This window comes from Mixophyes fleayi, chromosome 5 (assembly GCF_038048845.1).
Source record: "Mixophyes fleayi isolate aMixFle1 chromosome 5, aMixFle1.hap1, whole genome shotgun sequence".
Taxonomy (NCBI): domain Eukaryota; kingdom Metazoa; phylum Chordata; class Amphibia; order Anura; family Limnodynastidae; genus Mixophyes; species Mixophyes fleayi.
The window spans coordinates 210,600,710-210,879,409 of record NC_134406.1 but is presented as its reverse complement, the minus strand read 5'-3'; the positions used below and the strand labels follow the sequence as shown (position 1 = coordinate 210,879,409).

The 278,700-nt window shown below is 39.5% G+C and overlaps 2 protein-coding genes across 2 annotated transcripts; one reads left to right on the top strand and one right to left on the bottom strand.

The window, feature by feature from the left end:
* Positions 1-35,388: 35,388 nt before the first annotated feature.
* Positions 35,389-173,018, bottom strand: COLEC12 (collectin subfamily member 12). Its single transcript, XM_075213389.1, has 10 exons — positions 172,596-173,018; positions 141,751-141,801; positions 63,105-63,227; positions 55,481-55,579; positions 51,117-52,163; positions 45,955-46,458; positions 43,979-44,115; positions 41,864-41,973; positions 36,763-36,908; positions 35,389-36,388 (listed from the first exon to the last, which is right to left on the bottom strand). The coding sequence occupies exons 1-10, from the start codon at positions 172,600-172,602 to the stop codon at positions 36,366-36,368; spliced, it is 2,247 nt and encodes a 748-aa protein (XP_075069490.1). The 5' UTR covers positions 172,603-173,018; the 3' UTR covers positions 35,389-36,365.
* A 49,447-nt stretch (positions 173,019-222,465) lies between these two features.
* CLUL1 (clusterin like 1) lies at positions 222,466-263,721 on the top strand. Its single transcript, XM_075213387.1, has 8 exons — positions 222,466-222,552; positions 224,528-224,643; positions 233,921-234,069; positions 243,065-243,238; positions 244,569-245,004; positions 247,322-247,441; positions 258,265-258,479; positions 262,108-263,721. Exons 2-8 carry the CDS (start codon positions 224,535-224,537, stop codon positions 262,282-262,284), a joined length of 1,380 nt encoding a protein of 459 aa, XP_075069488.1. The 5' UTR covers positions 222,466-222,552; positions 224,528-224,534; the 3' UTR covers positions 262,285-263,721.
* Positions 263,722-278,700: the final 14,979 nt, after the last annotated feature.

Genomic DNA, 278,700 nt, shown 5'->3' with positions numbered 1-278,700 from the left:
ACGCATACCCAGGTGTGTCAATTCAAGACAACGCACAATGTTCCTGGGGTTGTTATGAACTTACCTGTTCCCCGCTCTGCTGCACTGTCGGCGATGTCTGGCAGCTGTGTCCTCTCCGGCGGGTAGCGCTTCCTCTGATCGCGCCCCCGCACTTCCGGGTTCTCGCAGCAGTGGTCATGTGACTCCTGGGCTGGGAATTCAAAAACTATATCTTCTCTGCTCTGACACGCTATCTGTGTCAGAGCAATGTGTTTCCTGTTCCTGGCTATCTCTCCCTGTGTACCTGACTCCTGTGTTCCTGCTCCCTGTGTGCTCTTGCATTTCCTCAGACTCCTGTGTACCGACCTGGCTGTGTCCTGACTATTCTTTGGCTAATCCCTGGCACAGTGTATTGGACTGACTCCCCGTGTACCGACTCTGCAGTGTTTCTGGCTATTCTCTGGATTTTTCCCTGGCACCGCATATCGGACGATCTCCTGTGTACCGACCCGGCTGTGTATCCGACTACTCTTGGACTCATCTCCTGTTTAAAGCCTACAACAGATACCGTGCACCAAACTAGCTTCCGCTTCAGACCTTCAAACCCTGGAGTTCACGATTAAAGCGTTTATTACTTGCACCACCCTGTCATATTTTCCACTGTCTATCCATCACTTAGTGCCTTTCCCTTACGTCAGTAGGCTAACCTGGGGGCCGCGACCTGCGGTTCTTCGGCAGCAAAATCCATCCTACCTTGCGGTGGTTCTTGGTGAAGACCGGGAGGCCGTTAGACTCCGCGCCCTAGATAAGCCTGCGAAAATACTGACTAAGGTACCTGAACTGTATCAGGGGTCTTCTCACCCTTCTTCAGGTGTAGTAATAAGTAATTATTATTTATATTTATTATTATTCCTGGTAGAGAAACAAAGGGTGTCTCTTATGCACTTGTAAGAGTCTTGGAGCACTGTACCAATATTAATACATACATAAAGTTGCAATGCTTATACTGTAATAAACATACAATTGACACAATGTATTGTGATGTCCAGAATAGTAATGGATCAATATAAGTCATTAATATCTGAGTGAAAAGGTAGGATGACAATAGGCTGATCTTATTGAAAAGTTCAAAGTCCAAAACCGTTTAGATAGGTCTCCATACATGAAAGTTCTGCTAGATACGAAACCAGTTATACAATATGTCCCACTCTCAGATAATGATGAATTATTGAGGCGATATAGGTAAAATCTTGATGCAATATTTAATTACTTCATATACCACACAGGAATTGAGATGGAACCTCAGGAAAAGCACATCAAAAAACGGGAACAGAGATCCATTTGTTAAACTGAGTGACTGAGTTTAACATGATATAATCTATGGTGAACAACAAGTAGGTGCTCTATCGTGGAATTAGTGGACCAACCCAATGTAAGGGCTGAAGTAATCGGTATATAATACAGATCCAGTAAAGTAAGAGCTTTATTTTAAAATAGTGATGACATATATCAAACTATGACATTACACGAGATGAACAGGACTCACACCATTGTGGTATTCCAAACCTCAAAACAATGAGGTTTTGTACAGAGTATTGCATACAACACCCACACGCCATTGTATATATTATGCTGTTTATCCATATCTAAATCATAATAAATTGCAAATTGTATATTCATATCATTGCGCTGTATGTATGATAGATCGCATAATAATAGAATGGAAGATCTTCTTCCACACATTCTTGGCTAGTATGGATTGTTGTAGTTATATATATATATATATATATATATATATATATATATATATATGCAATTAGATTTCCATTTCTTACCGGACTTTTAGGAAAATATACAGGCACATAAACAAAATCCTACTTCATCAGAGGTTCTCAAGTAGTCTCCTAATTGATACTAGTCGGGCTCATCCCCTTTAGCTGCCAAGTTCGAATGGTATTTAGTGCAATGTGTGATGATATGAAAGTAGGATAGGAAGGAAATGGCCATATACTTACCTGAGTCCGTAAGTGAACATCCAAAGTGACCAAATAGAACTGATTTCACCCATTCAAGGTGTTAGTTCATATAGAGTTGTGATAATCAAATTAGCGATTATAGTTTGAAATCAATATTTAACCCATTGGGTTCTAGTGTTTTGAGTATATAGATCCACCTAGCCTCTTCTCTTCTCTATTGATTTGTTTGATGGGATCTCCACCTCTCCAGTTTTTAAAAACTTTTTTAATAGCAAAGAATTTGAGATCTTCTAGTTTATTTTTGTGAACTAGTGTGAAGTGGTTAGAGAGACTATGTTTATCCAAACCTGTCTGAATATTCCTTATATGTTCCCCAATGCGCGTTTTTAGTTTCCGTATTGTACGTTCTACATATTGTTTGAAACAACTGCATTCAATAAGACAAACAACATTATCAGTCGCACATGTCATGAATTCCTTAAGTTTGTAAACTTTGTGTGTATATGCAGAGCTGTATTCAACAATGGGTTTTGTGCTTGAGTATTTCAGTAGTTTACAATTATGGCATCTCCCACAATGGTAAAATCCTGGTTTTTGGCCTTCAATTGTTAGCAAATTGCTTGTTGTGTATTTCATTTCAATGTGATTGGTCACTAATGTTTGCTTAAAATCAGGGGCCTTTCTAAAGACAATATCTGGATTTTGTGGTAAATGATCTTTTATGATATCGTCATTTTGGAGTAAGCGCCAGTGTTTTTTTAATGATACGTCATAATTGTTGAGATTTTTCAGAGTATTCGGATATAAAGTAAACCTTACTGTTGCCTTTATTTGAATTTCGTTGATTATTGTATTGTATTAGTGTATTCCTATCTACAGCCTCTATCTTTTTGAATTCTCTCTCCACTAGTCATGGATCATAGTTTTTTTTCTAGGAATTGGTTTTTCATGATTTCCCCTTGTTCCCTGTAATTTTTTATATATGTTATTTATCCAGTTCGGGTGGTGATGACTATCAGCTAAAATATAGCTGTTAACGTCCACATTTTTGATATAGGTTCTTCTAGCCAATCTGTTGTTTTGGGTGGAAATCTCCAAATCTAGAAATTGGACATGAGTTTGGCTGTAACTGGAAGTGACCATGAGACCACTTGTGTTGTTGTTCATGTATACAAGAAATCCATTCAATTTGTCTAATGTGCCATCCCAAAAAAAAGGATATCATCTATATACATTTTCCAGAGTACTAGGTTCGACCCCCAGCCTTGATTGGACCTGATGTAATAGGTCTCCCAATAGCTTATAAATAAGTTGGAATAGCTGGGGGCGAACCTAGAACCCATTGCTGTACCACATAGTTCTTCCCACATCTTCCCTAATATGAAAAACTCAGCACTAACTGGTTCACGCAGAATTTAAGGAAAACGAAGAGAGAGGAATATGTCCCAATTGTCCCTTACATTGGAACAACAAATTTATGGGAAAAAAAATTAAAATATAATATGGGGGTCACATTTCACCCCTTAACAACATGGAAGGATTGGCACCAGTTAATATAAGAAAACCTTTAATCCAACAATTAAAATATAATTACGACCAGTAACGAATTAAGTTAGTTAAAATTATTACAAACTAATTTACATACAGATTTACAACATGAGTGTGCCAAATCTGTCACCAATCCGCAAGCCTAGAAAGCCGAACCCCACATCATGGGTAAGAGAATTCTTATTTGGCCAATCATATCATAAAGCATACCAAGGAACTCACAGGAAAACTACATACAAATGTCAGCTGACATTTGTGTGTAACGTGCTTGTATTGTAAAACCATGTATATGTTTGTTTGTAGTAATTTGACATTATCAGTTCTGGGGGCCTTATTTATTAGACATTAAACCATGCGGAAACAGATTTTTTTTATATATGTTTGGCAAATATCGTATATCCATGACTTAATAGGCTCCAGTAGATAATATTATTTCCAAGTATTCCTTTTCATTGTTACAGCGCTTGCCTTATGATTGGAAACAAGATTTGAATGGGAAAACCTTCTTTCTAGCCCTAAAAGCTCATTGTCCTCTGCTAAATAATTTTGGATCAGTAAATAAATATCAAAAGTACTATCTGCCTGCCAAGTTTTGTTTTGAATATGGAAAAGAGTGAGGGGGTGGGGGGGGGGGGATGGGAGAACTCAGGTTTCTGTCTTTTCAAGTATACCATACATGTCAGCTGAAATATCGGTCACACAACAGAAAGGCTGCAGAAACCATAACCACAAAAATTACAAACTATCTTATTATAAATAGGCGGTTGTGGATTTTAAAAAAATTAGTATTTTCACTTTAAGCAATGTCTTTTTATCCCCCGGTAGGCCCTGACCCGGATCGCTCCCCTCTTGGTTGGTGGGGAAAGCGGGTAACTTAAAAAAAAAAATTTGAAAAAAAAAAATACTCACATGACCGCGGTACCGGCGCTCCTCCTCTCTGCTCCATTCGCAATGAATGTCGGACGTGATGTCATCACGCCCGACGTTCAGTGAGGAGCGGCGCAGAGAGGAGTTGGCAAGAAGACAGAAGAGAAGAAAGAAGCCGATAAAAAAAGGAAGTGAAGGAACGGAAGCAAGGGGGAGCACAGACAGCATCATCATCATCATCATCATCATTTATTTATATAGCGCCACTGATTCCGCAGCGCTGTACAGAGAACTCATTCACTTCTGTCCCTGCCCCATTGGAGCTTACAGTCTAAATTCCCTAATATAGACACACACTCACACACATACAGACAAACAGAGAGGGAGACAGACAGACAGAGACTAGGGTCAATTTTGATAGCAGCCAATTAACCTACCAGTATGTTTTTGGAGTGTGGGAGGAAACCGGAGCACCCGGAGGAAACCCACGCAAACACAGGAAGAACATACAAACTCCACACAGATAAGGCCATGGTCGGGAATTGAACTCATGACCCCAGCACTGTGAGGCAGAAGTGCTACCACTTCGCCACCGTGCTGCCCCGACATGACAGATAGTCAAGGGGGCGCGCAGACAGCATGCAGAGAGTGAAGGGAGAGCACAGACAGCATGACAGATAGTCAAGAGGGAGCACAGACAGCATGCAGAGAGTGAAGGGGGAACACAGACAGCATGGCAGAGATTCAAGGGGGAGCACAGACAGCATGACAGATAGTCAAGGGGGAGCACAGACAGCATGACAGTCAAGGGGGAGCACAGACAGCATGCAGAGAGTGAAGGGGGATCACAGACAGCATGACAGAGAGTCAAGGGGGAGCACAGACAGTATGCAGAGAGTGAAGGGGGAGCACAGACAGCATGGCAGAGAGTGAAGGGGGAGCACAGACAGCATGGCAGAGAGTGAAAGGGGAGCACAGACAGCATGGCAGAGAGTGAAGGGGGAGCATGACAGAGAGTGAAAGGGGAGCACAGACAGCATGGCAGAGTGAAGGGGGAGCACAGACAGCATGGCAGAGAGTGAAGGGGGAGCACAGACAGCATGGCAGAGAGTGAAGGGGGAGCATGACAGAGAGTGAATGGGGAGCACAGACAGCATGGCAGAGTGAAGGGGGAACACAGACAGCATGGCAGAGAGTGAAGGGGGAACACAGACAGCATGGCAGAGAGTGAAGGGGGAGCACAGACAGCATAGCAGAGAGTGAAAGGGGGTCAAAGCAGCATGACAGAGTGTGAAGGGGGGCCAAAGCAGCATGACAGAGTGTGAAGGGGGCCAAAGCAGCATGGAGGGCGCAGTGTGATCATAAGGAGGCACAGCATGGTGATGAAGGGACACAGTAATGTGTGTGTGATGGCACAGCGGGCTTTGGTGGTAGGTGGTGGCTAACTAATGGGTACTCTTTTGTTTGTAGGGTGATGGTGGGGCAATTTAATTTTATAGTGGGGACTATTAATTTAAGAGTTTGAGGAGCATGAGGTCTATTTATTATATGTGAATATGAATTATTTAATGGCAGTGACAGTTGCGGAAATAGGTATATTTATTGTACGTAAATGCTATTAATTTATTGCTGGGGCTGTCGGAAAGGAGGGAAAAATATTTATTTATTAAATGGGAATACTATAACTTTAATGTTGGGTCTGGAGGAATGCCTAAGTATTAATTGTGGGTCCTATTGATGTAACGTCAGGGCTGGTTGGAATTTTCTAAATGTACCCATTTTTTTCTCCAAATAGGGCCCCCAAGTGACAAGAACAGGTAGAACAGTCTGTCAAATGTTCTGAGTCTAGTGGGACACTCCCGATTTTTGGTGACTGTTCTGCCCAATCTAAGGGGCAGGTCAAGACTGTGTACTCTTTATATACACACTACATTCTTTATATACTACACTATGGTGCTAGCTGTCCTTCATGGGCTATCACTCCCCCTCTAGTGTCTGGTCTCGCCTCTATGATGGCTGGCCACTCCCCCTCTGGTGGGCCCCTAGCGTTGCAGTCCCCTGGTGGGCACTTCATGCCTCAGTCCGACATTGCTTGACAGGTTACATCTTCTCAGCTTTTAGAGCTTTTCTTGCAGCCCATTGGAAGAAAGAAATTCAATCAGGACTCTGTTTTGCTAATAAAAGTTATCTAGCATATAAAAGGTATATATCACTTTATCTGATAAAGACAAAATTGCTTCTCTCAGCCAATGTTAAAATATATATGAAACCTTATAACTCATAATTAGACATAACAATACTAAATAATTTCAGAAATTATATCAATTATACTAAGTATTCCTAACATCCAAGTTAAAGGTGATGAAAATATTTAGTACAAATTGTCCAAACTGACAGTTTAATAAGGGACCAAGGGAAGATCCACTTCTTGTAGTATTTTCTAGGCCAGATAGTGCATCAATACTGTTCCAAATTTCAGACAGAAATGTATTTCTAATTTCCCCTTCTTGGAATAAGTTATTGATACTTATCCTTGTTTGCAATATATGGTGACCGTGAATGCACCTTTAAGACATGTAGAAACAGTAATATCCTAATGCTGGATGACAGTGTGCTCAATCTCACCAAATTCAAATCAAATGCCGTGACGGCACATAGGCAGTTAATACCCCATTCATACTGCGTCTGCACTATGAATGGTGAGACCCGGGTTTTTCAACCTGGGTCTCACCATACACATTTATAAAGTTGAGAAAAAAAAAACACATCACAAGAGGAGCCAACCAGAGTTCCTCTTGTGATGTTGCCATGGAGACCTGGGCAACAGGGTCTACCCGGGAATTTCTCTCGGTGTGAGCCTCTGTCTGTATTGCCGGGGCAGCAATATGAAAGCGGTATGAATCACCATAGGGTGCAACACATGAAAGACTCTTCCACATTCCAGCCTGCACTTGGTGTCCTTATTCTCGCATATATCAGTGGTAACCAAAGTTCATGCCACCATGTAAATATAGGAATAATATAACTTTATCACTGTTTTAATTCCTCTATGGTCTGAGACTTTTATCTGCCACTATGCAGTTTCTTCAGAAGTAGGGCACCTTAATATATTGAAGAAAGCTAGGCCATTTTGATACTGGTAATTGAAAACAGAATGTTACTTTACTATTGCAATACATTTTGAAATTACCAACTCTTGCAAAAGTCTTTGCCATCTGGCCAGTCAATACACTCAGTTAAACACAATTATTGATATTATTGCTACTCCCCCCTTATTTGACACCAAGAGAATCATCTGACACTAGCTGGAGTAGCTTGCCCTTTTCTGTTAGCTTTGCAGTTTTGTGAGTGTGCTTTCCTGGAAGATCTGGGGGTAAATTTATTAAGCTGTGGATTTGAAAAAGCGGAGATGTTGCCTATAGCAACCAATCAGACTTTAGCTGTCATTTTGTACTAAATAAATAACTAGAATCTGATTGGTTGCTATAGGCAACATCTCCACTTTTTCAAATCTGCAGCTTGATAAATTTACCCCCTGGAGTCTGCAGAAAATGATTCTGGGCCTCCCAGGTAAGAATTACATCTAAATTAATATATATGTCAACCAATGCGGCTGTGCTCACTATTTAGAGTTACTAAGCCAATATGATTATTCTCACTAGTAAAGAAAAGTACCAACCTATTTATAGAGATGCCTCATCATTGACTTTACTTCTTTTAATATTTATATTAGATGTATGTCTTTATTATTATTTAGTGTATACGAGGGGCACATAAGATAGACTTATGGTAGGGGAATTGTTGATGTTAATAGATATGCAATATTTAAATGTAATATAAGTGATTTCAATTATGCTGTAATGCACAGTACAATATATTTGGGTATGTGCTTGGCTGTGAGTAAAACAAACAGCAGATGTCAGTATTGCTGTTCTAAATAATATTATATTATAGGGGTGAATATTTTTTCAGCACTGCACATCATTTTACCAAAATATTAAGGAGAAACCTAAGATAGTGTTGTCACAACTTTCTATGATTTTTAATCAGCTCTGATTTGGTAAGGGAATAATTTAGATTTGAAAACTCGAAAAAATTGTCCAGCGCAATTCCCAGAAACCAGAAAATGTATAATCCAAATAAATATAAAAAGACCAATCAAGATTTATGTTAATCTATTTAGTGTCTTTTTCACTTGTGCCGATTGGTCTTTGTATATTTATTTGGATTATACATTTTCTGGTTTCTGGGAATTGCGCTGGACAATTTTTTCGGGTTTGTGTATTTGCTGTGGGATTCCTCTATCCCACGTCCAGCTGCAGCCATTTCCAGATTAGTTTTGTGGTATATTTTTACCGCCTGATTTATTTTTTGTGTTAATAATTTAGATTTGTCTAACTAACTGCTTGCTGCCATATCGCTGAGAAAATCTGTCCCACTGAAGTCACTGACGGGCAGAGTATGTAAACTTCCTGTTAAACCCCAGAGGGTATATTTACTAAACTGAGTTTAAAAAAGTGGAGATGTTGCCTATAGCAACCAATCAGATTTGAGCATTCATTTTGTAGAATGTACTAAATAAATTATAACTAGAATCTGATTGGTTGCTATAGGCAACATCTCCACATTTTCAAACACGCAGTTTAGTAAATATACCCACAAGTCTTGTGCATGTAACGATACTCGATGATAAGCCTGGCTTACTCGTGATCAAAGAAAGGACAAGCGAGGTCAGGTAGGCTAGCTCAAACATAAGGACAAAAGTGGTACAAGATCAGCAAGCGAAATCGAGGTGTGAACTTTCTTCCAAGAGAATTGCTACAACTACCGATCAGCAAAATTCCGTGCTATCAATGACAGCTGAAGGATGCAGTGGTTGGACCAGGAACCATACAGAATGGCTCCTGGCCCCACAATCAATGCACACAGCATTCAAAGTGACCACTGCGTGTGAAATGCTAAAGAGCTTTGCACTTCTGCATTTACAATAAGAAATCCCTGCAACAACATAATGTAATATCACAGGGATTTGTGCAAGCTAGAAATACCATGTTAAATACATGAAAGACTAATTGCTGTACTAGATTCTATTGCACTGGATCTATTAGGGCTGAAAATATGAGAGGCCCACAGTGACCTCCCAGGTTAAAAAGAATGGTAAGGAAAACTTTTTCTTTAAAAATCACTACCCCAATCCTTAATAAAAGTACATATGCCTGGTGTTCCTATACGCAAAAAAAATAATTGTTCCCATGATTAATGTGTCTTACATGATGGGCAATCAAGATCGGTTTATAGGAAACACACATGGTATGCATTACCGTCAGAGTATATACATTTTGGTCTAAGTGAAACTAGATTTAACATTCTGTTTGGGTCTGTTCTCCCACTACAACACCATAATTTTCCACCCTCCACAATCACCTTTAGGCATCACAACCACTGGCCTTTAGTATATAATATTTTAACGTGTATATTATACACATGGGAATGACATTAGGAACCATTGTTTATAGCCTCACCATACCCACTACCGCTGTTACTGCCGTTTTCTAGCATTGCAGTAACGTGATGGTTCTTGGAATGTATCTTGTTCTATTCAATGTATTAAACTCATTCTTTAAGCTTACAGTGAGCTCTAAATGCTCCTACATGCGTATCAAACCAATACATTAAAACAAAGCAAATGTAACTTCTTCAGTTTGTATATGGCCTTATAATTTTGGATTGTATACTTTTCTTTGTATCTGGATTTACTCACTGTCCACCATGATTTTCTTGGACAGGGGGCCCTTCCTTGATCTCTGTCCCTAGTGCACAGCAGTGAATATCTGTCCTGCTTTAGGAAAACAAAGATATTGTTTATTCTGTACTAATACACCTTTGTGGAAGATTTCATATCATCCTTCTACTAAGGATTTAATGATTTAATACTCAATATAGCAAATAAAACAACAACATTTGCACTTAGAGCTGATGTGCATAAAATGAGAAGAATTAATCAGTGTTTAAACACTTAGCCTGCAGGGTCCACACATTGCCGCTTTAAATTAACCTTCATCTAAGTCGCGCTGACGTGAAAGTGAAGTGTTGGAGTCCTTTGTCTCCGGAATAGCTGCCTGTCAGCATGACGCTTCCACCATCGGAGATGTGGACCTTCGGTTTTCAGGTAAGTCTCTTTATTTTCTATTCGTTTCTCTCACATTTTCGATTTTATTTTGTAGGAATAAAGCCTGTCGTATTTTTCAGCATCGGTGATATGATTACCATCGTGCTCGTTGCCTTCTGTGAGGACCGCAACCTGTGGTTAGGGCGCCGCGGGGGTCCCTGGTGAATACCTCCCTCTCCGTTAGACCCTGCGCCTCTTGGAGGATAGTGCCAACTCAGGCAACGGGTGTGCTTCTGACTTCCTGACTGTGATATGCTTTTTTTTAATGTCCCCATTTATGCATTAGAGAAGAGGGGACATAAATAAATGTACAGTACATCACATATTAATGACAAAGCTGATGTATGTCCAAGACTGGAGATTCTTCTCTGCTGTGTGCTGTAAATTAAAACAGCAGCAAACTTCCTTCAGTCTGTAATTGTCATGGTATAATGTATACAGGGATCTGCTACATGAAATCACATTGCTCTTCCATCGCTACCCTCTCAGTCTATCACATTCATGGTACATGGTGTGTATATAATTATATAAGTGCAACTAGTAAGGGTACTCACAAATCTCAATAATGATATTATATGGCTAGTAAAGTATTTGATAAGTACCCTAGGTTAGTCTGTATATATGTACAGTGTCACGTGCAAAGAGGAACTACTAGCTGGTATTGACGCAGCTGCACAAGGAGGCGCAGAGTCTAACTGTTGAATTCATTTTCAGAATAAATCATTATTGTACAGTCCAATTGTAGATTTTGCAAAAAAAAGAGATTTACTTCATTTTAGATGTTAAGTTACTAAAGAGATAGTTTAGTTCCCATACAACCTGCAGGCCCATGATTTCGTGGCAGAGAGAGCCCCATGCATGGAATACAGGCTGCTTTAAAAACTTTTACAATGGTGGGTGTGTTTACAACATTATGTTACCACAGAGGTTTACAATGAATCAGCATTCGCTTCACGGATCTACTTTCTTAGAAGAAATATTTGCACAAGATATAGTTCCTAGCCTTTTCCCAGTATTTTACCAGCAATTCCTCAAACAATGTTTATAATAGCGATAATATATAATAATATTGCAAATCAGGTTGCTCACAATAAATTCTAGCATTATTATATTATCGTTATAGATAGCCGGGTCAAAATACTAAGAACAGGAACAATCAAAGAGGAGCTGGAGCTGGGTGAAACCAATACTCTAGCACCCTAGTGGTGCCAGAGCCTCCTATAAATACCCCATAAATGAAGCCTGATAAGCGGGAGGTGTGTTGGCGGTCAGAGACACTGACCGTTGACTGGAGCCGCCTACCGTCCCCGATTCCTAGCAACGGGACGCAGAAGTAACGTATGCGCGCACCGTACCCAAAGGTAGGAAGGCTGTCCCGTTGCTAGGCAACAGGCAACCGATCGGAACTCCGCCTCTTGCACCTACTGTCAGTGCGGAGGCGGTGCCTGACATACAGTATAGGGGAGTAGATAAGCCAAATTATTGTGCACTTTGTGATAAAAGCATGGAATTTAACACAGAGCATCATTAGAGTATATAAAAGAGATATTGATATTGGGGCACGGTTGATTGGACCTAGAACAAAAATGGCGTCCATTTTCAAAATGCCGCTCATATCGACTACATTTTACATTTGCCTATATGATCGACATTGTTATCAAATAATATGTTTCTGAGGTCATAGAAGTCAAATAAAATATTATTATAAATGTCAGTCAGATTTGTACATAAGTACTGAGATTTCAAAGGTGCATTCAAGATTGATTATTTAAAAGCATATGAGTTATACAATTGTAACCTTATCTTTGCGTGACTGTGGAACGCAGGCTGTAGGGGACAGCCATGGTGTGGTTTTACAGCTGTTATCCTTGTAGTTGATTGTTGTGGTGGGGTTGTGGTTTGTGGAATCAGGGTTGTCTTCAGACGTCGAGCGAGCGGTCAGGTGCAGGACGACACAGTACAGGGATAGTCTGTGTGGCAAGATGAAGGAGACAGATGGTGGTGCAGGACGTGACTAAATATAGGGCAAAGAAGAGAGAATTTGGAAATTTGGAAACCACAAGGGGTTTAAAGGATATTAGCAAACTGTTTTCCGTAGTGAAGATAGGTTCCAAACGTGTTTCACCATGTGTAGTGGCTTCTTCAGTAGGTTCTGCGTGCAAAGTGGTCAGCTATCTTGAAACACCACCTATTTATATGTTCAGTTACAATTGTAACAATTTTTCACACTAGTCAACTAAATGAAGAGAATAAAGTCATCTCCCCCTCTGCTCTACTCCCACTTTTCCATGAAAGGAAACTTGGAAAGGAAATAATCTCTATGCCCCTGCAGCCAATCAATCCTCCAGTCATGATTTCCCCCCAGCCACTTAATAACTTTTATACCCCTGCAGCCAATCCACCATGCAGTTTTGAAACCCTGCATTTTGAAAAGAAAAAATGCATTAAAAAAATAAAAAGAAAGGAAAAATGAAAAACAAACAAAAAAATTAAACAAATTGTTTAAGAGTGCTGATGCTGCGCCGCCCCCCAGGACCCAGCACCCTAAGCTGCTGCCTGATCAGCCAATTGGTTGATCAGGTCCTGTACCTGTGTCATTGAATAGTTGTGGGTTATTGTGACCACAACTATCCTGTTTGCTGCTTGGTCTGAATCTGAGCCTGTGACCCCGATTATCCACGACTGATTTTTTTCTATTGTACGTTTATCTGTGCTCTGCTGTTTGTTCCGTTCTCTAGATTTGACACCATTTTACTTGGCACACTTTGTTTATAGAGTGTTGCTTTTCTATCTCAGTGGTTTCTATTCCACTGACTAATCATGTGGCTGAGAAGCTCACTTCAGCTGTGTCTGGACGTTAATTTACTGGAGCTAGTGCTTTTCCTAATGCTCCTGCTCTGTCAGGTTTTATCAGTTTTATGATAATCCAGACTGCCTTATCAGTACTGGCCAGCAATGGAATTACAACTTGCACATTACTTTGTGGCCCACTATATTAGTCTGTACTCTCTATTGCCAAGAGTAGTACTGGTTGAACTTGGGTACTGCATACTTCCTGTTCCATCATTCATGCCTGCTACATCATTATACTATTGGTGCATCATCAATCCCAGCTGTTGTGGTACTCTCAGATCAAGCTATTATCTATGCTCATGTCCTATTGTGCCAACCTCCCTCTGTTATCACTACACGAGAATAAATCCTGGGGACAACCAAGTACCGGAGAACATATCTAGTTCTATGGGAACGTGGGTTACTATAGGTGAAGATCTCTTCAACACAGGTTCTGGTTAATTAGTGTCACGGCTATGAATAATTATGGATCCCCAGCCTCTATTTAGATGGTGATAGTAGAGGGTGGTGGAGACAGGACACAGTGGAATTGAAGTTCTTAACTTGAGAGCATCACAGGGAACAATAATACAAACGATGGTAGTAGTGTTGCAACTTGATATATTGATAGAAGATACAACAGCAGTTATAATAAAATACAATCGTAATCACAGAAATACTTCAGTTGGTAACCAATGGCAACAGCATGCGAAATAGACAATATAACAGTTCAACGCTAGATGGTAATTAGAACACTTGGATCCCACACGAAACACACAGCAGATGAAGGTGAACCACTGACACAGCTAGAAGTCCGATGAGAATAGTATGTAGACTTGGCTGATCCAAACGTATAATATGATTCACTTTAGCAGGTGGTTATAGGTATCACAATAGTTCATATAGCGGAACAGAGAACGTTATATGCTATCCAGGAACTTGGGTATAACTGGTAACATGCAGGAAGGTGTTGCCTAGAAGTAACAGCGTGATAATGAAATCCAAAACTGAGCGTAGAACTACAGATCACAGAAGATCCGGTTAACAGGTAAGCAAGAGTTCATCACAATTAGACGACAGCTGGTAATGCACACAACTTGAATTGAAGTAGAGGCTCCTGGCTTAGCAGTATATTCATATTAACAGTCCAGCAATAATAATCAGCAGAATAATAATAGCCGTGCCAGACATAGAACCACAGATGACAAGAGAACTTGATTGTAGTTCAACATAGAATACCGCAACATAGACAGCCGAGTAGAATAGTACTTGAGCCAATCAACATGAGCGCAGGTGTAGCAGACCACTCACGAATAGTTCTGTGTGCAGATGAACAACAACACGTAGCTTCAGCTTGTAGATGAACCACGAACTGGCATACAGCGGAGCCGATGGAGAGCAATGATGACAGGTAACTTCGGCAGCCGACAGTATCCAGAAAATAGGCAAAAGATCAGATATAGTCCTCTAGGACCAATAGGCTTCAGAAGAAGGTCCCAATCAACATAACGAGAAACACCTATGAACAGATAGAGACGCGAAGCGAAAGCAAGCACCAATATAGTTCTTAAAGGGCAAGTCACAACGCCAGCACCTAGCTATGGGACCGGCATTTGACAATTAGCAAGTAAGGTGATTTGTGACAGAAACCATAAGAAACACAATGTTTCCAATTACTAAATGATAGAGGTCGATGCAGGGCCGCCATCAGAAATCGTGGGGCCCAGTACAATGAAGCAGGCAGGGGAAGGTACAGATACAGAGTTACGGCTCTGCCCGCTGTCCTCCAGTCCCGGCGTCTCCGCTGCTGTCTTCAGCCTGGTTGTCACTGTGACAGCCAGGCCGAAGACAGCAATGGAGACGCCGGGACTGGAGGACAGCGGGCTCCCTGGTATGTGTGTGTGCCACCGGGCCCCCTGGTGAGCCCGGGCCTGGTACATGGGTACCCCCTGTACCCCCCTGATGGCGGCCCTGGGTCGATACAGAATTATCAATAGGCTGCAGCCTAATTAAGATCACAACTAGGTAACTCCTCCTATTAAGCAGTCACATGCAATATTAGAATGCCAGGTTTTTATATAAAAAGCTGATACCTCAAATGGTTTCTAAGATCCATAAAATTCTCATATATAGGAAAAAATAACTAAGTCAGCCTTCAATGGTAACAAATAGATAGTAAGCAAGAGTGGTATAAGATGAATATAAATCCATAGAGGAGTATTTACAGAGTTGCAATATGTAAATTGATATACAACCACTATATAATAACTATGTAGCCATTGATCTCTTTATCCACATCCATGAGTCCAACCAAGTTCACATTTAAATTATATTAGTGAAGAACGTAGACCCCACTGTATTTCTAATTGTATACAATTATGGATGATAGACAGTTCCCTTATTCCGTGACAATGTCAGTCGATCCTGCACAGTACATGAGCTACCCTGCTTGCCTTGTGCACTGATCTCTGGATACTTATCTACTGGCTACAGCAGCTCAACGGTGAACATTTTGCAGCCAAGAAAATTTTAATAGCGGACTATATCTTACTGACATTTCTGTTATTAATAGGCAGAATAACGGACTTTTATCTTAGATATTACTCTTATGCAATTGACTGACGCGTTTCATCACTACAAATGATTTGTCCAGAGATATTATTTTATTTTTCTAAATGGCTGTTTTATTATCACTAGTTCACTATTTAATCATTTATTATTTGGTATTTTTGGTATTAGCCTTATATGGGACATATTTAATACATTGTTATTTATAGTTAGATATGATAAATTATTAATAAAGTAACTATGTTGAAAAAATAAAACAGCAGTAATGGGGTTAACAAAATGATTGTGATGGTTTTAAAATACTGTTGGGCCAAATAGCTGCTTCTATGTCTAACACTGCTCCTACGCACACCCAACATATCACATTCTGCAGCTTGCATGGTTCTGCCAACTCACATTCTCCGTCTCATTGAAATATCATAAAGACCCAGATTTATAGCACATTCACAAGAGATTCAGCATCAAAACCAGCTTTACTGTAACTGCTTTGTGCATATTTTACAAACCTCACACTTACTTTTATAAACCCTGATAACAGAGAACACAATGTTCTCCAAAATGGCAGAATGAAAATAAAAAGGGATAAACTACCCCAAACTGTGAACTGTCATTTTTTTTTTAGTTGTACATAAAAAAATCTGTAAGAATTCCATTATGAATATTATATTCTATTGAAGGTAAAGTAGGCATGGCCACCATTACATTGCAAAATAAACAAAATACACAAATAGAAAGTCTGATCGTTTAAATATTGTTTGCATTTTTGTTTCAAAATTATTGGCGTAATTATACTTTATGTTTTTATCCTGAACATTTTTAAAGGTAAGTGATTTATCCTGTAAGTGCCAAAAACCAGAAAGAAAAAGAGTAAATGCAGCTCAGTGATTATGTTATACATACTCTTATGATTTGTCTGCGTCATCAGTCCATGTTGCCATGATGTGTCCAGGGCCGGATTAACCTGAGGTCTAACTGGGCTACAGCCCAGGGGCCTCGGGCATCCAGGGGGCCCTTGACAGTGCTTGATAGTGCTCAGCGGCATTAATGATTGTTGCGGGGGCGCCCCCGGCCCGATCAATGCTGCTGAGCACTCTCACAGTAGTCTTTCCGTGGCGCACAGTAATCTCCTTACTGAGGAGATCTCAATTTTTGTTTAGTGGTTCCCACCTTTAAACCTTCTATTTTCAATCTGGCATGTTTTCTTGTGGCTAGGAGTTCTATAATTAGTGCAAAAAATAGTTGGCAGAGGGGGCAACCTTGCCTTGTGCCAAGTAATCCCAAAGGGAGCAAGGTCAGCTGATTTGCTGAGACTGTCACAGAGGGTGGGCAATACAGCACTGACATGTTGTCCACAAACTTCCCGGAAAAGCCTAACGCCATGAGAATCCTAAACATGATGGTCATAAGATGCAATCAATCAGTTTCTTGGTGCCTAATGCCAGAATTAGTGAGGGACTTTGTGTTCATGAATAGAATGGATCGGGTTGATGGTCTATCTAGTTTTATTTGGGGCCTGCCACCCTGGGATGAACCCAACTTGGACTGGGTGTATCAGTGAGGGGAGGAGAGGGCCCAGTCCTTTATCTAGTAATTTGGAATAAATTCCGAGGTTGAATATGGATATAGCTCTAATTGAGCATTTTCTAGGGTCTCTCCTCGGCATAGGGATCATTACTATATTGGCTAAGGTGGTAGCTGAGTCAAAGGAAGCCCCCTTAAGTGTATTGTTATGAAAGTTTGTCAAATGGTAGACTAGAACAACTGAGTGTCAAGCACCAGGCTCTCGGTCCTGTTACTTACCCCTCTGCTGTCTTTCTGAACTGTCCCTGTATCTTCAAGCTCTGCTGGTCTCAGATCTCTCTGCAGGATGCTGCCCAGTCTGTCACCACTCCAGAGTTCCCTCCAAAACCAGTGCCTGGGCGCCGCCATCTTTTATCAAATCACCTGATCTCTCTCAGCCAGTCAGAGTACTGGTTCACCTCAGCTGACCACAGCCTCCAATCAGCAGATAGCAGTTGGCATAAAAGGACTTCCTGGAGTCCTAAACTGTTGCCAGTGCAACGTTGATTACTTGGACGCCAACCTAGTTTATAGCAGTCTGCAGTCTACTCAGTTCCTTATGCCCAGGCAGCCCAGCCTGCATTCCGGTTCCAGAATTCTGGTTCCAGTCCAGCCCAGCAGTTCAGCTTCAGAGGCACAATCCAGTCCTGGTACAGACAATCCCTAATGCGTGACACTGAGAACTGGCCTTGCCCTTCCAGGCTCTCTCCCAACCTACAATCCTTCAAATGCTCCCTCAGAACTCATCACTACATGCTTGCCTACCCTAGCCTTCCATGACACTTATGTCCACTCTTTCTACTTCCTCCATACACCACATCCACTATTTGCACCTATTGTTTCTCCTAAGCTAGAATGTAAACTCTCATGGACAGAGTCCTCTCTACAATATGTCTCATGTCTGTCCACCTCGTAGGACCTCAATATCATGTCTTTAGCTGAATCTTCTACAGTTTGTTCACTCACACGCATGGAATGTTTACCGTTATCTTTACTAACTGTAATTGTTGGCTCGTGACTATCTATGTGTGTGTGTTTATTATGCTAAATTGTATTCATGCATCTATTATAATTGTATATTCATGTAAGTCAGATCTGTAAGATGTTTGTTTGTCCAGCGATATAGAACCTGTGGTGCCCTATGAATAATTGATGATGACAGTGATGAAGCCTGCAGGTTTCTCCACTGTCTGGTGCATGATCGTGGCACCAAATATACATATGTTAATATTGATTTTTGCTTTTTTATTCCTCCATGGAAACCCCAATGTTGTGTTGAAGGTGGAAGAGCAGCACTAGTCTCATGTCATTTGGCATTATTATGTGTATGCATCACTGGTTAGCTGATAGCCAATTAGAAGCTAATGGCACAACCCTCACATCCGGCCTGAGTAATTAAAGAGAGCAAAGCAAAAAAAAAGGAATAACTTTGCACCTTGGCAAAACCATGTTGCATTGGGGTGGTACTCATTTTCCCAACTCTATTAACAACGACAGTAAGTATGCCTTCAAAAAAAAATTGCGATTACAAGAAATCCGACATGTGTAGAAAACAGACTTACCATAACACACCCACACACTGTGTCCAGCAAAGTTCATATTAATTACAATGGAGGAAAATGCCGCCTGTGATATTGAAGTCACTTAAGAGCCTGACACTGGCATTTCTGGCTTTAAAGCGGCAATGCATAAACCCGACGTGAATGTTAGGGATAGGATTAGGGTTAGGATTAGGGTTACGGTTTGGATTAGTGTTAGAGGTTCTAGATACTTTAGGCGCCTGGTCCACACATTGCCGCTTTAAAGCCAGAAATATCAGTGTCGGGCTCTAAAGTGACGTGAATCTCACAGGCTGCATTTTCCTCCATTGTAATTAATATGAACCTTGCCGGATACAATGTGTTGGTGTGTTATGGTAAGTCTATACATGTCGTTTTCTATACATGTCGGATTTCTGCTAATTGTCATTTTTTTGTAGGCATACCTACCTAACAAATAAACAATTATAATAGTAATAATAATACCTTGTTAATAGAGTCAGGAAAACGTACACAATCCGTTGCATTGGAGGAGGAGGAGATAAATTTATATTTGGGGTAGGACATGTCCCAGATAAACTTTAAATTTCAGTGTAAAAATAAAACTTTCAAGTTTTTGTCTGCTACATGAATAAACAGCCAGTATTTAACTTATGTGCAAAAGAATAAACTCATTTACACCCCTTGCATTGTAACATGGTTTGTCAAGGAGCAAATTTACTCCTTTTTTTGCCTTACTTTCCTTAATCACTTAGGCCCATTACGTCAAGTAATGTGAGACAGTAAGTACAGGTGGGGGCTGCAATACTGCTTGATAACACCAGAGACGAACCTATTGCAGGGCTTTACTGCTACTAATGTAGCTATTACTCAGAACTACTACAATCAATTGCAGTTGCAATATTTATCAAGATCTAAATATTAGTTTGCTATTTCTCTATATTTATTGTAATCTAAATTAAAATATGTGGTCCTTTGAAAGAGTCAAATCTGCACATAAAGGCCACAGGATCTAGCATGTTGCCCACCACTGATCTAGATACAGCTGCTTGAAATTGCAAAACTTGTATTAAAAGAAAGCCAGACTGGTTAATTATGGTAGATCAAGAAATAAAATTGCCTGGACTTTCTGGTCATGCATTGTGTCTATTGAGATATTGTTGGTGTAGACATGTGATAGGTCTATGACCATTTAGCAAGTCAAATTGGCTGCCCTAGTAACTTGTAATGAGCTACACTGAGATCTCTGGTAGGCTGGGCAATGCACTGACACATTTATCATTTTGTGACCTGTTAAATTAAATTTGTTATTTTGAGGTTATAGACTATCATTAACATCCACCTTGCTCTTCTTGCTCCAGTGATCTTTGAGTCATTGATTAAAAATGTTTAACAAAATTATTTTTCTACAAGAGCTATTTTCTTCCTAAACTCACAATTTCATTTTCTTTGATATTGACCTCAAGCATAAAAAAATTGTAGCTTCAGCTTTCTAAACACAGATGTGCTCCATATGTGAATTCAAAGGAGCCCTTGGGAAAATTAGTAACTTATATTTCTGCCATCTATCCAATCATATTAAACTGTTAGGAAAATCAATAGGCCTTCCCGTAAGAGAAATTCCCCCTGGAAGGTTCCTAACTTGTCGTGTCCCATTAAGGTAACATCAATTTCCAATTAACAAGCTTTATCTAATTAGTCATCTCACGCAGCGTACTGAAAATAACTTGCCATGCAGCTGGGAATGGTATGTGGGAGGCAATTTGTAGGACGTTTGCAAACTGTTTGTTTTTTAGAAGCTATAAATAGAGTATTGCACAACTCTTGGAGCGATAGCTCTTTTCTTCACTTTTACCCGCAACATAAACAATCTGGCAATAAAATGTAAAGGATTACATATGTCACAGAAATGTTACAAAAACTATGCAGAATAGTCATTCCACAAATGGCATATATATGGTTTTATGTATAGTGCAAAACTGTGCATTTCCATAATTACAGGACAAATGTCAGCTAAACCTCAATCCATTATGGAAAACACAGAGTTTATGTAATCTGTTCACTAGCTCAATTTAATAAAAATGTAATTGGGTTGGGTATAGCAGGGGATCATTTTTACGGCAATATATATGGAAACCTGTGTATTAATGAGCGATTACACTGGTGTGTGCTTAACTAAAACTGTCCTGCATATAGGGTGTAACAATAGAGCTTGCAGGGGGTGTGGTGGCTACAGCGCCTGGAAATGAGAGGAGCTCGGCATTGACGGGCCACCCCCCATCGAACCCCGTTTTCCCAAGGCCTTTGCTCTGCTCTCAGAAGAGCAGAGTGAAGACCTCTTAAGAGAAGTGCATGCGTATTGGGTGCATGTGTTGAACCACTCTTGCTCTGAAGAGAGCAGAGCGAGGACCCCGAAAGGAGAGAATGACACCACCGGACGCCTATCCAAATTTTACTAGTGGACCCAGTGATGAACTAATCCGCCCCTGTCTGCATGCTGTCTGTTCTTCTATTCTTTGCTCAGGCAGGTGGTGCTTCTTTATCTGAAATCTTTATCTAAAATCATTTTGGAAAGTCAGAGCTTGTGTGAGCAGCAGTCTAGTTTTCAGGGTAGCGACAGGGCCAGTGAGGTCACAGCAAGCATAAATGTGCTGCATATTGTTTTCCTGTACCCTTTTCACTTAGGACAGGATGCTGAAGATGTTGGATGTGGTGTTAGTTGTCTGTAACTGAGTTGGGGGTATTTGCCTAATCCCAATTTCATTTTAAAATGATAATAATAATACATAGAAATTGGAAATCAGGTTAATCACTTAATAACTGGATTAAACTAGACTTGTCTACAAAGCAGAACAGTATGAAAATACATGTCTCTGAATGCCTGGGCCACTGTATACTAAATCATAGTGGGAACAATAGGAAGAGTCCACAAATGCCAATAGGGGGAGGAGAACCATACTAGTCCTAAAGAATGGAAGGCCTCCGTCTGGACTTTGAGCATCTAGTGGAAAATATCTTAACATTCTCCAGGGAAATTAATATAATTTAAAGGTATAGCTCAAAATAGTTGAAGTTTGCATCACATGAGTTCATCCTCATTAATGCAGCCTTATAAGCAGGTAAATAGTTTTTTTTTTAATGAAAAGCGGAGTTGATCTAAAGAAAAATAAGATTCCATCTACAAAGACTTAACATCAGGGATGGATTTCAAAGATATTATGCCATCTGGTTTAAAGAATCCAAACCCCCTCTTAGGTTATTTATCAAGTTCTCCAAAGACATTTGTTTTCTCTAGAGTGGTCTGTTAGGAGGCTCCAGACTTTGCTGAGGCCACCTAACAAGTGTCTTTATCTCTGTTGTCCTGTATGTTGCCCTGATTCCCTGCCAGTGAAGGGTTACATTGGAACAGATGTTTACGGTGCCTGCTGTTCTTCCTCCTGCTGATAGACCATTAATAAACACATTTTTCCATGTCCATTGGGGACAACTACAAATATGGAGTAAAAAAAGTAAGATCGTTTAAAGATTGAAGCATAGTACCAAAATAAAGTTTATAAATAAAAACTTCCATTATAGCAAGGGTACCATTAAAAATATGGTGACATATTATGCAATTAATACCCTTTAATATAATTTTGTGCATAGAATAGTACATATCTTCTACCAACATCAGTAGTTTTGAAATTCCAGTGTGAAAATTTGAATTCTAATACAGTTTATTATTTCAAAGAATATTTTGTAAAAATATTTGAATATTCAAGTGATGTCTAAAGAGGAATTTGGTTATTTTGTAACAGCAGTGTAAAATCTGTCCTTTACCTTCACGCTTAACATTTGCATGAATATGTAAATTTGTTTCATAATGATTCATGTTATTGTACTTAACATTTTATCACACTAAAAATGTCCTTAGAGTTCTGTGCTCTATTTGAAAAGGCATTTGGCTGGCTATTGAATTTTTCTGTGACATGTAATATTTGTATAACGCGCACTACATGGTTCATCATCACATATGCTAAATAAAAAAACTTTATTAAAGCAAAAAATAAAAACGAAAATACAATTTACTATTGTTTCCCACTCTAAAGACTTTGCCTGTGATGTCACATAAATAATTAATATTGTTACATATATTATTGAAAACAAAAACTGACTAACGTACTAACTGATATCATACAACATCCCTTATGGCATCAACAATTATATCGGCAATCACAATACAATAACTCCTAATACTGATGCATAAATTGTAAGCTTGCAAGCAGGGCCCTCTTACCTATCTGTCTATATTATGGAGTATTGTTTTATTACTGTGTTTGCTCCCAATTCTAAAGCCCTTTGGAATTTGCTGGAGCTATATAAATAAATTATGTTGATGGTGACGCAAAAGTGTAAAAGTAGGGCTGTAATTGCAGAGCCTTATTGAGGTCCAGTTGTATTTGAGCCTAAGGGGTAAATGTATCAAGCCAGTGGTTCCCAAACTTTCTCAGTTCGAGGCACCCTTAGGGTCACCATCATTTTTCCAAGGCAATTTTTACCCCTAAGCAAAAATAATTACCGGGTAGTCCCGTTTTTTAAGTAGTTGGGTCAAAATTACATAAGATGAATTTAGACCCCTTCACCATCACATTGTGCCCCTTCATCATATCACTGCGCCCCTTCACCATATCACTCAGTGTCCCCCTCTTCGCCATCTCACACTCTGTGTCCCCCTCTTCGCCATCTCACACCCTGTGTCCCCCTCTTCGCCATCTCACACCCTCTGTCCCCCTCTTCACCATCTCACACCCTCTGTCCCCTCTTCATTACCTCTCACTCTGTCCCTCCTTCAGCATCTCACTCTGTCCCCCCCTTCAGCATCTAACTCTGTCCCCCCCTTCAGCATCTCACTCTGCCCCCCCATCAGCATCTCTCTCTGTCCCCCCTTCAGCATCTCTCTCTGTCCCCCCCTTCAGCATCTCTCTCTGTCCCCCCCTTCAGCATCTCTCTTTGTCCCCCCCTTCAGCACCTCTCTCTGTCCCCCCCCTTCAGCACCTCTCTGTCCCTCTACTTCAGCATCTCTCTCTGTCCCCTCCTTTCAGCATCTCTCTCTGTCCCCCTCCTTCAGCGTCTCTCTCTGTCCCCCTGCTTCAGCCTCTCTCTCTGTCCCCCTCATTCAGCGTCTCTCTCTGCCCCCCTCCTTCAGCGTCTCTCTGCCCCCCTACTTCAGCATCTCTCTCTGCCCCCTTCCTTCAGCATCTTTCTCTTTCCCCCTCCTTCAGCGTCTCTCTGTCCCCCTCCTTCAGCGTCTCTTTCCCCCTTCTTCAGCATCTGTCTCTGTCCCCCTCCTTCAGCATCTCTCTCTGTCCTCCTCCTTTAGCGTCTCTCTGCCCCCTCCTTCAGCATCTCTCTCTGCCCCCCTCCTTCAGCATCTCTCTGTCCCCCTCCTTCAGCGTCTGTCTGTCCCCCCCCTTCAGCATCTCTCTCTGTCCCCCCCTTCAGCATCTCTCTTTGTCCCCCCCTTCAGCACCTCTCTCTGTCCCCCCCCTTCAGCACCTCTCTGTCCCTCTACTTCAGCATCTCTCTCTGTCCCCTCCTTTCAGCATCTCTCTCTGTCCCCCTCCTTCAGCGTCTCTCTCTGTCCCCCTGCTTCAGCCTCTCTCTCTGTCCCCCTCATTCAGCGTCTCTCTCTGCCCCCCTCCTTCAGCGTCTCTCTGCCCCCCTACTTCAGCATCTCTCTCTGCCCCCTTCCTTCAGCATCTTTCTCTTTCCCCCTCCTTCAGCGTCTCTCTGTCCCCCTCCTTCAGCGTCTCTTTCCCCCTTCTTCAGCATCTGTCTCTGTCCCCCTCCTTCAGCATCTCTCTCTGTCCTCCTCCTTTAGCGTCTCTCTGCCCCCTCCTTCAGCATCTCTCTCTGCCCCCCTCCTTCAGCATCTCTCTGTCCCCCTCCTTCAGCGTCTGTCTGTCCCCCCCCTTCAGCATCTCTCTGTCCCCCTTCACTCTCCGTTCCTTTACTTGCCTTCTTTCTTCATGTTCCGCTGTCTTCTGTCCTCTCTGCTGCCGCTCCTCACTGATGCTGTCGGACGTGATGGCGTGATGCCTGGCAGTCAGTGAGAACAGTGAGGAGGAGGATCCGGCGCTGAATGGGTAAGTCCCCACACGCATCAGTAAGCCTTGAGTGTCCATGACCCTGTTGCTGGTTCTCCCTTGAACCACTTTTGGTAGGTACTAACTACTACAAACCGGGAACACCCCATAAGACCTACCATTGAGCCAGTTGTCTAGCCATCACAATTTGACCCTTGTCAAAGTCTCTCAGATCCTTATGCTTGCCCATTTTTTCTGCTTCCAACACATCAACGTTAAGAACTGCCAGTTGACTTGCTGCTTAATATATATATTTGATTTTCCTTTTTTTTATATATATTATTTTAAAAAGGTCAGATTTCTCATAATATACCTGTGGATACTCTGCTTGAATAACGATTGATTCCTCTTGTGACCCCTTGCTTGTTTCTGGACCTTGTTTAAACATTGATTGCCCTGATCTCTGGCTTTGTTTCCTGGATTCTCCTAGTCTGCTGCTAACCCTGACCTTTGGCCTGTCTCTGACTATCCTGACTTCTTCTGATCCACGACCCTTGGCTTGCTCCTGGTATCTGTCTGCTGTGTTCCGGTTTTCTGCCTCCTACCTCAGCGCTTTGGTGACCATAAACTTTTGCTATGCTAGAGCGAATGTCAGGCGCCGTCCCCGCACTTCACCTTGGTGCTGGGGACAGACGCCTGACTTTTCTCGCTGCCGGCATCCCGTTACTTAGCAACGGGCTGCTCTTCCAGGTCTTTGCGCGCGTTGCTAAGCAACGCAAAGCTCTTCCTCGTTCTGCTGGCATTCAGCTGCACTGGATCACTAATCTGCTTCCACCTATCAGGTACCCAGGGCCGCCGAGAGGGGGGGGGAGCGGGTACTGATTACCCGGGCCCGGGCATGCCAGGGGGCCCGGCCCGGGGCCTCACTGTTCAGGTTTTTTTTTTGCTTTTTTTGTTTTTTTAATCTTACTTTTTTTCCTTTTTTTTTTTTTGCGTGTGGGGGCGGTGGCGGTATAGGGGGGGGTGGTGTGCCGCGGTTCGGGGCTCCGCCCCTTCGTTGGTGGGGGGGGGGAGCAGCGTTGTAAAAAAGTAAAAAAATAAAATAAAAAGATACTTACAAAATAGCGGCGCCGGCGGCCCCTCCTCCTTCCTCTCTGCTTTGTTTACACTGACTGCCGGGCGCGACGTCATCAAGTCACCCCCGGCAGTCAGTGAGGAGCAGGGCAGACAGGACCAAGACAGAAGACAGAAGACAGAAGACAGAAGACAGAAGAAAGAAGACAGAAGACAAAAGAGAAGAGAAGAAAACAGCTAATACTAATGTAAGTAAAAAAAAAAAAAAAAAAAAGGCACAGTGTGAGGAACAACGGTGGGGGGAGAGAGAGGCACAATATTCAGAAAAAGAGGGGTACAGAGAGGCACAGTATTGAGAAAAAGAGGGGTACAGAGAGGCACAGTATTGAGAAAAAGAGGGGTACAGAGAGGCACAGTATTGAGAAAAAGAGGGGTACAGAGAGGCACAGCATTGAGAAAAAGAGGGGTACAGAGAGGCACAGCATTGATAAAAAGAGGGGTACAGAGAGGCACAGTATTGAGAAAAAGAGGGGTACAGAGAGGCACAGTATTGAGAAAAAGAGGGGTACAGAGAGGCACAGTATTGAGAAAAAGAGGGGTACAGAGAGGCACAGTATTGAGAAAAAGAGGGGTACAGAGAGGCACAGTATTGAGAAAAAGAGGGGTACAGAGAGGCACAGTATTGAGAAAAAGAGGGGTACAGAGAGGCACAGTATTGAGAAAAAGAGGGGTACAGAGAGGCACAGTATTGAGAAAAAGAGGGGTACAGAGAGGCACAGTATTGAGAAAAAGAGGGGTACAGAGAGGCACAGTATTGAGAAAAAGAGGGGTACAGAGAGGCACACCATGAGGAAAAAGGGGGAGAGAGAGGCACAGTATGAAGGAAAAAAGGGGGGCAGCAGAAAGGCACAGAGTGATGGAGAGGGGGAACAAGATGGCACAGTGATGGAGAGCGGGGGGGGGGGGGCAGGATGGCACAGTGATAAGGTGGGGAGGCAGGATGGAATAGTGATGGAGTGGGGGGGGTAGGAGGGCACAGTGATGGAGAACGGGGGCAGCATGGCACAGTGATGAAAGAGTTTAAGATGGGGTGGTTTGGGGGCTATTGAATGTGGGGGACAATGAGGTCTCTTTATTAAATGTGCCTATGAATTATTTAATGTCAGTGATGGTTGCGGTAAATAGGTATATTTCTGAAATGTAAATACTATTAATTTATTGCTGGGGCTGTTTGTAGGGAGGGAAATAGTATTCTCATTTAATAAATAAACCTATTATTTTAATATTGGGGCTGGAGGAAGGCCTAATTGTTAATCATGGGTGCTATTGATTTAACGCTGGTGCTGGCTGTAATTTTCTAAAAGTACCCATTTTTTTTCCAACATTCCAGGTTCCTGCCAAGCCGCAGATAAGGAAACCTGCAGCCACAGTTGGTGAAAGTGAGAAGAACAGGTAGGAGAGAGCAGGAGCGTGTGAGAAATGTTGTGATTCTAGTGGGACAATCCCAATTTTTGGTGACACAGCAATGCAAGTTTTTTTTCTGTAAGAGGGTTTCCTGGGCACGCCAAGTGATTCATAGCCATGCCCCCAATTGTACGACCACACCCACATGTGTGTATGGTCGTACAATTGTGGTTGTGGGCGTACAAATTTTTAGTGGCGCAAAAAAATTTTGGGGTGTTTTTTTTTTTTTTTTTAGCCGCACCAAAATATGTTGGTGCCGAAAATGTAGTGGCAGCACAAAATTTTTTTCATTCTCAGCTTTAAGGGGGGCCCCATGAAGTTGTTGTACCGGGGCCCTGAATTCCTCTTGGCAGCCCTGCAGGTACCACTTCACTCTAAGGATCCTCCTTACTGCAGACCAGTGCTAGAGTATTGTTTCACACCAGCTTGAGCACTTCCTGTGATTCTCCTGTTTTCCAGTGTTTGCTGACCTTTGTTTTTTCCTTGGCTTATTCTCCTGGATTCCGACTTGGTACTGCAAAGCCTGTTTGGTTTGACCTTCTGCTTATTCCTGACACTTCTTCTGATTATCCCTGTGTGCTGCGCTACTGTCTGGCTTGACTCTGATCGTTCCACCATTCCACACTACAGCACTGGTTACTAACTTGGAGGGCCGCGACCTGCGCACCTCACGCAGCCAAATTCATATCTCCTTGCGGGGGTCCCTGGTGAATACTGGGGGTGCATTAGACCCTGCGCTTCCTTGTTTAGTAGTGCCAAATACCATCAAACTCTATGGGAAAGCGGCTGCGATAGGTGAAGAACTCTCCTTTCTGTTCTAAAAGTTTATGTTCATTGCCGTTAGCCGTAACAGTTACTACATTTATTTATATCAACAGAATTTCCTATGACATAGAATCTTGACAGAAACAGCTTCTCTCTGGTATTTTTTATATTATGACCAGTGATATTTTTTCTACCTTTAAGTACATTTTTGGGTGTGTCTGTTTAGTCATGAATAACGCCACATGCATACGGTAGTGAGCAAGACAGAAACTGAGAAAAACTACAGTAAAGACTGCTAAGTATTACTGTGTACTCTTATAAAAACTTTTCAATAAGTGTAAAAGTGAAGAAACACACACACTGCATTAGTCAAATACCTTAGGGAATGCGTGAGAGTGTAAAAGATAAGAGACTGCACCTGTCCCCTTCTCTTTCTCCTGTGATAATGTAATTTTTGGGGGGGGGGGGGGGGGGGGGTTCAATACAATAGGGCGAGCACATACACTGCAGGCCTGGCACCTGCTAAGTGTGTTACAGTGCTGGAGTCTGCAGTGTGTGGTGGCTCCTGCACAGGTTATGGATGTGCACACAGGATTCGCACACCTATACCATACAGACATTGGCACATGTGCACTGATGTGTCATATGTATCTGTGTGTGTGATGATCTCATCATGCACACTTGAATGCAGAGGATGGTGGGACTGCCTATGGATGCTTATGGGACACTATGGGTGACGGGAGACGTCATGATCTATATATATATATGGAACAGTGAGGATGGAAGTTAAAATACCTATAAACAGAAATTGTTTATCTATGTTAAACTGTTATGTTTGGAGTGTAACATTATGTTATTAAAGATATGTTGTAACATTGTTGTATAAGTAAAATACACTATTTTATACATATTTATATTAAATTCAGCCTTGATATGGCAATTATTGGGCAAAGAACTCTGTGAGGGTTGTATGTAATTTAAGTAATGAAGGAGTGGAGTAAGTGTGGTCTAAATAATGCAAGGGAAGATGTGAATGTTATTAAACAATGAGGTATCCTAGAAAGAGTACCAGGGGCTGCACCTGGTCACCATTTGCAGTGTCACTCAGGAGGCATTCCACCTCCTCCCCAGGTCTGAGAGAGGAAATAATCCCACAGTGACTACCACGTGACCACACTGTGTTTCTATGTTCAATTCAACTGTAACATAATGTCGAGTATCTCCATGTATACAGGTTACTCCAACAGTTTTCCATTGGCGCTTAAAGGGGTTCACCAACTCAGTTTTAACAAGAGAAACCATACTACCAGAATCTATCAGAGCTTTTGACTCATTAACCGTAATGTTACACATTTGCTTGTCTGGCTCAATCTAGCAGTCTGCAGTGCAACTGGGCAAATAAAGATACTCTGCGATTTACATAAGTATTATCACATTGCAAAGATTCAACAATAAGTGGACAATTAACAGCAATTTCGCCAAAGTCATCACATCTAAAACATCTGATCATATATTTATCACAGCTCATATGAGGCAGGAACCTTCTTGGCATAACAGGCCAATCTCCAGGTCATGTGCCTATAGTCTCTGTACGTTTCAGTTCATTCCACTGCTCAGTACCCTTTTCCCCTGGAGCAGCCTTACCAGAATCTACTGGAGATCGTCGTTGCAGAACTAGGGGCTGGTGGGGTGTACTCATTAGTTCATCTGCTGCCACATACTTGGTTTGCACCACTTTTACTGCAGCAATAGACGAGGACTGGAACTCAGCTTTCTGGTGTGGATGACTTTTCAGCCCCTTTCATTGGTGCAGAGGCAGGTTGGTAATGTTCACGGTCTGCGCCACAGTTTGGAGAACATAACTTCCAGGATTCTTGTGACGTGAACCTCTGGTGGAATATTGGATAGTTCTAGATCACTTAGTTCCTTTTCTTTTTCTGAAATCCAAGTGAAATATGCCTCAAAGTCATGGTCCAACCTCTCCCAGTTATCCTTAACAATTTGTATTTGATGATGTTATCAGACAGGACCTCTTTAACCTGCTTCGCATTGTCTTGAATAGATTTACATTGACATTTAACCTAATCTTATTTTTCACCTACATACTTTTCTTAGCTTTCCATGGTTGATATCTTTGCTTCAGGCTTGAAACGAGAATTTCGTAACTATTGTACTTCTTTTTGAGAAGCTCGTTCTTCTGTCTGTGCTGTCTGGGCTGAGAAGGTCTCAGCACCCAGCTTAACATGATGAATCTTTAACTTTTCATACTGAGTGTTGTATCACCTTCCAATATTTTTAATCTGGGTTATGGTCTTAATTTTCTCTTGCAAATCTGCGACTTTGGCATCAAGTTTTTTTCAGATTTTTCTTTTCATTCTTCAGTTTTGCTGCTTCTTCTTTTGCACTCTGACTTGGGCTGCATTTGCCCTTGCAATTTCAGTTTTCAATATTTTAGTCTCTTCAGCGAGCTGCTGAGTTCAGGCCTTCCAACGTCTTCCATCTTCTTCAAGCAACTTCTTTTCCGCCTGCAGCATCCCATTTTTCTCACTTGCAATGGCAATATATTTTCTTCAATGTTTCTGTATCTTAACTTGAAGTTGCTCTAGGTCATGATCTAGTTTCTCTTTATGTTGGACCATTGTCTTTGCAGTTACCTGAACTCTTTCACGCTCTGCATTCTTGTAGCTCACTTATTTCTTTCCCCATCTGCTCTATACACTGCTGGTATCTTTTACATTCCACTTGTTTAACTTCAATTCTTATTTCAGCAACTTCTTTTCTCGTCTCACAAATCTGAGCATTTATGACTATGGGGGGTATTCAATTGACCACAAGACTGCATTAAGCCATTTTAATGCTGTTTTTTATAAATTTTGTTAACTTTACATGCGACTTAATTCCATTTTTAGCGCTCCGTTTTTTTTAAATGAAACGGTCCTCTTGTGCTCCAGTAGAAGGTCTATTGAAAGTATAGGGTGTGCGAAAGGCAGCCACGTTAAAAGCTATTCAATTGTTTTTTAACGCGGCGCATTAAACAGATGTGCTGTTTTATCTCGCACCTCTTTGGGGTGTGATAAAAATAAAAAACCTATGAAAACTATTTGGAATCATGTAATAATGAAAACAAAAAGATAAACTATGTTTATCAGTAATCCCTAACATGTAAAAGTTGACTTTCTTGTGAAAAAATACAAAAAAAACCATAAAAAAAATAAAAAACACTAATTAAATGTATTTATGTATGTTTTTTGTACAAATATGTATGTACTAATGTGTTTTGACATGGTATAGATGATTCTATAGTAAAAAAGTTAAATAAAAAAATATGCTAAAGAAAGTACTGTGAAGTAGATATTATCAACTAGAATGATTGTGTAATGCAATCTAATGTATGAAAATGTATACCAATCCTTTTTTTTGTGTTATACATGACCACGTTAAAACTCCCCTTCACTCCCCTAAAAACTCGCAAACACGATGATTAACGCTGCGTTAACTAAAAACGATCGCTATAGCAGTTAAAAACCTGTTTTGTTTTTTTTAACGTGGCGGGAAATAGCTGCCTGCTTAGTCAAAATAGCTGCCTAATAAGTCAAGGTACCCTGTAGCAAGGTTTTAATTATATCCTCCATGTTAGGGCACTGTAACAGTCTTTATAACAAAATAATCGGGTATCTGTCTCTATCTCAGAAATATCACATTTCAACTCAGCATATTGTAAAGGAGCATAGTCCATCATAGCACCAATGTGCTCCAAGTCCTGTTTTTGTTTCTCTCCATGTCGACACCTTGACATACCTTTATGCAATCTTTCTGATTTGAACACATTCATTTTCTGCTTAATGTAGCTTGAAAAGCAGCCAATTTTATCTTCATATAGATGAAGCACTTTTTGTATACACAAACAAATTCACTTAACTTAGGAACTGTGGCACTACAATACCCAGCATGTATCACAGTAAACTTTTTCTTTTGAAAAACACAACTTGCTTGTTGCAGATTCACACACTTTGTAGATTTCAGCAAAAACATATATCTGGGTTTTCTTTCTTAGCCCCTTATTTTCCAGTGTTACTGAACACATCTGCTTTGCAGCAATTGACACAACTCAGGCCATGAAAAACACTTGATTTCTTTGCAGATCAGAACATTTTTAACTGCTGATAAATGGTTTAGCAAACACATTTACTCTCTTCTGCTAATGCAACACAGAAATATCCACTTGACATTGACAAAGTTCAACTCCTCTAAATCTTCATGTATGCAGCAAACACCCTGTTTAAACATTGCTTTATAGCACAATTTATCACTCACATCCACGTGATTGGGCGCCGCGTCTGTCACTTTAAATTTTCCAATTTGAAGTGCATTTGCAAGCTTTCTGCACCATTTGCCATAAAATCGTATTGAGGTTACCATCTTCTGAGGTAGATGGCTGCACTTTAGACAGACCAGCTGAGGATATCATACCAGTCAATTGTTTTGGTTTGATTAGCCACTTTTATTTAACATATTCAAAACAAACAAAACATAAAAAAAGGCCTTGCCTGTCCGGCATTAACTAAGCACACAGTAACACCCTCTCTCCTGTGAGGGACCATGTATCCCACACATACACAAAATATAGAACTTACTGGTCACCATTTGCAGTGTCTCTGAGGAGGCATTCAACCCCCTCCCCAGGACTGAGAGACTGAGTGGACTGGCTAGCAGCCCTTTAACAGCATCTCATCAGGTACAACTCCTGATTAGCTAGCTTGCTTGCTCTCTGGGAAACCTGAAATGGGCCATATGAATGGAGCCCGTCCTTCTTTCAAATTTATAACCCCAGGGACCCTTATCTTTTCCTACTGCTGAAGACAATCTCTGGGAAGTTTTTCCCAACCACAATCTCCCTGAGGCTTTAGAGCACAGACAGACATATATACCTGCCATCTGCCACTTTCCACTTTACTTTCTGTCGCAGTACACTCTGGCTATACGGTACTTGTCACATGCACAGAGATCGAACACACTGCAGGATACGCACAGTGCAAGTGTGCAATAGAAAAATTATATTAGAACATAAAGAATTTTTTTTCTAATACATTAATAACTCTCATACTATAATCATTAATAAGAAAACATTTAAAGTTTTTATTTTTTTTATTTTTTACATAAATGTCACAAATCTTACCTGCTCCTCACTCTTTTGCTGCTGATTTCCCTGCCTCTATGTAGAGCTCAGCATTTCCTGGTTCGGGCAGTTACATGATCATGGCTGGGAGGTGGCATATCCTATCTGCAGACTATATAAAGCTCACTTTGACACTGCAGCTTTGTCAGAGCAACAAGTTACCACTTGGCATCTGGCTCTCGCTGTGTACGCTTGTACACAGGGAGAACATTCTGGTGTTTCCCTGTGTATGATCTTTTGGCTTGTTAGAAACTCTGCTTCTGGACATCTACTCTGCTGCTTGTGCTCCTGTGTAATCGACCCGGCTATCAATACCGACCATTCTGCTGTCTCTGCTCCAGTGTATCTGACCTGGCTATCCATACTGACTACTCTGCTGTCTGTGCTCCAGTGTATCCGACCCGGTAACTCTCCTATGTGTGGTGTTTCTTCCAGTGCATCTTACCTGGTGTTCCACTGATTGCGGCTTAGGTTTCTTCTGTGTGTGCTGTACCACTTCAGCTAAATAAATCCTGCTTTGCCTCGCTGTACTTCACTACCACTACAGAGGCTGTTCTCCCTGGCCCAGCCTTGGTCTCTTACCAACCGTCTATCACCTATCACATCAGTGGGCTAATCTAAGGGCCGTGACATGTGGATCTTCGGCAGCAAAATCCATCCCGCTTTGTGGCGGTTCCTAATGAAGACCGGGCGGTTCGTTAGACTAGCGCTAACAGTGACTAACAGAAATCTCCTGAGAATCATAACAATAAAATTCATAAATCAAGATGTTCTTAATGCCTACTGTACATAAAATGCTTTTTTTTATAGTTTCTTTTACTTTCAAACACATGTCCAGGGATGTATATGCCACAGTCATCACTATCAGTCAACACTTACACCTGCCCTGTAGCTGGTGCAAGTGATGCAGCTAAAAAAAAAGCATAACACAAATATTCCCTAAACTTGAATCGTATGAATGTGCGTGCGCTCAACCTCAACATATCCTTACTGTACATTGCTTATGCTCATCCGACCCTTCCCTCCCCTGTATCGCCCTTCATATCGTAGGCAGTTGGAAGTGTCAATTGTGTTTGGACTTGAATTTCATGCATGGGCATCCATTGGCGTGGTCTGTTTCTGAGCATGCGCAGAGCAGTTTCATGCAAGATACAGCACTCAAAGGGTTCTATGTCCGAAGACCAATCATGCACATAGTGTTCACTGATTCGTTTTCCCCAGTTTTTGAGAATAAGTCATTTTCTGCTGTGTACAGGCAGTCCAGAATAAAGTGGCCACAGCTCTGACATTTAAAAGCAGGGGCCATTTAGCAAAAATTAAACTAAACAAAATTCAGATCAAGCCAATATCAGGGTAATCTCTTTTTTAAAAAAAGTTAAGCTCCAGAGCCACCAAATGAATGAGGTTGTGCATGATTGTAAACAATGGAAAATATACTGACTTTGTGCCCTGTGTAGAATATGGACCATTTTAAGTCTACACTATTCTGTTAAAAACAAAACCATAAAAAGAACTGTGCTGTATACAATGAATTGCCTATTAACAAACACATGACAAGCAATATTTATTTATTGATTACTGAATATAATTTCCCCTCCAAAATCATAATGAATTACTACACTATTGTAATGTTGTTTTCTTTCCCAAAATCCAGTTCCCTTTTATTACTAGCCCCAAACAAACTCCCTTTTGGACTATATTAGTTTCCTGCTAGAGTTTTATTATTAAATATTTCGGATGAACACCATTGAAATTCTCATGCAAAAATGAAACACAAGTGGAAAACACACAAAAAAGCATCCTCCCATAACAAAAAAATATGTTTTATTTTTTTTAATTTGCTGTATTTTTTTTTACTGGCAGAGTTTAAAATAGGCAATAATATGATTGTCAGTATCCAATGTGAGATTTGAATGTTAACATCCCTAGACGTACAACAAAACTGACATTTACGAGACCACTGCCTAATAAATGAGTGTTTTGGCAGGGGGTGCAAGAGGCTCACATCCGAGTCAGAAATCATTGCTGTGCTGGTGACCAGTTTGGATACCTCCTTTTGAACAGCAAGAACCTGGAGAAAGGGATCAAATTTCTATTTCAAATGCAACAGACAAAAAAACAAGTTTGGTCCCAATATACGACCACAGCAGTGGAGACAACGTTTGTATAGCATAGTAAAGTATAACATTTTCTAGAAATAAAACACATGAGTATTAAACCAGCAACTTCTGTATGATAAAAATCATCTTTAAACGATTAGCTTTTTCTACCGTAATGAATATGTACCTTTACTGTGTTCTTTGGCAAGTAAATTCTATAATACATATAAAAATAATGTAATAAAATGCAAGTATCTTGTACAAAAATACAAATGTTTTCAAAAGCTTTTAAAAATATATTCCACTGAGTAAGAATGGCACTATAAACCTGTATATTTTTTTTTCTATAACTGATTTGCAGTTTAGTTATATAATGATGTTTGAGTATCACTGTTAAACTTATATCCCACATATTCCATATTTTCAAGCAGATATTGTATAGGTCATGAAGAAATGTTCTATCAATATTTTCCATGTTGAAATTCAAATTGTTAATAGTCAAAGTTCAGTCTGCAGCAAAGTCCATGGAAAATATTTAAAATGGATTGCTGATCTTCAGGTTGGCCCAGATTCAGTGCTTGCTTCATTGATATAGCGGGTGTAGAATAATTAATTTCCATGGCATGATTGAGAGTATGATTTCCAAAATACTTTAATACTCCATGTACATTAACACTATCATAGTCTATGAGACATCTGAAGCCTGACCTGTGAGTTAGAAGAAATATACAAATATTAGTAATGCTTTACTGGTCCCAAGAAAAACACATTTCAGAACAGGGTTTTTCAAGCTGTGAGACGGACCTTTATTTTATGTAAGGCCCATTTGCTTTGATTACATGGGATACTTGTGAAAGTATTCCATGGTCCATGAGGAATGGAAGTTTCAAACTGTTTACACAAAATTAATGTTGAATATCAAGGAAAGGAAATATGTGGCTCTCCTGCTGCTCTTGAAGTACAAGCCCTGGTATGCACTGCTGGATGATGGCAGGGAATTCTTGGGCTTGTAGTTCCACATGGTTGGAAAGCTTCCGTTTTATTGGATAAGCATAAATATATAAATGTCTTCTATCCCTTACCTTTGTCCATGTCTTTCTCGCAAATAAAGTTATTAAAATCGTCACAATGGAAATCATTCCACAAGCCTGAATATATTAACCCAGCACAGTCTTCCCCAGGTCCCATTTCAGGTGTCCAGTTATCAGGTTGCCCAACTTTCCAATTCCTGTAATTAGCATAGGCAAAATGAGAAATAGTTTAGCAATTCCATCATAAAGGAATAAAGGTAATGTATAAAAATAGACTAAACCTAACATATATGCTGCTTTTTATAAAGGAGCTACCAATAACACAAACATACACACACACACACACACACACACACACACACACATATCTATCTATCTATCTAATCACAAGATACGGAGGCTCCCAATCACTGATAAGCTGGGATTCCACTGCTTTGGTAAACTCATCAATGCAAAACATGCTCCCAGCCTATAACTGATTAGGCGCTACCATGTTGCATGATCTGGTGAAAATACTCCAGTTCTTCTACTGCCTGTGTGAGAGAAGCAACAGGAAGAGGAACAGACAGCGCCCCACGCAAGGGACAAGGACTTCAGCTCTTCTAACCTTTTGGATCCAATGGACCCTACACCCACTTATGCTTATGCCTGCAGACGGGAACATTTGCAGCGTGGTGGCATCTTTTGGATGCCTACATTCAATGCAAGGAAATGAATTGGTGGCAATGGACTCCACCGTGATTATGTTTGTGGTGGTGCCACTGGCTTTTTCCTAACACCAGTAGGTAACCAAAGTAACAGTTGGAATGTTTCCCTGAATTTGGATTTCTGCTGATTTCAAGTATTGTTCATCCAATCTTTTTTTATACAGCCGACAAGTACAGTGATAAGAAGGAATTGGTGGGGCCACAGGTGATAGATCCCAATCTACCTGCTCTAAAGGTATGGAGGGTGCTATTTAGGGATAGGGGTATGAATGAATTGACATCACTTTAAATGCAATATAGACCCAAACATTTTCTTTGCACTGTTTTGCCTAGTACATGGGGAATGTATGTTTTAAGCGTAGCTTTATATTATCTCTCTTCACAGGCTATTCATATTAAATACATTTACACCTAATCATTTGAACGGATTTAATGCATTCACTTTCCCACAGAAAAAAATTGACTTTCAGTCTTATTTAGAAAATATAATGTGTAATGCTTGGTAAAAAGTGTGTCCGAGTAAATAAACAATTAAAGAAAACATAACTGACAAAACATAAAATAAATCCATCAATTCAACACAAGAATGGTATCAAAACATCCTCCATGAGCAACTTCTCCCAACCATCTAAGAACAGTTTGGTGACGAACAATGCTTTTACAGCATGATGGAGCACCTTGCCAGAAGGCAAAAGTGATAACTAAGTGGCTCGGGGATCAAAACATCGACATTTTGAGTCCATGGCCTGGAAACTTCCCAGACCTTAATCCCATTGAGAACTTGTGGTCAATACTGAAGAGGCAGGTGGACAAACAAAAACCCACAAATTCTGACAAACTCTAAGCATCGATAAGGCAAGAATGGGCGGCCATCAGTCAGTATGCCCAGAAATTGACTAACAGCATGCCAGGGTGAATTGCAGAGGTCTTCAAAAAGAAGGGTCAACACTGCAAATATTGTCTCATTGCATAAACTTAATGTAATTGTAAATAAATGCCTTTGACACTGATGAAATGCTTGTCATTTTACCTCAGTATACCATAGCAACATCTGACAAAAAGCTCTAAAAACACTGAAACAGCAAATGTTGTGAAAACCAATACTTGTGTCATTCTCAAAACTTTTGGCCATGACTGTATATATATTTTCCTGCTACTCTGTATACCTTAAGTGCAACAAAACCACAAATGGTCATATAATTAATTTTTATTGTGTATAGTTACAAAATAAATTGAATTTTTTCTGGTATATCAAGGTGTATATTGAATATTAGCAAAATCCATAACAATCCATAAACAGTGTAGCTTCTGAACAACACAAATGCTGAATGGTATCCTAAATAGTAAATTATTGGAAGGTCCAAGCTATTCTCTTTTTAGATAAATACAAAAAATAAAATCTTTCATGCGGTTATTATAGTATTTTAAATATAAAATTCTTGGAAGTAGGGCATTATTTAAGCAGTAGTAAATGAAAAGTCAAGGCCGGAGTTGCTTCCACCAGACTCCAATTGTCATTTTGAATGAATAATAATCTGGGTGCGTAATAATCATACTTGCCAACTTTTTGATGTTTCCCTCTGCCAGTACCCTGAGGGAAGGAGAGGGGTATGTGTGAAGAGGACGGGGCTTGGAGAATCGCATCATTTTTGGCACCTCCCATGTGATGTAATGATGTTTCCAAAATGGCATGGCCAAAATGACACGGTACCCGGAGAATCGTGTCATGGTGGCTCTAATCCTGTCTACTTCACTAGGAAGAGGGCAGATGTGGGAGGATGCCCTACTCTCCTGGTAATCCGGGAAAGCTACCCGGAATTCGTGAGTCTCCCGGACATTCTGGAAGAGTTGACCAGTATGGTAATAATTATTAATTTAGGATTACCTGGCCAGCGCTAGAAGCTATGCCTCCTGCTGTACTGTGCAGCCAGTGACAAGCTAAAGCTCCACAGTTACTGATTCAATATTCAAGAATTCTGCTGTTGCTCCAGTCACTTTGCACACACTAAAATATGTTTTTAGTTGTATTAGATATGCATTTACAAATGTTTTCAATCTGCATTTTGCAAACATATGTCTGTGACAAAACAGGAAGTAATCTTGTTCAAGCCAAACACATGCGCAAGTCCATATGTAAACACTTCTTAACTGTGTCTCAATGGGCCAAGCATTTAAACAAAAAACACTGCACCACAATGCAAATGATTTTCTTTTTTATTTTACATGTGGTTAACTTGTGCTCGAAACACATCTTAAAAATGCAGAATTATAATGCCAATGTGTACGTAGACTTAACCAGACTTTGTTTGTGTCTGTGCAGACATGTGAGGAGTGACTGAAGGATTCTGTAGCTATACCGATTTTGAAATCTGTTCCTATGTGGTTGACAGTAGTCCAAGGGGAAGCAAAGCTTTATTTTCTGGTCAGGTAATGTATATTCATTACCCACCCAGCATTACATATTGAAAATGTCACTGTAGTTCAGATGACTTAGTGTCAGCACTTCAATAATCAGTATATTTTAATTATAGTATAATAACTTGCCACAAAGCTCCAAAAGGTTCTATAAGGCGAGAGATTCACTTTGGGAACACTGCAATAGTAATATTTAATATAATATAATAATATAACTGCTTGTAATAAGCAGTCAGGTTTCCCTGCGTGTCAGGTGTGATGTTGTCCTTCTGGTGACAACTAAATCACAATAGGCCAATTTATGAACATTGTATTTAGGTGCAAAATTGTAACCACATCAGTCAATCGACAATTACCTTTTATCTATCTAATGCAAGAAATAGCACTTAATGCATCTAAGTAGATGTCTTTGGTTGGTTGCCATAGTTTAGTTGCATGTTAGCAAATGAGTCTTAATATGTTTGATAATATTTTCCCAAAACAGTTCTGTATACTTCCCTAGTTATCCACTATGTAAGATGTAGGGCCCGATTCATTGAGGAAAGTAAAGTAAAAAAAAAAGAGTTACTTTGAATCTTGGCAAAACCATGTTGCACAAATTATTATTTTGCACATAAGGAAAATACTTGCTGTTTTTTCATGTAGGACACAAATACTTGACAGCTTTATTTTTCTGCTGACATTAAAGGTTGATCTAGGGACATGCCCTACCCCAACTATAAATCTGTCCTCACATTTTAAATGTACATCCCCCTCCTATACAACATGGGTTTGCCAAGGTTCATTTTTCTACTTTACTTTCCTTAAAGAATCCAGCCAGTAATGTTTATTTTTCAATGAGTCCTTAGTCTTTAGTGTAGAAAAATACCTTTCATATTTTAATGCATCCTTTGTCTTTAATGACAGTGGTGTAAGCTGTAGTTGTGAGTATGAGATTATGAATTTCTTTACAACTAGTGACTGCTTGCACTCTTTCTATTAGTCAGTAACTGAAAAGTAGGTTTATGGCGATACATATACAGCATAGTTGCCTACTCTCCCGGAATGTCCGGGACACTCCCGAATTTTTCTCAGTTCTTCCGGACTCCCGAGAGAGCAGGCAAAAATCCCGGATTCAGCGTCTCCCCGTTGTTGTAGATGGTGGGGGTGGGGCTAACCGCGGCATCGTGGTCCCGCCCCCTGCTGAGATTGGCCAGAATTTCCCATGATTGACAGGGGCGGAGCCTAACGGCACATCCCCGTGTGGCCACGCCCCCTCGATGGACCCCCTCCCGGGCGGCTGGCTTTAAAAGTTGGTAAGTATGATATACAGGTATATATATAAGATTACTATTTCAACAGTTGAATGGATATATGGCACTATCTTTCCCTGTAATAAATATTTTTCTATGCTTTCAATTTTATTTACACCTCCAGGTAATCATATGTTGTTTTTCCTTGAAAGCAGGAATTACAATTTAACTATAACAATGTATTTGCTGCCTGGCAGCAGCATGGAAGGAGTTCACCAGTACTTCACACCAATGCTTGTCACATTACCACTGCAACTAGCTGACCAAGCCTTACATAAACCCATCCATACCTTACAGTGTCATATAAAACTTTAAAACCAACAAAACATATCCACACTATAAAGCATGCCTTCATATTTATATGCACAATAAAACTATTTCAAGCCATTATATCACACCAGCAAGTTTTAGAGAATAACTGCTGTCCAAGTTTATACACTTACATTTATTAATACACAAACTTGAGTTATTCATGTGTATGAGAACTGCTCCAACTGAAGTAACAGCTACTGATTTTCTTTACATTTTTATTATACTGAAATATGACTTATTTTGTAAAACAATCTACTAAATTCTTTGTATGTCCATCAATCAAAATATATTTCTCTGTAATGCCAAGCGAAAGGATTTTTCCTTAAGTTTTCCTCTAACAATTATAATCAGCGAATTATTATATTATCATACTACCATCATCAGTTAATATAGGTTTTGAACATGCCCTTGGGTTGGTATACGTACGTGAACTTTGGAACCGTACCATCCATCCACTTCCATACATTCTCTTCCTCCTTATCAGTAAGTCCAATCCAAAAATTTCCTTTCCCATTTATTTGTTTCTTAATAAATTGCTATGAGGAAAAAGATACATTGACATATTAATAAATAATGATAATTACATTTGTATACTCCCAACAATATTGCGGGACAGTCACAAATTCTCTTGGCAAAAGGCGAGGAGCCTAATTAGTAATGAGAATGGTCATAATGAAAACAAAATTGTTGGTGATTTGGGGGTACGGCTAGGTAGAATGAGGCATGGACTGGTAAGAGTGGGGACAGGGCCTAATTTGACCAAATGTTCTCTTAGAATATTGAGAGGTATGCATTTACTTTGAGCATATGATTGTTGTCAGTTAAGTTTACTAGTTCCTAGTAAATTAATAGGTAAAAAATGGTTTCAGTCCACTAAACAACCTCTATCCCTGTGTAGGTGATGGATATATTCTGAGTAAAATAAAACTCCACACTTATTCCATAATTCATAATCATATGATTTGCAAATTATTGTTATTATTAACGTTTCAAGAGTTCAGCAGTAAGTATCAATCAAGTTTGGAAACATAGTAGTGTGGACTATCAAACACTCTCCCTTCACTGTCCATTCTACTTTATACTCACTCTAGACCTAAGAATACTTTCTTTAACATTGTTGCAACAATGGAGCAGCTTGCCACAAATTGGTTAACCCTTAGTGTAGCAGAGAAACTGATAATCTGAGCTTTGACCATTAGGGCTCATACACACAGGCATTGAAATACAGTAGTCCAAAGCACAGACAAAACATTGTAGTTTGTCCTTGCATTAACAGAATATTAAAAGCACATTCCTTGTTGCGTCTCATCTCATTCCCTGCAGCATAGCATACTATGGGCTCTATGGACTAATTTACATTATGTACATGGATTGTACTAATGTACGTATATCCCTAGTGCTCCGTTTTTGGAGCAGAGCAGCAATATATGCTATTTTGATTTATAATGCAGCACTCTTCCAAAATGGGTCAGAGGTGATGGAGGATTTTAGCCGAAGGACGGCTACATAAAATGGGTGGTCGAAGGCAAATATGAAGGGTGAGTCTCTCTTTCCTTCAAAATGGCCTTGATACAAAAAGCCCTATATACTTAATTAACTTTCACATAGAACTTAATTGTATCCTAATGATAATTAAAACTTCTGACCACTGCAGACAATGTAGAAATTTATATAACTGAAAGTAAGCTTTCTTCAGAAACATACAGGTTCAATTGCTTACATTATTTTTGGACAATCAGCATCAAAACATAGGCTTGGTACACACCACAGTGTTTTTAGACGATTATCGGGCCAATCAAACGATAAATGGCCGCTCGGCCCGATATCGCATTAGTGTGTACGCTGCAACAATGACTATCTTACGAAAGCACATTGTATCGTTTAATTTGATTTTTAAACCGAATTACAAATCTCTTTCAACGATGAAACAATGATGTTCCAATTCTGCCGTGTGCATGCACTCACAACCAGCAGTGTCCATAGATCTCTATGGAGTGTGCAGTGTTACAGATGAAGAGCACATATCTGAAGATAAATCATGTAAAATGTGTTCACTGTATATGCATGCATGAATCGGCATGCTGATTGGGATTTTATTTTAATCGTTGGTAAAATAGTTAAGGATATTGCATTGGGAGAAATTTTGTATAGTGTGTACCCAGCCATATTTAATACATTTTAAGAATGCTTGTTAAACATTAGAATTAATACCCAGGTTCACCATTTCTAAAGGAGTAGAAAATTGAATTGAAATGTTTGCAATTTATGTTGTTAGCAACTGCAGAATATGAATTCTGAAAAATGAGTGGACATATTCTCTACTAATGCTCTCATGAAGAAAGCTCCTTGAGACATGAAAACAATATTCAAGACAGGGGTTCACCATCAAGCTATAAGATGTTATATAGCCTCCCTCCTTCTGGTTCTTACTGCCCATAACATCAACTATTGTGTTGGATTTTCCAACTGCTTCACAGTACTGTTTATATAGCATACAGGACAGATTATAGCCCTCCCCCCCCCCCCCTCAATAAATCTTACTTGTTCTTCTTTGTTTTCTATGATTACTAACATAGCCCCTTTTTCTTCACAAGAAAGTTTTGCATCATCATATATATCTTTTCCACGTGAGATATAGTAGCATTTGTCAGTAAAATTTCTCCATTCATATGGACAACCTAAAATGAAGATAACATTTATATTATTTTTTGTGATTCTGACCTATATGCCATCTAATTAAACATACTACAAATAAATATTTCAGGTGATCAGTATTAGGGCCGTAAAAATATAGATCTGACTTTCCAGGCAGTGGTCACTATTGAAGAAATTATATTTTGGGGGGGAAACAGCTGTCTTTTTGGAAGCTGTGAGAAATCTGCAACAATTATAGATATCATGGCCTGAGCCCAGGGGATCTGTCAAAGTTTGCTGTAGCTTGCTCCCATTACGGTTTCATTACCCTTCTGCAAGTAATTAACTGTTAAAACCTGACCTTGTAAAGGATTTTTAAATATAAAAATATCTTCCTGCTTTCTAGCAAGTTAGTAGTTCGTAGGATGTGTTTGATGACCTGGTTCCTAAAACTGTGTGCTGCTGCAAGTTCTAATGTTTAAGCTCCTAGCGTGGCTGTGCTCTCTTCAACAAACCTTTCTTTGGTACTCATAGGCAAACCGAAGGTGGGGGGGTGGTTTACTAGTGCCTGGAAACCCCCATCCAAGCCTGGGACACGGTATAATTGAGGTGGCTGGACCCTGCTCCCGCTTCATACAGCTCTGCTTGAAAAGGGAGAGCATTGCCCATGTATATTATGGGACTAGGAAGAGTTGGAGAGCAGCCAAGCACTGTTTAAAATTATAGCTACGCCCCCATGCATGCTGGTCATGCCCACTGGCGGCATGGTGTGGAAACCCCCCTCTACGAATCCTGCGTTTGCCCCTGGTACTGATTTATTTTATCTTCTGTTGTTTACCTGAATTTTCAGAGTTTGTCTGGATTGTTGTCTGCTCTGACAATGGCTGTTTCCTAAGTGCTGATCCTGTAAACTACAATCTCTGACTTTGGACTGTATGCCTAATAACGGGACCTATTGCATTCCTGCAGGCTACCATTCACAAATGCTTCAATGGTCTACCCATAATCTTAGTTCTCAGATGCATGTTTCCTTTGCAGCAATATAGAGAGAACTACTCACTTTGCCACAGACTTACTTGGTAAACCTAGCTGCCTATACTATGTGGTCATCCTTATACAAGCTCTGCAGGAGTTGACACTTTATATAATGTAATAAATTCAAAATATCAATATATTTGGAGTACCATATCGCATGGGAAGGTTTCAAATATATTTTCTACATATTGATACTGGTGGTGTTGTTGATTGCCTCTGTTGCTAGTGGTAGAGGTGAGCCACTTAATCTGATTTGCAACTGGCTATGACAAAGAGCTTTCATTTATTTCACGTCTGGATCAATAGACTTTCTGCAGTCAGTTTCCCCTATCTTACAGTGATTTTTCACTTTTTTTAAGCCATCTTTCAACTTTAACTAAATACACTGTTTTCCTTCTGTGGGTTTAAACCATAGTTATTGTCTTTCATTGCTCTTGTATATGACACATGCCAGATCTGCTATGTGCATTAGGTACAGTTATATCCACAGAGCAGTTTTATGCCATGTCCAGGGCACCAAAAATAAACAACTGTCTAGATTATATAAATGCGTTGGTGAAACAAACAGAATAAATAAATAAAGATGAAGTAATGCATTTAGTAAAACATAGCATCCCGCCCTCCACTACCAAAGTATAATTTACTTCCAAATGAGCAATAAATGAAACTCATTGTAAAAATGTAATGTTTCCTCCATCAGAATGTTACTATTCATTATTAGTGGTCAAAACATTTTGGATGCTTGATTTCTCAAAAACACACCATTTAATTTTCCCACTTTGTTATAGTTTGTGTAATGGTATTAGAAAGCAAAATATTAATAAGAAATACAATTACTTTTTACTTACCAGGCACTGAAGGAATCATTGAGAAATCTGATGTGGAAACATCATGCAGTGATAAAGATCTTACAACATCTCCAGGAGGTCCAGGTGGTCCTCTAGGTCCTGGCACCCCAGGTAATCCAGGTATGCCCGGTGGGCCAGGTGCCCCTCTAACACCAGCAACACCAGGATCACCTAAGGCCCCTTTAATTCCCTGTAGGCCAGGAGGTCCAGAGGGCCCAGGTAATCCAGTAATTCCAGGAGGTCCAGATAAACCAGGATCTCCTTTAGGTCCTGGCTCCCCACTTTTTCCAGGTGATCCCCTTTGCCCCTTATTTCCTTGTGAGCCTCTTGAGCCCTTTGAACCTTTTTCCCCTGGAGGACCAATTGGTCCAGGAGGACCCTTTTCACCAGCAGGTCCCGTTGGCCCTTGTTCACCTTTTTCTCCAGTCTGTCCTTTTGGTCCAATAGACCCCATGGGACCCAGGGACCCTCTCTCACCTTTGGGTCCTCTAGGCCCTGGTGGTCCTGAGAAAAAAATAAACATATCAATTATTTACAAATATAAAACAAAATACATGCAGGGAAACCAAACTAGAAATATTTTACATTTTTCAGTTTATTTACATTTACTTTAAAATAACAAGTACAATTTACTATACTATAATAGCATTTGTTTAGTTGTTCAATAAACAATTTACAATATTTAAAAATGATATTATGATGATTTATTTTTTATTTAAAAACAAAATGAGCTAAAAAGGTAACTCCCACATCTGTTGTGTTAAAAAATACTGATTGGAAAGGCGATTTTCCCATGATAACTAGGTCACTGGAGGCAAAAGCATTTTGATGTCTATGGATTACAAGCAGTCAACATGTGGCCAAAGGATGACGTGGTTTTCTGAGGCTTGAAGTTCCAGAAGAAACTATAAACTTACTATGGATGATTTAATTTTATGTGGAATAAAACTTGTGTCCATATGTTTTAAAACATGTATAGAAAAATAAAATAATAGTAAATCCTTAAGAGAAACACAGAATTAAAGAAGGGACTCAATTATTTCCAGTTTTTTGGAGCCATACTCTTCACTGGTACAAACCGCGGCTGTGTCTATATCATGGCAAGAAGTATAAGTAGTGGCTACTGGTTCTTTTCAGCTTTATGTATCCTGAAATGACAATATTAATCTTATCGCTGCAGTTGGCCAATGCCATAATATTTTGCCCTTTCACTATGTTTCAGTTTCATCAGGAATTCTTTTTTTTTTTATATATATATTTTTTTAATTTTTTTTTTTATAAGTAACTGATTTTTTTTGTTCTTTGATAGATAGGATGTTCTTTTAAAAGATTAATTGAGTAAATATTTATAAATTTTATTTTTTTTAATTATGGTTATTATACAAAGTGAAATATTTTTTTAAGAAAAAGCACTTTTTTATCTTTCATTTCTTAGCAGGATGGTCTGATGTGTGGCCAGCATTGAAGTAATACTTCTTGAGCAACATGTCTCTCAGGTGGTGAAACAGATGTAGAAATTAGAAGGGGTTTATAAATATAATACATCAAAAGGTTAAGTATCCACCTCTTGGGCTCTACAACTATCTGGCTCTTGAGAAGTGCCCAAATATACTGTAGATAGATATTGATATTATTTGGTGAATAGTATACTAGATATGTGTTTTACCATCATTTCATTATTTGGTGCATTAGTTTTTTCAGAGGAATGTGAAAGCTATGGCTGGTTTATGTATGAGATGATACAACCTAGTGTAACTTGTAAGTATATTCAATGAACAGAGAGTAACCTTATAGAGTGGTGGGCAAAAACTTGGAAGTGACATGAAGTATCTTCCGTAGGGTATTCCTTCATAAGCTTAAGTGTTGAAAACACTGAATTGGCAACATCACTAAGCATAATTTTTTCATACAGTATAATAGTACTTCTGCAATTTATTGAGCCTTCTGTATTACAGTGAGTCAACTTTCATCATCATCATCATCATCATCACCATTTATTTATAGAGCGCCACTGATTCCGCAGCGCTGTACAGAGAACTCACTCACATCAGTCCCTGCCCCATTGGAGCTTACAGTCTAAATTCCCTAACATACACACACAGACAGACAGAGAGAGAGAGACTAGGGTCAATTTTGATAGCAGTCAATTAACCTACCAGTATATAGGTATGAATGTTAAAATATCAGGGTTGTATTTAAGTTAGGTCTCAGGCCCAAATCTGGGGGGGAAAGGGTTCCAGTTGCCCAGAAACACCTCCTTTGGCCCGGGCATGGTGTGATGAGCTGATTGACATGCTGCACCCCCTTCCCCCCATCCCAAGGGACCAGCCACCTCAATGCATGTGGAGCTTATCAGTGTATCAGTTCTCTACCTCCATTCCCTTTCTCTCTTAGGAAGTTGTGTTGAGTTAAAAGTAATTTGTGTTTTTAGATGTCTGAGCATGTGCACAAATCACTAATCTTTGAACTAATCATTTAATAGCGGGTGAGAGGTATTAATTTATTTGAAGATGGGGGCTATTTAATTTATTGGTGGGGATATCATCGTTATCATAAGCTATTTATATATAGCGCCACTAATTACAGAGAACTCACTCACATCAGTCCATGCTCCATTGGAGCTTACAATCTTAATTCCTTAACAGACAGAGAAAGAGCGAGAGAAGACTAGATTTAATTGGCTGCTGTCAAATTGACTCTGGTCTTCTCTCTCTCTCCAAACAGATAAGGCCATGGTCGGGAATTGAACACATGACCCCAGTGCTGTGAGGCAGAAGTGCTCACGACTAAGCCACTGTGCTGGTAAATATTTGACATTACCCCTCCACCAGCTATCTCTATGCGATCTGTAGTGCATCATGTTAGTGCCTATTAATTAAAGGTGGGGTGATGGGACTAGTTAATGCTGGGATCTCAAAGGCTATTAATTGAACATGGGGCTGAATTTTGGGAAGAAGAGGCTACTCAATGTTAATACTGATTAATATTGGGGCTGTTTGTATCAGAAATAGGTGACTTTATTAGCTGTTAATACTATTTAATACCAGGGCATGTTGGGGGAAATAGGCCTATTAATGCTGAATGATACGGATTTAATGTTGGGCTGTTTGAGGGGCTATAGCTCTATCAATAAAATATCAGTGCTATTAATTTTAATATTGGGGCTAGTTGCAGGGAGTGATGCTTAATTATTAAACCTGGGTTTTTTTGATTAAATGTCAACGCTGATTAGGAGGATGAAGGCCTACCGTGTTAATTGCTAAGCTTTTCATATTTCCTGTACTGATCCTTTTTCCAAACAATTGCAAAACTCCAAGATCCAGATAAGCAGGAACCGAGAGTAAGACACGAACAGTAACAGGTTGTGAAAGCTGCAAGTACATAATCAGGACAGTCTGCCATATGTCCTGATTATGGTGGGGCAGTATTGATAGTGGGTCCTGCTAAGCCAGGAATTTGTCCGGATCACAGAGACAATTGGGAGACATGTCCCGCTTCACACTGCCCTGTTTGTGAAGGGTGAGCTTTGTGTACCCAATATTAGTGCATGCAGAACTTCCCTGTATTTGAAGGGGATGGAAAGAGTTGGAGAGTAAACAATCACTGTCTAAAAGTATAGCCACATCTCTTGCACTTTAGTCATGCCCACCCTGATGGCGTGGTATGGAAACCCCCCTCCTGCTTTTGCCCAGAGTTTCACCAAATCAGCAAATCGGTTTCGTTATTTGTCAGTACTCATACATAAAAAATATTCCTCCATGCATGTAACAACATACGGAACTAGGTTATGAAGAGATGCCTGTAACAGTAGGGAGTCTAGAAGTGTACTTTTTCCTCCCTACTGTCTCTTTCAATGTTGAAAGATGCAAAGAGCAAGAGTTCAATGAGGACACTAAGAAATGATTTGCTATCTACAGCTGCCTACAGATTTGACCTGCTCTACTGAGTTATTTAAAAGAACATGAGACAGAACAGGCAGAAAGCCCTTTACTGTACCATAGTTACCAATAATGCGGACATAATTCTAGGAACACTTGTCTGGTAAATAGTTAACTGAGACAATGAATGACAATAAACTGCACTGTACAACTTTGGGTTGTTGTTATCAAATTAGTGAGTGTGGCTTTATATGAATTTTGGGGCATTTTTGTAACACAAATAACAATTCAAAGAATGCATGTATGCATTGCACAGCATACTAACATATATGACACATGACAGTAACTGACACAAGTACCTCTATTCTACCACGTGATAGTGCTAAAATTATGCCAACAATACATTATGCCAGTAGTACATTATACCGCCAATGTCCACATTTTGCTAGCAGTGTTCACATTATTTCAGCAGTGCCCTGCATTGCCTTAGCACATTCCAGATGTACCCAGCAGTGCCCAGCACAGTCCTAGTACACACAAGCAGTGCGTATTGTGCCAGCAAAACCCACATTTCTGGCAAAGTTCACAGTACTCCCATTATTTCCACAAAGATCAACTTAATGCCAGCAGTGTTAACATTGTACAAGCAATGCCATATTATGCCAGCAGTACCCACATTATGCCAGCATTTATAATGTTATGTCAGTAGTGCCTACTTTATACAGGAATGACCAGCAATGCCTCAGTTTCTAAAACCAATGCCCTAATTATGCCATCTGTGTTCACATTAGACCAGAATGTCCTGGTATAGCAGCTGTAGTCAACATTGCTTCATTTTGTTATGCCAAAATTTTCCTCATTATTCCATATGTCAACACTGCCTATATTATGCCACAGTGTCTCATTATATAATAAATACCCATAATTACATTAGGCAACCAGCCAAGCATTAAAACTTTAGAGTCTATTTATCAAGACCCTTCTTTAATGAAGAATTCCTAACGCTGCCTGAATTTTTAGTGCTGCACAAAACATCGCAGGAGACCCCTGGATATAATCTTCACTAGCTAGCTATGGTAAATAAGAAGAAGCCCTAAATCCTGCAAGATCTCCAAATTTCGCAGGATTTAGGGCTTATCTCCCGTTGATAAATATATCCCTTTGTCTATTATACACATTTCTGATACTCAAATGGAACACATGAAGGTGTTGTCTTACTGAAATGAAGGACACATTTATGACAATGCATTGACTAATGATTATTTCTTGTATTTAAAACTGTACCTTGCAATATTGTAAAGTTTCTTATCAGTTGTCCATGTTTTGAGTCCACCAACTTCATTTCTTCCATAATAATTGATAAATTGGCTACTTCAGTATCTAATCTTTGCCTCATTGTATCCTGTTGACTCCTAAGAGAAGACGTGTCCTGCTGAATATTGGTGAGAGAGTTATTCAACTGCATTAAATCTTCTGAGTGCTCACTCAGCGTCTCGGTGCAAGTTGTTCTGACATCATTGAGATTGGTAGTCAGCGTCCTTAGATGATGGGCAGTGTGACTAATGTTACTAATAATACCTACTATATCTTCCTCAAATTTCTGGAAACGTTCTTCTAAATCGTTGAATTTGGTATTTGTCCTATTCTCGTATTCTTTGTGATTATCCTGAAGATCCTTCAGGTTCTGTTCATTTGTCTGTGCAATCACTGTAATGTTGTCAATTTGGCCACCAAGAGTACTGAGCTGACTGCTCATATCTTCTACAGACTCACTGTTGGACTTAACAAGAGCTGAATTATTTGATGCAATACTTTGTAGGTTCTGGACCCTCTCTTTCAGCCATTCTGTATCCTTTCGAGTTTGAAGAACAGCTTGCTGCAGGCTCTGGAAATCATTCTTGATGCGTTGGATAGCTTGGCTGGTATCATCCACAGACCTCTGCAATGTGCTTATAACAGTTCTCTGCTGAATTTGTGTCAGATTTAAGTTACTTATACTCATGGTGATCACATTGCTTGACTGCATCTGGCCTTGAAGATTAGTCTGTAGACTGGTGGTGTCTTGTTGTAAACTGGAGACATAAGTGTTATATACCTGTAATGTCTGATTGACTCCATTAATCATTAGTGAGTTAGTGTCTAAGGCATTTTTCATTTGGTTCTGTTTAGCATCTAGAAGGCCATCAGCTTCTTGCAGTTTTTCCAGGGCATCTTTGTTTCTGCTACTTTTTTCAGTAATCTCACGTAGTTGCTGGCGAATGGCCAGGATATCTGACCTTACGCTTGAAAGTTCTGTGTTGGTGCTGACTGATTTTTCTCCAGCTAGGTCATCTGCAACAATGTATACATTACATTAAGAACAGTATGTGGATTAAGAAAATTAGTTTGATAAAAGACTAAACACATACATAGCATACAGAACAGTTGACAAGCAACTACTGTCAAAATCTCATGAGATGCTCATTTCTCCTCTTTTAACCGGGCCAACACTTTAATGGTTTTACTACAAATATCACAGCAAATTTCAGATGTAAATGTTGACATCCCTTCCTAAGTAAATTTGTACAATGGCATTTCTCATATGCTGCCTTTCCTGGGATTTTGTTTCTCTCTCAAAACTAAAACACCATTACTCTGCTTGCTTCAGTGGAGTTTACTAAAACTAGTCTTTTTAATGAATCTCTGAAGCAGGGCACCCCCATTTGTTATGTAACTAACTACAACTTGCAGAATGTACTGCCAGACTCTCTAAGCTGGGTCTACACCAACTCTCACATTCTAAGCACCCTTTATTGTTATTTTACACTGAAGCAATACATGATCCTGTTCTTCATCACCCAGCTTCTTATTCTCCAACAACTACAAAGGTATTCCCTTGATTTGTGTGTACACCCTCACGTTTAAATATGCCTGTTATGTTGTAGTTTCTGCATAGAAAACTATTTTTTTTTTCAAAGCAGTTTTAGTTTATCAGAATTATTACTTCTATTGAACCCTGAATCATCTCTAAATAAGCATTACAAAACTTTCGGAATATCTCTTAAGCGGAAAAGCAGTGGAAGTGCTTTGGTACAACTGACTACATGTACATTACACTTGTCTTAATAAAATCATAACTGTACGTTATTTATCCTTATCGTGGTGCCTGATCTTTATCCATATAGGTGGCCAAATTGGACAGATCCAAGCGTTCTGCGGTCAGGATGAATGGTTATTTCCTATGTGGCACCATTTATTGTGGTCTGTTGATGATTATATATACACATATTAATAATGGATCCCAGCTGATTGCATTGTAATCCAAGACTATAAGGATTTCAGTTTGTCTTGGCCATCTATGGTCATTAAGGGCCACACAAGTGGTGATTTCAGGCCATATTTGGGCATAATCTCTAAGAATGCCTGATACATGTTAGGAGAGCTTTATGTTTTGCTATTTCATTAATACAGTCAATGCAGTTTTAAAACTAAAAAAATAAGTATCTCAGTACATTTTTAGATTAAGCAAAGAAAGCAATTGTCATTAGTGGAAACATAGTTCATATCACCGCAGTACAAAGGTCTGAGTCTTTTGCACAACAAAACAACTTTGTGGATCCCTGTTAAAAATGCATTAAAATTATAAAATTATTAAAATATCTGATCTCATTTGTGCTAATTTTAATATCCTGTCCACAATATGAGATCCAGTGTTAGCTATTCTGGAGGTTAAATAGGTCCATAATGGTAACTATCTTACTATCTATAAATAACAACCCAACCCCAAGTTAACCCCAGGTTAAAAAAGTGCTTCCAGAAAAGGTGTCATCATGTCAGGCAGATCCATGTTCCTTGATGTAAACACAGACGCAATAGGTGTAAAAGCAGATGTCTCACTGTACATCACAAATGGTTTTTCTGAAATTTGAGGTTGTGCAGTGAGCTTGTAAAAAAAAAAGTTTCCGTTCTTGTTAAAGTTTTAAAACTAATCAGTAAAATAATAAGAATGATCAACTGTGTTTTATATTGGTGGCTGTGAATCAGGTTTCTGTTTAGCTCTCATGTCTGCCATATTATGGAGGTTTGTATGGGACATATATAATTATAATACCTCTTCAAGGGCTGCATGTGAAACTCTCTACACTTCACATTACTTTTAATCTCATTAATAAGTTAAACAATATATTAATCAAACAAAAAGAGTCTCTACGTGTACTTAGAATAGACCACACATGTCACTCAAACCAAAACACTCCTCAGTCCCCTCACAATGCCACCCATATATGCCCTTAAGAAGCCCATCTGCCTGAAAAGACCTCCCACTTTCCCTAAAAACACCCCTCAGACGCCCCACTCACTTATTTAATTGAGTTGGACCATGCATGAAGCTGGGTGAGGTATAAAGCTGAGAATAAAAGCTGAGATTATTGGGGTTTATAGCAGAGCAAAGGACCAATGAGTAATAAATCAGAAAGAAGCTTTGGGACACGGGTGAAGTCTTTGAAGGCCTCCTGCAGCCCTCGGGCCGACTGTTACCCATCACTTACCTAAACACTAAAAACCAGACTAAAAAAGTGGCATGTATTTCCTTCGGGCATAAAGCAAACAGAGTTGTTGTTTTCTTAAAGCGGTTTGTTTTCTTAAAACGGTTATCCAGTAACAGTATTAAAAACAAATCACAATATGAACAAAACATACAGTTTTAAATTTGTTAAGGATCCTATCACGTAAATATATCAATGTCAGTGGTGCACGCAGGGGGGGTTTCTGGGTCTCCAGCAACCCCCCCTCCGCTAAAAAGTGCCCTACATATCGGCACTGTAGTATACAGCAGCCGCAGCGCTGTCTAAGAAGCGTCCGCGGCGGTGTTGTATTGTATACAGCACCGCCGCGGACGCTTCTTTGACAGCACCGCGGCTGCTGTATACCACAGTGCAGCCGAAACGGAGCTGCTGCGCGGCAGGTCTCTAGGAATTATTTTTTTTCGGGGGCGGAGAAAACCCCCCCGAAAAATCCTCCGTGCGCCCCTGAATTTTAAAGTCAGTGTCAGATATTTTTACTAACAATCCCAAGTGCTCTCACTTATTTGAAACCATTTTGCAACAGTAGAAGCTTACATGTGTTGAGCACATGTTCGTAACCTTAGAAGTGAAATAATTCACTAAAGACATTATATGGATGACAGCACACATATCACATTATCACTTCACACTTCAGCATTCACTATCTGAAGCAGGGATATAGCTTTGCAGCCCTGCTGCTCTATAGCTTTAATTTAGTCAAATACATTGTTCCTTCTAAGCTATAGGTTCTTGAAATTGCAGTGTTTTCCTAGGTGCACTTGTTAGGAAAGTTGATGTGCAGGGTGGCAGTGAACAACATATTCCCAATGCAACACTTTTGGATGGGGTTATCATAAAATTAAGCTTTACCTCTTTTATATCCACAATATACATCTTAGAGGGAACAATGGTCACAGAATACTTGGTGACTAATGATATTCTTACATATACAATAGAAAATACATTGAACAATATTTAATAGGGGCTATAAATCTGTGATTTATAACAAAAAATATTAAGACAACACATGCTGTTATAAAATGATTCGGGCTTAATAGACCTTAATTTTTTTTTAAAAATAATATAATCTTCATTGTTAGTGTTTACCTAATTTTTTCAAATTCCGCTCCACTTCAGAGATTTTATTGCTGTAACCCATGTTCGACTTTTCCATGTCATCTGAAACACCATCCATTTTTTCTACAACTGGAAAAAGACAAAGCACTGGTTAACTTATTTTTCAGAAGATTAGAGTAATACATATATTATTGAATATCATGCCAGTAGGCTCCTGTGCAGCTGTTGCTTTGATGCAGTTAGTCTGACATCAGAAAGTGCTATTTATACATAGGAAAGATCTGCGCTTATAAAATAAACTGGGGCTCACATTCTGTCAGGTGAGCCATGCGCGTGCTGCCCCAAACACGGTGGAAACCTGGCTTACCGCCGCAGAGTAGGGTGATATAATTGGTACCAACAGCTAACATTCTAAGAGAAACACATGGTGGGTGGGTGAATCAAAAGGACAAAAAAATGTAATGTTAAAAAAGGTTATGAATACAAATAAAATACAAAAATTGTAAAAAGAAAACCTGTGTGTTCTAAAAAATGTATGCCTTTGTGTCATTCTGGGTGTCTGTTTCTCTCCATTTTTTATGTTTTAGTAACATTGTGCTGCTTCACTGTTGTGTGTAACTTGTGTATTATAAGGAAAAACATACTCCCTACAATAAATTAGAAGTCATCCTAAGAATCAATACCCAAATTGTACCTCATTTGTATGCATTTATGTAGTCATGGAACTCCTAGGTGATTTCCACTATCTTATATTTTAAAGTAGGGGTCCATTTACCAGTCTGTCATTGGTGGAGCCACCATCACTGCTACGGGTTCCGGAGTAAAACACGGCAAATTTTAAAACACTTTAATTTGACTTTTTCACATTTATATTTCGCTGCTTCTTAGAATCAAACTTTTTATCTTTTACTAATAAAAGTTATGTTTTATTCCAATTACTTGGTACATCTGCATTTCAAATAAGAGACCCAGTACTACACAGTGCACTTTTAAGATCCAGTTCTTTTTTCTCTCTTTTTTGTTTACTTTTTACTGTGCATGCGTCAGCTCAGTGCAAGCTCAGAGGATTTACCCCCAGCATATACATTATTACAAGTATTAGAGCTCCCTTCAGAATTCTGAGACTTACATAAGAGCACTTTTCCTACAGCTTCATACTTTTATTTGGTTGCAGAAGTCCTTGGGGACACCTGTTATTATTCATATAATTTACAGTAGGGAGTGCTTTATTCCATATGTATTATTATTACACACGCCTAATTTGCATAGTTCCAGGAATGTACTTCATAATTGCTTACTCAGACATAAACAGCTGTTAGTTGCAATTGAAGTTTGCAGCATATATTTCATATAACAATATAATTAGTTATCTATAATATAAAAGCCTAGTGGCGTGTGTTAGTCTGTGTGTGAAAAAACAAAACAAAAAAAACAAGCTGCAGCGCCACCTGCTGGGCGGATTTATACACTGACCTACTAAATTCTTAGTGTGTGTGTAAAAAAAAATCAGAAAGGGCTGAAATTTGGTATACTAAGATGTTTTTAATTTGTTAATTTAATTTGTTAATTGTTAAAAGTGTTTATAAAGATTTCAAAAATATATATATTTATTTCTTGAAGGAGAAGTGACAGTTGGGAGTGGTTGGTGGTTGCCGGGGGTGACAGTTGGGAGTGGTTGGTGGTTGCTGGGGGTGACAGTTAGGAGTGGTTGGTGGTTGCCGGGGGTGACAGTGGGGAGTGGTTGGTGGTTGCCAGGGGTGACAGAGCAAGAGGAGTGTGATACTCAGGACCGCTGAGAGAGATCCCTGTGTCTGGATAGACATCTGGATAGCTGTGGCGATAAAGATGAAGGATGAGGTGATGGAGAAAAATGATGAGGAGGTGACATGTGGACAAAACCATGTTAAAAAGGGCGCTTACGTCGGGAAGTAACGCTCTTCCCCTGAGGAGGCCTGGGCTAGGCCCAAATGCGTGACAAGAACTTTTTTAACACCTTAAGTAGCTTGATTTGACTAGAATGCATGAGTATCATGCACGGGTTAACTTGTTGGTTATATTTTACAAATATTTCATTATCAATGATCTAGAGAGAGCTTTTGCTAAGTATCTGACTAGCAAAAGTGACTTATTCTAGGCCAACAGAAGACATAGGAAACCACACAGGGTAGACTTCAAGGTCCAGTTGTAATACGTAAATCTGCTTGTGGGAGTCACTTATATGCTTAATTAGAATAACAGGCATTTTGGGGCCACATATGTAGAGATACTAAAAATGGAGCTACAAGATTTCTGCAGCGCCATGCAGAATACAAAATCGAATAATACCAAGACTCCAAGTGGCAGATTCAATTGGCTGTGATGTTATTGAGAACAAATTGGCTGCGCTTTATCATCTTTTATATGGTAAAAAGTAACATTTACTTTTGCTCACACCTCTATGGTAAACGGTACTTTCACTAAAAAAAAATCACTGTATAGTGTCTCTCAGCAGTTCCAGGACACTACGCAGTGATTTTTTTTTAGATTTGAATGTGTTCACAAGAGCTCCAAGCATAGAAATTACAGTGAAGTTGGAGCAGAAGAATAGGCAAAGAGACGGGAGAGAAGAGGGCCCTGCTCATAAGAGCTTACATCCTAAAACAAGTGGTCAGTGGAGGGGATCTAGCGTACAAGAAGTGAGTAAGGGGATGGAGGAAGAGAACGGCGAGGAGATAAAGCATGGAGAGATGGCTGTTAGGCTTTGAGGAGCAGATGAGTTTTAAGTGCCCGTTTGAAGGTGCACAGATTAGGGGAAAGTAGGATAGAGCATGGGTGGTCGTTCCAATGTAGGTGGGTAGACTGGGTGAAATCTTGGATCTTGGTTTCTGAAATGGGATGAGGTGATCAGAGTGGAGGAGAAGTGATGCTCATTGGCTAAACGCAGGGAACAGGAAGGGGTGTGAATAGAGTGGAGTTTGGAGATATATGTGGCAGTGGAGTGGGAGAGGGCCTTGTAGGTGAGAGTGAGGAGTTTGAAAAGGATTCTGTTGGGGAAAGGGGGCCAGTGTAAGGCAAGGGAAAGAGTGTAGGCAGAAGAAGAGTGAAGTGAAAAGAAAATAAGTCTTGCAGCTGTGTTGAGTATAGAATGAAGGGGAACGAGCGGATGAGGTCGGTGAAGAGAAGGTTACAGTAGTCAAGACAGGAAATGATGAGTGCATGGATAACGGTTTTGGTGGCACCCTGGGACAGGAAGGTCCAGATGTGGGTAATGTTGCATAGTTGGAAGCAACAGGATTGGGTAAGAGATTGAATGTGGGTAGCAAAAGAGAGGAAGGAGTCAAGGGCAACACCCAGGCAGTAGAGTTGGGGAACAGAAGAGATGGTGGTGTTGTTAATAGTGATAGAGAGATCAGGGTGGAATGAAGATCTAGAAGGAGGGAAAAAATTAGTTTGGTTTTGGCAATTTTAATTTTGAGAAAACGTTAGGACATCCAAGAAGAGATGGCGGAAAGGTAATCCGATGCATGAGAGAGGAGGGGAGGGGGGATCAGGAGAAGAGAGGTAGAGTTGAATATCATTGGCATAAAGGTGATACTGGAGACCGAAGAAAGTGATGACATCACCCAGGGAGGTAGTGTACAGTGAAAATAGTAAAGGGCCATGAACAGAGCACTGAAAGACTCTTACAGGGAGGGGGGGGTGGCGGTGACCCAGAAGTGGATATAAAGAAGGAGTGGTTGGTGAGGTATGAGGTGAAGCATGTGAGGACAGAATCAGAAAGGCAGAGAGGAAGAAGGGTCTGCAACAGGACCTTGGACCACCCCCGGTCCAAGGTGTTGAAGGCCGCAGAGAGGTCTAGGAAGATGAGCAGGGAGATGTGTCCCCTGGATTTAGCTGACAGAAGATCGATAGTAACTTTGGCCAGGGCGGTTTCAATGGAGTTGAGGGGGCGTAAGCCGGATTGGAGAGGGTCAAGCAGGGAGTTGTCTAAGAAGTGCCTGTTGAGGCGGTTGCAGACAGTCCGCTCAAGTAGTTTAGAGGAATAGGGGAGAAGTTAAATGGGGTGGTAGTTAGCGAGTGAGGTGGGGTCAAGATTGGGTTTTTTGAGAATAGGAGAGCTAGTGCCATGTTTAAAGGAAAAGGGGACGATACCGGTGGAGAGTGACAGGTTGAAGAGGTGTGCGAGGTAGTAGCAGGCAGTGGGGGAGAAGGAACGAAGAAAGTGGGAGGAAATGGGCTCCAGGTGACAGGTAGATGGGGGAGAGGAAAGAATGAGGGAGTGGACTTCTTCACCTGAAATAGGGCGTAAAGAGCACCAGAGTTGGTTGTTGGAGGATGGTGGAGCGATGAGGGTGGCAAGAGAATGATTTGAGGAGGAGATTTTGAGTCTGATAGCCTCAATTTTGAAGGACAAAAAGGAAGCAAAGTCGATGGCAAATAGGGAGAGTGGGATGGGAGGGAGAGAGTTTAACGTGACAAAGAGGTCGTGGGGATTGGAGGACTGAGAATAAATGAGGGACTTAAAGAAGGATTGCTTGGTGAAGGAGAGGGTGGAGCAGTAGGAAGAGACAATACATTTAAAATGAAGGAAATTGGCCAGGAGTGAGATTTCCTCTAGAGGCATTCAACAGCATGAGAGCACTTCTGAAGGAAGTGGGTGAATTTGGAGTGCCAAGGTTGGGGTATCAAGCAGCAACGGCGGACAGAAGAGGCGGGGGTGACAGCATCCAGAGCAGTGGTGAGGGAGTGGTTGTAAAGAAAGGGTGTCTGGTCAGGGCAAGCCAGGGTGAGAAGAGGGGAGGGGAGAGTTTTGAGAGAGGAGGAGAATGAAGTAGGGTCTAAAGCATCAAGATTGGATCTAGTGAAGGTAAATTTAGGTGGAGGGGTGCAGGGAAAGAGGACAGAGTGAAGGAGAGGAGATGGTGATCAGAGAGTAGGAAGGGAGTGTTATAGAAGTGTGACAGAGCACACTGATGAGAAAAGACAAGGTCAAGGGAGTGACCAAGACAGTGGGTGGGGGATGAGGTCCATTGAGTGAGGCCAAAGGAGGAAGAAAGGGTGAGAAGTTTGATGGTAGCAGGGTCAGTGGGGATATCAACAGAGATGTTAAAATCACCTAGTATGATGGATGGGAGATTAGAGGAAATGTAGTGGGAAAACCAGGCTTTTGAGTCAGGTGCAGGGAATACCAGCTGAGTGGAACACCAGGCAGAGCAGACAGGAAGCAAGAAAAGCTATGGTGAATGTTCACCGGTACAGGTAATGTCGGATGATGAGTGTCCACATAAACAGGTGAATTTAGGTAATGATGTTGTGAGGAGGAGTTCAGGTGAGTCCAGGTGCCGGAATGAGAGTCCAATTGAGTCCAGGTGCATGGAATGTAGACCAGGACACAGTACAGTTGCAGGGAGTGAGTCCAGTTACAGGGAATGTGGACCAGGACACAGTCCAGGGGCAGCAAATGAGGCGCTGCTGGGCAGTGCGGTAGAGAAAAAGGTAGTGAGACCAGAAGGGGGACTGAGGGTAGCCACGTCTGTGAGGCCTGTGGGTGGAAGGAGGTCGGAAGCAGATCCGTGGACAGAAGAGGACAAAGTGCGGGTGGATGGACAGGTCACAGGGAAGCATCGGGCAGAGTGAGGAGCCAAACCAGGGAGCAGAACGTGGAATGCAGACCCGCGGCCTGCACCTTCAGTGGCAGTCGGGACCGGAGGAGCAGGGAGAGGCGATGTAGTACGGCTCAGGAGGCATCAGGAAGCTGGAGCAGAAGTCCAGGTCAGAAAGCATAAGAAAGCGGAGGCAGCAAGACCGGAGGTGGACAGTCTAGTTGGAAAGAGGGCCCAAGCAGCGTCCTGGAATAGGAGGTGGTAGCAGCGATAGGGAGCCAGAGCAGGAACAGCAGTAGGCAGAAGGCATCTGGAGTCTGATAAGTACACACAACATCCGTAGTGAGTGCTGGCTGGACCATGCCAGCAGGAAAATATAGCTCATTCACACCTATCCTTTTTTTGTTTTCCCACACATTAATAAACTCATGAAGAGTGCATTACAATGGTGACAAAAAAAAGAATCAATGTTGATATTGATACAATTGTGTTCTAAAATTTTAAAGTCGTGGTTAAAGTCTTAGAAGACAGCATGCCCTTTTTCTAATGTGTTAACACATGTTACTTGTACAACAGAAGCAAAACTCATGAAGAGTGCATGCAAAAATTCATAAAAACAAAAATGCATACAATACTAAAATAGGTGTAAGGTGTGCCAGAGAGGCATTTTAAAAAACACGGAAAATGTGTGTGGTGGAAACTTAGGGTAGAGTGTGTAGTCTGTTTTCAGGTGTCATTCCTGTGAATCCTTTGCCGCAGCATCCAAGGTACGTGAAGTAAGAGTGTTTATGTGAACTCTTATTAGATAATGTTTAAACATTTTAAACCTTTTAGAAATGTACACTCAAACTCAAACTCTCTGTCTCAAATTATAATCTATTCAAACATAACATTTTCTGGTACTATTGATTTTAATGTGGTTTTGTCATCTGAACATATTGTGCTTATTATCTTTAAAATATTGCCATTTTCTTAAATGACCTAACTAGATTAATAAATGCTTACAAATTTTCTTTTACGTTTTATTCTGAACAGACACGAGTGATATTTACAATAAGTGCAAAACCAGCAACGGACAGATACACAATGTATAGATTTTGTCAATAACAATGTATAAACAAACAGAAAGTGCAAAAGAATAAGGAAAGGAGAAAGGGGGCTTAAGTTTCTAATAGTTTAGTAGTTTTTGGCTGTTCTAGGATAGTTCCTTGACAAATGCCAAATAATGTGACAAAATACATTGTCATACACTATTCACACCACTGCCTGCTGGTCACTTGCATATCTCCCCTAAACAACCATCTGTGTGATTAATTGAGGCTCTTCTCAGCTTGTCCATAAGGACAGAAGGCAAGCCCAAAATAAAAATAAAAATATTTATGGGGAGAAGGGAAAACACAGACACCTAGAGCAGTAAACATTCTGCTCTGTTTCGGGACACTTTCCAGGTCCTCTCCCAGACTGTAATGAAGTGACATGCTAGGTTTCCTACTGCTCCAGAACAAGAAATGACTGGTGCACACCCCACCCCTAAAGGAATCTCCTCCTAAAAGAGTCTATAAGTGTTATCTCTGCCAGAAAATCTATGTTCTTCGTTCTTTTTGTGGCCACACGAGGGCTGCAGGATCCCTATGGAGTCCTTGAGGGCTTCTTGTACTGATATTGCTGACTGTTAAGCTTGAGTGCTAGCTGTGCGTCCCTCATGGAGGGATAAAGACCATCTGGGGGTGACTCTGGGCTCTCTGAACTGTTTGGATTGTAATATGTTTCTACACGAGTGAAGTTTTCCTGAAAACTTTGGAAATACCTTTTACCTGCATCTGTCCCTGTATGTCTATGACCAATCACAGAAAGCTTAAGCTTCTTCTTTGGCCACAGCTACCAGGAATATGTATCCAATTTGATTTATTTGGGGTACTGGTGTAGACTGTTAAACTTGAATCAGAGGGCAGAGGCAACTCTCTGTGCAGTGTCATAAATACAATTATTGATTTTTAAAGCCATTGAACATAACTGATGCCATTATATTCAATAATGTTTACAATACAATACAATTAGAGAAGTGAACGTACCTTTATATCCTAATATTGACACTGTGATAGTGAGTAAGGCACAAAGAATATACAGCAATATGATTGAAAATTTCAGTGCCCAGTTATTTTTACACTTCGTACATTGAGTGCCTTCTTGTATGCCTGTAAAAAGAAAAGAAAAAGTATTTTGTAGAAGAGGTAGACAAAGCCTTCTGTAATAAATACTTCAGTGAATAATCTTCCTAAATTATTATTGTTATCATTTTATTTACATAGCACCAACATATTCTGCAGCAATGTACAACCAGAGATCTTTATTCAGGTACATCAGTCCCTGTCCCGGGGGAGCTTACAATCTAATTTACCTACCACAGGCACATCGACAAACACACACCTGGAGGAAACCCACACAGACATGCAAGAACATACAAATTCCACACAGATTGCACCCTGTTCAGTACTGAATCCTACAACTATAAGGCAGAGATAACAATGATTGTCTCACCTCACCACACAGCTAAAATGTACTTCTGTTATATAAAAGCTTAAAAAGGATCACTAATCCTCAACAAATACAATTTGGTTTACCTATTACTTGTACATTATATATCTCTTATATTATAAGGAAGTTTGAGAGTATTCATAAATATCATTTAAACTTTCCAGGAGCTTACTTTAATTAGTACATACACAGATAACTATTTTGGTCCTAATTTAAACCAAAAAACAAAACATTTGTTCTTGGACAAACCATGTTGCAATGCAAGGGGTGCAAGTGCAATAATTTATTTTAGACACTGAAAACACTGACTGCTTTTTCATGTAGCACACATATAGTGGACAACATTTTTTTTTGCACTGTAATATACAGTTGAGCTAGAACCCGAGCTGTCCCAACTCTAAATCTGTCTGCAAACTTACATTCACCCCTGCCCCCAGTAACGCAACATGGTATTACCAAGGTGCCCCTTTTATTGCTTTGCTCCTAAATTACCATGATAAGTGGGAATAGTCTTCTATAACCACTTTACCTTATTTGCATTCTAAAAGTACAGGGTGGTTTTAATGGCCTGCTGGCTTATGTTCCTTTTCTTATTTCAAAATTGTGGTAAGTTACAATAAATACAATTTATATTACAGTAGACATGGCTATATTTACAAGCATCTATTTTTCACAGCAAGATGTAATGGGGAGCTGGTGTATAGAGAGGTATGAGTATGCAAGGAATTATATTACTAAATAATAGATTATTAATTGAAATTACTGAGGGCCACTTCTGTGTTTGTACAAAATAAGGGTGCATGTGAGAGTGGCAGTGCCATGATTTGAGGAAGGGAATGTGACAAACAGGAGGCTCTAGATTGAGAGTTAGTGGAAGGAGCAGGGTCTCCCAACAGCACAGAGTAGTAATGTGAATCTACTGCCAAACTGATGTGAGAAGATTGTGTCAGATACTCCACTACTGTGTCAAATACTCCTCTATATAAAACATACCTATATAAAACATAGTTCATAAATCCAATTTTAAAATATATACCATGGGCAGGTTCATAAATCCAAATGTTAAATATCTGCCTTGGGCGTAGAAAACAATCAACCACTTTAGAATACTTACGACTAAAATCATATTAGTCAGAGGTTACATAAAATAAATCGAGGTTACCATTTCAGTATGTTTATACTGGGATACACTTAGACAGTAAAGGTTGTAATAAAATCAGTCAAAGTGCATATGAAATCCACTTTAGTTGTGGGTCAGGTAAGGTAATGTAAATGAATCGCTACATTTAATCTCTAAATGTTTAGTTCATTGTGCTATCTCACATAATTACTGTTATTTTCCCGATGTATTCTACCATGTTTGATTTGCTGATAGTATAGTGCTAAACATAAGCAGTGAAAAATTGGCAGACCATCACGGAACAAGCTAAAAACTAATTAAAATGATTAGTTGCTGCTCCATAAAGTACCAGAGAATTGAAAGTATGCTGAAATGGATTATGAATCAGTCATTGTTTGCTTTGCGGCAAATGAAGAGCTGGGTCTAGAAGAGATATGTGAGTAATTTACTGTGCTGGTAATCATTGCAGCAAGAGCCGTGGTTGTTATAGGACCTTGATAGAACAGGTTAGTGCCAAGAGCTATCCAATCTGATTAGTGCTGATGTCTAGTGGCTCTCTGTACACTTGTCATAGGATAATGCTGGCTCACACTGTGAGAATTAGGAGACCAACTTATAATTACATTATGGATTTTTCTGTGCCTGACCTCCAGGCAACAACACTACAGATACTTCAATATAAATTAAGGTATAATAATAAATAGTGTTTTTTAGTGGCTTTTTTATACATTGCACAATAAGCATGTGGTATATAAATGCCAGTTATGTGACTTACATAGATAACACACATGAAGTATGCACACCCACAGTGTACCTAGCTCTCCCAACATAAGCCTATGTAAAAGTTACAATTATGTCCACCCAAAATGCAAATGTGTATAACTCAAATATGACAATAACTCAAATATTCCTCACTGCTTAACTACATAAGAAACTGATCATTATTTCAATTACAATTCACACCAGGCAATTAACTGTGTCAGATTTGCTTGTAGCAATAACTCTGTCCATTTTTCTTGCAATAGCGATAAAATAATAATAATTGCATAAATATTAACTCCTGGAGGTATATTTACTAAACTGTGGGTTTGAAAACATTGAGATGTTGCCTGTAGCAACCAATCAGATTTTAGCTGCCAATGTGTAGAATGTACCATATACATAATAACTAGAATCTGATTGGTTGCTATAGGCAACATCTCCACTTTTTCAAACTCACAGTTTAGTAAATATACCCCTTGGTGTTAAATGTATCAAAATGCAATTTTTTCAAATTGCTCGAGATTGTCAGCGATTTTTTGTGTAAAGTCACCATATGTATTAACTTGCGATTTTGAGATTCCCAAAAACCAATCTCCAGCAATTTGTGACAGTTTTAAAACACTTATCCCACCGTCGGTTTAGTCAAACTTGTCTGCGATTCAACAGGAACAAAAAGTCGCAAAGATTCAACAGAAAAAAATATACATGCTGTTATGGCTATCTACTCATTCTTAACATAACAGGAGGCACAAAACAAGTTTTGCTTATTAGGGTAATCATGATTTCTTGTTTAGAGGAGCAAAAAAATATTATTAATTATCTTATGAAAGGCAAATTATTTTATTAGTAAATTAGTGGGCCAAATTTCAGTAATGACTATATGTAAGGGAAAATGTTTTTATTTTATTACATTATAGTGGCATACTATTTTATTGCCAGTGGGGCAATAATATCTTTTTCTGATGTGGCAACACTTAATATTTTCAAATGGAGACACCATTTAGAGTACATACCTGTGGCACTACAAATGGCAGCATGGCCTTATACATCTTGCCGCTGATATGTTTGCTAATCTCTCACACAAAAAATGCTGGGCGCTCATTGACTTATAGAACAATACTTGAGTGATAGAAGTGATACCAATATCAACTGAATGAAGGCATAAAAATGGCAATGAATAATAGGTAACAATTTAATAAAAACTGGAAAGCTCTAGATATACAATACATACAAATCACTAAAATTCTACATACATAGAATACGTGTTGTGATGGCACAAATAAATAACATCAATAAGCATAAAATAATAATTAGCAGATTAAAAACACACTATTAGGAGATATTGACCTCTAGCCATGACATAATGTATAAACAAATGTTCCTTGTTCATGTCAATATGATGATGATCGTTCCGAGCATATATAGGTAATGTTAAATGAATTAATATAGTGAAGGCAAATAGTTGCTCACAGGAGCAATGATAATCTGTTTGCAATGTTCTACCGAGAACAAAATTTCATCCGGGCTCTGTTATCTGTGTGAATATAGTCCAACAGGAGGACGACAAGTAAACGTATGGATGATAATTATACTTGCTGTTAATCCTCCGGATTTCAGCCGTGCGGCGGTCCGGAAGTAATCTGTGTTTGCTTCTGTTGTCTCCGGCTGACCAGATCGTAATGGCTGTAGGGGGTTGGAATCCGGGATTCCCGGCAATCGTATCAGTGGGCTGTTACGTAGAGTGGGCGTGTTTGCTAATCTCGCCTATCCAAAGCAATGTGCTGATTCTAGCAATTTTCTTAGCAATGTCGGGCTAGTTTGCAAACTCGCAGCTTCATACACATGGCGAGTTGAATTCTTAGAATGGCCAGAAGTAGGGATGGCCATTTACATTGTGTAGATTTTGGTTATATCACTTTACTGGCGATTTACAATAACTCGCACTTTCATGCATTGGCGGGTCCAAACTTGCCCAGGAAAATCGCCGCTTGATACGTTTTGCCTCTGGTGTCACTCATCCAGGCAAATTAAGAAAGATAATTTACAAGGTATAAAGTCAAATAACAATACTTTTTATATACAAACAAATAGACAGTAGATGCAAGAGTACATTAGTACAGCATTAGGCAGGATACATAAAAATATATTTGGAGTCAGGTAAAACACAAATATGCATAACAATGGGGCTGCAAGTCCTTAAAATTTATTTTAAATACAACAACATGCTATGCCAGTGGTTCCCAAACTTTTGCAGTTCGCGGCACCCTTAGAGTCTCCATAATTTTTTCAAGGCGCACCTTCAAAATAATTACTGAGCAGTCCTGCTTTAGAAGTAGTTGGGTCAAAAAAATTTAATAAGTATTTAGGTCAGGACAGAAATACTTATTTAGTTGTATGCAAAAATGCCCCCCTCTGCATCCAGACACTCTGCCCCCTCTGCATCCAGACACTCTGCACCCTCTGCATCCAGACACACTGCCCCCTCTGCATCTAGACACACTGCCCCCTCTGCGCTCTCTCACACTGCCCCCTCTGCCCTCTCACACTGCCCCCTCTGCCCTCTCACGCTGCCCCCTTTGCCCCCTCTTATGCTGCCCCCTTTGCCCCCTCTCACGCTGTCCCCCTCCTCTGCCCTCTGTCACGCTGTCCCCCTCCTCTGGCCTCTGTCAAGCTCTCTCTCACTCTGCCCCTCTCTGCCGCGGCCATCCAGAGAAAAAACAAACAAAACATAAACTTACCAATCCGTGCGGCGCCGGGACCCAGAATTCTCCTCACTCACGCAGAATGTCGATATTCAGTGACAAGCTGCATGAGAGAGGAGGAGTCCCAGCGCCGCACAGATTTTCTAAGTTTATGTTTTGTTTGTTTTTTCTCTGGCTTGCCCGCGGCACCCCTGTGAAGGCGCCGCGGCCCCCCTGGGAGCCGCGGCGCACATTTTGGGAACCGCTGTGCTATGCTATTGGTGAGTTCTGATGTGATCACTAATTCACTATCACTGTGATCACTAGAGTGTTCATTAAGTAAACTTGTATATCATGAGGGATAATGCACCACAGTTAGATGTTTCCTCAATGACAGCTAATATGCATACAAGTTACTTTAGAGACTGTATTATCCCATATTTATCTACTAAACATGAAACATTCACTATTATCCCCAGTTTGAGGGTTACATATCTTCAATATATACTGTACATGCTTAAGAATTGTTATTTGTGCCAATTGGCATAATATGCAGTATTTTCTAATATCCGCCACATCTGTTCACCTCCTGAGCATCATCCTTGACCTCCACATGTCCATATGTTTCTTTTACATTTATTATATTTATATCACATTTCTGTTCAACTTTTAGCACATGTTTAAAGGAGATTTACACTACATTTTATATTTATATATCACAGTTAGTAAGAGGATTTGCGAAGATTTATTTGTTTTTATGCTGCCCTTGAGTAGAAACACATTTAAAGCAGCAATCCCACACATAGGAGGTTTTCTTTTTAATTAGTAAGTTAAACACATTTTAAGCATTAATCTGATAGTCACTTTGCCATTTTACAAATCAATATCACCTTTTCAGAATCTACAAGTATAGTTGCCAGTCACACACAGAGGTTCTCAGCATGTGAGGGGGAAAAGAACTCACACCTCATATTTTAATTGTATTGCTGCTTTAAATGTATTAGTTTATCTAACTGTTTGCAGAATGCAGTAATATTGTTTCAACAAAGATTTGTACTAGTTTACCTGAGAAATGTTGGCATGGATCTCAATCTAAGAAATAGATTTAATCCATATTTAATATACACTTATTTTTCCAGCGCAACAGAAAAATTAATGACAGAGATAACATTACCTCCTTTTTTGAAATCACATGTGCCATGTGACTATGATTGCCATGGTCACATGACAATGTGCAGCATTTTCCATTAGTAATAGCAGCCTGAAGAAACAAACTAAGGAAAATGGTAACTATCAAGCTTTTTCAACTCACACCTCATATTTTAATTATATTGCTGCTTTAAATGTATTAGTTTATCTGTTTGCAGAATGCAGCATTATTGTGTCAACAAAGATTTGTACAAATTTACCTGAGAAATGTTGGCAGGGATCTCAATCTAAAAAATAGATTTAATCCATATTTAATATACACTTATTTTTCCAGTGCAACAAGTCACCTCCTGTTTTGGAATCTATACTAAAAACATACATTAATAGCAAAACGACTGTGCTTTATTTGCTCATGAGAACCCTAGGTGACTTTGTATAGCTTTATATTTCAAAAGCAGGGGTACACCATTACTAATAAAAAATAACCTTTGAGAGCCAGTAGGACTATTTTCAGTAGTGAAGTTAAAGTCAGCATGCAGCATCTTTCACACAGACAAATTGTGGTTTTCTCTGGATATGAATCTAAAATTACTTGCATCTGTGTGAAGAGCACTAGGTAAAATCTGCACGCAAATGCATGGGATGTAGTTGAAATGTCTATATTCATAATGTCAACAGTGATAATATCTACACTGTTATAATGTTGACCAACAAAATGTCCACACGTTCATAATGTCTACACATTTAAAATGTTGACACACATAATTTGTACACATTAAAAATGTCAATATGTAAAATGTGTATATATAATGTCACACTGTCATATTGTCTAGAGATGTGTGCTGACCCTTGTGTTTCGGTTTCAAAACCGGTGTCGGTTCTAAACCAACTTCGTGTTTCGGCTTTGTTACCAGTTTTGTCGAACAAACGTGAAAAGCTTTGTTTTTGGATCTGGATTTAACTAAAAACTCTGAAAATTAGGTAAAACAATGTCATTTTGAGCTGTTTTTGCTCCTATATTACTATTTATAGCATTAACATTCATTTCCAGTCTATTTTCTAATGAGCCCTTCACAACAGTCCAAATTGTCTCCAATTTTGACCAAAGTCTGCAGCAATCTGGCTGGCTAAAATTACAGAGTGGTTGCACAAATATATCACACAAATACATGGCAGTTTAATAGAAGATACAAGTCCTAGACTAGGAGACACAACAGATGATCAGACAGCCTTGAAAAATGCACTTTAGAGATCATAAGTACCTTCATTAAAAGGGGATTAACTTTATGATATTTTCTACTCTCTGAACTACTTCATAATTAAAGAAAGAACGTAACAGAGCATCCCTCATAGACACCTATGTTACAAAAACAGGCAGCATTCATTGGATGGACAATGTTATATTTAATACAGTTAATAAATACAGTTAATACAGACATCGATAAAACTAAAAAGATGATGGTGCTTTATACGGTATGAATAAGGTAGATCTGGCTTAAAAGCTCTTCCAAGCTAACTTTCCCTGAATTCTCTTAAAAATTAAATTGGACCCTACTAAGTGGTCATATTGCTATATCTCCTGGATACTGCATATCAATGCTGTTAAAATTAATACCCTCCCCATACTTTTGTATGCACTTATCGATGAATTCACTGGGAGCCAACAGTAGAGCTTTCAAACACCTTGTTTTACTATAAGTACACTTTTTGGCTTGAATAATGGTGCCCTTGTGAATCAAAAAAGGGGACTACATATATTTGCAAGTACCGTATATACTCGAGTATAAGTCGACCCGAATATAAGCCGAGGCACCTAAATTAACCACAAAAAACTGGGAAAACTTATTGACTCGAGTATAAGCCTAGGGTGGGAAATGCAGCAGCTACTGGTAAATTTCAAAAAATAGAAATAGATACCAATAAAATTACATTAATTGAGGCATCAGTAGGTTTAATGTTTTTGAATATTTATTTCAAAGAAAAACAGTAAACAGAAGAGACACATGTACTAATGTTATTATAGTAAAATGATGGAGTTGTGTTTTTCTAATTGCATCTACGAGATATAACAACAACATACCGGTAATCCATTTTATATACAGTTAATGGGGGAAAATACCAACAAGACATATCACATCCCCTTGTTGAATCCTAGAGGGAGATAGGCAATGAAGGGTTAACACACAACACAAGACATTTCATTGTGTCTTATTTGCGATAATACAACCACCAATCGATGATGGTGACTGTATTCAACATACCAGGACCACAATGCACGGCTGTAACGAGGGTGGTGCCTGCCTCCATAGCTTCAGCCCTTAAGTTCCGCTTAAGGGCTGAAGAGAAAGAGAAAGAAAATATTAACTTATAAGAGTTTGGTGAGAAAAAATCAACTTGGTGCTTGTGGTAAATTCCACTGCGGAACTTACGGCAATAAGCACCAAACTCTTGTAAGTTGATTTTCTCACACCAAACTCTTGTAAGTTAATATTTTCTTTCTCTTTCTCTTCAGCCCTTAAGCGGAACTTAAGGGCTGAAGCTATGGAGGCAGGCACCACCCTCGTTACGGCCGTGCATTGTGGTCCTGGAGCATCACTCGAGTATAAGCCGAGGGGGGGCTTTTCCAGCACAAAAAATGTGCTGAAAAACTCGGCTTATACTCGAGTATATACGGTATATAAATATGTCATGTATAATATTTGTCATGTATATCAATATGTAATGTATATCAAATATTTTTAGATATTTGTATAGCTTTAAAAGGACAAAACCGCTAGGCTAGGTAATATGTAAACCAGACAGTTCAGATTGGGCAATAGTTGGCCTTCTCACACAAGTATGTATGACTCACATTGATGCAATTTTGGTTTCCAAACATCTGTCTTACCAAGACAAAGCAATTGAATTTGAAAGCCCACAGTCTGAGAAACTAAAGACATTATTTGGAATATTGGTCACCCAACCACCAGTCAGTTGGCAGCACCAGTAACATGCTGAAAACAGTTAGGCATTGCAATGAGTTACAAAAGCCCACATAAAAGGGAATTTTGGTACAAGAATGTAACGAAGGCTTCAGCAGATTTTTGGGGAAACATGGAGGAGCCAAATGCAAGATGGCATTGTGCTTGTTGACACCCACCCACCCATATGTTGAAAACGACATGCACAAAGGTAAACAAACTAATCACTCTAGCGACAGTCACTGCTCATTTTGTGGCTTATTTTGTTTGCCCCCCCCCCCCCTCCCCCCAAAAAAAGCCAATATGTTGTTTGTTGTTCAACTGGATATTAGATAGATGTTAACAAATGAATCCTGGGGATTTGGATAACAGTGGCCATCTTCCTCAATGGTAACCAATCATTACCCTCATTATTTACATTTTCTTTGAATATAGAAGATACACCAAGTTAGGCAGCATGTGTGACATATTGGAAAGGGTCAGCAGCAATACATCGGAGAGGGTCAGCAGCAATATATCGGAGAGGGTCAGCAGCAATACATTGGAGAGGGTCAGCAGCAATACATTGGAGAGGGTCAGCAGCAATACATTGGATTGGGGACAGCAGTGGCAGTATCAGAGCTCATTAGACGGACAGCATCTGCATCAGTAGACATCATTTTACAGAAGATGAGACAATGTTGAATGAGACAATGTTAAATGGTGCAAGATGTCATTGTATTTGGGGCCACCCACCTCAGTGTGATACATACATGTGTTTGACAGCTACAGGAATGACATAATATGATTGGTGGCAGCAGTATAGACAGGTTTATAAAGACGACAATATAATGACATCCACAGTATTATTAGGACAACAATTGAAATGTAAATAGTGTTTACTAGGTTGACAATTCAAATGTAGACAGTATTATCCGTAAATCTAAACCTGTCCCTATCCTTGTCCCTAACTCTGTCCCTATCCCTATCGCTGTCCCTTACCTAGACTTGCCCCTATCCCTTTCCTAGACAAGGCCAACATACTTTACCGAATCGCTAACTTTCATCTCCTCCTTCAGCTTCTCCAGCTGCCTTTCCATTAGTTTGATTAGGGGTATGACTTGACTCAGGTTGGCAATGTCTGAGCTCACTTCATTTGTTACTATATCAAGGCATCTATAGATGCCTTGTTGCTGCTCCTCTAGTCGCTGAAGCATCTGAGGTGTAGAATTCCAAGTTGTTACTACCTCTTGCTTCGGTAGGTGGCATGGCAGCTGACACTTCTTTTTGCAGCCGCTGCAATGTTCTACATGCGGAATGTCTAAAATGGCCAGAAATGTTACGGGCCATAAAGAGCATCTCTTGCAAGTTTACTGTGTGTGCAAAGCATGGTTCACCAAGTCATAATGCACACACAATATTGGCTCTGATATCGGCAATGAGGAATCCTGAGGAGAGTCTTTGCGGGGTGAGTCATTTTATTATCACATTCCTGAGTTTTTTCAAAAGATTGACACAAGTAAGTTTCTTTGTGAAACCAGTGATACACAGAGTAGCTTGCTTGTGAATGACCTGGCAGTGAGTGCTAGGTCTACTATGCAGAAAGCATGAGGAGGAGGATGGTGAAGCTACCGGCGCTGCTGCTGCTGTAGGTGATACACCTACTCAGTGGGCTGAAACGGTCATATAGTCTTTGTTTTGACCGGGACCGCTTGTCCCCATATTCGTAGTTAAGTGGACTGTTGGTACAGTGGCATTTTCTAGGGACTGAATGACTTTTTTGTTAACCTCACAGTACAGCTGAGGAATTGTTCTGGAGAAATGGAATCGAGATGGAATTTGATAGCATGGACACCTCAACTAATCATCTAAAATCTGTTGCATTGATGGTGGAAATTGGGTGCACATCCAATGCTAACATATCTGTCATGGCTTTAGTGATCTGCTGTGCAACAGGATGCTAACAGTCATGTTTCCTCTTGCAAATGCTTGCTTCACAGACAATTGTGTAAAATACTTACTCGTCTTGCTTCCCTTCTGTATAGATTTCTCCCCTGCAGCAGCAGCTAAAGCGTACAAGGATGTTTCTTGGGAATCACGGAATGTATTAGGGAAGTAATTTGAAATTCGATAACTGGATGCTGGACCAGTACGTACATGATGATGAAGGTGTTGATACCAGTGAGGATTGCAAGTGTCTATCGATTGACTGGTAGATGATGTTGGGCTGCTTGCTACTATACACAATATGCCACGTTTGGAAACAACTTGAATGGACTCGATGCAAATGACACAACAGGGAGGAGGTGTCAAGATCTTAAGCGTCCCTACCTCTACTTATTTTGGCCTGACAAAGCTATAGATGCCTTGACAAATGGTGTCTGTGTTTGAATAAAAATATTTCCAAACACAAGATGTGTTTTTTTCCGTCTTATGTCCTGGCATGATAATGCGCTTATCATGGGCATCTGCTGGTGGTAACACTGGTGGCTGCCTTACTTCAACACAATCATTATTATCCTCCTCATTATCTCATCCATGTACAACACATGTCTTTTCAGATCCACAATTATCCCCCTCATCCTCTTGCACATTTGCAGCTTCCATAGTAGCCTCCTTAATTTCTATGGTTAAATCATCAACAACACTAATGCTACTACCACCCATCCTCACATTTCTAAACGGACGAGCGCTTATCAAAGGAGGCTGCTCTATTATTACAGTGTCTGAATCTGAAACCTCAGACTCCCATGTAGCACTCATGGATACCCACCTTAGACTCTCCTCAGGATTCTGTGAGTGCCCAAAGTGTTCTTCAACCTCTCTTTTATCCTCAGGCACTGGTTTGTCTGTTTTGGAGGTGTCAGTAACAGACGTACACTCTGAGCGACAAGGTGGAGCATGTGAAGTTGAGGAAGATGCACAACCACGTTGGGCACTCTGTTTTGGAATGGCAATTTTAGTGCTAGAACCTGAAGTAGCAGGACCACTACTAGCTAAAATTTGACATAGTCTTAACCTTGTCTTGCCACTGCGGGTGGTGTATGGAATGTTAGCTATTTTACTTTTTTTTGGACAATTCAACACTTTTATCAGAAAATTCCCTCTTATTTCTCCTCCTTACATCAAGAGCTGATGTTTTCTTTGATACTGAATTTGACAAGTAGTGTTTGAATGTTGAGGCCACTTTCGACAACTTTCTTCCCACATTACCTTTTTTACTAGAAGAGGTTGTAACAGTAGTACTAATGCCAGTACTGGTACTGTTCTGCTCCTGATCTGTACAGTGATCCATGGTTGCCAAGGGGAGTAATGCTACTTGAACAGACTGGAGCTACATGTAGATGCCTGCCACCACACCAAGGGAACGCACAATGAGATAGGGAAAGGAAGGGATGTAATCTTATGATACTGTTGAAAAATATACTTCTAACAAACAAGTTTTATATTTTATCGGGGGGTTGTGCTGGTCTGAGTCAAAGACAAAAACACCCTGTTTACTTTTTTGTGGTGTGTATCTGCTGCTGACCCTCACACACAAACAGCCTTTTTTAAATATAGATTTCACTGAATGACCCTTGCAAAATAGACAAGTACTGAAAAATAGAAAAGATTAGAATGTATAGCAATTTTTGGTGTGTTGTTGCGTGCTGACCCTCACAAACAGCCTTTTTAAAATATAGATTTCATTGAAGGACCCTTACAAAATAGACTTGAAAAATCTAAAAAAAATAGAATTTAATAATATATATCGTTTTTCGGGGTGGTATGCAACTTCTCTTTTTACAGGCAAGTTTTGCCTGTAAAGAGATTGCCATTTTAAATCTGCCCTGCAAAGTCGCCGAATATCGGCGACTTGTAGAATGATCAGATTGATACATTTACCCCCTTTTCTCCAAAGCCCACAAATCTAGACGGGTGCTGGTTTGGAGTGACTGATTGAAGAAGTCCTACTCTGATCTGATCAACATCTGGAAACAGCGATACTCTAACGCTGTCTGGGATTTGGCTTGTTTCTATATTGGGACTTTGTTATGGAGCTACCATCTTGGGACTTTGCCCTCTCACTTGCTGGACCATTGATACCCACCTAGTAAGGAGAATATTGCATGTTAAAGATTGTTGCCATTCCATTGCCATACATTGTGGTCAGCTTGAGCGATCTAAGAACCACATATCCTCACATTTTCCATCTTGCTTTTCTTTGACAAAAAATACCTTCCATATTTTTCTTACACAAAACTTAATTATAACATCTGTTTTTCATCATGATTTTCATCACAGCCTCTGACTCATTAAACCAACTAAAAGCAATGTTTAGATCCTGTGGAGGAATTAAACTTATGCAAATTATAGTAGTGTGGTGACTTTTGGTGCATTAAATCTTTTAGAAACATGAAAATAGTTTAATTTCAGTAATTAACTTGGCTCATATACATAATTATTTATCTAATACCAATATAGTACCTGTGAATAACACACTTCACTTGGGGACAAAGCTGTGACATCTCCATATTATCTCATTAAAAATCCAATGAAGAAATCAACTTTTTATTATGTGACCTCTGAATGTTGTATATTGGCCCAAAACAATAGTGTCTACAACAAAGCCTAAAGCTAGTTGGAGAAGAGAAATAAAGATATTCTTATGTGGCTGGGTATAGATTTAAACACATGTGTAGGGGTAGGGGAGCTATAGAAACATTATCAGATGCTATATCCACTGAAGCATTATGTAAGGTTACATCTTACATCCGTATGGAGCAGTGTAGAATGACATTTTGCTACTAAACAAAGCTGCATTTGTACTGATTGGAAGTACCTGCTGCTGTTCATACTATATTCATATAGTTAAATGTCTCTATATAAGAGAACATGGATATAAGAAGATAAAACAAAAATAACAGGTATATATTTTTCTTCAGACTTGAATGGTTAAGATGGATTGTTTTCATGTTTTAGGAGACTTAAGTGAGTAGTACAAAGAAGGCTGCCAAGAGGAATTCAGGACCCCGGTACAACAATTTCATGGGACCCCCCTTATAGTTGAGCATGCTAAAAAAATTTATGTAGGTGTGGTCATACTATTGGGGCGTGGTTATGCACCATTGGGACGTGGCTAGCGGGTGAAAAGTGCTAGGTCACCCTCCTACAGAAGAAAAACCTACATTGCTGTGTACACCATTGACACAAGGGTGCAGTGCCCGCTCGCCGGAGCGTGACATATGTCCCAGCACTCCTGACTTTCAGGACATCTAGCAGCATAGTGTAGTATAGAAAGAATGCAGTGTGTACATAAACAGTTCACAGTCTTGGCCTGCACCTTACATTGGAGCAGAGAGAAGCAGAAAGGAGAGACGCTGGCGCCGCGATCATGTGAGTATGTTACTTTTTTTTTTTTACTGAATGAGTCGGAGACACCCCCGCCCAACCCCCGTCGGTGAAAAAAAAAAGTCAAAAGAAAAAAATTGCAAATAAAAAAAACGTTACATTTTTTGTAAAAAAATTCAACAGTGAGGGCCCGGGCCGGGCCCCCTGGCATGGGTGGGCCCTCTCGGCGGCCCTAAATACAAACTCATTCTGACAACAACATTGTATTATTGTCCTATGTTTTTATTATTACCTGCCTACAGCTAGAAATCAGACTGAAGTTTTTCACTGTGGGATAAATGTATTTCAACAAACCAATTCAGTAAAGTGAAGTAATACTATGAACGTGGGGTCAATAGTTTGTTGTTTATGGGAAGTAGGAGTACAAACAGTGATGTGATTTTGTTTGTTTAGTCTTCTCTCGAAAGATGTTCCTTTACAATGTGCCACACTGCCCTCTCTCTTCTAGGCTGCTAGCTCATCAGACTCTATATTCCACATAATGCATACTTGCCAACTTATGGCAAGTATGATCCGGGAGCCTCCCGGGGAAGGTGGGCGTGCAGGGGGCGGGGCTCCAGTGAATCATGGCGTTTTGAACCTAGTTCTGCCCACTTCACTGGGAAGTGGGCAGATCAGGGAGATTGTCACATGCGGGAGTCTCCCAGACATTCCGGGGAAGTTGGCAAGTATGATATAATGTATTATTATCTTTGACTTATAAGGCGCCACAAAGGGTCCGCAGCGCCGTACATTACATATACAGAAAACAGAGAACCAAGATACAACATGATGCAAAAATATATCCAAACACAGGTGACAGGGTAAAGCAAATCAGATTATTTCTGGGACAGATAGTGGAAGGGAAGGTAGAAATCAGCAAGAAGAAAGCCGAAGCTTAAGAAAACAGGGAAACCAGGGCTTGTGATGCAGGCCAAGAGGTACAGAGGGTGATGGAAAAGTAGAAGGAGCACACAAGGAAAGAGGGCCCTGCTCATGAGAGCTTACATCCTAATGTACGTAAAAGGAAGATATATTGCTATAGAGCATGTGATCTTTCATTCATATAAATACTAATACAAATACTATATATAAAATAAAAATATTTATATAGAATTTCTTTCTCACACATAACACAAATCATAGTGCCAATATCATTTTGGACAGCCCTGTGCCCAATTAAGAAGTAGCTGTGTGGGGGCAGTTGTAATACTTTGCAATAATATTGAAAAATGATGGAGATTATTGCCCACACTTGCCAGCACTGGACAGACTGGTGGTCAGTGATCTAACACACACTGCTGGCTGTAGTGCACACATAGTGCCTGTTCTAAAGGAGAAAAAATTCTTTGTTCTATTATTATAGGACTCTTTTGAGCTCCAAGAACCAGGTAGCAAGTAAAAACAGCTGGGTGGAGCACCCGGGAAATAGGTGCTGGGGAGAACACTGGTGGTACAAACTGAAATCTTAATAAAAGCAACATTTCTCAGTATAATGTGTCAAATGAGTTTATGTGCAATATGTAGCATTTAACCTCATGTATCAAACTCCCAATGTCCCATTGATTGTAAGCTTACGAGCAGGGCCCTCTCTGTCTGTCTGTATTACCCAGTATTGTTTCATTCCTGTATTGTTCCCAATTCTAAAGTGCTCAGAAATTTGCTGTCAGTATATAAATAAATGTTGATGATGATGAGTTTACTTTAAAGTTTAAAGCAGAACTAACACCTAGAAAAATATTTTCTTAAGGTTTTCCCTCTCCCCTAGCCAGAGCCATGGGGTCTGCTACATGCAGCTGTTCTTCCAGGGATCCTCTCTGTTCTGTAATCTCTTGATTGTGGCTTAGGATTGGTCCTCTTGGACTGTGGTTGTAAATCAGGGACAGCTGACAATCGGGTTGCCACCTTATGTACATGTAAAAACCGGATATGTTTTCTATGCTCTTCTTCTCCTTCCAAATATTTACTCGCATTTATCTGTGTATTTTCTCAATGTATCCATACATTTTCTTATTTAATCACCACACCGCAAATTGTGCTCATTAGTAGGGATGGGACATTAAAAGAAAACATTGGTTGTACCAATGTTTTAAACATTGGTTACAAAACATTGTTTAGTCCTAAACCATCAGTTCTAGAACTGATGTTAACCAGTGTTTCTATATTTTGTAAATAAACTGGCTACTTAAAACATATAATACACTAATAAACTTTGAAATCACCCTTATGTTTATCTAAATGAAGGCTTATACTGAGTGTGTGTATGTGAATATATACATATATATATATATATATATATATATATATGTATGCATATATTTACACACACACTCACTGTAAGCCTTCATTTAGATAAACATAAGGGTGATTTCAGAAGTACATCTTTATAGGTTTTGCACCATTTGTGTATATACAGTATATAAATATTTATATATATATATATATATATATATATATATATATATATATATATATATATATATGTACACTGTATATACACAAATGGTGCAAACATTATAAAGATGTATGCATTTTTTGCCACTGATACATGCATGTTATTGGGGTAAAGCAGACTTGCTATTGAAGAAACACAAAACACAAAGCATTAACAATAATTATCAAAACTTTAATGAAACAGCTCACTGGTACTACTGCTCTCACACAGGGCTATTTATTTATTCATTTTTTAAACTTAAATTTTTAACGGTAGCAACAGGTTAATAAACTGAACATATAAAATAACAGAAACTGTACATACAGTACAACATACAATGAAAGTGGTTGTTTTTCTGCAATATAGGAGTATACTATTGAGGTAGACTAATTATGGGCCTTAGAGAATAGGCGTTCTGAAGGAACCAAAGTGGCCACAGTTGTCAAATATTGTCTCACATTATATGGCTCATTGGTGAACTGCAAAAGATGCAGCCCCGCACTGCGTCTTTATTTGCGCAAGTGCCAAGCGCATTTAAAGGTGCAGACCCACTTTCCAGTCCCTGGATGTGGCTCTGCAAAATCAGTCATCCTCTTGCTTTTGTGCAAAAGGTATGGTTTGTCACAAAACAGCTTTACCACTGCACTTTTGCATGCTTAAAAATAAAACAGACTGGTACCAACCCAAGCTGACAACTACTGCCCTTCACAGTAGGTTTCTGTAAAAAATATTATTTACTCATAAGTAAACATTTAAGTTGTTGAAATGTCATTAGTTTTCAGTTGCATCATGGAATGCACAGATGGTTTTGTAAGTGGAAAGAAGGGAGGAGTGTTAGTAACGCTTCCTGGCATCCAAAGGTTTCATAGCACAACAAAAACCTATGTGTTCTACTAAGAAATGTTTCATGTTTCCTGTTTTAGCTGACATGGAAGTAAAATTCACAAATAAAAAAAAAAACAGCTCCAGAGAGGACATAGAAATAACTCAGGCAAGTGCATGGCAGGGCTGAAGGCAAATAATTATCTTACCATCTGGCTATGTGCAGGTGGCTTTCCATGGTACTCTTTGTGGCTCTGTGCTTCCCAATGAACCCGCATAGCCTTTATTTTATTGCATTGTTATTTTAATAGGTCATAGTCTGTTAATATTCCATTATTATTTATTTGCTGCATTTCCCATAACAAATTGGACAGCATTATAACAAAAAAATGTTGTGTGAGACAGGCACTGTGACTTGCCTCTTGTATATATGTTTGCTGACGTCTTTGAAGTAAACCATCATCAAGGTGCACAATTCATATGGAAGATGTAACAAAGTGTGATTTATTTAAGAAAAACTCCCCTCAAACTTAAAATCAAGTATTGATTGGAGTGCATTATTCTAAGATAAAAAACAGAGTTTTACTTACATGAGGTTTAATGATCCATCAATGCTCTGCTATATACAACTAATAATCTCCTGTTTCAAACAGGCAGCAGTGTTGCTAAGGCCCCTTCTCTGTGAACCACACGTTACAGCTGCAATTTGTTATTTACACTGAAGCATGCTAGGCACATGCCAAAGACACTTACGTTCCAATTGCACCCATGTTTTTATCCACTTTTGTTTTATATACAAGCACATTAGCTATTATCAGTTAAATGTAAAGAAACTCTCTATACAGTAGAAACAACTCCTTTACAGTAGAAACAATTCAAATCCCCTTCAGTATTTAAAACTCGATCTGACACTTTAGCAGTGTCAGAGCAACAAGTTACCTCGCTTGTCTGACTCCTGGTTCCTGTGTTATCTATCAGGTTCCCTGCTCTCCTATGATCTCTCTCTCTGAGCTTTCTGAATTCATCTGACAATCTGTGTACCGGTTCTGTCTCCGTTTTTACTCTCCTATCTGCCTCCTGATTTTGTATTACGCTGACCGCCTGTGTACCAGTCCCCGGCTCCGTTTGACTCTCCCACCTGCCTCCTGATTTTGCACTACACTGACTACCAGTTTCCAGCTAGTTATACTTTGTTCTTGTTTCCTGCATTGTACCGCAATGTTACATCTAGTGACAGGCCAGAGGACCGCATCCTTTGAGTTTAAGCTCATCCCGCCTTTCGGCGGGTCTTGGTGAACACCTGGGGACTCGACTTTGCAACCCTGGTCAGCCAGTGCCAATCTAGTTTAACACTTGGAATAATCCCAACTCAGCTGGTTTGTTACACCTAGGGTTGGTACAGAGGAGTGAGAATAGTAGGGCAGGATAGAGGTCTGCCTCTACACTCACTGTGTCTGTTACGGCACTCACTCCTCCAATAATGGAGCGACAGGGAAATAGCACTAGAACTAACTTAGAGCAGTGTGTGATATTGCCAATTTGCACGGCTTTGGGAGGCTGCGTATATTTAACTAGAGATTAAAATCAGTGCTATCTGCTACTACCTACATTGTAAAGTAATATTATATAGAAATAATCAGACGCAACAGGAAAAGCACTCTAATTAACATTTACATGCTTATACACACTATTATGAAAAACACACGCTTGTAAACTCTCATACATTAAAAAACCATACTTACACACAAGCACAAATGAATTCATACAAGTCTTAACAATGCTATGTTAAGGGACCGATTTATCAAGCCTTAAACTATGCGGAAATGGCCTCTACTGCATGGTTTAGGCTATTTTTAGGTATCAGAGTTTTTACCAAAAGCCTAATGCAGGAGATACCATAGATTGCAAAATTGGAGAGAGTCTGGTCAGATGAGGTGGAGTAGGGAGTTACATAAGTGGGGAGCAGCACAGGACAAGTCTTGGAAGTTGCAGGTAGTTATCAGAGAGGAGGAGAAGCATAGGTCAGAGGCAGCCTGAAGAGGCAGAGAGGGAGTGTATCACGTGACAAGGACAGAGATGTATGAAGGGGAGGAGTAGGTGAGGGCTTTGAAGGTGAGCAGTTTGAAATTAATTCTGGAGGTAATGGGGAGCCAATGTAGGGATTTGCTGAGTGGTGCAACGGATGTAGAATGGTGAGAGGGGAAGATCAGTAAAATGATCTAAATACAATCTTCTATCATTAGTAAACCTCATCTCTAAAAGCAAAAGAAATAAAAGGAAATGTGAGAGCCATTATTACACACACTGTTATGAAATTCCTGGCTTTTACGCTCAGGAAGCATTGTGTTGATGTTGGCTTCCCTATGGGTTTAAAATCTTGTTTAAATGTAGCAGACTATGAATACGCTTTGAGGTTGCTCTGTGTTATTCTATGAAATATCTTCTAGATGATTATTTGCAGATGCTGTCTCTACAAAGCATGAGAATAATATGTCACTGACTAAAAGACAAGCATGCTTTTGCTTTGTTTTAAATGAAAGCCCCAAAGGTTTACTTATTGTTATTCCATGGTGTGCACTCGAAATGGAACCGTCAAAATCTCTTACTATAGTACCAGTTGTCACTTCTAAACATCAATGATGCATGTAGTGTGATATCATAGACAATATCGGCACATTAGCCAGATATTACCCTTTCTGTGGGCCAAAACCATGTCAGTTGCCAAAGAATAATCCAAATGAACAGTCATTATTAATACTTTTTACTAGTTTGATAATGTTACAATAATTAAAACAAAATATCCAAGTTGTTGATGTGGGTGATCAATGAGCTGATTACCCACTTTTTTGCTTCCTGAGGGAAATATACTGCTACATTATACACCTTAATCTATGGATATAACCAGACATTCCTAAACTACAATTTTTGTTTGACACTGAAAATCTATGCATTACAATTTTTATTATTGTAGAATTTAGCTGATAAGAATACGCAATAATAATGATTTACTCTGATTTGTATGGGCTGGTCACAGTATAAAGGACAGGTGGTACTAGGGGAATTTATCAAACAGAATTTGTAACATGATTATTGCCATGATTTTAGTGCTAATAGATGGTTGTGTATTGATTGTGGATAGTACATCCTGTGTAAAGTTAACATAGTAAAGGCTACATGGATGAGCAGATGTGTGGATTCACTGTGACTTCTCTAGTGTGGAACATTTTTTTATATAAACTGGAAATTTAATCATATTTAAATTTACAATGCATAAAGATCAAATGTTGAATTGACATATTAGTATTCTCATTCAACAAAGGTGCAAGAGGCTTTTCAAGTAACAGCTTCATAAACAGAGACTTTCAAGGCTGCCACGTGGTGTTAGAATGAAAGAGCAAAACCACAAATGTTCTGCCTGTCTAGTTCTCATAGAGCATTGGGGATCTGAACATGAAGCACAAATAGTAGTGTACTTTTCCACTTGTATTTATGCCAAAACACAAAGCACATACATTATGTTACTAACACCTTATTTCAAAAGATATATGATCACTATTTACATGATTTTAGTAGACTACATAAATCCTAACTAACATTGGACTTGCTGTACACTGGTGTTCTGCATAGTCAAAGAACAACAGAGCGGTGATTGCCATTAGCCTATAGAAGGTTGTTCACGCAAACATGTTTAGAAAGAATCAACACATTTATTGGTTTCGGACAATATGTAACACCTGATTCACAATACAACTTTTTTTGCATTTTTTAACTGCAGGTGTTATGAAATTGGTAAAATACACAATAGATCACTTTTTAATAAGAAAAACAATCTTAATTTGCAGAAGTGTGTTTTTGCACATTATCTTGAAACAATAGTAATTATCTGTATGGCAAGGCAATCTTTCTTAAACCATAGATGTTCTGAAACAGGACAAATGTAAAGGGTTTCCTTTTTCGAGTAGGAAAAATATCTCCATTTATAACTATGTAATTGCAGAAATTCTCAAAAACATACCTCCTAACTAAACTTGTGCAATACTAGAGAATAATTAAATTCAAAAGAAAAAGACACATTCTAACAATAACAATACTCTAAAGGACTGGACAGTCACTATTAATATTAATATTATTATATAACTGCTGCTTTTTCTATTTTCAGCTAGTTCCATCACTTTTACTTACAGCTTCAAACAAGCACTCACTTCTGTTATCCTAAATAAACAATCTCTTGACCCTACTTCTCTTTCCGTGAACCACCCAATTTCTATTCTCCCCTTTGCTTCTAAACTACTGGAAGAGCTTGTGTGATGCTTAATCCATGTTTGCTCCACTCCACACTCCACCAAGACTGCCCTTACTAAAGTGACCAACGATCTACTTATAACTAATTTGGAAGGGTCACTTAGCCAACTCATTCACCTTGAATTTTCTGCCGCTTTTGATGCAGTGACCAACCTCGTCTCCTGCATGAAGGACTCTACAGGGCCGGTGGTATATCAGAGAAACTAATATCCCCCCAGTACTTTTGGAATAAAACAAGGAACAAAGGGCTAAATCTGCATAAATTTGTGGGTTTATACTCCTTGCTTGTAGCACAAGGTTTTAGCACAGCGCAGATAAGTAGCGGTAGTGTAGAGCAGTAATACAACAATACCATCAATAGGCAATGGTATCCAACATTTCATAAAAGAAATAACATTATAGGAATCTTGTTTCTACAATATCAGCAATATGCAAATATAAACCACTAAAACACATAGGTCACTGAATAACTATATCTCACTTTGAAATTAGGCTCTGTGCTTCTGTGAAATGGATTTCACTGGATAAATATTTTGGGAGCAACTGGTTGCTAATGAGTTAATTAGACCATTACACTAAATGCTGCTGCAACAGATTATCTAGACAAATGAATCATGTTCGACTTTTAGTGCAATTATACCAATTATACTAACCACACAAAAATCAGTAGAGATGCAACAAGGATTAATCCAGCTTGTTCAGGTTAGATGCTTTAGAAGAAATTACTGTATAATAGGGTCACTTTATGATAGACAAAACCCAAATGGGTAAATTGCAATACACAGGTTTAAGCGAAGTTTCAGTTGACACATGAAGCTTATTTACTTGTACAAGATGAAATCAGTAATCAATTTGACGCATGCACAAGCTCAATGTAAATAACAACGATCCTGCACAATAAATGATTTACAGTGTATAGAACTCAATGTCCACTTAGCAATTGTAGGGTTAAACAACTTGCAATTCTCTCTTCAGCAACCATTTTAGGCAGTTTCACAAAAGAATCAAACTTCTGATGCAATATAGGCAAACTCTTGTGACAAAAGATTGCTCTCTATGTCCTTTGCACACTGATTCAGGTTGCAGATAACTTTAAACACAACAGAGTTGGCTGGAATAAACTCTTCCGTCAGACAGTGCTCTCAATAGCAATAATACAGAGCCGTTTAGAGGTTTCAATAACAAAGTCTGTTGTCTCACTTAAATAACTTGAAAATAGCAAAGCAAAATAACCATAAACTTATCCGTCTTTATATGAGTCCTGCTTACATCGCATGGGCAGTGGCAAGCTAGGTCTTTTCCTGTACTCTAAAGATGTTTCCTTCTGGGCTGCCATTTACATCTAGGGGGTAAATGTATCAAGTTGAGAGTTTTCTGGTGGGTTTGAAAAGTGGAGATGTTGCCTATAGCAACAAATCAGATTCTAGCTATCATATTGTAGAATGTACTAAATAAATGATAGCTAGAATCTGATTGGTTTTTCAAACACAGCGAAAAACTCTCAGCTTGATACATTTATCCCTAGAACTTTAGCTGCAAAAATCTCTTAGGACAACAGTTTGTTTAAAGATCTTCCATTATCCCAGGCAGCCTTCACAGCACACTTCACAGCAAAACATCTAGTAGCCTCTAGCAGTCCGTTTTTGGCTCCTCCACTTTTTTGCCAAGAATCTCCTGGAGCCTTCTTGTTTGTTCTGGTGCCAAAATGCCCATTTATTGTAGGCTCTTACTGCTCCACTTCTGTAAATACCTACACTGACTACCCATTACCCACAGAATCCAATTTAAACTACTCAACCTCACCTTCAAAGCCCTTGCCAACACCTTTCCCTAATACATGTCTGGCCTCGTCACAAGATACTCTTCCCCTCTTAGATCTGCTTGCAACCTGAGCCTTGCCTCCACCTCCTAGATTTCTCCACTTATGGCACTCCCTACACCACCTGACCAGACTCTCCCCCAACATATAGCCTCTGGTGTACTATCAGCTACAGTCCCAATCTCCACTCCAAGTCCCAATGTCTTCTATTGTCACAGAATTTCCTCTCTCTCAAGAATGTAAGCTCTCATGAGCAGGGGCCTCTCTAAACTCTGCCTTACATTTGCATCTATTTCATATGTTCCTGTTCTGTTTTTATATATGTATTGTTCTGACTGTCTGGCACTGCAGAGTTTTGTGGCGCCAAATAAACTATAGTGGATGATGACCAGAAATATACCACATAAAAAACGTATTAAAAATGATTTTGTATATGCACAAGAAGAAGTACAGATATATTAACCAATGCATTTGTCTCATTTAAACTAAACTGAAGTTGAAATGGATATCTATTTCAGGCCTGGCCAACCTGTGGCTGTCCAGGTGTTGTAAAACTACAAGTCCCAGCATACCTTGCCAGCTATTGGCTGGCTATCTACGGGCAAAGCATGCTTGGTGTTCTTGCTTCACAACACCTGGAGAGCCAAAGGTTGGACAGTCCTGGTGTATTTCATTTTCTTCTACATTTATTTAGAGCCGCAGAAATATATCCTTTATTTTACTATACTTTAAGTGAAATCAGAGAATTATATTTACTGCACATTTTTTGCTGGTTTTGATTCACATAAAGCCAAGATTTAATTAGTAGGTTTTACCAAAAAAACAACATTTTAACTCTTTTGGACAGGAAAGTTTCATGTCAAAGTTGCAAAACTCTAGAAGGCTCTGCTCTTCATAAAAGTAAAGGCCTACATTTTTTTGTTTATAATAATTATGATATTTAATTTCCTTTTTTGTATCTTTATTTATAGCCAGAAACTTTGTAAGCTCTTAGTTTCATCCATTTTATTATCTGTCCTCTAGAATGTTTCTGAACATCTTCCAAACCAAAATATTTTTTATTAGTTGAATTCTCGTACTTGTGAAGATCCTTTTGTGTTTGTGCAATTCCAGAGAATTACTTATGGATTATGAACAGCTTCCTCCTTGTAAATCATTCACCAGATGTAGATTATCTGTTTGTACGTTCTCTATAAGAACAACATCATTATTTAAACGGACAGAGCCAGAGGCTCTATATTAATGCAACTTAACAGGTTTTTTTTTAGTATTATAAACAGTATAATAATAAGAACAAGTAACTGATAACCGAATGCAGTCTTACGCACCATAGGCATACTTACCAACTTTACAATGTTGGTATCCGGGAGCCTGCGAGGGGTATGGGAGTCATGGGGGGCGGGCCTCCAAAATCCGCGTCATTTTGGACCCGCCCCCGTGACGGCATGATGCAAAATGCGTCATTTGACAGTGGGGGGCGGGGCCAAATGCCGCGATTCACCAGGAATCGCAGCGTTTGTGACCTAATTCTGCCCACTTCACTAGGAAGTGGGCAGATCCGGGATTTTGCCACACTCGCCCGGGAGTCCGGGAGACTCTCTCAAAATGCGGGAGTCTCCCGGACATTCCGGGAGAGTTGGCAAGTATGACCATAGGTAGTACTATACTGCTGGTCTTTATTTAAGGGGGCCCTAAACAATTAAAATGTTTCACTTTTTCCATTTGCCACGCAAAGTATGAAACTGTGTGTAATAATATTCTGAATTCACAGGGCAGCAACATCAGAGTCCGGCAGTCTTGAGGCCCTGTTCTGATTTTTGGGGTTGACATTGCTGACAGCTGTTACACTATAAATCAGATGTGCTTCCTCACAGCTAATAAATGATTTGAATTAAAGTAAAATATTTTAGTGTTTGGTGGATATTTGCATATAGAGATGTCCTCATTTTAACCATCCCAAATTCCTATAAGGACACCTGTGTTGCATGAGACAGAGATTAACACACATTTTCACCACACTGTCCCTCTTCCATAAAGCGGCAATACATAGTGCATCCGCTGGATGTCTCACTAGGCACGGATGCTATCAATCTTATTAACAACTTGAGAAGTATGTATATACTAGTGTGTATGTATATACCCCATGTCGTATATACTAGTGTCCACACACATCTCTGTTCACACAAGCAATGATATGTAGAAGGACGTGAGACAAAATACTCCCCAAAAATATATGTGTGATGTACACTGTGTATCAACAAATCTAAAAACCCTGAGCTTGATTTCAATGAGAACACAAGCGTGGACTATACTGCTAGAGTGAAATTTTCTCCTGCCTGGTCAGTGCATGGCTGGTGCCTCTATGGGTGTAATGGAGGTACCACAGAAAACAGTGAATCTGAGCTACCAACAGCACAATGAAAAGTAATGGGGTTCTTCCTGATGTCCCTGGCTGTGAGGTCCAGGGTTATTAAGAAGATTTGGCTACCTGGGGTGGCAACTTCTGATTTCTAGATGAATGTAAAAAACTCCCAGTTGTGTATGAGCATGATTTCAACATAAACTTTACATGAATAAAAAAACTCCCCAAACTCTTCTTCAAATGATTAATTAAATCTTGTTTTCATCTCTTTTCTTGATCCAATGTAGTCAAAATAAAAAAAACAACGGTAACAATAAACTACATATACAACTGGGTGTAACGAGGAATGTTCTTCATTGCCAGCCAATGACAAGTGGCCAGCGCGGGAAAACACTTGTCATTGGTTGGCAGTGACGGGGAGTCTTTGTGAATTCCACTTTTGACCATTTTGGGGCGGTTGTTATGAGTGGGTGAGGAGTTTTTTGAGATCCCCCCTCCCATTTGGACTATATTGGATCAAGAAGAAAGAGAGAAGATTTTGTTTCCCATTTGGTCTAAGACACAAAGAAAGTAGATTTTAATTTATATTTTAAAAGTGGTCTAATTTAGAGTTGTACGTAAGTGTATTTGTGCAACATGAGGATGCGTTTCGGTGCACATTGCCACAACCTGCTCCCATATTTAGAGTTGCAGGTACCTTTGCTCTAGCGGCCCTTGCCCATGGAGAGGCAGAACAGGGAGATTAATGTACAAAGGATGTATACTTAAGGAAGTAAAATAAGTAAAATAAAACATCTCAAAGGGACTTGCTTAACTTGCATCGGCATGCCTCTTTGTCATTATCTTAATTTAATTATTTTCAGTCACATGGATCTTGAAACATGTTCGCTTTGAGAGTAAATTTTGCACCTACGTAAGTCGGATACAAGTTGTAGAGTTAATGATTATGACTTTCGCATCTCTGCCCTGTACACATCTATAGGCTAGATTTAAGGTTGCACGTATCTTATGATCAAAATACAGATGTGGAAAGACAAGTGAGTAGATCCGTCTCTGCTCTTACACAAATATAGAATGTTTATAATCAACTATAAATCAGGCCCAAAGTTACCACCCAAGTGGTTCCAATCTTACTCAGACCCAAAATCACAGCAGTCAGGAAGGACCCAAGGACTTATTAGTGTGAGAGTGATAGCATCTGAGAGGAGGGCTCAATGTTTTTTGCCGCACCCCCTTGCATCCCATACAGGCACCAGCTTGCACGGAAGCTGATTTTTACTACACCAGGGGGCCCCATGCTAATGGTCTCCTTGTTATAGTGCAAACCACTGATGGGGCTAGTTGAGGATTTGGAGAGATGACACACTGTCCCTTTGTAAATTACTTCTTTGTTTACAGTACACATAAAAATATGTAATATGCATGCACAACTTCTGATGTGTCTACACGTTACAGCAAAAGCTGTATTGTGGTTATGAGGGTTGCTATACAGGAGACACACATGTGTAATGTAGTTTTACTACAGCGCCACCTGCTATTTGAAATCAATATTGCATGCTTGAAAAAGAATACTAGCCTGTGATAGCTTAAATGTTTTTTTTTTTTTACAAGCACATCACTTGACTTCACTCTGTCTAGGTAATGTCAGGCCAAAAGGATAGTCAAAGAATTTCACCTCTTTATAAGAAGCTGCACATTGCTATGGCTAGATATACGATTATGTTTGTCAGGCTCTTTAACATCTTGCAATCTTCTGCTGAAGCTCACAGTCAATCCTACCTGCTGATTCTGTATTTGCCAAACATCTATTTTTAATAACTGGATATTTAGACTCTTTTATTTTATTATTTTGATTGTATCGTTTATTGCTGTGAAGTTAACTACACTTAGAGACCGCTGGCACATATTTAATGCTTTATATAAATTAATTCTGAATTGTAATATATCAGTGTAAAACATATTGCCCTGTTTACCTTAAATTCTTCCTTGCTGCCAGGAAAGACATGTTGAAGTTATTTAATCTATCTGAACAACATTGTATCACAGTATCCTCAAGTGCCCTTAACAAGAGAGGATTTAAATAATTTCCAGTATGTGTACAAGTTGGATAACCACTGAGCAAGTGATTTACAATCTGTCCTATGGCTAGTATAGGTAGGTAATGGATTATCAATCCAGAGCCGTAACTTAGAATTTTAGCGCCTGGGGTGAGAAAGACAAATGCCTCCCCGCTAGCCCTCAATTTTAACCAAATGAACCTAAAACATTCCTAAATTGCGCCCCCCTAACAGCGTTGCGCCCTGGGCAGTCGCCCCCTATCGCACATCCCTAGTTATGGCCCTGTATCAATCTAATCTGACTGGTTAAATTGAAGGCAAATATGTATGTTAATTTAGGGAAAGTTTGTCAAATTTGATCTGTCAGTTGTACATAGACCAATTTGTTTGGTAGTTGATAATAACTTACTGCCCTAAATGACCTGGTCTGTTGAGATCCCACACACAACACAATGGGCCTAATGCAGAGTTGAACATACGCCCATTTGCATAGTGTAAATTGTGTGATTGTGCTCTGCATCTGTCCACAAAAACCCTTGCAAGTACCTATGTGTAGGCAGAGTTGTACACAACTGTACATGCACCTATTTATACTTGAAGAGGCATGACAGAGGAGGAAAGGGGCATTCTAACGTAGGCAGAGTACAGTCAGGGCTCGTTGCAGAATTTCGAGCCGATGCAGACTTGAACGCAGATGCAGATTTACCTACTACCGGCGTCTAATATGGCCACTTACCTCCAGCCTAGGGGCTGGTGCAAATATATGGCGATGATGACGATTGCCAGCACTGACTACTTGTGATTCACCTCTGAAGTTGCTGGTTGCTTACTTGCATATATTATAGAATTCTGCGTGTGTGTTACTTTCATTTGTACCCGAGAAGGAAAGTTATATCTGCTGTAGTACATAAAGACTAATAGCAAATGCATATTTCCCTATGAAAACCAATGTTTACAAAGTTTTATTGGGCTAATGACCTGGCTTTGTGTTTGTGGGAGTAAGTATGCCTGTAAAGCTGGTGCATAAGCTACAGATAGATGCAATGCATCTAGAGATGCATCCAAGTCAGCATTAGGGATGGAATATCGACTATATTTGTGTGCATGTTTTTAGTGAAAAAATGACAGCTCAAAAATACCTTCCACCTTTGTTTCTTCTGATTTGCTCCCCACAGTGCAGGGGCTGGGGTTGGGCATGTGAAGTAAAACCTCTTCTGCGCATGCAATGTGAAACACCGCACAGAATTTCAGTGCTCATGTGCCGACAACAATGCCACTTTATCAGTAAAAGAGTGTGTCAGAGAAAGGCTTCACATATAATACTGGCCACTATATATACACACATGTGGCACCAAAATAAGCATGAAAAAAGCTGAATACATTTAGAGCATCACTGTGTGAGGGATGCGCTAAGTTTGCGAAAATAATCATGGCCAGAAACATAAAAGTGTATTTTTCCCCAAATTCCCTTAAATTTTTCTGATTAATCTAAAAAAAAAAGATGTTACCAGAAGAAATAAATAGCTATGTATGCTCAATCTAGATATCTCAAGATATGTCTCACAGAAACCTCCTTTCTCCTCATTATCATCATCACCATTTATTTATATAGCGCCACTAATTCTGCAGCACTGTACAGAGAACTCTCTCACATCAGTCCCTGCCCCATTGGGGCAAATTAAATTCCCTAACATACACACACACACACACACACACACACACACACACTCAGACACTAGGGTCAATTTGTCAGCAGCCAATTAACCTACCAGTATGTTTCTGGAGTGTGGGAGAAAACCGGAGCACCTAGAGGAAACCCATGCAAACACGGGGAGAACATACAAACTCCTCACAGATAAGGCCATGGTCGGGAATTGAATTCATTACCCCAGTGCTGTAAGGCAGAAGTGCTAACCACTACGCCACCGTGCTGCCCTCCGCTAGTAGAAATATGGAGGCCTATCCTCTGAAAGCCACACAGTTGAGTAGATACCGCATAAAGTGAGGAATTCAATTGGCCTTGTTACTGTAAAAATTAAGGCAGCCTGCGCACTATTACCGTTATCACGGTAATAGTGAATAGTGTGCTTAAATACCGTTATTACGGTAAAAGTGCACTTAAATACCGTTATTACGGTAGTTTCAACGCCAGCTTTTTGCACGCAGGTCCCTGAGCTGCGAGCAGAAAGCCAGATTAAATTTACCGTAATAACGGTATTTAAGCGCACTATTACCGTAATAACGGTAATATAGGCTGTGAGCAGAAAGATGGGTTAAATTTACAGTAATAACGGTATTTAATCACACTATTAACGTAATAACTGCGATACTCTGGGGGAATTGAATTCCCCCTAAAGACTCTAGGCTGCAACACATGGGCCAGTCTTACCATCCATCTGGAATGACCGGCTCAATATCTAACTTGGCCACTTGACGGGATCCAGATCTTTGGCTGCAAAACAAATGGATACTAGTCATCTTCTGACGACATTTACCAACATGGCCAATAACGATCTGATCAATTATGATGGGATTCTTATCGGGCATGAAGCTCATTTATGGGCCGAACACACTGCAATACTCAGTCAATTGCCCGAACTTTGGTCATACATAATCATTTTGGGCCACACTTTACCAGTATCCGGCCTTTTGATTACAAAAAGTTCTAACTGACCATCCAGCTTTAGACAGATCACAGATTTACAGTCCCTGACACAAATAATAAAAGAAAAGTACTTGAATATTAAGCTCTTCATTTAGAGTTGGATGCAAGTCCATTTGCACCATGTAAAAGTGCAAATTTGTGGCCCTAGGTATGCACAGAGCTTGCATCAATATTTCGAGTTACACATATCTTGCACTTTTGACCCCTTGTGTTTGAAGTGGCTGGTCAGAGGTATTCACTTGTAAAATCAATATAGTACAGATGTGGAAATGCAAGTAAGCCACTCCCTTTAGAAACACCTTAGTTTTTTAATTAGACGTATCGTTAATATATGCCTTTTAGGAGAAGTATTTTTGTACGTCCCAAAGGACTGGTGCAAGATTGCAATGTGATGATTATGATGATGGCCACATCTTTCCATGACATCTATACACTAAAACTAAAGTTGCACGTATCTTAATATGACTGAAAATTCTCCCTGTGTTTGTGTGGGTTTCCTACAGGTGCTCTGGTTTCCTCCCACACAATACAAAAACATTTTGATAAGTTAACTGGCTTCTGACAAAAATGGAGCCCTGTGGGTGTATGGTAGAGGATCTAGACTGTTTACAGTGATATGAATGATTCTATAGAATAGCAGCTGGGCACACCCAAGGTGGCTGCCTTGGGAGAAAGTGGTATATAATTAAATAATAATAATTATTATTATTATTATTATTATTATTATAAAGTACAACCACAGAAAACTGTATTTATGAAAGGTAGATAACCCATTTCTCTGTCAAAAAAGGGTGATAGGGTTTCTCCCAATCTATCAAGGGGTTACTGCCAGGTAGCCCTCCGCCACTGAAGGATTTCGAAGAGCAAAGCGTCACTATTTCCGCAGCGCTGTACAGAAAATTCACTCACATCAGTCCCTGCTCCATTGGAGCTTACAGTCTAAGGGCCTGATTCATTAAGGATCTTAACTTGAGAAACCTCTTATTTCAGTCTCCTGGACAAAACCATGTTCAAATGCAAGGGGTTCAAATCAGTTTTCTGTTTTGCACATACTGACTTTTTTTCACGTAGCACACAAATACTTGATAGCTTATTTGTACACTGAAATGTAAAGTTGATATTTGTGTGCTACATGAAAAAACAGTCAGTATTTAACTTATGTGCAAAACAGAGAATCAGGCCCCAAGTTCCCTATCACACACACAGAACCTAAGGTCAATTTAATAGCAGCCAATTAACCTACCAGTATGTTTCTGGAGTGTGGGAGGAAACCAGAGTACCCGGAGGAAACCCATGAGAACGTACAAACCCCACACAGATAAGTATGTACTGCTGCAAATCTCATACTGTTGGAGGGCGATAGCTGAAAAATGATACATGAAAATTGCTTATTATTTATATAAATACAGCATTTTTTCTAATACAATTTCTAACACAGTTAATCTTTTTTTTTTTACATTTTTTTCTCTATATTTTTAACATTTAAGCTAAGTATCACTTAGTAGCCCAAGCATTTAATTGGTAAATTGTGGCGATACTATATTTTCTATCGCTGCGATAAACAATGATAGAAATTCTTATTTCTAGCCGATTTATGGTAAAGAGGATCCCAAATGTTTCAATCCAATTCCAATCCATCCGTAACAGTGGCATATATTACATAAAATATGAAATGTTTTTAAGCCTCTAGGCTTTCCTGCGTTTATCTAACCATTCTAGAAGAATTATGCATTTATTGTACTATGAGACTGGCCGGACAGCGCTATTTTCATACACTTGCACTAAGTATATTTCACTTCCTTTTCTGAGTTCCGTCCAAAGAAAATACAGAAACGTTTGTTGAATTATAATACTGTATTCTGTTATTTGACTGCTTTCTAAAGCATTTCCAGGATATGTCACAACCTCCACATTTTGTACCACCCAGAGTCATCTGTGTGAATAACCTAATATCCTCTCATTATCATCTTTATGACATGTAGTTCTTATTACTTTTCCTGCTTAGATAGTTATGTTTCATAAGTAGGTCCTTCCTGAAAGCATTTTGTGTAATTTATCTGTCTCACTTTTAGGGAAAATGTTTTTCAATATTCTGTGCTCTAGACTAACTAAAGCATGAGGTTATACTGCACAAAATAGAAATAATAGCAACTTATGCCACGTTCAGAAAATACAAATACTGGAAAAGTCTATTTACTTCATTTTACTTTTACTTACACTTATGCCATAGTTGACGATCAGATTTGTATATAGTAAGTGAAACTTTCCACTTCGACTTATTTCAGGGGTATAAATATAAACAGTTGCAAATAATAGGGGCCTTAAGAGTGGTAGTCTGGGACACAGACCTTCCCCATTAAAATTCAGTAGTGTGGTTATGACCTTGATAAGAGATAAAGTAAACTTGGGGTGAGAAATTTAAAATTTATTTTAAAAAAATCTTCTGATATATTCATACTCTTTACTGCAAAATACCTGAAGAACGAGGCTTCCTTTGTACAATAAAAGCGATGCTAGCACTATTCAAACAAATTCTAAATCTGCTTGTTCAACCGAAATTTTTATGTTCTCCTGGAACTGAATTTAAAACAGCAACTTGAAGTCAAACATGTTTGTTGAGCATGCTAAATTTATGGCGAATGTGTTTGAATGACGAATTTGTTCATGAAATGTGCTTGAGCCGCATCGGACATGGACGAATGTCTTTCACTTACATGTTTATAAGTGAACATGTTACAAACTTGCACAAGTTTGAGAACTTCTCCCAATTTTGTTTTACTTTTTCGCAAGTTTGATGAACCAATTTGATAACTGCTTTCAAAAGAATTCAAGCATCTTTATATATTAGTAAATATGGACTAGAGGTGTGGTAAAAATCACAATTGCCAAAATATACACACAACAACATTTTTAAATATTTTGCAGGAACACTTTGCTGCCAATTTGGTGCAATGATACAGTCTATGCGGCTCTTAGAGCACTATGATCCATATCATATTATTTTTATTGAATATGATATTAGTAAAACTGTGGGATTGTCCCTAGGATAGTAAGTAACAATGCACACAACCAATGGCAATTTTAATCCAACACTAACTAAAACTGATTAGGCCCAAAAGCAAAATTCTAAATTCGCCTTCCACCTTTCCCCTCTATTTCACTGCCAGTTAGGGGTCTATGTATTAAAATCATGCGGTGCCAATCAATAGCTGCAAATCGTAGTGATGCATATTTAAGCTCCACTGAAACGTACCATGCCAGGGCTACTCTGGGAGCCCCGGCGAAGTCCCCCCTCAAGTGTGAACTGTATTTTCTGGACTAGCGTTGGAGGAAGAGGGATCCAGGGAAGCCATAGAATCCTGAGATGTCGTTACCTTTCTGCCAAATGTGAAGTTTTTCAAAGCTGATGCATTGCAGAACTTTGCAGTCCCCATATTAATCTTTGGGGACTGCATTAAGAAACATTAAGTGGGTTATGATTTCTCTTGCCAAAAACCCTTCATACATTTTACAATTGCTATTTTACGAAGAAAACTGCTGTTTTCTCCATTTTAATAGCTCATCGCACTTTAATGCATTGATCTATTAGTCATAAAAGCACATAGATTGGGCCATATGCTTCACCAAACTTTCTCAACTTTTTCTCCCTATTCTGCAATCAACAAATGTTCATAACTGGATTCTTAAGCAATATCTGTAGTATATATAGATATGATTGCTATAATAAACATAAGACAACGACTGTGCACACTGTTCTTGTAATATTTACTCTAAAAAATCCCAAGTAATGACTCACTGTGAAAAATTGTTTGTATTGAAAAATAGGCCTATAACATACCAGCCATACTGCTGATCCCCCCTAACACAAATACAGTATGATATGACCAAACACACACAATTAGACCATGCGCCTTTCACTTGTTGCAAACTGGGACAGAGCTATGAAGTTCCAGTGATACATCTTCGAGTTATCATCATCATCATCATCATTTATTTATATAGCGCCAAAATTCTGCAGCGCTGTACAGAGAACTCATTCACATCAGTCCCTGCCCCATTAAATTCCCTAATAAAGACACACACTTACACACAGACAGACAGAGAGGGAGAGACTAGGGTCAATTCTGATAGCAGCCAATTAACCTACCAATATGTTTTTGGAGTGTGGGAAGAAACCGGAGCACCCGGAGGAAACCCACGCAAACACAGGGAGAACATACAAGCTCCACACAGATAAGGCCATGGTCGGGAGTCAAACTCATGACCCCAGTGCTGTGAGGCAGAAGTGCTAACCACTAGGCCACTGTGCAGTTCCATTGATTTGCCGTCCCACAGAAAGCCATTCTGCGCTGTGTTTGTAAATCAGCATTTTGCAGAATTTATAGCCTTTGAATAATGCTGGGATGATGATATTCAATTAACTCTGCTATGTGGCGTGGTTGGGGTAGAACTGGGGACACTTCAAATCAAAAACAGCCAGCAAACATTGCACCATTTCGCAACCAAATGCTTTCATGGCTTCCCAAACATAGTTTGTATGTGATATGACTCTATTCATTGGTAACAGCTTAGTTATTTGAAAATACATGTGCTGGTCGAATTCTTGGAGCACGATTTGCAGAATTTGATTTGATTTGAGCACTCAGAGAAATTGCTCCATAGGTGATAAGAGAAGAAACTTCCTCTTTTGGTCTTTGGGTACAGCAGACTGTTAAAAACACTGAACACATTTAGACAACAATGGAAAGTACATCAAAACAGTGTTAAATGACAACCTTAATAAGCTACTAATAACATTTAGGAATACAAATGTATCCTGTATCATAATAGAACTTTAGATCTTTGACATTGTGGGCCTGATTCATGTTCAGACGCAACGTGCATTTAAAAAACGTATTAGCTATGTTATGGAATAAAGGCACCAAATCCAATGGTGCTAGAAAGTTTCTGAACTCTTTAGAGCTTGTTAAGAATATTCTCCAGGTGACTTTAAGCATACCTCTGAAATTTCCCGACTTCAGCTGAACATTCCTGAATTTAGGGTTCTGTGCCGTTGTCCTGCACATGTTAGTCTCACTGCCGGGGACTGACATGGTATGCTTTAAGGCTGGTTACCCACTGGTTTTGCATTAAACACCAGTGATACCAAATGTCAAACTATGACTTGCAGTGGAAACAATCACTTGCACTTGCAGTCGGGGGAGGTGGACAATGAAGGACATTTTTATATTGACCCCAAAGCATTCAGTTGTGTTGTTTGCAACCCAATTGCAAATGTTAGTGGGTATAGGGCAACTGGAACCTATGGGTTCCATTCCCATACCCTTTAACAAGCTTTTCTTAGTTTGCATTTTTACATCAGTGGGTAAGGGGCTTAATTCAGGTGAGCTGCTGAAAGATTAGAGTGTTATGACAAATGCTGGATACTTTATTTTGATCTTGGACATTACTTGTCCTTACTGTAAAACATCTAAAACAAAGGGGCGTATTCAATTGTTAGTGAGACGGCTGAAAATCCCGCGCTCGAAAAAAACCCAAAAAACGCGCTCGTTTTTTTCCTGTTCGAGCGCTCGTTTTTAAAAAAACCCCGCTCAATTCAATTGTTAACATTGCATCCACCCCCTCGCGCTTTATTATTGGTCCTAGCGAGTTTGAAATGAGGAGTGGTTAAGGCAGTCATTTTAGTATAAAAAATTAATGCAAATTAATGCAATCAAGAAGGGCCCCAGCACTGCAAAGGAGATTGGGCCCCTACACTGCAATCAAGAATGGCCCCAGCACTGCACAAGAGAATGGGCCCCCACACTGCAATCAAGAAGGGCCCCAGCACTGCACAAGAGAATGGGCCCCCACACTGCAATCAAGAAGGGCCCCAGCACTGCAAGCAACAATGCCCACCCCTGGACAGCACATTAAAAGATTTTACAAGGAGGTAAATGTTTTGCCATTTACAAACATTTCTTGAACACTGGCCATTTCTTGAAGCATGGACATTTGTAAGGTACAAATATTGGTGGGACAGTGGGCAAGCCGGACATTTCTTCGAAGGTACAAATAATTTTTGGGACTTTGCGTAAATGAGTGTGTGTAGGTAAAGCATCATAAAACTGAGGATTTCGTCCATGGTGAGTATTTTGTTTTTTGTTTTTTTCAATAAAAATCTATGGTGTACATGAGGGTGTTTACTGTATTTCTTGGGGTTTTATTATTTTTAATAAAGATTTGTGGTTGGAATGAGGGTGTTGTGCTTTTATTTAACATTTTGCTTTGTGGAACTACAGATCACAGCCAGCCGTGGGTGTAAGAGCATGTTAGCACTTGTGGTTCTACAAGTGCAAACATGCCCTGGGTGCCATGGGTACGCTGGTGCTTGTAGTTAGACAAGTAGCAGCATGCCCACACTATATAGGTCAACATGGCTGGCTGGGACATGTAGTTCCACAAATCAAAATTTATTTATTTTTTGTTTTTTTTCATACAAAATCCCCATTTATTACCCTACTACCCACAGCCCAGGGGTAGTAGGAAGAGCCCTAGTGCTATCGGCACTGGGCTGGGTGTCCCTAGGGGGGTGGCCCGCTTACATTTTTCAGCGGACCACACTCCCTAGGGAATCCAGGCCAGCGCTGAACAGTCTGTGGGTGTTTAGTCATTATGGCCGTGGGACCCAAACTGCGTCCCCCCCCCCCCCCCCCTGCTATAGTGCCTATCACCCCAGCTGGTTTGCCTAGTGCTGGTTCAATTAAAATAGAGGGAACCCTACGCCAAATTTTTCAAAGATTTTAACTCACACATCAATAGCCTGCCAGCACTAGGGCTCAGACTAAATAGAGTGGGGAGCAAACGATTTTGGTTTTAAAAAATAAATAAATAACATGCTACTTTTCACCGAGAGCTGACTGAGGTCAGGCACAACCACCCCCCCCTCCCTTAAAAAAAAATGATATAAAGTTTAAATACATGCACCACTAATGTTTTTTTCTAAAGGGGGAACTTTCCAAAAATTATTAATTATTATTACACTTTTTTAAGTACTTTTCCGTTTTTAGGTTATTTTTATGAACTTTTACACCTATTTTTTCAGTTTAATGTATATTTATCTTAACTTAATAAAAAAATGTTTTCTTTGAGCAGACCAAGGAGGTGCGAGATGAAACAGCAGATTTGCCTGTTTCACCCACAGCGTTAAAAAACAATTGAATAGCTTTTTCCGCTGAGGGTTCGCATCCAGCCTATACTTTAACATTGACAAATGGTTGGAGCGCGATAACACCGTTTCGGTAAAAAAAAAAAAAAAGATTAGAATTGCGGGAGAAGTTTCCGCGCTCGAAAATAAGGAAAAAAACAAAAAAAATTACTTGACGCGCTCGAACTTCTAAACTCGCTAACAATTGAATATGCCCCAAAAATACTAATTAGGACATAAGGGATTATAATTATTTTCTCATATTGTACATTGTCCAAACTTGATGTAAAATAACCTAATACATTCAGAATTAATTTAAGTAATAATAATATATGTTTTTTTTTTATATCATTTCCCACCTACCAGCATGGAGAATAAAGTGCTGCCTTTCATTGGAACCTCAACAGTATACACATATCTATTTATCCAGGCTTCAGCTTGTGGAGAAATGATAACTGTTTGTGTCTAGCAATACAGTTTAATAATTCAGTTTGTGATGCGTCCTCACTTAGTTGGGACTCCAAATGGAATTCATAAATTACAATAAACAGTAGAATAGTGTAAAACAGTGAAACAGAAGAAACCAGTCCTTATTCTGCTACTCTATTTGATCTGTGAGCTTCAGTAGATTCTACCATGAGCTCTTTCCATTTAAAAGGCACTCTAATGCTGAGTCTTCACAAATGAATACTACCATTGGGATTCTATTTCCACTGTCTAGGCAGATATCATTTCATCTTCCAGACACAAATATTTCAAGTTGCTCATTAAATTCTCTTTGGCAAACCCCCTAGAACTGATAACATCTTTTCTTTTAAACCTAAAATACTCAATGTACATCAGCTTTTCATGTTATTTCAGGGAGCTGAAGGTTATAAAATACTGCTTATAGGAAGGGGATATGTAATAACTTTCTTAATCATACATATATTTTATTTCACATATATTTGAGAATGCAACTGCATATAAGGTGATCTGCAGTTTGTTTAATACTGGCTTCTATCCTTCTAGTAGGGAGATATTTTGTTCAAATTCCTAATCTCTTTAACATAGTTTGTATGTGGTTTGACCCCAATCACTGGTAGTAGCTTAGTTATTTGAAATTGCATGTACTGGTTCAAGCCTTGGGGCAGGATTTGATTTGAGCACTCTGAGAAATTGCTTCGTAAGCGATAAGTAAAGAGGCTTCCTCTTTCAGTCTGTGGGTACAGTAGACTGTATAAACACTGAACACTTTAAGACAACAATGGAAAGTATATGAAACAGTATTAAATGACAACTTAACTTTCAAATGAACAAGCTTTTACACAAAGGATACACATAACTCTGTCTTTCAAAGAGTGACTTCTCTTCAGTTGAAGTGCAACTCGTCCTTCAATTTATCAAGGAGTGAAAGCAGGAGAAATCTCTCTGTTGTAACCTATTTTACATTTCACTGCAGTCCCGAAAGACTTCTGTGCGGACTGCGATAGGATCCAATTTAGCAAGATTGGAAAAGCAAAGCCTTAAAAGCCTAACATCATCTTCAACCTTTTCAATGGACTCGTCCATCACCGCCAGACAAAACACTATTGATCCATTAGCGGGTCCCATCGTTATGCACATGTGTGAACTTAGCCGCTCATGCGCAATAGTCACACAGAGCGTTAGGCTGCCGATGAAGGAGTTTTTAGTTAGTTTAGGAGGAGGATTTCGCCAGGGCTCGCCAATGATCCTTGGCACGGTAAATGCCAGCGGTATCATTGTGGTATGCCGCAATATAAAATGCTACTTACTGCTGTCCACTAGCCACCAATGTTAAATAGACCTCTTAAACTGCCTGCTTTTTCAGGGCAGTGTGATTTATAGATGCCTAATAATCAACATCAGTTTTCTCCTGAGATATATCTTCTCCCTATTTATCAAGTGGTGTTAGCACTGCTATAGCTGACAGCGATGAGGTTGGCCGGCTTTCCCCGGTGATTTAAGTCTATTTAATAAGAACTGCTGTGGTGCCACCGCAATCCTCCTTTTGCTATCGTCATCTTAGGATGAAGATAGCAGAAGGTAATGAATGAAAAGATGCTTTATTATTTAAATAAACCATTTTTTTCCAATTAGAAATATTTTAAAATATTTAAAAAATATATATATATCATTCTTTTTTTACATTTTTTTTCACTTAGTGAAACTGAAAACTAAGGGGCATATTCAATTAGCTCTCGGATTCGCGGTAACGCACCGGAACAGCCGGGAAACGTAATACACGTTACCGCAATAACGTTAATGTGGTACCGTAATACCCGCAAGAACGCTCACTTTTCGCGGTAACGCGCGTTACCGCGAATCCGAAAGCTAATTGAATATGCCCCTAAGCCTGCACTTTCAGTCCCACTGCGAACTAATGCGCATATCCAGCTAAGTGATAAGTGAAACCGTATCGCTCTTGGCCAGTATTGATGGGAAACTAAGGGGCATATTCAATTAGCTTTTGGATTCGCGGTAACGCGCCGGAACAGCCGCGAAACGTAATACACGGTACCGCAATAACGTGGATGGGGTACCGTAATACCCACAAGAACGCGCACTTTTCACGGCAACGCGCGTTACCGCGAATACAAAAGCTAATTGAATATGCCCCTAAGTATCTATCACTCAGCTGCTTCAGTGATATTTTAATAATAAATCGCAGGGATAACAGATTTCTTTCTCTTCAATAAGTGGTGCCAGAAAATCATTCCTATCATTGCAGATTAAAAAGTATGGGCCATAGTCTTCTCCAAAGCATAATGTTTGCTATTTTTCCTTTATGTAGAATTTCTAGATAGAATATGAATATTTTGTTGAAAGGTAAAGGTGGATTCCCCCTTCCCCCCTCTGTCAAAATCCAGCTTCTCCTGCTGTTTCTACAATTTATGGAACCCAATGGGAACCATGAAGAAATAGGAATAATAACCAAGTGTTACCATTTCAGAAAGCATGACGGCTCCCAGCAGGGGCAAACGCAGGATTTGTAGAGGGGGGTTTCCACACCACGCTACCAGTGGGCGTGACCAGCATGCATGGGGGTGTGGCTATAATTTTATACAGTGTTTGGCTGCTCTCCAACTCTTCCTATCCCCATAATATATATGGGCAATGCTGCGTGGACTACTGTTAGGTGCACGCAGCTCTCCCTTTTCAAGCAGAGCTATGTGAATCGGGAGCAGGGTCCAGCCCCCTCAATTATACAGTGCCCCAGTCTTGGAGGGGGGTTTCTAGACAATAGGAAACCCCCCATCAGTTTGCCTATGCCCAGAGTACACTTACATACCACCCATCGAGTGAATATGGGTTTTTCAATAGGGCACTTGACTCCAGTGCATTTCATACTTATGGTGAATACTCAGGGGTAGTAACCGGCCTACATCTACTTATAAATGCCTCTGGCAACAACAACAGTTAAAATCAATACGTTATGGATAAAATCCATCAGGGAAAAGTTAAGTATACATGTACTGGGTGGAATAACATTTATTTCACATTCTTTATAATTCCAATACAACTCAATATATGCAACTTAATTTTTGTTTCTTCTAAATGTATATAATGTATGATTCAGCTTCAAATCTGGAAATAATCTTCTTGATGCTGAGCACCCTCACATTTCTTGACAAGTAAAACACACTGTTGAATTTTATGGGACTATAAGCATAACAAAAATGTTTTAAGTTGCGTCTGCATTGACAAGAATGTGTTTTAAACAAAGACTGACTGTAAAATAAAGTTAAAATTCCCATCAAGGTTAAAAAGGCAGAATTATGGAATAGAAACTTTGAGAATGAGCATTACTGACACATTTGTGAATCTGCACTTCTACCAGATGAAGGTAGAGATTGCATACAGAATACCAGGCCTGGGCAACCTGTGGCTCTCCAGGTTTTGTGAAACTACAAGTCCCAGCATGCTCAGCCAGCAGATAGATAGCAGGTTATGCTGTTAGTTTCACAACACCTGGAGAGCCACAGGTTGGACAGGTCTGCAGTATGCAATCAGGTATAGAACATCTTCTAAGACAGATAACATTTAAACTGGCCAAAGACAAAGGCACAGCTACCATAGTAGCAGTGGGTTAAACTGTGTGGGAATATAAAATATAATAACCTATACATCAATCTGAAATGAAGGAACACTTGGAAGGAAAATTAAACTGGATTTTGAGTGAAAGCTTTCAATACCTGTTCTGTTATCAACATCAGGTTTTTAAATCATACTTGTCTACTTTTGGCAAGTTGTATCCGGGAGAGGGGCGTGTCTAGAGGGCGGGAGGGGTGGGATCGACCAAACGCGCTACTTTGGCCCTGCCTCCCGCGACAAAACGGCATATTTGTCGCGGGGGGCAGGGCTAAAATGACGCGATTTTAGCACCACAATTGCGGGATGCGGGAGACTTGCCAGCTCTTCCGGGAGTCCATGAGATCGACCCGAATTTCGGGAGTCTCCCGGACATTCCGGGAGAGTTGGCAAGTATGTTTTAAATATTCTCATTTTTAAAATAAAGTTGATCTATTTTCAACTTTTTTTTTAACTAAGTGCAACTGAATTTGGGCTTTCAGTATCATATGTGTGAGCCAGCAGCCGGCTCACTCTTGCACACATCAGCAAAGACCAGCCCTGTGAAGCAGCTAGTTAACCCTTAATGCTCCTAGCTAGTATTGTGGGGACGCTGAGTATTGTTCCGCTCCACCAGTGATATTTTTATTAAATTGCAATAATAGTTCCCGCAGTGTACAGAACATTGAGGGAAAGGCTACTCCTTGTACTCAAGTAGAAATACATTTTTTATTGCTTAACTACTATGGGGCTATGTAGATTTGGGCTTTATGTCTGAATGAATCGGAATCGCAAAAAGTGCTTTTTATAGCTGCGCCTGCACAGTAGAAAAACGTATGTCTCAGTGTGCTCTCAGACTGAGACGTATCTCCCCCTACGCCTAGAGAAGCGTAAGTGGAGTGGTAGTGGACGGGCAGGCGTAGGGACAGTACAGTAAGCTTGTGTTCACACTCCTTACAAATTATGCTGAGGGGGAAGTAACGCAGATACACCTCTAGGAGGCATATCTGTTGTGAGTGCTTTTCCCCTGGTGTAAGACCCATACTGATGATGATTATACGCATTTTGCATACTACACAAGTTGCATGTATCTTAAGATACTTGTAGCTTGGAATACTAAGTAAATTATGAGATGCAATTTGCATTTATGTTATAAGTGTAAATTGTGTCACACTCTACATAAGGCCCTATGTAGTTAGCCAAAAAACAAACAAAACTCCTTTCACAAAGTGGAGGTGCGCACTTTCTGTGCTGACAATTTGACTAAAATTCCAAGTCCAGCTATCAGACTGTGCTGTGCTCAATCCCAGGCTGACCTGGCATATTTCACTGCTCTGTTGCTTTGGGGTGTGGACCGTGTGGTGTAAGGAGAGAACATAGTGTATAATGATCACACTATATTAAATGCAGTCATCAGGGCACATCTTTTTTTGCAAACAAAATGGCAACTAAGAACTTGATGACAGGATTTCTTTAAGGTTGCCATTTTAACCATTTAAGACTGGCAACGTGAAATAAATATACTTCATGGCTAGTGCAGTTAAAAAAAAAATGGACTCACATTGGATGATTGGTCTCTGTGGGCAAAACAACACCATCTTTCCTTTTCCCTTTGCACCAGTTTTCAGAAATGCTCCACATACTGGGCCAAGCAAAGTTTTCACCATTAACCAAAACTTTAATATTTAACATTAAGGAAGGGCAAAAATGTCTGAGACGCAGTGCAAAATTAGCTTTGGTCCCATTGTTCGCTTAGATTTGAACATGTCTGTCTATATTTACGGTTAAGGACCCATGTTTGCTGAGCATGATGGTGGCAATGTGGAGGAGCAGAAATTTTCACAGACAAAAGGGAGGTATTGGGTGAAGTGATGGCCAGTCCGGCCCTGGTGAAGGCATTACTTGCAATGTACATATAAGGCGCACAATGTGTCTAAATTTGCAGAGCAGTCCAAAAAGGAGATATCATTTTGCATAGCAAGATATTAAAACTTTGCCATTGTGCACGTTTTCATATTTTTGCGCCTCTTTATACACCTAGATTTGTGGAGGTGTCTTCCGAGACTGAAGAATAGACATGCACCTTGATATTTGATGGTGGACCATTCAGACACAACAGTGTAAAAGCAAGTGCTTTATAAACATGTTCTACAAATACTACATACAGTATATGAAGCCAACATATATACATCCTGCTTTGGAAATCACACTGTCCTAGAAAGATGAGTCAATGCAAGAGCTTGTGCAGTGCTTGAGACAGTTTATTTTGATATTTTATTCATAAGTCATGTTTAGAGGGAGAATTCATAGCACCTGTAATACGGGCTGCACTTGTCTATACCAGTGTATATATCATACTTGCCAACTTTAAGAGGCAGCTGTCCGGAAGGGGGTCCATCGAGGGGGCGTGGCCTCGTGTGGTGCATCGTTAGGCTCCGTCCCTGTCAATCTTAACCCATTTTAGCCAATCGCAGCAGGGGGCGGGGCCACGATGCCGCGTTTAGCCCCGCCATCTTCAACAGCGGCGACTTCGGGATCCGGGATTTTTGCCTGCTCTCTCGGGAGTCCGGGAGAACTCCCAAAAATTCGGGAGTCTCCCGGACATTCCGGGAGAGTAGGCAACTATGGTATATATCAGGTTAATCCAACATTAGATGGTGATTTCTTCTTCCCAGCATTACTATTCAGACAGAAACTAATCAGCTTAAGCCGAGTGAACTTTTCTTGCTGCTCCTATGGGTCAGAATGAGATTTTATGTGTAACATCCGCCGCTGAATGGAGATTAAAAACAAATATAGAAGCAGGTGCAGGATGGGACTACATATCCCAAAGTCCCCGGCAGCCAGAGCTGGCAAGGGGGTGTGTCAGTCACAGGGGAAAACAGAGGAATAACATTTTACTGGACACCAGGGTGAGGGAGAGAGGGGACAGACCTATGGGAGGAGGAGAAAACTAATTGAGACTGATCTGTGAGAAGACAGATATATATTAAGAGATGTATATGTCAACGGCTGTACTTGTGGAGATGAGCATCTATAAGTAAAAGCATCTGATAATAGAAATATATGTAAAGAGAACTATCTATGAAGCCAAAGCGTCTGAGAGGGGAAACATCATTTTAAAAAAACAACCCTCTGGGAAAAGAAAGATTGAGAAAAGTGGTATCTATATAATTACACCCTGGTTATTGTGAGTAAATCTGAGACACTATCATATCTTTAAATTACATAAACCTGAAGTGAAAAGGAGATATAGATTTATCACCTGCATCAGTATAAATATTTATTTCAGAGACTGTGATATAGATCCATTCAAAATATAATCTGCATTAGTATAATATAACTAATTATTTTAGATATACACACAAACAGATTACAAATACACCCATTATCTGTAGTAAGGGGGTGTTAAATATGCTTCTCTGCAATAGTGATATGTAGATCCATTGTGTAACTACGGTCCACTTGTGGGGCCCCTGAAAATGATCATGTTGCCCCATCAATGTTTTAGATAAACGATGTACGTCTACATTCGAATACATTTAGATAAATGTTACATGACTGCATTGATAGGCCTGCAGTATGCATCCAAACTAATTAAACTACAGCCATACAACTTGTGGTATTTACTCATATCTGACTGATCTTCTAGGTAGGGTTTCCCCTTCAAAGTTTATACGGCTTTATTAGGGAATAGAACAGTGGTTCCCAAACTTTTGCAGTTCGCGGCACCCTTAGAGTCTCCAAATCTTTTCAAGGCACCCCTCCAAAATAATTATTGAGCAGTCCTGTTTTAGAAGTAGTTGGGTCAACAAATTGTAATAAGTATTTAGGTCAGGACAGAAATACTTATTTAGTTGTATGCAAAAATGCCCCCTCTGCATCCAAACACTCTGCCCTCAGGCACTCTGCCCCCTCTGCATCCAGACACACTGCCCTCTCTCACACTGCCCCCTCTGCCCTCTGTCACGCTGTCCCCCCTCCTCTACCCTCTCACACGCTGTCCCCTCCTCTGCCCTCTCACACGCTGTGTCCCCCTCCACTGCCCCTCTCACGCTGTGTCCCCCTCCACTGCCCCTCTCACGCTGTGTCCCCCTCCACTGCCCCTCTAACGCTGTGTCCCCCTCCACTGCCCCTCTGTCCCCCTCCTCTGCTCTCTGTCCCCCTCCTCTGCCCACCTCTTCTGCCCCCCTCCTCTGCCCCGCTGTCGCGATCCCTCTCACTCTGCTCAGCGCCAGGCGCCAGCCATAAAAAGAAAACAAAACACAGAAACTTACCCAATCCGTCGGGCGCCGGGACCCAGCAGCCTCCTCTCTCCCTCAGCTTGTTACTGACGTCGATATTCAGTGACAACTGCGGGAGAGAGGAGGCTGCTGGGTCCCGGCGCCTGATGGATAGTTTAAGTTTCTGTGTTTTGTTTTCTTTTTATGGCTGGCCGGCGGCACCCCAGTGACAGCGCCGCGGCACCAGGCGCACAGTTTGGGAACCACCGGAATAGGCTATAAGATACAAAACAATAACAAAAACAATGCAGGTTATATACAAGGTGCAATGTGCAATACCTTGGTTTCGCACTAGTGCTCCTCAATGGACCATCGGACCACATCAAAGTGCATGCTACCTCTCTGCACCTGGGGGTAACCCCCCAAACTAAAAATCTGCTTTAATATGTACAATGTATGAAGAGGAAAACCCTCTAGGAGGTGTCACTCCTTTCAGCTAAATAACATTTTCCATATGTTTTCTTAAATACTACTTGTTTCAGTCTTAATTATGGCATTACTATGAGAGGTAGGGGATATTGGGACTATTTATTTTGCTTGGGTGTGTGAAGGTTTTCTTTACATTGCTCAGAGTGCGTCAAGAAATGCACTAAGCAAATGCTGTTAATGGAACCTGTTTGATGGAAAATCACAATACTGTTAATTCTCCCAACCACACGGCCCTGGGGATCAGGAAGAGCCTTTATACTTTTCAGCTTCAGTCTGGTAGCCTCTAGGGAGGGGGAGATGGTGAAACCGTTATTTGCCTACTCTTTATGCATGTTTCACTAAACTGGGAGGGATTTGAAATCTGTAGCTAATTATAGCATAAGATAATTTCTTTGCATAGACTGCCCTATAGCCAATCAAATTATTGGAAAGTTCAAAGGCCAAACCAACCTGTAGCAAATGAAAACATGAGAAGATTCACAGGCTACACCAACCAACCAGAATAAAAACCAGAATACTCATAATGCTTGTAGACCACAATCTTTTAAGGTTAGGCACATTTTCTGTTATTCTGTTAAATTATTGCTGGGTTTATCCTTAATTTGTAGTAATCCTGTGAGTGAGGTGGCAACAGAGCTGTCAGTATTACCTTTGCCGCATTTGTGTGCTTGAAACTATTTATTGCATAGGTAGTGTGCACAGGAATGTGCTTCCTGAAGAAGTGCAAATTAATTCCACTGAAAATATACCGAGGACACCTACAAATCAAGATCTTTGGTCGGGAGAAAACAACTGAGCACCCTCCTGTAAAAAAATGCACCCACTGCAGCCTTTGATTAAATTTCAAACTATTTTTTTCATGTTGGTAAAAATGTAGTTCCACTCATGTATCTAAGACATACTTGAGCTGCCGAAATGCTCCCATTGGCCGGCTCAAACGTTTGCACTCCCGCTGGTACCACTATCTGGGCCCACAAATTCATGCAATTCCTCATCAAACCTTTTGCACTGGTAAAAAATGGGCATTAGGGAGTCACAGAATAGCATTTGCACTGTGGGACTGGACAGTCGTAAAGGAACCTTACTTTCTGATTGGTTGCTGTGGTTTAGTGCAAATTTTGCATCTAAATTTTATGTTGGTAAATGAGCCCTAATGTATAAAAATCCTGTGGCCACTGTCGGAAACGAAAAATATTTCGCTCAGACTAAGTTGTATACATAGTCTTGGCAAGACAAATATGTTTTTTCCAGGCATATATCACAATGAATAGATAATACTGAACACATAATAATATGCTGTAATGTAAAATGAAGCAATCATAATATGATTCAAGCTGCATGTGGGTGTAAACTCTATTTCTATCCCAAATGAGAGCAGTGGAGGAAAAATACATGCAGAACCACGTTTTGGACAACTAATGCATTCACCATGTTACACTGTATGAATCGTGCATATGCTCAGTGATTAAAAGGCTACATTAGGTTACATTTTATTTTAACTTACTGGAAATCTTTTTGGCAACTTTCTTGTTGCTGGAAAGGATGCAAGCCATGTCATTTCCAACTTTAAAAACATTAATGGAGGATTAACCCCTTGGCTGCACTTAGAGCTGTATTTACTGCTTGTGCTTAGGCAACCATGAATGAAAACGTCCTCTATTACACATTGTGTACTCCACGTAGTCAAGGGGGCCTCATTTCGGAAGATCAAAACGGCCAAGACGCAAAGCAGAATCATCTTTGGTCACACTGTGCACTTGGATTTCCACCAGTGTGCCTAGATTCCTGCCAGAGCGCAGAAACAGCGGCAGTTCCAGAGGAGCAAACGTTTGCTCTGGATGATAGCAGGAGTTGGGCAGAGAGAGGACGTTCCTTACCAACTTTGAAGCAGGCACACCGGCTCACCAGAGTTTTACTGAGAAGTACAAACATGAGATTTAATTTTGCTGGATGAGATTAATGAAGGAACAATACAACGGGTGGATATTTTTGGGTGTTCCTTGCCATTTTCACACCACAAAAGGGCTTTCATTATTCACTAGCTCAGACATTGGTTCATTTTATACTTTTATTTAGAGGTATTTTGCACCTTCCAGTTTCAGTTCAGCAGAGAAACACATTTCTAGGTGGACCATGCCCGAACACAAACGACAAACACACAAATAACCTTGATTAATCTAAGCCATAAATGAAGCTAAACTGAGCAGTATTGTAGGATATAAACTGAAAAGTTATACTCAAAGCTGTAAAACCGCCTAGAAAATAAATTTTACTATCTTGGTGATTCCCTCACAGGGAATCATGCCCGGGGGTCAGGCACACAGCACTGGCCAATCAGCGTAGCTCATCCTTAAAGGGTGGTTTTCGGTACAATATATATTTATCAATATAAAAATAGGCTATTTTAGTGTTGCTTAACACAGCGATACTTTATTATAAATGATAAATCTTAAAAAATTAAAACAAATAATGCAACAAAATACAAAGCTCACTTTAGATTGCATTTTTTTTATATGTTCCTTCTTCCTACGGCACTTTATTTATTTATTTATTTTTCTACACATGCCTGGCTGATTATAATGGGTATAAATCATATACCAATAGATTATATAAGAATGTTCTATTACAGTACTGAACATAGGGGCTGATTTATCAAAATGCAAAAATCCCTTTTCCTTTAAAAACTTGGGGGTATAGTTACTAAACTGCAGGTTTGAAAAAGTGGAGATGTTGCCTTTAGCAACCAATCAGATTCTAGCTGTCATTTTGTAGACTGTACTAAATAAATGATAACTAGTATCTGATTGTTTGCTATAGGCAACATCTCCACTTTTTCAAACCCACAGTTTAGTAAATATACCGACTGATGTTTTTGCCATGTAACCCCATGCCCCCCGGCCCAGCCCGCCCCTGAACTCATGTGGCTGCTGCATGCAGCTGTTTTTCCAGGGGTTCACCTCTGTAATACAAAATCGGCAAATGTATTACATCCATCATTTTAAAATGGCAACAGAAGAGGGGTGTGAGCAAGAGGGCCAATCAGAAGTCACAATCTCTTAATTGACTTTTTGCTTACACCCAACATCTGCAGCGTCACACAACATCGGTTTTCAGCGGTGACTGTGAGAATCATGGAGGTGACCAAAAACGGTGACTCCAGGGCTCCTGCTTAAGGAATCACCAAGTTAGTAAAATGTGCATGTATCAGCTTTAAAGAAAGGCTTGGTTCTAAAGGGATAAATGGGTTTGCTTTAAAGTGACATTTTTACTTTTGCGCAGTGTGCTTCTTGAGATCATTACACCTAGAAGCACACTTAGCTTGTGGAGGGGTATTTTTAGAATGGAGAGCAGGCACGCATCTTAAAGTGTTATAGACGCACTGGTGCAAAACCAAGGTGTTTTGTGGTGCACATCATGTGCATATTGTAAATGAAGTCCAAGATACTTTTTGGACAAACAAGAAGATGACACCATCATCATCATCATCATCTATTTATATAGCGCCACTAATTCTGCAGCGCTGTACAGAGAACTCACTCACATCAGTCCCTGCCCCATTGGAGCTTACAATCTAAATCCCCTAACATACATACACAGAGACTGAAAGAGACTAAAGGCAATCTAATAAGAGCCAATTAACCTACCAGTATGTTTTTTTTGGAGTGTGGGAGGATATCGGAGCACCCGGTGGAAACCCACGCAAACACGGGGAGCGCATACAAACTTCACACAGATAAGGCCATGGTTGGGAATCGAAGTTCTAACCACTAAGCCACCATGCTGCCCACTACCAGGAAAGGAAAAATAAAGACAGATATAATAAATGAATCTGAAATTTCTGTTGCCTTAGTAAAGAGCTACCAACAGGTCATATTTTCAGGATTTCTGCCTGTATAAACATGTGGGATAATTATTGACCCAGCCAAACAGATGAACTCACCTGTGCATGATTAAAGAAATCCTGAAAACATGAACTGCTGGTAGCTCTTCAGGACTGAGTTTGAGCACCTGTGCCTTACTGGAAGTGCATTTCTAGGCAGATATCTTGGAATATCTTGGACCTGTACATGCTTTAGGGCAGCATCAAATCTTTGTCCTTATTTTCAGCGTAGTATTTAAAAACTGTGATATATTGTAATGTAGCTCACTGTCATTATGTTTTGTTGCTAAAGTGTCTCTCAGGAGCTTCTGTATCCTGTAAATTCTAATTTGGAGTTTTAGCCTCTGGATTTCCCTTAGTTTGGTGTAATACATATAGAACAAATTTGTTAGCCAGTAGTTGTTGTATTGTGTATAATGTCTCACAAAGGAGCAATGACGTAATGTTAACAATATAAATGTTCACTGTAAAGAAACAAGCTGCAAGTCTATGAGTATTCACAAAACAGCAGGGTGGTCCACGTAATGTCACAGGAAAGCAAACACATTGCTGCAATGAATCTAGACACTGAACTTTCCTTGCAGAACTGGGCAAGGAACTGTTGCAGCTGCCATTTGCAGGCCCTAAGGCAGGCAAATGGCAAATAACAGTATATGGCAAGAATGGCAAGATCATAGAGTCCAAGTGGAAATCTGTCTGCAGCAAACAAAGAGAAACCAGACATGTTAGCAGACAAATCTGAAACTTATTCCAATCTCCACAAAAATTTTCCAGTGCAGCGCATATCGTTTAATGAAAGGCATCACAAGTCAGATGAGTCAATAGAGAATTGCGTAACGCAGCTAAAACTGTTTGCACAGGACTGTAAGTTCAAAGACACGGACCATATGATTAAGGATTGTGTATTACTGGAGTTGCAGGAAAATTAGAAAAAGGGCTCAACTAAGAAAAGGCATTAAATACTGTCAGATCCTTTGAAAAACATTTGGAGCATTAAAAGCCAGTATGAAAGGTCTGGAGGGTGCAGAACAAGAATTGTGAAACTTTTCATTATAAGGGTTTTCTATGGTATTCTATTTAACAAGTGGTGAAGAGCACACATGCCGGCCTTTGGCTCTTTCACCACTTTTTCCAATTTATCAAAGGGTTAATCATAGATTTCTCCGGCATTAACCTAATTAACGGCACTTACCGGAGTCCACATAGAGCTCTAATTTATTAAGCTGCAAAAAACAAAGCAACCCCATCTCTGGATGGCGTTACTCGTCTATTTCAATGGGATCTAGCTGTAGCCTCTCTGGCTTCACTAGGAGAAAGCACTATCCGCAGATGCATAACACTCTCTCCATTCCCCAGCAGCATTTGGATACTGGTGAACAGAAAAAAGTCTTTGATGAGGGGCAGGGGGGATTAATGCCGGGACTCCCAGAGGAGCATAGTAAATTGCAGCAGTGCTTCTATATGTTCCGCTGTAATTTTCAGTGGTAGATATTGACGGCTACCATGCTGGGATCATAAATAAATCCCTGTATAACATTACTGTCAAGGATACCACTGTATAACATTACTGACATGTGAAATGAGGATACTTTCCTAATTTAAGTGGATTACTATAACAGGCACTATACTAGTAAGACATATATGTTATGCGTTTATTACATATAATGGCCCTCAATATCAGAAGACTCATGTGGCTTCAGAAAAAAATGGGGATCCAAACACACAACCTCTACTCCATGCTAACTGCAATTAGTATGGTGAAAAAATGTGTAAGCACTATAAAGACTATATCACCTTGCTCATCTCATCATCATCATCATTTATTTATATAGCGCCACTAATTCCGCAGAGGAGATTTCCCTTAAAGTGTCATTACAGAAAATAGTCATATTCATACCTATGGAGCAGGTGGACTCTGCTGCCATTTTGTCTTTTGCTGCTACCACTGAATTTCTTCCCATAATCTAATTTCACTGTCTGATACTACTTACTTGTACTTGCCCACAAGTTGCTAGTTTTCCCTGGACTATAACTCTATAGCTATTTGAGATTTTGGCGAGTAAAGGTAATGGTTTGTGCAATACGACAAAACTATTTTTTGAAATATGCACATATGCCAATAAGAACACTATAGGATTAATGCTGACTTGGACGCAGGTTAAGCGTAAATTACACTAAAAACAGCAGCATGCTGAGTCATTGGCACCTCAAGATACGTCCAGCTGTGCACACGCATCATATACTCCAAGGTTACTTCACACATACATCCATATACGCTTGCACACAACAGGTCATAAGCACAAGAAAAGTTTGTTTTGATAGCGAACAACACATTCACTATTAGGCTTGATATAATGCAGCAGATATAATACTCCTTGTGTATGAACAGACGTAGCAAAACATAATTTTAAAATACGACCACAAAATTCTATAATATATGCATTGTCAATGCAGAAAGTACCTATCCACTTCAGAGGTGAATATGCAATCAGCCAATCAGCTAGTGCCAGCAACTATCATCAACAGCGTGTATCTGCCCTCTAGCATGTGCAAAATATACGGCTCCTGACATGGGTATCTGCGACTGTCTCAGCCACATTTGTGTGAACAGGTCTTTACTGTACTTGGCCTAGGTTAGAACGCCCATTCCCCTTCCCCACGATCTGCCTCTCCAGTCTAAAGGAGGCACAAGAGCCAGATTTGCGCAAGTTTGCATGCTTACATATATGTGCAGGTTTTTATAATTTATTCTATGCTAGTGACCGTAAGTACAACTCAGCATCTGGCCTTGTATCTGTGAAATAAACCACAACTGAAGGCATCAAATCACAAGAAATATGGATAGAATGATAAATAGAATGAAATTAAATATGGGAATAAGAAAAATATGTATGTTCAGACTGAATTGATACCTAAAGATAAAAAAAAATATTTTTTAAATAACTATATTATTAATATATTGCTTTAGCATGAAATGAATCCCTAAAATAGCTGTCCTAAAATAACATCTGGTAGAGAAAAATGCTACTTCTCAAATTAATATGTGGGTTGTTTTTGGAACATGGGTGGCAAGAGGGCAATATAAGGAAATGTGCTTGCTTTAAAGCTCTCTATTTCATTGTGCTGGGACTGATTACAGTAATGTGATCTTCTTGTAGTCTTGTATGTTTTCAGGTTCCATGCTTGTGGCTGTTCCTGAGCACTCTCCAATCTAATTGCCTCAAACAGGATTTCAAACCAATAAATGAAGTGTTCCTGAAAAAAAGAATGTGTGCAAGTGTCGAATGATCCTGACGCCAACTCAAAAGAGATCAAACCTGGCAAATTAACAAAACCCCCAGTGGGGTTCTCTAAGTCTTACTGTGTGCAGGCAAGAGCAGGAAGTGAAAGCCAAGAGCCATTGGCTTGCTGACACAGCTGTAGTCAAGATAACTCCCATCCACTGGTGCTCATGAGGGATATTAGGTTACAGAGGAGAAAACATAAAGCCAGGAAACAGATCAGCACACTGCAGATTTAATACACTCGTGGGATACCGCTGAGTTTCAAAATGCAGATGTCTTAAAACATTTCTGTGCTTGTGTGCTCTACATACAGCTTTCAGAAGTGGGCAAGGAAAGGATGGAATATAATATCTGAAAGTAAAACAGTAGTTAAGTTCATGGACACCAAATGGAAAACAGTGTAAGACTATCGGAGATACAGAGAGCAGAAATTATTACCATTGCTTAAAGGGACATTATACATAAAAAATAAGAAAAATAAAACTTTTTATTTTTTTTTATGTGTTCTGTAGATCTCTTTTTACTGAATAGGGCTAAGGGTATCCAAATACTCTGTCATCTTCAATAATAAATTGCCTCAAGGTGCACTGCCTGCAGCATGGTAGTTATTTCTTATAATTATAAATACAAATATTCAAAAAAGTAGATTCTCAATGTAGAACATTAAAACAATTATAGTGGAAAATGTGCCGTGAAGGTCTTTGATTGCAGACCACATAGGCCAGAACTGTCTGTTTTGAGTAGAGATGACTGAAAATATTATTTCATGTTTGTAAATAAATATATGGTATACTACTGCAGCACTGCCCGCTTGAAAAACGGTTTCACAACATTATACCCATGATTAAATAAATGGCATTATTAATGTGTTAAATTAGTGTGACAAGTTGCTGTTACAGTGAAAGGATCATATTAAGTGTACTTTGCTACAGTGAAAGAAAATATGCGTATTGTTGAATAAAAGTTAGTGCATAGCATGTGTGCAATAGTAAAAGGGATATAGTTGTTCTCATTATGGCAAAAATGTACAAATTTCATGTTAAAGGTCTTACACCATATATCACTCCATTGATCGTCCATATTTGCATATGAGAAATGCAATATTTTTAAGTGGTATATGTTGTCATTTTTAGTGGTATATGCTGTTGTGTTCAATTTCTGATATTAATGTTCATTAAACTGCTTTTAGAAACAAACAAGCACATCCTTTGAGGTGAATCTGCTATACTGATCATTTATTATTAATATTTGAATTATTAATGCAGGTAATGATTAGTGCTATTCTCAAATGTTCTATGTTGCGATGTGATACCATGTGATTGGTGTACTTTATCTTTTATTGCTTGTGAGGCATTGAAAGAGAACTTATTCTTGTAAGTGGTGGATAATAATGGGGACAAATGGGGCAACTGCTTTGGTCCCAGGGCAATAGGCGTGTCCATAGCACCGGCCCCATCTGCCTTTGTGGTCCACCATGACACCCATTTCCATAACTTCTTTATTTTTATGGATATGATGGGGTTTGGCCAACCTAGGCTTATAGGATCCGGCCTTGGGATCCTGTCTGGGTGCTTCTCCCACCCCAAGGGCTGAACTTATGTCCTGCTGCAGACGATAGGATCATTTCCTTGTCTTGGCTGGTTCAGCTCCCTGCCTGTCAGCCTAGGGCTCAGCCAGTTAGGGCAGTGGGTTGATCTGCTCCTCCTCCCTAATGATTCGGCTGGATCATCCCTTCCATCTCCTCCTGACCCTCTCACATACTTCCCTCTAGCTTCAATCCACCCTTGCTCACTGCTTCTCACCTTCCCTCACCTCTGTAGGGCCTTGCTCACCCCTCCATCATTCAGCACATGTGGGACTTTGCTGTCTCCACATCTAAGCATAGAACATGCAGGAGGCAGACAGTTATGGTGTAATATGATGTAATGTGTGTGGGGGGGTATTAATGCAATGTGTGTAGGCAGTATTAATTCAATGTAGTGATGGCTTTAATGTAATGTGGTGGCTATTAATGTAATGTGGGGGTACTCATATAATGTAGTGGCTGGTGGAGACAATAAATTTAATACAGTGTCTCTTTTTATTTAAAAAATTAGATACTAATGTAATGGGGGAAGGTGGTGGCTAATAATATATTGTAGGTATTAATAATACATTATAGGGTCACTATTAAATGCAGGTACTAATAAAAATATGGGACTCGGGGGAGAAGGATGATTGTTTATTAAATGTGAATGCTATTCATTTTATGTCAGGGCTAGTTGTAGGGAAATAGAGCTATTGATTAAATATGTATGTTATTAATTTAATGTCAGGGCTAAATAAAGGGAAGTAGGCCAATTTTTTTTTAAAAGAATGCTACTAATTTAATATTGACGCTGATTGAGGAGAAGTTTGCCTATTTATTACATGTGAATGCTTCTAATATAATGTCAGGGCTGGTTGGGGAAAAGGAGGCCTAATAATTAAATGTGGTTCTTGTTGATTTAAAGTCGGGGCTGGTTAGAGTGAGGAAGGCCTAAAGTGTTTACTCATTGCTCCACTTTCCAGGAGGTGAATAGTACCAATCCCAGTTCCAAAGAGGGACCTAACATTCCAGTATCTAGCCAAGCAGCAACAGAGCTTAAAAAACAAACAGCAGCTGGTAGTCCAAGCCAGAATGACAGGTAGGAGAAAGCAGCACAACTGGTTCTGTCCCGATATTGTCCCAGGGAAATGATCTCTGCTCTCTTCAGCGGTATATATTCATCATTGGCTTGATTCAGCAGCTACAGAATTAATATATTGCTTGTAATAGTGACATGTGCCTCTGGAGTATTCATGCGTAAGTGTTAAAAAGTACACTCTGTTTTTTGGTCAATATGGTAACCTCACACTGCACTAGACCCAGTGGAAACATTCATTTGACCTTGTGCACACTCATACTTCAACTCCTCATAGCTTACATACGATACTTTATATTTTTTATATTTTTACTGAAAGAAACATGTCCTGGAGGAAAGATTAATGTGCTATAAATCAGAATTGACAACTTGTTATAAATTGCAATCTTTCCTCATATCTCAAATGCATAAAAAGGATAAAGTACGTTTCAGTATGTGCCCATGAGGTCATGTGCATTTAAAATAAAAAGCCTGGTTATCTGCAGATTTTGGTATGATCAGATTACTGTGTGTCATAATGACATCATGATATATTCCTTCAAATCCATACCTCAAGAGGAATTATTTAATCATGGGGCCAGACCATAAAATTTGATTTGTTTTGACTCAACATTCATCACTAGATCACAATTAACACTAGTAATGCGTTTCCTAGTATTATAATTACAACCAGACGAGTAGCTGCACAGAGACAACAGTATTAACCTCTTCAAAGTGTGGTTTAGTATGTATTCTCAGCTGAAATTTCAATGAAGTGTATGGACACATACCAGGCTGAAAGTAAATACTTCAACTTCTAACATACTATATGGCACGTGCTAAATGGCTTTACACTTCATTAAACCTCCACAGGCCAGGTCAGTTTAAGGTCTTTTCCAATGAATTAACATAGATTGTCAAAAATGTAACTGTCTGTCTGCAGTTTTGCTTTGAATAAGAGATTCACACATGGCAATGTCATTTTGCATGTAGAAAACCAGGTGTAAATAGGTATATAGAGAATTGGTTATTTGGTAAAACAACATGATAAATTATCATGATGTGCAATTGCCTCTTATATTTAACTAACATAATAACTGATATACCAGAATGATGACCAGGTGTTATGGGGTAGAATGTGATTCATTGCATCTGGCTGCAGAGTTTGCTTAGAGGATACATTTACCATGGGTAGTAAAAATGTGTAGCAAAAAATATTTTTTTATTATTATTATTGCAGTACCGTGTTATCCAGGAAAATCTATGTGATGATAAATACTTTTGTGTCAAAAAAGACAAAAGTATTATAGGAGTGATACCTTTATTGGCTAACCAAAAAAAAGCTTATTATATTTGCTAGCTTTCAGAGCACAGAGGCCCCTTCATCAGGCAAGTTTATAAATGAATGACTGAGGAAAAGGCACAACATTTAAGAGCTGTTACATCAAGAAATTTGTACAGGGGAGGAGGGAATACATCATTAGGATAAGCTAAAGTAATAAAACGAAGGTTTTTGATACTGATGGAAGAGTAAAAGTCCTAATAGTTCAGAGATCTGGAGTTACTCTGCTGTGGGGTGTGAAGTGTGTCATTTAGTGGGTCATAAATCCAGGTGTTATTCTGAGTCCTTGAGTTAATGACTGGAATGTTCTTATCAGTTTGAATTCCCATATTTTTCTCTCCCTGTCATTTTTTAAAAAAACAAAACCTTTTAGTATTAAGACTTTTAAATCTGTCATATTGTGTCCTGGTCCAGAGAAGTGTTTACCCATGGGGGTGTCCAGAGACTTCCTTATTGTGTGTCTGTGTAGATTAAAAGTCTTAATACTAAAAGGTCTTTTTAAAAATGACAGGGAGAGAAAAATATGGCAATTCAAACCGATAAGAAACTTGCCTGATGAAGGGGTCTCTGTGCTCTGAAAGCTAGCAAATATAATAATTTGTTTTTTTTGGTTAGCCAATAAAGGTATCACTCCTATAATACTTTTGTGTTTTTTGACACAAAAGTATTTAACACAATGGGTAGTAATAAGAGTGGTTTCTTGATGAGGAAAATGATACAAAGCATTTTGTGTAAAACGGTGATAAAGCGATTCCATAAAATATGGATATGTTAGGCCTGCACAAAATGTATCACTTCCATATTTATATTTTATCATTAGAATAGCTTAAATAAAATGGTTTTGTTCATGTATAGTGTGGATATTGGGAAAAAGGTTATGCAAAATAGTCAATCAACATACCCCATAGTAGCACTCTGAATAGGTGCAAAAAGTAAAAATCCATTTCTGACAATTAGCTGACAATTGGTGAACGTAAATGCCGATACATGCTGTATTTTGCATAAAATTGCTGTGCGCATGCTCAGAAATGGACTATACACCAGCGAACACAAGTATATGCAATTCATCTTAGAACGCAAAGGACACTTCTGACTGCCTACATTTTTCAAGGGTCTCTGAAGGTGATAACCTGGGCACTATGACCGGCTACGCAGCCCCCACACGCAGCAAGCTGTGATGCACTGTGTGTTCTGACACCTTTCTATCATAGCCAGCATTAACTTTTTTCAGCAATTTCTGCTACAGTAGGATTGGACCAGGGGATTGGTTTGGACCAAGCGGGCTAGCTTTCACTCCCTACATGCGTCAGTGAGCAATCGGCACCCATGACCCAGTTGCCTGTTCACTGGTTGTCCTTCCTTGGACCATTTTTGGTAGGTACTAAGCACTGCATACCGGTTACACTCCACAAGACCTGCCATTTCTGAGATGCCCTGACCTAGTCATCTAGCCATTACAATTTGGCCCATGTCAAAGTCGCCCAGATCCTTACGCTTGCCCATTTTTCCTGCCTCAAACACATCAACTTCAAGGACTGACTGTTCATTTGCTGCCTAATATATCCCACTCCTTGACAGGTGCCATTGTATCGAGACACTTAATGTTATGTTATTCACTTCACTTATTAGTTGTTTTAATGTTGTAGCTGATCAGAGTATGTATTTCATGTAAAAATAATGGAACAAAAAAATATTTATTCTTAAAATGTTTTTTTTCATTAATGATTATATTATTAACAAGTGTTAATGTATTTATTAGTGTTATTTTTTCCTGTGGGTTCTGATGGGACTTTATATATACATATGCATAGTGCATATCCTGTAGTATATTGTGTCTGCCTGCATACAGCAAGTGCCATATAGGCAGAGGGTACTTTCACCCGTATCCAACTAGATACGTTCTTGAAATCCTCTTCTTGATGAATACGGGCGTAATTGCATTCATTTATCGTCCGTTTTAAAAAAAATCTAATTGCATTCATTTTGTATTCCTTAATTAATCAGGTCCATAATGTTTCAGTTGTCCATATAAATTCTCATTTATAACTCATGTTTGCTTAAAGAGTTTCACAAAGCAAGGTTAAAAAATAACTATATACTGCTCTACGGCAAAAGGATACTATGACTCTCCCTGACATATTCTATCTCTGGTGCCTTTCTGCATTCCCAGGACCTGCACCCAGCACTCACTGACCCTTTCTTTGTGGAAGCAAAGTGCAGGTCAGTGTGAACTACAATTCCAATGCCCATATCTCACTGTGCTAGCTTCCACACAGCAAGGTGAATAAAGGACACAGTTTCTTGAGTCTAAATGCACAATGAGTACAGGGGTGAATATGGTAAAGATAAAACTGGTGGAAACTATCTGTGTATACACAATGCAGGTTACAGTGATATGATTAACCCTATGTGATCCCCCTTGTAATGCTCAGAAGTAGGGGAAGGTGAAATAGTCAGATAACGAGAAACTATCACAAAATGGATATCAAAATATATCATCATTTATAAAATACAAAAAATGATATATACAATTTTACGAAGTAATCTCACTTAGCTAGATGTATGCATCTGGTCCAGTGGCATAACTGCAGCGGTAAGAACTGCTGTGGTGAAGAGCAGCTGGCAGTGCCAAGTCATGAAACCTCAGGAGATGGGGACTGGTATAGTAGCTGGGGGCCTTGTTCACCTCTGCAGTATCCACAGTCACCAGGAAGCTTTATAAGCTCCTTCTATCTACTCCGGACTTCTCCCAGAATGCTCTGCATGCAAGCTGGTATTCTAGGATCCAGAATTAAAAACTGCTTAGAGAGGAAAGGAACTCTGATGTTTCCTTCCTCTCAGAGAATTACAGATATTCTGGTTTTCTTTCAGACGCATTGCCTTGTTGACAAGCAATGGGATAATGTATGATGTGTGAATTATAAAGTGATTAGAAGTCAAAGAGGACTTCTGTAGCCCTAAAAATGTCCTTATTATGATAAAATTGTTTTTTTTAATGTACTTTAAATTATAAGTCAGGGGTAATCATCTGTTTTAGTGTTTAGTGAATAAAATCTCTCTAACGAAATTTGAGTGTGGAAAACTTTTTTTAAATATGCAAATTGATTTATGTGTATTTTCCCAAAGACAAGAAGCACTATTTGGTTCTTGCCTGTACCTGTCCGTATGCAGCTAACATAAGTACTACCTACATGTATCAAATGGTCCATTTTGAATACTGTAACGTCCTGTGTCATTGGTGCAAGTTCATATTATGGTAGACCTATTACTTTAGGAATAGAGTACACTGTAGGTAGAGGAGTGCTGTGATACCCTGGTGAATGTCTATTAGTACTAGTAGTTTTCTATCTCAGTGACCGTTACATTAACAGGATCCTCTTGTTATGGTTTTCTTAGGGCTATGTGATAGGGACTTGCTAACAACATGTGGTAAGAATTTTAGCTCCCACTGTGACTGATGAACAATAGTATTGTAACTATTTTAATAATATTGTAATTATTATAACCTCTAAAGAAGGTTCATTGCAGCAAGAAAAAGTGATAGCAGGTCACATGCTACAACAATAGGGAACAGCTCCTTCCCCAAAGCACACAAATCAGACAGTGAACTAACTAGGAAGACCCAGTGATACTCTTCATTGAACAATTATATACAGTACAGGATGTAAGGTTCACAATTGTCCCAGGTATGAGGGCTTTTCCGTTTTTGTCAAACTCTATTTACCTGCCCTCAGAAAAGCAACATGTGAGTAGTGATGAATGTTGATAAGAGGAACCTAGGTACAGTAGGTAAATTAATCTACTGGGTATCCCCAACAAGATATCCAGTCATACAGGAACCTTAATTCCCAGTTTTAGCACATAGCAAATTATCTGTTCCTGATGTCCATCATTTCATATCCTCTCTTGTCTAGACTATCCTTTGGTTAACTGCTCGAAGTCCCCGAGGAACAGGGATTCATAGCTAGAGGAGCTAAGCAGGAGCTGTGCTGATTGTTTCCCTCATGGTTCCCTGCCGCAGTGCTGGGTAGACACCAGTATCCCTGAAACTGTGCTGTTGGTGACAATGGAGACTGCACAATGGATTGTTCATAATTATATTGGGGGAGACTAACAGTATATACAACTAAACAACTGGTCTTTTGAATAGAGGAGAGGGGTACTTAGTGGCTCAGTCACCCCCCTTATTTTATTACAATGAGGTACACTGGTAGTACATAAGGAACAGCTGCTGCTGATATCAGCTGTTATTTTTGGTAAACTATTCCATACATGCACTGCTGATTATCAGCTTCTGAATAAGTACCATTCAAAAGAAAGCACAACTGCTTTGTATATACAGTCTTCTGCAAAAGCTTTGAGAATAACACAAATATTGGTTTTCACAAAGTTTTCTGCTTCAGTGTTTTTAGACTTTTTTGTCAGATGTTTCTATGGTATGCTGAAGTAAAATTACAAGCATTTCATAAGTGTCAAAGGCTTTTATTGACAATTACATTAAGTTTATGCAAAGAGTCAATATTAGCAGTGTTGACCCTTCTTTTTGAAGACCTCTGCAATTCGCCCTGGTATGCTGTCAATCAACTTCTGGGCCACATGCCCATTCTTGCCTAATCAATCCTTGGAGTTTGTCAGAATTTGTGGGTTTTTGTTTGTCCACCTGCATCTTGAGGACTGACCACAAGTTCTCAATTGGGTTAAGGTCTGGAGAGCTTCCTGGTCATGGACCCAAAATTTCAATGTTTTGATCCCCGAGCCACTTAGTTATCACTTTTTCCTTATGGCAAGGTGCTCCATCATGCTGGAAAAGGCATTGTTCCTCACCAAACTGTTCTTGGATGGTTGGGAGAAGTAGCTCTTGGAGGATGTTTTGGTACCATTCTTTATTCATGGCTGTGTTCTTAGGCTCAGAAGCAACCCCACACATGAATGGTCTCAGGATGCTTTACTGTTGGCATGACACAGGACTGATGGTAATGCTCACCATTCCTTCTACGGACAAGCATTTTTCCAGATGCCCCAAACAATCTGAAAGGGGATTCTTCAGAGAAAATGACTTTACCCCAGTCCTCAGCCGTCCAATCCCTGTACCTTTTGCACAATATCAGTCTGTCTCTGATATTTTTCCTGGAGAGAAGTGACTTCTTTGCTGGCCTTCTTGACACCAGGCCATCCTCCAAAAGTCTTCGCCTCACTGTGCGTGCAGATGCATTCACACTTGCCTGCTGCCATTCCTGAGCAAGCTCTGCACTGGTGGTGCCATGATCCTGAAGCTGAATGAACTTTAGGAGACTGTCCTGGCGCTTGCTGGATGTTCTTGGGCGCCCTGAAGCCTTCTTCACAACTATTGAACCTCTCTCCTTTAAGTTCTTGATGATCCGATAAATGGCTGATTTAGGTGTAATCTTACTAGCAGCAATATTCTTGCCTGTGAAGCCCTGGTGAGCCCCCAATGATGACTGCATGCATTTCCTTGCAGATAACCATGGCTAACAGAAGAAGAACAATGATTTCAAGCACCACCCTCCTTTTAAAGCTTACAGTCTGCTATTCTAACTCAATCAGCATAACAGAGTGATCTCCAGCCTTGTCCTCGTCAACACTCTCATCTGTGTTAACGAGAGAATCACTGACCTGATCTCAGTTGGTCCTTTTTTGACAGGGCTAAAATGCAAAGAGGGACTTTGAAATTAATTGCAATTCATCTGATCACTCTTCATGACATTCTGGAGTATATTCAAATTGCCTTCATAACAACTGAGGCAGCAGACTTTGTGAAAAATAATATTTGTGTCATTCTCAAACCTTTTGCCCATGACTGTACTACCTATTTTATTATTTTGTACCACTCTCCAAAAATATTTGCTTGTTCAACTAATTTGGGTAGTTCAGCAAAATTGAAGCTCCCTAAAAATCTAGAAAAGTTGGGTGTTGGTGCCAATGCACTCAGGGTTAACTCGGTATCCTCTGAAATCATGGAGATTCCAAATACCAGATTTGTTTAAACTATAATTACAATAAGTATGGCCTACGATTGTTAAAGTCAAAGCCCTCATAATTCTCTTAAAATATACAGTCAACTACAGGGAACATGCTACAATCCCTTGCACAGTCACACAAAATAAATACAGCATACCAAAATAGAATTTTCACAAGCAGTTTTAAATTGCGCAGTATGTAATGTATTATATATTATATGCCAATGATAATCAGCATTTCGCTCCTTTACATGCACAGTATATGTAAACATTTTGTTTAACATAGCTCTAAAGAGTGCTTTGGTGGGAGACCCCTCAGAACCATAGATTCTATTGCAGTCACAGTTAGCAGCAGCATAAACAGAGAGTTTTTATTCAGTGCCAAACTTGTGTGGGCAACTCAAACTTCACTGGAGATAAATATTTAATAAAGCACTTGACTGGAAATGGGCCATGGCTACCTAGTTCAGTTAGCTTCCATCTATACTACTGAATGCAATGGCTAACCATGGTCCACCAGTACTAAATGTCTGCCACTTCTCGCAGCATGGTTGTACAGTGGTTAGCATTACTGCCTCACAGGGTTGGGGCCTTTGGCTCAAAAACATCCAAAGCTCTGTTTAGATGGAGTTTTTTAAGTTCTCAGTGTTCTCAGTGTAATGTGATTTTCCTCAATCTATACTGGTTTCCTCCCCAGATGGGTAGATCAACTGACTTTTAAATAAACTGGCCAAAGCTTCTGCACATTTGTATGTCTGTGGTAGGGGAATTATATTGTAAACTCCACTGAATCAAGGACTGATGTGAAAGAATAAACATTCTCTGATTATACAACGCTACGTAATATGTTGGTGCTATATAAAGAGTCATAATAATATCATCATAAGACTGGCAGCTCCAATCAGCTTGTTAGAATAGCTGGAGAATGGAATTTGAGTACAAAAGAGGCTCAAGTGAGTGGCCTAAGTAATACATAATTGCTTTTGTTTGATGTAGTGTTGCGTCTGAAAATATTAAATGTTGATTTTATCAAAAGACCGCTAAACCCAGGGCTCCACCCAAAATATTACCTCACAATGCTTATTTTCCAATAAATGAAACTACTGATGGACCCAAATTAGGATGAAAAGTGGGAACATACTTCTATAACCATCTTACCTTACTTGGAACCTTAAAGACACTATGTGGTAGGTGTCATGACCTAAGCAAACTTCAGTGTCCTTCATTTGCATTTCATAATGATAGGAGCCCCAAGTAAACTGCAATACAACTCAATTTAATAGTACTGAAGCTAATTTGTATTGTACTAAATGGTGATGTGTGTGGGGTGGAAGGGGGGGGGGTTCAAAGGGGCTTACGGAAAACAAAACCAAAGATAGAAAACGAGGCATCACCTCTCAGATATTTGTCTTTGTATGTGCTCCTGTTCTCAGATATACTAGTTCTAAACGACTCCCTGTAGAGTTCATTAATGGGCTTTCTGGAAGTTGGATTTGAACAGGGCTTCATCATGAGTCAAGGACCAAAGTCTTTTATCACTTATTTATAGCTGTGATTATCTCATAAATCCTTTATACTTATATTTCTGTAAGTGATTAGTAGCTCCTTTATATGCATTTTATGTTACACGGTTCTTTATTTGTGCAGTGCTGTACAAAATGTTTTCCTGTTTTTTTTTTTCCTTTAAAAGTTTTTATTAAATTTTGCAAAAGATTTTAAAGGGTACAGAAATAAAAAGAGGGGGGGGGAGTGGGGAGGAGGGAAGGACAATAAACAAATGGGTAAAAGGGGAGGGGGGGGGTACATAATGGGTAAGGAACACAACAATATATCGGCACCTTTTAACTATAGAAGATACATCAAAAAACCCTTTCAATGCGCTATATTGGGCACATGAATGTACCGAATGGCCCAACCTAATGTCATCCAAGTAACCAAAGGCATATACTATACACAGCTTTAATTCTTGAGCTCTCCAGATCCATCATACTCTATATATTTAAGGCCTTAGCTCTTGTAATTTGCTGTGGATCTCGTTTCGGTGCCCCCTCACCATCTGTCATATATACATGCCACGCTCGCCATTTCACCAAAGGGGAAGCAGTCGCTGTGGAATAAGGCACTCCAAGTGTTTCCATTTCAAAACTGAAATTGGTTTTAGAAATAACTTTTGCCATTGGAGGAGGAAGGGGCTGTTTCCACGCCTGGGCTATCGCCGCTCTAGCGGCTATGAAGATCTGACCCATCACGTATCTATCCCACTTCGGGATTGAAGCTGGATAATGGTGTAATAGAGCCAATTCAGGGGTCAAATGTACGTGGTATCTAAATACTTTATTAAGGAGTAGAGCTACCTCATTCCACAGGGGCCGCAGCACCGGGCAAGACCAGAACACATGGAGTATGTCTCCCTTCTCCGAGCAGTTACGCCAGCAAGATGGAGGGGTGGATGGCCATATTTTGTGTAGTTTTTCTGGGGTGGCATATAATCTGTTTACAAGTTTTACTAACATTTCTGTGTGGTTAAGCATTTGGTCATTTTGAATGAGTTTAGAAAAATACGCTCCCAGTCTTTCTCCGAGAGATCCAATCTGAGATCTGCCTCCCACTGAAGCTGAACTTTGGACTTGGGAGAATCCGCCTGCGCCTGCAAAATATTATACCAACTCGTTATGCCTGCTTTGTTATTCCCCTTAGTCAATTTAGAGTAGTATAGTACTATGGGCGGGCCGAATAGTCTGTTCTTAAGTGGCGGGGTTGTAAGCCAGTGCCTGATCTGCAAGTACTTGTAGAAGTCCCCTCTAGGCAAGTGGTAAAGATCACATAGGTAGGTAAATGATGAGAGTCTACCTTCATCAAATAAGTGGCCCAGTGTCTTAATACCTCTAGCTGTCCACCCTGTCAGATTTAAGTCAGGGATCTGTTTAGCCACTGCTTGAATGGACACGTTAGCTGTTGGGCGCACCACCCCCTCCGTATCTCTGCTTAGCCGGTCCCATGTACTAAAGCATTTCTAGTAGTGGCAGGCAAATTATTAGCCGGGGGCCTCCATTCTTTGGGCACCCATAGGAGATCTACTAGTGGAAAGTCGGGGTTGCGGGCGCGCTCCAGGTCCACCCAAGGTTTCTCGCCCTGTGGAAGGTACCAGTCTCTCACCTGGGACAACAGACAAGCTTCTTGGTAATTTCTCAAGTTTGGAAGGGCTAGACCCCCCTGGGGTTTCCCCCGAGTCATGCGTTGCATTGCCATACGAGGAGCCCTAGCTCTCCAAATGTATGACTTCATGATTGAGATCAGTTTGCTCATTAAGCGTGGAGGTAAGCGGAAAGGCAACATGCGGAATAAGTACATTAGTTTCGGGAGGAGTGTCATCTTAAATGCTGCAATTCTGCCCAACCAGGAGACCTCGTAGCACATCCAGGTTGTTGTTAATGATATCAATTGTGTCTGCAGTAAAGAGAAATTCTTGTCTATAACTGAGTCTAGTCCCGGGGTTAACTGTATACCCAGATATGTTATCTCCGTGGATTTCCATCTGTAATTAAATTTGTCTTTCAACCATCGTAGCCTCTCAATAGAAACATTAATTGGAAGGGCTTCTGTTTTAGTGGTGTTGAGTTTGTAGAGAGAGGCTCTGCTAAAATGGGATAAAATGTTATGGATTGCAGGCAACGAGGTCTCTGGTTCTGTGACAAATAGCATGACGTCGTCTGCAAACAAACATAACTTATGTACCACTCCACCTACAGTCACCCCCCTGCACTCTTGCTCCATTCTCACTTTCACCGCCAATGGCTCTATTGATAGAAGATAAATAAGGGGGGACAGAGGGCAGCCCTGCCTAGTACCATTAAAAATAGGGAAATTTGAGGACAGGAACCCGTCGCTAAATACTCTTGCAGACGGATTGGAGTACAATGCTAGAATAGCTTTCATAATATCTCCCCTAAATCCAAATTGTTTGAGAACTTCTATCATATAGGGCCAGTGCAGTCTATCGAACGCTTTTTCCGCGTCAAGCGAAAGTAAGAGCATGGCCTCTTTGGTTTTGTGGGATTGTTCGATAAGATGGAATATACGCCTCGAATTATCTGGAGCTTGCCTGCCTTGTACAAAACCTACTTGGTCTGGATGTATTAGTTTGGGTATAACAAAGGACAGTCTATTGGCAATGAGCTTTGCAAAGATCTTGATATCTGTATTTAAAAGGGCTATAGGCCGATAGTTTTTACAGTCAGAGGGATCTTTCCCAGGCTTGGGGATAACTATAATATTAGATTCTAACATCCCGGGAGGGAAGCTTCCCTGTTCAGTGCCGGCATTGTATAGTTTCTCTAGTATGGGGAGTAGGTCTGCCTGGAAGGAGCTAAAGAATTTGTTAACATATCCATCTGGGCCCGGTGCCTTGCCCCTATGTTTTCCTGTTTTTAAAACAACAAGACGCTTGAGTTGATGTCCACACTCAAGTATACAACATACTTTCCACAGATTACATTGATTTGGCTAATAAATATCATAGAACTGCAAATGTGCACACATAACATACATGGAGCCTGATTCATTGAGGATCTTAAATTAAGAAGTCTCTTATTTAAGTCTCCTGGACAAAACCATGTTACAATGCAAAGGGTGCAAATTAGTTTTCTGTTTTGCACATAAGTTAAATACTAACTCTTTTTTCATGTAACACACAAATACTTGATAGCTTATTTGTACACTGAAATTTAAAGTTGATATTTGTGTGCTACATTAAAAAACAGTCAGTATTTAACTTATGTGCAAAACAGAAAACTAATTTGCACCCCTTGCATTGTAACATAGTTTTGTCCAGGAGACTTAAATAAGAAACTTCTTAATTTAAGATCCTTAATGAATCAGGACCCATAGTGTCCATCCTTGTTTTGTAAGCACATACAAACATCTGCAGTCTGCAACAAAGTATTTAAGAGATACCCATACTTAAGTTCTGTAACTGAAAACAAGCACAAAGCTGAGATCCTACAAGTGTGCTGTTGTTTGGCATAGGATCATACAGTTGACTTGCATCTAAACAAGGGATAGTGGGGACACCTAAACAAGACATAATTAGGAATTAGATCCTCACTTGTACTATGCACACTGCCATAAAAACAACTATTGTTGTTTTCTTTGAAAGAATGGTGTTTATTTTCCATGATATGGTTTTATTTATGGGTCCAAAATAGAAAACATTGAGCAAGAAGTTATTTGTTTTTTTTCATGCACATACAAAACCTTTTATAACAAAATGCAACTAAGTATTCCCCCCTGGGAGGGAATTATTCAGTACATTCTTTTTCTCTTAAAATAAAAAAACAAATTAGTCCATATGTCTGCATGTATCTTTTGTTGGTCAAGGCAATATGGCCATCTCTAAGGCATTCCTACTGATGCCACTGACATACCTAACATTCCTGGTGGAGAAATACTTATCAGTACCATTCTGACTGCCATCCTCTCTTATATGAGGCATAGCTGTAATGAATCACAGATGTGAAAAGTACCGTTTAATGGGTGGTCATGCAGGAACATGGATGGGAATAACACTACACCACTTATTTGACTTGTACATCTGCTTTGTCCATCACAGAAAATATCAATCACATAGCTCTGTTGTGGATAAACATCACCACTATAATCTTATTAAAGAAGAAAACAATCTACAAGGAATGCTGGGCACACATGTTCCTTATATCATTGCAACCATCTTTAAACAGGAACAGACGGCGATGATAGTGCAATGTTTTCAGAGTTATCCTAAAAACTATGTTTGCTAACTGGGCAACATATGTTTAAACAACTTGAACAATAAGGGAACCTGTATCACACAATTACAGGAAACTACCCTCTTAAAAATAATCTACTTTTAGATAAAAAGATCAACCAGTGACAAAGCATCCACTTCGCTTTACAGCAGATATCCAACAAGATCCTGCGGTTTTATTTCAGCAACTTGGAGAATAAATTAATATTCCAACTATGTGCAGCAAATATTCGGAATGTACTGATTCCACATTAATAAAGTGTCTCCAAAAAGACATTAATAAAATACAAAATAATGGTGAATGGGATGCATAAATAAACTTTTAAGAGCTGATCATGATAGTTTAGAGGAGCCAGAGTGGTTATCGCAGAAACATCTAAATATATCTGAGGTAATAAATTAAGAGTTAAGACAAGCATAAAAAATATGAGCAATGTATTCAATTAATATTTCCAAATAACTTATGTTACTAAGTGCAATTTATTTGTTTACCATAGTAATACGTGTAAATAAAATAGATATAATTTTAACATAGTTATTTCTTCTCTGGATTTATTTAATAGCTGTCATAAAAAATGAATTTGTGTAATGACTTACACAGAGGCGGAACTATCAAGCTGTGGGCCCCGATGCGGGGAGGAGGGAGCCAGGGGCCCCGACCCTCTGCATCTGCCATGCAGTGGGCCCTATTATCTTCATGGGCCAAATGCACCGCATCTGTCACACTAATGGTAGTTCCACCACAGGATTAATATTTCCATATCATTTCTTTCATACAGGACTGTTAGAAGATGGGTCCGGAATCTGGGCTGAACCAGCCCCCCCTCTCCTTTTATTTTATTTAAGCCACCCCTTTATTGACTAGATAAGTCATAGATACACTAGATATATGAAACTAGATAGTGTCATAGATTATATACCAGTATTATTTCCCATTGGCTGTATAGCAAATCTGAGTGTATGCTTATACTGACCATATAGCAGCATTCCCCCTGCCTTTTTATATGAAAGCCCCGTCCTCCCATTATTTATATGACAGACCTTCCCGATGGTTGTATAAAAATGACCATTAATTGATTAAGTGAGAGCCGGCCTTATTATTGTGCCACTCTTTCACTTTGCCTGATGGATGAATCTGCTACAGCATTACGGCAGTAACTTAGCCTCTCTCTCTACCTGATTGCCAGGGCCGTCTTTCCCATTGGGCACAATGGGCAGGTGCCTGGGGGCCCTGCAGCCCAGGAGGGCCCGTTGGAGGAAGGAAAAAAAACCTGAAAAAAAAGAAGAAAATACTTACCGTGCTGTCAGCTGGCGATCCGGCTCCCTCCATGGTCTCCTCCTCTGTCGCGCTCGCAGTGCATGTCGGGCGTGACGTCATCACACCCGCCCGACATCCATTGCGGAGCGCGACGGAGGAGGAGACCATGGAGGGAGCCGGATCGCCAGCTGACAGCACGGTAAGTATTTTCTTCTTTTTTTTCAGGTTTTTTTTTTTTCCTACCTCCGACGGGCCCCCCTGGGCTGCAGGGCCCATATATATAATCTTTTTTTTTTGTATATATAGGGGCCCCGGTGCACTGCTGTGCCCGGGGGCCCAAGATGTTCTTAAGAGGGCCCTGCTGATTGCTTATTTATCTCAGGTTAATGTCGCTTATCCCACCAAAGCAAGCTTTGTGTTGCATTTTGGGAATTGTAGTGTACACTTTCATTCTGCAAATTATGAACAAGAAAGTAGAGAACACAAAACCCATAAATTAATAACACTCTATTTGTCAGTCTTCACTAGCACTGCATTCTGAGTAACCCGTTTAACAAGAGTGTGCTTGCCTTGTGGAAAACAAGGCAAGCACACAATTATAAGGCAACAATTACAAGGCAACAATTACAAGAACACCCTATAACAATCAGTTGCCGACTGTGGGGCCCTTAAAGTGCAGGGACTAGGGTATTGCCCTACTGGTTTTATTAAAGGGATGGCCCTGATGTTCATTCCTTACAATTAAATTACCTTAAATCGTTAAATTACACACAACATTTTTAATTGCTATGTTGTGTTATAATCTCTTAGTGGCTCATGTTGAGTGGAACGCAATTTGCATTTTTGGTATATAATATACTTCTTTACTCAGGGCCACCTTAACAACATTATGGGCCCCCGGGCAAAGCAGTGCAGCGGGGCCCCTACCTCTATATATGTGTATCATATATAGATATATATATCTATATATATCTATATATATAGATATATATATATATATCTATATATATAGATATATATATATATATATATATATATATATATATATATATAGATATATAGATAGATAAATATATAGATATATAGATAGATAGATATAGATATATTTGCAGGATTTTTTTATTTTTTTTTGCAGGATTATTTATTTAACTTAAGAGCCCTGTCTATGGGGCCCCCTTGCCCTTGCCTGTGGGGCCCCCGGGCACCTGCCCATCGTGCCCAATGGAAAAGATTGCCCTGTCTTTACTTCTGTGCAAGTGCAGAAAGCACTGATTTTTACACGGATATAAGAAAGCTCATTATAAGCATATTTGCCTACTTTCCCGGAACTTCCGGGAGGTTCCTGAAGTTCGGGGAGTCCTTCTATCCTCCTGGAAGAGTAGGCAACCACCCACTTGTATAGATGGAGATTAATGAAGCACTCAAGCCATTAAGCCCCATCCCCCACTATTCAATGCTGTGAATTTCGTTTTTTTATAGTAGGGGGCGGGCCTATGGTGACGTGACATTGTCACCATGCCCCCCTACACTTGTCACATGACAGGATTTAAAAGGTAACAAGTACGATTATATGCCAAAAACACAAATTGCATTCAACTCAACATGACCCCCTTAAGGAGCTGTTTACATCATTATATAGTTAGAAGGTTTTAAAAAGACAAAAGTGCTTTAATTACAATCTATTATAAGTCCTAGTTATTGTGATCCAGAGGAAGGCAAAACAAAACCCCAGTGAGGCAGTTTTAGTTTGTCTTCAGAATAGGTAAAAAAATGATTCTTCCCTGACCCCATAATCAGATTAATTACCCGTATCAATCATTGAATAGTTTAAATAATGCAAACTAATAATTATAGCTAGATATACATGGCCTTATTTAATACAGGCAAATCCTAAAGACTGCACATTTGCACCTGGACAAATCATGTTGTGATGCTAGAGGTGCAAATGTATTTTTACTGTAAGTGGGGAAAATGCTATTTGCTTTTACAAGTAGCACACAATACTGGACAGCTGTACTTTTAAACAGCAATTTAGAATTCAGCTATGGAGCACAACTTTTTGACACTGAACCTCAACATGGTTTTTGTCATGGTGCAGAATTGAATCTTCTAGCTGGACCTACTTCTAACTCTAAATGAGGCCCAGCATTTCTTGGACGAAGGGTGAATCATCAAATCCATTTGGCCATCACCACTTCCGTTGTCAGAGAATTCCATAGTCTGACTACCCACACACTAAAAAACCCTTTTCTCTGCTGGGAGTGAAACCATCTTTGTTCCAGATGTAGTGGATGTTTCTTGTCATCAGCACAGAACTGAGTTTGAAAAGCTCATTGTTTTTGTCAAATTGAATCAATAAAGTGTGTATGCACTCACGATTAGGATCTCCATAGAGTTTACAGAGCCATGATCTTTTCAGCTGATGGTTATGACAGATGAAGAGCACAGATCTGAGGGTAAATCTTGTAAAACATGTATAGTGTGTGCGCATGAATCAGCATGCTGATCATGACCTTTTTTTTTTCCAGTCGTTAGTACAATCATTGTAGATAACACATTGGTCAAACATTTCTGCAGTGTGTACCCAGCCTTATTGTAGCAATGGAGCAATCAATGATCAATAGGCCATTAGTATGCACAACATTTACAGTTATAGAGGTCACAAACTCTAGGGTAGGGCAAGGTAAATGCTATTGGCTAGTTTTAACCATCTAACACGACACCACATAGCACATGTAAGTATATAATAATGGACAGTCACATTTAGAAAAACAAAGACATAAAGTATATAGCTAAGACAATTTATACATAAACATTCTGATAGGGTACATGACCATTGCAAATGGGCAAAATTTTGGGTGTACACAGACAAAACCAAGATAATAAATATGACTGTAAGGTTGTTTTCCAGAAGAACTTCAACTTTGGACTCTGTTGAGCAAACTTATGGCTTGGTGATACAATGCTCTCTAATTTCTATGCCGGACTTATTCATGAATACAGAAGAACTTGGAGTTCAGAAGATTGACTGTAACAGAGGATTGACTGTAACCTTATTGCAATTGTCTTTAAACTGAAAGCAAAGTAAAGTGTTGCTTCCATTTAATGTGGTTCCTTTAAACATTCTACTTTAAGCAACTTATTGATTTATCACAAGAAAGTAGTGTGAAATATAATTGAGGTAATTTAACAGTATTCTAGGAGAAACAATTAAACATTCAAATGAATGAAGTGGATGTTCCAAATGTAATTGTAGGCAGTAGTTTAAGGTCAGGTTATTACTTTTGCAGACATGAACATTTCATTTATGGACCAAAAACCTGCTAAATATTGAACAAAGCATCTGATCCAAATAGCCATGGGCACATATGAAATGGGGCATGGTTGCCAGCTTTAAGCTAATTATTCAACTGTGTACCAGTCAGTAACTAAAAAACAAATAATAGCAAATATAACAACCACTGGCAATACAAAAGAACACAGCATTAGCCAAACCAATTGTTTGGGCTCTAAATAAGTTATTAGAACAGATTTTCTGGTTATGAACCCATTTTTCCTATGTAGGCCACTAGTTTTACTTTTTACTATATTTCAGAATTAAATCTACTAGTAAAAAATGTTGTATGTCAACTAATTTTTATAGAATTGTATGTAAACAGGGGTGGCAACCCTGTTATGGGGGTGCGTACGTTTAAATGCAAAGTGTAGTAAAATCTTCACAAAGATGCATTACAAAAATGGTGCTGAAACACTATTTAAAATAAAGATAAAGTTTTAAACAGGTGAAAGATTTTGTTTTTCCAGGATAGATATTATGTTTTAAGAAGGGAGGCCAGTCTCATTAGAACCAGCAAATCAGGAAATAAGGAAAAACAAGAACTGCCCCACCTATCGGGAATATAGCCAAATATAACAGCAAGACCTACTTTGCCATAATTCTACTAAAAGACTACATAAAAATACAAAGAATTTCAAGAAGACAACTCTAATGTTTGTTTATGAATTATTTGCATTTTTACGTAACCTACTCCTTAAAATGTTTTTATACTGACTGCGGATTGAACAATAAACTCTTTTGCTGAACTCTGTAGAGAATATTTGGTCAGAGTAAATTATGCCAAAAAGTGACCAACAAATGTTTCCAGCTGCCTGTAATTCTGAAGTGCAAGCCAGATTAAATATACTCTCGCAATATGTGGGATCAGCAGTTTGTGTGTTTATGTCTTACTCTCGCACACCAAGACAAAATAAAGTTACACCGATTTAAACATATCTTAGTAATTAGTCTTTGACTAACTAAATAATATAAGGGAGGAAAGCACATTTATCTGCCAGGTTTGTGCCAACCTTAAAGCATATTCTGGTAAACATCTCTATGTTTCTATCAGTGGACCCTGAAGCACTGCAACCTTCATACTGAGTTTGATAATGATGTACAGTTTTTGCATTTTAATTACTCATTGCAATGAATATTAAAATGTAAAGCCTAGATGCTATATATTATTATACTATAAAAGATGGTAAGGAAAGCATATAACATGCAAAAATATAGGAATTTTATTGTGCTGAAAAATAGGGAAGTTTCCTTAGACATGAAATTCCAGGGGAAAACCTGTAAAACTTGGGACATTCTATGATAATTAGGGACAGTTGTAAAATTATCCTCCACTTAAGTCTTGCAGCTCGTTTGAAGTGGGTAGGCGGTAAAACCATTAGAGAAACAACACAGGTTTGGGTGGTGTCAGAGGACCTTGGAAAATATGTTATGTTAAGCATAGATGTACCAATCTATATTTTAAAGCCAGCTGCTGAAGCATTTTTTTTGTATTTCTTAATGGACATTTTACTCCACCCATGTGACCAGGGCTGATCAGGCTGTGTCCTTGGAGGGCGCAGCGCCAGCACAATTGACAAGCATTTAAAGAAAAAAAAAATCCTACCTAAAATGTCTGGCGCTGCCTTCTCAGTGATCAGACCGACCCTGGTCTCAAGGGGGGCGGTCCCGTCTGTCAGAGCATCCAATTAAACTGATGCAGGCAGCTCACAGCAAATGCTGTTAGCTGGCCTGTCAGTGCAGCTGCGGTGCTAAGCTTAGTGTGGTCATGTGAGATGATCACATGACCACACTAGTCACAAAGCCCACACTGCACTGACAGGGCAGCTAACAGCATGGGATGTGCGGTGAGCTGCCTGTCAAGAAGACAGAAGTGCCGGAGAGAAGAGGAGCAGAAGACTTCAAGGTAAGTTCTATTTGTTAAATATAAGGGGGAGGAGGAAGAGGGAGACGACTGAGGGGGTGAATAACTGGAAGCTGCTTGTTGGTTTGAAGGGTGAGGGGTTAAAGAAGTGGCTAGGGGGGTTAATGAAGTGACTGGGGGGGGTTAATGAAGTGACTGGGTGGTGGTCTGATGAAGTGACTGGGGGGTTTAATGAAGTGACTGGGGGGGTTAATGAAGTGACTGGGGGGTGGTTAATGAAGTGATTGGAGCGGTTAATGAAGGGACTGGGAGGGGTTAATGAAGTGACTGGGGGTGATTAATGAAGTGACTGGGGCGGTTAATGAAGGGACTGGGAGGGGTTAATGAAGTGACTGGGGGTGATTAATGAAGTGACTGGGGCGGTTAATGAAGTGACTGGGAGGGATTAATTAAGTGACTGGGGGTGGTTAATAAAGTGACTTGGAGTAGTTAATGAAGTGACTGTAGGGGGTTAATGAAGTGACTGAGGGGGTGACGAATTGACTAGGGAGGGATAATGAATTGACTGGTGGATGATGAAATGGATGGTGGGGGTCATAAACCTTCTGGTGGGGGTTGATAAAAATGGCAGGTGGGATGTAGTGGCTGGCGGGGGGCATGATCTCTCTATTGTCTGGCGATGACTAGAATGCTAAATACTAGACAGTGAGGGCTGGCAGATGTTAGTATATGATTTTAAATCATTTTCATATATTTTATTATCTATGTCTGTACTAGGGGGTTGTTTTATATGGTCATAATGGAATGTTGTGTTTGAATCATTCAGGGTTTGTTAAAATTTTGCACTATAATACAATTTTAGCACATTTTAAATACGGGACTCCAGGTTTCCCGAAGCCAGCCAACTGACAACGCTCCAAGAACAAGCAAGAGAGAACATCAGGTAGTCTACGCTGCAAGATCAGGTAAGAGATGAAGTGCAGAATGAAGTGCGTTTTATGTATTAATATTTTACAATTTTGTTTATATATATAATATATATATATATATATATATATATATATATATATATATATATATATAAAATCACACACACACATTGGCTGTGGGAGGTGGGGTGGGGAGTGGCGGCTGTGAGCCTTAATCAGGCCCTGCATGTGACTGTTCTGGGGCCTGGCAGCATAGGGAGCCCAAAGGTTAGAGTTATGTCTGCAAGGGCCTCTGCAGTCTTCATCCATATTTATTTAATGATTGATTGCAGATTTATTCAGACAGATATCAGATTTAGTGGCTAATTACTGAATATAAAAGGAATTGGTGCAACGTATTATTTTGAAATGGAGTAGATCTTGGCAGGTTGGTGTGATGTTACTATCGTATTCAAAATCGCTCTGCACATTCCCAGAACCGGACCATACACCAGTAAACGCAGTGATGTGCGCTCCGTCTTTGTACGCAAAGGACACTTACTATAGCTTACGATTTCGGGGAGTGAAGAGGTGTTTGTCTGTAATCAATTTACAGTAAAGTTGTGCCAAACTCAAGCACACGTCCGAATCAAGCTCTGGGCATCTCAAAATTACTTGCTTTTCTGCAGTATCCCTTGGTCCAGCTACAGGGCAAGTCTTGAGTACTGGTGATGTCAGTAATGTTTGCATGCTAGAACATGTGTTTGCAAACAGGAGCAACTGTAAAAATGTATTTTATGTTCAGAAGACATTAAGAACATCCCAATTAATATATTACATTGGTGGGGAAAAATCAATAAAAAAAACACTTTTTTTTTTAAACTGTTTTACCATTAATGCCTATACAGGTGACATTAATCCAATATTTTTTTGGGGGAAGTATCCTGCAGTTTTCTGTGTAGTAGAGCGGAGCAGACCTGCACCCGAATTCATCAGCACATGTATCTTCAGATCTGTTCCTTGTTGAATTCAGGAGTACACAGAGCAGATTTACATTCATTTTTTTAACAAACGCACGTTGCTTTCAGAACGCGTGCCTTGATGGATCAGGCTCAACATGTCTATTTTAATGTTTTATATAAATTTACTTATGTGAAGGACCTACTCATATTCAAGAACAAACGGTTTTAGAAGTGTCAGGAATCACCCCTTAGATCAGATATACTGTTTATAATTTAAAGAAAATCCGTTGCCCTGCCATGTCCAGCCCTACACTAGTGTTGGGTCATCTTTGAAAGTCTAGTGTTACCTGTAGACTTTTTACGGAGACGGACATTTGTATATTATATTTGCTTAATTGTATCGATTTTATATAAGGCAATTTGTATATTCAGTTTAGTAGTCACTTAACAATATGAAGATGTGTTACATGGTTTAATGTAAAGAAAGACATGTCTTACCAAATCTTTTATATCCAAAGGACTGCACCTCCTCTTCTTCTGAAAAGTCGTCTGTAAAAAAGACAAATACATTATTTATAACACAGTGCATGCTTGTACAATGTGGGGAAATAACTGTTTGTACAATAAGAAAGTATATGGCAGCATAATGCTGGGGGCATTTCCTAATTCTTACAATCTGAAAATCAGATACTATAAACTTTAAGTTTGAACAATGATGGGTTGTATAGTTGTTTTGTTGACTAGACATCTTTTCTACATTTATTTTCTACGTGTTACAAGCTGTGAACTGGTTTGAGCATTATATTAGTGGAAAATCATTGAAAGGTGTTTGATACAAAAATCTGTCTGATGTTTTTGATGTGTCCAGAAAGGACTATAATAATAACAACCCTTTTTCTTATTAATTATCTTTACATGTTTAATGGATGTGGCCTATTGAAGGGTGAGGCTTACAGCACCAATCATTTTGTAGCTTTCGGCTCCAGCCAATTGAATCTGTACCCCCAGTGGGCCCCTGAAAAACCTCTAAAGAGCATTTTCTTGCTGTTCACATGACCTTTAGCTGTGTTCAGCAAGTGGCTGAATTTCAGCTCAACCACAGTGTACCACAGATGCTGAAACAGTTACTTCAATAGTATACAGGTAGAGGACAATGTTATCATTGACATAGATTTTTATTATGGGGGTCTAAATACTTCTGAAAGCACCATATTTTACCTTGCTTTCTTGATGACGTCTGACAGATAAATCTTTTGATTTTAAAAAATATGGTTTTAGTTTGTATGTGTGCAATAAAACTCCTGTTTGTAGAACTGTACTGTATATCACATGTAATCCAGTAACATTTTTAAATTCTTCAAAGGATTGGAATACTTTTGCAGCTGTGTATTTAGTGTATGTGTTACTAATGCAAAACTGATATGTTGAATATTTGATTAAATATGAAACTGATATGTTTTGATGCAGTGGTCATATGGAAGTTTAGAAGTGACAGTAGGAAAAATGAAATGGGAATGTAAGTGAATAGAATTTGATAGCTTTATAATGAAGGCAGTTTAAGAAGTGGCGGTATGGCATACCACCATATACACCCCCACTTCAACCACTGTTTTAATGTGTATGAGATGGATATGCATTCTGTGTGGTTGCTGCATATGTTATGAAATCGGTTTGCATGTCATATGTAATTAATGTGAATTTAGCCCTTTGAAATCTGAACCTTTGGTAAATGTATGGGCAATGCTAGGTACACCAAAAGAGAAAACTTATTATATAAGCACACTATGCATTCACAAAATGGTGTGCAGTACAGTAAAAATAGTAAATACTTAGCATGCCTGGTATGGCAAAAAATAATACTGCCACCACAATCACCATCAAAGCATCCAGCCAGTAAAATACTCACCCCTGAGACACCACTGAAGCTGCCCCTCATTTCAGAGGCCAAGTTCAGCAATACTAACAGGAAATCCTGCACAGTCCTTGGTTATAATAAAAATGAAAGTTGGGTGGAATTGACATAAGAGAGGTGGCTTCATATTGGTTAGATTATGTCGCAGCATCTAAAGCAATCTAAAAGAATGTGTGAGTTAGCATTTCTCTGTATGTGATGTACAGGTTGACATGTGTAATTAATATCTATGCAATTTATGATTAATGCATATATCATATGTTATTATTGTATGGGTGATTTTTATTGTATGTGAAATGGAATTAATATGTTTGTTGAGTGTGTATGTGGCATATGTACATTTGTGAATGAGTATTAAATGTTTAGTAGAAAAACTTTGGAAATAGGTGAAAGAGGTGTTGCATGGGTTAAGGATACTGCGAATATAACTGTTGGGGGCAGTAAGTGATGGATGTCATTGGGGAACCAAATAATGACAATGTGATATTTAGTGCCCCAGCTTTGATTTGGCACCAGGACTTAGTTATACTAGTGAGAGCTATCCTTACTTTGGCATCAGAATCTATAAGTTCCTCAAAGAGCATAAATAGCAGTCCCAGTCATTAGAATTATTCCAATGTATCATTTGTGGACACATCTACAGACAAAACCTGTTTTTGACCCATCTGTTATGGGTTTCTCAGGCCACACAATTTTGGCTGCTGGTTGACTGAGAGCATAAACAGGAATAATAGGACTCAGCTATAATAATAGTTTCATTGCATTTGGCACTCAAAAGGAATAAAGAAAAAAGCTTAAAAAAAATTCTGTTTAAAAATATTGGTTTCCTCCTCCATTTCCAAAATGCTATCCATGGCGTTCCTCATTCATTTCTCACCACTCTAGCAATCTGGCATTTTCCACAAGGGCTGCTGTCCTTGACAATATCAGCGGGCTGCCATAGGCTCCTATACTTTTGTTAAACTGACTTTACAGCCTAAATCCAGATTTTAACAACATAGTAATAATTTGACATAATCTTGTACTCAGCATTTAGACAGAACTGCGAGGTGCCCAGTGAGCAATGGGTGACATCATTGGATCAATTAAAATATTTTTAGACTGTTTACACAAATCTCGATTGGTGTGCGTTATATGCCAGGGCCACATGTTAGTAACATTCACCTCCCCCTCGCCTATCCCTGTTTCTCATTACAAGCAGTGAAAAGCACAAGCAGACAGCTGAAATGCCTTTCTGTCCTCCTAATACTCAAGCAGGTCAATTTTTGCACCTATATGAGAAATCTTGTGATTCACCTCTAGTTGTGTCTTTTTAGGGGCACTCTGTGATCTGACTTATAATACAATTCCAACTTTATTAGTATTCGTTAAAAAGAACATCTTTTCAATCCATTCCTTAGCCATCTTTCGTAGCAAAATATTTAAAAACATATATGAATTAACGTGTGCAATAAAGTGCAGTTAAAAATTGCAGTTTTAAACTGCTAAAGCTCGCTTATGTGATTATATGATTTATGAATTGGTAATAATATTTATTTGATATATTCTCCTGTTTCCTTACAATACACTACATTGATCTCAAGTTACACCGATTTTATTGGTGTCAATGCACCCCCAACCACTATAAGGAGTTAATTTCTCTTTCTTTTTTTACATTTCTTTTGTATGTATAGATCCTAGTAGTATTTGGCTATATAGTACACAATTATACCATACTTGCCTACTTTCCGGGAGAATAGGCAAGTATGAATTAGACTTCCCTCCTCTAAGAGGTTTTTATTTCTGTCATTTTATGTTGCTCTCAGTACCCTGAGTAATTAATATAAGAGGATTTTAGTGTTATATAATACCATTATGGAGAAGCCCAGAGTATTTTCATATCTTTCTTTAGGTTGTTTAAATCACACAGGGTCATTCATTAATTCGGTATGGGAAGTTGTCTCAGGGTAACTAGTATTGATGAGAATGTTTGTCTATTAAGTTATAGGGCTAGCTTCAGATCATTAATCTTTTTGTTTATAAAATCAAAATCCTGAGTGATCACGTAGCGCGACTTTTGCCTTAAAAAAGCAATGTAGTGAAACGTTCACCTCACTAGGTGTTTGCGTCTGATTCTCATTTTTATAAACAAAAAGATATGTATAGGATAGATCGAAAAGATCTTCTTCAGGAATATATCGAAAAGATCTTATTTTAAATGAATGCTAATAAAACTGGAAAAGTCATAAAAAAAACAGAGCCCCCCCCCCCAAAAAAAAAACCCCAACACATTGTTTTCTCGTTTTTCTGTTTCTAAGTGTTATCAAAATCAAAATGTGTGGTTGCACCTCCTTGAATTGAATATGATATGGGGATCATTGTTATCACATAAACTAAATAATAAGGGGTCAGTGATGTACTTGGTGCATTTGGATTTCTATTACATAACAGCTCCAGCTGTCCAAGAGTGTTTGTGAAAGTAGACATTGCAATAGGTCTGGACAAATACAGGTCACTTGTAGCACTCTGATGACTAGTATCCAAATTGAATAACATGCAGATTGATAATAATCACTTAATGAGGTGCTATTAAAGAGATTTATGAGAAGTGAGAGAAAATAAATACAAAATTAATATGTGTTATAGAAATTCAATTCTGACTGTAGAATGTTAAAAATGTAGCAGAAAACACAACTTGGAAACATTCCAAGTAAAAAGGTTGCAATTACACATGTGACTGGAGGTTCATGTCCTTGTTTTTAAGTGACAGGAGGAAGTTGTTGCCAAAAAAAATCAACTATATGTGAATATACAAAAATCAACAAAAAATACAGTTCAGAAGAAATGTTTTAAGTCAACAATTGTTTACTTAAATTTGAAACATTTACCTTTTTAAGGTTGCACCTCTCTTCCTAAATATTGTTACATGCTTAAATGAGACTCACAATAAAATGCCTTTGGACATGTGTCAACAGTTTATAAGTTCTGGGTAAATTTTAGTTTCAAATAACATATCATTTAACAAGCAAGCAAGTAAAATAAGAAATACACATCTTTCAGTCCAATTATTTTTGAACTAATAATATATGTGAAAATAACATTATAAATGTACAACACTCCACACTATCAAGCAGATTAATTGCGTTGAAAGGGTTTTTTTGCTTCACGATACACATGTAAAAAGTTACAGTTGGATGTAACATCGCCTTTGCTGGCGTTAGATATCACAGGCTTTTGCTGGAAAAGGTTTCCCCTTGCCTTTTAAATGAATGTATACTACTCTGGCTGCAGTCCCTCAGACCAGTCCTTCCCTTCCTCCAGCTCAGTTTGGTGATGATCATCAAGAGTATTCTGACTTTATTCATCAGCCATATGCACTTCAACATGAATTGAATCCTTTTACTATCAAAGGTAAAGAGCATTGTTACGCTCTTGTCCAGAAATGAACGTGCTTGAAGACTTGGAGAACTTTTTAGAAGTAATGAACCAAGTCTTCTTTAAAAAATCTTAATCAGAGTGTTACTCCGAAGAAGTATCAGGTAAGGCTGGGTACACACTACAGTGTTTGCTGCCGATTATCGGGCCAATCAAATGCTAAATGATTGTTCGGCCCGATATTGCATTAGTATGTACGCCGCAGTAATGAATAACTATCGTTCCAAAGAACATTGTATCGTTTCATCTGATTTTTAAATTGGACTAAAAATCGAATTCGACGCTGGAACAATGTTGTTCCAAATCTACAATGTGTATGCACTCATGACCGGCAGTGTCCATAGATCTCTATGGAGTGTGCAGAGTCACAATCTTTTCAGGTGATGGTTATGACAGGTGAAGAGCACGGATCTGGAGGTAAAATGTGTTTAATATGGTAATCGTTGGTAAAATCAATAAGGATACCGCATCGAGAGAAATTTTATATAGTGTGTAACCAGCCTAAGACTCTAAGTGGCAGGAAAAACAGCAGACTCCTCAGATGGGCTCATGTCTCTCGCTTTGCTGGGCACACAGGAATCAAGAAGACTAAAGAATTGGTCTCTTGAGCCTATTGGTGGTCCTCCTTACACTCCGATGTGGAGGGTTATGTTTCTTTTTGTACCGTTTCTGCCAGGAATAAAATCCCTAGACAAGTCCTCTATGGACCCCTAAATCCTCTTCCCGTTCCGGACCATCCATGAAGTCACCTCTCTATTGATTTTATTACAGATTTACCTCCTTCATCATCATCATCATCATTTATTTATATAGCGCCAGCAAATTCCGTAGCGCTTTACAATTTACAACCTCCTTTCAAGGGTTACTCTGTAGTCTGGGTAGTTACGGACCGTGTCTCCTGGGAAGCCCATTTCCTTTAAAAAGTCTACCCTCTGCCTCCACCTTGGCTCATCTTTTTATTCGGGAGATTTTTAGATTACACGGATGTTGGGATGTGATCGGGGTACCCAGTTTGTGTCGAGATTCTGGAAAGCCTTTTGCCGCCTCTGCGAGATTAAACTTAATTTTTTCATCTGCTAACCACCTGCAGACTAATAGCCTAACAGAAAGAACTAGCCAAGAACTCAAGACGTTCCTTAGATGTTGTATTTCTGTCAATCATGATAATTGGGTGGAATTTGCTCATAAACCAGTCTCATGAGTCTACTGCTACTTCACCTTTTTTTCGCTCTCCAAGGGTTCCATCTGAAACTTTCTCCTTTTTCCAATTTACCCTCTTCTGGAGTTCTGCCGTAGACTCCCTTCTTAAATATTGTTTTTCACGTTGGGCACAACTTAATCAGAACTTGAATCAGGCCTCTACATGTAGCAAAATATTTTTTTACAGGAAAAAACACCTCATGCTGACACTTTTTCCAGGGGAAAAGGCGTGGTTATCTACACAGAACCTTGGTCTTTAAGTTCCATCCAGGAAATTCACACCAGGCTTTTTTGGTCCTTTTGAGATTTCAGAGGTTGCACTTCTGTTCTCCAGTGTATGACCCGGCTTCCTTGACTACGTGATTTGGATCTCCCTACGATATCCTGTATTTGTGCATTTCAACATCTGATCAAGGCTTCCCTTCTGACTCCGGCTACTTTACTCCCCTTGTACTGTGCAGCCCGATTGTGTACCAGACCCGGCTATACTGACAATGTTGGTTTCCTTCTCTGAGCCGCATCTTCTGTTGTGCTTGTTTCCCGGCTACTGGTTCCATCCTACCGCAGCCTCTCCATCTCTCACCTCTTATGTCAGGGGGCTTCTCTAGGGACGCAACCTGCAAACCTCTGGCAGCAAAGCCCATACCACCTTGCGGCGGTTCTTGGTGAAAACCGGGGGGTTCGTTAGACTCCGCACCCTAGAGAGAGCCTGTGCAAATCCTGACTAATTGGTTACTCCCGTGGCATAACATGCCTCTACGAACTATTTTATCACTTGTGACTTCCTGAGTTATTCAAGCTATACTGTCAGTCCTGCTGGTTGTAGCTGCTGCCTTGAACTGTGTTTATCATTATCATTTACTGCACACTTTTTGCCTGTGAATCTCTGCCTAATAAAGACATTTTATTTTTACATTATCAATCTCACTGGAGTTCATGCTAGCAATGCTGACACTCAATTAAATTCTGCTAGATTTATACTTCTGCAATGGTTAAATGAGAGGCAAACATTATTTCCTTGAGATAATGAAGTGGAGTTTTATGCAAGACAAAGACTAGTTCTAATAGAAACTATGCATGGTATACCTTTGAACTCTGGTCCAGTCACTCATGAAACCAAACCGCTGGAATCAGTTATTGCTACATAATTATCATGAGATTAATACTATTTATATCATTTTTTAATATCATCTCTACAATTTCTTGTCTTCCTGGAAAATACAATAATAGTGTACCAATTGGATACCTATGCTTCGAAGAAGGAACTAGAACTTTCATTACCATAAGTGGATGACACTCACAGTCTTTCTCCTAGGTTTTGGGAATAATAGCCAATGCGGAATCAGGAATATCTTGAAGTATGTGATAAAAATTATTGCTGGAAGTTTCCTTCTTGCCATGCCTAGGACTGCCCAGTGGAGCTGCTTCCTAGAACTACTATACCTTTCAGTCACACTTATCTGCTACTGAAAACAGAACTGGACTAGTGGAATTAACACTGACATTACCTAGATGAGAATGAAGCAATAAGAATTATCTGGACATCTACTTCCCCAGCTAGTTTACAATATAAAGTTCCAAACATTTATCAAGGAAACGAATGCTGTTACTTAACTGGTATTACTGATTCCCACAAAAATATACATACTAAAACTTTACTAAAGGACTACAAAAGTAGTATATAACTATAAAACCACAATAATTACATTGTTTAGTTACTTAAATATGTATAAAAACATATATGATATATAGAAATAGGATATAGGCAAAAAATACAGTTTAGATAATGTTATCTTTAAGTTAGCCAAATATTAGAGCAAGATCCGTGAATATGAAATGGCTTATGAGGACAATACTGAAATAAGATGAATTCATTTGGAATCCCTTATCCGATGTAGAATGTCCAATCACTGATGTGAATGACAAATATTCTCTGTACAGCACTATGGAATTGGTGGCTCTATATAAATAAATGATGATGATGATAAATCCACAAGAACATTCCTCCTACTATGAATAATGTGCAAAACCATTTGGACTGAGGAATTCTCCAATGACTTTTCAGCATATCAGGAATGATGCTTTTAAAGACTCGCTAGATTTTGTAATTTATCTCTCACCATATTAGTCTTTTCAGTCTCTCCACAGGAACAGGTTCAAATCAGGGCCGTAACTAGGACTGTGCGAGACGGGCAATCAGGGTGCAATGCTGAAGGGGGGTACAGTTTATGAATGTTTTCGGTTAATTTGGTTAAAATTGAGGGCAAGGGGGTGCCAGTTTTCCTTCTCACCCAAGGTGCTAAAATTTTAAGTTACAGCTCTGGGCAGCACGGTGGGTAAGTGGTTAGCACTTCTGCCTCACAGCGCTGTGGTCATGAGTTCAATTCCCAACCATGGCCTTATCTGTGTGAGTTTGTATGTTCTCCCCGTGTTTGCGTGGGTATCCTCCGGGTGCTCCGGTTTCCTCCCACACTCCAAAAACATAGTAGGTTAATTGGCTACTATAAAAAATTGACCCTAGTCTCTGTCTCTCTCTGTCTGTGTGTGTATATTAGGGAATTTAGACTGTAAACTCCAATGGGGCAGGGACTGATGTGAGTGAGTTCTCTGTACAGCGCTGCGGAATCAGTGGCGCTATATAAATAAATGACGATGATGATGAGCTCTGGTTCAAATAGTGTTGGAATGTCTCTGCAACATTAACCGCATATCACATTAGACAAGTGTGAGTTCCATCAAACATAGATTTGGTTCTTTGAATATATTTTATGCCCATAACAATCCTAGTAAATTCCAAGCTGTTGTGGACTGGACAACTCCAATGATTGTTAAAGAGGTACCGAGATTTGTAGGATTTGCCAATTTTTGTAGGCAATTTGGTTGCTTAACAGATTAGAAAACATTTATATAAGTGCCTGTATCCTGATCAATCCTTTTCCTTTTAATATTGAAGCTGATGCTTCAATAGTTTTTGTTTATTGTTCTACCCTGTAAGGTCCACTGTCTATACTCTGTACAGCACTGCTGATACCTTGTGGTGATGATAATGATAACAACAATCACTGCCTGTCCCATCCTGTTCCTGGGCATCCTTTGATTTTATTGTGAATTTACCACCATGAAATGTCATGCCACCTATCTTAGGGGTCTATTTATTATTCTTGTGGTTAGCAGAAAGTAAATTCTATACAGCTGCACACCACAGTGATACATAATGTTCTACGGCTACAATTTTCCACCACCTGTCGTGTGATAGTATGTGAAATGTCCCCTCCACTGTGACAGAGGAAGATGTTTTGCGGACAGGCTAACACTGCAACAAAGGGCTGGAGTGATGGTTCATGCTGTATTACCTGCAATGCGCATGTACTGACATAGAATATTGATAAAGCTTTCCTATAACAGTAATAAAGCTGCTGAGATAATTAATGATTAATTATTTATTACATGGCGACTGGTCTTCCCAAAGTCAGACTTGAACCCCTACAATCTATTTTGCACGCAGCTAGATTGATTTTCCTTACTAACTGTTTTTCCTCTGCTGAGCCACTCTGTCAGTCTCTACATTCGCTGCCTGTATTTCAACGAATCCAATATAAAATTCTTCTACTAACATACAAGGCCATCAACAAAATTGCACCGACATACATCTCCTCACTGGTCTCGAAATACCTCCCTACTCGACACCTCCATTCTGCACAAGATCTACATCTCTCCTCCACTCTCATCACATCCTCCCATTCTCGGTTACAGGATTTTTTCGGGGTTGCACCCACTTTGTGGAATTCCCTCCCTCGCACAGTAAGACTTTCCTCTAGTCTTCAAACCTTCAAGCGTTCACTGAAAACCCACCTCTTCAGACAAGGTTATGATATTCCTCAACCACCATCTTAATTTCCCTAGATTACCCTATTGCCATCCTCTACACTGCTAACGCAAGACAGCAACCCTCTGACCAACATTGCAACACACACAGCCCACTCAATACTTTTACCTTTACGATCTAGCTGGTCCAGTGTGCAATATGATGTAGCACATGCCCTTGTGTATCAAACTCCCATTGTCCTATAGATTGTAAGCTTGCGAGCAGAGTTCTCTTACCTCTCTGTCTGTATGTATTACCCAGTATTGTCTTATCAATGTTTGTTCCCAATTGTAAAGCGCTACGGAATTTGCTGGCGCTATATAAATAAATGATGATGATGATAATGGCGACAATTTGTTTGCATTCTTTGACTAAACTTGGACACAGTAAACTATTGTTTATTAGGACTGATTTGTAGTTATATTCAAATTATAATGTGTTTGTCTAAACAACTAATTTCAAAGCCAAACAAATGTTTTTATTTTCTTATTTGACTGTCATCTTTATGACAATTTAATTGAATTACAGTGCAGGTTTTTACTGCCTCTCTATGTGGCCCTTAACTTTCTATGTAAAGCATATTATTACAAGGACTTAACCAGATTTATGTTGGCGCATGCACACATAAATGTTTAACTAGGGCAGCCAGGGAGGGATAAAGAGAAGTTCTTGCTACTCCAAATTAGACCCTCTCCAGTGGGGCTCAAAGTGACATCAGGTTCCTAACACCATCCTGAGATGTCCTTAGGATTAAGATCTCTCCTGCGTTAACCCTTTGATAAATTGACCCGAGTGCTGAGAAAGACTTTGAGCTAGATTTACTAAGCTGCGGGTTTGAAAAAGTGGGGATGTTGCCTATAGCAACAAATCAGATTCTAGCTGTCATTTATTTAGTACTTTCTACAAAATGACAGCTAGAATCTGATTGGCTGCTATAGGCAACATCCCCACTTTTTCAAACCCACAGCTTAGTAAATCTAGCACTTTGTCCGGAGAAAGCTACTGTTTTTTTCAGGATTTTTGGGCCAACTGAGTTTCATAAATGATGGCTTACTTTGTGCCTTAAAGGAAACTATATTCCATCAAGAAGACAGCTGAATGAATCAAGAATAATTCAATTTGCACGGCGTACATGATGATATGGTATAAAATCGTGGTGTGCAGTTTACCTCAAATTGGGGAAAAATGTTTGTGCAGCACTAAATATTGAAATTCATTTGTCTTGTGCGCCCCATTCCTAGTCTAACGGAAATAAATATTTGGTGCTAAATCTTTACCTTGTGTTTCATGCCATGCTATGCAATTTGTTTGCATCATAATCCCCTCAATCTATAGATCTGTACAATATGTCAGCATTTAATAATAAATAAAGGATAGTAATGATAATGATAAAATTCTACAGGATGACTGGTCCAATGTTTTCCGGTGGTAGTGCTTTACTATAATAATTATCAACATGCTTTCAATAAACAGAGCCCCTTCTTCACTAACCTCGGGTATCACCAATCTCATGTCCCTAACTTTCCAAATGATTCATTCCTGCTGTTACCAACAGAATAGACATGTTTGCTACATAACCTGGAATTGCTGAAAGAGGTCTTATGTCAAGTCCTGGACAGTCCTAAAAGAAATGCAGACGGTCCCACAGATCCTAGCCAGCTTTTAGTGGGCCAAAAATGACTGGGTTTATATAAAATATATAAAATATCTGCATATGTCTGGTAGATTGTTCAGCTTGTTCTCCCAGATCCAAAATTCCCCTTGTATCCAAGTTGATGGACAAGAAGAATTTATTGTAGAAATAATGCTGGACTCAAGAATTTTTATTACTTTATTTAGTGGCAGGATTATGGCCCTGAAGATAACTCATGGGAACTCAGAGGACGATCTTCAATCTTTCCTGTCTGGGCCTATAACTAGCCACTTCCTGTTGTACACAATAATTGAATATTGCGGTTTTCCTCTGCTCTATGTTTCAGTGGGATTCTACTAGATCTGTGTTGCAGTGTACCAGAACAGGCTTTTGGCTGACTCTTAATCTGTAAACCTGGGTCCCAACCTGGCTTGAATTTAACATCTCTTGAGATGTGCTCCCAAACCATTCTGTTTGTAATTCGCCCCTGGCTATTGAATTTCTACATGTTAATCCAGTATGTGTACTCTCGTTCAGTGATTAACATATATTATCCATTTATATTGCTCAGCACTAATTGATAAATATCTGTTTTTGTCAGCATACACTCCTTGGAGCATGAATCACTTGTTTTCTGTGTGCTGGTTATATACTGAAAACTATTTTAACTGAAAGCTGACTCCACTTCTGGCATAGCAGAGATGTTATTTATTTCAAATTAAAGATTTCAGAATTAAACTGTTTTGTTTTTTTAAGTAGAAACTAGGTGATCTCTGATAAGTTTATATGCACCCATCTTTTTTCAGTTCATAAAATAACCTCTTTGGTAGATATCATCAAAACAAAATGGCAGCAGCTTATAATTTAAATTTTGCAAACAGTGAAGTAGGTCTGGGTGGCTAGTTAGCCTGATATTTCATTGTGTGTGGCCCAACCTCACTAACAGGTCCCAGAGTCAGCTGGAAACTTCCTAGCCACCTAGCCTAAGAGCCAAACATCTACATCTTGTCCAAATTGTACTTTTGTATAAATGTTCAATTGTACAGCAATCTGTAGCTCGGCACTCAGGCCGAGAGACGGGATCAATCTGTGCATGGTAAGCTTTAGAAATTTACCTTATTCTTCCAATTTTTAAGGGAAAATGTTTTTGAACAAAAATAAAGATGAAAAAAGTTCACAGAATGTATTTCTAACGTCTTGTACATCAGTGATACTTGATGCTGTAATTATTACTCTTCCAGATTCAGCGCTCACAAAACATCACTAGTGTCCAAATATTATGCCTCACCCAACACTTATTTTCTGCCAGCACTGCGTAAAACTCCTTCCACGGGCTCTCAGTTTTCTTCCAAATTAAACTTGAAAATTCTTTTTTATTCATGGCTTGGCCCAGGTTGAGCTCTGAGATATTATCTCACTCCCACACACACAGCTATACTACTCTGCATCAGCAGTGGTTAAGGTGTCAGAGAATTAAGCAAAGACATACTAGTCTTGTTCCATATTTCAGGAATGGTTTAACTAAGTTTTTAGAAAATGCTCAGTCATCATCACAGTTTGAGCCCTTTCTATCACTAAGTACTGTAGTATATTGCTGCAACATTTGATGCAGCATTGGTATTGGAGGGCCTACTGCTTTTATTTACCATACAAATTCAATAATGTTGGCTTCAAATGCAAAACCCATGTGACCTGAAGTTTGATCTGGCCATAGAACCCAACATACATTCTTTTGGGTGCAAAAACAATAAAGGGAATTGAAAAATATACAACAGGCACTTTTTAATAGGATTCAATTAGGATGAATTCTAAAATAGTTGATAGGTCAATCACTACTATCAACGGTAAAGTGTCACTGATATAACGCAATCAGGCTTGGATTACCTGTGCAACTGATTCTAAACCACTTGCCAGAGTGTGATATTTGCATACCTAGTGATTAAGAAAAGAATAAAGAAACAATATAGATTTGTAGCAGACTCATTCTAGATGAGAATGTTGAGCTGTCCATTGAAGGCATGCATGACGACTTATACAGACTCCCCTGTGGGCTATCCTGGATCGGAGATCAAGTGACAAGTGAGGAGGGAAATGGTGATGGAGGGTTAATTACACAAATTGCATCATAATCCCTGCCTCTGCTCGGGAGCCGGAAGGGTATCTGCTCTTCCAGTAGTCCTTGGGAAGACTTGGGAGCCTCCTGACATTCCAGAAGAGTAGGCAGGTATGATTGAGAGTTATTTACTAACATTGCTAAAAGGTGAAAATGTACAGTAAAATATCATGGCAAACAATCAAATATTTGTTTTCATTGACTGACTTGGATTAAACAGATAAAACCTAAATGTGGACTGACTTGTGTAATAAAGTGCAGATTTTCAGCAATTTTAGTAAGCATACTTATGGGATGATCTGCTAACTGTGATAAGTTGCTAGAAAACACTGAAAAAATAAATGATTTGTCCCAACTCTTTTCTGGCCCTACCATAAAAAGGTGAAATCACCCAAAAAAATATCTCTAAGTTTTTCCCTATTGAAATGAATAGGCACAGTTGTCTATGTAATTTTCCATTACAAGTCTGACCTTTGGACATCCTTCTGCAGGCATCAGAATACAAATGCAGGTTCATTTTGAATTAACCTGTTTCCATGTCCACAGAGCTCACCAGCAGCGTTAAATGTTTTTGGGGGGGGGTTTAATATCAGAAGACAACGGAAGTCTTAATTTGGGTGGTTAATTCATTTGTTAACACTGTGTGATTATGCTGAATATTGAAAGCTTCCAATACACTGTGTTCATGAAATATTAGTAAGCTGGGAATATTAAGCATAATCAAAGTGTTAACAAATTAATTAAACACCTAATTAAAGATGTATGAATCTCTATTAATGAGGGGACTAACAATGCTGCTTGGGAGTTTGGGGGACATGGAAAAAGCAAGATCATTAGGAATTCAGCTTTAACTACAGAAGGGTATTCACATATCAGACAATGCTACAACTAAGCTAGTAAAGGAAAGTTCCATAGAGGGAGTTATTTCACAACAATTGAAATGCACCCACTCATTTCAATGGCTTATTAGTGCATCTGTTAAAATAATATTAAAATAATATTGAAATGAATGGGTACATAAATTTCATTGCTTGTACATCCATGCATAAGAGTTCTTATTCTTTTCATCTCAAGTCTGAAACCAATTAAACTATTTTTGGCGATTTCCAAAATCAATTTATTAAATTGTCCTTTCATTGATTCAACTGGTCTATACTGAGATATTGGTGATTTCAGTGCATACTTGCCAGCTGCCCCACCATGCAGAAGTGGGCAGGGCCTAAATAGGCAGGAGAAATGCCTGCTTTCCTAGAAGTCTGGGAAAAACTACCTGAAATTCGGGAGTCTCCGTGATTCCGGGGGTGTAGGCAAGTATGTTTCAGTGATTTTACAATAGTGTGATTTTTTTGGGGGGAGCTTTTGATAACTGCAATTTATACATCACGATCACTTCAATTAATTTGGATATTGGAAATTGACCTGTTTCTACCACTGTTTCTACACAGCTTCGAGAATAAAGCAAATTAATTCTCTAAGAGTTAGTGACATTACTAAGGAATATGTGTGCCCTGTGCCTTTATGGTGTCAATAGTAAGCTATATACTAATGAATATTTGGTGCACCAACAAAATGGCTGATTCCGTTGGGTTTTGACAACAGGTGATATCATCCAGTCCTATGTGTACATTTTCTAAACATAAGGTAATGTGTTAAAAAAAATGTAATGCACGTTTTACTTTATAAATAAAAAAACGTTTGTAAGTTTAATAAGCACTTTCTTCATTCATGTGTTTCAGATAGATAGCTATAATTAAGAGCGCATATTGCACAACAGACTTATTCACTATTTATTTAGTCTAAAACCACCATGCAAATAGCATTGACATTGAGCACACTCCGACAACTTGCTCAGTAAAGGCCTTAGGAAACACACTAATGGAAAATATGATTTGTTAAGTTTTATTTTATTTATGTTGTTGAAAAAATTAAAATGATGTCACTATTTTGTTACATTCATCCCGCGGGACACAAGGGAAGAGAAAACACATGTGGCTCACGACTATTAAAAACGGTGTGATGTACAGACGGTTCCAAGTTGGATTAATATCCAACATAGAAATAGACTAGTACTTTTGCATTATAGCATGGGGTGGAGTAAAATATGAGATGTTAGTCTGTGGGTGTGTGGTCCTACAGGTAATAAGGCAGCCAAGGGGTAATACCTAATTCCACAGTGAGACCCAGAAAAAGTACATTGCAGTAGTTTCAATGTCAGGTGCACCAAGAGGATAAAGTTGTCACTTTATCTATTTAAGGCATATTTAAAGTAGTTTGCAGACCAAAGCAGGCGCAAAGCAAAAGAGACTGAAATACCAATTTTAATTCCAGACTAGTTACTAAATCATAAGCATAATAAGCAGATGAAACTGGTTACACTGGCATTCTTTTCTCAAAATCCCAGTTTAAAGTAGAACTAAACACTAAAATTACATTCAGTCTCATTTTCTAGGCATTTTTCATTTATACAACTTAAGTGCTGACCGACACAAAGCTTTATACCCACTGCCATTTTTAAAAAAATGCAGTTTAAATTAGGGATGAGCGCACTCGGATTTATGAAATCCGAGCCCACCCGAACGTTGCGGATCCGAGTCGGATCCGAGACAGATCCGGGTATTGGCGCCAAATTCAAATCTGAAACTGAGGCTCTGACTCATAATCCCGTTGTCGGATCTCGCGATACTCGGATCCTATAAATTCCCCGCTAGTCGCCGCCATCTTCACTCGGGCATTGATCAGGGTAGAGGGAGGGTGTGTTAGGTGGTCCTCTGTCCTGGTAGATCTCGTGCTGTGCTGTTTAGTTCTGTGCTGTGCTGTTTAGTTCTGTGCTGTGCTGTGCTGTGCTGTGTTCTGCAGTATCAGTCCAGTGGTGCTGTGTGCTGTGCTCTGTCCTTCTGAGGTCAGTGGTGCTGCTGGGTCCTGTGCTGTGTCCTGTTCAGTCCAGTGGTGCTGTGTCCTGTGCTCTGTGCTTCTAAGGGCATAGTTATTTCCCCAATATTCCCCTGTGTTTAAAAAAATAAAAAAAAGTTTTTTAAAAAAATACCAAAAACTACTTTAATTTTTTTTAATTACCACAAAATTTGCACAACCAATCCTGCAGTATAAGCCCATTGGTACTGCAATATTACCAAGTTCACACATTCAGCAGTATCTTGTGCTACATATAATGGAGACCAAAAATTTGGAGGATAAAGTAGGGAAAGATCAAGACCCACTTCCTCCTAATGCTGAAGCTGCTGCCACTAGTCATGACATAGACGATGAAATGCCATCAACGTCGTCTTCCAAGCCCGATGCCCAATCTCGTAGTACCGGGCATGTAAAATCCAAAAAGCCCAAGTTAAGAAAAAGTAGCAAAAAGAGAAACTTAAAATCATCTGAGGAGAAACGTAAAGTTGCCAATATGCCATTTACGACACGGAGTGGCAAGGAACGGCTTAGGCCCTGGCCCGTGTTCATGACTAGTGGTTCAGCTTCACCCACGGATCTTAGCCCTCCTCCTCCTCCCCCCCCCCTACAAAAAATTGAAGAGAGTTATGCTGTCAGCAACAAAACAGCAAACAACTCTGCCTTCTAAAGAGAAATTATCACAAATCCACAAGGCGAGTCCAAGGATGTTGGTGGTTGTCAAGCCTGACCTTCCCATCACTGTACGGGAAGAGGTGGCTCGGGAGGAGGCTATTGATGATGTAGCTGGCGCTGTGGAGGAACTTGATGATGAGGATGGTGATGTGGTTATTGTAAATGAGGCACCAGGGGGGGAAACAGCTGATGTCCATGGGATGAAAAAGCCCATCGTCATGCCTGGTCAGAAGACCAAAAAATGCACCTCTTCGGTCTGGAGTTATTTTTATCCAAATCCAGACAACCAATGTATGGCCATATGTAGCTTATGTAAAGCTCAAATAAGCAGGGGTAAGGATCTTGCCCACCTAGGAACATCCTCCCTTATACGTCACCTGAATAACCTTCATAGTTCAGTGGTTAGTTCAGGAACTGGGGCTAGGACCCTCATCGGTACAGGGACACCTAAATCCCGTGGTCCAGTTGGATACACACCAGCAACACCCTCCTCGTCAACTTCCTCCACAATCTCCATCAGATTCAGCCCTGCAGCCCAAGTCAGCAGCCAGACTGAGTCCTCCTCAATACGGGATTCATCCGAGGAATCCTGCAGCGGTACGCCTACTACTGCCACTGCTGCTGTTGCTGCTGTTAGTCGGTCATCTTCCCAGAGGGGAAGTCGTAAGACCGCTAAGTCTTTCACAAAACAATTGACCGTCCAACAGTCGTTTGCCATGACCACAAAATACGATAGTAGTCACCCTATTGCAAAGCGTATAACTGCGGCTGTAACTGCAATGTTGGTGTTAGACGTGCGCCCGGTGTCCGCCATCAGTGGAGTGGGATTTAGAGGGTTGATGGAGGTATTGTGTCCCCGGTACCAAATCCCGTCGAGATTCCACTTCACTAGGCAGGCGATACCAAAAATGTACAGAGAAGTACGATCAAGTGTCCTCAGTGCTCTAAAAAATGCGGTTGTACCCACTGTCCACTTAACCACGGACATGTGGACAAGTGGTTCTGGGCAAACGAAGGACTATATGACTGTGACAGCCCACTGGGTAGATGCATCCCCTTCCGCAGCAACAGCAACAGCTGCATCAGTAGCAGCAACTACAAAATGGCGGCTCGTGCAAAGGCAGGCAACATTGTGTATTACAGGCTTTAATAAGAGGCACAACGCTGACAACATATTAGAGAAAATGAGGGAAATTATCTCCCAGTGGCTTACCCCACTTAGACTCTCATGGGGATTTGTGGTGTCAGACAATGCCAGTAACATTGCGCGGCCATTAAATATGGGCAATTTCCAGCACGTCCCATGTTTTGCCCACACCATTAATTTGGTGGTGCAGCATTACCTCAAGAGTGACAGGGGTGTGCAGGAGATGCTTGCGGTGGCGCGCAAAATTGCTGGACACTTTCGGCATTCAGCCAGTGCCTACCGCAGACAAGAGGCACATCAAAAAAGCATGAACCTGCCCTGCCATCACCTCAAACAAGAGGTTGTGACGCGCTGGAACTCCACCCTCTATATGCTGCAGAGGATGGAGGAGCAGCAAAAGGCCATTCAGGCCTACACAGCCACCTACGACATAGGCAAAGGAGTGGGGATGCGCCTCAGTCAAGCGCAGTGGAGACTGATTTCCGTGTTGTGCAAGGTTCTGCAGCCATTTGAACTTGCCACACGAGAAGTCAGTTCCGACACTGCCAGCTTGAGTCAGGTCATTCCCCTGATCAGGCTGTTGCAGAAGCAGCTGGAGAAAGTGAGGGAGGAGCTGGAAAGCCATTGCGATTACACCAAGCATGTAGCTCTTGTGGATGTAGCCCTTCGTACGCTTTGCCAGGATCCGAGGGTGGTCACTCTTTTAAAGTCAGAGGAATACATTCTGGCCACCGTGCTCGATCCTCGGTTTAAAGCGTATGTTGTGTCTCTGTTTCCGGCGGACACAAGTCTACAGCGGTGCAAAGACCTGCTGGTCAGGAGATTGTCCTCTGAAGAGGACCGTGACATGCCAACAGCTCCACCCTCATTTTCTTCCACATCTATGGCTGCGAGGAAAAAGCTCAGTTTTCCCAAAAGAGGCACTGGCGGGGATGCTGATAACATCTGGTCCGGACTGAAGGACCTGCCAACCATTGCAGACATGTCTACTCTCGCTGCATTGGATGCTGTCACAATAGAAAAAATTGTGGATGATTACTTTGCTGACACCATCCAAGTAGACATGTCAGACAGTCCATATTGTTACTGGCAGGAAAAAAAGGCAGTTTGGAAGCCCCTGTACAAACTGGCTCTATTTTACCTGAGTTGTCCCCCCTCCAGTGTGTACTCGGAAAGAGTTTTTAGTGCAGCGGGGAACCTGGTCAGTGAGCGGCGAAGGAGGTTGCTTCCTCACAACGTTGAAAAAATGATGTTTATAAAAATGAATAATCAATTCCTCAATGAAGTACAGCACTGCCCTCCAGATACTACAGAGGGACCTGTGGTTGTGGAGTCCAGCGGGGACGAATTGATAATGTGTGATGAGGAGGAAGTACACACTGTAGGGGGAGAGGAATCAGAGGTTGAGGATGAGGACGACATCTTGCCTCAGTAGAGCCTGTTTAGTCTGTACAGGGAGAGATGAATAGCTTTTTTGGTGTGGGGGCCCAAACAAACCAATCATTTCAGCCAAAGTTGTTTGGTAGGCCCTGTCGCTGAAATGATTGGTTTGTTAAAGTGTGCATGTCCTATTTCAACAACATAAGGGTGGGTGTGAGGGCCCAAGGACAATTCCATCTTGGAACTTTTTTTTTTGCATTATATGACCAATCAACAGTCGTTTGCCATGTTCAAAAAGTAAAACCAAATTTAAAAAAATTCAAGAAATTAAACCAAAAGTAAAATGCCGTGTCATAATTTAAAACAAGAGGTATTGACGTGCTCTAAAACTACTGTATTGTTGTTTATATTTTATAAACACTACACTTGAAAGCTTGAGTCTTTCAATAAAAAAGTAACTGTCCATTGCACGAATATTTTCAACAGGGACAATTTTAGGGTTAAGAAAGTCAACTAATAACACTTCGACGCTGTCTGTCTTTATAAACACTACACTTGGAAGTTGGAGGAGGTATTGTGGCCCCGGCACCAAATTTACTACCGGGGCCACTCCACTGTGCAGTCCATATTTAGGTGTATCAGATATTAAACAACGGTGACAGTTGATGCCCAATTTTTTAATTATATTGTGGCCTCGGTACCAAATTGTGTACCGGGGCCACCACACTACGCAGTCCAGATACTTGTTTGGTGGAATTCAGACCAGTTGAGGGTTTTATTATTATATTGTGGGGACCACTCTATCTATACCACACTACAACTCTATACCACTCTATTTAATACTTTAATTCTATTTAATACTTTAATTCTATTTCATACTTTAATTCTATTTAATACTTTAATTCTATTTCATACTTTAATTCTATTTCATACTTTAATTCTATTTAATACTTTAATTCTATTACTAATTACCATAAAGAGGAACTGCCGCTTCTATTTAATACTTTAATTCTATTAGTAGTTACCATAAAGAGGAACAAAATAAACCAATTTTACCAAAAGTATAATATGACTTAGACTTACAAACACTACACTTGAAAGATGGTGCCTTTAAATGAAAAAGTCAGTCTTCATTGCACGACTATGTGCAACAGGGACAGTTTTTTGGTTTACAAAGTCAACCAATAACACTTCGACCCTGTCTGTCTTTAACATACTTGATGGGATCTCAATGACGAATTGTCTGTACCATGTTTGGAGGAGGTATTGTGGCCCCGGTATCAAATTGGGTACCGGGGCCACCCCACTACGCAGTCCAGATACTTGTTTGGTGGAATTCTGACACGTGGAGGGTGTATTTATTTTATTGTGGCCCCGGTATCAAATTGGGTACCGGGGCCACCCCACTACGCAGTCCAGATACTTGTTTGGTGGAATTCTGACACGTGGAGGGTGTATTTATTTTATTGTGGCCCCGGTATCAAATTGGGTACCGGGGCCACCCCACTACGCAGTCCAGATACTTGTTTGGTGGAATTCTGACACGTGGAGGGTGTATTTATTTTATTGTGGCCCCGGTATCAAATTGGGTACCGGGGCCACCCCACTACGCAGTCAAGATAGATAGATGCGTATCATAGATAAAGTACATTCAGTGGTGTGGGGCAAATTGAAAAATATTCAAAATGCACTGACATTATCAAAAACAAGAGGTTGTCACACGCTAAAACTCCAACATGTATATGATGGAGAGGATGGAGGAGCAGCCGTATGTGTAGTGTAATGCAGACCTGTTGAAGGTTTTTTATATATTTTATTGTGGTGCCCAGTGCCCACTCCTCTACGCAGTCCAGGTACATTTATTGGTGCGATTCATAAAAGTTCAGGGTTTTTAATATATTGTGGTGACCCACTCCTCTACGCAGTCCAGGTACATTTATTGGTGCGAATCAAACAAGTTGATGGTTTTCTTATTATATATATTGTGGTGACCCACTCCTCTACGCAGTCCAGGTACATTTATTGGTGCGATTCATAAAAGTTCAGGGTTTTTAATATATATTGTGGTGACCCACTCCTCTAGGCAGTCCAGGTACATTTATTGGTGCGAATCATAAAAGTTCAGGGTTTTTAATATATATTGTGGTGACCCACTCCTCTACGCAGTCCAGGTACATTTATTGGTGCGATTCATAAAAGTTCAGGGTTTTTAATATATATTGTGGTGACCCACTCCTCTACGCAGTCCAGGTACATTTATTGGTGCGAATCATAAAAGTTCAGGGTTTTTAATATATATTGTGGTGACCCACTCCTCTACGCAGTCCAGAAAGATACCTTGTTGCAACGTTTTGGACTAATAACTATATTGTGAGGTGTTCAGAATACACTGTAAATTAGTGGAAATGCTTGTTATTGAATGTTATAGAGGTTAATAATAGCCTAGGAGTGAAAATAAGCCCAAAAACTTGATTTTTAAACTTTTTATGTTTTTTTCAAAAAAAATCCGAATCCAAAACCTTAAATCCGAACCGAGACCTTTCGTCAAGTGTTTTGCGAGACAAATCCGAACCCCAAAAATAACGAAAATCCGGATCCAAAACACAAAACACGAGACCTCAAAAGTCGCCGGTGCACATCCCTAGTTTAAATGCACTTTTGACTTGTGTATATCAAATGTAAACATGTCTGACACTATAAGTAATTGTTTCTAACATTACAATACCCATTGTTGTTTTAACTTGTATTGCTTTCTTTTTCCTTAACATTTTTTGGGATGCTACATTTTGTGTTTCTTATGCAGAGGAAAGTCTGTAATGATCTCTACAACACGACTAAAACCGAATAAGAAATGCCAATGCGTATGTGGCGTAGCTTTCTCAAAATTCACAGACTTTGTTTTAGATTATAACCGGTAAAATCACTTCATGTCAATGGAAAATATTTAATCACTTAACCTAAGTCATTGATTAAATGGCTGTTACCAGAGAACTGTCGAAGTCGTATACTTTGTTGAACGAAAGTATATTGTTAATATTGTCTTGCCATGCGATTGCGATCAGTATGCCACGTAACACGTCGCGTAGCGAGATCGCACGGTAAAATGCGCACGCACACACTCGCACTACAACATTTAGTTATTTATATATTTCATATTTATATTGATTCCATTCCACAGTGATTTGTGAGCAGATAGTATTTAGTTTATTATCAGTTTATATATTATGATAATATGTATACTTTAGTGTTATTTAATGTTCAGGTTACAGGAAACGTGTTATGTCTGGTATCACTTTAATTCATCAACAGTTGTCCGGTTCCTTCGCCGAAGAGATCGCACATTGCATACTCTAGTTAGCGATGTTAGGGAATAAATGTTTAAAGAAATACTGACTATAAAATGCTAATAGACTAGTTGTAACTGGATTCTTGGCGGGAAAGTCAGAGCACAACCCCTGGAGAGATGACCCCCACCTTTGGATATTTTGGTTTGAACTGGCCTATGACCTGCAGCACTCTGGACCTTCCTGATACCTGGACCAATAGAAGCAAGACACACCATCTGCATTGTTCTCACTGTAACACTGAGTGTATATAATAACAGCTCTCACTGGCAATGATCTCAGTCTTTCTTTGACCACAGTATTCTGGAGTGAAGTACTGTACGTTGGTACCAGTGGGAGCGCAGCTAGCGCAAGCGAACGCAGCGGTATGTATTTATCTTTTGGTATTGGCTGTACTGTATTATAATTATGTATTGAACTGTTAAATTTTACATCTGATAAAATAAATTTCTTTGTGCTTTGGAAACACAATACAATCGCTTGGGCAATGCTTATTTGAAAACGATAGAATTACTTTAATAGACCACAGCATGCGAGATATCGAAAACTAAACATTTGCTAAAAAGGCAGAAGCATATAGTATATTACACCCTGCAATGTATTCCTTTTTAATTCCCCAATCATAAACCAATAGCTTTTGTGATTATTTTCCAGTAGAAAGCACACCTGACAAAATGTACCATGGGTTATGTTATGGTTATTCATTATAACTGCAATTCACATGGAGATTTGAGATGCCTGCTTTAGTGGGTCTGAATGCTGTGCTGCAGCATAGTAAACTATGCATCTTGCATGGTACTTCCCATAGAACTTCACTGCACACAGCTACAGGCGGGGGCTGGCTGGGGTGGGGATCAGGTGGCTTCTGCCCCCATCAGGCCGATCCTATAGTGGGCTACCTTGGGCTGGGTCACTGGGCTACCTGCATTTTTTTTCCTTTAAAATGTACTTAATAGGCTGCTAAGACGAGTATCGTCCCCATCCCCACCTCAACCCGGTTAAAATTTGCCAGCCGGCCCATGGCTACAGGCAACATTCAAACTGATGTCCCATTGTCAGAAAATGTTTCTAGGCTTTGTCAAAGAATATTAAACATGCTCTGTGTGCTAGATATTACACGTCTGTGTATAAACCTTAAAAACGCTAAGGTGACAATTTATTAAAGGGAGATGAGCCCTAAATCCTGCAAAAAGGGGATTTTTGGAATGTTTTGGCTTTCTTCCTATTTGCCAAACTCCCAACCAGAAAAGGCTATAGCCTCCAAATGCTGGCAAGTAGCCATCGCTGGGGGCTGCCTGCAATACTTCACCATACAAAGCTTGAGAAAGCCTATTTGACAAGAATGGTGTTAGCAGGGGATGCCCACAGAAAAAAAATGCTTTATTATTAAAATAAAATATTTTTTGTTTTTAATCTTTTTACACTTTTTTGCATTTTTTATTTTATTATTTCATTTTTAACGTTTTATTCTTTTCTAACTAGTTACATCTATTGAGTTAGCTGCAGAAATACATATTTCGCTCTAAATCCAACAGTTTCTTCCTAAACAAGGCAAAGGAATAGGAAGTAATAAAGGAGGCTGTTATGATAATGCCAGGAAAACTATTCACAAAGTTGTGATGAGTAAACACAAAAGAGTCATCTCAGACAACATATTAGCTCAGGTATATATATATATACATATATATATATATATATATATATATATATATATATATATCATATAGAGTGGTCCAATGTGGACTGGTATAGGCGGTTTATGCCATACTGCCACTTCTTCCATTTCTTCTACTGCTTTGATTGAAAGACTATATATATACCGCCACTATACACACACACATATATATATATATATATATATATATATATATATCCCAATAAAGACCTCAAAACATTGTCTGTGTATTATTAGTTTAAGCAGACTGTGCTTGTCTATTCTTGTGGCTTAGATGAAGATCTGATCACATTTTACAACCAATTTTTGCATAAATCCAGGTATTTCCAAAGGGTTCACAACTATTCAATGAAATTTGTAAGTCTCCCTTCCGTAATTATGAGAGTTGTAACTTCTCTACTGAAATCTATGCACCCATTTGGCATTTGGCTATAAATATGTAGTGATCCACATGGTATTTTAGGGCTTGACAATGATCACAGTATGTGACTAAAATGTGAACTATCTGTACTCTGCTTCTATGTCTAGATTTTTGTACTTTTTGCAAATGTGGAGAGTGCACCCCTTTATATGAAATATTATTGGAACACTAGCTTCTGCTTTGTAGTAGCACCTCAGCAGATGGAACTTAGTAATGTAAATGCAGACCAATTTGGATTATATTTATATATGTATGTTTAGTAATTTTGGTCAGAAATTATTTTAATTTCTTCACTGGTTCAATTTCAGTGCTATCATGTCAACTATTTTTGGCAAAGACTGCCCAGATGCGCCTCCGATTGTGCTAAAAGAACAAATATAGAGAATTTTTGAAGAAATTTTTATGAGTCCACATTTATGATTAAAATAGGACAGACAATGTTAACATTTCATTTATACTGCATTAACATTCGCCATTTCTTATCAAACAGTCCCAAACTACAACTCTTAAACCTCAGCCAAATCTTATGCTTACTGAATGCCAATTGGTACCTTGTTATGAAGTTGACCATAACAGTATATTTTCATCTTTCTCTATAACACACATTTTGAACACATGAAAACCGGAAAAGCTGGACCAATACTGTAAAACTCATTAGTACTCTTTTACTAACATAGAATTTAGGTGCAATATGTGCAAAGGACCAGAGCAATTAAGCAGAAATGTGCTTATATCTATATATGCAAGTTATACATGAAAGCAAGTGTCTCATTGGTTTCTATCATTTACTGCAAATGTACCTAAATGCAATGTTAGTATATGAGCCCATTCAAGTTGAGATTCTGGAAGCATTACTGTGTGTTTTATAGAGATATCATAATTCATTTTTCATTCCTTCAGGTAAGTTTCTTTGTTTGTTCAACTGAATGAGTTCCAGGGAATGCATCAAAATAACAAAAATTCATTTGAATCCTTTTTTGGCGAGTACATTACAATGCAACCTAAGGGGTTGATTCACAGTTGAGCGTAAAGGAGGTTGCCGCTAGTGTGTATCCAAATATGGTCTGTAGATATATGTTTCCATGCTTCTTAAGACACATACAAACTTAAATCTAGCATGTAAGATGCTCTTGGAGCAAATATGAAACGATCAACAATTAGCAAAACTGCGCCGCCTTGTCTAGGCACAAAATATTCACGTTAAGGAAAACATTTAAAAGATACGTTTAACTCCAAATAACACAGAAGTCAAAAGAGCACGCTTAACCTGCATCTGCACGCCCTTACTGTACTACAGTTGAATGTGAACGCCCTGATCTGCCACTAGGAGCACCAGGTGACATCAGTGGTATATACATGCAGCTTAAAACACTGGCCCAAGTTGTGTGCGTTCTTTTGGACTTTATATTACACATATATATAGGACTTATGCTGCAGTGTATTGTCTGTTAGAGCAGGGCTCACCCGGGCCCATATTCAACAACAGATGTTTCTTAATATCAACTCCTTGCTGAATACGGACGTGCATAAGCCTGATTAACTTAAACTTTTAAAAAAACGCACAATACATTCCTTTTGCGTGCCTTAATGAACCAGGCCCGATGTAGCTTCAATTTACTTTTCCTTGTAAGTGCTAAATTCTGGCGACATGTCATTTCTGTTATCATGATGTAAAAATGTGTCCTGATTGGGAATTACTGATGTAATGTAATGTTAGATAACTACTGGACACAGCTACAGTAGAGGAGTGCTACACTCTGCATGGAAAGCTTTGGTTCAATGAACAGATAAGTGCTTCTCATGTCCAATGTCCAAAAGTTCTATATTAGGGTCTATCAGTAGCATAAACCATCTAGTAACTTTCCTGGAGGATTCCACTCAAAACTCAGGATTAGGTAAGATATGGTAAATAAGGAAACATGTACCTGTGCTCCCCTGATTCTCCAATCAGTCAGCTTAAGAGATTTTTTTAACAGCCAATCCCACATGAGTTTCATGAAGCAGGAAAGAGGATCTGCTCAGTTAGAGGGATTTCAAGTTCCACTGGATCAGAGGAGCACAAGTTATATTTTTTGTTCACCATATGTCCACTAATTTCACCCAAAGTTTTTGGTTTTGAGTGAAATGCAATCAATATGATGAAATGGCTTGTAAGCTGTGGGGAAAATCACCAGTATTACCCAACACTCAAAATAATAATAAATAATAAAAAGGTTTTACTCCATACATTTCTGATATCCCTGGAAATTACAATGCGTTCAATGTCTCGAACATAAATGTCACTGGCATGAATAACAGAACTACTCATTTCACTCACTTAAATCATGTAAGAAAAAGGAACATGAAGTAGCTATACAGGATGAGTTCTGCTGGCCATTTAGAGATTACATATTTGATGGGTTAGTGAGAAAGGATATTTATTAAATTACAAAAGAAAGCTGCAACATGTTTCTCAACTTTTCACCTAGAAAATACCTCTATAAAAAGGTACAGCGTTACATGCAATCCTTGCCAAAAGTGGCTTAAGCCTGTGATTTGCAAGTTAACTAAATATAAAATGTGTTTAGTCACCTGTATTTCACTTGTGTTGAGGTCTGGAAAGATACCTTAGTCTAGGCACTGCTGAGAGCGTTTTTGGCAAGTGGATAGGAAATACTCATGTTCCAGTGTGATGCACTGTACGCATTAACCATCACACTGCATGAATCTAGCCTACCTAGCCTACCTACAAGTTGGATATGTCACTGATGTGCCCACTATGACCTCTGGTTAGAATGATGTTAAAGAAGACCTGTCACAAGAATAGGATTCATTCATTTATACTTAAGGATTCCCCAGCTAAACTTAAAGCAATACATTTTTTACAGCTCCCCGCTAGGGGGGAGGGGGAATGTGTCCATTTCCCTATACATTTGTTATCTGAAACGGTTGCATTCAAGCACTCTACAGTCCGATCTCTGGGAACCATGGGAACCACAAATCCTCTTTCATACAGTAGTGATTCATCTGCAGTGTTTTAAGATATAAAACACTATCGTGATAAAGCACTATCGTGTGATGGGAGAGGCAATTTCCAATCAATATAATAAGACTCATTTACAAATATCCAAAAGCACAGTGCAAACCATACTTGTTTACTTTTTGGATTTCTTAGAAAGAAGGTCCATTGTCAATGTGGGGGGTGTGACAACATCACGGTCCTGCCTGCCCCACTTCACTTGATGATTGGGTGGGATCCGAGGGCCTGAGCTACTCTTCTGGTAGTCTGGGAGAACTCCCTGAAATTCTTGAGTCTCCCATACATTCCAGGAGAGTAGGTAAGTATGGTATAGATGCTGTCTTGTGACATTACATAATTACTTTTGTGTAAAAACATCTGTTGTTGTGGGGAAATGGATGGACATTCAGGCCAAGATGGTTGTGTCTGCAGAGGAGCACCTACTTCTGCACCGACATTATCATCATCATCAACAACATTTATTTATATAGCGCAGGCAAATTTATGGAAAGACAAGATTTCATTTTGCGGGAGGAAGATTACTGGACCCCACACTATGCTTTTTATAGGACACATTTTGCACCTTTCAACATACTTTTGCAGAAAAGCACATTTCAAGCAACACTTTGAGCAATGTTAAAAACAATCTGTCAAATACACAAAAGTGACACATTTACCAAAGATAAGTCTAATGTTCCCTCTCTCTCAGAATATAATTTAATCCATAAATGACGCTAAACCGAGCAGTATTTTAGAAGCTTTAATGCGTCATAAACTGAGAAGCTGAAAACAGTCTAAAAAACTAGTCTGACATCATACAAAAATCTCTTTGTTGACTTGCCCTGTATTAAAAAATGTGCAAGTATGAAATAAGTAAATGCTGTATTTGTATATTTAATTGCAGAGATGTTGAATTGAGCAGGTGAGTAGATGGGGGTTGTGCCTACAATAAGGTAAACTGAGGTACCTTTAGTGGTCATACATAGGAGCACAGATTAGTGTGTTATGCTGAGAGTGCTTTCAAGGCACTTCAAATACTCAGAAAATTAGGGTTCATTGAACACTTTATAAAAATAGTGGCACTTACTGTGAACACCACGTTATTGGCGCATGTGTTTACGAGGCCTTATCATGTCTTTAATCATGATTAAAGTGAAAATAGTTGTGCTACCTGTCACTCTAGACTCTTTTTCTTTTTAATATTTACAAAATGTATGTTGCAAAGAACTTGGCAGTCAGTAAACCTCATTAGTAAATGCCTCTCACTACACATGCAGTACTGCACAGTGGTGCATGGCAAAGTTTATTTTTTTCCCCTTTTCTAACTTATTCTAAAGACTGTCAGGTCATAAAGGTCAGCTAAATCTAAAATACAAATTGCCTTATATAAATTAGCTGTGTCTGTAGACTAGCTAAAACGGACTTTTTACAGTGTCCTATGAAGGGATTATTGACACAACATCTGTTGAGTGAAAGAAAATATGTCATGAAACCAACTTTATCTCAAATATTTACTTTTAAGGTAAACTCCTGTAACATTTACATACATATTTGTGAATGTTATCAATAGCTATTTTGTATGTAGCAACTTGTATTTTAGGCATCCTGGCCCTTTAATATTGGCCACATAACTCTCAGCAGAAATCAGATGCACACTGCATACTTGAAGTTGTGACTATGCAGTCATTCACATAAAAGCGTGAAGCATGTGTACTTCATATGTCCAGTTTTAAATGGCTGAGGTCACACCACTAAAAGAGAAACCACAGGAATATTAAAAGCAGTCAGAATGACCCACAAACACCAGGGGTCCATCTGCTCTGCAATTTCTACAAAATAAATAGTTAAATTCGATTGTCCATGATAAATAAATCCATACTACATGGCTGCATTGTAAAACTGTTAATACAACCCTACTGAATTTTAACACTTTTATATCCAAACCCCATGACATTGTTCAGAACAAGGCTTTTTATTACTTTGTATAAATCTGGAACACATTATTCTGAAAATATTTTTGCTGCTGACTCATAATTAAGTTTTCTGGCCTCAGGACTCCACTAGTTACAATTAAAACATTATTCTATATTCATAAATACATTGTTCTGTTTTTTTTTGTTATTATTCCCCGCTGTGCCTAGTAATGTTTCTAAGTCACTTCATGCCCAGTTACCCCGGACTAGATACACTGTCTTAATTGGACCAACATGTTCCAAATATGTAGCCTCCACTTAGTCTCAGATCTCCTCACATATGTAAAAAGGCAAACATTTTCCAGTCAGTGGATCCTGGATAGATGGATGCCAAATTTATTTCACAAGCCAGTCCTGCCTCCACTGGCACATAACCAGTTCCAGATGTGCAGAGGAAAACACAGCACATCAGGAAAGGCCAGTACAGAGCTGGGAACACGTCATTAGAATGCCAGGGGGACCGCTGACTACCTCAGCCCTAGTACACAACTACGTTATGCAGTGACAAGTGAATAAACTAGATGACCTACCCAATAATACCGATATCTCTTCTACATATGTTACTATGGAAATCAAAGAAGTTGCAAAAGTTCTGCCAGTCAATACCTTCTAGGCTAAACAATATAAGTATTCTTCTAAAGTGCTAGGGGATATGGAATAAAGCAGCTTTGGACTCACGAACGTACCTTTCATGTTGGCACAGAAGAGGATAACGCAGGAAACTCTGAGTTGCTGTTTAATGAAGTGTCAGAAGAAGTTTGGTGGTCTTCTGGGTGGCTATTATATGTCCATATTGCGTGCAGCCAGCTGGTGGAGTAACCCGTGCCGCCTAGGAAGGTGATTTAAGTAAGTGAAGGGCTCTGCACTCAGCCTCCTCAGTCGCTCGCACTCAGAAAGGGAGATAATAGTCTCAGCCTGACTCGCAGCTGAGCCCTCCTACTTTGTCATCCCACAGTTCTGGACACACAGTTAAAAGTTTGTAGACTTGATGCCCGCGGGTTATCACCTACTTCCCTAAAAGCAGAACATTTCCAAAAAGAAATGGAATCGAGAAAGGCCAATGAGGAAAGGATTCCCGAGACTGCAAATAAATCTCTGCAACCATGTGCTTTTTGTACATATGTGACTGAGAGCATTTCCACTCCCCATCTCCTCCCCTTTGAGGTTTATGGGTGTCACTGTAAGAGGATGAGGGAATGTGTCCTGCAGAGAAGGAGTGAAAGGATGGGGTATATAACATATATATAACATAACATAACATACCTCTCAATGTCTCCTTAACCTAAGAGGAAACGGAGTGGAGATGAAGTACCATGGAAAGACCAGGAGAGTGTTTCTGTACAGGGAAAAGAGGCTGCCTGGATTACATTAGTGCCCAAATCAAAAACATTTATTTTGTTTAACCTCTTCAGGGCTGATATAGTGTAGATTATGATGATATATTTTATTTTAAAGTATATTTTATTAAAAAAGCAATATATTTTTTATTGAATATCCATATGTAAAAACAGTATAGTTTAATCATAAGATTTATTTAAATAAAGGTAATTTTGAAAATGCCTACTTTCTCTTTGGCTGTTACTGATTTTTAGAATCCCCATGTCTCCATAGTTTAATAATAATATAGCACAAAAAATGGAAAAAATTTTATCGGGTCAGAAAGGTTCTTCTAACAAGTCATAGCCTAGACTGCATAAATGTGTTGTCATAAACTATGATAAATAAAGTATGCAAATTAATTCAAAACTTTATTTTTTTTTACTTCATAATAGATTATATATATTTATTTGTCACTAAAAGCATTTGCTAGATACATGAAATTTAGATTTGTAATGAAAGTATTGGTTGTTACTAGTGATGCAGACAATAGCACAGAACTACATACATGTAGTGTCCCTATCACAAGTCTACAAACATGAGGGATCTTTTTTTCATTGGTTCATGTGGCAAGGTGGCATCTTTTGTGAAGAGGCATATATTTACTCTTAACTACGGGTGAATGATGAGGGCATGTCTCTAGATTAATATGTTTCAATTATGCACCAGTCTACATACTGTAATGAAATGAACATGATTTTTTTTATGTGTACAAGATATTAAAAAGGGGAACTTGAAAGCATTCTGTGATTTGTGAGCCTTCACAAAACTTATAAAACCACACAAAAAGTTCAGATTTTAACAAATAAGTGGCGTTATCTGTTACTTTCAATGTGATGCCATGTGCTCATCCTAGGCTCATAGGAAAAACAAGTGCAAAATTACAGAGTAAATAAATCAATGTACATGTGTGCAGGGGCGGATCTAGACTTTTGCTATACCCCGGGCGATTTTAGGGGGGGCGATTTAGGCCCCGCCCCCTTTCTAATTTCTAAGGCTGCCGGCGGCTGCACAGTATGTGCAGGTCCGCTCGGCAGTGACAGTGTGCTGCTCCGCTACTCTGATTGTGTTTAAAACACAATCAGAGCAGCCGGGCAGCACACTGTCACTGCTGAACGGACCTGCACAGTGTGCAGCCGCCGGCAGCAAGCCCCTGCTAGGGGGGGCGATCGCCCCCCCCCTGGATCCGCCACTGCATGTGTGGAATATATTATCTAGAATGATTGTGACTTAGGGATATATTTACTAAACTGCAGGTTTGAAAAAGTGCCTATAGCAACCAATCAGATTCTAGCTATCATTTATTTAGTACATTCTACAAAATGACAGCTAGAATCTGATTGGTTGCTATTGGCACCATCTCTACTTTTTGAAACCCGCAGTTTAGTAAATATACCTGTTAGTGTTATCCAAAAGGTTTAAAATGCTTAACGGCTGATATCCTTTCCTTACCTTATACTCTGTCTTATACCATTTAGCTAAACCATAAAATAACGACACAAACAACCTAAATGTGGCAAAAGCAAAGTAAATTTATTGTAAGGTTATAGTGGTGGAGAAGGAGAGCAGTCAGATCGACATCTACCCGGCAAACCAGGATGCCCCAGCATTTACCATGGGACATCCGCAAACGGGGGACAACCAACACACCCCAGTGCGCACATATCTACCTTCAATAGGGCCACCGCCCCGGTCACTACAAAACCCGCACCTTTTTAGGCTAACGGAAGCAACCACAAGCCAACCCACTCGGGCGGTACTTGGAACCGAGACTAATAGCCCATTCCATTGAAAAAAGGTGGGTTAAGTGTGCCCACTACTGTAATGTGTCCTTACCACTGGCCGTCGACTGTACTGTGATTTCCGGCCCTACTACTCCATCATGTCACCAGAACATCGACCATCTCTAGCGTATGCTTAGCACCAATGGGGAACCTGAAATCTTCCAACACTCTGCAACACGCACCTACCGCTTGAGACTTTTATTGGTCATGGGCGAATTGATTAAGCTGCGTCCACTCATTTCTTCTCGTACTAAACGAGGAACCCCTAACACAGAAATATCAACATGGACCACAGAAATATCAGCTCCTCCATACCCTGTCTCTCCAACAAATCTGCTGAGTGTATTACTACTGGTAGCACTAGCCAAACTCAATCAACCAACCTTGCCAGTATAATTCCTCCAGCTGCTCTCCCAAGTCACAATCACTGTCTCTTTACCGTGCGGTCCAATCGCACCACTTACAGATACTAATTATCAATAAACGGTGCAATTACTATTGGGCGCGCTCGCGAAAACTTCTCTCATTTTGCCACCAGTATACCTGCCCGGTATACCGATCACCAGTTGTGCAACCCGCGTCGTCAGACAGCAACCGATACTCTTTGTCTCTCTACGACAATAAATCAACGCTTCTCTTCACAATCACACAACCACACAATATACACGTTTCTGCGCAGAAAATCAATTTCTCAAACAATAGTAATAACTTTTTAGAGGCTTTAGCAAGTGATTATACTATACATATATAACAGACTATCAAAACCACTGTTTAAACACGTGGCAACAATACCGGAAGTACACATACGCAATGCAGGAAGTACACATACGCTATGCAACACATTCAAAACGCAAAACGACAATAAAAAGAAACAATTCTCTTTCTTGTCCCTAAATTCAAGTTAGTGCTCCTTAGATTATGCAAAAAACGGACATTAGGTTTTACAACACAGAATGATACACAGGTTTTGAACTCATTGCGTTCTTACCCATATATGACACGTCTCCACCCTTTGTTGAGGAACCAAAATCAGTAGCCCTTGCGAATCGTCTGGTAGCGTAACCTCCGCTGCAAGCCCCCAAATTATTATGTGCGTCTAATCGCTATCCAATAATGATTGTCCACTTCCAGTGATGTGGTTCCAAAGCACAATGTGATTTAATAGCATAAAGTAGCAGAGTAACAATCCAAATAAGTACAGCCGTTACTTAACAGGCGCCCTGGATCCAGTATACAGTCCTAAAGTCTGTGGTCAGGGAGACTGAATACTGGTCCCAGAACCCCTGCTTATATACAGTCAGTGATACAGTGGAAACAATACAGATGATTTGGCATGTTTCCATAGGTTTAGGCTTCAGGAAGGTCCAGTGTAATGCAGGTCATTGGCCAGTTCAAACAATGCCATCCAAGGGTGGGGATCAGCTCTCCAGAAGATGCATACTTAATTTTCCCACCAGGAACTAGTTCAAACCGGTCTATTAGCATTACACGCACAATACCATACATGATCATTTATTCCCTATAATCCATAACTAGCATACACAAGTTGCGATCCTTTTGGCGATTGAACCGGACATCTGCGGATAAATAGGGGATTAGAATACCAGACATGATATGTTTCCTATGACCTGAACCTTAGATCTCACTAACGTGTATATAACGTTATAATATTTCACCATAAACATGTTATATTTCAGTACAAATAACTATGTGTTGCAACTACTTTTAATGTGAGCTTATTATAAAAGTATGTGTTTGTGTAAATGTGTGTAGAAGTGTTTGCACGTGTTGCTGTAGATTATGCTCCTGCACGCCGTAGCGTACTATTCACATAATTTTAGTCATAGACTATCGGGTTGATAGATATTAATTTGAAATGAGAATATCCAATTATCTGACTTTGACATGTGTACAACATAAGTCTGAATTTATTGAGTTTCCTTGTGATATTGCTATGGGAAGAGTTACATATAAAACATGATAACTAGTCTTGTTAATGTTTTATTATCCGATATTACGCGTGGAAAAACATTAAAAGAGAGTATAGTAAAACACATCTACTTTATTATGGTATGACAAGGTTTCTCACTGATATTAAAAACAAATTAAGATATGGTTTAATGACAAATTTATTTTACAAATGTGCTGGGAGCTTGTTAACCATTCATTAAAAAGGGAATTACCTTGCACTTTTGCATAATCTTCAGTCCTTAATGGGTAACCAACATAATGATCAATATATTTCCTTTATTAGTAAGGTTCAAAAAAAGCACAGTTCCATCAAGTTCAACTTTTCATGTATGCTAATTTGGTTGATCCAGAAGAACACAAAACAACCCTTCCCCCAGTGTGTATGCTGCAAATTTAGCCTTACAGGGGAAAGAATCCTTCCTGACCCCATAAATGGTAGTTGGAAAAATTCCCGGGGGTAGATCTCCCCCATAATGTCCTCTATTAATTATAGTTGGGCAGCACGGTGGCTAAGTGGTTAGCACTTCTGCCTCACAGCACTGGGGTAATTTTCTGTGTGGAGTTTCTATGTTCTCTCCGTGTTGGCGTGGGTTTTCTCTGGGCGCTCCGGTTTCCTCCCACACTCCAAAAACATACTAGTAGGTTAATTGGCCGCTATCAAAATCGACCCTAGTCTCTCTCTCTCTTTCTCTCTCTCTCTCTCTCTCTGTTGTCTGTGTGTGTATGTTAGAAAATTAAGACTGTAAGCTCCAATAGGGCAGGGACTGATGTGAATGAGTTCTCTGTACAGAGCTTCGGAATCAGTGGCGCTATATAAATAAATGGTGATGATGATGATGATAGTTACAGATACCATTAGTTGTAAGGATGTCATCCAAATAATCTCTAAAGGATACTGAATCTGCCATGACCACCTCATGGGGTAAGGAATTACACAGGTTAACCACATGTATAGTAAAGAACCCTTCCTATGCAGATGGTGAAACCATTATTATTGCACTTGGTTACCAATTATATGATTCTCAGTGTGAAGAATTTGCTAGACAAAGTAGTCTTTCTAACATTTATTTATATTTTACCCAACTCTGCCTGCTATTTAAAAATATATCTGCCCCTTACACCCAAGTAAAATTACTACAGCTCCCATTTCTGGGATCCCTCAAGTTCCTCGTATTACCCATATCTCTTCCTGTAGCAACCAGTTCTCAATGGTTTGACAACCTGAAGGACTTTGAATGAAAATGATGAGTGAAATATATTTCTAACACTCTCTGGCAGGGGAGAGCTGGCAAATTTTAGCCTGGGGGCAAGACTCAACGCACCAGCTATTAGGAACATTTTAAAGGAAACAAAATGCAGGTGGCCCAGTGACCCAGCCCAAGATAGCCAATTATGGGACTGGCCTGGGGGGCAGATGCCCCCCTGCTCCCCAGTCCAGCCTCCCCCTGCTGTCTGGAAAGACAGCAGTTACTTTAGTGTAAAGATTTGTTTACTCATATTGCATCCATAACCCTTTCACTGCCAGAGGTGTCAATATTTTCTCAGATGTATGGGGGAATATTCACATTTTTCCATACAATATGAAACATATTAAGGCTAGTTTACTGCTGGCATAAGATTGTGCTTTTACTAGTTTTTTTTAATGCTAGAAGAAGCATGTAAATATGGGGATAGGGAAATAACCTATTGGTTCCAAGAACCCAGTACCCACTTTTGCTTTTGCCTGTGGTCAGGAGAGGCAGTGGTTCAGCGTTGTCCTTTGTCTTCTCTTGTTGCGTCCATACTATCGTAACCAATAAAGATTTTCCGATGCGATCACTGTTGTTCCAAAGCACAAAAGCTTTTATTAGCAAAGCATAAAAAGGCAAAGTTTGGTATACATACGTGTGCGACAGTTGGCACCAACTCAAGCTTCAATCAGAACGCTCTGGTCGCCAAAAACCAGAGCTCACATTATACACAGTACAGTTGTAAATGTAATGACATCACAGTGACATACAGTTATAATTGTAAAGTCTTCATTCATTGTTTGAAGGGTCTTACACTCTCAGATACTCAACGTGGCATTGGTGGATTGCTCTCGTCATTGTTCTCAGGAATGCAGCTGTCCTTACTGTAGATTTCCACCTTTAGACTCATTTAAACTGGTTCTTAATGATCCTTAATGATCCTTGAGTGCTTGCTATTTGTGTGTGGAGAAATTATATTATCCATAACTAGCGTTTGCTAAGTGCGAAAGCTAAATATATAGCAGTGGAAGCATTCTCATTAAATTGTAAGCAGAGGGATACCAAACACAATACAATTCAGATGTGGGAAACATTATTTTGGCACTTTGTTCACCACAATATATTTTATATGAAAATATTATAAGATATATGAAACACACATTTATAGTAAAGGTTACGTTGCATATGATTGCATCGCAACTGGTCGTAATGTAAAGAAATTATTAATTTACCTCCTTCATCCAAAGATTTATCTCTAACGCTCTATTAAGTTGCAATTCCTCCTATGTGATGATAGTTATTTAGGCTAAACCTAGAGATTGATCAGGCAGCCAGAAGGTGAACTTCCCCATGTCACTAGAGGACATGATCACCCAACCACTCTTTTCCCCATGCAGGTGACGTGTGCAGCATTGCTGGCCAAGGGAGTGATTGGATGACTAGAAGGTTATCCTTTCAGTTCCAGAATGGGAACCAAGTTAACATTGGGGTGTGAACTGAAAACTCAGAACAGAAATAAAAACTTGCAGCCATGCAATCATGGTCATCCCCTCACTTTCGAAGAGTAATGATGACAGACACAATTGTCCTGTCAATAAACAGTTGGTTTCTGTGGCTGGACCACTTACAAATAACTTATTGTATAAATTTATCTCAATTAGTGGCGCAGTGCGCAGATGTATATTTTTGCAAATGTACTGATATTGGAAATGTCTTCATTTCTGATGCAGGAGGCATATGTTGGAGGAAATTTATTTTTGTAAGAAAGGAAGAAAGGAAATCCCATGCTAATCAAGTATTTTCATGCTAGTGACCAATACATCTTTTTAGCCTGGATACATAGCAGGGGGTCCTTACCTTTTTGTTCTGTGTTTCCTGTCCTGTTAAAAAGGTAGTTGAACTACATGAATAAAGTAACAGCAAGTAATTTAGGAAATCACAGTTTGATTTCAATTTTGTTAAGTTTAAATTGCATTAAATCCAAATTTAGAGAACATATTACATCCAGATGCTAAATATTGAATGTAATATCTAGGACTTGTGGTGCCAGCTAGGATCAGGGGGCTGGGTTACCTTCTGCCAACTAATGGTGAGAAAGAAACCCAGATAAACTGTGTAAGAAGAACATCCCTTCATTCTTCATCCCCCCACAAACCAGTTGGCGAAGTAAGTCCATCCAGTCACAGTATCATTAGGGCGTTTATGTATGACTTATGTCTTACGTCCGTGGCTATCTGAAAGCACACATAGGAAATACATCTGTGGAAAGGAAAGGAAAGGGTCAAAAACAAATTAAGAAACATTGTGAAAATTGACTATATTAATGTTTACATAGTTGAGTTTGTACTAGTGCATAACGGATTATTCAATAGGCTTACGGCCAGTGGGGGATCCAGGGGGGGGGGCAATCGGGGCGATCGCCCCCCCTAGCAGACACTTGCTGCCGACGGCTGCACAGTATGTGCAGGTCCGTCCAGCCGTGACAGGCAGGGACAGTGTGCTGCCCGGCTGCTCTGACTGTGTTTAAAACACAATCAGAGCAGCCGGGCAGCACACTGTCCCTGCCTGTCACGGCTGGACGGACCTGCACATAGTGTGCAGCCGTCAGCAGCCTAAGATGTTAGAAAGGGGCGGGGCCTAAATCGTCCCCCCCTATCTCGCCCCGGGTACAGCATTTTTCCAGATCCGCCCCTGCTTAAGGCTAGAGTTCATGTATGAAGCAAATTGGCCATACCATTTTTTGGAAACAGAGCAGACGTGAATTGAAGTGGGAGCATGCATTGGGTATGTGAGTATAGTATTTAAAATAGTAGTATGTTGGAAGTATGTTGTAATGATAGTCGTTTCTGTAGTTTCTAATATATATTATTTATTTAACCATGCAGATGGATGTAAAAATATAAGACTGCCAAATAGGAGGTGCTTGATCCTATTTTGATGCTACTATTGTCAGCTTTTACTGTCTGCATCAATAAGGGAAACTTGTGTGCAAGGTTTGAGGATTTAAACAGAACATAAACATCACTGGCTTCAAATATGTAATGTTAATATTTTGTCATGATTTTGTCATTATATCATGGTCTCAGAAAGAAATAAAACCTCTTTTGCATTCTCCCATCTTCAATGAGCTCCCTCTGGAAAGAATAATTAATGATGCTTTCCTGTGGAGATGTAAAATCATATAGTATGAAGAATGTATAAAAGGGATCACTGACAATCACTTACATGGAAACATGCTTTAGAATTAGTAATAACTACTTACAGTATTCACTGTGATTGTGTAACATTACTTCATGGAGTGATAAAGGGTATTACACAATACATTATGCATTGGGTAATACCCTTCTCACTCTCCCAATGCACAGAAGAAGAATTATGTGTTCCACCCACTCAAGCCAATAGTAGCAAATGTGTAAACAGACCAAAACAACCTCATCAGCAACATCTGGCATTGAAAATATTTTGCAATGCTAAAAGGAGTTCTGAAAATGAGGATATCACAACACCCAACAAATATAGCATAGAGCAGATATACTGCATCCAGACGACACAGCAAAACTGGCAGAATGTGACATGTAATGTGAATGGGCTGATCGGGCCCCTTGTGTTGGCTTCTTGGGCCCCCAATGGGCAGGATGGTGGCACCATGTGGACCAATGGGACGCTATAGGTCCACACGGTCACTTTACCCCTCTAGAATCTGACTATTATGGGGCCATGGATGAGGCTGGTATATCTACCTCACCATAACTACAGCCAGGCCCCCAATGGAAACCTGGGTTCTTAGTTCTATTACCATTAGACAACTGAATAAAATCAGTGAAGATTGTATTCAGTATTCACAACAAGAAAAGTTGTATGGTACAATTGGTCAGTTAATATTAAATATTGGGATCAGATTAATGGACAAAAAATTACAATGACACAGGCGTGTTGGTAACTTGTCAAAAGAAGAGTTTTCAGTATTACAACCCAATAGTACAGAATATCCAATGCGCAGTAATACAGCCAGTGCTGGACTGAGTTACCTTGGGCCCACAAAGGAATTGTAGAGGGCCCATTCTTCAGTTTAAAAAGGTTGCTCATAGTGAATCACTGAATTTTATATCCCACCATAAACCAACCTTTATAATTATGCATACAGCCACTGCCCACATACCTGATACCCAGCATGGACTACACCCATTATGTCCCGCAACGGCCATAAACGTTTTGTGCCCATGCTCACATACACTAGGCCTGTTAAAGCTGAACCTTAAGTGGTGGCTAGTACATAAAGGTGATCTATTTGTGGTGGTTAGTACATAAAGGTGATCTATTTGTGGTGGTTAGTACATAAAGGTGATCTATTTGTGGTGGTTAGTACATAAAGGTGATCTATTTGTGGTGGTTAGTACATAAAGGTGATCTATTTGTGGTGGTTAGTACATAAAGGTGATCTATTTGTGTTGGTTAGTACATAAAGTTAAGTTAAACCCTATTTTCTGGCTTGTATACAAAGTTAAGTCTTAGTTCAGGTAAAACTTGGTGCTGCTGTGATTACCAGTAGCAGGCAGCAGCAGCAATTAGATTAGCCAATAGTGATGTGCATGAATAGACAAATATGCAATTAAAGCTCTTGGCACTTTCGCAACAATAAGCAGATGCTGGGAAATCTAATTGGATTATAGTAGGCAATAGTACAGTGCTGTTCACTACTATTGTCCACAGTACCTTTTGCACATTGCAATGGAATAAGTAGAGTGTTGGATGTTGTCTTCAAGTTGCTTGTGACCTGCTTCCTTAGAGATGATCACTTAAACAACCTGGGGTACTTGCCCTCTTTGTCAACCCCAAAGACTGCCCTTGAATATGTGTTTATTGATATGTTAAATACCCTGGAAGTACAGTATTTCCTACAGTATACCTGATATGAAATTATATTTCGGAATTTTTGTGAGATATAATAACTCATCCTATATTACAACTCCCAGTTCCCATATGTATTTTGTGTGGCTCCTGCAACCAACATAGCTAGAACCTAGGAGACAGGCTTCAATGATATATGTGGGGACATTTACCAATGTAATATGCACTTCTGCAAGAATAACACAATTTGTGTCAATTTGACATAATAAACATATACTTGATTTACAAGTAGTAAACGTGAAAATTACTTTCTGACAACTGATTTATTACTGTATTATCTCCAAAGATCAACTATTTATCCTGTAAATGTATGCATCAGCAGTCATTAGCACAATAGCTGCAATACATTTTATGTTGCAAACTACTATAGGTGCAAGGGGTGAGCTGATAGTGGGTCCAAAACTGAGGGGGCCCAAAGCTGAGGGCCCTGCCAAAGCCATGTGTATATGTCAGTTTTTCACCATTAAATGGTACATAGGTTAGGGTTAGAGCTGATGGAATTAATCACACATCAATGGATGTAGACAAACATCAATAATTCAGATGTAAACCAATGTCTTTAACGCTAGTTACTCCAGAGTAAAGTATGGGTAAGTGTCAAGAAACGTGGATCTCAGTGGTGATTTAAATAAGATGACATCTGTGGGTATCGTAATAACACTGGTAAAGGACATGAGCAGCGATAAGGTGTGGAGGGTTCAAAGTACTGGTGCCTGGACTTACGTTGGAGACCGCCTGATTTATTTTCTTGTTATCACCAGTACAGGGTTTTTTATATGCTCCTTGCTGTTAGTATTGCTATGACCATTTTTGCAACGCAACACCCATGAGACCTGCTCTATTATAGCTGTTCAGATGGGGGGTATGTAATCTTACAGAGATGTTCAGCACATCCCCTGACTGGCTTTTCCTGTCACAATTGCGATGTGTAGCTCTACTTAATCTCATAGCAAAAAGCATCTTCCAATGTATGGAAAAAGCCTGTTTTAGTGGCTAGATACAGTGGTGCGCATCTTTTAAACCAAGACATTGTGATCATGCCTGGCCTTGATAGTTGCAATATTCCCATTGGAATCGGGGTATGTTTTTATTTATGAAGGTATTATTTAAGGTATTGATTGCAAACATAAAACTGCCATCGCTTTTGTTTATAGGAAATAAAGAATGGATGCAGATTGCTGTGCCGTGGGTAAGCAATCAGTGGACAGTGGACTGGGATGGCTGGCTGGCAGCTGGATGCTGAAGGACAGTTTATGAATCAGTGCAATATACTTTGGCCATTTCCAGGCACCTGTCAGGAGACTCAGTGTAAAACTGCCCTCTGTTCTTTGTTTCTCATGTCAGGACCACTGTCAATTAATTTTATGCATCTCATAGGATATGTGTGACTCCTTCCACATCTGGTGAAAATCATTTTTATATGTATTATTTTTTTTTGCCCCCTTCAATCTTTATTGTGGTCACAAGCAGTTTAAAGCGTACCAGCGGCTGTTCATATGACATCGATAATACCTTTAAGGACACAACGGAAGACTTATATTCTAATCAGCTGAAACTTGGAAAAGACACGTGAAGACAACTGCTAGTATTTGCTAATTAGTGTCTGTGTGTACTCTATGGCTGGATTGACTGTTTCAATTTCTCCACTATTTTTAAATCGTATAACTGACCATTTACTGATTGTGTGTTTTACATTTACCATATGTCGAATGGAAGTCCGATTCTATGTCGATTGAGTTTATGCTATCTAGTGTCCACTCATTTCCATTGTTGAAGGAATTGCATGCACACCATTGTTATAATCTTCAAGACATTTACCACTGCTTGTTTTGGAAATATGAGTCACTATCCTCCAGTGGTTTTGTCATAGAAATGAAGAGCTACCATTTGAGCTTTCAGAACTCTCATTGCATCTTTCTGAGAGACCTTATTCTACTATAGAGAAATGATGTTGTGTTTGATACATGCTAGCCTGTTTTAAGAGACAAATACTATTATTATAATATATAACTGATTGTAGCATGATATCTTTCGTTTGGGGTGTTTGACTTGCAATCAGATTTACATGCCCATATTTGGTGCACCAAACAACAATTGTATATATATATATGGTTGTATTAATAAAATATGTTGTTTTAATATTCTTATCAGTCATATATTTAGGAGAGGAAGTGTTTTCTGGTCTCAGAGCTGTATATATTGTTTATGGTTTTGGTCTAATTTTGTGAACAGTTTCCTCATACAGGAGCTGACTGCTCTTATTGGGCTATTTTCATTGTACGCCACTAGGAGTATTTAATATCAATGTTTATCTCAATGCATACATGTACATTTTTAACATATATACTGTATACTATAGCCGATAATGGGCCTAATTCATTAAGGATAGTAAAGCAAAAATTAGTAACTTTAAAACTTGGCAAAACAATGTTGTATTGGAGGGAGAGGTAAATTTTAAAATGTGAGGATAGATTTATAATTGGGGTAGAGCATATTCTAGATCAACTTTTAAGGTTAATGTAAAAATAAAGCTATCAAGTATTTGCGTCCTACATGAAACAATAGCCAGTATTTTCCTTATGTGCAAAATAATAAACTCATTTGCACCCCTTGCATTGCAACATAGTTTTGCCAAGGTTCAAAGTTAATTATCTTGTTTTGCTTTTCTTTCCTTAATGAATCAGACCCAATGTGTTTTATTATGATTTTATGGATTTTATAGAATTTGAATTATGACTATGTGTGCAAAAATAATATAGTTTGCATATTGTAAAGTGTGTATCTACAGTTCTGTAAAAACAAGTACCATATGCAGGGAAACATCGCGCTAGACACGCCATCAAAGAGGACCAACCACACCCCGATATGGCCTCGCCAGCGCACAAACTCTGTTTTGAGCATCTATGGAGGAGGCCCTAAGAAGCTTCTGTACTGGGGCCCTGGTAAAGGATAACACAACAGAAGAGAATACTAAACTACAGTAAATATCTTAACAGATAAAGTTACTGACTAAAGCTGGGTACACACTACAGAAATTTGAACCAACTTTTTATGGCAAGCGATTTTACATGCAATCGATGGTCCGATCGCTCGGTCCATGGACTGCATACACACTAGCCTTGTTTAGGACGATAAAGGGAAGAGCGGATGTCCCTTTAACGACTTTTTACAGCCATGCTGTCGTGAGCAATGACTGTAATTTCGTACTCACTGTTGTGGATCGGTCGGAAACTTATACACACTACACAGCGGAAACGAGATTGGAACGAAAATATTAAACAGTACGACCAATCAAATGAGGCGACAATCGTCCATTTGGGCAGACTTTCGACCATCGTGTCACAACACACTGACTCGACTTTTGAACGAGCGGTCGTTTATCGGCTGATTGAGCCGATTATTGGACGAAAACAGTGTAGTGTGTATCCAGCTTTACAAGGTGCTGGTTCTTGCATGCTCCAGAGCTGAAACTCCCATAGCTCAGAATTGTAAAATGATCTTTGAAAGGGTGGCCTTTAAATATAATAAACCACCAAAACTGAATTTGTACCACCAATTTCCAAATGAATCAGTTCGAAATGAGAAAAGACATCTGGGTAATGCCACTCACACAGTAGCTCTCTGAGCATGAAGGCCTAGCATGTAAATTACATTAGCCGGAAGTTTATCTTATTCTGGACAGGTTTACTTATATAGTAGGTATACCTTAATCATTCTCTAATCCTCCTCTCTGTTGTATCGAGGCAACAACCAATTTTAGAATATATAATTAAATTAAGTCTTCTAGACATATCTCCTTAACATGATGCCTAGAGTGCATATTTCTGTTTTTAGAAAACCTCTGGAGTAATGGGTGGGTACTTTGATATTAGCTGATTATGCATCATAGCTAGATTCAGATTCATATTAACTGTCCAAATAATACTTAAAATATACCAAGAAAGCCAGAAGTTTAGATGTGAAGCATCAAGCTACAGCCCTGCTTTCACACATCAACAACTGAGAGACTGTCCCATTTCTTCTGGCTTCTGACTTTAGAACTTTCTTTCATGGCTTCTTGGCACAGTGAAGTTCTAAATTTTAAGTGCAGTCTAGATACCTCCCAGAATCCTCAGTGTTTATGGAAGGTCTGTATGACAAGCATGCAAATCTGTAATGTGAAGTTCAGCTCATATTTCTGTACTTGTCCTGGACAACATTCCGCCAGACGTCAGCTTTGACTCGCAAATATCACAATGGTTTTTCAAGGCACGCTATTTTTTAAAAATTAGTACTACACAATGTGAAGTTCATAGCCAAAATAAATGAAAGGTTTGTTCTACAGTAATGTTTAGTTCTTTAAAGTGGCTGCTTTGTTATGCACTTTACAATGACTGTAAGGTACAGCAGTAAAATAAAACTGTACGTTTTTTGTTTGCCAAACCTTAAAAATGCCTTTTTATTTGCCATGCAATAGTTGCTGTTTAACACATATCATATACATATAGGGTATAGGTAGTGTATAGGGTAAATTACACAATTTCATACATTTAGTAAACTGCAGGTCTGTAAATATAGTATATGTATTTGTATGTGCATTACAGTGCTGTTCAGCAGAGCTTTACATCACGAGGGATAATAGAACATTTAGATTTACATTGTATTATATGGTAAATGTAAAATTCCAGGATAATTATTTGCAACAGTCATATCAATACAATGTTCTATTAAGCTTAGTTTTAAACATAGAAAATAAGGTGTTCTGCTGTTTGTGAGCTCATTCTCCCATCATTAGCTGTACAGTAGTTGTATACATTGTGTCCCAAGAACTAATAAACTGAATGGGAATGGTTAGGCTATATTCCCTAGGGACTATCATTCCAAAAGGAGAATAAACTTTTGCTAAAGTGCAAGCTGATGCACGGTTTTTAATGGCAATTTGATATGTGCTGTTACGTTTTAATCTCCAAAAGTAAATATGCTAGACTTCATGGAATACATTGGTTTATGATGATTGAAATTATTTAAATTGGGCTGAACCCCTACTATAATCCAGCTGGGTAGGCTTCAGCAATTATCATTGTAATGTTTTTTTAGTTAAGCCAGCCAATAACAGCCTGATACTGCCACTTGGCTCTAGCACAGATATGACAGATCAGTGTCCAATTTTACCACACACGTAGGTTGCCAAAGTGGATAAAATCATGGGCCAAGCATCTAGATAAAGTCTAGCTTTACTGGAGCCTGTTAATGTGGCCATAGGTGACTGCTTACACAGGTCAATAGCAGTCATCTTCCAATCACATTTACCAACAAGTCCGATAATGATCAGATCAATTTCCATCATATTATTACTAGTATTTCTGAGGTCATACACTGCAGTATTGAGCTATTTGCTATTATTAATATCTCAGTGTGTATGTCTAGCTTTACTCAATAGAAAAGAAGTAAGCCCACTGTTATGTGCGTATTGTCACTAACCAATAACGATTGTCCAACCTCGAGTTGTGTTTCCAATGCACAAAGATTTATTCGCAAATAATAGAATATATATACTCAAGCGAAGTAATAGTAAATACAGCCGTTACTTATCGCAGGCGCTCTGGATCCAGTGCAGTCATTCAATCCTGAAGTCTGGGGACAAGATGTCTGCATGCTGGATCACAAGCTGCTGCTTATATACACAATCAAATACAGTAATACAATGAAGATGGTATAGCTTGCATCTATTGGTCCAGGTCTCAGGAATGTCCAAGGGGTTGTCAATCATTGGCTGGTTCATCCTAAGGAATCCAAAGGAGGGGGTCATCTCTGCAGGGGGTATGCTCTGCTCTTCCCGCCAAGATTCCTTAGTCTTAAGTAGTTCATAATTCCCTATCATTCATAATTTGTGTATGCACTCTGCGATTCCCTCGCAGAGTGAACCAAACAGTAGGATATGTAACAAGGTTTATTATGATACCACTCATGATGTTATTCCTTCAACCCGTTCGTGTATTTCACTAATATGCATGTAACTCTGATATAACATATAAATACTACTATATTTCGACATAACTGACTATGTGTTGCAACTACCATTAATGTGTACTATTTTATAAGTATGCGTGTGTGTGCGAATGTATGGTAAAAGACCAATAATTGTTGCTGCCACGTGTAGTGGATGCGTACGCCCTTTCACGCCGTAGTGTGTCCTTGTACGTAGTAGCGTACCGTACGCATCTTTTCAGACAAAGACAACCAAGTTTGCTAGACTTTAATTGAAATGACTTTATCCAATTTCCTGACTTCGACACCACTCTCGGTTAATTCCATACTCTCCAGGATACTGACTGCATACAACATCCCTCTCTGGATACCAGAGGGGGATGTTGTATGCAGTAGGGGGATCCCTTCTTCAGGGGTATCTCAGAAGAAGCATCAGTGCATAGGAGAGCTTGAGGAATATGGGAGTCTAGGTAAAGTCCCCAACAGCAAAGGTCTTAAAAATTGGAGTGCCTTTTGATGACAGTGCCTAGATAAAGGCATGGATGGACAGAGAGACCCTTGAAGAGGGATGATTGTGGTATAGTTAAAGCCACATGTGATTATAGAGAGGACCCTGTGTAGAGCCTCCTTGTAAAGTACTCCCATACTGTGAGGAGGTTCGCTGCAACTAGGCAGATTGGCTGCTGTGGAGGAAAGGAATCCTCACAGTGAGAAGTAGATGGAGTCCTATGGTGTGGAAACTGTAAAACAAGTGAGGCAGAGTCCCTGGCTATTGGAAGGGACTGAGAGATCTGCCTGAGTAACGGTCCATCGAATTACACTAGTAGCTGCATTGTGTTCCCCAAGTATTGAAAGGTCCCAGGATATTGGGATAATATTTGAAAGCGCAGTATGGCCAGTAGCAGCAGTGGGCTGGAGTAAGGGGGTCCCTGTGAGGGATGGTGTGCATTGTGGCAAGGAGAATACCTCGAAAGTGGGATGTAGTCAATCCTTGTTGGAACATGAGCATGAACCTCCAAAGTATACCCATTGTGTGCTGACACCTGTAAGAGTGACTACAGTATTGCTAGAAAGTGTGGAACTACTGCACAGCAACATCAGGCATGCAGCTGTGTAATGGTTCAATTGGACTTAAGCAATAGATGTGCAGGTGGCGTAAAGGAGCAAGTTATGTGCTGGACGTGTTTGGGAGAAGTTGAGCTTGTAACCATTATGATCGGTGCTGGAGGAGTTTAACATTTGTGTCCTATACTTGAAACCGTTATGATATGTGCAGGAGGAGAAGGTGTTATTTTGCTATGAGATGGTCTGGTGCCCAACATTTATTTGACATTGTACTTTACACTGCTTGTGTCCATTCCATGTTAATTGTGTTTAAACACCTGAATGTTCAAAAGAGCCTCTGGTTGCAGATACCACACATTTGCTATAGCACAAGCAGAAGAGGAGGACATCAGTGAGTGGGGTACCACATGACATCAAGTAAGTTCCCACGTATGGACCACACACATGACCAGCAGGGGTTTTATATTTTGATGAAAATATTTAATCTTGCAACCCAACATTAAGGATCCTGATATTAGAAAGTCCCTGCACTGACATCTATGCTTCAAACAATACTGAAATGCAGATAAAATTAAATGAAGTCACCTCTCAGGTAAGACTGTTGTGAAGCCATACTGAAATAGCCTTTAATAGATTGGAAGGACAGCAACTAAGGTGCCACAAGTCCAAGATACACTCAGCTCTAAATAAGTGGTTGCATGCACAGTGCAGAAAAGCTTATGCAAGTTGTTTTATGGACCTCAAATGGACTTACGTGCTTTCAATACATGTACTTATTCAAAGAGTAAAATGTGAATACAAGGTCAGTGTGAACCCCTATATTGTGTAGAAATAGAAGGTGATAGAGACTTAGGGCTAGATTTACTAAGCTGCGGGTTTGAAAAAGTGGGGATGTTGCCTATAGCAACCAATCAGATTCTAGCTGTCATTTTGTAGAAGGTACTAAATAAATGAAAGCTACAATCTGATTGGTTGCTATAGGCAACATCCCCACTTTTTCAAACCCGCAGCTTAGTAAATCTAGCCCTTAGTGTGCAACAAGTATTACAAAGGAGGCGACATATAAATATATATATATATATATATATATATGCCATGGATCCAGGTTATGAATGGCCGACTTATCTGCAATAAAGCCTACTATATAAACATTAACATAGGTTTATTTAAAAGAGAGGGAAAATGGGCAAACTGGGGAAAACTGTCCACTATTTGATATGATAGACAAATCTTAATGATGAATCGATGTAATCCTGCCTTAAACACAAAAACAATGCTTTCTTTACCCCTAATTAAACTATTTATGGACTTCTTGAAAATTACAACATGCCTAAATAATAATGTGCAATGCTCATATGCTGGCTCACATCCTTCCCAGCTGGTTTGCACTGGAACATTTCCTAAAATAAAAAACAAACAAACTATGTAATATTCCCACAAGACTCCAGAAACTATTTTCATTTTTGCAAATATTCCTGTAATGAATTGTTATTGAGAAAGACTTGTTGTTTTTCAGATGTCTTATTATGTACTGCGTGTGTCTGCTGTTTGTGTCACTACCTACAGGCTGCCAAAATATTTTAATAAAGCAGTAAAACATTTACCAAACTGTATAGCAGCACATATATCAGGATATTCCTTCCTATATCACGTCCAGGGGGAATATGTTTATATTAAAATACATATTCTGTAATAAAAAGGTTCCATAGCAGGTCCCTGTATTTCATTTTTTGGATTTCTGGCTAAGAGATCTTGAACCTTTGCAACATCATTTTATTCTCCCTCAATGCTGCTTGTTGCAGCCTCATTGGGGTCTTAAATAAGCCATGAAAGTAGCGCGAAATTGGGGTTGCCTTTATTTTACATTTCTGCATTTTAATATAACATTTACATAAGTGTTTGTATATATTAATACATTTTCAGTAAAATTATATTTAAATGATAACAACCCCCCTAAAAACCCTCCCAAAATGAATTACACAGTATGATTTCCTAATAAAGTAAGGGCACCATGATTTTTAATAGTGTTCTGTGACCATTTGTATAGGTTTTCATTTTAATAAAATTCATAGAATCTTAATAATATATGAATAGAAGATGGAGACATTGGGAAACTATAATACTTTAATGCATCTTAGAGTATTCATTCAATACATTTTCAAACCTAAAGCTCCTATGAAAGATTGATGACACAGTAGATAGGTTTGCATTCCACATAACATGAATCTGTTTTATTATAAATGTAATTCTCCTGGTTTTTAAATTTTAGGCCACCTGTAGATTGCACAATGCCTTTATCCCCATTGAGGTCAAAAGTTTGCTGCACATTGGAAGATTATATGATTCAGTGGTGGTTTTAAACATATAGTAATGCCAAAATATACATGTGGTTTATTTGAAATGTTATTTTTTTGCAAGTTTAAGGACATTATCTATAATATGTTAATACTATCCTATTTACATCTATCAAGTGTTGTCATTTGTAGCAATATTATAAATATCATAATTGTTTATAATGTAACAATAATAATCAAAAATTAATTAATAAAACAATGTAAGTCAAAAGAAAATGGTGTAAGTGGAGCTGCTGTATGTGTGTAAATACTATTTAAAGGACTCAAACATGATCATTGATTATAATAAGCTGTAAATTTGGACTCCAGAAGCCGACTTCTGAGAAAAAAATCTGTAGAACCTGGCTATTGGTGGTCTTAGCCTTAGTAGTCCTTATTCTCTTTGAGTACAGTTGAGCACATCTAGGTCTATTGACCCAGGTGTTGTGTATGCAGTAGTAGAGGCTATTTCCGAAATTTGTGCCAACATGTTTTTATTTTTATTTTAAGGAATGTGTTGCAATTTTAATACTATATGTAATATTATTATAATTATTTTGTTACCTTAAGCATTATGGCTATTTTTCCATATTTACTTCCATTTAATAACATTCTGCCTTTGTGTTCTTAAAAATTCATGTGCCAATTAAGCTTGCTCATATGTAGTGCTACATAACTGAAATACAGGGTATTATTTGGATAATGATAATTCTGATTGATTTAAAGTTTAATTGTAGTGGGATATAAATTGAGATAGTATTCTGAGAAAGGTGATTGACTGTCACGGCTATGAATAATTATGGATCCCCAGCCTCTATTTAGATGGTGATAGCAGAGGGTGGTGGAGACAGGACACAGTGGAATTGAAGTTCTTAACTGGAGAGCATCACAGGGAACAATAACACAAATGATGGTAGTAGTGTTGCAACTTTAAATATTGATAGAAGATACAACAGCAATAATAATAAAATACAATCGTAATCACAGATGTACTTCAGTTGGTAACCAATGGCAACAGCATGCAAAATATATGACAGTTCAACGCTAGATGGTATTTAGAACACTTGGATCACACACGAAACACACAGCAGATGAAGGTGAACCACTGACACAGCTAGAAGTCCGATGAGAATAGTATGTAGACTTGGCTGATCTAAACGTATAATATGATTCACTTTAGCAGGTGGTTATAGGTATCACAATAGTTCATATAGCGGAACAGAGAACGTTATATGCTATCCAGGAACTTGGGTATAAATGGTAACATGCAGGAAGGTGTTGCCTAGAAGTAACAGCGTGATAACGAAATCCAAAACTGAGCGTAGAACTACAGATCACAGAAGATCCGGTTAACAGGTAAGCGAGAGTTCATCACAATTAGACGACAGCTGGTAATGCACACAACTTGAATTGAAGTAGAGGCTCCCGGCTTAGCAGTATATTCATATTAACAATCCAGCAATAATAATCAGCAGAATAATAATAGCCTGGCCAGACATAGTACCACAGATGACGAGAGAACTTGATTGTAGTTCAACATAGAATACCGCAACATAGACAGCCGAGTAGAATAGTACTTGAGCCAATCAACATGAGCGCAGGTGTAGCAGACAACTCACGAATAGTTCTGTGTGCAGATGAACAACAACACGTAGCTTCAGCTTGTAGATGAACCACGAACTGGCATACAGTGGAGCCGATGGAGAGCAATGATGACAGGCAACTTCGGCAGTCGATAGTATCCAGAAAATAGGCAAAAGATCAGATATGCAGCCAGAACCCACAGCAGTGTGAGTAACACGAAGATCAGGCAATGAATCCATGATTACGGGAGCTTGAAATAGTCCACTAGGACCAATAGGCTTCAGAAGGAGGTCCCAATCAACATAACGAGAAACACCTATGGACAGGTAGAGACTCTGAAGCTAAAGCAAGCACCAACATAGTTCTTAAAGGGCAAGTCACAACGCCAGCACCTAGCTATGGGACCGGCGTGTGACAGTGACCTAAGAGTTCCTCACAGTGTGGTCTGTGAAACCAAATCTTTGTGTTGGCAACTGTGGAATTAATAGTAATCATGGATTTTAATCATTGCTAAACAGACTACGGATTTTGTTGTAAATAACCCTTTGCCAGACACACATCACACAGAATCAGGTGAGTGCTGTTGTGACAGATAGTAGTCCAGAGAATGGTTAATATCCAGGCCAAAGGTCAGGGCGGGGTAACCAGGGGATAAGAAACACTGTCAATGAACATCACATTGTGAATTGTGTTATTAATATTATTATTATTATTATTATTATTATTATTGATAATATTATTATTATTAATAATAATAATAATAATAATAATAATATTTATTTATATAGCGCCAGCATAATCCACATTGATTTACATTAGGAAACAGACACATTAATAAAATAAGAAAGAAATGGAGTGGATTTTTAATATGAAAATCTCCGAACGGTTTCAATTGAAATGGCTTTTTTGATGCACAGCTTATGCTTTAGCCCTGCTATAGCTTGTGAGTTTAGGAAGCAGGGATTTGTACAATTTTTTTGTTAATCCATATAGGATAAATAAACTGTCTCCATATTAGAGCAGTAGGTTATAGCATTACAAATATATTGGAAATTAAGTACTTTATTATATATATATATTGATTTTAAACTGGTAGCTACGCTGACTTTGTGACATTGTGTCTTTGAAAGTAAATGGTCTTTGCTCAGAATACTTAATGATGCCTCCAAAATGATATACAGGCTTAAATGTTTTGATCCAAATATGAACTAATATCTCATGTTTTCATTTTTCTATATACACAGAAATATGCAATGTTATGGATAAGCACTGACAACAACTGTTTTATGTTTTATATACATATATGGGCATTTATATTGCCATGCAGCTGGTATCATATATAATATGGGATATACCAAGCGCGGGCATATTTTTTCTCTGGTTTTGTCGCAAAATATTGACTATGTTGTCATAGCAGCTGTCCATTAAGCCTATTTAAGACTCATTTGAGTATGACTTACAAGCCAGCTCTGGCTAGATGTAAGCTCCTATACCTGGGATATGAGTGCAAAGAAAACTGATATAGCTACTGCTTTCAAAATTGAATGTTGTGGTTTGGTTATGGGTAAACCAAAATGATATACAGGCTTAAATGTTTTGATCCAAATATGAACTAATATCTCATGTTTTCATTTTTCTATATACACAGAAATATGCAATGTTATGGATAAGCACTGACAACAACTGTTTTATGTTTTGTATACATATATGGGCATTTATATTGCCATGCAGCTGGTATCATATATAATATGGGATATACCAAGCGCGGGCATATTTTTTCTCTGGTTTTGTCGCAAAATATTGACTATGTTGTCATAGCAGCTGTCCATTAAGCCTATTTAAGACTCATTTGAGTATGACTTACAAGCCAGCTCTGGCTAGATGTAAGCTCCTATACCTGGGATGTGAGTGCAAAGAAAACTGATATAGCTACTGCTTTCAAAATTGAATGTTGTAGTTTGGTTATGGGTAAACCTATAAGCGGGAAATTATGACTGCATGACAAAGTTTTTGCATATTCTGGAGTTTTTTCTTAGGTGCATGTAGCATGATTTTTAGACCAATTGCACATGGGTTAAGAAGGACATTCCTGATTAATGTTTGTTCCCAATTGTAAAGCGCTACGGAATTTGCTAGCACTATATAATAAAATGTTGATGATGATGATTCCAAGATGATACCTAACAAGCTTGAGGGGTAGGGATTATTTTCATATTGTCAACAGAAATAGATGTCAAGTAGCTTTTGTTGACTGGGGGGAAGAAGGTAGGCTCAATTTTTGAAAGAATTAGTTTTAAGTAGTGAGAGTACATCCATGAAGAAATGTCAGGAAAGCATTCAGTATCCAGTGCGAACACAAATGGTGAGGATAAATATATTTAGGTGTTTTCTGCATAGAGCTGATACTGAAACCCCAAGGAGTTTCTTAGTTTTCCAAGAGACATGGTATAGATAAAGAAGAGCAGATGGCCTAGGACCTAGCCTTGATGTGCTCTAACTGATGAGCGAAGTGGAAGGAAGGTGGATCTTCTTAAAGGATCAGTTTGATAAGTTGAAGGAGATTCTGGATAGGACTGACTGAAGAGCAATAAAATGCATCAAAGTTAGTGGTTTACAATATCAAATGCAGCAAAGGGATCAAGGAGAAATGGAATCAAGTAGTGGCCTTTAAATTAAGCAGTGATCAAGCCTAAAGAGGTCAGTTTTCCGGGAACACTTGAAGATGGTCCAGTAAGTTATGTGAGAGAATTAAGAGTGTGAGACAAGTGTAGGCAAGTCTATCAAGATGTTTTGAGAGGCATGGGAGCTGGAAGATGGTAATCTGGGAATTGAGAATAGGTGAGAGAAATGTGAATGCACAGATTGGGATAAAGAGAAGTCCATATCCACCTCCTTGTCTGCTACCAAACCTTGGGTGTGGGTAAAGTGGAGACCATGGTGTGAAAGAGCTGTAAATGGGTCAGTGTCTGATTGTCTGAGCCATTTTTCTCTTAATGCTATAAGGTGTGGACAGATTTAGATTTGGAAGGGTGCGTGTCCTAGATCAACTCGAAATTGCAGTTTATATATAAAGCTGTTCAGTCTATGTGTGCTACATGCAATAGAAGGTGATATTTTCCCTGCATGCAAAAAAACTTGAATTTATACCCTTGCAACATGGTTTGTACAGAAGCAAATTTTTGCCTTTTTCCTGCTCAAATGAGCAGTACATAGGGCACATTTAAAGGATTTTGAAAGTGATGGGAGACAGGTAATATGCTAGAGGTATTCTGGATTTCTATAGTGTACAGAATCTGAATACAGAACATGGGAGAAGTAGAGCAAGGGTAGATTTGGTGATATATCATTCGCTGCTAGAAGCAAAATGGTTGAGAGGTAGAAAAGATCAATTTAACATGCCAAAGAGACATGGATGGACAGACAGAGACCCGTGGAGGGGGTGAGTGTTTATGACTGGAAGCCACAAGGAATGAGAAAGGACCCTATGTAGAGTCCCTTTGAAAAGTATCTCAGCACAGTGAGGGGTCGCTTCAAAGGAAGCGAGACCAGCAGAAGGAAATTAATTAGGGAAGGAGGTTTTCTCTGTATGAGAGCTTCCTTGGAAAGTGCTCCATACCATAAAGCAGGATTGCTCTAACTAGGCAGCGTGGCTGCTCTGAAGTGAAGGAGCCCTCACAATGAGGTCTAGGAAGAGCCCTATGGTTTGGAAACTGTGAAATCAAGAAAGGCCGAGTCCCTGGCTAGTGGGATGTTGAAAGAGGTCTTTCTGGGGAAATATTAACTGTCCCTTTAATTGCACAGTAACAGCAGCATGGTTCACAAGTTCTTAGGGGTACCTGGATATAGGGATGCTGTCTGTGAAAGTGACAGTGTGGCCTGCAGCAATGGGTCTGGACAAAGAGGGTCCCTGCAATGGGATGGTGTATATCATGACAAGAAGAATCCCTGTCATAAATCTAAATCATGTTACATACATCTAAAGAACATTTCCAGAATACGCACATATCTCACTCAAGACACTGCAAAAACCTTAATTCATGCACTCATCATCTCCCGCATCGACTATTGCATTTCCCTCCTTACTGGTCTTCTCAAAGTCAGACTTGAACCCCTACAATTTATTTTGCACGCAGCGGCTAGATTAATTTTCCTTGCAAACCGTTCTTCCTCTGCTGAGCCACTCTGTCAGTCTCTACATTGGTTGCCAGTATTTCAACAAATCCAATATAAAATTATTCTACTAACATATAAAGCCGTCAACAAAATTGCCCCGACATACATCTCCTCACTTGTCTCAAAATATCTCCCAACTAGACACCTCTGTTCTGCACAAGATCTGCGTCTCTCTTCCACTCTCATCACATCCTCCCATTCTCGGTTACAGGACTTTTTTCGGGCTGCACCCACTTTGTGGAATTCCCTCCCTCGCACAGTAAGACTTTCCTCTAGTCTTCAAACCTTCAAGTGTTCTCTGAAAACCCACCTCTTCAGACAAGCTTATGATATTCCTCAACCACCATCTTAATCTCCCTAGGTTACCCTATTACTACCCTCTACACAGCTAACACAAGACAACAACCCTCTGACCAACATTGCCACACACACGACCCACTCAATACATTTACCTTTGCATTCTAGCTGGTCCAGTGTGCAATATGATGTAGCACATGTCCTTGTGTTTCAAATTCCCATTGTCCCATAGATTGTAAGCTTGTGAGCAGGGTTCTCTTACCTCTCTGTCTGTCTGTATTACCCACTATTGTTTTATTAATGTTTATTCCCAATTGTTAAGCGCTATGGAATTTGCTGGCGCTATATAAATAAATGTTGATGATGATGATGATTGATGATAGTGGGATGTTGTTAATCCTGGATGAAGTGAAAGCAAGAACCTCTAAGTATGTCCACTGTCTGCTGACACCTTAGAGTAAGGCAAGTATTTTCAGAATGTATGGAACTACTGCACCCAGCAAGACCGAGTATTCAAATGTGTCATTATTGATACTGCACTTAAGTAAGAAATGTGCAGGTGGAGTAAAGGAGTATTTTAAATGTGTTAACATCTGCTGAAGTGATGTGCTGGAGGCATTTGTGAGAAGCTGTACTTCTAACCGTTATGATATGTGTGGAGGAGTTCGGTGTTTATATGTCTCAAATCCATTGCAACCATTAAGCTTATCGTGCAGTAGGAAAAGGCGTTGGAAATAATATGTTTATTTTTCTCTGAGATGGTCTGTAGCCCAACATTTCTTTGACATTGCACTGCACACCACTAGTGTCACTCCCCTCTATTTGTGTTAAACACTTGAGTATTCAGGGGATCCTCTGGTTGCAGATGCCACACCCACGTCATAGCCGAGCAGAAGAGGACAAGAGCGAGTGCAGTACAACACCACATCATGGTGCTCCAAGTAAGTGATTACACACTAGACCAGCAAGTTTTTCACACATACTTTCAACAACTTGTTGAATCCATGCCTTGCAGATTTCAATCTATTATGAGGGCAAAAGAGAGAGCAACTCACTAATAATTTTAATTATTAAAGTGGCCACTTGGTGCATATTGCAATTGTACTTATAAATGATTTGTTATACTCAAAAGATTGTCTGTGGTTGATACTAAGTAATGTGTTGAGATAAAGTGGTAGTCAAGAAAGAGCAGAACTTGTAATTTCTAAGAGACAATAAAAAATTCCAATCTGCCATTTAAGCTTTCTCAGATTGATCAGTCATTAAAGAAGTGTGACTATATTTTTAGTTGACCCCTTCAATTTCTGAAGTTCTATTATGAGAGGAGTAAACTGAGATATGTTTATGAAATGTCTAGAACTTCATAGGAGGAAATAGTAAATAAACACAGCTTCTGCTTAGTGCTTAAATATTATACCATATCGTATTTACATTACATTGCAAGGACCTTGGGCCTGATTCATTAAGGAATTTAGGCAAGAATTTAAGTAAGTTTTCTTACTTAGGTTTTCTGGACAAAACCATGTTGCAATGCAAGGGGTGTAAATTAGTTTATTATTCTGCACATAAGTTAAATACTGGCTGTTTATTCATGTAGCACACAAATATCAACTGTATATTTCATTGTACAAATAAGCTATCAAGTATTTGTTCGTGCCTAACTTCCTTAATGAATCAGGCCCTTTGTGTTTAAGCTTATTATATTACATGGACTGATTTTTCTGTCTATTGAAGACTTCACAAGAATTAAATAAATTACTGAACAGGAACTTTATATAAGGGAATATAATATATTCCTTTATATAACATCAGTGTGCCAGCTAAAATCTAGTCAAGCCCAGGTGTGCCAGATATATATATATATATATATATTTTTATATATATATATATATATATATATATATATATATATATATATATCTATGGCTTATTTTATGATGCTAATATCATCATATTAATAGTAATGGGACCAACACATAAATGGTATGCCACACAGCAGTGCCCCAGTTCAAATTATGACACAGTAGTGCCCCCAATTTCTATTATGCCACATAGTTGCACCCTCAATTAATATTATGCCACATAGTTGTGCCCCTAATTCATACCATGCCTCATAATTATACCCCCGATTCATATACCAAATAGTGGTGTCCCCAATTCATATTTTGCCACTTAGTTGTGCCCAAATTCATAGTATGCCACATAATTGTACCCCCAATTCATAGTATACCACATAGATGTGCCCCCAATTCATAGTATGCCACATAGTTGTGCCACGAAACATTGAATGCCACATAGTTGTGCCCCAAATACACTGAATGCCACCCCTATTTTAGATAGCAGTCTGTTCCACATCTGTATGTATTTATATACGTTTTTATGAATCAATGGCTGATCCAGCGAGAAATTTAACTTATTAGATAGGAGACTCTTTTTCATTGGTAATTCAAATTATACTTTTTGTAATTTCTTGCAGAATGGACAACAAGGTGACAAGGCAAAGGTTAAACTTTACAGATTTGTGTATTTTATCAGCCAAATACAGTAAGACAGAGTATTATAGAAATCCAGTCATTTTTAACAGCTTCTAGTTTGATCTCATCTGGAGAACAAAACAACTGTACATTATATAATTTAGAAATATATAAGGAATGTTCATGTACAGCCTCACAATGACTTGGCAACCACATACATATGGGAGTCCCAAACCAAAATAATTCATTGCCATAGTATCAGAGTTACATATGTTTCGAAAAAATCTTCACCCCACCCGTAACATAAATGTAGGAATACAGAATTAAGCCTTTATGTAATAAAAGAAGATGTTAACATTTGTAACAGTCCACATTTAACATCATTACACAAATAATACTGTAACAGTTTGTTAAAAGCATGACAAAACTTAAGCAGTGACAAAATCAGCATTGTAAAGTAAGAATGTATGTTACCCACTGTGTCTGTATAGTACAATTAAAAAAAGGTATTTAAAGAATTAAGATAAACATTTTTGAATGTATTTGTAAATGTGTTAGTAAGACGTGAAAAGTAAATTTTCAATATTATTTTTTTAAAATTCTTATAATATAATTTATATTACTACTCATCAAGTCCACATCTTGCAAGGTCAATGCCTCGTTACTTCCATCAGCCCATCCAGTAATGTGGCCAGCTGTCACTAGGGGGTGGGGCCCAAACAGTAACGCTACAAGCATTACATTGGCACAAGGATGCTGGCTCCAATGTGTCCCATAGCTGGTGGTGAAAATGTCCTCTGAAAGGTTTTTTCTATCTCATACTTCAGAGTCTCGATTGGATTGATGACTGGGGTGGAAAATTAATTAAGCTGTATTTGTTCCAGCTTAATATAGTGGCCATTCCAAACCATTCTAAAACTTTGCTAGCCTTGTGACAAGGAGAATTACATTTTTAAAATACCCTTTAAGGTATGATGTGATGCAACTGATTGGCCTAAATGCTCGGATAGATTATGATTTTTAAACTTTTCTTTATTTATCAAATAGTGCAATGTGTACAATAAAACAACATCCCACTCATACCCTGCACCCACAATACTGTGTTGGAAGGATGGATCTTTGAACTCCTTTACTTTTCCACCATATCCCAGTCTTCCGATAAGCATGAAACAGCAGGCACCAGACCAGGGAATGTTTTTCCAGTCTTCCAGTCTCCAGTGTTTATGTTCCTACGCTTTGTTCTTTGTTGACAGAAATTGGTTGGGTCATCAGCTGACATTCTGCTGCTGTGACAAGGTATATAGAGTTATGTATTCATACATGCCTTTTATGGCACTGCTGTTGAGCTCATCTATTAGTTGATTGACCCAAGCCTGTCATCTACTCTGCACAAAGTATGTCAGCTTTGTGTCAGTATAAAGTTAGCTTTTCAACCACAGGATGTACCTGATAAACTGGCCACTCGGTGTACTTTTACAGTATACATAGACTTCTCACCAAAGCAGGGGATCAGTGAGCATAGGGTCCACCTGCTAAATTTGTAACCAGAACCAAGCTTCACAGGTGGGGGGGTCCCTGTCATATAGTGAACCAGCTCCAGCCTGTTCAGTAGAGGGCTGGAGCCTCTGTGGAAAAATAAGAATCCAAAAATTGAACAAGCACACCTCTTACTGGTAACCAGCCCCATGGTAATTAGCACTGGGAATCTTCCTGGCACTCCGGGGCAGTGGGTGCTGGGAAATGGTAATTTAAAAAATAGACACCACAGGAGTTTTAAATAGTGGTCCCAGCAATTTTGGCAATGCTTGTCTCAGTAAGCCCTGGCAGCCACTGTCTGTCTGTGCTTACTGGCAGCTACATGCCCATGACTGTAGCGTCTGCTGTGGAAAATATAGTTCCACAAAAGCAATGATAGAAAAATGTAGTCACACACAAAGAGTAAAAATATTTTATATAAAGGCACCCTGAAACCCATATTTTACCATCTTAAAGGGCAAAATCTTCTTTCCAGAAGTGTTCCAAAGAGAATCTTCATCCATGACATAATCCAATTGGAAAATAATAAATAAATACAAGTAAATTAAATTTATGTTAAACATTCCTTATGGAGCCCAGGTGCAAAATTAAATTGTCCTCAATTGCCTGTGGATTAACAACTGCTCAGCCAATCACAAGCTAGCATGTGAAAACACACTGGTGGGCTGAGTGGCTATTGACCCCATTTAGTTGTACTTTTGGCACTCTCATCAAGCAGGCTTACTATGGATATGCAAGAATAATCACACTAGTTATATGGTGTTGAAATAGAATTGAGGCTTACTTGGTGAGTATACCCTTACTGCTGCTAGGCAGAAGTACAATGTGTGAAAGACCTGTACTGTTAATTTTACAGCACATATTGCTGAAAACTACTAAACTCCTGAAGACTGATTCCAAGATGCTAGTAATGTGCCATCAGCATCCAAGGCAGAAATGGATTGGAGGGCTTTATTTATACAAAAAATATTGTCCTGGAGGAAGTGATAATCAAGATAACCAAGTGCACATTCTTGTTGCATCATCACCAATTGCATCACCACCAGTTGCACCCGACAATTTGCAGGTGAGGGTACTGCTATCAGCTAACAGTACTGTCCATGGAACCCCAACACTACTTAAGTCCCATTGCCTTACAGGCAATCCACCCATTCTCTGAGCAGGCATACAAAATAAGCCTGTTTATACCCTTGCTCTTAAAAATGTTGCATGCATATAATTTTGCCCAGCAAGATATTTTTATGCTCATTTAAATATAAGTAGCTTTTGTGCTGAATTTATAATGTTATGCTCATAACCCACCCCAATCCATCCATGCTCCAACTGATACTGCAGCCAACTGCTATCTGCCAGCTTCATCTGCAAAGTCACAATTTGTATAAGAGCAGTTATATCACCTTACCTTACCATGTGACTAGTGTGTCACTCCCTCGCTTTCTTTGTGCATCCTAGATGAGGTGACAGAGGTCACTTCTGCTCCATTTTTGTAATAAATAATTGTTACATATGAAACTGATCTACTTAAAAAATTGGAGCACTTTATCGGCTCTCCTTTTTGTTCATAGAATCCTTAATAGATAATGCCTATTGGTAAGAGGAAAACTACCTTTTACAAAAAAAATGGTTATGTTGTATATATATTAGCTAGAAAATGTAAATAAAAATAGAAATAAAGAGTGGCATCACTCCAGTATCCTCCTTTTAATATTCCGAACAGGCGCCATGCTGGTTAATTATCAGATTTTCAAGATAATTTCCTTATACATATTATTCAAATCCCATAAATAATACATACAATCCTACAATAATCTTAAATCATCAATCAATTAAATCAATCATCAAATATTATTTACAAATTACAATAATGTCAATACCAATTAAAATATACATAGGCAGAGGAATATCTGATATTTTGCAGGATTATTGTGTGATAATCCAAATCATTATATAAAAAAAACTTGCAGAGAAAAAGAAAGCGCATATTCTCTAGCTATATAGATATTTTTTTACTATACTTTATACTATATTTTTATTTATCTTTAAATATTATAATGATTTGTTTGAGATGTATGACAAGTCAGAGTTATTTATTTCTACTATTATAAATTTAGAACTACTAATTGTTTTATATTTTATGTTCTTAAATATTATATTGTAAAAATTACATATTATATATTAAGTATTTATGAGTTTTTGTGTGAATATAACTAATGTTAATGAGATTTTGAAAGATCTAATACCGCCAACCAAATGTGATTAGGTTTAGTTTGAGGAGTTAATGAACCATCTGCTATTGATTGTCTAAAAGATCCTATTGGATCAAGGGACTCTTTTAAGGAAAGGAAACTCCTGTAAATTGTCTTCACTTGATCCATCACATACAGCCCCATAAACGTTTTATTGACATACCATTGCAGAAAGAACTTAATCCTTCCTAATGTCAGGTCAGGTAATGATACGATATGTACATGACACAGGATGTGGATTGCAGTTTTTTTTTTTTTGTTTTGCTTGAAATGTCTTTCCTATTATAACATACATAAGGTTGGATAACCCTAACCGAGCAAGATGCTTTAGTGCGTTATACTAAATATGCATTATGGTATTTGCAATAAAAAGGGTTTAGATTACCAGATACTTTCAAGCACATTTAATGGCACATCACCTAACATACTTATGCACAAAATGTAGAACAGGTAGAACATCTTTAAATTGTATGGTCCTGCTTCCCCAAGGTCTATAAGCTACACTTTTTTCCAGACTAAGCAGGAGTGCCAATAAGGGGCTTACACAGTACCTGGGCTCGGCCCTCCCATTGGGTCCTAGTGGTTGTGATTAGGTAGGAGCGGGATTATGGGCAGAAGAGACTGACTGTGCGAACCCACCCCCTAAGCTGCCCACATAGCTTCTGCTTTGCCAAAGCTGTGTGCGCAGCCTGGGGTGGAGGAGTCAGTGTGGACAACCTCCCTAGGTTGTGTGTACAGAATGGGGGCACCATCTGAAGCAGCTGCAAAAAAAACTGGGAATTCTCTTGCCAGGCCTGAGTCTAGATCACTATTGATAGTACTCCTATGGCTAAATAGAGTATTTTTCTGTTCCAGCACATCTTTATTGATCATATTATACAGAGGAGGCAATAAAGGGACAGGAGTGCATATGGCATGTAGTGTGCATAGAGGAAATGGAATAGTCACTGGTGGGGTAGGTTAGGCCATAGTGAAGAGTTGGGTTTTGAGTAAGCGCTTCAAAGATTGAAGGTTGGGGAGAGTCTGGTTAGACTGGCTAGGGAGTTCCATAAGAGGGAAGCTACACGGATAAGTCTTGGAGGTGGCAGTAAAAGCTGTATCATAGTGGAGGAGAGGCATAGGTCCGAGACAGAATGGATAGGCCAAGTCAAAGAGTATCTTCCGGCAAGGTCAGAGATTTATGAAGGGAAGGCACTGTTTAGGGTTTTGTAGGTCAGGGGACGCATCTTGAATTGATTTCTGGAAGTAAGTGTAGGGAATTGCATATTGGTGCAAGTTGGCGGTGGCAAAGAGGTGACAGCAGTTGTGGGACAGGGAGAAGATTATGAATCTGAAGTAGGTTTGCTTGGTGAGGGAAGATGAATTTAAAGTGAATGAAGCCAACGTCAGAGCAAAATTTTCTCCAATGGTGATTGGATGACTGGGAGCACTTTTGCAGGTGGAGAGCCTGTATCTTGATTGAAATTGATTTGCGCATGCTCAGAAATGGACTTTACATCAGTGAACGCAATTGTATCCAATTCATATCCAAAAACAAATGACACTTCCGACTGCTTATGACTTGAAGGGCGAATTGGGGGGTGGGAAGTGGCATAGGCAATGTACAGAAAGGGTGTGCCGAGGTGGGCGCATGCACACTCATCCAATTCAAGCTCTGGGCATCTCTTAAGTGCGTAGTTTTAGCTGTATCATTTGCACCAGCTACAGGGCCGTCTGATAGTGAAGGTGTAAGTGTCGTCTGGTAGTGTGTACTGACACGTATGCAAACCAAAACATGTGTTTACAAGAAGGAAAAACTATAAAAACGCATTTTATGTACAATATGCATTTAGAACATGCTGATTTATGTGTTTCATGTAAAAAGAAAAAATTGAATGTTTTCTTATGGGACTTTATATTGCACATAATGCATGTGCATATTTTGCACTGTGATCTGTCTGTCTGCATATGGCAGGTAACGTATAGCCAGAGCATACTTGTACCCATATTCAAATGGAAACATTTCTTGAGATCTGCTTGTACTTTAATACAGGAGTACGTGCGTGCTTGTTATGTCAGATTTTTGTTAAATGCAAGTTGCGCTCACATTGCGTTTGAAGATCACTCTAGCCCCATTAGAGGAAATAAGTGTAAGTAGTTTAGAGGCAGCAGTACCAGTAGGGTTTTCAATGAGGATGTTAAAACCTGCTAGAATAAGAATGGGTAGGTCAGTGGAAAGAAGGTAGAAAAACCAAATGGGAAAGTTGTCAAGGAAAAAGGAAGCAGGGCCAAGGGTGTTCAATGGGGTGATAGATGACAGGGACACGGAGATGAAATGGGAAGATGCTGAACTTCTAATGATGAGAAAGGTTCAGGGGAGATGACACTAAAAGCGCAACCAGGAGACAGTTGGACGTGACCTCCTCCACTGTGGCAGTCACCAGGACGGGTAGTGTGGGTGAAGAAGAGACCCAGATAGGAGAATGCAGCAGGGGAAGTGGTGTTAGAGGAACAGATCCAGGTCTCAGTAACAGCAGAGAGACATGGAGTGAGAGAGGAATTGATCATGGGTGGATGACAGTTTGTTGCAGACAGATCTACCATTCAGGAGTGTACATGAGAAAAGGATGTGGGTAAGAGGAGGTAAGAGATTGGAGGGGTTTAAGGTACATGGTAGGTGGGAAGTGTTGTGGTGGAAGGAGGAGCATGAACAGACAGTGGGCATTGAGTAGGATGCAAGATTGAGGTCGATGTTACCAGCAGCAAGGAGTCGTAGGTGGGTGAGAAAGATGACAAGGGCAGGCAACATGTGGGTGAAAGGGAAGATCGACTTAGAGTAGGCTAGACAGTTGTGTGGGTACAGGGAGAAGAGCATTTGATGCTGGGGCAGGCAATGTTAAGAAGGGAAGGGTACTGCTTAGAGTTTAGAGAAGTGGGGAGGTATGTCGGTAGAGGGTGCAGGAAATATCTGAAACGAGGAGAGGAGAAGAGAGGGCATGGGATAATGGAAGGATGATAGAGAAATTATCTAAAGGTAACTGAAATATCTGTGACGTAGTAGAGAGACAGTACTGAATATGGAGAGAGTAAGCAGGAGTAATAGAGGAACTCCTGTTGAATGGGGTATGATGCAAGTAGTTAGAATCAGTTGAAGGTGAGCTAATATAAGGTAAGTAGGATGAAGGGTAGAGTATTTGACTTGGTTTATTTGATTGGAGGTAGTAGCCTTAGATAGCAGTCAATCCTGATGCATTCGGTCAGGACCCAAATTGGCTCTGGTATTCTGTTGGGCCAAATAAAGTGAGTGGCCTAAAGTGATGAAGGGATCCAGAATGTCAGATGACTCTTCTTCCCAGCTGGTAATATCTATTTTTCACCTTATGTGATATCTTGAGTTGGTAAATGCTGCTGGGGTCCTCCACTTGCAGGTTTAATTTGCTGTCTTGTTGGTATGAGTCTCCCAAGTGCCCTGCTGGGTATTCAGCAGGTTATTCACTGGATTTGGGCCTTTCTGTGAAGGGAAAGGTCCAAGTAGATCCAGATGGAGCAGCAGCATCTGCTATGCGGGCTGGAAATGGGAGTAAGATTCCTCTGTGGGCATTTCCGGACTTATTGGTGGTATGGTGGGTTGCTTTGAGGATGTGGAATCCATGATGGGTATGAATATGTTTTGGTATGGGGAGCTAATGAAATTCATGTGCAGACCAGATGTCGCTTAACTGACTCTAGGACACACTATAAGCAGGATCTCAACATCAACCAAAAACCAGCCACGATCATGCCTGTGGTTCCATGGGGTGTTAATCTGGCTCTAACTTCACCCAACTTCAATTAGTGATCAACAAGGTGAGCAAACACTCACTTAATTTACCATGTGCAATTCTCACCCCATTTTGTTTTCTAATCTAGAGGGCAGGGCTGACAACAACACTATAGAACACTACTGATGGAGTCCTGCAGATAATAATAATAATAATAGCCTAATGCTATCAAGTCTAATGCTCCATAACTACATCAGTAGAGTCCTGAATTATTGCAATTTTGCTTCCCACAGCACCTCCCTTTACTTTACAAATCAGAAGGAGAGCAGACATGCAGAATGTCAGTTATGCTGCCAAGTTGGTCCATGGCTGACAAGTCAAATTTGCTTTCAATGTTAGGAATAAGACACTGTTTCCCCATCAGTGTTTCTTGATGAAGACTTTTGGAGCTGCGATCAGAAACTGTGAGCCTAGTACAAATTAATTTGTCAGGCAACTCCCCCCACCCCACCTCAACCCCTGTGTAGTTGAAGCAGATGTGCAGAATGGAGCCACGAATATGAGGCCTGGATCAAGTTTATGCATACTCCCCTAGTATTGAAGGGCACCAGGGGAGTGGGAGTGGCCAGCATGCGGGGGAAATTTGAAGTGAAAAAACCAATAGTTGTCTGACAAGCATCAGCTTTAAGATATTAAAGTTTTCACTTACGTGGAGATAATTGGTTAGCCTCTGCTCTTTGTGCCTCAAGCTAATTTTCACTGTCTTGAAAGTCTGTGGAGAGAGGATAAGATTGGGGGAATGAGGAAGAGTGGACTGTTTTCTCCTGCCTGTTATTGTAGATTTCACAACCTGCTGCTGGTTTCTTGCCTGGTTCCTGGAATATTGGGGGCCTGTTTGGAAAATGTATAGTACATGAAATATGGAAAGTTGAGCAATATGTAAACACAGTACACAGCACAGATCATGCAGTATATAACAAATACATCCAGCTTCCAAAAAGGCTGCACATTACCCGCTAACTTTGAGAATGAAAAAATACCCCGAAAATTACTCCTTTGAATTACTCTTACTTATCACTCATCCAAAAATGCCCCCACATGTCCTTCATATGCTTCAAAAGACCAACACATGCCACGCAGACATGCTCCAAAATAAACCCATGTGCACTCAGACAGCCACATGTACAATAAAACTCCACCAAATGCTGATCGACATTTCCCATGATAACACCCCAGTGGAGAGCTGCGAGACACACACACATCGACTTCTTGTGCCCCTTCGTCACACATCCCCCTCCCTGTGCTTCTTCACTACACATCCCCCTCTTCACCATACATCCCTCTTCCTGTGATTCTTTAATTCACATTCACCTCCCTGTGATTTTCCAATTCTCATCTCCCTCTCTGTGTGTCTTCAAGACACATTCCCCCTCCCTCTTCACCGTACATACTCCCTCCTTTTTCACTGCGCATGACCCCTCCCTCTTAACAGTACAAGACCCCCTTCTTCACAATAAATGCCCACCTATCACTGCACAATGCATTCCCCCCACCCTCTGCATAATACATGCCCCACTCCCTTTTCACAATGCATATGCATATATGCCCATAATTAATTTACCTTGTTCACAACACGATGCAGCAGCTTCCAGACACTGATAGACTGGGAGCACGCCCCGCTCTCCCAACCTGCTCTGCCAACTGCATCTCAGAGGGATTCAGAGTCACGGCGGTCAGAATAGAGGGCCCCGACAGACTAAGTGGCACTGACAGAGATGGGGGCTGTCAGGGCCCCTTGCAGCTGTTCCGCCTGTAGCCCCCTAATGGTGGCCATGCACACAAGCAATAGTTTGTGGAGGGTTGGTATTTTGTGGTAGGTGGGTAATAATAAAGCATTTTTATTATAATTTAATGGTCATTAATTTAATGGCCTTTAAAAAAGAAAAGGAGAGCTATAAATGTAGAAAAATGCAAGTATTTCTATGGTTATTCTTTACTATCTTTCTTTAAATTTGTTTTTTTCATGTACTAAGCTTTCGAAATTCTTCCCTTGGACCACATGAGGTCATGATAGTGGCATTTTGTGTCTGATCCTCTTCACTGGCCTCCAAAAAAAACAATAGCTGGACCTCTGCCATATGTTTTTATTTTCCCACCTGGATCCCATCTTTGATTTGTTTTTGTTGTCAGAGGAGAAAATAAAGTTGTTGAGATGTAACCTTAGTGGAAAGAAACAACAGAGATCTTACTCTAGGAGAATGCATAGGGTACAACAATAACAAATATGAGCTGCTCAGCCATGTGCACTGGAGTCACTGGAATTCTATTGAACTGAACAGTTCTTGGGGCATTTGGGTCACGTTAGATTGAAACAATGCCATTAAAAGCAAGTTAATGCTCTGCTTTGGAGATATAACAGAACACAAATGTTACCCAGTAGGAAAGAGCACTTAGTATTAACAGATATATTTAATGCTTCTTATAGTTTGACAGATCTTCAAATATTTGTAATTAATTTTGTGCATTGTAAGGGAATCAGCACCCTTCATTTAAAGATAACAATGTGTCCACATATTGATTTAATTTTCATGTAAGTGAGGAAATGAATGAACTATAAACAGTCAATGTAAATGTCCCAAGCAAAATTATGAGGCAGAAAATTCCAGGTGTGATGTTAAAATAAGCAGAGATTATCCATCCAAACCTCTGCATAGACATATAGCAATCAGTCTGATAACACTCAGGCCATGGCCTGGTATGTACAGTGCATTAGCTCATATCTGCTGAAATATATATATATATATATATATATATATATATATATATATATATATATATATATAAAATGTGTTTTTATTACATTATTACGCTGGTTAAAGTGCACCTAGAAATGCACTTTGCTGCAGAAGTGCAATTGGAGAGAGCAAACCACTGGAATAGATATCCCTCCACTTCCCCATAAACCCAGTGCAACTGCACAAACATAGGCACATGATATAACAAGAGCTTTTGCACTGTGGCTTTTCTCTCTTGATGTTCTAAATTGACCATCACTAATATTTACAGCATCCCAATGTTTATATCCTGAGGTTTTTTTTCAGTCTGTCTCAGACAGCAATTTCTTCATAGTTGGTGTTTGAATGATAAGCACTTACAGCTGATAGTATTTTAAATAATCCCAGAGGAGACAACTATTACATTAAACTTAATATATAAAAGTACACTCCACCATTTAAATGGGAATAATGGATACTTGAGATTAGTGTAAATAGTTGCACATAAACTCATATAACTACTGTGCACAAAAATAACACACACATATATATATGGTCACAGTAACATCTAAAACAGCTTTACACAGCCTCAACATTATAATAACCTATAGAGGAGGAGGTAGATATTATTCCTAATAACGAGAGCTCTAAACTGCCTGGATAAAAAACAACTAATCTATTTAGTGAGTCTTCTTTATTGCATGCAGCGTTCTTTAACATTACCAGTATTAACTGTTCATATCATGGTATAGAAAAAGTGTAGGGATAACAGCGCTGCTCTAAAGATATGTAAAGCTGCCAAGGTGGGTCTGTGTGGGACGAATTCCAAACTTCCCAATAAAGATCAATGTAAACATAATATTGACCCACGGCGCTATGAATTACAGTATAGGTAAACGGAAATACAATATGGCTAAAATGGCAAAATGAATACTAGTAAAATATAATGAGAACAGGAGGCACTTTGAAAATAACCAGAAGGGTTTATTTGGAACTAAATATCATAAAGGTAAGCTCAAAAAGGGAATATATGTATCAAGCTGCAAAATAAAAAATGTATATAAAAAACTAAAAAATGAAAAAATAGAGAAAAGAAAGATAAAAATATATAAGGTCAAAAAGGGGGGGTAAAAAATAAAATAGAAATAAAAAATATTTAAAATACAAACTAGCAAAAACAGATCCAAAGTATATTGGACAAGGAGGAAAAATAACGTTCAAACCTCTGGCGGAATGGCCAGAAAAAACAGCAGTCGTGTATGTTACTGAAAATGACAATTCCAGCGATGAATATAAAGGGTAGAAATTACCTCTGTAAAGATCTCATATGAGGTTAAATGAAAATGTCAGAGTCCGTGAAGCCCTCCAAGGCTGTAAGCGAGGGCTCTCTCCTTCCGGAGACGGTGCACCGCCGACTGTAGCTGGATTCAATGAGCTCACCTTCTCTTCCTGTGTCTTGGAATGCAAGCCTGCGTTCCAAACGCCGCGCTTCCGGTATCGGGCAGCCGGGATGTGCCGCAGCGCTGGAAAGTGTGTGGACAAATAAAACTGTAATAACCTGTTCTAGTAGAGAACAATAAAAACAAATACCCAACGCGTTTCACCCCTCCATCGGGGGCTTCCTCAGGGAAAAAATGATGGCTGATAACGAGAACTCTATATTGCCTCGATGCTAACAAACTACAACATTTAGGGAGTCCTTATGAACGCATGCAGCGATTTTTTTTTTTTTGCTTCAATAATTTTTATTGAACTTTTCAAAGAATATGTATGGGGTACAGAAATAAAAAAATGGGGGACAACAAATACACATAAGGGGCAGGCAAAAAAGAGTATTGAGGAATCCCCCACGCACGGGGGAGGGGGAAGTCACTCAATGGAGGCAACATTCTTATAACAGTAATATGTTTACAAGTTGTAACAAGTATAAAGCATTCGTATTGATCTTTTTATTTTTATAGCTCAGATAGAAGGATAAAACAGAATTAATTGTAAGCATCCAGAGTATAACGAAGGTAAAGCGTGTTCATTGGACTGAGGATCCTCTATGAGGGCTGCTGGGGAAGGCAAAGTTTTGGGGTCATCATGAGATTTCCCAGGGCCGTCCGTAACATACTCATGCCACTTAAACCATTTCCTGATAGTGTCTGAAGCGGATGAAGTATAGGACATATCAGTTGTTTCCATCTCAAAACTATATTGAATTTGTGACACAACTCTGGTGATGCTGGGTGGGGATGGGGACTTCCAGTTCTGAGCTATTGCTGCTCTAGCAGCTATTAAAATATGTCCTATTAAGTAACGATCGTGTTTAGGGATGGTGGACGGATATATAAGAAGAAGGGCTAAACCGGGATCTGGTGTAATAGAAGCTTCTAAAACATTAGAAATCAGGGCAAAGACCTCTCTCCACAGCGACTGAATCACTGAACATGTCCAAAAGACATGATAAACGTCGGCTATCTGGATACACTGCCGCCAGCAAAATTTTGATTGGTTTGGCCATATCGTATGTAGACGGTCTGGAGTGGGGTAAAGCCGGTTAAGAAGCTTAATATGCATTTCAGTATGATTAATACATTTGGACATGCAATGTGAGGATATGTAGATATTTTCCCATTGCTGTGGGGTAAGGGTTAAACCAATATCTGCTTCCCATCGAAGTTGGGTCAGGACTTTGGAGGCTGGAACCAAAGAGTAGTAGCACCGCTTGTTAATCTGTCTAGGGCAGGAGCTGGTGGCAAAGATAAGGCGTAGGGGGTTTGAGAGACTGTCCCTACCCAGTGTCTAATCTGCAAATATTTAAATAACTCAGATGCAGGCCAAAGGGCGGGCAGACTTGGGAGTCCAAAGAAGATCCACTAAGGGATAGTTTGCGCATAGGGCCCTCTCAATGTCAACCCATGGCTTAAAGGCATGAGGTAGCGACCAATCTCTTAGGTGATTCAATATACAAGCTTCCTGGTAATATGTTAAGTTGGGGAGCATTAAGCCACCCTGCCTTTGTGGGTGAGAAGGAGGCGTTTTTGCCTCCATAAATATGTCATCATCAAAGTGTGGAACCGAGTCATCATTCGTTTTGGGACAATATATGGTATAGAGCGGAAAATATACATAAGTTTTGGTAATAACATCATTTTAAATGCTGCTATACGGCCCAACCAGGAGACCTCGAAGTCAATCTAATTCTTGGCTAAAGCGGAAAGGTGGAGAAAAATCGGAGTAAAATTGGCTTCAAACACAGTAGATAAAGTAAGAGGAATATGGATGCCTAAATATGGCAAAAACTCTTTAACCCACACAACGGGAAATTTCTTTTGTAAATTCAGGAGTGAGGATTGTGGTATATTAATAGGGTGGGCCTCAGATTTAGTCATGTTCAATCTATAGAATGAGGCCGCACTATAGCAATCTAATATTTGTTTCAAGGTTAACAACGACATCTCCAGGCTACTTACAAACAGGAAAACATCATCAGCAAATAAACATACTTTATGTCTATGTGAATGGATTGTAATGCCCGAAAAATCAATAGTTTGTCGAATTGTATGGGCCAGGGGTTCTATAGCAAGAACAAACATTATGGGGGAGAGAGTGCACCCCTGTCTGGTGTCGTTCGTGATAGAGAATGAGGAGGATAAAAAACCATTGCTAAATACTTTTGCAGAGGGACCCTAATATAAAGCTAATATAGAGTGTAAGACACTTCCCTGTAAGCCAAACTTAAGCAATACTTCCTTCATATACTTCCAATGTAGTCTGTCAAAGGCCTTCTCTGCATTTAGAGACAACTTCGTCTTGGAACCCAGACAGGAGGTCAACAACATCTAGTATGCGACGCGTATTATCGGAGTCCTGACGGCCTAATACAAAGCCAAATTAATCAACTGTGGTAAAAGGGGATTCAGACGATCGGCAATCAATCTGGCATATATTTTCAAATCAGTGTTAAGCAACGCTTTAGGTCTGTAGTTTTTGCAATCAGAGTGATCCTTGCCAGGTTTTGGTATAGTTATAATCTGTGCTTCCAATCATTTATTTATGATTATGTGAATTTGTTTAATTACATTTGAGCTCCTGAAAATGTGTATAAAAATGGTTGCAATTCTGAAACATTTCATACAATAAGATAACAGAGGGTGGGGATTAGCCCGAGGTAACATAAACGCTGAGGGGGCAGGTAAGAAAAAGTACCAATATAGCAAGAGTTAACTGCACTGGGGGGCAGGGGACAGCCAATCAGTAGGAACGTAGGGGGCAGGATTACAGGAATGTAGTGGGGGAAGCAGGATAAGGTCGAGGTACCAGCAGTCAGCTTTCCCTTTTTACTGTCTGGAGAGTTTTTGTGGAGGTCCTGCCCTGCTCTGCTCTGCTGATCGGGTGAGTTGCATATGGTATATATGTTCCCATATTGTGCTGTTTCTTTCTCTCATTGTCCCCTGTGTCCAGTGGGTTTTCCCCCCTTTTGTGTACTTTCCGGTGTGTTCTTTTCGTTTCATCCTCTCCTCTGTTGCTATCCCTCTTTGCTCTCCACATTTCCTTCCACTAATACCCCTTTTCCATTCACCCCTGTTATCCCCTTATCTCCTCCTGCCCTTCCTTTCATCCCCCCCCCCTTGGTGTGGCTGGAGTTCCGGTGGCTGCGGACAAATCGGAAGGTCCGACAGAGAGATTGTTATACCTGGGTAGCGAAATTGACACTAGAGCAAAGTGCTGTAGGTTGCCTAGGGAGAAAGTGGCAAAGTCAAAGGGTGTCATTGTCTCGTTGCAGGGCAGGAGTAAGGCTCAGTTAAAGCACGTTCCATCCTTGCTTGGTCTACTTAACTTTGCTGGTCGCGTTATCCCCATGGTTAGAGTTTTTGCAGGAAGTTGGAGAGAACTCCAGTTGGGTTGCAAAAGACCGTCATCTGGTTAGAATATCCTAGGAGATTAGGGACGATCTGGTCATGTGGCGTTTGTTTTGGAGAACTTCAATGGGGTTTGCGGATGTTGCCTGCCGCCAATAATGTGGAGCTTCATTTGTTTACGGATGCGGCTGGCTCATTTGGGTTTGGGGCTAACCTGGACGGGGAGTAGTGTGCGGCCGCGTGGCCCCTTCTTGGCGTCAGGAAGGTTTCATGAGGAATCTCTTGTTGCTGGAATCGTTCCCAATTGTGTAGCAATGGAATTGTGGTGTAATCGCAATGGCGATAAGAGTACAGTTTTCGGGTGTGATAATTTGGGGGTAGTGCATACTATTCAATAATCAGAAGGCTACTCCTCCTCCGGCGCCAGGGTTATGGAGGCATTTAGTGTAGAAATGCCTATCGTTTAACATTACCTTTAGGGCGAGATATGTGCCTAGGCCTGATAATGGGATTGCGGACGCTTTGTCTAGATTTGATTGGTTGAAGTTTCGTCCGCTAGCCCTGGGGCTAATGGGATTGGTGTTTTATGCCCTGATTTTGTCTGGCGGATTATATAGGCCGGTATAGTGGACCTGGCAAAGCATACGATAGCGCCGGGTACCTTGAAGTAATATCAGGTGGCTTGGCCGGCCTGGGAAGGGTTTTGTCCATCAAGGGAGGCCAAAGGTAAGACTGATCAGCAGCGTATACTGTCTTTTGTGTGGCATTGTTTTCAGGTGGGTAAATCGAAGCCCTATATGGTGTCAGCTTTGGCAGGTATTTCCTTCTTTCTGCAGTTGCACGGTAGTCAGGATGTTACTAAGCAGGTTTTGGCTCGCAGAGCATTAAGGGGTCGGGCTAGAATTTCACCTGCGGTGGAAGACAGACATAGGCCCATTGATAAAGTATTGTTGGACGGTCTTGTAAACATTATCCCAGCGGTAGCTAGCGATGCTTTTGAGGCTGCTGTGTTTAGGTTGTCGTTTGCTGTGGCCCTTTTCCGGAGCATTCAGAATAAGTGAGTTGGTGGCGTCCTCCAGACTGGCGATCGGGTCAGGGTTATTTCGCAAGAATGTCGTGGTAAAGAACGATAACATGGCGTGTAAAATACATAGAACAAAGACAGATCCGTTGGATAAAGGGCGGTGGATTTCCTTGCATCGCAACACAGATAGTGCAGTTTGTCCATTTGAGCTAGCTAGGTTGTATAGGGGCATGGGCCCCTCCCCTGGTGGTAATTGGCTTAGACGCCGTGATGGGTACCCCCTTACAAAGTAACAGTTTTCAGCTGTCTTTAAGAAGTGCGCGGGGAAGCCTGGCTTGAATACCGCAGATTATGGGACTCATTCCTTCAGAATAGGAGCAGCTACAGTAGCGGCTGAAGAGGGCGCTTCACAACAGTCTGTTATGGCGTTGGGTAGGTGGAAGTCAAAGTGTTTTAGGAAATATGTTTATCCACCTATTGCGCGTTAGCGTACTTGCTGCGATTTCGGGAGGCTGATCCCTGACATAGGTTGCTTGTCTTGTTGAAAGGAGACGCAGAGGGATTTGCCATTTTCTTTTCTTCGGGGGCCTGATTGGCTGTTGGCACCCAGGGGTTTCTGGTTTTTACCTCCGCATGGGTCACCCTATCTTGCACAAACAGTAGTGTGCTTTTCCGCTATTTATTAAGTGTGTATTACGTCTCTTGTTGACGCGCATCTCGATCCATCTTGCAGGTTCTTGTCAGGATGGCCAAAGTATTTGGCTGGTTGGCCATTCATTGGTCTTCTGGGCCAGTAAAATAACTCGGAACTGGGCCGGATTCCCCAGGCAAGTTCAGTTAGGTGGATAGGACACAGGGGACTGCGTTGGGAGTCGCTATTGAAGGTTCTAATGGATAGCGAGCTGAGATTTGGGGCCCTTCCGTACTTATAATCCATCTGGGTGGCAATGATTTGGGTAAGTGTAAAGGTTTGGAACCCATAGTAGAATCTAAGCAGATATGGGGGTGATTAAGCTTCATTGGCCAGCGGTGCACCTCATCTGGGTACATTTGTCAGATACAGGGTTGCGTATTTTGTAAAGCAGATTTTCAGTGCTTTGGCTATGAGAGGTCAGTTGGTGGCGGGCTTAGGTTCCTAGCGGGAACCCAGCTGTGGCGGTAAGCAGCCCAGTCAGCGGACAATTTGGTCACATTCAAGACGTGGTAGGACTCTCCCCTAAAGGGATTGGACAATTAGTGAGAATACCCCTTCGGGGGTTATGGGGCTCCGCTTAGGCAGGCGGGCCCCAGCCGTACCCAATCTATTGGGGCGGAGATTAGAGCTCATGGGTGTGACCTAGGGGCTGATTGGTCTGCTTAGATTGGCCACCTCTTCTCAATATATTGAACATTTCAATAAATTGCTGACCTTTCATTTTAGCCAAAACAAGTCTCTGTGTCTTTATTTCATAGTGGTATATTAACTCTGTCAGTAACACTGTAAAGGTAAGATGTCAACCGATAAGCGGAATTATGTTAGTTCAACCCCTGAAATTAAAGCCGATAGTCTGCACTTCAATTGTATCTTCATTGTTTAATTTCAAATCCTCTGTGGTGGAGTACAGAGCAAAAATTATGAAAATTGTGTCACTGTCCAAATATTTCCAGACCTAACTATGTTTTGGTGATGGTTTGGGGTTGCCAAAGTTGCATCATATTCCAATGCCCTCATTTTTCAAAGGCAATGTCTTTTTATGACTTCCAGTTTCGTTGTGGCCAGTAACACTGATCAGGTGTTGTTTTGTGCAGGTTATGAAGTGAAGGGGTTGGATTATGATGCGATTTGGTGCCAGTTAAGATATTTAAAATTTCACTTTATATGATGTATATTTGACAAGGTAGGCCTTAAAAAATGTGCCGCCAAAATGACCATCGGGCATTATTTAACATCATGGTCCGGAGATAAGTACTGTAAAATGACTTGCTGCTGTTTTTGCCACTGAATTACAGTTTGATATTTTTGTTACCTTTAGAGTGCTGGTTTTTCATATATTTAGATATATATTTTATAATAAGTATAATAAAAGTTCAAGACACAAATGTCTCTACTTGTGATCTTTCTTACTTATAGTTTCTAAAGTGTGTCTTTGTATTTTTTCACTCTATTTTATGTCAGTCACAGCAGTGACGCACATTCACATATATTTGTTAAATGTTCATGTGAGAAATTTAAACTTTTTTTTTTGAAAAAAAAAATGCTGTTGTAGTTTATCATAAGTTTTTAGTGACACTCAGCATTTTATATTATGCATGCAATTATGTGTATAGTTTAATTGTTTTTTTTTTTAAAATACCATTACTGCATTAGAACTACATTGCAATAAGTCTGTATTTTGCAGTTATATGTGTTTTTGTTCCTTAACAGTTAGTATGTGAAAATCTATAATTTTGGTCTAAATAATTTTCTAAGACATATTAATTGCATTGTTAATCATGTCTCATGTAAAATTATTTTATTTTATATCATGATATTATTCAGACATTGTTTGTCTTGTTTCAATAATAAATCTAATTTTTGTTTTAAGCAAACGTTTAAAGATACATTTGGTGCAGGAAACATGAAAGCAGAAATGTTGAAATGTCTCAGATGTCTTACATTCCTGTCCTAATCCTCCTTATTCTGCTCATTGCCACAGCTGCTGCCTGTTCAGGTCACTTTGCTGCGACTGTAATTGTAGGAAGGAGCCGCTAATTCCTGGGGTTGCTGCACAACCCTGTCGGCCCAACATATCATAGTATGAGTGACAGATTCCCAGCCCGCACATACCTCCATGTTGTGCACTATTAGCAGTAGTTCTGCTTTTGAGAAATTTGTAGATCTCATGCTTGCAAATAACTAAAGTTTTTTCATAAAGGCTGCCAAGATGGTGATTGATTGATTGACATGCATCACAAGGGATATAACTATTATTATTATTATTTTTATTAATCAGACCTGTAAAGCTGGCCATCTCGATGGAAGTAACAAACCAAGTCAATGCAGTGGCTCTGGTCATCAACTCCATGGAGGAGGTATAAAACCGCTGGTAGGACTTTAAGCAAAATGTTGATGATGATGATGATGATGATGATTTAAGACAAAATTAGAGAACAAAAGCGTTATGTATGCCAAAGTATCTGTCTTCTCCCTGGTATTGTTTGTGGATCCACTGCGTTATGACCCTGGCTTGCCTGACCTTCCTCCTGTCTGAACCTGTTGTGCCTGGTCTCCAGTTCCACAGCTAAACCTGGATATCCTGAAAACCTGTACCTACAGTCATCCTGTTGTGCCTGGTCTCCAGCTTCCCAGCTAAACCTGGTCATCCTGTATGCCAACCTGTACCTGCAGTAATCCTGTTGTGCCGCCAGCAAAAGGGGACTGCTGTATATAGCTAAAGTCCAAGAAATTTATCTATGTGATAATAAATATACTATATACAAATATATAATATCTTGGCTAATTGACAATGCGGAATTTGTCCAACCTTGCAGCTTGACATACATATGTATATGTATATAAGAAAACAAACAGAAGTGTAGCGCCAAAATTTTGAAAGCTGTTCTTGTTTCAGCTTTTGAAATTTTGGTTATTGTATTGAAATGTAACATCTCCTTGGAAAAGCACTTCAGGGGTTAAATTCCACCTCCACAGGGAATCCTCAGGAGTTGAGTGCATTAAGGTACCATTGTTCCTTCTGTTTGCTCCCTATTGTCCACTAGTGAGCATTACAGACATCCAGGAGCAAGATCCAGCAGCGGTCACCTGAGGGAAGACATCTGGAGGAGGAAGGGAAGGGGCCTGGATAGTTTGAGAAGCCCTCCAATCGAGACCTTTTGCAACACCCCTGGGCAGGCAGTTCCCAAGGGGGATTATGAAGTGATAAAAGAGGCTACCCTGGGAGATGAGGGTATGTGACTGACTCTGGCCAAGAAGTGATGCTGTGCCAGATATTCGCTATGGAACATATCCCACTGGATTTATTTGAACTGATTCCCTTGCGTTTTGGACCTGTTAATCTTAAGGGTACCGTGCTGTATTTAATCTTGCTCTGCCGAATAAATCATCATTCTATTTTACCCGGTGTCTGAGTGATCTGGGACCCACGTATCTTCACACGTGTGCATATATATATATATATATATATATATATATATGTATGTATATATATATACCGATCAGCCACAACCACCTGCCTAATAATGCGCCACCAAAACAGCCCTGACCTGTCGAGGCATGGACTCTACAAGGCCTCAGAAGGTGTCCTGGGCACCAAGACGTTAGCAGCAGATCCTTTAAGTCCTGCAAGTGGTGAGGTGGGGCCTCCATTGCTCTGACTTGTTTTTCCAGCACATGCCACAGATGTTGGGTCAGACTGAGATATGGAGAATTTGGAGGCCAAGTCAACATGTTAAACTCTTTGGTATGTTCCACAAACCATTCCTGAACATTTTTTGCAGTGTGGCAGGACGCGTTATCCTGCTGATATAGACCACTGACATCTGGGAGTACTGTTGGCACGAAGGGATGTACTTGGTTTGCAATAATGTTCAGGTAGTTAGTACATGTCAAAGTAATATCAACATCAATGCCAGGACCCAAGGTTTCCCAGCAGATCATTGCCCGGAACATCACACAACCTCTGCTGTCTTTCCTTCTTCCTAAAGTACATCCTGGAGCCATATCTGGAGCCATTTTTTATGCAATTTATACTGTTTGAAGTCCATCAAGTTAATATAGAAAAAACATTCCTTACAGTGATGAATAATATATAGAACACAGTGTAGGGCAATGCACCAAGGAAGGATTTGTAACCGCCAGTGGGAATATACTGTAAGAAGTATATTGATTGAAGTAATCAGTTCCTAGGGAAATGATAGTTTGCATTTTCTTATATATTGGTTCATCCGATACATAGCTGTCTCCTCTGTGTGTATTGCTACAGTGGCATTAATATAACCGTGCAGAAAAATATGGTTATTTGTGCAGAATTAACTATATTCATGATATGTAAATATTTATACAAGTGAAAAAAAACCTATATAAAAGGATTAGATGATGGAAAATGCACGGCTAACTGAAACACATTGTGCATGATTGTGGGCGTATATTGTCTTTAAGATAAACAGGAAGATTAAAAGTCCAGGATAGTTGGCACATGTGCATGTGTCTAATCACAGCCTATTATGTTAATTGGATTAACATCGAGGTCATCAGAAAAGTAGCAATGTAGGATCCCGGATTGTGGAGTATTGAAGCAGACAAGTGTCTTCTATATCAACACGAGAGAAACAAAAGGTTGTACATTATATTATGTTTTATTGATTTTACAAGCACCGTGTCTTTAACATAACTTATTCTACTATTTAAGTAACAAAATTGCTATGAGTTTAATTACTAATATTAGCAATGATCAGCGATAACACTTCAGTGTTTTGATTTGGTTAACTGATTTAACATTGAGAGAACTGTTATATTTTCATTTATCTAATGTTTGTGCTGTATTCCATATAAATTTGCCCTGCTTAAAACTCCTGTTGAAAAAACAATTTTAACATTATTTACCATGCAGGACACACAAGAGAAACTAGACATCTGTTTATTTTGTTTTGGTGGGTTTTATTTGTTGGTGGATATTTTATTACATAACAATAAGCATTTTCATAATGTGTTGAATTTGTTTGCATTTTATTGCTTGTACAAATGGGTGCTGAAAAATAACACTAATAAAAAGTGTAGACAAAACCTGATACTTTTATTTTTACTTCGAACAGAGAGTTAGAAGAGTGTTTTCAAAGCCGCCCTTCAGTTTACTGTGTACTGAATGCGCGCTCCACTAAATTTCATTGTATTGTACCAAACATGAACACTTCTGAAAGCTTTCGACTTGAAATTGACTCAAAGTGAAACAAACGCATACTAGAAAGTGGGTCTGTACAGGTCCATTCCCTTACATTATTTTTGGAGCCCTGGCATCACAGATCATTACAAGGCTTTTGATGTCATACCTTAAATGTGCTTTTAGCCCTTGATTTTAAGGTGTGTGTATGAGGTCTTTGTTTGAGAAAAAAGCTGTAAAAATCAATAAATTCAGTTGCCTACTGCCTAAGGTTGTTATTCTCTAGGCATCACTGTCTAAAAAAATGGTTAAATAGGGAGGTATAGTGATGGCAGGTCGACATCAGATTTTTAGAATTCTCCAGAGAGTGATGAAACAATACATATTAACATATTAGGAATCATCATCATCTATTTATTTATATAGCGCCACTAATTACGCAGCACTGTACAGAGAACTCATTCACATCAGTCCCTGCCCCATTGGAGCCTAAAAATCTAAATCCCCTAACATACACACACACACACACAGACCGAGAGAGACTAAGGGCAATTTAATAGCAGCCAATTAACCTACCAGTATGTTGTTGGAGTGTGGGAGGAAATCAGAGCACCAGTAGGAAACCCACGCAAGCACGGGGAGAACATACAAACTCCACACAGATAAGGCCATGGTCAGGAATTGAACTCATGACCCCAGTGCTGTGAGGCAGAGTTGCTAACCACTAAGCCACTGTGCTTAACTTAGTTGTTGGAGGAAGCCCACTGTTTGTCTATTCAGAGTAGGCATGGACAATGTGGACCAATTTGACTGATTAAGACCAAATTGTCCAAATTCATAGTATAAGACGGTAAAGAACTGTTTGATAACCGAGTTGCTGCTGATAGCAATATTATATGTGTGCAGTCTTAATTTTATCTTACATGAAAGTTAATGAATCACATAATGCAAAAATGCAAGCATGTAACCTATTGCAACTGATCCTGTCCAAGTAATGAATTAAAGTATATGTTTGATTAGTTATGTGCTAAGGTCATTTCAAATTTTTGCACAATAATATTAATTAGGGCAGAATTTTAGTTTTTTTAAAATTGCACATACCTTAATATTCAGGCCTGGATTTAAATGTTTGAAACATTAATTTATCATCAGTACTGAAAGAATTAGTGCGTCAGAGTTTCCCCACCCCTGGTCCACCCAAACTTTGCCCCACTCATGATCTGCCGGACCACGGGCAAATTAGCTCATGTTCATCCACTTTAATTTCCAATAACTGGGTCAGTCTGGCCTAAATTGGGTCTGTTGGAAAGTATGAAGAATGAATTGGTAACCTTTTCTTTCCTTGATATAATTGTTTTGCTGCAACAAAAAAATCATAGGGGAATATGCCATGGAATGACATATCAAATTATATATTTTTGTCTATCTCTCTAGGGGTAATATGAAATATTTATTTGCATTGATAACATGTCTGCTGTGTTTGAAACACCAACAAAGTGCTCCAACATCAAAAGAATTGGAAGATAGTTCTCTCAGCAAGAAAATGAGAGGTAAATGTTATTATTACAATGCCACAGTTAGAATAATACTTTCTTCTATATAATTTCATATAATAAGGAACAGTCAGTGTTTCTCAGCCAGGGATTGAGGTTTTCTAAAAACAGAAGGAACTTTGTATGCAAGAGATTGTAAAACTGGGATCTGCAATCTACTGTACTGTAACAGGGGCACATGCAGGATTTTTACACCCCCACCCAAAAAAAATGAAAAAAAGCGAGAAGCATGCACAGCAGCTCCGTTTCGGCAGCACTGTACAATACGCGTCCGTAGCGCTGCTGTATACAATACAGCACCGACGCGGACGCTTCTTTGACAGCGCCACGGCTGCTGTATAGTACAGTGCCGCTATGTGGGGCACTTCGTTAGTGGAGGGGAGGGGTTTCTGGAGACCCAGAAACCCCCCTGCGTGTGCCCCTGTGTAATTCGAGTAGAACTTAAATCACATGAAAATTATTTTTTGTGTTTCTGTGAAGTAGCCTATTTTAATGATTATGTTAAACAGATAACAAACATTCCTCCATGAAGACATAGACATCAGAACATTAAAAACATGTTTTCATTTTCTGAGCCACATTGACTTAAGTGGGAACTCGAAAATATCACATTAGTGTCTTCATAACTGCTAGAATAATGTTAGTTTATACCTATGTTTATTGTGACAGCTTCTGTACTGTATGTGAAACTAGAAAATGACAGTCAGATGAGTCCTACTGCAGAGTATAAAACAGTAATTTTTTCTCCAATAGTAAAAAACATATCTAACTTTAATATGTCTGTACAATGTCCTCAATTATCTGCTGCAAACAATACAATGGATAATGTACAATCATATCACAATACTTTATCAAGTATTGACAAGTTAGACAATAACACAGACATATAAAAGTAATATATTTCAATTTCTATTGTGTACTATACATTTTTGATGCGATAATACTGAAGGGAAAAGAGTAAGGGTAGATTTACAGTTAGGACTTGCATTAGACTAGGTACACCAGTGGTTCCCAAACTTTTGCAGTTCGCGGCACCCTTAGAGTCTCCATAATTTTTTCAAGGCACCCCTCCAAAATAATAACTGAGCAGTCCCGTTTTATAAGTAGTTGGGGCAAGAAAACATAATAAGTATTTAGGTCGGGACAGAAATACTTATTTAGTTGTATGCAGAAATAATACACATAAATCCAAGGGAAAAGAATATCCTGGGACCCTGCATCCTCTCTCCTGCCGCTTGTCACTCGCCTGACATTCAGTGAGAAGCGAGGAGGATGCTGGGTTCTGGGCGCCGCTGGATTGGTAAGTTTTTTGTTTTTTTTCTCCTCCTGGCCACGGCACCCCTGTGACAGCGCCGCGGCACCACTTTGGGAACCTAGGAGGTACACACTGAAGAATTTTCCGACCAACGTGTTATCTCAAACGATTGTACATCTTCAGAGAATGACAGCATTCATATTCATTCATTCATTCATTATTTTCACATTGTCACACTGATTAAAACCGCCTTTTTATAGCTATCCACATGTCCTAACGAATTTCGTTAGCTTCTGTGACTCTGAAATGAAACATTCTGTCTGAGAATGAACAAATAAATTATTCCTTCTACAGCACTCTCTACATTTATTCACCGGGACATTTATCTCTAGCATTGACTGAAAAGAACACGACTCTGTAAACTCTATGGAGATCATGAGCATACACATGTAGGGCCTGAGTCATTAAGGAGAGCAAAGCATAAAAAAGGAGTAACATTTGCACCTGGGCAAAACCATGTTGCATTGGAGGGGGAGGTAAATTTAATATGTGGGGACAGATTTATAGTTGGGGTAGGGCATGTCCTAGATCAACTTTAAATTTCAGTGTAGTAATAAAGCTATTAAGTATTTGTGTGCTAGATGAAAAAACAGCCAGTATTTAACTTATGTGCAAAATAATAAACTACTTTGCACCCCTTGTATTGTAACATGGTTTGTCCCAGAGAACATTTACCCATTTTTTGCCTTAATGACTCAGGCCCGTAGTGTATACACATTACATCAGTGTTGGCTAACCTGTGACACACCAGGTGTTGTGAAACTACAAGTCCCAGCATCCTTTGCCAATATATAGCAGCATATTGCTGAAAGGGTATGCTGGGACTTGTAGTTTCACAACACCTGGAGTGTCACAGGTTAGCCAACACTGCACTATATGATTGGTCAGTGATTGGTCAGAAAATATTAAACAGTGCGACCAACCAAATGAGCCGACAATCGATACTTGGATCGAATTTCGACGATCATGTCACTATACACGCTAACCCGACTTCTGACTGAGCGGTCGTAAGTTGGCTGATTTGCCCGATTATTGGATGAAACCGCTCCAGTGTGTACCTAGCCTAAGTGTTTGAACTGTTTGAACTAAAGTTAAGCTTAGATTTAGGCTCAGATGATAATTTTACCTTTTAAGTTATGATTTAGTGCCTGATTCCACCTTATGCCCCCATTATTGTGCCTTTTGATTGCCAACGTAGTGGCCATAGTGTGGAAAAGTCACTGAGGCTTAGTGAAGACAAGGAACATCAGGGCTAATATAGAGACCTGTTCGTGGCCTGCACCATCCCTTTATCTTATTTTTTTTTTAAATAATATCTCTCTGTAAACTAATAATTTTTGCAGTGGTCCGCAAAACATGTTGCTTTATCCCTCTTTTTTCAAGGACTCCTACAGTGCAGAGTATGAAAGAGGCCGGATGCCCAATAGTAATATAGTCTGTTTCATTATAGCTCATACCTATAAATGCAGATGGAAGATTGACGTTTGACGTTTCTATTCTGACTGCATTAATGGGCTCAATGTGATCATTCTGATTTGGACACACGAAGGCCAAGTGGCAGGATTAGCCTGTGTGTGACCAGATCAACTCCTGCTTTTACATTTATAATATCCTCTGTCTTTATCCCCCTCCTCTGTCACAATGTCCCCCTCCTCTGCCCTCTCTCACGCTGTCCCCCTCCTCTGTCACAATGTCCCCCTCCTCTGCCCTCTCTCACGCTGTCCCCCTCCTCTCTCACGATGTCCCCCTCCTCTGCCCTCTCTCACGCTGTCCCTCTCCTCTGTCACGATGTCCCCCTCCTCTGCCCTCTCTCACGCTGTCCCTCTCCTCTGTCACGATGTGCCCCTCCTCTGCCCTCTCTCACGATGTCCCCCTCCTCTGCCCTCTCTCACGATGTCCCCCTCCTCTGCCCTCTCTCACGCTCCCTCTCACTCTGCCCTGCGCCAGCCATAGAAAAAACAAACAACACATAAACTTACCAATCCGAGGAGCGCCGGGACCCAGCATCCTCCTCTCTCAAAAGTATTGTATTATATTATATTATGGGGCAATATGAATATATAATATAAAATTATATTAAGGGGAAATACTACTTGATCACTAACAGTGGCAATACTTATTTATGATGGGGGCAAAACATGTGGCACTACAAGTGCTAGCATGCACCTGTGCCCGTATGCAAGCTGGTACTTGTAGTGCCACATGTGTGCAGTATAAATGGTGCCCCATCATGAAATATTTTGCTTACGTAAATATTCATAGAAAATAAAACTATTGTAGCCAAGTCTAGTCTCTAAAACTGTATAAAAAGAAAGCCCTTGTACACTGAAATGTATCGTTCTGATGTTCCATCTGACCTGACCACTGATACCTTTAATCAGTGAAACTGTCTTTGTCAGGACACTTGAGCTAAATAAACATCACTCTGCTTCAAGACCCTGCTTGACAGCTTCTTCAATATTTCTGTATTCCTGTGACCTATAGATTAGACCAGTGATTCCCAAACTTTTGCAGTTCGCGGCACCCTTGGTCTCCATAATTTTTTCAAGGCACCCCTCCAAAATAGTTACTGAGTAGTCCTGTTTTAGAAGTAGTTGGGTCAAAAAAATGTAATAAGTATTTAGGTCAGGACAGAAATACTTATTTAGTTGTATGCAAAAATGTCCCCTCTGCATCCAGACACGCTGCCCCATCTGCATCCAGACACGCTGCCCCCTCTCACACTGCCCCCTCTGCCCTCTCTCACGCTGTCCCCTCTGCCACACTGCCCCCTCTGCCCTCTCTCATGCTGTCCCCTCTGCCAAGCTGCCCCCTCTCACGCTGCTCCCTCTCTCTGCCCCCCTGTCATACTGTCCCCCTCTCTCTGCCCCCTGTCACGCTGTCCCCCTCTCTCTGCCCTGTCTCACGCTGTCCTCCTACTCTGCCCTCTCTCACGCTGTCCCCCTCCTCTGCCCTCTGTCGCGCTGTCCTCCTCCTCTGCCCTCTGTCACGCTGTCCCCCTCCTCTGCTCTCTCTCACGCTGTCCCCCCTCCTCTGTCACAATGTCCCCCTCCTCTGCCCTCTCTCACGCTGTCTCCCTCCTCTGTCACGCTGTCCCCCTCCTCTGCCCTCTGTCACGCTGTGCCCCTCCTCTGCCCTCTGTCATGTTGTGCCCCTCCTCTGCCCTCTGTCACGCTGACCCCTCCTCTGCCACGCTGTCCCCCTCCTCTGCCCGCTCTCACGCTGTCCCCCTCCTCTGTCACACTGTCCCCCTCATCTGCCCTCTCACACGCTGCCCCCCTCCTCTGTCACAATGTCCCCCTCCTCTGCCCTCTCTCACGCTGTCTCCGGTCCTCTGTCACAATGTCCCCCTCCTCTGCCCTCTCTCACGCTGTCCCCCTCCTCTGTCACGATGTCTCCCTCCTCTACCCTCTCTCATGATGTCCCCCTCCTCTGCCCTCTCTCACGCTGTGCCCCTCCTCTGCCCTCTGTCATGCTGACCCCTCCTCTGCCACGCTGTCCCCCTCCTCTGCCCGCTCTGACGCTGTCACCCTCCTCTGTCACACTGTCCCCCTCCTCTGCCCTCTCACTCGCTGCCCCCCTCCTCTGTCACAATGTCCCCCACCTCTGCCCTCTCTCACGCTGTGCCCCTCCTCTGCCCTCTGTCACGCTGACCCCTCCTCTGCCACGCTGTCACCCTCCTCTGTCACACTGTCCCCCTCCTCTGCCCTCTCACATGCTGCCCCCCTCCTCTGTCACAATGTCCCCCTCCTCTGCCCTCTCTCACGCTGTCCCCCTCCTCTGTCACAATGTCCCCTCCTCTGCCCTCTCTCATGCTATCCCCCTCCTCTGTCACAATGTCCCCCTCCTCTGCCCTCTCTCACGCTGTCCCCCTCCTCTGTCACAATGTCCCACTCCTCTGCCCTCTCTCACGCTGTCCCTCTCCTCTATCACGATGTGCCCCTCCTCTGCCCTCTCTCACGATGTCCCCCTCCTCTGCCCTCTCTCACGATGTCCCCCTCCTCTGCCCTCTCTCACGCTCCCTCTCACTCTGCCCTGCGCCAGCCATAGAAAAAACAAACAACACATAAACTTACCAATCCGAGCAGCGCCGGGACCCAGCATCCTCCTCTCTCACGCAGCAGCTTGTCACTGACAGAGAGGAGGAGGATGCTGGGTCCCGGCGCCACGCGGATTGGTAAGTTTATGTGTTGTTTGTTTTTTCTATGGCTGGCCCACGGCCTCCCTTTGACAGTGCCGCAGCACCCTTGGGAGCCGCGGCGCACACTTTGGGAACCGCGGGATTAGACCCTAAATCTAATCCCTCCTCCGGCTGTTCTGAAGTTTGGACCCAGCTCCTAGTACCACCGCTCTGCCAGTTACCCAGCAGCTCTGGTCAGTGTGATAGGCCAGGGGGTGACCATCCACAGCACCATGATCCATAGTAAGCGGTCAGGGGTACCAGCCTAGGTGGACCAGCATGGGAGTACACTAGCAGTGACAGTTACCCAGAAAGAATGTGGTTCTGGATGCCATAAAGGAGTCCAGTGGTGGCAGCAGGCTCCTACTACTGTGACAGGAGGGGCGTATTCAGAATAACAAAAGGGGACGGTGGCAAAGTAAGCCCAGCCGGTTCCCAGCAACAACAGACAGGGTGGCATAAACGGTCCATCCTGTCACAATAATGTGCTATTGTTTAGAAATATGAATGTTGAAAAATGTACATAATTCTTACATTGTCCACATTGCTTATGCTTGTATTGCATGATAATACAATATACTCTGTTGTACCATGTGAACTGAAATCTCCTTTCAGGAACTTTTATCTTTTTAGTTAGCCTGCACAAAGCTCATCATTACTATAGCTTAGTGTATCCAATATGTTCATTATACTCTAAATGGACAAAAGACAAAACTTTTAGTTTGGAGCAGAACTATATTGTGGCCTCTGTAAAAAATAAATAAATAAATAACATTTTATATATATATATATATATATATATATATATATACATATCTATATATATATATATCAGCAGCAGCAGCTATTTATATAGGGCCACTACTTCCGCAGCGCTGTACAAAGAACTCACTCACATCAGTCCTTGTCCCATTGGAGCTTACAGTCTAAATTCCCTATCAAACACACAGACAGACAGACAGACAGAGAGAGAGAGAGACTAGGGCCACTTTGATAGCAGCCAATTAACCTACTAGTATGTTTTTGCATATATGTGTATATATTAGATATATATATATATATATATATATATATATATATATATATATATATACATATATATATATATATATGTATAATAGATGCTGACACTACTAGATCTGCAAGCGCCGGCATGCTCTGGCAGTCGTGGATATGTAGTTCTAGAAGTGCGAACATATCCAAACAGATAATGTCTGCTGGGGTTTGCTGGGACTTACAGTTCCACATACTATAGTACTCCTTTTTTGCACATTACATTACCAAACTCCCACCACCCAGGGGTGGAAGAGCCTCAGAGTTATTAGCACTTGTCTGGTTTTCCTTATGGAAGCCTTCATTTGTTTTGCGGTTCAAATTCCCTGTGCTAAACAGGGTTCTACTGAGTTCCAAGGGACCCCACAATATTTGAACATGCAGTTCCACAATAGCTGTAATAGTTAAAAATAAACAAATGGTTATTATTATTATTATCATTTATTTGTTAGGCGCCACAAGGTATCCGCAGCGCCGCACACAGTACTAACAGTAGACTATACAGGGTGAAACCATACAGAACAATGAACAAAAAGTACCAATACTTCAGAGACTCCGGCTAGTCATATGCAGTAAAGACGGAGCGGAAGAACAGGTATGGAGACAGGAGGGGAGGGGGCCCTGCTCATACGAGCTTACATCCTAAGGGAGGGTAAACAGACCAGGCACAAGAGGAGCCAGTTGAGGCAAGAGGAGAGAAGGGAGGACGAGCAAAGGGAGGAGATGGCGGTTAAGTAGATGGTTGGTAGGCTTTGAGGAAGAGGTGAGTTTTGAGTGCACGTTTGAAGGAGCACAGAGTAGGAGAGAGATGGATGGAACGAGGGAGGTCGTTCCAGTGAAGGGGGGCTGCATGGGAAAAGTCTTGGATTCTGGAGTGGGAAGAGGTGATAAGAGTGGAGGAGAGGCGGCAGTCGTTGGCCGAGCGCAGGGAGCGGGCAGGAGTGTGAATGGAGAGGAGGTTAGAGATATAAGGGGCAGTAGAGTTGGAGAGAGCCTTGTAAGTGGTGGTGAGGAGTTTGAAAAGGATTCTGTAGGGGAAGGGGAGCCAGTGTAAGGCAAGGCAGAGAGGGGTGGCAGAGGAGGAGCGGCATGAGAGGAAGATGAGTCTTGCGGCTGCATTGAGTATAGAGCGGAGGGGGGAGAGATGGGAGTGGGGGAGGCCAGTGAGGAGGAGGTTACAATAATCATAAATACTGGAGATTGGACAGTACTGAAGTTCACCCCAAGATTACCCAGCGACCTACAAAGGAAACCAAATGACTGAACTGAAATAACATGACCAAACCTTAACTGCTTGGCAAATTCAAACAACAGAATACAGTTCACTGTAATTCTGCGGCGATGCTTCTATTGAACAGTTTTTGTTGCGTAGTATTGGTGTTAGGTTTTTTTATTTTATATCTACTGGATTATGTTGTGACAGAAGATTTTTATTTGCAATAAAGGGGAAAAAGTTATTGAGTCTTATTTGTATTTTTAAAGTATTTTATCCATTTGTAAGTGCAATTTTAACTTTATATTATAAATTGGTATAATGATGAATGGGTGACCCCCATCCCATTATACTGAGATAACTGAGGTGTCAAAGTTGCCACTTCAGATTTCTAATTTCTAACTATTACCCTGTCTACCACAGCTGATCCCCAACTCTATTCAGTGCAGATTTGGTAGCCTATTGGAGGCAGTGCATAATGTTTTTATTCACTTTTTTATTTATGTACTGAGTTTTCCTATTTATGTGAATGGGGTCCCCATCACATGCACAGGTTGATTGCTTCAAATGATATCTAATTGCAGAAAAAGGATACAATAATCTTTAACATGAAGCAACTTATCGCTTTTGAATAACCTCAGCAACGCAATACATTGTGTTACCATAAAGCACCATGGCACTATACGTGGATGGCAGTGTGATGCGCCAGGTGTGAATTTAATCCTTGCTAAATCTGTAGCGGAACTGAGAAAAAGGGATTTTTTTCAAGTGGTCAGATATGGGCAGATGCCCATTTGTCTGTTTGTTAACAATACCCTGTTCAAATAATTGCAGTCCACAAATGGGAAAATGAAAGAAAAACTACTTATGTTCCTGTAATCCAGATCCTTATGAGTAAATGGCAAAGTACAGTGCTCAGTGAGCCTGATCAAACATATCAAAAAGTGTTAAACAGCATATTTTCCAAGGTGTACCCAAATAAACACAAATAAAATGCTTTTCCACTGAAACAACTCAATAAATGTACCCCATTTCTCCCAATTGGCACATGAGTTCTGACGAAACTCACTTCTGTAGCACAAATAGTGATCAGTTCTCCAGGGCTTAACCATGGAGAAGGTTGAATGACCATAAGACGTAGTGCACCTAACACAGCTTCCATGGCACATTTGGGATGGACTTTTTTTAATATGTGTTATTAATAACATAGTAAAGAGCAGAGTAAACAAAGTAAAAAGAGATAAAGTGGTGTTGTCAATGAAGAAAAATGTGCATACAAAACAAAATGAAAGATTAATTGTGGTTGTGCTCCTATCAATGGGCTTCTTTTCAAAATGAACTAAAGTGAAAAGTATGTTTATTTACTTACTAGAATTCTAGTCTATAGCCATAACAATGTTTCTGCTTAGTGTGACAAAATGCTTAGAAGAGCTCTTTGTACTTAAGCATCATGACTATGTGGTTGTTTATTAATGTTATTTGTAAACTTTTACTGTGTACTTGTTATATCCAGCACTTTCAAAACACGGAGAGGAGTATGTGGAGCAAGAGGTAAAGAAAGCCTTGCTGGGTGTAAAGCAAATGAAGAAAATTATGGAAAGAAATGAAGAGAAGCATGAAAATATACTGAAATCACTCAGGAAAACAAAAGAAGAAAAAATGGTACATTTTATTAATTGTAGGATATGTAAGTCAGGTCTACAAGTATTTCTGAGAATGTCCAATCATCTTGTTTATTGGAAATATTACCCAGTAACACATTCTATTATTTGTAAATATGGGAGCTCTGCCCTGCCACCCCCTGACTAGAGGTGGTACTGCAGCAGCTGTTCATTCTTTAATCTATTGCAGGCAGTAGTTCTTGGCTATGGCACCTACTAAGGACTGACTAGAAGCAAGGTACATAACACTGTATGTAATTTCTTAAAGAGCAAACAAGCCACTATTACATATTAATATTAATATATATCAGAGGCTGTATATTACTAAGCTGAATAAAATACATGAGACAACTTGACTGTTTATACTTAAATAAATATACACAACTTGCTCTCTTCCACTCCTCTGCAGTAAGTATGTTATGAGGGAGGTACTTCGCTAACAAAGCAGGCACATTGTGACTAACATCTTTGCAGACTTATTTTTCAGAAATGCATATTGTGAGCAGGGACATTAATGTCTCCGTTACACAGTATTTTTACCTATATGAGATCTCATTGGGACACAGCTCTAAGGAGGCGTTACTGATGTAAGTTAAGGAGTGGGTTTTAACACCGCTGCAGTGTAATGTCAGGTTAATACTGAAAAACTTATTTTACCTTCATGGTCCATATATGTAAATTTAAATTTGGGGGTTTAGTGCTCTTTTAAGGCAACAAGGTTTTTACATATGGCTAGCTAATAAAAACACAGCATTTCCATAATACTATGTGCATGAAAGTTCTGTAACCCATTGCAAGCAGTGAGATGATTGCTTTCATTATTTAAATTGCAGTAGAAAAATAACAGATAGTTTTTATTTGATTGGTATGGAAAACAGCACATTTTAGTTATATTTTATTGCCCAAATGATTTATCAGCTTTCACTTGTGTTGTCCTTATGACATATTTCTATGTTATTGGGTATACTTTTTTAGATATCATTTTTCACCTATATACCAGGTTTATACGATTTGCCTCTTGACTTATGATCATGTATGCAGTTCATCTCTTTTTTACTGGTTTCCAAAGGGATAAGATCAACATAGAGGTGATACTGAAGGCCAAAGGAACTGATGAGTTCACCCAGGGAGGAGGTATACAGAGAAAAGAGCAGAGGGCCAAGGACAGAACCCTGTGGGACTTAAAAGCCACATCTGATAGGAATACAGTAAATTCACTTATTACACAAAAAATATGCTTTGCCATTCACTCATCCTGCTGTGCTGTAGCTTTCTCCAAAACAGCACTATATCCAGATGCAGTAATACTGAGAGGCTGAAGGAGGCAAAATTAAACTAAATGCTCTAAATCAAAACTTGGACCAGCAACTGTGGTAGGGCGGCTTTAAAATTTATATCATTTACAAAAACTATTGTACAAAACCAAAGAAGAGAGGAAATTGTATTCTGTTGGGACACTTAATGATTGTTAATTTGAAAAAAAACATACATTTTTATTGATATGCATTATAAATATTCACATTAATTATAAGCACTAATACACCATAATTTGAAACAGGGAAATAGAAGGACAAGGCACCTAATAGTGCAGTAATTTCAGGAAAATGGTCCCAAAAACCAATAGGTGTCAGAAATGCATACCAGGGGCCTGATTCATTAAGGAACTTAAATTAAGAAGTTTCTTATTTAAGTCTCCTGGATAAAACCATGTTACAATAAAAAGGGTGAAAATTAGTATTCTGTTTTGCACATAAGTTAAATACTGACTGTTTTTTTCATGTAGCACACAAATACTTGATAGCTTATATGTACACTGAAATTTAAAGTTGATATTTGTGTGCTCACCCAGTCAAAAAAGTCAATAAGATTTGTTTGACATGAGCCTTGCTGTTTTGGATCCTGTAAGTTACTGGATTTGAGATATTCTACAACTCTTTTTTTTAAGAGTGTTTCAATCAGTTTCCCTACTACTGATGTAAGGCTCACTGGTCAGTAGTTGCTCGCCTCTTCCTTGCTTCCACTTTTGTGCAGTGTGACTACATTTGCTTTTTTCCAGTCCTCTGGAATTACTCCTGTAGCTAGTGACTGATTGAATCAAATCTGGGAAAAATTTGCATGGGGTCCCCCCCCCCCGTCCGATTTTCCCATAACCAGAATTAGGCAAACCAGCCGTGGGTGGTTTGCACTATAGCAGGGGGACACATGGCAGGAGTCCCCCTGCCATAATGACAAGTCAACCACAGGCTGTTCAGCGCTGAGCTGGACTCCCTAGGGAGTGGGATCTGCAAAAACAAAATGTGCAGGTCCCCCTCTAGGAATAACCAGCTCAGTGCTGAAAGCACTAGGGCTCTTCCTACACCCCTAAGCAGTGGGTGTAGGGTAATAACGGCGATGAAAGTGGTAAAAAAACAAACGGACACACTTTTGTTTGTGGAACTACAAGTCCCACTTGGTCATGGGATATCCCTATCTATAAATAGAGCTTGTGGCTCTGTTATACTCATTAATGTTGCATTGCTTGTACACTGTACAAGCATAGTTCCCGTCGTGTGTTTACTGGGTTTATTTTTTTTAACAAGCATGTTGCGGTTTGGCTATGCAAAACGGGGGTCCTCCTGACCCGAAGAAAAAAGACTTCAATCAAGATGGATTTACAAATGGGGGGTCTCCCTGACCCGAAGATCCGAAGATTGTTTACAGGCATGGACTTTTGGAATTACAAATATTTTGAGGACAACTTCATGGACCTTATTTTGGAATACAAAAATTTGTGGACATGGGTTTGGATTAAAAGCTATTGACAAAAGAAGAAGACATCATATTAGTGAGTATATAGGGTTTTATTATTTTTAATAAATAGATGTGGTATTAAAGAGGGTGTGTTATGTATTTGGATTTTATTATTTTTGTTAAAATGTTGTTGTTTAAAAAAGGGTGTTGTAGTTTTTATAACATATTTGTTTTAGAACTACAGGCCACAGCCAGGCATGGGTGTCAGGCCATGTTGGCACTTGTGGTTCTCCAAGTGCCAGCATGGCCTGGCTGCCATGGGTATGCTGATGTTTGTAGTTCTGCAAGCATTAGCATGCCCAGACTGTTTAGGGCAGGCCAGTATGGCTGGGGTTTGTAGATCCACAAATAAAATTGACGTTCATTTGTTTTTTAACAATTACCCTACACCCACTGCCCACGGGTGTAGGAAGAGCCCTAGTAAATGTATCAAGCTGCAACTTTTACCCCTGTAGTTGTGGAGCTGGCTTCTACATTATGGTGCCTCAGCATACATATTAGAAACACGCTTGGAACTTTGCAGCCCTCTACCCCAACCCAGTTGAGGTCTGTACAAAAACTTTAAGCACTGCTGATTTAAAAAATCAGCATTATCAGGAATTTGTATGAATAAAATGAATAACTGCCATTTCTTTCTGCATGTGCAATGCAGTACAACAAGTATACAAAGTCAGCAATTATGCAACCAGTGATCCTAGTTGGAGTTTAACTTATTTGTATGCAAAAGTCAAAGGAAACGGAATGTTTATTCACTTGCTGACATCGCAATCATGAGTGTTCTTCTACCAGGCAGTTCTTGAGTCTTTCAAAATGGTTTTCTTGGAAAAGATTCAATTTAAATAGGTAACATAGTTGACTGCTTTAAACTATCACAGTTTGATTACACTTCCAGTGTAGACATTTAAAGTAAACATTTATTAAACGGGAACATTCCCACTGGGACATTACAAAATAAAAACATTAAATGAACTATACTGTCCTTATGATCCACTTTACTTTTTATGTTTCCCCTACATCTGCTCACTTCAAGAATCAGCTTGGAATAAACAGTGGCTCCCTGCGTGTCCTTCTAGTGGCCCCAATCTGAGCGGATGTAAACAAGGAATGACAAATATGTGCACATTCTATTTCAACATTCTCACTCTACATTTCATATTCACAGTTGGTAGCTAACAACTAAATTACAATGTAAACTAAGATGATTGTTGTTGGAGAACTAATAATAATAGTTTGTGCAGGTCTTTATACAATCTGCCCATATGCATAGTTGCTAACATCTTAAAATAATTGTCAGCAACACTCTGCTGCTGCTCTGATGCAGATAAGCTCATGATCCCTGGTGTAGATGTTTCAGACTTTCTATTAAATCAGATAAATTCTAGATAACAAGAAAAGATTAGTAAAAACTACATACGAGAGGCTCTTCATTGTGCATATGGTCAATGTTTAAAAACAGGGACACTTCCATGAACAAAAATTTTAAATCTGGGACTGTCCCTGGAAATGAGAAAACATTGGCAACTATGCCATTTGCTGCATTTACTTTATAGCATAAGCAAAACATCACCCAGATTATTTTATGTTTAATGTAGACATTGTACAATCTGGTTGCTTGGCCCATCATTAAATGACCAGATCTATGAACAATGTGGCCACATGTGCAAGGGAAATAGCACAGATCTAGTCTTTCAGGTGCCGTGAAGAATATCTGGATTACAAAGTAAAAGTGTCAATTGTTACTTTCCAATTGATCCTCGTCTTCAATACCTAACTCCACCTAATATATCTATTAGAAACTGGCACACTATCAAACATCTCACTTGCAAGTCTTTCTGGGATTATTGATATTGTGGTTTCCCTTGACTACCGCTAACGTTTGGTGTACTTGGCGTTCCTGGGAAGATTGGCCGGCAGTTGTTGCGCATGTGCAAGTCCGGCACTTTCAAACTTCCCCTGGATTCACAATGGCTGACCATAGGTCAGTTCACTATTTAAAACACCTCCTCCTACCTTCCGTTGTCAGATCTTCAGGTCTCATTCCCTGTGAGGACGCAGTTCTCTCTGACTCCAGTCAACTTCTTTTGGTATCAATTGTATTTGTGTTACTCGTACCATGATCAAGACCTGTGGAAAACCTGCAGCACATTGCGCATCATCATCGATCCTGCTTCCAGGCCATACTTCCCATCAGAACCTCAGCACTCCAATTACCTGCAGCTGTCACTTCTCAGTTGTACTGGTATTACCTATTCCACAATCAAGATCTGTGGCTAATCTGCAAAGCATTGTGTATCATCATCGATTCTGTTTCTTGACTATACTGTCCACCAGGATCTCAGCGCTCCTGTGCTCTGCAGTTCATCGCCTCTTCCTCTAGTTTGGGTCATCCATCTCTCAACCCTGATTGCGTCCCGCTCCTCAGAATACTGCGCATCAGCTCCAATCCTGTGCTCCACTACCTACTAGGATCTCCACACTCCAGTGCTCTGTTACCATTCCATCTCATTCCTCAGCTCTTTCTATGTACTTACCTTCCGGTGCTCCAACTCAGTTTTCCATCTCATCAGTTGTGATACCCTGTTCTGTGCCTTCTAGAGGACCGCGACCTGAGGTTAGAGAGCAGCCAATCTCTGGAAAATATCTCTCTTCTCATTAGACTCTGCACCTCTTGGAGGTAAGTCAACACCTGAGCGGGGTTCGAGATCTATTCTAACATCTGATACCGTGACACACACACACATAGGTCAGCCCCAACAGCACCTATGTTAATCAGGACCTTGTAGGGCAATGCTCTAGACTGGATGAACCAGCAGTAGTTCAGCCATGGTCTCTGAAACTTTATCATCATCATACTTTTTCAAGTGAATGGAAGTGGCTGTAACATGTGGTGCACTATATAAATTATAATGAAATATAGTATAGCTGACAGTATCAGAACCTTATGACACAGTGGGCCTCATTTACAAAATGTCTTTGGTGGAGCTGTGTGACTTTCTTTACACAAGTATTCTAGATTTCCGCCAACGTGCATGGGTTTGAGGAAGATAATTGTTCATATTTAGGGGCTTTCGTTCCTGTGTGGAGGAGTACGCTGCCTTTTTTGCACTTATTTTGAGCTAGTAGAGATCGTGTCTCTGCCTATCATTTCATTGGGATGCATTCTGCTTTGGCTCAGAGGTACATTCCTAGGAACTTTATGACCGATACAATACAAAGCTTTAACCACAAAATTAAACTGTTAAACTAAAAAGATATTGCAGTGTTAATTTTAGGACATCATCATTTGTCAAAATCAAAAATGACAGTCAAACGGCATATCTTCATTTGTCAGAGTGATGAAAGACGAGGGACAAGTACTGAGTGGTAAAGGGTAAGGGAAGAGCCATCAGGCATTAGTGTTGAATGATGAGGGCATAGTGATGAGTGAGTATGAGAAAGAGTGAGAATAAAAGTGATAGGAGATAAAACTTCACCACATCATACTTCACTAGTGAATTTAGTCTAATGCTGGGTCTAGCAGACACCAGTATGTGAAATGAGTAGTGTGATAAGCAATTTGAGCTTCTCAGTTCTTATGCACAAGGAGGATCCAGGGTACCACGTATGCCCAGTCCACCAAAGAAGAACTTGTAGGAAATGTAAGTGCTAGTTACACTCTGCTAAGGAAACAGCATAGGGATTACATTTGCAAAGTGTGAGAGAAGTGTCTGATCAGCCATTTGCCCTGCAGCAATTGCTATTTTTTTTTTTATTTATATTGACAGTGGTTACACCACCACACAGGCAGATTTATTTTATCATTATTTATTTTGGTTACAAACATAAAACATTAAAACAGAACAACAGAACTAACACTTATAAAACCATACAAGCAACTGTAAGTTTTGCCATAATCCTTTTGAGAGAGGCAGTATAATAGGTAGGTGGGGTATGTGGGGACTCTTATTTATTAACATATTAAGTAGATCAGGAGTGGGTGCCAAATAGTGGTGTGCAGGGGCAGGCTGGACTGGTCCCATAGTGGGCTACCTAGGGCTGGATCACCTGCATTTTTTTTTTCTTTCCAACGTTTCTAATAGGCTGCTGAGTCGAGTCTTACTCCCCGGGCTAAAATTTGCCAGCCCTCCCCTGGTGGTGGGTATGCTAAGGGGTAATGTTCTTGAAGAGGGAGAAAATACCCATTGCGGGCCTGATTCATCATGGCAGGGGCATTCTGAGCGCAACCCAAGTTTAGTATTATAAACATGTATTTAGGCTTTGAGCACTCCCGAATTCATCAAGGCACGGATCTCAAGATATGTGTGCTCTTGAAATCGGGGGCAGGTCTGCTGTGCTCTGCTACACAAGACGGTGCAGGATATGTCCAATACCTATGTGGATTATAAGTTTGCAAAAGAATGCACAGGAAAATAAGAAACATCTTGAATTAATGTCACCTGATAATAATAAATACAATAGTAATAACACAGTTAAAAAAAAGTTCAATTCTTTACTAGAAGCCTTTTTCTGCAACCAAGATGCGTATGGTCAGCTTTCTGTAATACATGTTAAGATCATGGGTCGAGATAATACAAGATTACTATTCACAGGTCCCTTTCCACAGGGGCCTCAAATCAATTGTTTAGAAGTCTGCAGACTTTGTTCCAGAAGTGGACAATCACAGGAAAGTCCACCAAATGTATATCAGAGTACCCCTGAGATGAAAGTTTCTCCAATAAATAGGTGAGGTAATGAGAAATATCCTACGATGTCTAACCAGGATGTATTACCATCTATAATAAATACACCTTGTAGGACATTTCTTTAATCCTGGTTGAGATGGAATTTTTAGCGATACCCAACTTCATGTCCTCTCATGCCCCCTCGTCTAGTAATGGCCAATATACCTCTCCCATTCTGCTTTGTGAGAGACCATGACGTATATTGGACATCCTTGGACATAGGATATTGTCTATATATATATATATATATATATATATATATATATGTATATATATATATACTCAAAAGGGTGAGTGCCCAGAGAGCATGAGCTTCCTTGAGTCCAATTTTGAACCACACTGTGGACCTCCCAGAAATATCAGGCTTGCCCCAGTTAGGGGTTGGGGGGGGGGTAGGTGTTTTTTTTTCTTTTGCCACTTGAGAGTGGAATTATATTTGAGGATTTCAGTGTCCTAAGGGATCACATGAAGACGAATGACCTCTGACTCTGATAGCTGGTGATCTCCTGGAGGTTATGATGTGGATAAGGTCTACAGCCCACCTTGTGTTGTCCCTTACCTGACATCCCGGGACAAACCCTACCTAATTATAGTAAATCAGGGAAAGAAGAAAGGACTTAATTTAGCATAGATTTTAACATCTGTGTTGAAGAATAAAATATGTTTGTAGCTGTAGTATACTTGGTATACTACAGCTTGGTATACTACAGCTTGGTATACTACAGCTTGGTATACTACAGCAGTTGTGTAGATCCTTTCCCTTCTTATGAATCACTACTGTCCTGGCTTCTACCATATCACTATGAAAGGAGTCACACTTCAAGATTTTATTCAATAGGGAGTGCAAGTGGGGGGACAGCAGGTCAGAGATTTTCTTATTATATGCAGCTGTGAAGCCGTCTGGTGCTGGGGATTTATCATTCTTTTGATCTTTTTTGGTGGTCTCTATTTCCTTTATTATAATCTCCCTGCTCCGCTGCAGAGTGCTGTGATAGTTTAGGTAGCTGAGTTTCAGCAAGGAATTTGTTTATTATAGCATACGTGGATTGAACAGAGGAAGGCTATTATTGTAATAGTTTTAAGTTTAAGATCGAATACTTGTGGGGTCATGACAATCTACTTTTAATTTAAAAAAAAAAGACACTACAGACAGCAAAGCATGCAGTAGATGAGCAAAATGGTCAAAATTGTTCTGCACAATATTTGTCGTGTTCCTCATTTGTGCACCTCTGTGAAACAGCCTGTTCTGCCGAAAAACCCAATTTGTATAACATTTCCCCACAGCTTCTCTTATCTGTAATTAGGTGGAGCATTTTTTTAAAAAACTTCACACCTCAATAAATAACAAAAACTGTGCAATATACTATAGAATTCATTAGCCACGGGCAGGATATCTGGTTCACATATAACATATTCATTCCTACACTTTTAAACTAAACTATTTTATTCTTTGTGGTTGTACTAATTATACTGTATTATTAACAGGAGACTGTGAGGCTGTTTGAGGACATTAATGAAAAGCTGAGCGAAGCAGAAACACAGTGCAAACAATTGCTGAAAAATAAGTGGGATGTATGTAAAGCTTGCTTTGAATGGTCTTGCATTACATTTTACACCAACAGCTGTTCCCAGCAGGGTTTACAGACATTTCTTGTTAAGGTAAGAGCAGCATATTTTGATAATCTTGTTATTTTAGGGATTTGTTCTTTTTGGAGCCATACTGAGCTTTTCTGACATTTCTATACACAGGCATATATATTTTATTCTATATACAATCAGGAAATAGCAGGATGTGCTGATTTTAACACATGTATGCAATACTTAAAACTAGTTTTCCAACATAAAGGCATACACGATTGTCTCAATAGTATTATAGACCTGACTTAGAGTTGAACAGAAGTTATCCTACTTTGTTTTATTGCGCATAACCCCTCGTGGCTATGAATAAACATCATCGTATCAATGAAGTTCATTATCATCATCATCATTTATTTATATAGCGCCACTAATTTCGCAGCGCTGTACAGAGAACTGATTCACATCAGTCCCTGCCCCATTGGGACTTACAGTCTAAATCCCCTAACATACATACACACACACACACACACACACACAGAGACTAGGGTCAATTTTGATAGCAGCCAATTGACCTACCAGTATTTTTTTGGATTGTGGGAGGAAACCGGAGCACAGGGAGGAAACCCACGCAAACACGGGGAGAACATACAAACTCCGCACAGGATAAGGCCATGGATGGGAATTGATCTCATGACCCCAGTGATGTGAGGCAGAAGTGCTAACCACTAAGTCACAGTGCTGCCCAACTATGTATCCATGAACTTCATTGATACATTGTAGTTCACTCATACCACACATGGGGTCTATAAGCGAGTAGTCAATCAAAGCAGCTCTCATCCACTAGCCAACGTAATCCAACTTACTTCCACTTTAAGATTGTCTTTTTCATTAATTTAAACTTTTCTCCTAAAATACTGCTTGGTATAGCTACGTTTATATCGTAAATTAATCATGAGAGTAATATAATACCAGCCTAAAATAAGTTAGTTTTTGACCATTAAGTAAATAAATATTAACCCGTTTCAGTGAAATAACTGTGCTAAAACATAACAGATTGGGCCCGATTCATTAAGGAAAGTAAAGCAAAAAAATGAATAACTTTGAATATAAGTAAAATACTGGCTGTTTTTTCATGTAAGATGCAAATACTTGATAGCTTTATTTTTACACTGACATTAAAAGTTGATCAAGGACATGCTCTACCCCAATTATAAATCTGTCCTCACATTTTAAATTTACCTCCCCCTCCAATACAACATGGTTTTGCCAAGGTTCAAAGTTACTCATGTTTTTGCTTTACTATCCTTAATGAATCAGGTCCATTATCTTTAATTGATAAAGATCAACATAATAAAACTTTATTTTACAATGTTACAATTTGTATTTTTAATGATGTGCTCTCTGTAAACAGGCTCAGGAATCATTCAAAAAGTGGCCACCGTTGAATCTCATCTCTGAAAACGTTGAAGAAAAAATCATGGGTGAATATTATATGGCTGCCCAGCTCAGCCAGTCAGAGAGCACATTCAGCCAACTTATGAATGATGTCAGCGCTATGTTTAATCAAAGCATTGCGTTTTTCAGAAACTTCCGTCTCGAGTTTGACCAGTCATTCCAGAATTTTTTTCTAGCAGATATAAATCGTCTAGATATGGAAACAACCAGTATTGTACCTGACCAAAAACCTGTGGTCACTTTGGCTGACTTTGACCACTGGGATTTTTCAAGCTTGTTTCAAGGTTTATATGAATTTGGCCAAACTATTTTTGGAGTTATAGGAGATGCCTTTGTCATGATGTACAGCAACTTCAGTAATGATGCTGAAGGCTCGTACGTACCACTGCCAGGTAAATTGCTTTACTGAATTGTGTTGTTTTTCCTATTTCTTGGTAGAACAGGGATAAAAAGTATAGGAGACAAATACATTTTCTGCTATTGTTTATTGTACTTCAATAGCCATTAAAATATTAATAGAATCAATTTATTTGCTATTTCCATAATGCTATATGCCATATATTATTTTCATGAACCTGAATAAATATATATTGCGCTTGATACACAAAGGCACGCAAAACTAACGTAATACGCGGTTCCTCTTAAGTGCACGTAAATCAGGCATATGCACGTCTGTACTCAACTAGAAGTGGATATGAAGAAGTGTCTCTTGTTGTATGCGGGTCTAGGTACACTGCACATGCCGTATTGAGACAGACACAATACACTGCAGGATATGTACAATAAATATGTGCAATATAAAGTCCTAGGAGAATGAAAAAAAAAAAAGTATTTAATTATTGTCACCTGTTAATAATATAGACTTTAAGGTCTTTTTTTCCCCCATGCCCCCAATTTTCCCTCCCATAAAATATATTATTGTGATGTTATCAATGTCTACTGTACAAATAATGCATTTTTACAGTTGCTCTTGATTGCAAACACATGTCCTAGCATGCATATGTGACCCTCATCACTTACACCTGACCTGTAGTTGGTGCAAGTGATACGACAGAACAACGCATTCCTTAGAGATGCCAAAGCTTGAATCGACTGCTGCTGCATGGGCTTGAGTTTGGCACGTCTTTACTGTACATTGACTACTTGCATACAACCATTCTCTTCCGTGTTCCGCGCATGAAATCGTAGGCTGCCGTAAGTGTCCTTTGTGTATGACTTGTATACACTTGCATTCTCTGGCGTATAGTTCATTTCTAATTATGCACAGAGCAAGATAACGCAAATTACAGCACGTATCGGCATTTTCGTACGTTAATGAAAAAAAGCCCCTTCATGTCTTCAACATAAAGCTAACATTCAACATAAGATAAACTATTATTGTATCAGAAATATATCCCTGTTTCTTTCATAAGTACAAATGTGTACCCTGCAGGATAGTAAACATTGTAATAATTTGGAAAGTGAATTTACTCAATAATAATAATAATAACAGTAATAATAATAATACAATAATAATACAACAATAATACAACCTGCATTCGTTTTTTTTTCTTGAAGTATAATCAATAATGGTTTTACAGCATTTCGTACATGAGAATGATTTCCTATATCTTTAAGCGTACACGGCTTTCCATGATGTATAAATTCAGAGTGATGCTCAAAATGGTAGATTTTTACTTATTAAAATATATTATTATTATTATTATTATTATTATTATTATTATAATATTATCCTTTATTTAAACAGTGCTGCCACATTACACCACTCTTTACATTGAGGGGATCATGACACAAAAAAATTACATATAAAAACATGAAACAAAAGGTAAAGATGGTCCTGCCCAAATGAGCTTAAAATTTAAGGGGTGTGGGTAACAATTTCTATATAAGGAAGCATAATAACAAATGTATCATCTAGTGCAGAAAGTGCATTGTTAACCGTGAATAATAAAGCAGCCATCTGTATGACTTATCAGAACCATATATCTATAATATAAATGTCTAGTGGCGTGTTAGTCTGTGTGTGTGTGTGTGTGTGTGTGTGTGTGTGTGTGTGTGTGTGTGTGTGTAAAAATAAAACCAAGCTGCAGCGCCACCTGCTGGGCGGAGTTATACACTGACCTACTAAATTCTTAGTGTGTGTGTAAAAAAAAATTCAGAAAGGGCTGAAATGTGGTATACTAAGATGTTTTTAATTTGTTAATTTAATTTGTTAATTGTTAAAAGTGTTTATAAAGATTTAAAAAAAATATATATATATTTCTTGAAGGAGAAGTGACAGTTGGGAGTGGCTGGTGGTTGCCGGGGGTGACAGTGGGGAGTGGTTGGTGGTTGAGGCCTGGGCTATGGCCCAAATGCATGACAAGAACCTTTTTAACACCTTAAGTAGCTTGATTTGACTAGAATGCATGAGTATCATGCACGGGTTAACTTGTGTAATATAATTGTCACAATAAGGTTTCATCTAATACAATTTCACACATTTAAAATCAAGTAACATTACAAATTTCTTCAAAATTGTTGTTCTAAAAAAAATGTCAGTGAATAAATCTCTTGAGAATGGGAAAAAAAGAAATACTTGCTCATTTCAACACATTGTTTGGTTAGACCAGTTAAAAGTGGCTTGGTAAGACTGCAAGACAAATAAACCAATTACATAAAAGCAGTCATTAAATACTGGTTGACTGACTATGTAAATGTATGTTACAGAGGTTCCAGCTTATCTCAAATTCGTACCAAGCAAAATGGTGTGCAATGACCTTCAAAATGCTTCAGAATGCTCGTTATTCCAGGAGAGATGTCAGCTCTGCTATGAACCTGTGATGAAAGGTACATTAACTTGATAGTGTTTATATGTATGTCATCAGTGCACATTTCTCTATATGCAGGAATGTCCCTTCGTCTGGCCCCACTATGAGTAGTTTCTGCTGGACTTAGCTGCAGTAGAGGACTAGAGTAAGGGGGTATTCTGCAAAATTAAATAGTGTATTGTAGTGTGTCTTAACTCCAGTCTTTACATACCCCCAACAGCTCATGTTTTGGGGATTTCTGAACAGGTGGGATAATTATTGGCCCAGCCAAGTAGTCACCTGTGAATGATTAACGAAATCCTGAAAACATGAAATGTTGGGGGTGCGTGAGGACTGGTGTTAGGAATCACTGCTTTATTGGGTTGCCTGGTGCTGTGTAATGGGATTAGATATCTGGAATTCCTGTTAAAGTGAATTATATACACAAACTACTCAGTAAGGGAATTTTTTTCCAATTTGAAGGATTATATGCTCCAGATGAGGGTATGTGAATTCATAGTCTTCCAGTTTGGGTAAGAGGGTTTCAGACGTCCAACACAGTGGCTCGAAGACCTATGGGTAAGGAAATGTGTGCTTACCACAGTATTGACTTAATTAAGTTAGTAAAATGTATAGGAAAATAAGTATAATGAGCCATATTACTTCCTAGACATCTCATTGGGTCTTGGAACTGAGCTATCCATAAAATAAAGTAGTTTTTTGAACCAAAGGGATAGTGTGGATATTTTTCATTCACTGCTTGAAAGTCTATTCAGTCAAAAGTTATGATAATTTAGTGTCCATGGTGAATTCCAGAGCAAAGTATATCTGGATATATCATGGATATATTAAGTATTTAGAAAAAGGGTACTATATTTAGACAAACAAAATTATTACTTATTACTGCAGGTACACTGGTATATAACAGTGCAGTCCCCCTTTTTCACCTAATGCTTATTAACTCATATTTTATATGTATGATACACTCAAATTACCAGAATAAATGGGATTAACTACTAATTGTTGGAGAGAAGTGCACTCAGTATGCTGTCTCCCCTCTCATACTCTCTCTGTTGTTCCTCTAAAGCCAACTGGTGCAGGAGGAGGTGACTAATAACATCAGCATCCTGCTGCTGTGTGACCCTATAACCCTGCTGTATGATCCTATGACCATAACTGTATTCTATAACTGTTACAACTGCTGCAGCCATTAACCCTGTGTGTACCTGCATAACTGCTGTTATTCCTGTTCTGAAAGTTTGACGCTGGTTAAGTTTAACACTGAGTGGACTAACATATCCAACACTGCTGACAGCTTACATACACCAAAAGGTTCTGCCAATTCTAATAACTCATTTAAGTTGTTTGGAACCTAAAATTAAGCATGAGATGGATTTTTGTGAAATTCAGGTTACATGGGTTTACTCATTTTTCATAAAAAAATGATGGGAACTCTAGATATGACAATTACATAATTAAGATGTTATAGATAATATAAGGTAACACTTTTTAAACATGATCTAATACATCACTGATCATTGACATCACAAAACATCCACTATGACATCAGCAATTACATAAGCAATCACAATAATTATAATAAGTGTTGGGTGCTAGATGTTGTGATAACATTAGTTGAAACTAGAGATGGGCGGGTCCGGTTCTCCGAGAACCGAACCCACCCGAACTTTGGGTATCCGAGTACCGAGCTGAGCAGCTCGGTACTCTCCCGCCCATTCCGAATCCAAATCGAGGCCGAACGTCATTGTGACGTCGTCGGATCTCGGGACTCGGTTCTCGCGATACTTCAACTTTATAAATACACGCCTCCACAGCAATCCATCGCCATTTGACAGAGGGAGAGAGCAGGGTGTAGTCATAGGCTAATTAGAGCAGGGACAGAGAATACCATATTGTTCTTGCAATTGCTCTAACCAAAATCGCTAGTGCAGAGAGGAGGATAGAGGTTTATTATTTTTTCTTAATATTTGGCACTCCCCAGCGCTAATTGTGCATTAATATTTCTGGCTGTCAAAAGTCATATCTGTCAGCAGTATCTACTCAATAATTTGTAGCACACCTCAGTGTTTTTGGGGTGTCCCCCATAATTGTGCATTAATATTTCTGGCTGTCAAAAGTCATATCTGTCAGCAGTATCTACTCAATAATTTTTAGCACTCCTCAGTGTTTTTGGGGTGTCCTCCCTAATTGTGCATTAATATTTCTGGCTGTCAAAAGTCATATCTGTCAGCAGTATCTACTCAATAATTTTTAGCACTCCTCAGTGTTTTTGGGGTGTCCTCCCTAATTGTGCATTAATATTTCTGGCTGTCAAAAGTCATATCTGTCAGCAGTATCTACTCAATAATTTGTAGCACACCTCAGTGTTTTTGGGGTGTCCCCCATAATTGTGCATTAATATTTCTGGCTGTCAAAAGTCATATCTGTCAGCAGTATCTACTCAATAATTTTTAGCACTCCTCAGTGTTTTTGGGGTGTCCTCCCTAATTGTGCATTAATATTTCTGGCTGTCAAAAGTCATATCTGTCAGCAGTATCTACTCAATAATTTGTAGCACACCTCAGTGTTTTTGGGGTGTCCCCCATAATTGTGCATTAATATTTCTGGCTGTCAAAAGTCATATCTGTCAGCAGTATCTACTCAATAATTTTTAGCACTCCTCAGTGTTTTTGGGGTGTCCTCCCTAATTGTGCATTAATATTTCTGGCTGTCAAAAGTCATATCTGTCAGCAGTATCTACTCAATAATTTGTAGCACACCTCAGTGTTTTTGGGGTGTCCCCCATAATTGTGCATTAATATTTCTGGCTGTCAAAAGTCATATCTGTCAGCAGTATCTACTCAATAATTTTTAGCACTCCTCAGTGTTTTTGGGGTGTCCTCCCTAATTGTGCATTAATATTTCTGGCTGTCAAAAGTCATATCTGTCAGCAGTATCTACTCAATAATTTTTAGCACTCCTCAGTGTTTTTGGGGTGTCCTCCCTAATTGTGCATTAATATTTCTGGCTGTCAAAAGTCATATCTGTCAGCAGTATCTACTCAATAATTTGTAGCACACCTCAGTGTTTTTGGGGTGTCCCCCATAATTGTGCATTAATATTTCTGGCTGTCAAAAGTCATATCTGTCAGCAGTATCTACTCAATAATTTTTAGCACTCCTCAGTGTTTTTGGGGTGTCCTCCCTAATTGTGCATTAATATTTCTGGCTGTCAAAAGTCATATCTGTCAGCAGTATCTACTCAATAATTTGTAGCACACCTCAGTGTTTTTGGGGTGTCCCCCATAATTGTGCATTAATATTTCTGGCTGTCAAAAGTCATATCTGTCAGCAGTATCTACTCAATAATTTTTAGCACTCCTCAGTGTTTTTGGGGTGTCCTCCCTAATTGTGCATTAATATTTCTGGCTGTCAAAAGTCATATCTGTCAGCAGTATCTACTCAATAATTTTTAGCACTCCTCAGTGTTTTTGGGGTGTCCTCCCTAATTGTGCATTAATATTTCTGGCTGTCAAAAGTCATATCTGTCAGCAGTATCTACTCAATAATTTTTAGCACTCCTCAGTGTTTTTGGGGTGTCCTCCCTAATTGTGCATTAATATTTCTGGCTGTCAAAAGTCATATCTGTCAGCAGTATCTACTCAATAATTTTTAGCACTCCTCAGTGGTTTGCGCTCAGAATGGATTCAAAGCAGTCCACATATGATCTAAATGAGCAACCAGGTTCTGTCACCAGTCCTGATGTTAGTGTTCCCAGTACGTCATCTGGCCAAGGCGATGTCAAACAACAGAGTGTTTTCAAATTAGTGCAAAAAACAAAAACCAAAAAAAAATTTACTGTATTGAAGCGAAAAAGAAGTGTAACTGAGCAAAAGTTAAGTGACGATAAAAAAAAAATTGCAAGCATGCCATTCTACACACGCAGTGGCAAAGAGAGAATGAGGCCTTCACCTTTGGCTATTAGTGGCAGATCCCAAAAAGTTACCCAGGCTACAATTGGTGCACAACTACTGTTACGCGTCAAAGCTGAGCTGCAAGATACCAGTGAGGCATTACAGGAGAATATTTGCTCTGATTCACAAATGACAACAATCCCTGTGGAAAGTCCATCCAACAGTGGGATGTCTAATCGTGAGCATTCTGCTGATGTGTGCCTTAATAGCCCGAGTGTAGCCGGTGATACCCAAATTGAGGATGCCACTTTGGAATTAGAAGAGGATGAGGGGGAGATTTGTGTAGGCGACGAGGGCGCTAATGAGGATGTTGATGAGGATGAGGTTGTTTGTGTAAGTCCTGCACCAGTGGCAGCAGTTCTGGCACGTGACAAGAAAAAGGCCATTGTCATGCCTGGGCATAAAACAAAAAAATCCACTTCTTATGTGTGGAATTATTTCTACCCAAATCCAGACAACAATTGTATAGCCATTTGTAGTGTATGTGAAGCCACAGTCAGTCGAGGGAGGGACCTTAACCATCTTGGAACCTCGTCTATGTTACGCCATTTAACGAGAGTTCATGGCAAAGTGTTGGGAAAAGCTGAAAGTTCTTCCCAAAAGAATACAAGCACTCCCTCATCAGCTAAGACCCTCCGCTCACCGACATACCGACGGCTACAAAATACACCCACCACACCATCCTCATCAATATCCTCAGTAGCGCTCGGAGTTAGCCCGGCATCCCACTTAAGGCTGGATGACTCCGGCACTATTATTGATTCCTCTGAAGAAAGCGTTAGTCCTGCTGCTGCTGTTGCTGCTGCTGGGGGTGAATCGTCATCCCAGAGGCAGGTGAATAAAATGAGCAGTCCTACATTTCAGCAATTAACTGTGAAACAATCATTTGCGAGGGGAAGCAAATATGACAGCAGTCACCCAGTCGCCAAGCGAATCACAGACGCCATGGCTGCAATGTTAGTGTTAGATCTGCGTCCAATCTCCACAATAAACGCAGCTGGTTTTTCACAGTTAATTGAGGTTTTGTGTCCGCGTTACAGAATTCCATCGCGACACCATTTCTCCCGTAAAGCTATTCCACAACTATACCAAAAAGTGTGTAAAAATGTAGAGATTGCGCTGAAAAATGCCATTCTGCCCACTGTTCACTTAACCACAGATATGTGGACAAGTGGAAGTGGCCAAACCAAAGACTATATGACTGTGACAGCCCACTGGGTTGGTCATTCACCTTCACCAGCAGGAACAGCAGCAGCATGTACACCACTACGTAACATTTGTCACAGGCAGGCCACTCTTTGTATCACCGGCTTCACTAACAGGCATACGGCTGACAATTTGTTACGCAAACTGAGAGATGTGATTGATGCATGGCTTATACCACTCGGACTCTCCCCAGGGTATGTCATTTCAGATAACGCCAACAATATAGTGCGAGCATTACAGCTGGGTGATTTCCAACATATTCCCTGTTTTGCTCACACCATCAACTTGGTGGTGCAGAGCTTCCTACGAAATAACCGTGAGGTGCAGGAGATGCTTTCGGTGGCCCGTAAAATTTCAGGCCATTTCAGGCATTCAGCCACAGCATGTAGGAGATTACAGCAGCTCCAAGAGCAGTTTAACTTGCCCTGCCACCAACTTAAGCAAGAGGTGGTAACTCGGTGGAATTCCACCCTGTACATGCTTCAGAGGATGGAGGAACAGCGCAAAGCCATCCAAGCATATTGCACAAGTCATGACATTGGGAAAGGAGGGGGGATGTATTTCACTCTTGCACAGTGGGGAATCCTTTCAGTGCTGTGCAAGGTGCTGAAACCATTTGAAGTTGTGACATGTGAGGTCAGTGCAGACTCTGCTAGTTTGAGCCAAGTCATTCCTTTAATTAGACTATTGGAAAAGCAGCTTGAGAAAATGAAGGAGGAGCTGAAAGCAAGCAATTCAGCAAAGTATGTTGGCCTTGTCGATCAAGTACTTAATTCGCTTCACAATGATCCTCGAGTTATTAAGATCTTGAACTCGGATCAGTACGTTTTGGCCACTGTGCTTGATCCAAGGTTTAAAACCTACATTGAGTCTTTACTTGTAAATGAGCGAGATGTGAACTTTTGCAAGGAGCTATTGCTCAGCAAGTTGGCCGCTGAACTGGGCCTCGGCTTGACGACGTGTCCTCCTTCACTTTCTCAAGCTGTTGCTCGTAAAAAATTAAATTTCCAAAAAAGAAGCAGGGAAGACACAGGGGGCAGACGAGAACAATTTAACATCTGGGCTGGTTTGAAGGATTTTTCAAAAAAAAGTGTCACTTTGCCCATAAGTCCATCCAATATGAGTATAAACATGCAAAGGATGGTGGAGGATTACTTTCAAGAGGTAGTTGATATGGAAATGTCAGACAGTCCCTTTCCTTACTGGGAAGAAAAGCAGGCCATTTGGAAACCCATGTACAAACTTGCTTTGCAATACCTAAGCTGCCCACCCTCCAGTGTGTACTCTGAACGAGTGTTCAGCACAGCAGGGAACTTAGTCAGTGATCGCCGTAGAAGGTTACTTCCCAAAAATGTGGAGAAAATGATGTTTATAAAAATGAACTACATCTTCCACGAGGAAGGCCTTCACCATCCAAGACATCCAAGCACTGACTGTTCTCTAATGGCGGATTCAAGCGGCGATGAATTGATAGTCTGTGATGATGACGTACACACTGATGAGGGTGAGGATGAAGCTGAAGATGATGCCGATAACATCTTTTTAAAACTTTCTATGTAAGTGTAGGGTGCAATCTACCCCCAAAGAGGAAAGGGACTTGTGGCATTTCCATATCACATACCATCTTGAAAGGCTGCTGTTAGGGCAATTTATCCTTAAGGGTAGGGTGTCATAGACAGAGTGACCCTAAACTGGCTTTGTCCATTTTTCATAATATTGTACAGTCTATAATGGCTGAATTTTTTAGTATTTTATACAAGTGGAGGGGGGCCTAGAGAGACAGAAACCAAACTGGCTTTCTCCATGTCAATTAATATTGTACAGTCTATAATGGCTGAATTTTTTGGTATTTTATACAAGTGGAGGGGGGCCTAGAGAGACAGAGTGACCCCAAACTGTCTTTCTCCATGTCAATTAATATTGTACAGTCTATAATGGCTGAATTTTTTAGTATTTTATACAAGTGGAGGGGGGCCTAGAGAGACAGAAACCAAACTGGCTTTCTCCATGTCAATTAATATTGTACAGTCTATAATGGCTGAATTTTTTGGTATTTTATACAAGTGGAGGGGGGCCTAGAGAGACAGAGTGACCCCAAACTGTCTTTCTCCATGTCAATTAATATTGTACAGTCTATAATGGCTGAATTTTTTAGTATTTTATACAAGTGGAGGGGGGCCTAGAGAGACAGAAACCAAACTGGCTTTCTCCATGTCAATTAATATTGTACAGTCTATAATGGCTGAATTTTTTGGTATTTTATACAAGTGGAGGGGGGCCTAGAGAGACAGAGTGACCCCAAACTGTCTTTCTCCATGTCAATTAATATTGTACAGTCTATAATGGCTGAATTTTTTAGTATTTTATACAAGTGGAGGGGGGCCTAGAGAGACAGAAACCAAACTGGCTTTCTCCATGTCAATTAATATTGTACAGTCCATAATGGCTGAATTTTTTGCTATTTTATACAAGTGGAGGGGGGCCTTGAGAGACAGAAACCAAACTGGCTTTTTCCATTTCTTTACATATTTAACTATAAGTGTAGGGTGTAATATACATTCAAAGACGATGGCTGCATTGCCAATATGCATAGATGGAGAGGAAGACAATCTGTTTTGTGTGTAGAATAGGCCTACCAACGAAGAATTAAACTGTTTTTTTGGATGATTTATTACCTCAACAATTAGATTACTTGTCTCTAAAACAGTTGGAGCACTAAATTGGGTTAATTTAGGCCCAAAAACATGGATTTTCCCAAAAAATAGCAAAACAAAACCAAACAAAACCAAAACCAAAACCAAAACACGCAATGGCGGTTTTGCAAAACCAAAACCAAAACCAAAACACGACGGTAATCCAGATCCAAAACCGAATCCAAAACCAAAACACGGGGGTCAGTGACCATCTCTAGTTGAAACTAACTTACAACTAGTTTCATTGATTAAAATAGGGAGTAGGTTCACAAAAAAGAAATTAACTATACAAATCCTAGACTGGTCCAACAAAAAATGAGTAAACAGTAGTTACTCCCTGACTAGACCTTGTGCCTAATGCATACCTCCCAAATGCCCCGATGTCAGCGGTACAATCTCAATTTATGTATCTCTAAAGGTTGAAGTGGGTGGGCATTCACTTTAAAGTGTGCTGGTTGTTGGGATATTGGGCATATTTGGACAATAGGGGTGGAGTTATGTAGATTGGAAGTATGATGTATGTGGATCTGAAGCAGGGCTTAATTTACCCAGATTTGGCCTGTATAGATAACATTCTTGCACCACTTTATAATTATTTACTATTGTTTATAGAATAAGATCATGGATCTGGGCATCACGATGCCAATGTCTACAGAGGTGCAAAAGTTTGCAGATATTGATGGGAAATGTTGGGGCATTCCTAACTAAATGAAAGACGGCCTCAGTCATGTACCTTATGTTGAGACCAAATGCAAAAGCAATATTTAGTTTTGCAGGCTGAGATATTTAAATGAGAGACTGTTTTTATGGGTATGTTCCCTGCTTACCTCCTTATTCCCATTTTGTATAGGACCTCAGGGGGTGCTAGTAATTAGGAATCATCCTATATTTTCAATAGGATGGTTTTGATACCAACCAGACACATGCAACCAAACACATTTATACATGTATTCACAAATGGTTATGTAATAAAGACTTTCAAATGCACTTGGAATAAAGACAGGTCCAACATTCCTTCAATTTTGCTGTGGATAGATTTTTAATTTTTACTCTTCCCAAGTAAATTTTGCATTTTTTTCTTGTGACAGAAGGCTCTCATTTATAAATAAATTAAATGGGTCTATTTAACAACTATTTAACTCTATTATGAAAATGTTCTATTGCTGCTTATCGCAACCATAAAAAATCTTTTATCATGTAATTTAACAAAACAATGTGATGCTCAGCTACCTGATGATACTGATGAGCAGTGGAAAGATGAAAAGTACCACTCTCTAAGCCATCTGTTTTGCAAGGGGAAGCATAGCCAAGGCCCCAGGAGTAGGCTACCACTGGCCATAGTTTTCACCAGCCAGGTGAAATAGGTAAAATCTGCAAAAATTCCAGTTTTTGCCAGATTTATGTTTTTTCTCCTATTGATAAATAGGCCTCTAAATATCTTTAAATATATTTTCTTAAAACAAATAAAAAATAATCATAAAACATCAGACTATGAGCATATAACCTATTCATATTATCAGTCAATGAGCACATAACCAATACCTATTACATGTTCTGTGCTACCTAGTGGCATGCATATTTAAAACAAAGACTATGCGTCAGTTATCACTATCAGTCGGCACTTACACCTGCCCTGTAACTGGTGCAAATGATACGGGTGAAACCAAGCATACTTACGAGAAAGCCAAAATCGGCTGCATCTGCATTGGAACTTCCTTGGCACCCTCTTACTATATACGGCCTACGTTAATCCGCCTCTTCCCTCCCCTGTTCCGCCTCTCAAGTCGTAAGTGTCATTTGCTTTCGGACATGAGTTGCATGAAATCGCATTCATTGGCATATGGTCCATTTCTGAGAATGTGCAGAGCTATTTCATGTAAGCTACACTACGCAAATGGACGTACGTCCAAACATGAATCAGGCAGTTTGTGTCTGTGTGCTTGAAGATGGTGGTTTTTCAGGTACTCAAAACACTGCTGGTTGGTCTGTAGCAGATACTGCCAGGCAAATGTAATTTCTGAGCATTATATACCACAAACATTAATTGGTGGCCTTGTTAGCCTTTTATTTAAGGCCACGAGGGATGATGACTGGTCAGACTTGAAAGTAAGCACTTTGTGAATGATTCTGAGTTTTTTCAGAGAGATAACAAGCTGGATGTTAAATGCAAGGCTATGTGAGGATCAAGGCACAAACAAAGCACTGTTTTATATGTGGAGATGTCTATATGGAAATGCAATGTGCTTAACTTAACATTGACAAACCTAACCCGTGATTGGCACACTGCCCCAATGTTACTTCACTTCCCTGAATGGTTAATCACCTTATTAGACTCCATTTTTAGCAATGTATGTAAGTTTGGAGGATTGAAACACAGGTAGATATGCAAACGATCCACAATCCCATTCTAGCCTGGCTGGCTGTACACATAGGGCCTGATTCATTAAAGAAAGTAAAGCTTTTTTGCATTTTCCTTATGTGCAAAATAATAAAGTAATTTGCACCCCTTGCATTGTAACATGGTTTTGTCCAGGCGAAAACGTACACATTTTTTTTTGCCTTACTTTCCTTAATGAATCCGGTCCATATGCATTTAGTTTAGTTGATTGACAATCTTAGTCTACAGACAGACTTTTTTTCTTTCAGTGTTTCAGACATGCTCCTACAATCCCTTTTTTTTTTTTTTTTTTCACTTGAAATCTAAACATCTATTTTTTTTTTTCAAATGTCAGGTACAGGGATAATAAATAAAGCCTGCCTAGTTTCCCACTCTCTGAGGGAAGAAAAATGCCTATGGCATTTTTAAAATAAAAGACAGCACAACCCACCCTTAAAGACTTGTGAAAACTTCCATCTACATCTATGAGAACTCAATTATTATAGTTTATAAGAAATATGAGACAAGTTGGTTTACAAATAATATTTACTTATAATTAATCTTTATTTTCTTGTGTATCACTCTTCACTGTACTTCACTATAAATGCAACAAGACTGTCCCGATGTGGTAGAGCTGCTCATGAAGTCAGAAGAGGCCTATAAGTTAGTACATTTGTCCACAAAGCAATATGAGGATGTTGTACAGCTGGTCCAACAGCACACCGATGACACACTTAACTTAGTTACCCAAATGAAGGACAGATTTGGATGGGTGACTCAGCATTCCAACATGACTTCTGCCACAGACACCATTTTCAACATAGAAAAGGTAAATGATGCAAAATATATTTGCGTTTATAATATCCTCAATCAACAACCTTTTGAACAGTTACATAATAACTTCTGCATTTTCTACAACTTTCTCGAGCAACACCATGGGGTAGATTTACTGAAATTCCTAAAAAGGAAAAGTGGAGGTGTTTTCCATAGCAAGTAATCAGATGCTAGCTATCACTGTCTAAAATGTACTAGATAAATGATAGGTAGAATCTAATTGGTGGCTACAGGCAACACTCCACGTTTCCATTTGAGAAGTTTTAGTAAATGTATTCCCATGTTTTAGAAATGTTTATAATGCTTTTATAATTAGACATGTCATATGCATATGGCAGGTTCTCTGTGTCCATCCTCAATTGAGCCGGTGAGAGGTGCTATTTCTAAAACATAGTGACTGGAAATTGAAAACAGGCACAATGAAAAGCATTCAAATGTTAAAAGCTGCTAATACGGCAAGATATACTTATTGTAGTGATTGTAGGAATAGATGATACATTTACATTAAATCCTCATAAACCATGGTGCATAAACTATAAAGATTTATCAGGGATTGAGAATTAAAATTGGCCGTGAAAAATATTCTGCAATTAGCTTCATGTCAAAGGTGTGGCCAAATTGTCAGTAGACAGAGAGACAGAGTCATATCAACAGGAAGAGGTGGTGTGGCTTCCTACATGCATTAGACAGTGTTAGGCCATCCTACACACATGGCAGACCAGTATGAAAGGAACCTACCACCCTGCAGTCGGGACAAAGTCCTGAGTGCATGACACAGACCCAACACACTTGGGACAGTTGGCAAGCAGTCTCACTCTTACCTATTCTTGTAGCTTTCAGTACCTGCTGGTGTCTTAAGCTAAGTTGCTGCTTGGCCGTGTCCTTGAATGTTGGGGCCCTGTTCAGAAGAGGAATAGATACTTGTCATGAATAGCCCCCTCTGGCTACTCCCTGATTCAATATCTAATCATATATTCACACAGTCAAACAATGTATCGCCTCTATTTTGTCAGGAAACTACTCCTAACTGCCTTTACAAGTCACAACCCACACTTGTGACCTGGAAGTGTTTACTGTATGGGGTTACACATGATTCCAGCACTCAATCTTCCTCTCAACTATCACACAGGTTACAGATTTGCTGAATCTCCCCCGAACGGCGCTCACACAGCCACATCCACTTCGGTTTGCCACCACATATTGAATAAGGGCAATAGGACCCCAATATACTGCCTCCTACTGGCACACAATGAGCACTGTGATTTGAAAAAGGAAGGAAAAGAGGTTGGTTATAAGGATGCACTAATTACTCCACTGGTTTAGGTGATAAGGGATATTACAGAGGCTAGGCTATGTTTGCCGTGAACAAGCACACCAGCGAAAAGCCCGTCGGTTTCGCTGGTCACATCAGACCCATTGTCTGCTATTATTTAGATAGTTCCTAACTATATATATTTTTAGATTAGACAGACCTGTAGTAAATATATTTACAATCCTGCAATATCGGCAAGTCACAGAATTGCCATACGCGCTCTCAGACAATGAATGGTTGAATCTATTGTGACCTTCTGGGGTTAATCAGCGGGTTTCATAGGAGGAATTCCAAACCACAGCATTACAATTACTCATAAAACACAATCTGGCTACATCGAGTAACTATATAAAATAGTGCTCAAAACGTTTCATCCTATTTTATGTAACCAGTTACACTGCGGTTTTAGTAATTCATCAGTTCAACTTAGGTTTGTAATTAATTACAATAGCAGTGTTACAATAGGTGTTTTGAGGGAACTTTATTCACCAATTTAGAATAATACAGGTTTAATATCTATGCACAAAATTCCGATTCATATCATGCGCTTTTTATCTACAAGCGCTTGAATCCATTGTATCCTTTTGGGGTTTATTAATGGTCTTTTAGGAGGAATACCATATTATAGAGACCACATAAATTACTATGAATAAATTACATATGGGGATTATAATTAGCTAATCTATAGCAGTCAATTAGATAGATATGGAGACCTAGCAAACCTCACTTCTAATTCTGACATAGGAACCAATGAGGATAACTAAGAGTCGTTTATCAGCAACACATTACTAGCCATAATAAGGCCAATACATTATTATATAATGCTTAATACCAGTACTACACGATCTTGTTATATGCGCTGAAGTATATACTATTTCGTAAAAACATTAAGCGCGATACTCCCTGTTAATAATTGTTTAATAAATTTTGTTATTACAACTTGATATAATATATTCATGGTGAGCCTCCGTTAAATCAATTCAATACACTCCTATTTAGGATAACGGGTATACCTCATCAAGACTGCTACGGTTACTACAATCGGCGAGTTTCACTCTCCTCCCGCATAAATGTAACAACCCATTAGACACTCTTGTTACATTGGATATTATAACAACTATGTTTATTTGAGTTCTATCCGAATTTATGTAACCCTTAATACTCTGTCTTTAGTAACCCCATTCATAAAGCCCTGCTTTAATTTTATTTTCATAGCAGTGCCACATTAGGTGGCAGCTTATCAATGATGATTGATTTCCTTAAAGACTGACAATTTCTTGTAACTGGTCTCAGTTTTTTAAAGACACCTTACCCCACCTCCAGGGGTTGTGGTTTGTGACACTGTTTACAATCACCATTTGCATGTTGCCTGATTTACTACCTATTTCTACTATATGACCCAACTTTCCTGTGGAGTGTCACACAGACCCAATTTTATTATTAATTGATCCACTATGAATTTGCTAAGTTATTGATACCAAACAGGCCTATGTCCAGCATATTTGTTGAGCTTATACTCATTTCCTCAACTCCTCTGTGTGACAGAGGAGTTTGTATGTATGTTCTCCCCGTGTTTGCGTGGGTTTCCAGTTTCTTCCCACACTCCAAAAACATACTGGTAAGTTAATTGGCTGCTAACAAATTGACCCTAGTCAGCCTGTATTGTCTGTGTTTGTTAGTCTCTATCTGTGTGTGTGTGTCTGGTTGCTGGGTAATTTTGGGGTGAACTACACTACTGTCCAATCTCCAATATTTATGAGCCACCGTGCTGCCCTTATCCAAGTTTTGGATAATGAACATTAGGATCAAAATTACTTCCGAACAGGTGTGAATATAATAGACATGAGATGGAGAGTAGAGGGTTGGGCATTTAATTTGGGCAAACACAACTTATGAATGAACAGCATAGAAGACAAATTACCTACGAAATGGATAAGACCAAACTAGGGGGTAAATGTATTAATCTCCGGATTCTTGAACTACCGCTAGTTTGGCGTCTTCAGCGCTTAAATTTAAAGCAGCACTGCCTTGTAAAGGGAAACTTCCCTTTACAAGGCAGCGCCGCTTTAAATTTAGACGCCGAAGACACCGACCTCGCGGGAGTTCAAGAATCCGGAGATTAATACATTTACCCCTAGATGTGAGACATGGTTGATTTCCTTCCAAGGAATGGATATACTGCACGCATTTCGTAATATATATGCTTGACATCCAGTTGTTGGTGTACAATATTTACTCTCCACTGCCATCTTGAGAATCTTGAGGATAATACTGTACATTTCTTTACATTTTCTTTTCTTTTTTTCTTTAGGTGTCTTTTAGTCCAAACATCGAAAATCCTGCTTTATATGACACAGTTGCAGAAGTAAGAATATTTACATCCCCAAGTTTTATTATTAGGGTACCATACAATTTGGACATTGATAGCACACAATTCATACAATACATATCAGATAAAGCTTTAGAACATCACAAAAATAACTTTTAGTAGCTAAGCTACTCTTCTGCTGTTATTTGTTAGTTTCAATCCCGTTAACAATTCTGTAACATCCCAAAGGGAAAGTGTAACTTATTTTTTCCACAAATCATTTGTTTTGACATCCCAGCCATGTGAGAATTTAACTTTTAACAGTTTGGAATACATTTCTTTATGTTGCAACATCTACTTCTTCCATTTAAACTTCACTCAAGAGACATTTACATTTATTTATGTCAACACACTATGTAATGTTAAAGGTGACCAAAGACATAGGAATTTAGATGACCAATTAGGTTATTCTAGTGTGTGGCCCACCAATCTTGAGCTATCAAGTATGGCTTTATTGGAAATAGATGTGGTCATTCTATCAGTATATAGGCACCTCAAAGGGGTTTCTTCTCTTAAATATATATTTTAATTGCTCTTCAGTTTAATAGTACTTTGGTGGGGATCCCCTCATGTGGACCCCAACTATTTCTTGCATTGAACAAGGACTGGGCACTTATGTATGGCAAAAGATCATTATATAGAACTATGAAAAAATATAGAGAGCAATCAAATGTCCTTCTTTTTTAGGTCTGTTCTGAAACCCCACAAGCACTTCCAGGGTTGTGTTCCTGGGCTGCAGAAAGACAAAACAAGATCCATAGCATCTCTCCCACAGTTCCCCTAGTGTTACAGCATATCTTAATAAAGAGTTTGGGTGTCCCAACACCCAAGGCTTTTTTATAGTAATATAAAAATAAACAATTTCCCTAAGGAAGTTTAAAATAATAAATTAACGAAAATACAAACACACAATTTATATACTTATTTTATTTTGTCCAACTACTAATAAACACTGATATGTGGTATAACTTTAATTATTATTACCATATCAGGTCCATACATGAAGAATATATTTATTCTGCTAAGGAGTCCAATCTGTCTCCAAAAATATACATTTAAAATTCATTTGGGTGAAGAAAATAATAGAGGTAATTCCTGGTTAAACTGACACAGTGCTAAATAGGTAAAAATCAGCCAGACTTCCTATATTTAGTATTTTACCAGGTACAGAAAATATGACTATGGGGTAAAGCAGACACAAAACACATTCATTGTCCAGTTGAATTCTGAGATCACTCTCAAAGTCGTATTTGTCCATATGAGCAAACACAAAGTATATTAATGCCAATAAGCTGTAACATGACATATCTTTGCAAGTGATGTTTTCAAGATTCCCATTATCAACTTACAGTTGAATTATTAGATTCTACTAGATTAATAATTGTTGCACTGAGGAAATCCCGAAAATATAAAAACCTGCCCATAGTCATTTGCCGGTAAACCCCTCATCAACCTTATATGTACATGTTCTGTTTTTAAGTTATTTGTATTTGCACGATTTGTCATTTTGCCAGAGCTTTGTGGCGCCTTACAAATAAACAATGATAATGATAGTAACATGTCTGAATATATGTGTTATGTTTTGTCTAGTTAACTTTGAAGTACAAATGACAACAATTCCAAAAAAGCCCTATAGTTGAGTGTGTTCTTTCTTTATTCCTTGTCTCTATAAAGTTTATATTTATTTAATGGATTATTGTGCAGTAATAGAGAGTGAATAACATATTTAAAACATATTGTTTATAAGCATGACATACAGACTTTTAATCAATATGAAATATAAAAGGATTTAATGCTTGCATTTCAATAAGGATGGGCACTGAGTGAAATTGCTATTGTTATGTGCTTGAAGTGCCTATGATTCTTGTTTTTTTCACAACTTTAAGCTATGTAGAAAACCTACAAAGGTTGCTTTACTAACTGCAAAATATGTAGATATGCAACTCTAAACTGGTGTGTATGCAGCTGTCAGTGGAGATTTTGGAATCCCCACAATAGAAAATATCTCATAAAAGCAGATATGGCTTCGCTATGAAACTGGTAAAAATAATTGTCATAAATTAAAAGTGCTAGTCTTATACCTTTTACAGTTGAAAGAATAACATGTATTACAATATAATTATTAAAAACAAATAAATAATTATTTTTTTACTGCAAGTGAGCACAATGATTAGTTAACGTTGTGTGGATAGAACCGATCAGCTTATAGCCGTGATGAACTTCTTAACACAAAGTTAATGTGCTGTACCATGCAACCAAATAAACGACTGATGTTTGAATGAAAAATGATCTCACCAGTGATGTTACGCGGCATCAGACTCAATGTCCCGACTTATGGAGTATGTCATTCAGTCAGGTGTATCACAGGTTTATAGAGTATTCTCTTTGTCCTTGTGTCATGTTATAAACAAAGTGGATCACACAGACTCTTAGGTCCGAAATCAGTAGTTTTATATATAAGAGAAGAGGATTCCACAGCTATAGCAATAAGAACAATGATGCAGATCCGTATAAAACTGTCCACCACAATCCGAGTAACAAGTGCTCTCTCTGCTGCAGTTTAAAGCCTTGGCATGTTTCTGTGCTGAAAAAGCACTTTCTTCAGAAGGAAATTAAAAGAATACCATGGGTGTCATGAGCCACGGTGGTACCCTGAGCTGCTGCGACACTCTGCCTTCCCCTCAGTTGCGTCCCGGTCACCATGATGACCGGGATGTCATTTCCTGTTCTGTCCCAAACGCTGCCAGAACAACGGTGGGGACGCTTTCTGCAAGTAGCACCTAGTCACGGCATGATCTAGCAGCCGGGCGCATGCGCAAGTAGTAAATTTATTATTAATAGGTTGTGGCACATTTAGACAAGGAGCAGGGAAATTCATAGCTCCAGCTGGATCTGTCTGATTTATTAAACTTGACTATACATTATGCATATACATATTCCAGAGTTATGTGTTTGACCAATCCTAGCCCTGGACAAGTAATTAATCAGCAGCCTCCTAAAGCTGATTAATACCCTGTGCCTCTTCTGTCCTGATTGGCCCATCAAAGAATTTAAGGCAGGGAGGGCTTAGTCTCCCTGCCAGTTATAGCGTTAGTGTGCTGCGCAGATTGCTGACCTGCTGTTGGATACGTTCCCTATCCTTAGATTGTTAACCCGTTCTGATTCTTGACTTGTATATTGGACTCTGCTTCTATGCCTGTACCCATTTGACCTTTGCCTCTTTCATGTATTCCTCTGTTTGCTGCCAGTACCGACCTCTGTTCTGTTTCACAACCTTCCTTGCTTGCTTCTGACCCACAACCCTGGCCAGTCCCGGATACCAGCCTCCAGTATTCCGATTACCTCCATCCTATACCATGGTTATACTGATAAGCCTTTACTACCCTAGAGCCTAAGTCCTGGAAGGAATTCTGAGTACCTCCGAACACATCAGTTCTACAGGACAGGTGGCTGCTAAAGGTGAAGACCTCTAAAAAGTTGGTTCTAGAGGCTCATCTACTAGCCGTGTTCATAACAATGGGCAATTTATTTGTGAAAAGTCCAATCAACAAGCTTATTTAATTAAAATACATGTGTATCAGATGTTGAATCACAGTTATAAAAAAAACTCCATACAAGAAAATATAAAAGGAATGCAATATAAAAATAGTTACAAATATATATATAAATTTTAGTATTAAAAACTATATATTAAACGTAGAGGAGCATTGAAGGATCTTAGTTAATAAAATACATACCAATATAAACAAAGGTACAATAAGTGAACTCAATTACGCTCACTAATTTTCATAAATGTAAATTATTTATGAGGAGAGAATTTATAATATTCTTATACATATCTCCTACAAGACCTTAACGCATGACAATTATAGAGGTATATACCTTAAATTCTATGAAAGAAATATGACCCACATTATCTAATAATTGTAATCCAATCCATATATTGAAACACCATCATCAGATATAGTAAAAATATATATACTCTATTATTGAATAGTGTAATAAATGTATGTGGAAAATGAATAGCTAACAACCAACAAATGCAATAATAATAAAAATAATAATAATAATAATAATAATAATAATAACAACAAAACAACAAGGAAAAATGAAAATGAAAATATTAAATAACATTCATAAAACATAGACAATACTATTACTTAAACAGGTTAATATATTCACTAAATGTCATTAATCTGTATTCTACATGCTGCATATCTATAAACATGATCTAACCAAAATCCAGAACTAAACATGTGTGTGTAAAAATACAAGCTAAGGGTTAAGGGCACCACAATAGTGCAGTATAGTTAAGGACACTTCCTAATGACTTAAACAGCTATGTTATACGTAGCAATAAATGGATGTTTTCACACATGTTTTCTGAGCAAAAATCTCATTATCCAAAAAAGAGGAGTGAGTCTTAGAAATTCTAAGTCCTCCTGTAATTGAACCATTATCTAGATATTTATATAATGAAGTTTTATCTAACCATTGGTGGGTTTCTTTTTGTAACAGGTTTTCTAGTTTATTAAAACAGGGGTTAAAAGAAAATTGAAATGTTTAATTTCGTCCTCTAATTTTTCTGTTAGTAAAAAAAAGTAATATCCATCGATGCAGATATAGAGCTGCCCAGGAAAAATAACCACAATATAAAAATGTAAAAAACTCTAGATATGTCTGTTCTGCAGACAACAAATGATTTATTATATTTACTGAATAGTAGTAGTAGTAGTAGTAGTAGTAGTAGTAGTTGTAGAAGTAGTAGTTTTAGGGTTTATTTATACATATCAAGAGTGATTTGTCAATAATAAAATAACTTATGTTGAAATATTAAGTGCTTAATTACGGCTATAAGCTAATTGGCTTTATCCACACACCGTTAACTTATTATTGTGCTCACTTGCAGTATAAATGATTTTTATTTATTTGTTTTTAACCATTATAATGTAACAAATGCTATTGTTAGAACTGTAAATGCTACGCAACTTGCATTTTTTAATTTATGACAATTATTTATACTGTTTTCATAGCGCAGACATATCTGCCTTCCAGTCAAAGACTGCCAATGCATGCTGGATCATAGAATAGAAAAATATAAAAAATAAAGTTTTAATTAATAAAACACTACCCAATACCTTACTCACCTCTTTATTATAAAAGAAAACCTATTTTCCTTATTCATTGTAATATTATGGGAAATTATTCTGTTTTCGTAAAACTATGCCAGACAAACCCCCCATAAAGCTGACAGAACTGTTGTATATGAATGGCTTCCGCTGGACGACTATCACCTAAGGTTCATCGGAAGTATGGGAAAACACTTGTGGTTAGCTGAACAGCTAATGAGATTCTTGGTCACTCCAGGTCACAGTCATTCAGCAATGGGTGCTCGTAGCATCAACTTTTATTCTTCTTCCCCATGCATTGGATTACAAAGACAGAAGAATTTTTGATTAGATTGCAAAGTAAACAAAATTTCCTATTGATGATGAATCAATACATGGGTGAACAATGGTTTGGGGAATTTTTATTTAAATAAATAATTTGAAAATCATTGTTTATTTACTTTTTTGAAGTAATGGACCAATGGGGTATCGAAATTGTCACTCCATAGGTCCCAATATTTTTTCATTACCCAGGAAGAGCCCTAGCACTTGTCAACACAGAGCTAGTATGCTGTTTTAATTGCCCACCCTTAACATAAAGAATGTAGCCCTGCACTGACCAGGTAGATGCTAATTCCCACTATGATGGGGGAACGTCACACTGCGAGTTTCCTTTTATAGTGTCATCTGTGCAGCCTGTCTACTTTGGTGCTGATTTCCACTTTAGCAAGGGGACCACACACTTGTTGTCCCCTTGTATTAGTGGGGACCAGCTCAGGGTCTCCAGTGCTGGTGCTGGATTTTAAAGGGGTTACTTATTTATTTACTATTGGTGCTTATTCTAATTGTCTCAATAACTCATTAATTTCAATGAAGTCTATATTCATTAGAACCGTCAAATGAAAAGAAAAAGCTTGGCCGCATTCAAAAAACAATTAAAAATGTGTTCAGCGCACATCAACCACAGGTATATCACCTGTAAACTGTATATCAAATTCATAAGCATTTATATGTTACATTTGTTGTACACTTAGAGAAATGCAACGCCAGTGAGTAATGGGTAAAGAGACATGCACTGAAAGAAAAAATATGTTGTCAATAAATTCTTTTTTTGCTGGTGTCTTCACCATTTCTTGATGATCTGAACTTGTGCAGTAGTAAAGTTCCGCTGAGAGAATAAAGGATTTTATACTTTCAGCTAGCTGGCTATCTGTATCCATGCAGCTACCTGGCTCCATGTAGCTGCATGGATAAATTTATAAACTCTCTGGTCAAGGGCCCCTAGGTATTTTCATTTATGTGCCTGCCATTCGAATTTTACAATGGAAGCCATCTGAGACTTGATAGGAGCATATTAATATGAGCATATGGAGCTATAGCCCTTCAGTGTAATCTGCATTGATTTTGAAGTTAGATACATCACTATATAAATATATTTCCGGAGAAAATGCAATAGATACATTTGATGTTTTAATTAATACATGATAATAATCTTGGTCCCCATACGTGGCTGGGCACATGTGATGTAGAGTCACTGTATGCCAGCATTAATCACAAAAAAGGTACATGTGCAGTGTAGTATTTTCTAGATATGGAAATAAACAATGAACTTAACATATTTTTACTGAAATTATTAGAGTTCATAATAGTATTATTTTGTTTTCCACAAAAAATATTTTTTCAAATTGGAGGAACAACAATGGGTGCTACATGAGCCCCTATGTATGCTAACTTATATGTTGGCAGGTAGGAAGAGGCTTGTGCTGTCAAGTAAGAAGCAGCATGTCCAGGCCAGGGATGGACAATCTGCTACTGTAGTCTCTGTCGGCCATTACAATATCTATGCAACGGGTAATGAAACACTATTTTATTATAATGAATATTTTTAAATACAAAATATTGTTCTTCGTAAATAGGAAACAAGGTAACTATTTCTATGATACTGTATAATTTATCACCTTTGTATGGAGGGCACATAAATATTATCTTTTAATTTCATATATCTGCACATAGATAGTGTTTTAAAGTGCATTACCAGAATATATACTCCACACTTTGAACACTGACCTGCATTTCGCTGTATGAGCTTTCTCAAGGCTAAAATTGAATGAGCAACATCAGGGTTTATAAACGTGAGTTAACCAACCAGGATACTTTGCATCATACTACCTATTATCCGATCATAGTGAAGATTTTGAAGTGACAGCTGTTCGTGTCCCACCTCTGTATGACATGCCGAAGACCCAGTTTGTGTCTATCCGACGACGACAGCATGTTCCTCACATTCATTTTACCTAATGATTCTATAATGTCATTCTTTCAACTCCCTATTAGTTTTACAGTTTGCAACTAACATTTCATTTGGCCAATGATGTACAATTTTTGCAGATCCTTTTCTCAATGTATTAAACTAAACTATATAGTTTCCTTGTAAATATAGAAATTCAATCGATACTTACTGGTAAAATGTCTTTATATGTGAGCTATTAATTAAGTAGTTGTATTTCTTTATGTTAATTTTAACCAGGATTGTCTGTTTATTTACAGCTATATAAAAATATTATGGTATTCTTCTATGTCAGTCTTCAGAATTTAGTTGGTTATTATTCAATTGTTGATAAAGTCACCAAATAAATTCTTATCACCTTCTCATAGTAACAGTATATCATCGATAGACCTTGTTGGTATATTTGTCATTATTCTCTGTGAAGACTTGTTCCTGCTCATATCAGCCTATATGTAACTTAGCATACATAGGGCACATGTAGTTAACATTGCTGTTCTTTAATTTGTCAAAAATGATATAATTCTTTGTTAGTATGAACTCTAATAATTTCATTGAAAAGATTTGTTGTTTTCTTTCCATATCTTGATTAATATATTGTATCTAAGTTAAAATGTGGGACCTGTGTGAGTGTTTGTGTGATTTGAATGGCTATGTATTACCTGACGGTGGTGTTGTAACACTCAGTTCCTGGTCCCAAAACTATGCGGTAGGTTCTGAATTCAACTTACCAAAGTGGAAAGCAAGGGTTGTCCCAAACAGTACACAATGTATTAGGGCTATGTGAAAGAGGTAATTGGATGACAAAATAATTGTTTATTTTTATCTTGCTAATGGATTGGCAATTTTCTTTTCAGAAAAAAAGAAATTCTCCAGTTCCAATTAAATTCAAATCAGCACCAGAAAACAATTATATTCTCAGAAATAGTATAATAGATTTATATTCTAGTTTCATTGAGTCAATACCCTAATCCTGTTAATTAACCTCTATCATTATTGAACCTCTAACCATCAGTTACCCTGCTGATTCTAAAGTGCAGGCTTGGTTAACCTGTGGCACTCCAGGGGGTAAATGTATCAAGCTGAGAGTTTTCCGGTGGGTTTGAAAAACCAATCAGATTCTAGCTATCATTCATTTAGTACATTCTACAAAATGAATGCTAGAATCTGATTGGTTGCTATAGGCAACATCAGGGGCGTGCTGGACCGGGAGGCAGCGGCCCCCCGGGCCGCTCAGTCTAACGGCTGTTCAGGCCGGCCCCCTGTCCCCACCGTGGATGCAGTAATAGCTTAATTTTACCGGCGGCCGCATCACATGATACGCGATGCGGACGTGTCATAATGACGCGGCCGCATCGTGTGTCACGTGATGCGGCCGCCTGTGCGCCCCCCGGGCTGAAACCTGCCAGCCCGCGCCGGGGCAACATCTCCATTTTTCAAACCCGCCAGAAAAATCTCAGCTTGATACATTTACCCCCAGGTGTTGTGAAACTACAAGTTCCAGCATACCCTTCCAGCAATAAGCTGCTATATATTGGCAAAGCATGCTGGGGCTTATAGTTTCACAACACCTTGAGTGCCACAGGTTAGCCAAGCCTGCGTGTGTCACCACTGACTTCTAACACTCAATGGCTCCCACTGAATACCGAAGATGAATTATTACCTACGTCACTTAATAATACTTCTATTTACCTATGATTAATATTAAATGACTATAAAATCTTGTTTCTATATATTATTATAACTCGTAAAAACAAACAAATTATTAATTATTATCAGCTGAGGATCATATAAAAATTTACCTTATTACCTTGTTTACAACAATACATTAATTTCCTTTAGATCAGTGGATAAATGTTCTTATACAACTAAAATATACACATTTTACTAATTGAGCATTCGATGAGGTTAAACATATGAACGTTGTGCCAGTAAGCTTCCAGTCTACTGCACAGTGTGTTGTGTGATAGGGGATAATACATGGATTCCCATTAAAATCTATTAAATTAAATTTCCATTAATGCTTCAAATCCTCCGGACAATTACCAATTTCTCAGAACAGTTCAGATTAAAATTGTTACTATTATTAGTATGTATCAGTGTGGTCTGTGAAAAGCTAAATATCTCCACTGAATGGTTTAAATATCAATATTAATCTATTGTACAGTGTCTGGAATGACAGAACAATCAGCAGTTCAACCTACACTTTTAAAGTCTCTTGCAAATTAATCAGGACTGTGTCTAAAAGATTAGTTACCAGACATTCAATATTTACTGATTATTGAAGAAGGGTAAGTGATCTCATTATGCACTAAATATAGCAACTGTCACAAGATGGAAATTAAGTCTTAAGTTCTGGTGGGAGATTCCAATGATTGTCAAACAACAATAATTGTAAAAAGGATAATACAAATGTTTATTATAAAAAAATCAATAGGTACTTATCTGTAGAATACAATTTGATTTTTGAGAAATGTCATAATCCGAGGTGCACCAATGCTAGATGCCACTCAATAAAATAAATCAGGATCTCTATTGGACACAGGCTTCTCAAAGTTCCAGTTGAGCTCCCCAATTCTTCCCCCTGAGACTAGTTAAAACCAGTTATTTGCTGGACATATACACATCTCTTTGTACTCCTTAACAGTGATCATTTTTGTCTATTATCTACAAAATAGGGGGGCTTGCATAAGTCAATCATGTTAACTCTTTCCACCACAAACAATAAACATGTAACAATGGGTTATTATTAGAGATGATCAGGCTCGGTTCCCCGAGAACTGAACACACCCAAACTTAGCAGATCCGAATACGGAGCCGAGCCGGCTTGGTACTTTCGCGCGCACTCTGAATTGAAAACAAGGCAAAATGTCATCATTACATCATCGGATGTCGCGATTTTTGGATTCTATAAGTACCGCCCTCCACGGCGATCCAGCGCCATTTCACAGAGGGACACAGAAGGGGTAGCACAGTTCTTGGTAGTCTGTAGAGCAGCTGGGCAGCGTCATAGGTAGAATAGAGAGGAGGGGTAGCAGTGTTCTTTAAAGTCTACAGTGACATTCAGGAGACCTTCATTGCTAATTGTCATTGCTGAGATAGAATTAATAGGTCTGGCAGGCTTGGTCTTCTAAATCTGCAGTCCCATAATGTACAGTGTTATATAAGTAACACAAAAGGTTCCAGGAGTGCATGAATGTCCTGAGAGGCAGGCTTCCCTGGATAGCCATCCATGCAATGTCTTTGTGTCTATTAGCCTCTTAGAGGCCACATTCTCCAACACGTGTTTTGTTGTTGCAGCAGAGAGCCCTGGAACATACTCCATAATGTCTTTAGCTCTGATGAGCTTGTGGACAGTATTTATCCCCCCACCCACCCCCACCACCAGTCATGAGTCCCCCCTCCACAGCACCAATTATCTCCTCCTCCTCTTGATTTTCCCCCTGAAATTTAACTTACCTTGTTGCCTGTTGTCACCGTGACCGCACTGCCTGGCAGCTAATAGATTTGGATTTGCTTTTAGCTGCCGCCTGTCTGAATGGATAGGGTGAGTGACAGTCTGTCGGTACCCTCCACTTGGGATAAGTGAGAAACCCGGCATTTTGGAAAAAAATACACGTGAAAAACCCCCCAAAAACAACACAATTGTCTAATTGTTTCAACGATACGCCCCCCCAGGACCCAGTGCCTCCAGGCTGCAGCCTGATCAGCCTATTGATTGATCAGGCCCAGGGTAAGTTCAAATTTGTCCTTTGTGTGACTTGCTCAAGTCAATACCCTTGCTTGAAAGACCTGGTAATTAGTAATTTTAGTCCTTTCAATTCTTTATCATTTGTAAATTATAGTTCGCTTTTAGTATGCTACATTGTTTATAACTCAAATCAAAGCATCAACTAATCATTTGGCAATTAATTAAAAAAATCATTTGATATAGCCCTCATTATGATGTTTGGTATCCTGGACTGTTTTGTTGTGCCCTGTTATTTGTTAATCTCCAGCCTAAATGGCTCTGCTAAACTGCCATCATGTGTTAATCATAATAAACTTCACTAGTTTCACCTAATTTTGAATTCTGCTTTCTTCTCATCTTCCTACTCTACCTCCTGTTCTCTTGATCCCATTCCCTCACAAATTTGTAGGTCCATGTCTCCTGTGCTTATTCCACCTCTAACTAAAATCTGTAATCTATCTCCCTACTGGTATTTTTCCATTACTATTCAAGCACGCAGTGATTACTCCTATTTTAAAAAACAAAATCTGTCAGAGTAGATTGTTCCTAGACCCATATTCAGCAAGAGTCGATTCTTCAGACCTTGTTGATTACATGTGTGCACACTTTCTTACAGCAAACAACCTTTTGGATCCTCTTCAGTCAGGCTTTCGCTCTCAACACTCCACAGAGACTGCGCTGACCAAGGTTGTCAATGATTTGATCACAGCAAAAAGTAATAACCATTACTCTCTTCTAATTCTCCTGGATCTCTCTGCTGCATTTGACACTGTTGACCATTCTCTCCTCATACAAACGCTACAATCCCTAGGTCTTGAAGGCACTGTCCTATCCTGGTTCTCATTCTACCTATCTAATCGCTCTTTCAGTTTTAATTTCTCTGGATCCACCTCTGCTCCGCTTCCTTTATCAGTTCGGGTACCACAAAGCTCAGTCCCAGGTCCTCTGCTATTCTCTATCTACACCACTTCTCTTGGAAAACTAATAAGCTCCTTTGGATTTCAGTCTCATCTCTATGCGGATGATACACAAATCTATCTATCCTCTCCTGATCTGGGACTAGAACTCCTGAGATGCCAGTTCCGGCCACCAGTCCAGAGGTGCCAGTTGCAGCCGATTGTCTCGAGGTGGCAGTTTTGGCTGCCAGTTCCAGCTGCCTGTCTCGAGACGCCAGTCTCTGCCGCCAGTCCAGAGGTGCCAGTTCCAGCTGCCTGTGTAGAGATGCCAGTTTCGGCCACCATTCCAGAGGTGCCAGTTCCAGACGCTTGTCTCGAAGTTCTAGTTCCGGCCACCAGTCCAGAGGTGCCAGTTCCAGCTGCCCATCTGGAGATGCCAGTTTTGACTAACAGTCCAGAGGTGCCAGTTCCAGCCGCTTGTCTCAAGGTGCCAGTTTCAGCCGCTTTTCCCTAGGTGCTAGCTCCTGTCGTCTGTCCAGAGGTGCCAGTCTCTGCCTCCAGCTCCAAGGTACCAATCTCTGCCCCCTCTTCCGAGGTACCATCTAGTTCCGAGGTGCCAGCCTCTGCCTCCAGTTCCGAGTTTCCAAGCTCTGCCTCCAGTTTCGAGGCGCCATCCAGTTCCGAGGTGCCAGCCTCTGCCTCCTGTTCATAGGTGCCACCCTCTGCCTCTAGTTCCGAGTTGCTATGCAGGCCCAAGGTGCCAGCCTCTGCTTCCAGTCCTGAGTCTCCTGCCACTGTCTCCAGTCTTGAATCTCCTGCCATTGTCTCCAGTCCCAGGTCTCCTGCCATAGTCTCCAGTCCCCAGTCTCCTGGCATTGTCTCCAGTCCGGGGTCACCTGTCATTGTCTCCAGTCCTGAATCTCTAGCCACTGTCTCTGGTCTTGAGCCTCTGCCTCTGCACCCGAGTCTTCAGCCTCTGTTTCTGGTCCTGAGTCTTCAGCTGCTGCCTCCAGTCCCGAGTACTCAGCCGCTACCTCCAGTCCCGAGTCTTCAGCCACTGCCTTCAGTCCCGAGTCGCCATCCGCTGCCTCCAGTCTCGAGTTGCCAGCCACTGCCTCCAGTCCCAAGTCTTCAGCCGCTGCCTTCAGTCCCAAGTCGCCATCTGCTGCCTTCAGTCCCGAGTCGCCATCCGCTGCCTCCAGTCTCGAGTCGCCAGCCACTGCCTCCATTCCCGAGTTGCAAACCGCTGCCTTCAGTCCCGAGTCTCCAGCTGCTGTCTCTGTTACCTGTTTTCATTGTCCTTATTATCTCACTGTACTGTTGTTCCATGCCCTAATTCGTTAATAAAGACTAATAAAGACTAATAAAGACTCAGGACCAGAAAAGAGTATGGGTATGGAGTGAGAGCGGGGAGGCATAGTAGGGAGAGAGAGTAACAGAACAGTGAGATAGTGGGGACAGTGAAAAACAGGTAAGAACAATGGCAGGAGGACAATGAAAAGGTGGAAGATAATAACGAATTAGGGCGTGGAGGGCCTGCTTCCGAGAGGGTGCTGCCCCTACAGCCTGCTTCCAAGAGGGCGCTGCCTTTACAGCCTGCTTCTGAGCGGGCGCGGCCCCTACAGCCTGCTTCCGAGAGCGCGCTGCCCCTACAGACTGCTTCCGAGAGGGCGCCTCTTCTACAGGCCGCTCTAGAGAGGCTCCTATCCTTCCAGTCTGCTCCAGAAACATTGCTGATGGTTCAGTCCGAGTTTCCATCTAGTCCGGTTCAGTCCAAGTTGCCGCCTAATCGGTTCAGCCTGAGTTGCCACTTGCTGCAGTTCAGCCCGAGTTGACACTTAGTGCTGCCCGCTCTGAGGCTTCTCACAGTGCTGCCCGCTGTGAGGCTTCTCACAATGCTGCCCGCTCTGAGACATCTCACAGTGCTGCCCGCTCTGAGGCTTCTCACTGTGCTGCCCGCTCTGAGGCTTCTCATTGTGCTGTCTGCTCTGAGGCTTCTCACTGTGCTGTCTGCACTGAGGCTTCTCACTGTGCTGCCTAGTTCGGGCATCCTGCCAAGTCGTCTGCCCAGTCCAGGCCCCCTGCCAAGTCGTCCGTCCAGTCTGGGCCTCCTGCCAAGTCGTCCGTCCTGTCCGGGTCTCCTGCCAAGTCGTCTGCCCAGTCCGGGTCCTCCTCCAAGTGTGCCCAGTCTAGGCCCTCCTCCAAGTGTGCTCAGTCTGAGCCGTCTCCTGCCGCGGGTCTCCAGCCCGAGTCGCTTCTTGCCGAGGGTTTCCAGCCCAAGCCGTCACCTATCTTTGAGGGGCACCTTTCCCAACTTAGTGCTCTACTACCTAGTCTCATCAGAGACACAAAGAGACAGGTACTGTTTTTGATATCTCACTTTAGAGGGGAAGCCTTGGAATGGGTAAACTCCTATATAGAGACTAACCATTCTATCCTATCGGACTTGCAACTCTTTGTTGAGGCAGTAATTTGCCAGTTTACTCCATCTCCTGTAATGCCATCTAGCGGGACATCTGTGCATCCGATAGTATCATCCATCTCTTCAGTTCAAGAACTACCTTTGTGCTCCTCCAAGTTGGTTCAGGCACCTATTCCGAGGAGATCCCACAAAAAGAGAGGACAAAAGAGGAGAGGAGGATCTGTGGTACTTCAACTCTGCTCTAGCATGATTTCTTTCGCCTTCCCACCATGGACGAGGACTTCTCTGCCAGATTCCCCATTGTGGACTATGATTCAGATGATTTTAATCACTTCTGGTAATATGGGCGTCTTGAATCCACCCTAAAGGGGGGGTGGGTACCATCAGGATCTGCCTGCAGACCTCTGCATCACATGCTGCTTATTGGCAGCTCCTGTCTCCAGGACCTTGGACTTGTTTTATTATGTTATCTGGCAGTATCTCTGTTCACCAGAGGTGCTGCTATTGTGCCTTTTCCTTTGTTATTACTAGGCGTTAACTTGTCTCACTAATTATCTGATGCACTTGGGTGTTCCCTACTTATCATGTAACATAGGGGCACTCTATGATAATGGAGTATTTTAAAACTTACATTTTATTAGTTTTATTAAAATGATAATGAGTCCCAAAAATAGTGCCTGTGACACCAGTTGCGAAATAAAAAACAAAAAATAGTGAAATAAACAAACATATAAATTTTAAAATGGCAGAGAACACCGCCAAGCCTCGCAGTGTAATGAGACAGCCAGAAAGTCTTCAATAAGATTTTATAATAAATGACAAAATGTTTTTAATAGCTGTCTATAATTCAAAGATATATGAAGGACCATTGAAGTTTTTTGGTCCTAAACGGGAGATGTCATAGATATATAATAAGACATCATTAACGGAGTAATGATAGTATAAGCCGAGTTATTCCCTTGTTGTAGTGAAATAGTTATTCAAGGGATATATATCAAAATAGTGAACCCTTAGTATTCCATAATTACGTAACCTCAAATTCAAATTCAAATTCAATACATCACTATATAATCTTATTTCCTGAAGAAGATTCAGGAGTTTGAGTCAGCATAACCAGGATGTCATCAGATTATAGAGTCACCTTGTAATCTCTAGGGCCACCTTTAATCCTGGATATTGTTGAATTAGGTATAATCCTAGCAGCAAATTTCTCCATAATTAATGCAAAAATCAGGGAAGATGGTGAACATATTTGATTAGTTCTGTTACTGATGACCAAAGAAAGGAAAGAGCAACAATTATTCAGCACTGTAAAAATAGTATGCAAACCACCACTACCTCCAAGTTACTGTATTAAATTATTTTTAGGCATCATGGGAGATCATCATTACAGGGAGATCCTGGGAGTGTGAAACTTGAATCAGATTAATGGTTATCCTGTCATCCATTGCCCGATGAACCCATCCTGGTCAGATGAGTGACAGTGTCTTTTAGAGCTCATTATAGTAAAGGACCAATCCGCCCTCAGCGTTGCTGAGGTTCTGAGTTCCTTAGTTGCCTGTGAAATCTCTTCTATTATGATGTCTTTAGGGAGGAGACACCATTTGGATGGTGATAGCTGAGGTAAAGGACATTAAGAAATGTTGAAGTGTTTCCGTTATCTCTTTCATAAGGTCTAACTAGCTAATGGGATGTGCTCGTCTGAGACTGGACTGGGAGTGTCCCTGAGGGACTCTGAGGGAGGTTAAGAGTGAGACACATCCTTTTCTTTCCTCTTGAAAAAGGAGACTATATTAGTAAAGATTTTTCATTACTCTGAGACATATTGCAGGTGTGGAGGTAAGTTATACGATCAGGACCTGATCAACAGTATAAGTAGAGTAGAGTTGCTTGAAAGGTGTTTGTGTCTTATCTGACAACAAGCATTTAGCCCCCTGTGACATAATTTTAATGAAAATATTTTTTTCAAATTTTAATTAACCACACTGTTTTTCAGTTCTGGATTTCCAGGATGTACCAGAACCCTTTCACTCTGCTTTTATAAAAGTATTCTCCAAACCAAGATGTGACAAGGAAATGTAAGCCGCTTATAAGTC

Excerpts from the sequence above, each read along its gene's own strand:
- COLEC12 (XM_075213389.1), bottom strand. Across the intron at positions 52,164-55,480 it reads GCGGAATTTGAAAAAATTAG|ATGACCTAGCTGGAGAAAAA; the intron begins GTAAACACTAAC and ends ACATTGTTGCAG. Across the intron at positions 41,974-43,978 it reads TAGAAAACAAAGAAGAACAA|CAATTTATTAAGAAACAAAT; the intron begins GTAAGATTTATT and ends TTTTCCTCATAG.
- CLUL1 (XM_075213387.1), top strand. The coding sequence starts at position 224,535 with ATGAAATATTTATTTGCATTGATAACATGTCTGCTGTGTTTGAAACAC. Across the intron at positions 234,070-243,064 it reads AAACAAAAGAAGAAAAAATG|GAGACTGTGAGGCTGTTTGA; the intron begins GTACATTTTATT and ends TATTATTAACAG. Across the intron at positions 243,239-244,568 it reads TACAGACATTTCTTGTTAAG|GCTCAGGAATCATTCAAAAA; the intron begins GTAAGAGCAGCA and ends CTCTGTAAACAG.